Genomic DNA, 223,909 nt, shown 5'->3' on the forward strand with positions numbered 1-223,909 from the left:
AAACATGAAATATTCACTTCTGTATAGGAGACAGTCTGCCTACGCTCAGACAGGTTTGGTTCATTTTGCAATTGCTAATGAAAGAGATCTTGGGCAGCGCTCACATAATATTCATAGATTTCCAGAGATGTCTGCCTTCACTTAAGTAGGGTACACGATTGGCTGATGTAGCCATGTAGAACACGCCCTACTGCTTCCAAAAGGCAAAAAAGATGGGACACGGCATTAATATGTTTCCCACTAACTGTAACCCACCCTAATCGGAACCTTAACCCATCCTTAAGCCCCAACCCTAGTCCTAAACTGAATACTGTTCAGGCTGTGTGATATTTCAGTTTTTCTTTTTTAATAAATCTGCAAAAATTTCAACAATTCCGTTTTTTTCTGTCAACATGGGGTGCTGTGTGTACATTAATGAGGGGAAAAATGAACTTAAATGATTTTAGCAAATGGCTGCAATATAACAAAGACACATTAAGACACACCAACAAAAATAATCAACATAAAATTGGCAGTTTAGTGGGTGTCCACTGTATAGATTAAACTATAGAAACGTCTTTAAAATACTGCAGTGTGCAGTCAGATGATGTCAATAAATCATACTTTGGATTGCTCTATGATTCTTATTTCAAATCATTTTAATGCTGGGTACTATTGCGGGCGTTCACTGTTCAACAGTGTGCGACTGCCATCTCGTGGCAGTAGTTTCCAACTACAGTTTGCGTTACTAGAATTGCAGTACTGTGTTATATAATTTACGTGAGTACCTTCTGTACTAATTCAAGTTTGGCTTTTGTTTTACTCAAAGAAGTTACCATCGTAATTAGTTTTTTTAATTTGTTGATTTTTAATTAATCAGCAAAAATTTCAACAATTCCGTTTTTTTCTGTCAATATGAGGTGATGTGTGTATATTAATGAGGGGGGGGGGGGATTAATTTAAATGATTTTAGTAAATGGCTGCAATATAAAAAAAAATAAAAAAAAGTGGAAAATTTAAGGGGGTCTGAATACTTTCCATACCCACTGTATGTGGTTTTACAGAGAATAAAGTAGGTGATTTGGCTATGAGACAAGAGAATAGAGTTTGTTGTTAAAACCTTTTTAATCATTTTCATAAAAATGAAAACCATGTAATGACGACTCAACCAAGAACACACGGGGAATGGGTATTCCTACCAGACCTCAGAGACAAACATGAAGGCGACACGCTCAAACAATGTAATATAAAAAGGTGAACTGGGAAGACAAATGTCAAGAAATCCTGCAAGTGATTGATTGTTCATGCTCAATGCACAGCAGTACACTGTTGACTTGCTTAGGAAGATAAATACCATGTTTATTATTTTTTTAATTGCTATTTTATATGAAGAATTGGTACAAATTAAGGAAAACATATTGGAAATTATAAAAATAAAGAATGGAAATAGCCGATCTGCTGCCCAAACAAACCCATAATATTGCAAGTCAGTCGCTTGTTGTTTATTTCAAATTGGAGGAAAAGTTTGAACAGACAACTGCGCGGAAGATAGACAACATTATAAATTGACATAGTAAGAAAACAAGACTTTTTCATTACGAGGTTTCCATCTGAGTTGTTTCTGCAAGGGAACAGAAAAGAGGTGTAACACCAGTTAACACTACTTGTTGCGGAAGACAATAAAAGAAAATGCACACACTTTAACAAATTCCTGGGAGCATAAAATACATGAAGTTTGAAGTCTTCATTGATAGCAGAGGATTTGTGAATTATTTGAACTTCACTTTCTGTTATGATGGCAAATTGCGTGATGCTGATATGTTACTCACGCGTTTCGTTGAAGAGGAAGGACTCCTGATACTCCTTCATGTACTGAGAAGATCTGGCCTCATCCAGGAAGAGAGAGTAAACCTTCTTGATGTCCTCTACTTGTACCTCTGTGCCCTATGGACAAAAAAACCCAAAAAACAGTAAACTAGCATAAACTACTCAGAAAAAGTAAGGGATATTCAGCTCAGGGTGAAATTTCAGGATGAACCTAAAATGAATAACCCTAATGTTTTGCAAGTAGTGTATAAATATTTGCAGAAGCACGCCTTACTTACACGCCTTTTACCCAGTTTGCAGCACAACAATGAGGATGTCTCACCTTGCGTTTGCGACACACCAAACCGGCCGTGCTGATGAGCTGCATGGCGTATCGCAGCGACGTCTCCATGCCGATGCGAGTCAGGACCGTGTGAGCCTCCTCGCTCAGCTCCACGTCCTCCTCCTCACACCTGGAAATAAAAGGATGAGGAGTTACTCGACGACTGACGCACTCTAATTGCTGGAGAAGCATGAGCCAAGATTCTTACCGGATCTTTAGGATCTGTTTCGTCTCCTTTTCGGTGTAAGGGGAGGTGGCGATGATAAGCAGGCGGTCCAACAGATCCAGGGGGATCCCATGAGGGCTCTGGTAGTTTGTGCCACGAATGCTGGAATGAAAAGAGGGAACATTTTGTTTGAAAGCACAAGGAGCAAGCTGGGCTCCCTGTGCGTGTGCAAAGCTTTCTTTGAACCCTTACCGTAAATAACACTTGGAAAAAATAGATAAAGCTAAACCACTCAAAGTCCCGTAGAGTGTAATAAGATTGAAAAGATGTTAAAACAACATGTGTTACACTGGTTGATAAACTGATAATAATTATCATTACCACCGTATTTAGCATGTCTGCCGCTGATAGTTGATTATGCCGATTGGGGATCAAGGACATTTTGTCAAATGCCCATCTGTACCTTTGGCATTAACGGACATTAATGAGACATGCCTTCAACTATACTGTACATTTACACATTGTGATAAAAGCTAATAAACAACAAGAATACCGAGTGATGCCCCTGTTGGTGGCCATGATGAGAACAGGGGACAGGTCACTCTCCAAGGCACGGTTCAGGAAGGAGAAACACTCCATATCTAGCATGTGCACTTCATCAATAAACAACACCTGCAAAAACAACAACAAAAAAAGTGTGCAAAGTCATTTAAAAGCAATCATGATAATGGTGATAATACTTCGTGGCTGTTTTAAAAAAGAAAAATCACTGCCCATCGACTATATGGTGCCCCATAAAGAGCGTTCCCTCATTTTGTAGTACTGTTTTAATGTGTAGTGAGTATAGGAAACCCCCTAAATAGTGCCAATAATGCACCTTGGAAGGTAGTGAACAACCGATGGTCAGTAGAAAAGCAATGTATCCCATGATGCATTACACCAATACAGAAAAAGGATTTTCACAGATGGACATTACGCGCTGTGTTTCTTGTAAGTTTGTAAAATACAATACCATGGCGCATTAGTGTTGATGTTGTGTGGAAAACTGTTTTGCATGTTTTCTCCATCTGTCCAAACTAGGTCATTAAAATAACAAACCTAATGTCGGTCTAAGACTTTTGCATAGTAATGTACAAAAGGGTCACCGACACAAAATAGGAGTGACGCGTACCCCGGGGATGATCTCCGCCTTGCCCTCTTCTCTCCATTCGCAAACTTTGGCATTGATCTGCTCGCGCACTTCCGACTTGATCTCGCCGGTGTCTCCGGAGAAAAGAGCGAGGAAGCCCTGCGTGCGGCTGTTGATGACGTCGATCTCGTGCAGGGACACCGTGTGCACCACCTCCTTCCTCTTCTGCAGCTCACCCTCCGGGCACTGCACAAACTGGGTCTGCAAAGAAAACTTTACTGTTTACAATGTACAATAGTTTGACGCGAATGGCTACGCTACGAAAATCAGTAATACTATTCCAAACGTCGACATTTGAACATTTTGTTCTCAACTTTGAAACGTTTCACTCGTACCTGAGCTCCCATGGCATCATAGTCTCGAGCTCTGGTAAAGGAGCGGCCCAATTTGCTAATCTTGCCGGTAGCCTTGTCGATGGTGATGACATCACTGAGAGAAAGGAAACGAGAGATAAAGTGTGAGTGGCCTGACTGATGCAATACTTCTGACACACGGTGGTGACTGAGCAGAAGTAAACAAATGAGATAACCATACCCCGCTTGAACCTTCTCTTTACTGAGACTGTCAATCATCTTGTTGCCCAGGTCATATATTGTCTCCATCTCAGTAGTCTTCAAGGTCAACTTGCCTACCTTGGCACCCTAATAAACAAGATATTATTTTTTAGGTGTTTGTAATAAATGTGGCATTTTCCCCTCTCTCTGTACCACAAACAATGGTTAACTTTAAACGTCATAAGAGTATGATTACATAAGTTCTGAATGTGCAGCTGGGTATTTAATCGATGAAAGGATCTTTTTATTCACTTTTCATTCTGATTTCAAATGTTTAAACATGTTGAAAGGTAAGATTGACATTTCATAGTAGTCACTATCATGCTTTTACAAAATAATTTACTCCAGATTGTTTTTTTTTTTTTTTTTTTTAGAAATAATGGTATATTATTATTTCACTTTTTGGTGTCCTTGATAGGCAACAATACTGTTATTAATGGAATGTTATGAAAGAATGTGGTACAAAATGTGGTTTTGGAAACCATTTTTCATTTAAAATAAAAAAAAAAAAAAAAAGGAAATAGTTTTTCATTCTTAAATTATTTCGATATCATGCTGTGTGGATCATTTCCTCAAATATATGAATAGTAGTGCAAGGATCACACTGACATAAGAAAATAAACATTTCAGATATGAGCAATATTATATACAGTTACCATAAATAAACAATCAAATGAAAAGCTGTAAGTAGAGTGGTAATATACAGATGGGCATGTCCAACTGGGAAGAGGCCGGGGGGCCAACCCTGGACACGATGTCTCCCGGTTGCCCTGGGAACGCCTCGGGATCCCCCGAGAAGAGCTGGATGAAGTGGCTGCTTAAGATGCTGCCCCCACGACCAGACCATGTCGCACTATTGCTGAACTGTGATACGATCGTTGTCATTAGCAAAATAACATGTACAGGGGGTCCTCGGGACCTCTTAAAAACGATCTTTCGAACGTCGCGTGCCATAAGAATACGTTAGCACGCAGCACATGCTCAGTCAACACCAGGTTTTGAATTTGCTTCTTTTATATTTATGACCTAGAAGTGTTTTTCATTCAAATATTTACTGTATTTATGACGTTAGCGTAGGATAGTGACAGACTACGGTGAGTTCCAAATTACGTACCAATTTGGGTTACGTCGCCTCCCTAAGACTCCGTCTTAAACACGGGACCCCCTGTATTGTTATAGTTGTTACCAGTATTGTTACTGGTTCCCTTTCTTAGTCTCCAATACAGTTTGAGGCCAATAAAAGTGTACTCTAACCCACCGTTCCAGTGGCAGGTCGATCGATCTGGATTTCTACAACTTCTCCTTCGATGATCTCCGTCTCCTCCCTGTAAAAGAAAGCCGCCTATGCATGACATTTGCATTTCAAACAATGGAGATCGTGTTGATCCACTCACTTGATCCTCACTCCAATAGCTTTTCTAAAGGCTTGGCTGAGCGCTTCAGTCTTGCTCATCTCCAGGGAGAAGATCTCACTGCCGGCCAGCGCTGTGAAGGGGGTGTCCGGCCCGAGGCTCTGAGCAATACCTGCGGGGGAACTTTTATTTAGCTTGGGCGTGTAAGAGCAACAGTCTCATCCCTCTTCTATTTAGGTCTCACCCATGGCGATGGCGGTCTTTCCAGTGCCGGGCTGGCCTGCAAACAGCACCGCCCTGCCAGCTATGTGGCCGTCTTTGATCATCTCGAGGATGACCCCTGCTGCCCGTCTGGAGGCCAGCTGACCAACCATCCCCTGAGACACCTGCAGGGGAACACTCACAGTTATCCATCCATTTTCTATGCCGGCTGACATTTGGTGAGAGGGAGGGTACACCATGGACTGGCTGCCAGTCACTTGCAGAAGAAGAAGAAGAAGAATCAACTTTTATTGTCATGAACATGCATGCACATATACTGCACATATACAGTGGGGGGGGGGGGGGGACGAAGAGCATGGAAGAAAAAGGGCATTATCCCAGGGCCCTGAGCATTTGGGGGCCCTGGGCTGTTCAGCGGGGCAGTATAAAAAAAAAAGAAAAAGAAAATATTTAAAAAAAATATATATATATATATATATATATATATATATATATATATTCTATTTATTCTTGAAATAAAAATGTTGGGGGGGTGCTACTAAGTATTTGTTGGAATCTAATATTAATGTAAAAACTATTAACCTAGCAATGTTTTTTTTTTTTTTTTTTACATGGGCCTTTGGCACTGCATGGCCACGACCACCACACACACACACACACACACTGCTACTTGTTATGCCCTTCAACATAGGGTTACATAGCACTGCCTTCCCTGTTCATATATACATCCATATATAAATCCAAATTCCCATGTAATGTTATTGCTGGCATACATCTTCAATGTCTGTCAACTCTCAAACTTTTGGAAGCCCATATGGAAGTCTGTTTCTGCCACTATTTTTTTCCCCCCACGGCAGAAACGGGACATTTAAGAAAAGTTGTTAAAAAACGAGGGGAGGGGGGGTCACTGGTGGAAATGGGCTCTACCATTTATGAGTTTTTAAAAAAACTGCTAGAAACGAGATTCCTGCTGAGTATTTTTTATTTTTTTTAAACTGGTGGGAATAGGTTTCCAAACTATCATCCGCATTCTTTCTGACCTCATTTCCAATAAATATCTACAAATACAAATAACAACAGGGGGGGTATATCAAAACTGTGTCAAATAGTTAATTTTCTCCATAGTTGAGGGTTGCGATAATGTTGTGTGCAATGCTCTCACCTGTCTTGGTTCCAAAGCATCATCCAAACCAAGTCCACGGATGTGAGAATGTGCACCTGAAGACAAGACAAAATTAATACAAATAAAATGGGCTACTGCGGTAGTATATGTAATACCGCTTGTATCTACGCAGCTTTGGAAATGTACATTCTCACCAATTCTCTCAATCCGTGTGATGTCACGAACCTCTGGAACTTTAGTAGTCGCCATCTGGAATAAGTGAAAAGGCCAATGGAGAAAGATGTGCATAAGATACTATGACACTTTATGTCATACATGAAGTCCAAAATGTCCAAGTTTGGCTCAGACAAACTCGGACTAAAACACGTAACGACTGGCCACAACATAAAGGTACACCTGCACAATCTAGAGAGATTGAATACAGTGGCTGTACAATGTTTTGGTCTGCCTTTACAAAGATAATGCCATTTTTTTTGTCTCGACTTTGATTATCATCATCATCATCATGATGTTATTTAATATTCGTGTGGTTTTACCCCGGTGGGGAGTACAGGGGGGTGTTCTAATAAAGCAAAAGCAACAGAAGTACTGCATTAGCAACCCTGCTATACAATACACCAGCAATAAATGTGGCCATTGTCGTAACGTGACGTGGCGTGACGTGGGTTGTGTTTCAAGCATATTTCGATGTTCCCCCCATGAACTATCTGATGTCTTTGAAGTTGCACGCTCACTTGCACGATATGTAAAATTCGCGAAACAGGAATGACTCTTCTAATGAAAGCGCAAATATTGTCCGCTCTTTGTGCCGAATGAGCCCGCTGTTTGCTTCGTCCACGGTTGTCATAGCGACTGTTAACATTGAATCTCCCAATACATAGCATTCAACAATGTAGCAACGCGTCTTCGAATAGCAATATACACGTGTATATGAATATTATAATACTATACTCGTGAGAAAATGGAAAAAAAAAAAAAAAAGAATCCGTTATTTTTTTTCAACAGCTATGGCATGTGGAGTACCGAGCTCACGTCAGCTATGTTAGCGAACTAGCCAAATAAGCTTCATTCATTCAATTGTTGGTAAACCTTGACAGCAGTTACGTCCGAATTAAGGCACGCTGTTGGACGAAACCAGAGTTTGCCGACTGATACGCACATCGACGTGTCAATATGTGAGACGAAAGAGTTGGAACACGAAGCTCACCTGCAACGGTTCAAGTTATCAAAACGTGAGAATGCGGCGTTTCTTTCTGTGAGGTGTGCAGGCTAAATGTATCCGGAGAGAAACTAGTGTAGCTTTTCTTTGCGGAACTGGAAGTGATGGTTGACTGCCCCCTACCGACTCACTCAGCGACAAGGCTGAAGCAATCTTGGGTACAAACGCTGCATAAAGTCTTGTTAAACTCAATCCCTCTACTTTAAACATTGTTGATTTACTCAATTGTGGATCGCTACAAATATACTACTATTAAAAAAAAAACATGTTTCCGCCCGGTCTCGAACCGGGGACCTTTCGCGTGTTAGGCGAACGTGATAACCACTACACTACGGAAACGGTTGACAGAAGAGTTATTACGACACGCAAATAGCATGTCAAATAGTTTTGGGAGCACATTCCACTTAACAGAAAATAAATTGCTTGCAATACAACAAAGAGTACAGTCGCGTCCTTTTCACCCACCCTCTGCCACTCTGATGTATTTTACTGAATGAAATAGTCGCTCAGTTACCATCGTACTCGTGTTTGTTTTCCATATAAATGTTGACTGTAATGCGTTCGCGGAGGTTAATAATGGACTACCTCGTAAACCGAGGACGCCCATGTATTGTACAATACACATTCATTGATAATCATCGGAAGTTTTCTTATCCTCTCCTCCTTTGACACCCGGCAGAATCTGATTAGATTTGAATGTGAGCCAGGTGCGCAAACTATGGCCCGCGGGCCACAACCGGCCCTCCAGAGACTGGTACAGAATTGCCCAGATCGTATCAAAATCGTGACTACATTCATTTGAGCTTGTCCTGTAACGCCGAGTAGTTCCACCAGGTTGTGCTGTAATGCCCAGTGGTTCCACCAGGTAGCGCAAGCACGCTGATTACGCTAACAGCCAATCAACGCAGGAACCGACGGCTACGCCTCAGCGGTTCAAATCGAGCTTGCGGGCTCAGCAAAACACCTTCATCTGACAAACTGCCATCCAAGATTCAGTCACACAAGACCCTGAAAGAGCGCCATGGGAGCTGCAGATGGAACTGATTGATCTCCAGTGTGATACTGTCGTAAAAGAGAAGGTCAACTCAAACTGGATGAGTTTTATGCTGCATTAAGCGCAGACAAATGTCCCAAAATGCAAAAGATGGCACAGAGGATGCCGGTGGTGTTTGGCTCTATATGTGTGTGTGAACAGACCTTCAGTGTGATGAACACCAACAAAACATCCTACCAATCCCAGCTGAGTGATAAACACCTCAGATGTGTTCTGAGAATTGCATAAACGCGGCCAAAGAGGGATGATTTTTTTTTTTTAAGACAATTTTAATGATAGTCCAATGTCAGCTCATACAGACAGTTTTAACATACAGTATATGACAAAAGTGTTTGTTTTATTAACTGCAAACTCCACCTCGATTTTTCTCAGTACTCCATCTTCAGGATCAGGCCTTTGGTGTGCGATGAAACAACGGCACAAACCACAGTGACACGGCACACCTTTATAAAATCCATCCGTTCATTCTCTACACCGCTTATCCTGGTCAGGGTCACGGGGCAAAAGGCAGGCAACACCCTGAACCGGTCACCAGTCAGTTGCCGGGCAGACAACCATTTGCACTCACATTCACACGGTCACTGAGTACCAAAGTCAGGCAAGTGTACCACTACACCATTAGTGAGCCCTTCATAATACCTTTATTAAAAACAAATACATCTCGTATAAATGGCAATTTCAATCAAATACAGTTCCTCACGTAAATGCGGAGGTATACAGCACTCTCGTTCACTTTGTTCATCTGATTGCCCAAATCCACACATCTGCAGAATATTCATGGTCATCAACAATACAGTTTCCCCAACTCCCCAAATAAACGTATAACTTTTAAATTCACGAGACGCGATCAAATTAAATAACTTGTATATTGCTCTGTGTTCTTATCAGAGCTGGATGAGAGTGATGGATGACTCGTACCAAACCCAGAAGCCCGGATAGACAGGCTCACTGAATGAGGCCTTGAAGCGGTGAATGAGAGACATTGTTTCCCCGAGAGAGTAAAAAGAGAGGGTTCCCCCAGCGTGGTCCAGGAAGACCCCAATTCGAGAAGAGTACGGCGCGTTGACCTCTATCTGGTCCTTGTTGTGGCGTGCAGAATAGCTGGAGTCAGAGCAGAAGAGGCTCCAAGATTTGTGATTGTAGCCGATGCGGCAGCTGTCTCCGTAACCCGTCCTCTTGATGCCTTTGTAGGTGACACCCATGGCAGCCCCCTCCCCACTCCAGTCGACCTCCCAGTAGTAGGCGCCACCTGAGAGGGCCTCCGTGCACAGGACCTGGGGCAAAGAGTCAAACCTGGCGGCACTGTCACTGTAAGACTGGGGGTCTCTCTTGAGGGCAGCTTTCCTGTTCCCTCGAGACAGGTGGAGCTGTCGGTAGGCTGTGTTTGGGTTCAGAGTAAGTTGGCAAGCATCTAGGAAGAGACATACGATATGGATTTGAGAAGATGACACATTTAAGATCACATGACCATGGAAATGGAAAAGCACAAGATGACATGGCCCATCACCATCGCACCAGCAGCTCGAAGTGAAAAGTTTGAGCAGAGCAGTTGGATCGTTTCACCAAACTTCAAGTTGTCCCTCATAGAACGAGCAAAACTCACATTTCCCATGTGGATAATTATTCAACTACCGAGGTCTGTACCTGTTCCTAAAAAAGGTCAGGCCAGTCACGTGCTAAATAATATGATTACCACTAGTATCACTATTATTGTTATTGTAATCATTATAGAATAATTATAATAGAATGCATAAAACAATTCTTGTTGTTATTAGTAATTTTCATTTTAATAATAACATGTATGTTGTCATTTTTGGGTGGGTTGGGGTACATCAAGTGACTCCGCAGTGGTTTGAGAAAAAAAAAAATCCTAAAACAATAACAAAACTGTACAACACTACACTATTTCCAGATTAAAAGCAGTTTTGAATGAGTGTGTTGATTGTGAGCAGAGAAAAGGGAGCAGCTATGGAAAGAGCTCGGTCTCATCAGGTAAGATGTGGATGTAGATTAAGGGCGGAAAGTGTGAGACCCTCTGGCTTTACACATCAAACAAAAGAGAATTGTTGCAGGGGTTAGATGTCACCTGCCTGCTATGTCTCTCTCTCTCTCTCTCTCTCCCTCTCCCTCTCCCTCTGCAGATCACAGTTGGTGGGACACCCGGCGGCCCCTGCTACTTCTGTCCGGCTTATTATCTGGAATGCCAGAGGTATCAACACTGCCTTGTAAGTTTGACCACAAACAGAAATCTCTAGCATATTGAATTTGAAGGTTCACTCGGATTTATACAAGCATTCCGATTTTTTTTTTTATTTTTTTTTTATTCTTGTCTGACTAACTTCTCAACACCAAATATAACAGACTGCTCTATTTCTTTTTTTTTTTTTTTTTTAGCCTTTTTGATTCTTGTCTGACTAACTTCTCAACACCAAATATAACAGACTGCTTTATTTCTTATCTTTTTTTTTTGTTTTGTTTTGTTTACTGCAAGTCAATCACTTTCTCTGTGATACTGTGGGACAAATAGTGTTGAGTTTGTGGTCAGCCGCAGGGTCTGACAAAGGAGCTAAACAGCACCTAACGCAACTTAAGCGCCGAAATGAGCAGCAATCAACGGAAGCGGATCAGCTGACACTCACATTTTAGGAAGTCGTCCCTGTGCTGTGGTTCCTGGACTTGCACAGATCTGTACATGGGAGCGTCATCTGCTGTGGAAGCAAAAACAACAAAAACATATCCTGATTAGAACGTGCTGCATGATTAGATATTGGTTATCCGTAAGGTGCCGTTAAGGTAGATTAGCAAAGCACGATGTTGATACTTCTGAAAGTTCACCGTATTGTCATAGTATTTACAGAGTACATGCAAATAACATTTGTTTGTTTGTTCATGTTAACTGAGTCACATCATACTCAAAGTAAACATTTGAACAAGTGGCTACCGAGTGACCTCAAACAACACTACATTAACAATATACTGCAGCATTGGAAAAATATACTACTGATCTGTGCAAAACTTTGTAGAGGACATTTGTAATGTAAATCTAATTGACTGTTTCAGGCCAAGTGATGCAAAATGGGAAAACTCTTTCAAAATATAAAGTGAAGCTTCCCTAAGTATCTTATTTCCATTGCACGTGCAGTACTAATCACTCAGTTTGATTAGGGTAATCAAACTGAGTGATGAAATCCGTAAAGAGTTCAAAATAAGGTTTTCAGCTGACTCACCTTTTAATGCGCGCTTCTTTTTGGACTCCTCCAGTTGACAAAATGTCATTTTGTTAACTGTAAACAAATATGTGTTAGCGTGGTGATAAAAGACCAGTGGATTGCAATCCAGCCACATACAACAATACGTTACCCACTCACCCGTCTTTGCTACTTTCACGAGTTCATCATTGCTAAATTCGTTCATGTGCTGTTTCATCTCGGACACGGCCTTAGTAACTGGGCCGAAGGTGAAGTAAGGGTTCACGGTCACCGTGGGCAGCTCCTCAGCCTCAGTCTGGGCTATCAGCATGTGGTAGCTCTGATAAAGAAAAGAGAAACAAGGAAAATAAGGGTGCATTGTTGCATTTGACGCTATAGAAGTACAAAAACATCGAAATAAAGTGCATTTAATGTGCTATCATGAGAATTTGTCATGTTCATGTTACCTGAATGAAGTGGATGTGGTCCTCAGTGCGGGACAGTTGAGTGATCTCACTGTCTCTCCTCTTCAGGTCAGAGATCTCGTGGGTCAGACGCTCCACGTGACCCTCAGCGTTGTTGAGTGCCGCCCGCTTATTGGTGGAGATCATCTTGGCCATCTCTTGCTGCATTCTCTCAATGGAGCGTATCATGTCGCCAAACATCTTCTCACATTCCTGCATTGCTCTCTGGGCTGAGTTCTGCGCAGGAAACAGGAGGCAGACCATAAATCATGTGCGTGTCCCTTTTTTTTCTTTTCTAAAAGCATCCCGAGCGATGCTTTCATCACTCTCAACATGAAGGAATGTCAAGTGCGTAGGTCGTTGATTTAATATCCTATTCGATCTGGAACGGGGCGGCACGGTGGCCGACTGGTTAGAGCGTCAGCCTCACAGTTCTGAGGTGCGGGGTTCAATCCCCGTCCCCGCCTGTGTGGAGTTTGCATGTTCTCCCCGTGCCTGCGTGGGTTTTCTCCGGGCACTCCGGTTTCCTCCCACATCCCAAAAACATGCATTAATTGGAGACTCTAAATTGCCCGTAGGCATGACTGTGAGTGCGAATGGTTGTTTGTTTCGATGTGCCCTGCGATTGGCTGGCAACCAGTTCAGGGTGTACCCCGCCTCCTGCCCGATGACAGCTGGGATAGGCTCCAGCACGCCCGCGACCCTAGTGAGGAGAAGCGGCTCAGAAAATGGATGGATGGATGGATCTGGAACGGGTCGGCCCGATTTTATAGTCCTGATCGATGAGCGGTCCGAACCTTGAGTGTGTCTACTGCTTGTTTCAGTTCCTCCATCTGTTTGAGTCGATCATGAATCCTCTCCTGGATCTCAGCCTGGGTGGCACCCAGGCGTTGCTGTGGAGACAACAACGAAAGGCGTCAGTTGGATTAACTTATCGCAAACTGTCAGGAAAGTTCTGTGCAGTTTAGGAAGGCAGAAAATGAACAGCAGGTCTCACAAAAACGCTCATATTTCGATTTGTTCACCCCGCTGTGTTGCCCGATAATATTCCAATCGGTCACCTAATTGCGTACCTGTTCTTCCGCCCGCTCTTGCTCCGCAGACACCATGTCGTGACCTTTGTGCTCTTTCACCGTACACAGCACGCAGATACACATCTGGTCCGTGCGACAGAACAGCTCCAGACCCTTCTGATGCTGGGGACAGATCTGCCGGTCCAGATGGCCGATTTCATCCACCAGCTTGTGCCGTTTAAAAGTCGCCGACTCATAATGGGGCTTGAGGTGCCTCTCGCAGTAGGACGCCAGGCACATCAAGCAGGTCTTGATGGCTTTGTTCTTCTTGCCCACGCAGATGTCGCAGCCCACATCCTGCGGTCCGGCAACGTTGTAGTCAGGGGACGGAGGTGGAGGCGGGAAGGCGTCTGAGTTGCGTGGAAGGGTAGAGTGCCGAGAGCCTCCGGTGCGTCTCGGTGTGGGCCTCTTGCTGTAGGTGACCCGGCACTGTGGGCACATGTATGTGCCCGTGTGGTCTGCGTGGTCCCAGTAGGTCTTCAGGCAAATGGAGCAGAAGATGTGCCCGCATGGAATGGACACGGCATCCCTGAGGTACTCCTTACACAGGTGGCAGTTGTCCTGCTCAGATGCCATGCCGTTCAATAGTTTTCGCTCAAATGCAGCGAGGACGCCGTGACATTCAGTGACTTGTGTCAGCACAGGAGCAAAGTGATCCCACAGGTGCTACTGGCGTGGAGTTATATGGAGTGAACAGGGGGAGAGGCTAAACTGGTTAAGCCGAAACCAGTAAAACAAGGGCGGGGCGAGGCGAGGGCACAGTGAATGTCTTCATCGGTTAGAGTGTGCAGAGGGAATGAATAAAATGCAAGATAACGTGGGCGCTGTGCCATCAGTTTCATCATTTCTTTGAATGGAATCGCATGTAGACACTTCAAATAGAAACGAATTCTAAACCGCATCTCGATGTAAATGAATGGTAGAAGTGCATCTTGTATTTGCATTTGAATGATAGAAGAACAAAGACAATGAAGCCTATTGAAACAATTCAGGTGTGTCACAGTTATTCGTACTGAGTGAGACATCATCTAATGATCGCCGTTCGAGTCACAGTGCACCACTAAACAGATTATAGTCCACGCGCCTCTTTGTATGATGATCGGCTGTAGTGTCTCATCAATCATATCAAGCGATTGTGCTCCTGCAGTGATGTGCAATTCATTGTTTTGATGAGGCTAATTTGGCTTGCTGTGTGTTCAACCAGTTATAGTGCAAGTTATAGTGCACCTATCCCGCTTAGTTAACAGTCAAACTTGTTAGCATTTAATTAACACTCATTTCTGATGACGTTTAACATGCAGGTTCTGCAATGAGACTTTGTCACTGCAGAAACTCTTGCAATTGTAGGAATGTTTTCTCTTCTGAGTAAAGAAAATACCTTCCATTGAATGTTTCATCTTACAGTGAAACACAGTCAAGATGGAGTTGCAGGCTTGTCGGAATGGAGTGGAATGCAACTCCACTTGATAGCCCAGATAACAGCAGTGCAAACAGATTCCGTTGTTAAAGAGCCAAGATGGCCCCTGCAGAGTGGGCCATTGACAGGTCTGCTGTCCATCAACAACAGCTGATATGCAAGAATAAATATACATCATACCTGTATACCAAAAAAGAAAGGTAAACAGTGTATTGAAGTGATGCAAAGTGAGCTAACCAACAACGACAAAAAACATTCATCATCGACTATGCCATTTTTCATTGTAACCAAGACAATGACTGACTTCCTATATTCATTTTGAAGAATGCACAGTATCGCAGTGAATGAAATAATTCTAATTATTTTCATATGACACGTGAATATACATTTGTCTGGTTAGGAATGTTGCAAAATTCTCCAGAACCACAATTCAGCTGGAGTTTCAACAGGCCTCTTTGGCTGAAAATTGACACTGAGGAGGTTTTGATTTGGAAAACTGCTCTGTACTTTGTTCTGCCAACATAAATGACCTTGGTTTGAACAGTAAACTCGGACTTTGCCTCCATAAAACAAAAATACCGTGATTTTATGGAGAAGAGGAATCTATTGGCCAACGATCATTGCACTTCACTCACTTTAGTGCACAGGATGAGCGCTGAGCTGTCTGTTTCTGGATTAGTTCCATGAAAATGACTCTTTCCAGTGCAACTCTGACTAACATACAGAGTTTTTTTTGTTTTGTTTTTTTCGCCAGCTTGGATCTAAAGATGTGTCTGTACAAAGTGTTAGGGCCACACTGAAATGAGGAAAAATAAAACAAAAGCTGCAAAGTTATGAGAATTTTAAAAAAAGTAACATGACAAGAGGCGGCACGGTAGCCGACTGGTTAGAGCGTCAGCCTCACAGTTCTGAGGCCCCGCCTGTGTGGAGTTTGCATGTTCTCCCCGTGCCTGCGTGGGTTTTCTCCGGGCACTGCGGTTTCCTCCCACATCCCAAAAACATGCATTAATTGGAGACTCTAAATTGCCCGTAGGCATGACTGTGAGTGCGAATGGTTGTTTGTTTCTATGTGCCCTGCGATTGGCTGGCAACCAGTTCAGGGTGTACCCCGCCTCCTGCCCGATGACAGCTGGGATAGGCTCCAGCACGCCCCCGACCCTAGTGAGGAGAAGCGGCTCAGAAAATGGATGGATGGGATGGAACATGACAAGAAACATTTGTGTGCCGCATAATAGCTAACAGCTGCGCTCCACTATTTGACCCGAGTCTGTCGATCTCAGAGCCCTATTGGGTTTATATTCCATTAGCATTTCATTCATGTATTCAGGACCTAAACCGTTTAGTGATTTATAGACCAGTAGGAGAACTTTAAAATCTATTGTAAAGCTGACTGGAAGCCAGTGTAAAGACTTTAGAATTGGAGTAATATGCGCTGACCTCTTTGTTATGGTCAGAACCCGAGCTGCAGCCTTCTGAATGAGCTGCAGCTGCTTAATGCTTTTTTTAGGGAGTCCAGTCAGAAGACCATTACAATAGTCAAGTCTACTTGAGATAAAAGCATGGATGAGCTTCTCCTGGTCTGCTTGAGACATGCAAGCCTTCACTCTGGATATGTTCTTCAGATGGTAGAAGGCAGTTTTAGAAATTGATTTGACTGTTGAAAGTCAGGTCGGAATCTAACAGAACACCAAGGTTTCGGACTTGGTCTTTGGTTTTTAAAAAGAGTGACTCAAGGTATTTAGCAACAGCAATCCTCTTTTCTTTATTGCCAAAACAATTATCTCTGTTTTGTTGTGGTTCAATTGAAGAAAATTTTGGCTCATCCAGTTATTTATCTGTTTTAGACATCGACACAATACCTCAATTGAACTGTAGTCCTCATTAAATATTAAATATTTTTAAAACCCTTTTGGTTGACGATCAAAAAAACCCACACACACACAAAAAAAGCATTTTCTCTCATGTTGTTGGTTCTTAGGAACAGATACGAAATTTCGCTGATACTGATGATGTGTGAAAACATTAACTATTTTATTGTTATGCGGAACTGCCTCCTAACAAGATCCTCAACTGTCGTAATCTTAATGCAGGTAAATGTTGTTTGTATTATCCTGACTTTATTCTCCTGACGTATATTCTTGTAACTTTGACTTTAATCCTATCGCATTGTTTTTTGTTTCTTTTTGTATGGCCCTAATGTTCCTTCATATTTAGACAGTAAAAGTCTCATTTGGCCCGTGTAACGTTCATCAGTCCTCACTTTGGTTACCTAGCAGAAATCAGTCCAGTGTTTTCACCATCACATGTTTAGAATGGTGTCTTCCTGTTTTTATCACACACCCTCACTAAACTCGCACTTGGTTTCCTTCGATGAAGTCGCCATGTGTGCTTGCCTGCACTTTTCCTGCAGAGTGCATGCCCGCACTCTCTCAAGGGTGGCCGACCTTTCACCTTGAACTCGGTTTCAGCTATGGATGACTGGAGTATCTGTTCTAAAACAGAACTCCTCCGTTCACAACAAGCACCTTGCGTACTCGCAGGGTCCTGTCAGTAAAGCTAATGAAAAAGTCCTGTATCCCAAACATGATCAAGTTTCATAGAGTACAACAATGACATTGTAGCTGCTGCACAGTCTTTCCTTTTTCAATATCAGAAGTGTGTTAAGTGTTTTCCCCCTCTATAACAAGTGCAGGTAGTTAATCTGTAATCACAGGGTGCACCCTCTACACTGGAGGAAGGAAGGGGAAAACTGGCTTATCACAACCTGACCTAATATGGTGAAGTAATATGTATGAAGTCATGCAGGATATGGAGTGAAGAGCGGATACTGTACTTCTGATAGTTTTCAACGCATTTATTTTGTTTCCAGCTCCACTGAGGAATGTGAAGCTTACTATTCAACTTCTGAGACGTTTAGTGTTATGTCAAGGGAGGAGTGGACATAAGAATACTTGAATGAGGAGCTAGTGTCGTGTGAAACCAATAGTCCAGGTCCGATGGAAATGGTTTATGATGTCAGCGTACACTTTGTGTCGATGCTTTCTCGTGGCTGCTTTAAACAGTGGAGTAGGCAACTTTCCGCATGATGTAACACACGAGTATGTCAAACATCTACACACGCCTGCATCTTTCAATAATGTTCTGGTTGCATGTGTGTCGACTTCTGCTGAGCAAACAGATGCTATCTCCATATCTGCGGTTACATATTGACCTCCACGAGTTCACTGGACTGGTTTGATGGGTTGCAATATAAAATAGTCTAACTGATCAAAGGAGTGAGAAGGGATGTTTTCCCGAAAATGCTCAAGCTTGCAACGTCTGTGTTTGTTTATTGGGTGGTCCCTTAAATTCCAACAGTACCTAACCCTCCATTTGTGTTTGTTGGACTGTAACCGGTTGAAGACAATGGCGATTCTGTCTGACAACAATAGGTGGAAATACAGCTGTTGAGAAGTGCGCGCAATTCATCCTCAGATGAGCCACAGGAGGAATTGGAAGCTAGCTGTGGGGGAAATGAAGGCGTTTTCATGCATGTTTTTCTTTCTCGTTTAAGCTTTTCACATTTCATTCATTCTCCCTTTCAGTCTTTTACTTTCCTCTCTTTCCAGCCGACACGGCTCGCTCTCCCTCCCTTCCTCCCTCGCTCCCTCCCTTTCTCTCCAGCCTTGCTCAACCTGCTTATCTGAGCAGGGCAGGACTCCCATGTACACTCAGAGTGCAGGAGGCGGGCCTTGTCTGCTTTCAATCAATAACCTCTGGAATTCAGAAATACAAGTAGGTCCTGTCTCTGGCTGGCTGTACCACACTCACTCAGGAGGGCGGGCTCCCACGCAGACTTAACTCGGCGCTCTTCGCTCCCGGCATTTTTTTCTTCTCCACTTCCTCAGGTCTGCAAGCGTTCGCGTGCCTACCGCGATGGCTGATCACACGTCTCCAGACTACTTCAGCTGTACCCTGTGTGTGAACCTCCTGAGGGACCCTGTGGCTATTCCTTGCGGTCACAGTTTTTGTATGGACTGCATCAGCGGCTACTGGAATGAGGCGGACTACACAGGGATTTACATTTGCCCCCAATGCAAGATCACCTTCACCCAGAGGCCTGTGCTGCGGCCCAACGCTACACTCAGCATGGTGGCTGAGAAGATCAAGAAGAGTGGTCTGAACCTTAACGTCCACATACCCCAAGGGAATGGCTACGCCGGGCCAAGTGACGTCCCTTGCGACTTCTGCTCTGGGAAGAAACTCAAGGCCGTCAAGTCCTGCCTGAACTGTCTGGCATCCTATTGTGAGAAACACCTGAAGCCACACTATGAGTCAGCCACATTCAAAAGGCACAAGTTGGTGGATGAGTTGGGAAACCTGGACAGGAAGATTTGCCCGCAGCACCAGAAGTCCTTGGAGCTCTTCTGTCGAACCGACCAGATGTGTATCTGTGCCATCTGCACAGTCAGTGAACACAAAGGCCATGACATTGTCTCTGCCGAGGCCGAGAGAAGTGAAAAACAGGTAGGGTAACAAGGAAAATGCTCGATTGTGTTGTTCAACCTTACAAATAGTGCGTGTACCTGTTAGATGACTTTCAAGTAGCTTCAGAGAGCAAAAGTGCGTACTCGTGTCACAGTGTAACTGTTGTATGAGCACATAAGAGAAAAGACGACAAACATGTTGTTTCCATGGAGATTATTTGGCTGTTTTCCCCAACACAACTGTCGCACGTACTTTGCCCTGTTTTCCCAATGCTATCAGCTACCTCGGCAGGCATTGACCGCCAAAACAAATTCGCTGTGCGGCGGGTGGGGGGGAGTGTCTTGCTTATCAGCACTGAAAGTTGCTTTTCAGAGAATGTGGTGTTCCATCTGTGGGATGGATACACAGAAACTGTCTTCCTGTGCCATTTCCCACCTGTGGGAGGAGGCCTGGAGTGATACTGGAATGTCAGGGAGTCAAGGCCTTCAGCCGCTCGGGATCACGAATCAGAGCCAAACACAATCAAAGCGCTCAAGTGCTGTGAGAAAACACAGACGGTCAACAGACTGCGTTGTGTATAAATCTACATTGTTGATTATACTTTGTGCCCTCGAGCTTCCTCTCTACAAAGTCTGGTATCTCTAATCAGGACATTTACAATCAGAGTTTCGCAAATCTCACACCATCTCCTCCTGTATCCCCTCCCCCTCACACGCTCACCCCTGCCAGATTCCCTACATTCCACCAGCTTATCTTGAAGAATGGCTTGGTGAGCTTGAGAATAAAGATGAATTAGAAAAGCCCTCTATTCTGCATGTCAGTACGACGTGCACCTTGAAACATCTCTTTAAAAAGTCAGTCAGCGGTGGATTCGCATTCCTGACATGGCCAGAATTCCATTACAGACCCCCGTCTGAGATCAAACCGGCCTGTCTTGAGAAAGCTCTTTGAATAGGCTTTATTAGACGTGCTGAGTTGGCTGTCTGGACTTAAGCCTTGAAATATGAACTTGTATTTCCTCAAAAACAAAAATCAAGCCAGCAGGACACTGACTTGGAGAGTTTCTGAAACGCAACATTTATGATGGACTCTGATAACAAATCCTTTATTCCAGAAACTCTTGGGAATCTCCACTGCCGAGATTAGACAAAAATGTCAAGAGCGGGTAAAAGAGCTGGAAGAGTTGAAGACTGCAGTGGATTCATTAAAGGTAAGGTCGAACTGTTGAACAACCATATTCATCAATTTTCCATAGCACTTGTTGTGGGTGATCTGGAACACACCCTAGACCGGTCACAGACTCACAGTGGAAAAAAAAAAAAGAAAACTAACTGGCAAAAATCGGCAAACTTTGGAGGTCAAATAGCCTTCATTTTACGCTTGTATAGAAGTTAGGAACGCTAGTTAAACAGTTGAAAAGCCTGCACTGCAAAGAAAGGTTTTACAATGGCAACATTTCCAGAACTGATTATTATTATTATTCCATTATTTCCCATAAGGAAAATGGTTTGGATATAAAGCCAAATTGGAAACGGATCAGCGATGAAATGTGGTTAGCCTCAAAGGTTCCACTCCAAATTATTCTTCAAAGGACATCTCATTTGCATCACACTGCTCAAGATATAGTGGCCGTTCCTCCAGTAAAACACTCTCCGTGTTCTCGTGCAGAACTCAGCCCAACGAGCCATGGTGGAAAGTCAGAAGATGTTTGAGGACATGATTCGTTCCATTGAGAGGATGAGGTCAGAGGTGACCAAGCTGATTGGGATCAATGAGAAGGCCGCATTCAACCAAGCCGAAGCTTTGATCGAGCGTCTGGAACAGGAGATAGATGAACTGAAAAAAAAGGAGTCGGGCTTGAAGCAGCTTTATAGTACAGACGACCACATCCACTTTTTGCAGGTATCCTACTGCACAAACACATCCGAGGGAGCTGATTTTACGACGAATGAACTGTTAAGGTTTAAAACTCATCGCGGGTACATATTACATTACATCATTTGTCGTTCCATTTCATGTCTTTACATATGGAACTGTGTATGCATTTGTGTACAGGGCAGATTAATTATAGGAAGTATTTCTCCAAACTTGCTTCCCTCAGAACTTCAACTACCTGTGCACCCCCACCGATGATGGCTTCATACCAAAGGTGAGCGTAAACCCAGTCTTTTCCTTTGGGGCCGTCAGGAAAGCTGTGGCCGAGATCAAGGAACGTCTGGAAGAGTTTGGCAGGGAAGAGCTGTTGAAGATCTCCAAGACAGGTTGGTTTGATTTTAGCAACAGAAGCCAACCAATTTTTCATAATGAACGCAGAAAAATATAAATCAACGTTCTGTGCCTTACAGTAAATGATGTTCCGGTATACACTACAGAAAGTCGAACACTGGACAGAAGGAGCAGAGGTGAGCTGATGCCTAAAAACAATTACCATAAATGCATGGTGTCAAACAACAACAACAACAACAGATCAGAGATTTTGAAAAATGCTGTTCAATTTGCAGGTAAAGAGCACAACATGACAACAGTGGACAGCACTCCGGCTACCCCAGAGCCAAGGAGCAGAGCAGATTTTATCAAATGTAAGTACTCAAAGTATCCATTTAAAGGAGACAGCTTCACAATGGCTCTGGATCCTCGCTCAGCCTAGCTGATCCTGTCCTAAGCGAAGAAAGTAAATTAGACCCATGCACTGTTAGAACAGTGGGCAATGCAGAAGAGCTCATTCACAGACACGTGTTCAGAAGCAGATAAAAGATTTACCTGCTTATTTAATTTCACACGAAACCATTGGGCAGGCACACCGAAGACCCAGCTTTTTGGATAAAAGCCATTCAAACATGTATGTCCCCTTAAATGTACTGTACTTCGGTTCGAAAATCAAAGTTTATCGTTTCTCACGATTCAGACTTCTGCCATCTGAAGTTGGATCCGATCACAGCCTACAAAGAGCTGCACATCTCTGAACACAGCAGAAAAGTCATCCGAACCAGAGACCTGCAGCCCTATGGGGACAACCCAGAGAGGTTTGACAGTTTTGCCCAGGTTCTGTGCCGGGAGGGTCTGTCCGGAGGCCGCTTCTACTGGGAGATCGAGTGGAGCGGGGAGTTCTCCGTCGGAGCGGCCTACGGGGGCATCAGCCGTAAGGGCAAAGGCTCATTGTGTCTGCTGGGCTACAACGATAAATCCTGGAGTCTACTTTGCTCTGACACAGGCTACTCGGCCTGGCACAACAGGGTGGATAAAGCCGTCAGTGGGCCTCACTCTCCGAGAATCGGCGTGTACTTAGACCACAGTGCAGGCGTGCTGGCGTTTTATAGCATTGGAAGCAGCATGACGCTGCTGCACAGGTTCGAAACCACATTCACTGAGCCCCTTCACCCAGGCTTCGGAGTTGGAACCTCAGTCAAAATCTGCAACGTCAAGTGAACATTCATATTACATATTTGACCCAACACTTACATTTTTTTTTTATGATGTCTTTGGAATATATATTTTTGCATAACTTTGAAATGTATGTTACACTGTTTAATGCTCTTTGTTTTCCACACAAATGCATAAATCATCACATAATTTCACTTTTTTGTCAAATTACTGTAACCTTTTTCAAGATCCCTGCTAGAAAAGGCTTTTAAATGCAGTGTGCTTGTTAACACCTCTAGTTACAGTGTACATCTCATCCTAATATTTCATATTTATCTTGTCAGAGAGGGTGTGGCAATTGTTCTTTTGTAATGAAATAGATAACTGGATGCATTGTTGGTTTATTCTTTGCGAATATAATTTCAAGCAACTGTAGAACTGCATCTTATTTTATGTCCTCCTCTTTGCCTCTTAACAGTTGTTAAGCCTTATTTATGTTATGCATGTTTACTAACAAACTGTTGAATTGCCTATAGAAGTCAAATATCCATGCTAACTGGGAGTCCTGGCAGTGAATGAGTTAATTAAAACCCCTGAATATAATTGTTACCGAGGACAGCCCCTTTTTGGGCAGATTTATAGTTTTGAATAAAGAGCTAAATGAAAACGTTTTGTTGTTTTTCACTAACAAGGGAAGAGTTTGGCAAGTACACCACAGGTGCTTCGTGTCATGTGAATGGAGCCAACGAGGTGTGGCGCCCAGAAAATGTACCTCGAGCTCCCTCTGCTGGCTGAGGACAAGAAATAAAAAGCAGAACTGAAAAAGGTGGCGTTTCCTTAGGATCACTTACAGCAAAGCTGACCATAGTTTTGCACGCATACAAGTGCTTTTAAGAAGTATCGGCTTGAAATGGATTTTCGCTGCTGCTTTACAATTTTGTTGGTGATCCAAATTAACACGTGTCGCTAATGTAGTAGGGGTAAAATCCAGAATAAAAATGTATTCCTCTCGCGCTTATCTTTACTTTCAGATTTCATTTTATGCAGACAAAAAAGTTAGGGATATCCTGCTTTCAGTGAAGTTTCAGGATGAACCTAAACGGCACGATTGTATAACCACTAAAGGTGAACTTTATTTGACCTTCTCTAACTTTTGAATGCACGCCCAACTGTCCATGTTTGAGTACTTTTTGCATAACTTGCTCTTCTTTCAAAAGGAGTCGAACAGAAAAACAACACAGCAGATGTTTGTTCCAAAAATCGACCATATGGGGGGGGGGAGAATTTGAGTGCCCTATATTTATACATACTTAGTCCTGTCATCTCTCATTTAATGGGTGGCCAGGCCAAATACCAAAACCCTATTTATATTCAGTCATTTACTTTAAATGTACACAAGTTTCTGAAAATTCAAGAGCTCCTTACTCCTTGTCCAACTAATTATGAGGCAAACTTTCAGAAGCTGTGATCTTCCTTGATTAAAAAAGTAAATGCTACACATCTGGGAAGCATCAAAAACATCTACTTCACAAATGAATATCTTGAATACTTGTAACGTTGGAAAGTCAAACGACTACCAAAGAGTTGCAACCAAACATTGCACTAGAGAAAACATGGGGGGGGGAAACTTTTGTAATAATAGACATCTGTTTATTGTTCCCAGACATTTTGCAGGATGTAGCGCACACAATGCTCAAGAGGAATAGAATAATAACGACAGTCCAAAAGTTCAGACAGCATAGCCAATAATTCCTCCTTTTCCAATGCACTCTCCAATGTAAAACCACATCAGGACTTCAGTTGCCACCAGCCCATTCCTTAAAGCATCCTGTAAAGAGGGAAAAACACATTCAGATCAATAATCTAACAAATGGTTCTTTCAATGAACAGAGAAACAAGATTAAGAATGAGATGGAACACAAATCAACAGTTTTAAAGTAAACACCAGATGTTCACCATTTTGATTCTTGGAAGAATCCTAAGTGTTTTTCACAAGTCACTGTAAACAGATTGTTTCAAAAATGAAGAACTGCCAGAAAGGATAATTTTTACAAATACCACAAAATAAACATCTCATTTCAGAAAAAGATCATAATACCAACAGTAAAATATGGTGGTATTCGTGTGATGGTCTTGGGGCTGTTTTGCTGCTTCAGGACCTAGAAGACTAAATGGAACCACGAATTCTGCTGTATACCAAAAAATCTTGAAGGAGAATGTCTGGCCCTCTGTTGCTGAAACAAACTCGGGTTCTGCAGCAGGACAATGATCCAAAATACACTAACAAGTCCACCTCTGAATGGCTGAAGAAAAACAAAATGAAGACTTTGGAGTGGCTTAGTCCAAGGCCTGATCTCAATCCTATTGAAATGCTCTGGCGTGACCTTAAAAAGGCAGTTCATGCTCGAAAACCCTCCAATGTGGCTGAATTACAATTCTGCAAAGATGAGTGGGACAAAATTCCTCAACAGCGCTGGAAGAGACTCATTGCAAGTTATCGCAAACGCTTGATTGCAGTTGTTGGTGCTAAGGGCGGCCAAACCAGTTATTAGGTTTAGGGGTCAATCAGGTTTTCATGCACGGCCATGTAGGTTTGGAATTTTTTCCTCCCTAAATAATAAAACAACATTTAAAAACTGCATTTTGTGCTTACTTGTGTTGTCGTTTAGCAATATTTAAATTTTTTGATGACAGGAAACATTTAAAGTGTGACAAACATGCAAAAAAAGAAATCAGGAAGGGGGGGGGGGGAACCACTGTATCTTTGGGCAGTTAATCAGGTTGGATGGGGAGCCTCAATGCATGCCAATGTCATTTTCAGATGTCTCCACAGATGTTCAATTGGATTCAAGTCTGGGCCACTCAAGGACATTCACAAAGTTGTCCTGGCCGAAGCCACTCCTTGGCTATCTTGGCTGTGCTTAAGGTTGCTGGCCTGCTCAAAGATGAAGCGTCACCCCAGTTTGTGGTCAAGAACACTCTGGAACAGGTTTTAATCCTGGATGTCTCTGTACATGGCTGCCGCGTTTACTGAGGAGTGTTTTCCATCTGAAAGAGTCACCATGGGGGCCTTGGCGAAGGTTGTGAATAAATGTGCATTCGATTTCTTAGGTGTCTTTTTAAAAATAAATCTGTAAAAAAAAAAAAAAAAAAAGTTATGCCGAACGTCGGCAATATTGGCTTCAACACATTGTTTCAATTAACCATTGGCAAGGTGGCCAACGGGCAGCGCGAGCCCAATTTTGGAATAAGGCTGTAACATAAAATGTGTAAAACATGAAAGCGCTTTGAGTTTGACTACTTTCCAGATACACTGTGTATTTGTCCTGCTCAGTCTAACAGATCCACCACAAGAGCTGCATTAAAAAAAAAAATGCATTTATAAAAAAAAAAAAAAAAAAAGCAAGACATGCATGGCCAACGACAATATTGCTCATCCAATGCTAGTGGATGAAAGTACAATTTCCCTACCCAAAAGAGAAGCTTTAGTAAATTGAGTTTTTGAAATTGAGGATGGAGGTAACTGTCAGACAGCGCAGAGATTTGATCTGAACCATGCCGTCTTATGTTTTTGTCTTGGAGCACAAAATAGTACATGACGACGCAGGGCTGTTCAATAGCATTTAAACTACCACACACGGTTCCAACAGTCAAACTGAAGTCCTTTTCAAGTGCTTTCAAGTTCGCCCCCACTTTTGAAAGAGGTAAAGGAAAGCAGCTCCAAAAGAACGTATTTCTGTCATAATGGCACAAAGAAATAATTCAAGCATTTCATGTTTGGGACCTCTCAACAGGGTGTGTGGGAATATGTATTATAGTAAATTGTTCAAGCGTCGGGATGACGCGTGTGGCTTTGCTGTTAAATACACAATCCCCAACTAGCGTCTTTTTATTCCACAATTCATGTCGGGCAGAGAAAAGCGCATCTTCGTGTGTGAATCCGCGTTAACGCACCTTCACTGTCGTTTGTCCCAGCCGTCCAGTCTGGAAACCCTTGATGATGTTGGTTGCCCCCTCGATGGCCTTGGGGATCTCGGCTGGACTCGGTGGAACAAGTTCAACACGGGCGTAATGCCAGAAGGTTGCTAGCCGAGGTTTGGAGTAGGTGACGGCGGCTGAGAGGCGAGGACACACGTTAGCAAGCGCCAAGACGGCTAATGCTAACGTTAGCGCTGAGCTTCCTACAAATGAACGACCATCAACTAGCAACTATAACCTGTAATTTAGCCAAAAGACAGACTTTTGTTTACGTCAACTCCCAATAGCTACCACAACTATTCATTTTATTAGCATTTGTTTATGTCAACTCGCAATAGCTACCACAACTATTCCATTTTATTAGCCACCAGTCAAGCTAGGTCGTGCTAACGGCCATAGGACAGCCTGCAAAGAAATAGCGAGTCCTAACTGAACGTCATTAATCTACGAAGTAACTCACCGCCAACCAAAGTTGGTACTTTAGCGACCAGCTTTTGCACTGCCTGCGCCATTGTAAGACGATGGTCGACTTGTCTCCTGCTTAGCCGACTGAATGTCACCTCCAGCTAAAGGACCCTAAGCGAGAGCTGCATAAACTGCCTGTACAAAAATACCCGTGTTATTGTCTCCTGCTTTAGCCGGCTGAATGTCACCTCCAGCAAAGGACCCTAAGCGAGAGCTGCATAAACTGCCTGTACAGAAACACCCCGTCCTATTGACAAGTGCAAAAAATATCGCTATCAAATAATTCGTCTCTCGATATATTTATGCCATCAATCCTCGATTTTGATACGTCGTTCCAATGAGACAATAATCTGTAATTGTCAATATATTAGGAACACCCGTCAAAAACCAGTATTCATCACACACTTGAACTCTTTAGAATAACACAAACCAGTATTCATCACACACTTGAACTCTTTAGAATAACACTAGTAGTAAAACTATCCAGGTTATAAATTCATATTCATTTTGACACTTAAATCCAGGTTTTAAATCCATATTCATTAACCGTGTCATTAAATAAAAATGAGTACAACTTTGTTATTTTCATATTAAGTGACTCCCAAGTTAATTTCTTGGAAAGCTGTTCATGTTTTGCTCTGGACATGGGCATGTTATTGTATATCCTTAGTAGCAGTAAATTGTTAGCACTCCTCCTTAGACATGACAGCCAAATGAAGCTTCTTTAAAGCACTCAAGCTTTCAGGCCATCTGTGCCCAGCATTATGTCTCAATAGTAAGCAGTGGTCTCAAAGGCATAAACGTTTGCAAAATTTGAATTTCCAAGTTTAATTTTAATTTTATGAATTACAAATTAATCCCAAGGCCGCAGACACCAAACCAAAGAGCTACTGGGTGTAAAAAAATATCTTTGTTGTAGTCATTACCATCCATGTTGTCAATTTACAAAGTCCCATTTGGTGAGAATGCTGTACTCGTTGCCTTAGTAATCCATCCATTCCCAATACCGTTTATCCTGTTCACGGTCACAAGGTGCTCGAGCCTATCCCAGCTGACTGGGCAAAAGGTAAAACTACACCCTGAACTGGTCAAATTCAGTCATGGGCAAAACTACACCCTGAACTGGTCAAATTCAGTCACTGAGTGGGGGTTGAACCCACACTGACTGCACCCAAGTCAGGCAGCTGTACCACGAAACCATCAGTGACACCTCAGTAATAAAAGACAAATCTCCAAACTCATCAAGACAATAAATTAATGGACTTGGTTTAATCTTTTATTCAATCACATTTAGCAAGTCATACATATTGGCTTGAGAGGTTTCAGGTTTGGAAATCCGAGTTGCTCTAGCACCCACCTCTCAGACGCAGGACAAGATGGAGGGTTGACTCTTTCTGGATGTTGTAATCAGAGAGAGTGCGGCCATCTTCTAATTGTTTGCCTGCAAATATCAACCTCTGCTGATCAGGGGGAATGCCTTCCTTGTCCTGGATTTTGGCTTTGACATTCTTAACTGTGTCACTGTTCTCGACCTCAAGGGTGATGGTCTTGCCAGTGAGGGTCTTCACAAAGATCTGCACGCCACCTCGAAGCCGCAGGACTAGATGGAAGGTGGACTCTTTCTGGATCTTGTAGTCCGAAAGGCTGCGACCGTCTTCCAGCTGCTTGCCAGCAAAGATAATCCTCTGCTGATCAGGGGGAATACCTTCCTTGTCCTGGATTTTTGCTTTGACATTCTCAACAGTGTCACTGGACTCAACCTCAAGAGTGATGGTTTTAGCAGTCAAAGTCTTCACAAAGATCTGCATGCCACCTCGTAGCCATACGACAAGACATAGTGTAGCATCGTTATGGACGTTGTAGTGAGAGAGGGTACAGTCATTCTCTAGCAAGCGTCCACGAAACATCAACCTCTGCATGTCAGGGTGAAAGCCTTCCTTGTCCTGGATTTGGGCCTTCACATTCTCAAGACTGTCACTGCTATCTACCTCGAGGGGGATAATCTTGCCCAAGAGGGTCATCACAATAATCTGCATCCCACCTCTGAGACGCAGGACAAGATGAAGGGTAGACTCCTTCTGAATGTTGTAGTCAGATAAGGTGCGGCCATTTTCCAGTTGCTTACCAGCAAAGATCAACCTCTGCTGATCAGGGGGAATGCCTTCCTTGTCCTGGATTTTGGCCTTCACATTCTCAACAGTGTCACTGCCCTCAACCTCAAGAGTGATGGTCTTGCCAGTCAGGGTCTTCACAAAGATCTGCATGCCTCCTCTGAGACGCAGGACAAGGTGGAGGGTGGACTCCTTCTGGATGTTGTAGTCAGAGAGGGTGCGGCCATCTTCCAGTTGTTTGCCAGCGAAGATCAACCTCTGCTGATCAGGGGGAATGCCTTCCTTGTCTTGGATTTTGGCCTTCACATTCTCAACAGTGTCACTGCCCTCAACCTCAAGAGTGATGGTCTTGCCAGTCAGGGTCTTCACAAAGATCTGCATGCCTCCTCTGAGACGCAGGACAAGGTGGAGGGTGGACTCCTTCTGGATGTTGTAGTCAGAGAGGGTGCGGCCATCTTCCAGTTGTTTGCCAGCGAAGATCAACCTCTGCTGATCAGGGGGAATGCCTTCCTTGTCTTGGATTTTGGCCTTCACATTCTCAACAGTGTCACTACCCTCAACCTCAAGAGTGATGGTCTTGCCAGTCAGGGTCTTCACAAAGATCTGCATTCCACCTCGCAACCGCAGCACAAGATGGAGGGTAGACTCTTTCTGAACGTTGTAGTCAGAGAGGGTGCGACCATTTTCCAACTGTTTGCCAGCAAAGATCAGCCTCTGCTGATCTGGGGGAATACCCTCTTTGTCCTGGATTTTGGCTTTGACATTCTCAACAGTATCGCTGCCTTCCACCTCAAGAGTGATGGTCTTGCCAGTGAGGGTCTTCACAAAGATCTGCATTCCACCTCGAAGCCGCAGGACAAGATGGAGGGTAGACTCTTTCTGAATGTTGTAGTCAGAGAGGGTGCGACCATCTTCCAACTGTTTGCCAGCAAATATCAACCTCTGCTGATCAGGGGGAATGCCTTCCTTGTCCTGGATTTTGGCTTTGACATTCTCAACTGTGTCACTGTTCTCGACCTCAAGGGTGATGGTCTTGCCAGTGAGTGTCTTCACGAAGATCTGCACGCCACCTCGAAGCCGCAGGACTAGATGGAGGGTGGACTCTTTCTGGATGTTGTAGTCAGAAAGGCTGCGCCCGTCTTCCAGCTGCTTGCCAGCAAAGATAATCCTCTGCTGATCAGGGGGAATACCTTCCTTGTCCTGGATTTTTGCTTTGACATTCTCAACAGTGTCACTGGACTCAACCTCAAGAGTGATGGTTTTACCAGTCAAAGTCTTCACAAAGATCTGCATGCCACCTCGTAGCCATACGACAAGATGTAGTGTAGCATCTTTATGGACGTTGTAGTGAGAGAGGGTACAGCCATTCTCCAGCAGGTGTCCAAGAAACATCAACCTCTGCATGTCAGCGTGAAAGCCTTCCTTGTCCTGGATTTGGGCCTTCACATTCTCAACACTGTCACTGCTATCTACCTCAAGGGGGATAATCTTGCCTATGAGGGTCATCACAGTAATCTGCATCCCACCTCTGAGACGCAGGACAAGATGAAGGGTAGACTCCTTCTGAATGTTGTAGTCAGATAAGGTGCGGCCATTTTCCAGTTGCTTACCAGCAAAGATCAACCTCTGCTGATCAGGGGGAATGCCTTCCTTGTCTTGGATTTTGGCCTTCACATTCTCAACAGTGTCACTGCCCTCAACCTCAAGAGTGATGGTCTTGCCAGTCAGGGTCTTCACAAAGATCTGCATGCCTCCTCTGAGACGCAGGACAAGGTGGAGGGTGGACTCCTTCTGGATGTTGTAGTCAGAGAGGGTGCGGCCATCTTCCAGTTGTTTGCCAGCGAAGATCAACCTCTGCTGATCAGGGGGAATGCCTTCCTTGTCTTGGATTTTGGCCTTCACATTCTCAACAGTGTCACTGCCCTCAACCTCAAGAGTGATGGTCTTGCCAGTCAGGGTCTTCACAAAGATCTGCATTCCACCTCGCAGCCGCAGCACAAGATGGAGGGTAGACTCTTTCTGAACGTTGTAGTCAGAGAGGGTGCGACCATCTTCCAACTGTTTGCCAGCAAAGATCAGCCTCTGCTGATCAGGGGGAATACCCTCTTTGTCCTGGATTTTGGCTTTGACATTCTCAACAGTATCGCTGCCTTCAACCTCAAGAGTGATGGTCTTGCCAGTGAGGGTCTTCACAAAGATCTGGATTCCACCTCGCAGCCGCAGGACAAGATGAAGGGTAGACTCTTTCTGAACGTTGTAGTCAGAGAGGGTGCGACCATCTTCCAACTGTTTGCCAGCAAAGATCAGCCTCTGCTGATCAGGGGGAATGCCTTCCTTGTCTTGGATTTTGGCCTTCACATTCTCAACAGTGTCACTGCCCTCAACCTCAAGAGTGATGGTCTTGCCAGTCAGGGTCTTCACAAAGATCTGCATTCCACCTCGCAGCCGCAGCACAAGATGGAGGGTAGACTCTTTCTGAATGTTGTAATCGGAGAGGGTGTGGCCATCTTCCAACTGTTTGCCAGCAAAGATAAGCCTCTGCTGATGAGGAGGAATACCTTCCTTGTTCTGGATTTTGACTTTTAGATTTTCTACAGAATCACTAGCCTCAGCTTCAATAGTTACTGTTTTACCAGTGAGGGTCTTCACAAAAATCTGCATGCCACCTCGCAGACCCAGAACATTTTGGAGGGTGGACTCTTTCTGGATGTCATAGTCAGAGAGGGTACGGTCATCTTCCAGTTGCTTGCCTGCGAACATCAGACTTTGCAGGTGTGGGGGAACGCCTTCCTTGTCCTGGATTTTGGTCTTCAAATTTGTAATGGTGTCATTGACCTCAACCTTGAGAACAATCATCTTTCCAGTAACTGTCTTCACAAAGATCTGCATGTTTGCACCTGAGAAGAAAAAAATGTGTTACTCGAGCTCCTTCCCTTGAAGCAAACCACAGTTAACAGTAACTTTGCTACCAAAATGTTCCCACTAAAGTGGTCACTTTAAAGTCAAGTGGCCAAAAGCAGTGGTTCCTCAAAATATGGTTCTCTAACCACTAGTGGTACGTGGGCTCCCCTTTAGTGATATGTAAATCTTTTATTAACTTTCAAGTTAAATACATTTGCAATTTTTATTTAACTTTTCTGTGGCACAGTGGATGACTGGTTAGAGCGTCAGCCTCACAGTTCTGAGGACCGGGGTTCAATCCTGGAAAATGTATAGGTGGGGGGCAGTGGCCACCGCCTGACGGTGCCCCTGCTTACAATATTTTAAATATAATAAAATGTCAACACTTAGGCCTTAGCACATAACCTTATTTTAAATCAAAATGGAAAAACCATGGAATGCAGACATGAGATGGAAAAGCAGCAAACACCTCTCTGCTGGGGTACATGTACATGTTCTTCACGCCGTTGGTCACACGTTAGCTATGGGAAAGCTCACAATATTTCAAATTTAATTTAACAGCAGTGAACTTCACTTGTATGATTTCATCTTATCTGCTTCCTATGATGAACCGTTTTGATGTTAAAAGTGCAGTTGGGTTCAAGTACAAATCCTAAATTTAGTCTTAAGTAGTATCAATGTAATCAGTGTACATGTAAGTATAATTGTATACGATTGTATAACATGTCTGACCAAATACATTTCTGTGTATAATAAAGAAAATACTTAATTGTAAGGCAAGCCATGTTTATTTGGATACCACCATTCATACACGAGGATAACCATTTACAGCCAAAAAATAATGTCAATGAAAATGGATGCATGAGTAGATGCAATTAATTATGTTGGTGCGCGACTTGAAAGATAATTATGCGTTATGTCTTGTATATTTGACAAAACTTCACATTATACAATCATAGCCTTGTATAGTAGTATATGAAGTTGTTTTTTTTTTTTTTTTGAGATTGTCAAGTACTTACAAGAAACGCTCCAATTTGTGTCGGCGTGAAGCGGATTGCTAGTCCTCGTCCTGACAACGTCGGCGACTGTGGCCTTGCTGCGCACGTGTCGCTGTTTTATACCTTCGTCACGACAATCGTCATAAAAGCGAAACGACAACGAACGGAATCGTTCGTGTTTGATCCAAGGAGAGTTCAGCGGAATAAAGACGCAGCGTCATCTCGCGACGGTTTACGCCCCAGTTAGCTTTTATTCACTCCCAAATAGAACAACTAGAACCCAGTTAGCTTTTATTCACTCCCAAATAGAAAACAACTAAAACCCAGCTAGCTTTTATTCACTCCCAAATAGAAAACAACTAGAACCCAGTTAGCTTTTATTCACTCCCAAATAGAAAACAACAAGAACCCAGTTACCTTTTTTTCAGTGCCAAATACAAAACAACTAGAACCCAGTTAGCATTTATTCACTCCCAAATAGAAAACAACAAGAAACCAGTTAGCTTTTATTCACTCCCAAATAGAAAACAACTAGAACCCAGTTAGCTTTTTTTCACTCCCAAATAGAAAACAACTATCACGGTACACTTGGTTTCTTTGATGGTTCCTGTAAGGTTTTTCTTAATATAGGGTTTATAGGTGTTCCCCATGGTTTCTTTGATGGTTCCTGTAAGGTTTTTCTTAATATAGGGTTTATAGGTGTTCCCCAGGCGGCACGGTGGGCGACTGGTTAGAGCGTCTGCCTCACAGTTTGTAGCAGAGCTGTAAAAAAAAAAAAACTGTAACAAGCTGGCAGCTAAGCTTTACTGTTACTTTACAGGACAATTTGTTACAGTGTACCCATTTAAAGTAAAAAAAAAAAAAAAAGATTTAACATGCCACAAGTAGCCCGATAATGCTCACTACAATATCAGTGAAAATAAAGCTTGACTTTACTACAATACAATGCTAAAAAAAAAAAAATCCATCTATCCATTTTCTATAGCACTTATCCTGCTCAGGATTGCGGGTAGCTAAAGTCTATCCCAGCTGACTTTGGGCATAAGGTAGTCTATACCGTAGACTGGACTCTGTGTCAGTCACTCACAAGGCACATTTTGACAGAATCATATCCAGCGTCACTGAGTGGGAATTGAAGCCATGCTGTCACTTAACTCAGATGAGTGCACCATGAAAAATACTAAACATGATTACCAGCCCTCCATTTTTTTTCATCCAATCCTTCCAGATGTTCTTTGGTCACTGATTAAATCTTCACTGTCCCACAAAATGTAAGGAAAATTTCCTATTTTATTGCTCTTAACTCAGCTATTTGATCAATTCTGAGGATATGAACTCTTGCATCCCATTTCCTCTAATCACTCTTTTTGTAACTTTATAGTACCAACATGCAGAAATTCATTGTTGCAGGTAAGGCGTACAAGTAAAGTATGTACAGTACATGTTTTTTGAACATTTCATGTCAGATGGGTTGCGTTTGAAGTTTGAATATTCTGATGAAGTATGTCAATTTGCAGGTCTCTGGCTGACCGTTGCTTGGTTGGGTAAGTTCATTTCTTGCTTTTCAGATCCATCGAGCAAGTTTGCAAAGTCTAAATACTGTATTAGGTCATTAAAGGGTAGCGATTTTTCAAATCTTTCAGGCTCAACGACTTGTGTGTCTCTATAACAGCGTATCGGACCAACGATGGGAGATTGGACATTTCAAGATTGACAACATCCAACCAAACCCGTGTACCCACCTGATCTATAGTTTTGTCGGCATTGATTCGAGTTTTGACATTTTAGCTAGTTCCAGTGACAAAACTAAATGTCCACTCTTCAAGAAACTGACGGACAGGTGAGACCTCAAACATACGTATTTGTCTTGTCCCCCCCCCCCCCCCCCCCCCCCACACATGGATATTATGCTCAATAATAAACAAACAACTACGTTTGGTCCAACAGTAATCCACAGCTGAAAACCCTTTTGGAAGTCAATATGATTTCAAATCCGATGTAAGTAAAGCTGTGCAATGTAGTCATAGTTGCAATGACTGAATTCATAATTGCAAGACAATGTGGAAAGCTGCATACTATCTCACTATGTACACAACTTATTTTATTGCTACTGTATGTCACTATACTACTGTTATACACTATACTGTATACTTTTCCTCATGTTCAACAGATTCCAACAAATAATAGTCAAGCAAGTAAATAGGGTGACTTTTATCAAGTCTGCAATCTCCTTCTGAGAGAACTTGATGATATATTTGATGGACTTAACATTTTGTGGCTGTCTCACAAGGAAAGTCTACTTGGAGAAAAGGAACGTTTCACAAAGCTCATCCAGGTATGATCCTGAAATTCTCATCTTATTCTGACAGATAAAAACGTGTAGACTTCCTAAAGCCTTTCTGTTGTATAGGAATTCCAACAGGCCTTGAATGTGGAGGCGGCCCAAACTGGAGCTGAAAAACTACCGCTCACTGCTAGTGTCTCTGCTCAGCCATCAGTCATGACTCAAAGCTACGAGGTCAAGCAGATTGCAGAGTAAAGACACATTTTACAAGGATTTTCACAAGGTGCCCTTTTTATCTTTCGCTAAGCAGTAACTCCTCTGGGTTCATCCGAGACGTAGACTGCTTCAATGTCAGATGTTGAAATACCCTTTGTGAATGGCCAACCATCTTTCTCCAACTACTAACCGTTCTTGTCCCTAACCATTTTCCTAGCCATAAGCTTAACATGGGAATTGGGGTATTTGGAGAGGCTTTTACTATTAACTCACTGCGCATTGTTGAACATTTTGGCTGGTCTACCAGAAGGGTTCTTCGCCCGTTATGAGGCAAACTATGAGGAAAAGGCGCTTCCGTTGTAACGGAAGAGAATACAATATTTCAAAGTGTGGATTTTCCTTTCAGGTCTGCTTTTGGCTTCATCAACTACGCAGGTTGTTTTGGATGACATAGCTTCTATTGATACAAAGGTAGTCCCAAACCAGCCAAACACAAAAACCTCATACCGAATGATCACGATGTGTTGCTGATCATCAATTGGGTCAAATTACAACCCATGATTCACATACATTTTTCTTCTCTTGGCCATACAGGTCATTTACATAAAATAAAAAAAATCAATAAATTAGGAGGAGCGTTTGTCATGTCCGTGGACCTTGATGACTTCAATCAACAGTGCTGCAGCCGTGCCAACAAACATCCTGTCATTCAGCATCTGCATAATGAGCTAGTTCACAGCTTTAAAATACAGTAGCATCATTATGATTCATGATATTGAAATAGTTGGGTCTTGTCAGAAAAAAAAAACAGTACAGAATCATTTTGGTTGCTGTGTGTGTGGTAGGTGAATGAATTTAATTGGGGCCATAAGGTAGAAAAAGATGCATTATCCAAGCAGCAGGCACCAATCATAAAAGATTGTTTACTCATCTTCTATCAAGGCACGAATCGATTTTCAGTCGTGTGTTATTAATCAGCTACTGATTATATGGTCATGCAGTTTGCTGATTATATACGTTTATAATTTGTGTGGCCACGTGTACTGAAGATCATCATGACAGCTGTCCACACCAAACTACATATCGACGGTTGTCTTAATCAGGTGATTTTGTGGGGGGGAAATTTGTGCAAATTTTTCATTTATTGCTCTTCAACATACAACAACAAAAAAAGCATCACTATATTTAGGATTAATGAATACACAACACATACAGTCAGTGCTCTCAAATAGTTACACAGTGTGTTGCTACAAAAGACTTGTTGGTTACATAAACTGTTCATTTGATCCTTTGTTGCTTTGCAAATAAAGTCTTTACTTCTGACAGACGAGACAGGTCACGTGTAGTTAGTGATTCCCCTGTCATTATAGCAATATATTATTAGTTTGTTGATCCTGGAACTAGTAGTTGGCGGCGATACGACTGCTGCATAGTATCACTCTGCCAACTGTGTCAAAAGTACACATAGGTTTTCAAATAAGGGGTTAAAAGGACAAATTAAATACACAAGTACAGAGACGTGAAAAATCTACTTCAGTACACTTCCCACTACTGCTCATTTAGTATCTATGGGGAATATAGACCTAAGGTTATCCATTGGCGAGTAAAGTCATCACTATCAATCAGGGCTAAGTTAGTTAGTTTTAAAGATATTTTGAATGTGACATTTCTACACACCGGAGATTGATTTCATGAACGCACTTTAATTGTTGTACAAATAATTTTGACACTTCTATTGATGTCTGTGGTGTGTATGCATGTTGATCTTTATCAATATATATATTCTATTATGAACACACGTTCAGAAAGATGATGGTCTTTTAATGCCTACAGAATTGAACCGAGTGAAAATCATTGACAAAATATTTGTATCTTTTATGCGCATTGGATGTAAATCCTTCAAGTGGACCATCCAGGTAATTTGAACAGTATTGAAATAATAGAGTTACGGTACACTTTGAAGTCCCATCAGAAGGAGAAGGAGTACAGCTTGGAGTGTTGTCAATTTGAGTCATTTCACAAGCGTGAAACCTCGGTTTCTTCTCCCTATTGAGAATGAGCAAGAAATGTCAGGTCAACGCTATATACTTTGTAGCTAACCATTGATAGAGTGCCTGTTTTGATCATTTTTACACGTCTGAAATATTTTGTCACCTCACTGTCGGTGATATCAAGCGTGTCGGTCTTTTTCAAGTTGTCGTAGTTCTCCTTCTCCTTGACGAGTAAGGAAAGACATGGTCCGGCTTCCTTCACAAGCATGATCACGTCTTCCAGGTATTGGTGCTCCACATTTTGTCCATTAACTTCAATCACTATATCACCCATTAGTAGTCCTGCTTTCTTCCCTGGGCTCCCTTGGGCCACCTGAACAAGACAATAAATGTTATCTTCATGTGGAGTCTAATTGAAAGGTGATATTTTTACCCTACTTGACTGACGAAGGTTCCGGGACACTGCGGTATAGAGCCAAGGTTGAAGCCAAACCCCGAGGGGCCTTTTTGAAGAGAACACAGTCTGGGCTTGGATGAACCTACTCTATGATTTTGTTGGCAATGTTCTGATGCACAGATTGGCTCACTGTTTTCCATCTTAATAGCATCGTCCTCCCAGAAGAGGAGAGGGGACAGACCTAACTGCAAGAACATTAGACCGAGTAAAGAGCTTTAGTGCGATTCCCAGCTGAAATTCACACACTGTAAAACTGAATGCAAAGTGACACCAACCTGTGTGTAAAATTCATGGCCCTGCGGAATAATCGTGGTAAGTGAGATATGTCGGCCACTCTCTCTCACTCTCGTCACAATCTCATCATGCTGCAGCAACTCCACAGACTCTCCATTGACCTCCAGCAGCACGTCGCCGTCCCGCACCCCGGCCCTCCCCGCGGGACTGCCAGTGCCCACCCTCCGCAACACATGAGCTGTCGCATATGAAGAAACCGTTCAAGAACAAAATGTGACACCTGTGTTGGGCACACATTTTGAGTCCTCACCTGTACGTCCTGATGGGGCCCTCTCAAAGTGAAGGAGGAAACCGTAGCCCTCAGGTGCCAAATCCAAATCTAGTTTTCTCGACCTATAGGGCAGGTTGTGTGGGACCGCCATAGTAGGGAGTATGGGCATCCTTAGTTGAGTGTATTTCTTCTCACTCTCGCTGTCAATCACTAGGATGGTGATATATTTGCCACATTTTTTCATCTACAACAAAATTAGATATTAAGTTCAGTCATTGTAAAATGGCATCTTGTTGATATAGTTCAGTCCCAAAGTATTTGGACAGTAACATTTGTTATGATTTTACCTGATACATTATCACAATGCTTTTGAACTAAAACCATCAAGATGTAACTGTAGTGTAGACTTTGACCTTGAATTTTAGTGGTTCGATTTGGTGACATTACCATTTTATGCCAATTTCAGGGGCTCAAAAAAATATTTGGATAAGGCAACGTAATTGTTCATTGGTGCATTGAAAATAATTTGCACTCACTGACTGCCAGACGTCTGGAGACATTAGACATCACCAAATTCAGATTTTCCTCCTGCAGATGTTTGGCCAGACCCTCACTGCAGCTGCCTTGAATTGCTGCCTCCACCTTTGTCTTCAGTACCTTACAAGCATCTTCTCTCGGGGTGAGATCAAGTGACTGATTTCGGCCATTGCACACTTTTCAATTTCCTTGTCTTACCCACTACGGAAGGCAACTCAAATGGATGATTACAAAATTATTTTCTTGATGAGTGATTCTTGGAGAAAAATCCATAGCATCAACAAATCAAGAATGCTCTGGAGAAACTCTATAATCATCAAAGTATACAATCAAGAGATGCCTTAATAAATGTCAATACTGAGGGTTTGCAAAGCACTGGTAATGTTCCAAAGCGGGAAATCCAAACTTCTGAAAAAATAAAAGTCTCCAATGTCCAATATCACAACAATCGAAAGAAGAAATCTACGGTGACAAAACTGATATTTCCTTCCTCAATGGCCCAGTCAAAGACATGATCTCAACAAAATACAAATGACTTTCACTTACTGAAGACAAAGGGGAAGGCAGCGAATCCCACAAACAAGCAGCAAGGGAAGCCACCTTCCGCGAAGGCCTGGCAAAACATATACAGGAAGGAAATACTCATAAATATTGTGTCATTATCCAAATAATTCTATAAGTTGATCTTTCTGCATTAATCAAAGTGTTCATACCATTCTGCTGAGTGCAGAGTGCGTGAGATCTGAAACCACGGCTCCATTCATCCACACCAGGCGATCCCCCTTATGTACGCCAGCCTTTTCGGCCGCCCCTCCAGGTACCGGGTTGACTGAGAAGCAACCCTTTTCAGCTAAATGGTAAATGGACGAAATTGGAAAAAAAAATAAAATAAAAGTCCTGCGCAGCCTTTATACTCTCGAACAGTGACCATCTGAGTGTCAAGAGTGGCGTTACCTCCAATAGGTGTGAAGTTGATGCCCAGACCCAAGATAGGATCTCTGGTGATGTGACACAGTCGTGGTGGTTTCAAATGTTCACTCTTATATGCTTTGACAAGATCGCGAAGGTCCTGCCCCTTGGCGACTGCTTTCTCATACGCCTCGTCATCAAGAACCAATAAGCATAGGTGATGTCCACTTCGCTTTATTCTCCTTGCCACCTGATGCAAAACAACTGTTTTGATATAAAACGACACTCACGAGAGACCTCTCAGATATACATATAAATACATCAATAAGCGACAACATAAATGTAAGACTCAACTGGTTTACCTCCTGGTGAGGAGCATCCTCTACATAGACATTGTTGACCTCAAGAAGCCTGTCTCCATCTTCAAGGCCGCAACGCCCCGCAACCCCTCCAGAAACCACATTTCGGATAATGTGACCTTGTTTCACCCATTCTACTCTCAGGTGAAATCCATAGGTCTCCCCTTCCTCCTTTTTAAGAACACAGAGATGTGGTCTCGGTGTGGACTCTGCAAGAGAGGAAATACCGTAGAACGGTGCTCCAATAACGTTTTCTATCGTGGATGATTAGAAGCGCCGAAGCAGATACCTTCTGTGATGACCATCAGTGGGTTGTCTATTCCCTCTTTAGGATTAAATGTAAATTTCCTTCACAGAAAGAGATAAGAGACCAGACCACTTTAGTTTGACACACTATGAAGGTAATGTGTATGTGCAGTTCAAATGTATCACATATGTTATTGTAAGTTTGAATTATCGGCAGTTTATAGTCAGTGATTTGAATATACATGAATAAAATCACCATTAAGTAGAGGCTCATAATAACCATTTTTGTCAGAATCCAACTTTTATCTGTGAACGCAAAGTCTTATTTTGGTCCCAGTGGTCCGAGATTCAAAATGCCGCGCCGAGCAGAAACAAAATCGTCTCAAACCCTGCGTGGCGGCGCGGCCTTTAATATACTGTAAGCGCTGTTCAAACTCCTATTTTCATGTCTAACTCCGTTGCTTACTCAATGATATACTGTACAGTACAATGTTTCATTGGGAGGTTGGATGTTCATGCTGTAGCAGTTCTCGGTTTACAGTCAAGTGGATTTTTCAGAACGTCGGGAGATAAGGAAATAGGTATAAAGAATTGGAGCAAAAGCAGGACTTACTTTGTCCCGCATTTCATTTCCACCGAGCCTTGGAAAAAACAGATCAGATCAAGTGTTTGGTTTTAGTAGCACACAGTTAAGTAAATATTGAAAACAATATTTCTTATTTGCTAAACATCCAGCCCAAATCAAAGATAAATAAATGTCAATCACAGTTCTGGTGATGATCTCAAAGTGCAACCTTGTTGCTGCTGAACTTTAACCAACTCCAAGTTCAGATTCCAGGAAGGACAACAATCCTTCTTATAAATACAGCGGTCAAATGATTGTCGTTAGCCATGTCCTCTAATGTCTCACTGCTTTTGATAACAATGTCAATGACATTTAGTCCATCTCACATAGTGCCACAATAACAAACTTAATGCCTTGACTGTTCTTTTCCAGTTGGACAAGATAAATGTAACGTAGTAGGTCGTACAATCTGGCGACATGAAATTCTTCACGTACTGCATGTGGCCATGCAACTTCTCTTTTTGGGAGGAGTAGAGCAAATATACTTAAGTGCCACTAATGGATCAGTGTTTGCTTTTCCCACCATAAAGCTTTCATTATTATTTAACTCGGCTAGTATTTGTCCCACGAGAGAACATGTTGAGTTAGAGTGTAAAAATGTAATTTTAAGGTGAAACAGTATTAAGAGTCTGGATGTTGTTCCCCATTCAAGCAGTCAGTAGAAAGGAAGTTCAGAGCATAAAACAAGGCATTCAAATATTAATTATAGAAACATGGATGGCATAATACATAAAGGACAGCTGCTGGAAAAAAAACATAACATGGTAAAATGTTTTAAATGTAGTACCTGCACTTGATGTCATGTTGTGCCGTACAGAAGGGGATGAAACATGGGGAGTAATCCAAACCCAAACATTTATTCTGATCTATCTGTGTGGCTCCTCCCCCCGGGGCCACCGGGCAGGGGCAATGTCTAATCATTGTGAAATTCACATGCGCATACCTTCAGTGCACTTCAAACTTATACGACTTTGTCTATCACTCTATCTGTGGGCCCACGCGATCATTATTTTCAGACACAGTCATCGTATGAGTGGGCAACTCAATGTTTCCAAGTAACAACTTGCTAACTTGACTAACAAAATGGTTTCCTCCACTTTCTACTCAGTGTCAAGGTATATCATATTAATGATCCTCAAGCAAGTGCTTTCAAATTTGGTTAGAAATGCGGAGCTCTGCGTGCTCGGTGTCGGGCTGGATCGATTGTAGTGGGATGGCGGGCCGTGGGACGCCCCCAAATCCTCAAAACCCGACAACTTGTTGCATTTTCACCTTTAACAGAAAGCTGTGATGTACAGTGGATATAAAAAGTCGACACACCCCTGTTCAAAGGCCAGGTTTTTGGGATATAAAAAAGCGAGACTAAGACAAATCATTTCTCAACTTTTTCATGTTGTAAGTCAGTTGGGGGAATCGGTTGTAAGAGGGTGCGCACACACATACGCACACACACACTACCACATTATCTCAGTTGTTTATGTTTACATCCCAAAGACATCATTTTATTTTTACCTGCGTTATAGAAACTATAGGTAACATGACGGAATACGTCTTGAAAGGATTTATCTCGGTTTTATTTTTTTGTAAAACACAAAAACCTAGGTATTTAACAGGGGTGTTTAAACTTTTTATATTCGCTGTGGATTGGTTTAAGCCTGTTTGATGAATTCAAGCTGAAGAATTTTTAAGTGGCCCTTGAATCCATCCGTTGTCCTTAATGGGGCCCCTGGAGTGTACCACAAGAGCAGAATCACCGTCCAAGTACAGTTCATTGATATTTAACTTCTTAGTACATTTCCCCCATATATTTAGCCACAGTGTTAATGTTCAAACTGTGCAAAATGTTACAGTGACTAACAATAATATTATTTTCATGAACATTTCACGGTTGAACCTACACCCAGCAAGTTCATTACGTTATCATTGAAGCTCGAGGCCACTAGATGGCAACAGGTTTCAAATCAAACTTCACCAGCATGCAGGGAGCAAAGGCCCAAGCGTAGCCATAGTCAATTAGTAACTAGATGTCAAAGTGCTTCACAGGTTCTGCTCGTAATTTCCTGCATGTCAGAAGAGAGTGAAATGATCATATGGAGACTTTGGATTATTTGGCATCATTTACGATCACATTGTGCTAGGTTTACTTGTACTTGCATATGTATCATTTTCAAATTGAATTTTCAAACCAATTGATTTCAAAATGGACATCAATAACTCCAAAAGTGTGTCAAGTAGGTCACGGTGGTGGACTTGCCGTGCTGTTGGGAAGTGGTTTGCAACCCACAGGGGTCACCGTCGTAGCCCCCAAAGACCACATGAGTGTAGTTCAAAGGTCAGTATTGTAGCGCATAAGCAAACCATAGCATTCGTGGAGGCAAATTAATGAATGTGGTTGAAGAAAACAAGGATACTACGGAGTTATACGTCCATGCAATTAGTTATGGGGAAAAAACTGCTAGGGCTAGTATTAATAGTTGATGTGAATAATGATACTTTATTTATATATGTCTTTCTGATGCCCTACTGTATTCACACATACAAGTAGACTATGCCAATAGCAAGCATAAAGACTAGGGATAGGCAGCGGCAGTTCTAGACCAATTTTACTAGTGGGGCAGTCAGGCTGGGGCCAGGGGTTTTGAATCGATGCTTGCATTCGGACCTATGGACTACAATGAACCTAACATGCATGTTTTGGGGAATATCCCATATGACCAAAACTCTATGGATTAAGAATGGGATGTCACTTAAATTCATATCTGAGTCAAGGCAGGTGAGCAAATGCTTTTGGCAATATAGCGGACGAGGACGAGGGAAACATGCAAACACCACAGGGCAAGGGTGCAGCAGAGATTCTGGAATTCATGAGATCAAAGTTCAAAAACACACTTTCGTTAGACTTTTCTCCCATCTCAAAGTACAATAATATCCGGTGTCTTTCATCCATCCATCCATGCATTTTCTTTACCGCTTATTCTCACGCGGGTCGCGAGCTGCTGGAGCCTATTCCAGCAATCGGGAGGCGGGGTACACCCTGAACCGGACGCCAGCCAATCGCAGGGCACATAGAAACAAACAACCATTCGCACTCACGTTCACACCTACGGGCAATTTACAGTCTTCAATTAACCTCGCATGCATGTTTTTGGGCTGTGGGAGGAAACCGGAGTGATGTGCTAACCAGTCACCCACCGTGCCGGTGGTGTCGTTTATATAAAAATGTATTAATTTTGCCCAGAGTGGATCAACTTCAGGACATCTTGTACTTTGTACATTATATGTAAGACACTGAGAAAAGGTTCATTTGTGTTATTTATACAAGATATTCTATTGTTTCAAGGCAATAGAGAAAGAGAGCAGAGGAATCAATGGTGTGTCTTTGGGACTTCAGTACAGCTTTCCGGATGCGAGTGGCAGCCCTTCTCAGTCTCGGGTGGACAGAGGAAGACAGAGCTCCCATCTGTACCTAAATCCTAAATCAGAGCACCGGAGTGCATTAACAGTCAAAATGTGGAAAGGAGACTTTCTGTCAGCTGCAAATCATTTGCTTCACGTCTTACAATACATGCAATGGCTGCTCAATGACAGTGACACTATTTCAGCTCTTTTGATGCTGCAGATGTTGAGAAACACGCAACAAATGGCGATGAAAACAGTTATTGGAATCTTTGAAGAGACGATATATATATATATATATATATATATATATATATATATATATATATATATATATATATATATATATATATATATACAAACATGACAAACAGGTCCTAGGTGAGAGACCAGACAAGGTACAGCTCCAAAAACCTCTATGAAGATGAAAAATTCAGGAAGACGTATTCCCTTGCCCAGACGTGGGTCACCGGGGCCCCCCTCTGGAGCCAGGCCTGGAGGTGGGGCTCGAAGGCGAACGCTCGGTGGCCGGGCCTGCACCCGTGGGGCCCGGCCGGGCACAGCCCGAAAGGGTAACCTGGGTCCCCCTTCCCATGGGCTCACCACCTGTGGGAGGGGTCATAGGGGTCGGGTGCAGTGTGAGCTGGACGGTGGCCGAGGTGGTTAAAAAGCTCCTCGGTGGCAAGGCCCCATGGATGGATGGATGGTTGCAAGTTTGCAGCCCTACATACAGATATGAATAATAAAAGGCTAGAGTATCTTTTCAATAATGGTAAGTGTTTCTATTTTATTCATACAAGTCTTTGTGTTTATAAAGAATATCTTACGTGTAAAACCCTTGTGCATCCTTCAGCAGGGACCAGTATAAAACTGGACGATACTGAATGATTTACAATGTACACCGCCAAATTGGGGAAAATGTAAAAACAAAACCAAAAAGACAGACAAATGTTGCATTAAAACTACAGTATATATTACTGAATTACAGCCATTGTACATATTTGCTATATCAGCAGGAAAAAAAGAAAAAAGAAAGAACAAATCTGCAGAAATTTTAGTTTGCATACACAGCAGTTTGTTTTACATTGAGCAATAATGGTAACATCCTCTGGTCAAAGAAATTGTGGATGTTAAAAGAGGAACTGAGGACTTGGGTACTCACTGAGGCCAACATACTACACTGAATCAACCAAAACTGATGATTGTTTTACAAACCCTAATTCCAATGAAACTGGGACGTTTAAAATGTGAATAAAAACAGAATAGAATGATTTGCAAATCATTTTCAACCAATTTTCAATTGAATACGCTACAGAGACAATATTTTTAGTCTTCAAAGTGATAAACGTAATTGTTTTTTTTTTGCAAATATTCTCTCATTTTGAATTTGATGCCTGCAGCATGTTTGGGAAAAAAAAGCTGAGACAGGGACAACGAAAGATGAGGAAAGTTGAGCAATGCTGAAAAACAAAAACAAAAAAAACCTGTTTAGAACAATCTACAGGTGAACAGGTTAATTGGGAACAGGTGAGTGGCATGATTGGGTATAAAAGGAGCATCCCTGAAAGGGTCAGTTGTTTACAAGCAAGGATGGGGAAGGTGCACCAATTCAAATCAAACTTTATGTAAAGGACTTTTTGTTTCATGCATTTAAAACTGGCATCAATGTGTAAAGGATATTGCCATGTGGGCTCAGGAGCACTTCAGAAAAGCATTGTCATCATAGTTTGTCATGACATCTACAAATACACGTTAAAACTCTACCATGCATAGTGAAAGCCATATATCAACAACAGCCAGAAACGCCACCGGCGTCTTTGGGCCCGAGCTCATCTGAGAAGGACTGACGTAAGGTGGAAAAGTGTGCTGTGGTCTGACGAGTCCACATTTCAAACAGTTTTTGGAAATTATGGACGTTGTGTCCTCCGGGCTAAAGAGGAAAAGGATCATTCGGATTAATATCAGTGCAAAGTTCATCTCATCTGTGAAGGCAGCATAATACCATACCATACATATGTTGTAGCAAAATATGCTGCCATTCAAGCAACATCTTTTTCTGGGCCTGCTTATTTCAGTAAGAAAATGCTAAGCCATATTGGGCATGCGTTACAACAGCGTGGCTTCATAGTGAAATCATGTGAGTACAAGACTGGCCTGACAGCAGTCCAGACCTGTCTCCCATGTGTGGTGCATTATGAATCACAAAATATAAGTAACGGAAGTTGTACATCAAGCCAGAATGGGAAAGAATTGCAGTTACCCACATCGAATTCAAAATGAGTGAATATTTACAAAAAAACAAAACCAAACAAAAAAAAAACATTAAATATATTGTCTTTGTTGTGTATTTAAATGAATATAGGTTGGAAAGCATTTGGGAATTATTGTATTGTGTTTTTATTTATGTTTTACACAATGTCCCAACTTTATTAGAATTAGGGTTTGGAGTTGCACAAAGTGGATCATACAGAGTACAATTGAGCTTGACTAGTCTGACATACCTGAAGCCAGAGGAGTTTCTTGACCCCCTGGGAGCCCCAGTCAAGGAACCCCTCAAATACCCCCCCTCAAAAATAAATAAATAAATAGATAAATGAGTAAAATAAGATGACGGATAAGCAAAAATTTATTTTATTAAATAATTGCCATATACAATAAATAACATAATTTAAATACCAACACCGAAAGCAAACTTCACATACATTGAACAAACTGCATAAAATTTTCAGAATGATCAAAACACGACGAGTAGCTAGTCGCGGGCTCCATCAGGGAGATTCCTGAATCTATTGCATTATATGCGCAAGCACAACCAACTTGAGCATTTAGCAAAACAGGTCGGAGCACTCCCTTCCATCTTCAAAGCTGTTTAGACTGCAAAGACTGGAGTGTCTTTGAAAATTCAGCTGGCAGCCTGGATGAATATACGGACACTGTCACATCCTATATCAGTTTCTGTGAAGAGGTTTGTGTACCAACAAAATCTTTTCGCACATTCAACAACAACAAGCCGTGGTTCACTGCTAAACTTAAGCAGCTTCGCCAAGCTAAGGAGGACGCATATCAGAGCGGGGACAGGGCCCTGTATAATCGAGCTAGAAACCAGCTGACTAAAGAAATTAACATTGCAAAAAGAAACTATGCAGCAAAGTTGGAAAAACAGTTTAGCGCAAACGACTCTAAATCAGTCTGGCATGCATTCCAATCGCTGACTAATTACAAGCGACGATCCCCCCAAGCTGAGAACAATAGCACACTAGCCAACGACTGCTCTAAGTGCTAGAGGACTCTGCATCTTTTTGCACAATTGTTTTTTGTCAATGTCTTTGTCTCCAAAGTGTTCTTTAAATTGACTGTCTGTTGTATTAGAGCGGCTCCAACTACCGGAGACAAATTCCTTGTGTGTTTTGGACATACTTGGCAAATAAAGATGATTCTGATTCTGATTCTGATCTCGGGCGGAACTCTATACCAAGTGCCCATAGGAACTTTAAACGTCTACAAATGTCTTTTGTTTCATACAAGATGTCTTCAAGAGCAACCAAGTCAATATCCGACAATATCCGATGTTTAGGTTTCCTTTGTATTTACATACAGTACATCATATCATATTTGATATGATATATGTTTTTGTTGTTTGCTTGTTTTTGTTGTTGTCCTGTTTGGCTGTTAGGTCAAACAGAAAGGAGGATCTCTATCCATTTTATGCCGAAACAATTTTACTGTACCACAGAGGAGTTTTTAAGCCGCCACTGTGGTTCTTTGTATTGAACAGTTGAGTTGGGCAGAACAAAGTTTGAAAGGGGAGTGACAGTGAAACGATAACTCAATAATATAGGAAGAGAAGACAACAACAACAAAAAAAACAGTACATTAACTGTAATAAAGATGAGGAAAGTAAATCATGAAATGCGTAGTACAATGACATAATAGATTTGAGTGTTGTATGGGGCAATAGTGCTCCACCCTTTGAAGGAAGGACAGGACAATATATGACACGGTTGGACAGCTCACCTGCCACCCTAATGAGGTTAAGCGGTATGTAAAATGTATGGATGAATGGTTTCAAACCATCATGTCACCGACACGTAGTTATGCTCGTTATCACAGCACGGACAGGAAGTCCACAAACTTGTTTTCCGGGTTTGATCATGTGACTGCAGTGTCTACGGGGGTTTCCAGGTGTCCTTGATACAGACCATCCATCCATCCATTTTCTGAGCCGCTTCTCCTCACAAGGGTCACGGGAGTGCCGGAGCCTATCCCAGCTATCTTTGGGGAGGAGGCGGGGTACACCCTGAACTGGTCGCCAGCCAATTGCAGGGCACATAGAAACAAACAACCAGTCGCACTCATATTCACACCTACGGGCAATTTAGAGTCTTCAATTAAAGTCGTCCACCGTGCTGCCTGATACAGACCAATACCAGCCATTTCTTGGGCCCCCCCCTACTCAACACCAGCCAGCGACAGCTAGTAAAGGACCCAGACACGTTGTCGTTGGTGTGTCTCATGCAGTGCTACAGTTTTGTCATTGTTTTCAATTGTCTTATGTTTCATTATCTTTTTATATGTTTGATTTTTACACCATGTACAGCACTTTGTGTGCAGCTGTGTGTTTTTTTTTAAAGTGCTTTATAAATAAAGCTGAGTTGTGATTGATACGGCCCAAAGTCAGTTGTGTTTTGGGGCCCTTGGCCTGGCTCGTCTCCCCTCTTGCAGCACCTCTGCAGCAGCCGACTTACTAAATTACTACGACAAACAATCACTTTGAATTTAATTCATGCTGAATAGTTATTTTTAGAGTATGGCGAATTGAACTCAAGGAGCGATCTAATTGGCCGACGGGAACAAGTGTCCAACGCGTTTGACTGACGTCCACTTACACACACGAATGATGTGGCAAAAATCAAGGCGCGAATAAAAAGAAATAGTTCCTAGATTGACACGTGTTCCTCTTAACCTCTATTTCTAAATTCAGCATTTTTTCATCAAATATAACACATTCAAGTTTTAAATACTCCCACAATACCAATGGAAGGGCGATCGTGACTGCCTAAATGCACTTTTTAAAAAGTGTAACTCTGTATTCATCCGCCTCACGGAGTACTTCCATTTCCGGGATGTTTTCTGTGCTTGCTCACCTCCTCCGCCATTGCAGATCCAAGGAGTCGGTGTAGTGGCAACCCGCCGTTAGCCAGGGGAAGCTCGCAAGTCTATCGCCAAGAGACCAGTATAAACGTACCGTCACACCGACAGCCCCTTCGATTCTATCTTTGGAACCTCCGATCAGAGGCTCCCTGGCTGCCCGGCTGGGACCCGAGAGGCGCCGTAGTTTGTTAGCATTCGAAGAAACCGGAGGAGTGTGAGAGGAACCGCCATGGCTCAGATCCTGCCAATTCGTTTTCAGGAGCACCTGCAGGTGAGTGAATGAATTCATTATTTCGTTTGTATGTGGCTTTTCTTTGATTCCAATTTTCTTGTGGCACTAGAGACTTGATGGTCCAAGGCAAACATTGCTAACAAGTCAAGTGCGAGCTATGCTAGCTGGCCGGGCTGGGTGGATGACGTTTATCTTAGTTAGCATCTTAGCCTTCTGGCTAACAGTTTAGTGAGTCGCCCTTGTTCGTTTTAATGTGGCGTTTGAAATTATATGGCCAATGTTAACTCTGTGCTGACTTTAGATGAGCATTTCGTGGACATGACTGGGCCGCGTGGAGCACTGGTATCACCTTAGTAAGTTTACGGTCTTCGCTGACTGTCAGCCAATTTTTACAATTCATTATCGCATTACGTTTACCTGTTTCTTCTTTGGTCTGAATTTACTGAACTAGAAATTGTATAACGCTGTAGAGGATGCTAACATTGTATGATTGTCTTGTAAAGTATCGGTAAGTCATACAAGAAACACCCTAAAGCATGCTCACTTTCACCGGGGTTTCAACAAGTCATGAAGTGGGTTACCTTGACACTATTACCCATTGATATGGCATCGATTTAATTAATGTCAATTTAATTAATTTTCAATTGGTAAGAAAAAGTGCAGGTTTTCATTTAAATGACGCTACTTTTTGACTGTTCACTTGGCCGTTAAAGAACTGTTTGGTACTGGTTACCTAAAAAGCGGTAACACTTAATTCCACTGTGGCAGATGGATACTTTTAGTATCTTGTTAACAAAGTTGTGTAGAGTGGAAATATAGCATTCTACTTATTTTGCACATTTCGGGACTCACTTCATATTTAAGCTATTAATAGTGACGCAGATGTTTATTTTGTGAACATGGTTGCAGTGGAAAATTCTCATTTTAAATGATTGATTGTAACAGGAAAAGGCTGTGCCTTTGTAGTAACACCTTGGCCTGCAAGCACTGAGGTCTACTGGATGATATGCTGCCTAATTAATAGCAAGATGAGGCAGAGAAGGTCTCCTAATAACAGGGGTGGGTAAAAATATCGATTCATCAATGCATTGTAATACTTCCCCCTGAAATTCAATATCGATTCAGCAAATCCTCTGAATCGATTACCACCTGACCAGTGGGGGGCGCTTTTCATGTGATTCGCGTTGTATGCACGGAAGCTGCAGTCTGCCAAACGAGAACAAAATGGCAACTAAAGCAAGCAGCCGTAAGCGAGCGACTTTTAAATCTGATGTTTGGGTTCATTTTGGATTCCCCTGTAAATCCGGAAGAGGAGAAATGGACAAAAAACACTCGTACCATGATAATCAACAACAACACGAAAACATGTCTGAAGTCGCCATCCTGAACCTGTACACGGCGTTAAGAAAGCGGTTTTGGAGTCAGAAGTCAGCAGAAAGAGTGGCTCTTAGATGTGGTGGTTGGACTTTCAAAGCGACAGACCCATACGTACGTACGTATTCATTTCATTTCTAACGCGTAGGAATTGGTGTCAAAGGTTCTGCAGACTAGGGCCCTGCAACAGAGCAATAGCAAACTTGTTGACAGAAGCAATAAATGAATGGAGTTTGATTAAGAAAGTATTACAGTTGTTTGTATTGAAAAGATTGAAAGTATGCAATTGTCACTATTGTAATATGTCAAATATGCTACTTAATTAGGTGCTACTTAAAACCGTGCAAATAGAAACCTTAATCCTAATAAGTAAAATATTCTTTATGTATAATGCACTTTACTTTTGTACTCCACGTGTGCAAATAAGTGCACGTTTAAAAAAAATAAAAATAAAAAAATAATTACCATTTCCAAAAGGAAATAAACTTCACGTTTACTTGCAATTTACCTTTTTGTTTATACACAGCTGTTTTTTTTTTAAACTTTTCTACTCGTATGTACAAATAAGTTATATGCTAATGTTTTTCAGATGTTTTATTGCCTTAAAAATGTGATGTGATATAGATTTACATGGCGTCAAAAATAAATTTCAAAATGTACTTGTTACTTAACTGATATTGGAACATTTAAATTATTATTGAATTACAACATAAAAATCAATATCGAATTTCAACCTAAAGAATAGAAATCGAATCAAATTGTGAAGTTTTTAACAATGCTCAGTCCTACCTACTAAAGGCTTCTTTTTACTCGCACGGGCGGCGACTGTGCTGACGTCACTGCTGAAATTTTTACCACTCTTACATAAGCAGTCCATTCCATGCGCCGCTCCAGCACTTCTATCCAGCAGGGCCCGGACAGAATGCAGAGCCCATGTGATTACAACAACAGGATGCTAAGGTGCTAGCATAATAGCAAGGAGTAAAGGCCTCTTTATACTCCCACGCTTGCGCGGCCGCAGCGCCCGCATTGCCTCACGTGACCGATATATTGGGCCGGGCGGCACTTGAGGCGTACCCACATAACAAAAGAATAATACCTATTAAATATTCAAATACATCACAGACTTTGTTTCTTCGCATTTCTTCACAAAATTGCTAGAGGAAAGCTAACACACATTTAATGGAAAAACACCATTGACAAGCTAATGAAATTTACCATTGAACTTGCGGGACTTATCTCACAAAATAATGAATATCAGTACACAAACGCTGTATAAATACAAAAAAAAGGCAATAGAACAATACTGTCTGGGAAATTTTCTTCAAACTCTGTAAAAAAACGAGTTATATTAACAATCTTTGATTGTAACTTCGACTTGGTTTGTGACTGCAAGTGTGTGTCTCGTTGCGTGCACCAAACTGCCCCTCAGAGGTCAAGACGTGCACAGCAGGAACATCGATCCCAACAATGAAGTTCAAAAGTGTATTACCGCACGTGGAGAAAGCAAATGCCGTTCCCACTAATACTGACAGTAAAAAAATAACTGAATTGAACTTTTATTTTGCACTTTAAAAGTATTTGTATTATTTTAGGTTAATTTTCATGGTTTTCAAATGTATTAATTTTTTTTAAATGTAGGCTACGCTTACGTAGTTGAGCAGTGGTTATGTTGCAACTTAAATATATATCTTTGTTTTTATTAGTTATTTTTCAGGATTTGCTGATATCGGATGAGGCCGATGTCCATATTGGCCAAAACTCAAGGCTGCAATATTTTATCGGAAATGAAAATGTTGGATCGGGACGTCCCTAATTTATATACAAATTCTATGGTTTTGTCGAACATTTTGTTGTTTAAATATACAAATGTAATGTATTTTGTTTTGTGTGCCAGTTTTACAGTGAAATTCAACTGGGAGTGACAGCTTAAAGCAAGGACACTTTGGCTCTTATTTAGAAGACTACGAACAATAGTGTCTTTTCCTCAAAGTCAAATTATATATATTAGTCTCACTTGACAGTGAGGCGCTAAAAAATATTTTTAAAATGTATTTCAATCGGTTTTAATAAAACTATTTAAAAAAAATAATAATTTATATGGTTTCTCAATCAGATGTTCACCCATTGTAGGTGGGTCTGGAATCGTATTCCTGTGATAAACGGTACTTCACTGTGCTTTTAGTTTATGTTTACAGTATTTAGTCAGGTTACTTACTGTTCAACAGCTGTTAAGAGTGAAGAGCTACCATGCTATGATGAAATAATAATAATAATTTTGTGCAACCAGTATTTCTTTTGCACAGCCAGGACTCATCACGGTGGCACAGGCACAGTAGGAGAAAAGCCAATTATTCTGCAATGGAAGTACACACAATAGGACACAATCCTGGATTGATTGTAAAAGAAATTATTTTGAGTGTAAGCAAGCAGATTGTCATGGTGGTGGGTTGTCTTATGCTGACGTTATAATATCGCTGTTTAAAAAAGAAAAAAAAGCTGTTTGCTCCTGAGGGCTCTAAGGCTACTATCACTAATGCAGACGTTGTTTCATGCTTGTTTCACAGAAAATCCACAACCTGTTGAATAGATGAATCACATGCACTATTTTCCTGCAGGTGTTCTTTTTTTTTTTTTTTTTTTTTTTAACTAAAAACAATTTTTTTTTCATTTGTTTTTCTTTTTTGTCAAGAGTTTTGGGTCAAGTGTATTCATACCCCAAAACGTTTTTTGACACATACACAGGAGTGATAAACCTGGTACAGTATATCATAAATTCTGCTTCAGTGCATGTTCAGAATGCTTCAACCGGTTCAGATAAAGGCTTTAATAAAGTACGGGATTTGAATGGCTGGGAAGTGAAAGCTGAATATGTCTGTTATTAGTACTAAACTTGCCTTGATTGATCATAGGGAAAATGAATGCTCAATTGATCGGTTACAACAGGGATGGTCACTTTGTTGACCATGATGTCAACAAATGTTTTGTCCAAAACCAGACACGCTAAAACACTGTGGAATCAGAATAAACGATGAATCCAAATAGAATTTTATTCATTTTCACAGTATGTGCATGCTTCGTCTCAACGTAAATATGCAGTGATGTCATTGTTTACGGAGGTGTAAATATGGCCTCTCCCAACGGAGCTCATGCGACGATCTTGTTTTTCACTACTTAGTTGTTTTTGTCAAGCGTTTTTTTTTTCAAGAAATGTACAAAAACAATCCCAACAACTGTGCTAACGAGACGACGGATCCCCATCTTGATAAATGACGTGATGTTCACGACGACGTACACGTCTCTGTTACTATGAAATGTAGTGCACATGTGTACACCCGATCGGAGTAGATCAAGTCACATGTAAACAGTTGACCAGAGATTTAAATCGAGCACAACAAACGGTTAACTTTCCCGTAAGTGTTTTTTGTGTTACGCTAAGCGCTGCATATGGAGCAAGGCTGTTTTCGTATTGGACAGAGCCAAAACCGCCGCCGTTCCATGAGTCGCGGCTCATGACACAGCCATCCAACTGTGTCGGCATCCTCACACCAGCATGTGTTGGTGATCCTAGACATGATCACCAGCTCCCCACAACAATGACCATTTATCGAGTCTTGTAATATCATCGTCCATTTTATTTCAAACGATAAGTCAACGTAGTAATTATCGTGACAGGCCAAGATCTGGGTGTCAACGAATCAGTTTAAAGTTGGCTGGCTGTTAACTGGCTTAAATGTTAGCCAGTCTACGTGTTGAATGACTCTGCATGAGTTGTGGTCATTGCAGCATGTGTATGAAATTGCTTATTACGTGTCTGTTTTATTACCATTTGTTCAATAAAGCACTTTTAAGTGCACTGGTGGCTGTGTCTCTCCTTGACCAGTTACGGGGTCATTAGAATACGTCCAATGGTAGGCTATGTTAAATTAGCTAACATCTATACATTGCCTTGTGTTGATGATCTTACATGTGCTGTTGTGATCCACATTGCACTTTATCTTCCTTCTTACGTGTGAAATGATCCCAAACTTCGGACATTCTGTCTTTTCCGGACTCTTTTCTCCTGGCTCGCCACCATCGTGTTTTTTTTCTTCTACATGAGGTGGTGCATGCGACTGCAGTAACATTAGTATGTGGAAAAAAATGATCCCTGCGAAAATGTGTTAAAAAATAAAAACATCCCTGCAAAGCTCCGAGGCAGAGTTTTTGAGAAGTTTTATTTCTGATCAAATTATTTTTTTAATTTTCGATAAATTGTTGCAGCTGGATGATATTGGCATGTTTCTGTGCCAGTGTTTTATAGACCAGAGTAATGCTGCCCAATTGTGCCATAGCAAAGTTTTGTTGGGACTGAATCAACCAAACATTAGTGCGCACTGTTTTGCTAGACCTAATTGACAATCACTACTTCGCAATCAACATTTTTAATTGATTCATAGATTATTAATGTCCATTCATAGTGAATATGGAATGAAAGTGGATGTCATGATACACTTAATTTCTCAAAACGGCAGTTATACATCTGTTGCAGAGAGCGAGTAGAATCACCTTCCCCTTTTCACTCTTAGCAGTCATGGGTTGTCAGCTAGTCAACTTGCTAAGCTTGCATTTTCATAAATCATCCATTTATATAAGCCGGTGCCGACGACTATTAAGTAGAAGTTTAATTACCTGAATGTCATTCCCCCCCCCCCCCCCCCCCCCCAAGCACCTCCTATTACCTCTTGTGTACACGCACTCAATTTGGCACGATTTCCTTACATACACTTAGTCCAAGCTGGATGTTGCCAGGATTTATTCACGCTGGTATTGTACTCAGTGATCTATTACTGTTATAATTGTCATTTAAGTTCCATTTCAGCTGCAGATATTGACTCAGCAACTTTACTTGGGAAATGTAAACAATACAAAAAATAAATAAAAAGCCTAGTGTGCTATTATTTTGAAAAGCAGAATTCCCTTGTGCTGTAATAGATTGTATCTTACTTCCATAAGGTTTATGTTTGCTCTTTGAACTTCGCTTGTAACAGACCTGCTGATATCCCGTGACTGGCTGGCAAGGATGCAGATATGCTGAAGACTTGACATTGTGCAGCATTGTCGAAATGTGAGAACAATTGCGTTTGAAAGAAAAGGGAAACAGTTTAGGGACAAATCTCCTCTTCAGAATTCTTCGGAGAACTAAATTAGAAGGCTAGGCTCTAGAAACGATCAATACTTCTTCTCCTTTCTAATAGTACAGGCAGTCCTCTTGCTTCTTGTGCTTGAGCTGGTCACATGTCCCCCACCAGTGTCACATGGTTGTGGAGGAGGCTAAACTTGGCAGCCCTGTTGTTTTAGCCTCGATGGACAATGGTTCCCAAGTTTCCTGTTGTGGAATATGGCTATGAAGTGGTGCAAAGCTCAGCAAATGAGAGCACATCCCTCCCTGCCCTTCATTGAACTTTACATGTGATGGACATACACAGGGCTTTTTTGTGCTGACCAAGATGATTCTTTCCTTTTGAAGGAAATGGTAAGCAGGTCCTATGAGTAGTCAAACCTCTTCTGGAGGCATCCGGAAAGATTATCTTTAAAACATAACCACTGGTTTAATTTTGTGGCTTCTTGCTTAGATAATTACTTTGCCATGAATAAACACACAGCTCCCTGAGCCATTGACATGCTATTTTGTAAGTTCAAGTTTACTCTATTGTAACTCATTCACTGCCAGCCGTTACCTGAGGAGGGAACCCCGAGTCTGCCAGGCATTTTCGAGCAATTTCGCAGATTTTTCAAGCCCCACAGATTATTGTGTACTATGACTATATAAACACCAAAACCACCAAAAGAAAGAGCAGATGCTCTTCTTTCATCAGGAAAAAATGTTTCTCTAGCTTCTATCGTTCCTTAGTAATCAGCAGTGAAATATAATCTACTTTCAGCCGAATCTGTTTCTGGAGTATAAAAAAACTGAGAAAACATCCTTTTTGTAAAAGCAGACACATCAAGCGGAACAATGACTTTGAAACCAATATTTTTTTTTCTTTAGTGTAAAGCTCAAACGTGAACATAAAACAACGCCAAGTACTTTGGACAGAAAAATAATTTACAAGTACAACTATGTACAGAATTTACATTAGGAAAAAAATGCATGAACAAATGGCTACCACAATTGTACTTTTTTCTTCCAAATTCTCCTCCTCTACAGTTTGTTCAATAGTCCAGGGTTTATTACCTTGCCCATAAAATATAGCAAAGTTTTATCCACATCTGGATTTCATTATTTGGTGGCAGTGAATGGGATCTTGTGGTTGTCATTCTCCTTGAAACCGGTGCCTACTTCTGCTTGAAGCACAACCTGTGCGGTTTAGAAATGTAACCATTACTGTAAAAATACCTATGTATAATGCGCACTTTTGAAAACATTTTGGGGAAATAAATGCGCATTATACATGAGAAATTAGGGTACTTTTGAAAGCACAGCGCAAAGCCAAAAAGGGCTATGCTAAAGTTCTGCATTTGCTGGCATTCCACAAGTTTGACCTGCTTTTACCCAAATTCCTTCAGTGATGTCATAGTAGTTTTAGGCCACATCAGATCTTTCTTTCGTAAACCACGCTGACAAACCAAATTGCATTGTGGTCATACTTCCACAAATGCAAGAGCCGACAGACAGAGGGGACCACATGGCACTACCTAGAAAAGCCTTATGAAATTCAGGCCACTCCTTTGCCTAACATAGTTAGTAGCCCTGAATTTGGTTCATCAAGATCTTGCCTGCTAAAGCTACTGCACCCTTGACCCGACCTCGGATAAGCGGAAGAAAATGGATGGATCATAGTGAAATGACTTCTGTCTCCATCCATCCATCCATTTTCTGAGCCGCTTCTCCTCACTAGGGTCGCGGGCGTGCTGGAGCCTATCCCAGCTGTCATCGGGCAGGAGGCGGGGTACACCCTGAACTGGTTGCCAGCCAATCGCAGGGCACATCGAAACAAACAACCATTCGCACTCACAGTCATGCCTACGGGCAATTTAGAGTCTCCAATTAATGCATGTTTTTGGGATGTGGGAGGAAACCGGAGTGCCCGGAGAAAACCCACGCAGGCACGGGGAGAACATGCAAACTCCACACAGGCGGGGAGGGGGATTGAACCCCGCACCTCAGAACTGTGAGGCTGACGCTCTAACCAGTCGGCCACCGTGCCGCCTGACTTCTGTCTCATCTTCTGAAATTTTTACAATAACTCTTGTATGGATTTCGTGTTAAGCAGCTTAAGTTCAAGGATGATTGCTGTTTTACCAAATGTTTAATAATGACAACTGTCACTGCTTATCATTGAGAGCAGTTTAATTTGCAGTTTAAGTAGTTGCTGCTTTCCTGACTGTTTTAATACGTTTCCAAAGGCCTCTCAACTCGACAATAGCAGAAATGAAAGGAAGGAGTTTGCACTCCCATACCACTGCAGTTGTAAACGTTGTGGCACAAACTTTCATTTGCTCTTTCCTCTTCTTTCTCAATACATGGTTGTCACACCTAATCACAGTGTAATTGAAATGGAAGTAGTGACATTTAAGAATGTGGGTGGGTGTGCCGTGTCCCATATTCTTGAGCAATTCCTTGATATATGGCACTAACTGCTTCGAGCCCCGCTATTTGTTGTTGTTGTTATGATTATATTTAATTTTTGTAACAAGTGAAGATAAGTGGTGCAGAAAATGGATGGATGGAAGAGTTTTGATTGTGGAGCGACAGTCAAAGGTGGTCGTCGTTCTGACCACCACATTACTCCATAATGTGGTTTTCAGACCACGGGTTCACCACTATTAGTTGGTGTGGTATGGTCGAACATGAGCATTCATCAGTAGGGGTGAACATTTGACTTTTTTTTTATTTTTTATTGACTGTGGGCATAAATATCAGTTCTATTTTTTTCTAGGTTGGTGTAATAATTTGGCCTAAATATTTAAGTATTCGTAAGAACATACTAAGAACAGTGTATTTTTCTTGTATCGTCAAGATTCCTCATTAACAGTTGTTTTAACACTTGTGATTGTGTCACAAAAGATATGAAACAGACAACACAAAACACAAAGTACTTGAGTTTCACGTTGAGACAAATGAGCAACATGAAGACAGTCGATAGATTCCATCAAATGTTAATAGTTTAAATAATATAGCGATAACTTTGCTACCCCGTGTGCTAACCATGCCAGCCTAACGTTCACTTTCCAACAGTGACGAGGCTTAAGCCACAAATTACCCTAATCGTGTAACTGACATACAGTAATTTGGTCTCTCCGGTTTTAAACACTTCTGTTGTAAATCCCAGTTTACATGTACTGAGTGCTGTTTGATGTTTGGCCAAACTGTCCCTCTGCTACGCTAAGCGTCCATGGTGCTCCTGTAAGCTGTTTTCTGGAATGGCTTGGGGATGCATTTTCAGTTCTGTGCATATTGTATGTGCAGGAGGCTTAAAATCTTTGCACAAAGGTCATGGGTTTATTATGGTGGCAATAAAAGTGCAAATGCAGCCACAAGTACAGTACTGTATCTGTTCAATTAAATTTTTATTTAGTCACAATAGCACAGTCGCAATGAACTTTATCGATGAATACATATTAAAGAATGGCCTGCAAAGGTGATTTAATTTTAATCACAAAATCAAAGCATCCCATTTAAAATCTTTTTTTATTCTTATCATAGGAATCTTGATATTTTTTTTTAATTGCCATCCTATAGTTACGAGTCAAAGGTTGAACAGGTGGTTGAGAATCCCCACAGCTAAATGAAGTGAAAGGAGCATTGTCGTCTCCTAACATTGTGTAAGAAGACAATGGCATTTCCAACATGGTTATAACCAGTGCATGTAAAGTGAGACTTGACATATTAACAAACACTCCAAACCATCAGTAACGTGGTGTACACGTGAACATGGTGACTTTTACCTCTAGCAGCCTATTTGTAGTCATCCTAACATACTGTGCTTTTTCCTTCCTTAGCTCCAAAACCTGGGGATCAACCCTTCCAATATAGGGTTTAGCACCCTAACCATGGAGTCGGATAAATTCATCTGTATCCGGGAAAAAGTTGGCGAGCAGACTCAGGTGGTGATCATTGACATGGCCGATCCGAATACACCAATCCGCAGGCCCATCTCAGCCGACAGCGCCATCATGAATCCAGCAAGCAAGGTCATCGCACTCAAAGGTAAGGCAATCTATTTAAAATACAGTGGTTATCAGATATATATGGCCTGTATCATTCAGACTTGACATTTTCTAGCAGTATTTCAATAGGGAAGGGAAACATTTTCATCATTTCCCATAAACATCCAGCTAATTTAGCTTTCTAATTTGACCTTTTAATCGGCAGGTATGTTTCATGAACATTTGTCCTGTAACTGTTTGAAATAAGCACATTTTAAAAAATATATATTTTTAAGCATTCATGATTGCTTTGACTTTTTTGTTGTTTTTGTCTTTTCTGTGCTCTTTGTTTTTCTTTACTGCTTTCTTATGTGTTTGCAGACGGTGAGTTAAAATTTAACTTTTATATTGTGGAAGTAAAACCCTGTTTTAGAGACTTCTGATGATACAATTAATTCAGTCAACCTTGCTTCGGTAAATAAATTGACCAGAAAGACATGATGAGGTTTTGGTACAATTTCCTTCAAGGTGGATTTAGAGTACCTTGAGTCATCTCCCGCAATTGACGCTATTCCTTTTTGGACCTTTTGTCTCATTAAGACCATCAGAATTGTATCGAACAAAACAGGAGTTATCTTTCACAAATTATAGCTTGCTGGCATTCCATCAATTTTCTTTCATATAAGAGTGATTGATTTAGAATCTATTTTACATATGCCAATATTGGTGTTTCAATTCATATTCTTAATTTTCATTTTAAATCCATGCCATCTATCCAGTATGTTGCTCTTGTTTCCTGATTGTCTCCATTTTTAATTCAGCATATTTTGACACAGCTGTAGTCACAGCTCTATTGAAGGAATACAAATTCAGTACTTATCTACATAAACGTAAAGTTGCAACTGCAAGCAAGAAGCACATTCAATTGTCAGTATTTTAGAAATATGTATCCGTTTTAAGCTCTAGAGATTGCTCCTTTCGAACTACTTAAGCTATGGCATGACCATATTGTTGATGTTCGAGTTCAAGTTGATTGTATTAAATTACTAATTCTGGCTCAATCAATTGGATTGTTTGACGTAAAGAGCCATATAATTCCTGTAGGTTTGGCATTATACGGCGTCATTCATTTGTGTTAATCAGAGTAGTTAACATCACAAGAGTTCCTGCATTCAGTACTACAAGTACTGTACAATAATATGCACTACAAGTACTGTACAATAATATGCACTATGTATATACATCTAGAACCAAAACTGGAGAACTTATTTTTGCACACAAAGTAGGTAGATGTGATCACCACAATGAGTATGCATGAGTTCAGTTCCGACATGTCAGTGGCATACCCATCCTTGTGTCTGAGGTTGTATTTAGTCTGAACAATTTGATGAAATGTCAATAACGTAAGGTTTTATTTACAAACAAAATTCAGTTCACACAGGCCTTTGAGGAAAAAAAAAAAAGTTAACTGAATTCCAGGCCAGTAGTTGGCAATGTCACTTCGAAAATAAACACTACATACATGGACATACTGTACAATGGTACTGCTAAAGGTGGAAATATAAACTCGTTTCACTCCTCTGGCAAAGTCACATTTTGGAGTAGAGTCATGCCATGCTTAGTGAAACTCCTCGCAGCTGATGTGTGATTTAAAAGTGAACAACTCAACAGAGCAACACCAAACCATTAACTTTTCACTCCATATGTAATTAGAAACCTTCAAGCCAACTGCTACTTTTAACAGACACTGAGCAGCAACACATACAAATAGAACATACAACAATACTCACAGGCATATAATATACAGTGGGTACGGAAAGTATTCAATAATAAATCTTTTTTAATAAATCTGCAAAAATTTCAACAATTCTGTTTTTTACGTGTCAATATGGGGTGCTGTGTGTACATTGAGGGGGAAAATGAACTTAAATGATTTTAGCAAATGGCTGCAATATAACAAACAGTGAAGCATTTAAGGGAGTCTGAATACTTTCTGTACCCACTTGTATTCTCTGCTCTGTTGGAACAAAAAATGACAAATTCTGGTACAGTATGACACTCAAGGGGCGTCATCTTCTTGCTCACACTGCATCTCTTATCATTAGACCTCAGTACTACTCTGCATGTTGCGGCACAACGTGATACTCCACTGAAGGCACCCTCTAAATCCGGACTTGCCTGTCTGCAAAAAACCATAAAAACTTAAAAATCCACAATATAGTGGGGATGCGAACGATAAATGAGAAGGGGACACTGTAGTTGCATATTGTTATATGGCACTTCTACAATAACACTTAAGTGCCAGCTTAAGAGCATAAATTGGACACTCATCTGGAACCCTGATCTGCACATGGTTTTGTTAAGCTGCGGAAGTCATACGGCGACACCACTGGGCCTACTATTATATGAATCGCTCATATTTATGGCTCAGCTTGTGAAGTATGGCACATTTTAAACATAATTTTTGTGAAACATAATTCAATGTCAGCAAAATACTATATTCATGCAACACAATGGCTTCAAAGATAAGCAGCCTCCTGCATGTTTATATATAACTTCATATTGCTTCAGGTTGTAGTACTCGTCTTTGTATCATGGACAGTGAAGCATGCTCATGCACTCATTAGTTCCTGCTTTTACACCATTAAAGATCCTTTACGACTGAGATTGTCATTCGACACCAATAAAACTAATAGTCGCAATTCACACACAACCCCATGATTCACTGTATTGCCCTGTGCTTGCTCTTTGAAATTTGGCTGCTGCAAGTTGTTTGCGTCTCATGGCTTAGTGTTGGCAAAGTGATCTTGACGGTTGTGCTGTTTTGCCTTGGTCTTTGCTCTCTGTCACTGTTAATGAGTTATGAATAATCATCAAACAAGGAAGTCACACTGCTTGTTAATAAAGCTTAAACTCACCTAATTAACCCCCAACTAATTAAACGGATACAGGTGAGTAAACCTAACATATTTAATCTTGTGGTCTGTCATGTATAATAATTCATGAATCAAACATGAAAGTTTTCCTGAAATTATTGTAAAGATCCTTAAATACGTATGTGTACAGTAAATTCCCCCGCCTTTGTTTGACACTTCCACTTTTATAGTTGAGATGCAGATGTGTTGGCCTTTTTTGAGTTATTTCTTGTTTACATCTGTCTGCTTTAGTTCCATGTTTTTGAAGGCTCTTCAATTGATGGGTGGGCCCTGTAGTCAGACATAACAATACTTGGGTTTCAATCAGTTTGTAAACAATGCACGAACTTTGGTGAAATCTGGGTTTTGCTTGTTAAAATACAAACATTTAAATGCCATGAAACTGGTAAATTCAGGTATAATGAATACTGTAACCCTACCAAGACTTATTGTTTAATCGAGTTAATGCAAATTATGGGAATCATGTTCTGTTATGAGTTGCCTAAGGGCAGATGGATTTGCACACGTGGACACAATTGTTGTACTCGGTACCCCTGTTAATGGAAGAAAAAAAAACCCACAATGGTCACTAAAATCGGGGGGAATCCTGAGCATACATGTTGCTCTGATCCACAATAAAAAACAGCTCCCGGAAGTCAGCAGGCTGGTCAGAATCCAGCTCTGAGGCAGAGCTTGGGTGTCCAGGGGTTGCTGTGAAGGGATCTCATTTGGCTGCCAGTCAGCCTGATGCCAGGTAGAATTATCCCCACCTTTGCTTGATGCACGACCTGTAAATTATAGAATATAAAAAATAAAAAAACAAAAACTGTTCAAACATAATTGACAAGTTTCGTCGTCAATGGGAGGGAACTTTTTTCTTTTGTCTTAACAATTTAACTCATCCGTGGCAATGAATAAGTTCCACAAGACTGTAGCCAACCTCCCTGGATGTGGCCTCAGAAGGAAGAAGGATGGCAAATTGAAGAGACATAATATGAATGGTAACCAGAGCCCAGAACCTCCAAATAAATTAAAAGTGAAATCAAAGATCAAGGTACATCAGTGTCAGATTCCACCATCTGTCATGAGTTGAGCCAATGTAGTCTTAATGGGAGACGACCAAGGAGGGACACCTTTGCTGGAAGCAAATCATAAAAAAGCGATACGGGAATTTGACGCAATCATATTGACAAGCTACAAAGCTTCTGGGAAAATATCCTTTTGACAGATGAGATGGAACGGGAGCTCTTTGGCAAGGCATATCAACCCTATGTTCACAGATGCAAAAATTAAGCCTCCCAAGAAAGGAACACTGTCCCTACTGTGAAACATGGATGGTTATATTCAGGGGCTGCTTTGCTTAATCTGGCACAGGGTACAATGAAGTCTCAAGACTATTGATGAATTCTGATGAGAAAGCTTTGTCTCAGACCAGCAAAACATTGGAGTATTCTGAAGTAGTAGCCTTCTATGAGCCCGGGTCTAAATCCTACTAAACATCTGCGGAAGGAGCCGAAACGTGATCTGGAGAAGGCACCTTTCAAACCTGAGACAACTGGAGCACTTTGTGCAATAAATTAGCCCAAATACATGTTGACAGATGCAGAAGTCTCATTGACAGTTACAGAATTCGTTTGGTTGCCTCAAAAGGTTGTGTAACAAAATATTCAGCTAAGGGTAACATTTTTTTTTAAAATCCAGGTCTGTGTCATTAGTCTGTTTTTAAAATGTTTCTGTTGAACCACAATTAAAAAGCAATGTCTTATTTTCATTGGTCAATTCAGTATTTGTTTTATCTATTGCTTTTTTGAGTTTCAAGTTTAAGTGTCTTGTGGATTTTTCTTTAACAGAGGAGTACCGACAATTATGTCCACGTGTCTTAAATCCATCTGCCTTTAGGCAGCAGAACATCATTTACGTGGTCTCTTATTTTGTTGCTGTAACTTTACATTCATACTGGATGCCATTTCTGGCTACAGAATGTATGGCCAATGTTGCCTGATCAAATATTCTTTCAATTTCACTCATTACTTTTTTTTTTTTTTTTTTTTTTAAATTCCAATTTGGTGTTTCTCTCTGTGTTTGTTAAACTATAATGGCCTTTGGGTGTGGCTCTTGCCCTCTTTCTCCCACTTTTAGCTGCCAAAACCCTTCAGATCTTCAACATTGAAATGAAGAGTAAAATGAAAGCACACACCATGACGGATGACGTTACCTTTTGGAAGTGGATTTCCCTTAATACAGTTGCACTTGTGACTGACACCGCTGTCTACCATTGGAGTATGGAGGGTGACTCGCAGCCTGTCAAAGTATTTGACCGCCACTCCAGCCTGGCAGGCTGCCAGATTATCAACTACCGCACTGACGCCAAGCAGAAGTGGCTTCTTCTCATTGGTATTTCAGCACAGGTAATTTATCATATTTCCTTGGTCCACAGCAGGGGTCATCAACCTTTTTGTAACTGAGAACTCAACTACCTGTTTAATGCACACTTATGAAATAACACATTTGCTCAAATGACCTTGAATTATAATTTGATATTCATCTATGTAAGGACATTGATCATGTTAATGATGTCGCACATCATTCACAATTATTTAACACAGTAGGAAAAAAACAAAACATTTTGCAACACTTTATTTGTATTAATCTCTAAGTGTTTACATTTTAAAATGATCACTTCTACAACATTCGTAGGAAATCACATCATTCCAACACTCATTTGCTATTTCTGGAACAGACCTCCGGGCGGCTTGTGGTCATTGAAGGCAATCTGCGGGCACTATTTTGTTGACCCATGGTCTACAGTATAGTGTCTGATACAGTGTAAATTACAATGGAATCAATGTTTTGTTTGGATTTCAAAATAGTTTTTCTTTTATTAAACCATGTTATAAAACATGACATTTTAACCTAACTCTCGAGTGTAAAAAAATAACTAATTTTGTTAAACACAACTCAAAGGGGAATTATAATTTTTTTTTTAAATTGCCTTTTTTGTTTGGACGCAAATAGTTGGGTCTCTCGAGTTTGAAATTAATCAACAAAGTAAATCTTTTATCTGCCTATTTCTGATAACGTGTGTGTGAGCAAGCAGTTCTACACTTCTGTCCCACTGTTAACGTGGGATTAATTAACATAAAACAACCTTGACCAAGTTTCTAAGACATTTATGTGATCAGATACGCTCACCAAAGTCCCAGAGGGAAAGTTGGTGAGTTATTGGATCTTTATGTTGTGATTGACTGTTCCATTAATCACAGCAATCATCCATGTCCTGAAGTTGCAAAGTAGCCCCAGACGTTACACTAACACCAGCATGTTTGATGTTGGCATGATGTTCTTTTTATCCAACTCCTAGTTTTGAACATCCATCCATCCATTTGCTGTACAGCTGGAGCCTATCGTAGCTGACTTTGGGCAAGTGGCGGCGGGTACTCCCTGAACTGGTCGCCAGCCAATCGCAGGGCAGCGCTATCGAACAATGCACACCTAAACTGACATTCCAATAGCTTATTTCATATTGCATAGTGACACTTTGACAATTTGTGCATCTCTGTAGTGTCATTATTACTATATACATAGTTCTAGCTCTGTTAGGTTGCAACATTTGCGTTGTTGTTGTTGATCAGTATAACTGCCTCACTGGGCATACAATGGTGTGAAAAAGTGTTTGCCCCTTCCTGATTTATTTATTTATTTTTTTCTTTTTGGCATGTTTGGCACACTTAAATATTTCCCATCATCAAACACATTTAAATATTAGTCAAAGACAACACAAGTAAACACAAAATGCAGTTTTAAATGGTTTTTATTAACTGAGGCAAAAAACAAAAATGCAAGAATATAAGAAATCAGAAGGTGCAAACACTTTTTCACACCTGTATATATTTCTCCAAAAGTCAAGATCTTTCTTTGCAAATGCAGGACTTTTTTGTCACACGTAGTTTTCCGGTGCCTTAGGTCCACCATTTTAAGTGTCAAGAAAAAAGCAAACAATGAATCATTTGACACTTGCGAACGTCTTGCAAGATTTGCTAAGGGCTTGCACAAGATTGTGTATGACAATGGTTTGAATTCCAAAAGTTGTGTGCACTTTTTTGGAATATTTTGATCCTGGACATGTTTGAAATCAGAATACGTTAGAACTTATAATTAGTTGGTCACAAACCTGTTCAGCAAATATATCTTTCATCCTGATTAGCAAAATCGGGTGGTGGGAGCCATGCAGTTATACTCTGTGGATAGAAAGGTTTCTCAGCCCATCGAAGGACATGCTGCCAGCTTTGCCCAGTTCAAGATGGAGGGGAATTCTGAGGAGTCAACACTCTTCTGTTTTGCTGTCAGAGGTCAGGCTGGTGGGAAGGTGAGTGAGCATCATGGAAACAGATTTAAATGCTCTTGGCATTTCCATTGTCAAAAATAAGTTTTTTTTTCTCTCGATTTAGTTGCACATCATTGAAGTGGGAACCCCACCAACTGGCAACCAGCCATTTCCAAAGAAAGCAGTGGATGTCTTCTTCCCTCCAGAAGCCCAAAATGACTTCCCTGTTGCAATGCAGGTGTGTATGCTTTATAGAATTGACTATGGCTTTGGCATGCATTTTTATCGCTATCCCAGCAAAAATACTTTTCAACTGCTAGATGTCGGTCTTCATTATGCACCTTCTTTTTGGCAGCGTCCTATTGACACACTATTTTTGTTTTACAGATAAGCTCGAAGCAAGATGTAGTTTTCCTCATCACCAAATATGGCTACATTCACCTATATGACTTGGAAACCGGCACCTGCATCTATATGAACCGGATTAGTGGAGAGACCATTTTTGTCACTGCTCCTCATGACGCCACCTCAGGCATCATTGGAGTCAACAGGAAGGGACAGGTAAGTGTGTCAACGCTCTATCATTAATATCTTATTTGAATAAAAGTTGTTTATTTGATGTAAAATATCGACAAGCTGTTGCTCTTCAACTTTTACAGTAGTCTCACTTATAATGCATGGCATGTATGTTTACTAAAATTGACAGCAGGTAAAAATGCAAATGACCACAGCATCAGCTGACCACAGAATAAGCTTTTGCTTCTGGTTGTAATGAGAGCATCGCCTCTAAGCCGTTGCATGACAGAAGTGTAAATTATCCAAGGTGTACCGTTTCACACAAAGACGTGGTTGCGTATTGCGTCTTACCGTTGGTGTAAAGCTGAACCAGAAAGGCGAACCGGATCCAGCCCGCTGATGAAGAATATTCCATCCAGGCCATGCAGCATATGAATAATTGATGGAAAAGAGGAAACCTGATCCAAGGCAGCGATGGAGCTGACTGTATGTCAGGGCAGTGAACTGCATACGTGTGTGTAGCGCACAAACAGATCTACGATGGCTGCGATCTGGAAAATAGTAGACCAGTGTCTCCGTGCCTCCGGTTTTGTCAATAGTTGGACAGCAACATTGGTAACCTCATACAAAGTCATGCATCAAGCAGCAGGTCGTAATATTTTAAATATGTTCACTTATTGTTGCCCTTTAATTTAGATGAATGCTAACGTTCCCATTACATACAGAACCTAAACCTAACCATGCTTTTATACACTTTGTGTTTCGTTAATGCACTCTATAATTAAAAACCTGTTCAGAAGGCCATGGCCACGCATATCAAGTTTTAAAAAACATTTCCTTGAGCTTCTGTAAGCAAATCCATAAAGCATAAAATCTTGTTGATGCAGTAGGTATTTGCAAACAAACCACAGTGTCAGTCAGCATCCACCGTGTAGTTGCTTGGAAAACGATATCACAGAAGTGAAATGTTTTTTAAGCAGAGAGATACGCTGATAGTAGACCCATCTTTACTATCCAACACTGAGTGACTTATAGCTTCATGTAATTGCTCGGTAGTGTCAGGACCGTAGAGAGAAGGAAAAAAAGTTGGTTATGGTTCAAGCTACAGAGTGAGTTTGGGACAAAATGCCCACAATTCCCCAGTGCATAATTTGAACCTCAGTAAACGTCAGGCTGGTGAAGTGGGATTGGTGGTGTAGTATTGCAGCGTTTTGACTAGTACAGAGGTACAGTGTCAGTATATCAGTATTGGTGCATCCCTAGTGCACACATCACCAATGGAGGCATTTGGAGGATTTTGCACTCTCATTGATGGGGTATACAGTATTTGAGTTGTCCCTTTTTGCTCCAGTTGACTTGTAAGATATCCAAATCCATATCCAGATATCCTTATCAGATTTGTTTGCACATTTAAAAGAGGCCTGATGCCATCTGAACATATCTGATTCAATGCAGGTTTTTTTCCTTCTCTTGAGCGTTGTGAGACTTGCACCATTTGGTGTAAATGCAGTCGGTCCAAGAAGTCAAGAAGCTGAGCTGGTTATCTTTTGTCATTCGATTGTGCAGGTGGTCATAATGTTGTGGCTAGTCATTGTATATTCAGTACCATTTAAAATTTCTTTTAGGACCATTTGTCCTAATTTGAGTTTCACCCCCCACAATATAAGTAACAGAGGCTGCATTAGTGTTGAAAATAATGACGTCTAATCAACCATGGTAATGGTTGGTCTGACCTGCTGCGTTTGTTTGTTGAGGGGTGCAAACACAGACAGTCTTTCTCCTTAGCCCCCCCCTTTTCTCCCTCTCTCAGCGGTATTTCTTTCAACTCCCTTTTCATTCTGATGCTAGACTGCTCACAAAAACTGTGTGTGACACTGACTCACTCAGAATACATTTGTATTCAGGAGGCAGAGCCCAATGCCAGACAGAGATTTAATGTAGAGACCCACTGTGAGATTCAGCTGAGTTTTGCTTTAGAGCATGATTAAGGTATTTGTCATATGCTTGCAAGGTTAGTTAAAAGGCTATCCAGTACAGATTGTATTCTGTGGAAGGCAAAAAAAAATTGGTTGTTTGCATTTTCCTTTTTTTCCTTTTGTTGTTCATCTAATTGGAATCAAAATAAGGTTTGTTGTGAAAACCCAAATAAGACTCCAAGCACCCGAGTCCCAACATTCTGCCCAAGTGTTTACAAAGATTTTATGACAATTTTCCATCCATGTCTTTGTAATACAGGTGCTGTCAGTCTGTGTGGAGGAAGAAAACATCATACCATACATCACCAATGTGCTTCAGAATCCAGATCTGGCTCTACGTTTGGCAGTCCGCAACAACCTTGCCGGTGCTGAAGAGCTCTTCGCTCGCAAATTCAACAACCTGTTTGCGGCTGGCAACTACTCTGATGCTGCCAAGGTGGCTGCCAACGCACCAAAGGTATTCTTCCTGTCAGCCTTACACGAATACATGTGTATTATAATTACGATTGATTTTCTGACAAGTTGCTCTTTCAGGTTAGTTGCCAAAATGTATATCATTGGGATTCAAGGAGATTAATTTGCAAAACTCAAATATGTTGCATTATTATAACCTACAAATTGTTGGCCTTAAGTAATCAGCACAGTAGTAAAAAGTGCAAGAATGTTGGAGTTATATGCCATATACAGGGATCTCGTTTGATGTGCATCCCACGTCTGAGACCCACAAAAATGAGCAGGGACGCATAAATTAAGATGAATCTGCATCCAAGGACGCAATGCTATGGATTAAAACATTACAGCATGGTGCTGGAAAGCCGGAGGATTTATTTAGTTTTTTGACACGACGGAGCTCTAGAGTGCGACTCATTTGGTCGCATAAGCGCCTTAACTTCGGAGTGGTGGTGCTAAAAAAGAAAAAAGAGAGCGGGTCCACCAGTACGCCCAGCCATCTGACAAAGAAATGCGGGATGGGACGGGATCCTCCCACCCTCCCTCTGATTGTACGTATGTGCGCATTATGCTCTAATATCACTATCAGTGGCATAAAAAACATCAACAATACTATCGTTTGTCGTAATAGTTTTTGAGAAAATATATTGTTCTAAAAAAAAATGGAAAAACTAAACATCATATATTGAGAGAGCGAGCAATGGATAACACAAAAAATTTGTACAGTGTTAAAAAAAAAAAGTAACTAATAAAAAAACAGCAATATGTAGCAGCACAGCGAAGCAAGAACCCTGATATAGTGGAGGATTACTGGATCTGTATTCCGTGATAAGTTGCAGGGACTCATTGTTCCAGGGCTGATACTCATCGTTTCCAGACATGTGCATCCTGGGACTCTCATAGTTTCAAGTGTAAAATGATCTATGCATATATAATAATAATAGTAAGAAGAAGAATGCATGTAGGTTGTTATAAAAGTTTGGGTATTCAAAAGAAATGTCGGAGGTAAAAAAGAGATTATACTTGAGAGGATATTTTAATGTTAAAAAAAAAAACAACTATCTGCAACCAAAATAACTGCTTACGAGACACTGAGCTCAAAACCTCTTCACATTCCAGTGCACAAGCCAACTAATAAGAAACTGTCATAGATTTTCAGCAGATTATATGAATGTAGCCTAGTGACAGTTCGGTAGTTGAAAACACTTATTCCAAAGTACTGAAGTTGAGGCAATGCATACATATCAACAGTCACTTTGTCCTCCAGAATGGACAGTCTAGCGTAAATGTAGTTCTCCTCTTTCTTTGTGTTTTTGTGTGGTTTTTTTACTGTCGTCTGCTTTCCCTCTCAGGGTATTTTGCGAACCCCAGACACCATCCGTCGCTTCCAGAGCGTGCCTACTCAACCAGGGCAGACTTCCCCCCTGCTGCAGTACTTTGGGATCTTGTTAGACCAGGGCCAGCTCAACAAATTTGAATCTCTGGAGCTTTGCAGGCCTGTCCTCCAGCAGGGAAGAAAGCAGCTTTTGGAAAAGTGGCTCAAGGAAGACAAGGTTTTCAAAATTTGACTGGAGTTATGTCCCCGAAGGGAAATTCCAAGTTATGTCACGCATTTGATATTTACTGACCATGTGCTGATGTTAATTGTCCTTTTTAGTTGGAGTGCTCAGAGGAGCTCGGGGACCTGGTGAAAGCAGTGGATCCCACCTTGGCGCTTAGTGTATACCTTAGGGCTAATGTCCCCAACAAGGTCATTCAGTGTTTTGCAGAGACTGGCCAGTTCCCTAAGATTGTCCTTTATGCCAAAAAGGTCTGTTTATTTGGCTGATTCCTTTAATGAAAATGGAAATGATGATCACGAAACCATTTAAAAATGTCTTTTTCAGGTGGGATACACTCCAGACTGGATCTTTCTTCTTAGGAATGTAATGCGGATCAACCCAGAACAAGGCCTACAGTTTGCCCAGATGCTGGTGCAGGATGAAGAGCCCCTAGCTGACATCACACAGGTTAGATAGGATGGCATACATAAATTCAATACAGAATGTATGTATTATGTTTGGTAAGTGACTAAAAGCTGTTGAAGTTGTGTAAGTAGAACTCTCCATACATGTTTTACAGGTAATCTGTTCTGTAATTCTGGAATTTAAGTTCTCATCTCCATCTGTGTTTGCTCAGATCGTGGACGTATTCATGGAATACAACCTGATCCAGCAGTGCACCTCATTCCTGCTGGATGCCCTGAAGAACAACAGACCATCAGAGGGACCTCTGCAGACCCGCCTGCTGGAGATGAACCTCATGCATGCCCCTCAGGTGGATACATAGTTTGCAGAAAGGACATAAATCCTTATAGCTTGAATATTTATTTTTCTTTTAACATGACCTGTTCGGCTGTTAAGCAGAATGGAAAATCTGGATCCCTTTTATGCCACAAGAGTTTGACTGTGCCACAGTGAAGTGTTTTTTTTTTTTTTATACTGCCACTGTGGTTCGTTGTATTATGATGAAAATTTCAGTCGCACGGAACGAGTTTTAAAGGGGAGTGACAGAAAGAAAAGGAAATGACTGAAAAGACTACTAAATAAAACAAAGAAAAGACAAAAGGCAGGACACTAGCTATGAAAAAAGATAAGATATTTAAGGTTCGAGGTAAGCTTGAATATTTGTTTAAACTTTTATTACTTTTTTTGTCATGAGTATAGGTTGCTGATGCAATCCTGGGCAACCAAATGTTCACCAACTATGACCGTGCTCACATCGCCCAACTTTGTGAGAAGGCCGGACTGCTGCAAAGGGCATTGGAGCACTACACTGACCTGTATGACATCAAGCGTGCTGTGGTGCACACACACCTTCTCAACCCTGAGGTAGAACTAAACATCTTTGTAATTATTAATTTCCTGCTGTTGAATCTGATTAACCCCCAAACAGTATTTCATTCCACATGAGTATGACAAATTGCTGTACCCTCTTTAAATTCCAGTGGCTGGTGAACTACTTTGGCTCACTGTCTGTGGAGGACTCTTTGGAGTGCCTCAGGGCCATGCTGTCTGCCAACATCCGCCAGAATCTGCAAATATGTGTACAGGTGGCCTCCAAATACCACGAGCAGCTTACCACACAGTCTCTCACCGAGCTCTTTGAGTCCTTCAAAAGCTTTGAAGGTGAGATGCTGTAGTTAACATCGACTCTACGAGTCAATGACGACTGCTATTTCTACATTTTATTTCTGAATTCTGCTTTAAATGTTTGCGTGTTTTTCTGTGGCGTAGGAGAGCCAGACTTGTTAATGGCATTTAACTCATCCCTCAGCTGTTGTGAGATGTACTCCGATTCACGTCCCCAAACTATCAATCCAGCAATCAGGGCAGAGCACATGCAGGACAATCAATCGATTCCCCACAGGGGATTTGATTAGATGGACTGGTTTCTAAAATATTGTAACTCCTTATTTGCTGGCGTGTCAGAAATGTATCATGAAAATGTCACGTTATCATGTTCTATCTAGTTTGTAATTGTTTGCATTGTTAGTCAATACATGTTGTTTCATTTTATGCTTGCTGTGTGCTTGACTCTCGTGTGCATCTTTCAGGTCTCTTCTACTTCTTGGGTTCCATTGTCAACTTCAGCCAGGACCCTGAAGTTCACTTCAAATACATCCAAGCTGCTTGCAAGACGGGCCAGATCAAGGAAGTGGAGCGCATTTGTCGAGAGAGCAACTGTTATGATCCTGAGCGTGTCAAGAACTTCCTGAAGGTGAACACTCCTTTTTCTGATTGCAGTTTCTCGCTGTTACATGATCTTTTGAGCTATTTGTTTTTTGTTTTGTTGCCCCTTGATCAATGCTTTAACACTATATGAGGAATGGGTTTTCCCCAAATGTTCTACAGTGGTACCTAGACTCGAGAGTTTTTCTGCGATGTGAACCGTTGCTTTACCAAGTTTATTTATTGAATTTGCTTTGACTTGAAATATGATGGCTAGATGGGGGCAGCACAAACTTCACAGCAAGCAGCAATTTGGCAGTTAGTGAATAATGAAAGTCTGCTGGCTTAATGCTAACACACAATGTAAAATGCCATAGACAGGCTAATTAATAGCATCGCTGTTTCAGTGTTATAACTCTTTAAGCAATGGATATTTGAACACAAATGCTCCAGCATCAAGTGTAGACAGACAAGCCAATAATACTCGCAGGCATATATTCTTTATCCTCTGTGGAAAAACTACTTTACTGCAGTTTACTGAGCAGTTGTGACTATGTCTCCATTATACTGCCCTCTGGTTGCCAAAGCGCGCACACACACCAGAAGGAGCCACACAGTGAGTTGCATATGGACATCTTCTTTTCCTTTTGGCTTGTCCCGTTAGGGGTCGCCACAGCGTGTCATCCTTTTCCATTGTAAGCCTATCTCCTGCATCCTCCTCTCTAAGACAAACTGCCTTCATGTCTTCCCTCACGACATCCATCAACCTTCTCTTTGGTCTTGCTCTTGCCTGGCAACTCCATCCTCATCATCCTTCTACCAATACACTCAATATCTCTCCTCTGGATGTGTCCAAACTATCGAAGTCTGCTCTCTCTGACTTTGGCTGTCCCTCTGAGCTCATTTTCTAATTTGATCCAACCTGGTCACTCCTAGAGTGAACCTCAACATCTTATTTTCTGCCACCTCCAGCTCTACTTCCTGTTATCTCTTCAGTGCCACTGTTTCCAATCCGTACATCATGGCTGGCCTCACCACTGTCTTATAAACTTTGCCCTTCAACCGAGCAGAGACTCTTCTGTCACATGACACCTTCCTCTACCCGTTCCAATCTGCGTGGACCCGTTTCTTGCTCTGGACTGTTGACCCCAAGTATTTCAAGTCCTCCACCCTCACTCTCCCCCCTCAATCCCTCTAACCCTTTTCTCCTTCTTAAGTGTCCAACCTGGCATACAGGTCATCATATGCCTCTTGTTTGGCCTTTGCCCTACCTCGCATCTCAATGTATTCCTTTCTCCTCTCCTCGGTCCTCTGTGTCCCATGTCTTATGTAGCTAACCTCTTGTATGATTTCCTGTACTTTGGGATTCCACCACCAAGTCTCCTTCTCTCCTTTCCTGCCAGAAGATACACCAAGTACTGGCTGTCATGGTCCAGTCTTCTGGAACCTCCTCCTGTCCACCGATAGCATGTCTCACCTCTTCCCGAAAATCCGCAAAACACTCTTCCTTTCTCAGCTTCCACCACATGGTTCTCTGCTCTGCCTTTGTCTTCTTAATCTTCTTCCCCACCTCCAGTCATTTTACACAGCACCATCCTATGCGGTCTAGCCACACTCTCCCCTACCACTACCTTACAGTCAGTAACTTCCTTCAGATTACATTGTCTGCACAAGATGTAATTACCTGCGTGCTTCTACCTCCGCTCTTGTATGTCACCCGATGTTCCTGCCTCTTCTGGAAAAAGGTGTGCACTAGAGCCATTTCCATACTTTTTGCAAAGTCTACCACCATCTGTCCCTCCAAGTTCCTTTCCTGGATGCCGTACTTCCCCATGACTTCTTCATCACCCCTGTTTCCTTCACCAACATGTCCATTACAATCTGCATCAATCACGACTCTCTCTGTCTGGGATGCTCAGAATGACTTTGTCTAGCGCTTTCCAGAATTTCTCTTTCACCTCTCTGTTACATCCTACCTGTGGGACATAGCCACTAATCAAATTGTACTTAACACCCTCAATTTCAAGTTTCAGCCTTACCACGCGACCTGATACTCTTTTCACCTTCAAGACATTCTTAGCAAACTCTTCTTTTAAAATAACCCCTACTCCATTTCTCTTCCATCTACACCATGGTAAAATAATTTCAACCCTCCCCCTAAACATCTAGCCTTACTGCCTTTCCACCTGCTTTCCTGGACACACACTACATCAACCTTTCTCCTAATCACCATGTCAACCAACTCCTGAGATTTTCCTGTCATAGTCCCAACATTCAAAGTCCCCACATTCAATTCTAGGCTCTGTGCTTTCCTCTCCTCTTTCTGCCAAAGAACCTGCTTTCTACCTCTCAGTCTTCAACCCACAGTACCTGAATTTCCACCGGCACCCTGCAGGTTAACTGGGGCGGGCGTTGTTAACCTGGGCCACGACCGATCTGGTATGGAATTCTTTAGATGAACGCTCATTTGTTTGGCAAAGTTTTAAGCTGGATGCCCTTCCTGCCGCAACCCTCTGCATTTATCCGGCCGGGCTTGGGACCAGCCTACAGTTTGCACTGGCTTGTGCCCCCCATAGGGCTGCATTTAGTGAGTTACATATGGACAAACTATTTAATTCCTAAATTAATAATTTAATTCTTAGAGCTATTTTTATAAAGTGCATTACTGTAGTATGCTAGCTTGCTTGTTAAAGTGTTGCACACATTTTGGTGTTTTAGAGGGGCTGGAATGTATTAATGGAATTTTAATTCATTTCAATGGGGACAAAATTTGAGTGTTTTGAGTCACAAGTGTGGTCAAGGCACTACTGTACTACTTTTTCAACCTTTTTTTTGTCATTTAGCCTCTCGCATCGTTCATATTATAGTCTTGAAAGTGTATTTGAACTCTGAAGCTCTTGATGATTGCACTAACTCTCAAAAGCTCTTTGTTTTCGTTTTGGTCGCAAGTATTCAATCAGTTATTCTGACAGCAGTAAATTATTTTTTTGTGCTTTTCCTCTCTTGTCCTTTGAATGGCAGGACATGTATCAGGTAAATCTCTCTCTCCACTATAGTAAAGGATCTCTCCCTATTTTGTTATAATCCCTGTTCTCTAGTATGAGGCAAAGGATTGAAACTGGGATTTGTATGGAGGTGTATATACTCATACACCACCAGTTCATCCACACACGGATGCAACAAGTGCTCGCATATCTTTAGTTAGTCCTAGCTAGCCGTCCTTTACTATGACTGCAGTCAGTGGTGAACCAGCTAGTTTTCTGTACTCCTTATGTGAATAAAGATTTGTGGTTTTAGTGTATAGTCCTGCAGTAGGAGCCTCAAGTCTGTGCTGCATGTTATGGGATTATACAAATTGTGCAATCCCAGTTTGTTAATCCTCCGTGGGTCGGTGCAGTGTGTCAGCACACTAGTGTATTGTGATTCAGAGGACCGGCATTGGCCTTTTATTTCTCTTATTTATAGAAACAGCTACTACTAGGACTCTTTGTTGTAGTTGCAAGCCCTGCCTCATTTGATACTGCATCAAATAAGTGAATCACTTGAGCTGGGTTTGAGATACCTAATCAAGTTTGATGCAAACATTGCGATGCATTTAAATATCATTGTGCACGATTCAGTGTAGTAGTAAGACAAAAACCCTTCAGGCTCTGGACTGGTGTTATGGGTTGGTTCCAGGTGCAATAAAGCACCTTTTTTCCCCCCTCTCTTGCTTTGTGTCATGAACAGGAAGCCAAACTGACCGACCAACTGCCGCTCATCATCGTCTGCGACCGTTTCGACTTTGTCCACGACCTGGTCCTGTACTTGTACCGCAACAACCTGCAGAAGTACATTGAGATCTATGTTCAGAAGGTAAGGCTCAGAAGACAGTTTAGATAGGACATCATTGCAGGTACTTTATGGCCTCGTAATGCAAACTAAAGCGTTTGCGTCTGCATTTTAGGTGAACCCAAGTCGTCTGCCTGTGGTGGTCGGTGGTCTCCTGGATGTGGACTGCTCAGAAGATGTCATTAAGAGTCTGATTCTTGTAGTCAGGGGACAGTTTTCAACTGATGAACTGGTAGCTGAGGTGGAAAAGAGGAACAGGTAAAGCAATGCTTGTGCCAAACCACAACATGAAGAAAAATATTGAGATTCACCTTAATTTGTTGATTAATCATCATAATGGGTTGAACTGGACCCTTAAGTACTGTCTTAATCTTAATTATGCTTTGTACCAAGACATTTTGGACAATTATTGCTTCAGTTTTGTGGGACAGGTTTGGGGAAGACGAGGTGACGCATGTAAAGACCTCCGTGGATTTCCTACTGAAACAAGGCGTATGCTAAAATCCAGAAAACATTGTATGAGCAAAACTTCTAGATGTATGAATCCAAGCACATTTCTTTTGCACTTCCCAATCAGCGTGGACTTGAGCGTCCATGTTGGAGTATCCAACCCCTCCCTGTTCTCGCCCCCATTTAGATATGCCCTGCACCTGAGATTCCCCTCTGTGATCGTGAACTGTGAATTGTGAACTTATCCCTCGCAGCGAACATCACACTGTTACTATTGTTTGTGTTCACTGTTTTTTTTTTTTAAAGATTGAAGCTGCTGCTGCCATGGCTGGAGTCCCGCATACACGAGGGCTGCGAGGAACCAGCTACCCACAATGCCCTGGCCAAGATCTACATTGACAGTAACAACAACCCTGAACGCTTCTTGAGGGAAAACCCATTCTACGACAGCCGTGTGGTGGGAAAATACTGTGAGAAGAGAGACCCACACCTGGCCTGTGTGGCCTATGAGAGGGGGCAGTGTGATCAGGAGCTGATCAATGTGAGACTTAATTTCTTGATTTGCTTGGCTCTTTTCCAGCCTTTTTCTGATATTCTTAATAAAAGTATTTCTTTCCACACAGGTTTGCAATGAGAACTCACTGTTCAAGAGCTTGTCTCGTTACCTGGTGCGGCGCAAAGATCCTGAGCTGTGGGCCAGTGTGCTGCTGGAGACCAACCCTTTCAGACGGCCGCTTATTGACCAGGTATTCACATAGAGACTTTCAATGTCTTTTCTATATCTTCAAGCTTTTGATGTCTCTCAGGTGGTGCAGACAGCACTATCAGAGACCCAGGACCCAGAAGAGGTGTCAGTCACAGTCAAGGCCTTCATGACTGCTGACTTGCCCAACGAGCTCATTGAGCTGCTGGAGAAGATTGTGTTGGACAACTCCGTCTTCAGTGAACACAGGTGTTTACTTGCAGCATCTAGTGATCCATATTTCTTTTCACCAAATGTTATCAAGATCAAATGTCAAAAATAATGTGCTGCAAGAATGTGTCTACGACTCTTGCCTGTAGAAATCTGCAGAATCTGTTGATCTTGACGGCGATTAAAGCTGACCGCACACGTGTGATGGAGTACATCAACAGACTTGACAACTACGACGCTCCCGATATTGCCAACATCGCCATCAGCAATGAGCTGTTTGAGGAAGCGTTTGCCATTTTCAAAAAGTTTGACGTCAACACATCGGCCGTTCAGGTGAGTCGTTATTTGCTGCAGGTAGCTCTCTATTGCAAGCATTTAAGTTTTATTTTCTTTTAAACCTTGCTATCCGCTCTTTCTCTCCAGGTGCTCATTGAACACATTAGCAACCTGGACCGGGCCTATGAGTTCGCAGAGCGCTGCAATGAACCGGCTGTGTGGAGCCAGCTGGCCAAGGCTCAACTCCAAAAGGGTCTTGTCAAAGAGGCCATAGACTCCTACATTAAGGCTGACGACCCCTCTGCATACATGGAGGTGGTGCAGGCTGCCGATAAGAGCGGTAAGTAGAGCGGTGTGCAGATTTTTCAGCAAACCTCACTTTACTCCAAATCCTATCTAGATCATTAACAGTAATCCCTGAGCGTGATGCCATCTGGTGGACAGATACATTAAATAATTCTTCAGGTGCTTTTTGAAACAGTCCACAAACTCGGCAAACCGAGAGGGAGGGCATTTTAAGGGATTAAGTACAACCGTTCCAAAAGATTAATCACCATGTGTTGGCCAGTGGCAGGTGCAAGAGACCATTAGTAAATTGGGATTATAGACTTTAAGCGTCTAAGTCAGCGGCCTGTTGGGTGGGGAATTTTGAGTGGAATCATGTTGGCAACAGAGATCCAGGGAAGAGAAAATGTCTGTTAAATTTGATATTAACAGAACTCCTGCGTGAAATATGCTTTAGCTTCAGTTGGTCAAGTACTTTTGCTATAGATTTAAATTGTTTAACAGGTTTTCGTTAAGACTTAAGTCAATCGTCAGGATGGCAAATATCAGAATATTTTAAATTAAAATGTGAATGTGTGTCTATTACCTTTAGGTTGTGAAAGTCACAAGAATGATCTCTTTTCATCTCACAAAGGGGAATTGTTTCCAAAATGACCCTATACTGTGTTGTGTTTTAGGTAACTGGGAGGACTTGGTCAAATTCCTCCAGATGGCACGTAAGAAGGCCCGCGAGTCCTACGTGGAGACGGAGCTGATTTTCGCCTTGGCTAAAACCAATCGCCTAGCCGAACTGGAAGAGTTCATCAACGGACCCAACAATGCTCACATTCAGCAAGTAAGCTGTGCTCATTTTGCCAATGTGTGCTGCCTGCTCAAAACTCAAAAACGTTCTCATTATATTTTTATTTATAATCTCATAGGTCGGTGACCGATGCTACGACGAGATGATGTACGATGCTGCTAAGCTGTTATACAACAACGTCTCCAACTTTGGTCGCCTGGCTTCAACCCTCGTGCACCTCGGGGAGTACCAGGCTGCCGTAGATGGCGCTCGTAAGGCCAACAGCACCCGTACCTGGAAGGAAGTCTGCTTCGCCTGCGTAGATGGTCAGGAATTCCGACTGGCTCAAATGTGCGGCCTCCACATAGTGGTGCACGCTGATGAACTGGAAGAGCTAATTAATTACTACCAAGTAAGACTGAGTTCTGTTTCTGTAATATGCCGAAGCTCATTAACTGAAATGACACTTTTAAATTCTAAAATATCATTTTCCATGAATTTTCAATCAAATAATAAAGCACATATCTTGATTAAGATATCAAATTAGTCATTATTTACTCCTGATTTGATTCATTTCTGTTCAAATTGGTAAAACATCTGAAATCTGAACTGAATTCGGAAGCGTCTGCATTAAAGCCCTTGATGTGGCTGTATGGTCTCCTCTACGACTGGTGGTCGAATAAATTTACATGACAACATCTTCCCCCACAGGACCGTGGTTACTTTGAGGAGCTGATCACCATGCTTGAGGCAGCTCTGGGCCTGGAGCGTGCACACATGGGCATGTTCACAGAGCTGGCCATCCTTTACTCCAAGTTCAAACCCCAGAAGATGAGGGAACACCTTGAGCTCTTCTGGTCCCGAGTGAACATCCCCAAGGTCCTGAGAGCAGCGGAACACGCACACCTGTGGGCAGAGCTGGTTTTCCTGTACGACAAGTATGAGGAGTACGACAACGCCATCATCACCATGATGAACCACCCAACAGATGCCTGGAAAGAAGGACAGTTCAAGGACATCATCACTAAGGTATATTAGGGATGGGTTTTTGACTAACGTTACTTGAAAAATTAGTTGCGTTCTTGAGTATCTTTACATTTTTATTTTGGAAAAGACTAAGGAAAGTGTATTGGTTTCTCAGATCATTATTCCAAGAATATACTTTAAAAAAAGTCATGTCTTCTTTTGACGACAACTGTTTTGACTGAATCAGCAGTGCCTCTGCTTGGATGTGTACTCCATTTTGACTCAACTGCTTCAAGACACAAGTCCACGCAATTGACAAAGTGCTCAATCAGTTAATCAAGAAATAGATTGTCATCCTTAAACGCTTTTATACGAAGAAATAGATTATTGCGCCGTCCTTAATCGCTCCTGTACGATTATGATTGGAGTCGAATTGTAATCCACATACCCTGCATCTTATTGTCATCCTTATTCTCGCGAGATCGTAGTTTCTTTAACTTCTCTCTCTGTTAACCTGTTTAGGTGGCCAATGTTGAACTGTACTACAAAGCCATCCAGTTCTATTTGGAGTTCAAGCCCTTGTTATTGAATGATCTGCTTATAGTGCTGTCTCCAAGACTGGACCATTCTCGTGCTGTCAACTTCTTCAGCAAGGTACACTTCTACTTTCTCACAATAACCAGGTTTTACTGCTCTTGTGTGGTGTGGTCGAGGTGACCAACACAGCACCGACAATCGTGTACCAGGACTTGATCTGTCACACCCACCTTGGTGCCGCAGGGCATCCAAAATGCAGGAAAATACAGAGAGGAAAAGTAGAACAAAAAATGGAAGAAGCTAGGCTATCGTTTAACTTGTCTGGTAACTACATCGTGGTTGCAATCTCTGCTTCTTATTTTTATAGTGGTGAATGACTGGGAGACACGTTCTACACACACTCAACACAACCAGTTGATCCCTTATTTGTGTCTGCAACATAGCGGTCTTCAGGTCACTTTCTAATTGGCTACCCTTACATTTCACGTCAGAATCAGTCAGTGGATTGGGCAACCTCTGTGTTGACCACACTCGTGAAGATTTTGAAGTTTGTGGTTGTCTGCCCTGACCATTTTCCGAGCATATCGGCGCACACACACACACACACACAACAGCAAAATCTACACACACACCCCACACAACAGGAACCTCACTCAGGATAATCTTTCAAATATGAGGGACTACAGGGGAGGTAAAATGTTCATGTTGGGTTGGAGACAGTGATGTTTTTCCCACAGGTGAAACAGCTGCCATTGGTCAAGCCATACCTGCGCTCAGTGCAAAACCACAACAACAAGTCAGTTAATGAAGCACTTAACAACCTCTTCATCACAGAGGAGGACTATCAGGTGAGCAAGCTGCTATGTCATTGGCCTTTTTGATGTCATTTAGATTCATGAATCATATTTTAAATGTCACACTCAGGCTTTAAGGACATCAATCGATGCCTATGACAACTTCGACAACATCTCGCTGGCCCAGCGTTTGGAGAAGCATGAGTTGATTGAGTTCAGAAGAATTGCCGCGTATCTCTTCAAGGGTAACAACCGCTGGAAACAGAGTGTGGAGCTCTGCAAAAAGGACAGGCTTTACAAGGTCCCTTTCCACCATCATGTATCACCGATTCCTGATTTTTCTTTTGCATGTGTGCCTGACCTGTCCGAACTGCGCATATGCTGTGTGCTGCCTGCAGGATGCCATGCAGTACGCATCAGAGTCCAAGGACACAGAGCTGGCTGAGGAGCTGCTGTCCTGGTTCCTACAGGAGAACAAGAGGGAGTGTTTTGCTGCCTGCTTGTTCTCCTGCTATGACTTGCTGCGGCCTGACGTGGTGCTGGAGACCTCCTGGAGGCACAACATCATGGACTTTTCTATGCCATACTTCATTCAGGTCATGCGAGAATACCTCAGTAAGGTAAGTCATTTAGATTGTTTTTATATCACTGCAGGTCTTAGCAAATATAGATTTAAAAAAAAAAAAAAGAAAAAATGGTTTTGAAGCTGTCATTAAATAGTCCTAATCAGCCTGAACTGCATTTATTTAGTACAGTCGACACAGGTTGACTTCAAAGTTGTTGTAATTTCAAATTTTTCACATATGCAATAACGTCAGGTTAAAGATTATTTCCCTTGCATGTCACCATCATAAAATCTCAATTATATATTTTATTTATTTTTAAAATGGCATGTTGCACAAGAAAACACATTTACTGCTATCCTTACTGTTTTTCATGTGATTGTTTTATATTCAGGGCCTAGAAGTGATTTTCATACAAATATTTCTTGTAATTATGACATTTCAAGGTTGCGAATGGTGCACAATAAACTAGATTGTGCAACAGTGTAAGAATACGTGGTCACGCGGGATAAGAAGTCATGCTCATTTATTGCTCAATTTACTGTTTTTCATTTGATTTATTTTTATGGCCCAGAAGTGCCTTTCATACAAATATTTACGGTGACTATGACACATTCCGACTCGTACAAATATGGATTATGTCACCGCTGCAAGAACTAGGAACTCTATCATAAATTGAAGTCCCCTTTACATCAAACATAAATTAAAATTACTTTTCCTCACTGTAAGACTGTCATGAGTAGTGGAAGGCGTTTGCAGAGCTAGAGTCACCAAATACCCGTTCATAGATATTAGATTAATTAATAAAGCTTGTTGGTGATAATGAGTTAAGTCGGACACATTCCTATGCTGCAGTAATTTTTTATTTCTGGTTCCATGGATAAGCTCACTGGTACCCTTGTATGATTGCATTACAAAGTAAAAAGAAAAAGCAAAATCCACTTGTGGAGTTAATCCTTTTGAATCTCGCTTAGCAGAATTCTCAAGATTTGTTTGACTTTTGAATCATGTTTTTCCAGAAAATGTTGGTTGAATTTATATTAAAAAAAAAAAAAGTACCACTTTCAAGGCAATCAACTGCACATTGGTCATAAGTATGAAAACAGTAAGATCATAATTCAAATGGTGTTGCAGCGTTGACAACAAGGCTGTTTAGTTTTATTTATTTATTTGAGTTAGACAAGATGTGGGGTTTAATCTATCGTCTTCGGTATTGACATCTTATTTTTTTTTTTTTTTTTTTTTTTTTTTTGGTACAGCAAATATGAGGCTGCAGTCCGTACCAATTTTTAGGGAGACATTTAACTTTGTTTTCTATGCTACGAATCTTCTCTTGCAGGTTGATGCAATTAAGGAGCAGGTGAATGTTAATGCTGTTTTTAACAAAATGGGTGTGAGAACTGCAGCCCTTATGACGCATGGTTTTAGTTTGTGCATTGGAACGTTCACCATTACAGACAGTGTAGTCTCTTAAATGCCAGTTTAACACTATTGGGGATGCCATCTGCAGCCTCTTTTAAACGTGAATATTTATTGATTTGTGTTAATCTCAGCATGGTGCTGCACTGCAGCTCAAATTGTGCCACCAAATAAGTGATACTTGTACATGAGCCGCTGACGATGACACACAGAAATGCATCCCTGACATCAGCGCCATTATGTGATGTGGGGTTTAAAAATATAGGATTCTCAACACATTACGTTGGGAGTGTCAGGCAGACCAGTCTAGTTCTTGCAACAAAGCACACTGTTGTAACACATGCAGAATATGGCTTGGCATTGTCTTGCTGAAATAAGCAGGGATTTCCCTCAAAAAGACATTGCTTGGATGGCAGCATACAGGTGCTGGTCATATAATTAGAATATCATGAAAAAGTTTATTTATTTCACTAATTCCATTCAAAAGGGGAAACTGGAATATTCATTCATTACACACAGACTGATATATTTCAAATGTTTATTTTAATTTTGATGATTATAACTGACAACTAATGAAAATCCCAAATTCAGTATCTCAGAAAATTAGAATATTACTTAAGACCGATACAAAAAAATATATTTCTAGAAATGTAGGCCCAGTGAAAGGTATGAGCATGTACAGCACCTAATACTTCGTTGGGGCTGCTTTTGCCTGAATTACTGCAACAATGCGGCGTGGCATGGAGTCGATCAGTCTGCTCAGGTGTTAGGTTGCTCTGATAGTGGCCTTCAGCTTTTCTGCATTGTTGGGTCTGTCATATTGCATCTTCCTCTTCACGATACCCCATAGATTTAGATGGGGTTGAAGTCAGGCGAGTTTGCTGGCCAATCAAGAACAGGAATACCATGGTCCTTAAACCAGGTACAGGTAGCTTTGGCACTATGTGCAGGTGCCAAGTCCTGTTGGAAAATAAAATCTGGATCTCCATAAAGTAGGTCAGAAGCATGAAGTGCTCTAAAACTTCCTGGTAGACTGCTGCGATGACCTTGGACCTAAGGAAACCCAGTGGACCAACACCAGCACATGTCATGGCACCCCAAACCTTCACTGACTGGAAATGAAAATGTACCTGACTTGAGTGGGTTTCCTCGCCTTTGGTTTATGACCATACTAATGTTTCTAGGCAATGAATGGAGCACCATGAACAAGGTCATGCAGCGGTATAAAAATGTTGTAAAAAGCATGCTTTGTTACTGCTGTACTTACTAATTTTCATTTGATTGTTTTATATTTATGGCTTAGAAGTGTTCTTCGTTCAAATGTTTAATGTAATTGACTTCACTACTGCGTTAGGTTAGAGAGAGACTACAGCGTTCCAACTTATTCCTCGTACAAATGCAGGTCATGTCACCGCTGTCTCATCGTAAAATCGATGACTCACTGTAAGGGCTGTATATGGCACGCAGGCTTGATGTGGCGCCTCCAAACGTTTGATGGTTGACTGGCATGAGCATGTGTGACGGAATGCTCATCTATTGCGACACGGGCTGGTTTCTTTTGAGCCTGAGAAAAACCATACCCCCTTCACTCACCCTTCACCTACTGTCCACCCTAGTGACTCACGGCATGGGACAGCGCCTGTTATTGAAACAAACTGAATAGCAAACGCGTAATCAGTTTCCACCTGAAGATGAACTGAAGTTTATGGAGAAGAAATGTCACTTTTTGGCCAAATTTGCGGTGAAACCATACCATTCTGGATAACCATTTTCGACATTTTGGTCGGTGACATACTAAACTCTCATATGTTAGGTTTTGGTGTTTTTAACAAGTTTGTGTAGTTTGCATGTGGCACTCAGCACATTATTATTTTTTTTTCTTTTTAAGGTTGACAAGCTTGAAACCTCCGAGTCGCTAAGGAAAGAAGAGGAGCAAGCAACAGAGACGCAACCCATTGTCTATGGTAAGTCTTAATCCTCAATTCTCATTTGGACAAAACAAAAATTTCCTCACTGTGTCCTACATCCACATTGTATGAACAAAATGATTTTTTTCATGATCCAGACGACTTATGCATTGTCCTTCTTCGAAATTCCACATTTGTCCAAAATATTTCCCTCTGAATTTGAAAGACTTGAATTTTTTCTATTTATTTTACAATCTAAAACTACTCCCAGGTGTCTTCTCATTTATGTGACATGCTTTAGTCAAAATAGCAGGCACTCCAGAGACAAAATGATGGACACCACAGGGGGGAAGAAAGAAAAAAATCACCATGGACATGTCTTGTTCTCTAGATAGCCGTCGCCTGCTAACCCGCTTGTTTTGTCTGCAACGTAATAGCTATGTCGTCAAAACCTTGGCTGCTACTCTTCATATCTGGGAACAATTTGGGTTCAGCGCAACGCCCTCTGGTGGACTATTTTCCTGAATGTTCATTCCCATGCAAGGGATGCATGGAAGTATAAGAATAGTGACCTTTACACCTTAAAGGAGCGTTATGTTTATAATTTTCCAAAATACAGTGAATACCTTTTTATCTCTGGGAATACGTTAGACATACTCTCATACGTTATAGACCTACTCTCAACTGCTGAAAATCCATAATAGAGAGCTCATCTTAAAGTTTTACCCCTCCCACAGGCTTCAACACATTAAAAAAGTGTTTTAATAAGTTTCAAAGTATCCTTTGATGGTATTAGTAATAAGATGAGTTGTACTTTTTAAATTATTTCGTTCGCACTCTGCTCCGCACAGTTAGCCAAATAAGAGGCAAAGTGTGCTTGCTTCAAGCTGCTTATTTGTTACTCCCAGTTGAAGTTCACTGTAAAACTGACACACAAAAGTGAATCAAACATTGTACAGTCCCACCAGAAAGTATTCACACCTTCACTTTTTCCACATTTTGCCATGTCACAGACTTATTCTAAAGCTGATTTGAGTGTAGTTTTCTTTAAAAATAAATAAATAAATACATCTACATAAAATATCCCATAATGACAAAGTAAAGCACCTTTGGCAGCAATCACAGCCTCAAGTCTTCTTGGGTATGTCTCTATGAGCTTGGCACACCTGTTTTGGGGCATTTTCTCCCATTCTTCTCTGCAGATGCTCTCCAGGTCAGTCAGGTTGGGTGGGCAGCCATTTTTAGGTCTTTCCAGAGATATTCAAGTCTGAGCTCTGGCTGGGCCACGCAAGGAGATTCACAGGCTGCTCCTGAAGCCACTCCTTTATCATCTTGGCTGTGTGCTTTGGGTCATTGTCGTGTTGGAAGGTGAATCGACGCTGTAGTCTGAGTTCCAGAGAACTCTGGAGCAAGTGCTCTTGAAGAATTTCTGGACTCGTAGCCCAGTTTCTGCAACAGAAAAACAAAAACAGTTTTAAATAAAACTGGAAAACATTCTAGTGGCACTGTATATTTAAACCAAAAATGTTTAACCAAACTAGATTTCATTGAATGAAAGTAAAAAGGCTTAATGCTAACATATAATATGAAACGCCATAGACGGACTAACGGAAATTAGCACGGATGTTACGGTAATTATAAACTTAAAACGACTATTACTTTCACACACATGGAGCAGCAACACATAAAACAGAGCATACAACAATGCTAAAAGGCATACAATCTTTCTGGGAAACTGCAAAATGTGGTACTACAGCCTGTTTACTGCAAAAACCCATAAAATGCATTTTCTTCAAAATCTTTCATATAGTGGGGTGCAAAAGATGAACTGCAAGCTAGTGGGGAACACTGTCCCTTCTCAAACGGGCACACCTTTATATGTACTTTGAGTACAAATGAGGTGAAGGCTGAAGACATTTTCCCACCCTGCTCATTATGAGCCCTCTCTGATGTGTATTTTGCAGGCACACCCCAGCTGATGCTGACAGCGGGCCCCAGCGGACCCGTGGCCCCCCAGCAAGCGTACGGCTACGGCTACCAGGCGCCGGCCGCCGCGCCAGGATTCAGCTACGGCATGTAAAGATTCCCCCTTGCCCTTCTGTCCACATGTTGACAGCTACTTATCCATCCATGGCCCACAGTCATGACTTCACAAGACCATCTTTATCACTCGCCCTCAACACGGAATAAACTAGGGATCATACAAAGAAACCCCACCCCTTTTTCTACTTTTCACCCTCACAAGCTTTCATGGATCTTTTTTTTTTTTTTTTTTTTTTTTTTCCCCAAAGATTTAATCACAAAAGAATCAATTCTCACATTCCGTAATGACTTGATTAATTTCTTCTATTTTATTTGAATGGTAATGTGGTTTATGTAAAATAGGGTGGGCCGGGGAAGAGCTAGTTCTCTTCAGTTGTGAAGTTTCTGATTTGCACTCAGTAGTGAGAAGAAATTCATGTCGACCCTTTTTCCTATTCGTGAATGTGTGAGCAGCTTCCTGACTGTAAAATGCATTTAATATTGTATCACAAAACCCGCTTGTGCGCCTTCCCTTTTGATCAAGTGTCCACCGCAGTCCGGAAACACTACATTGTCCCAGTCACGTCCCCACAAAACACTTTTTCAGGGCCGATTGTCAAAGGAGAGCATTTTAAGAGAAGGTCGACTCTTTCCACTCTATGCAGGACTTTGTACATCCAGACGACATGCCATTGTGCTTTAAATGCGATCAAAACGTGGGACCAGTCCAACTCAGGAGGGAAGCAGACCTATATTGCGCCCTCTGTATGCTGCAGGTTGTTTCTGCACCTTTTAGTCTGGGTCACTGCAGAGATCCTCTTGTTGGTTCAGAATCGTCACAGGACTTGTGGTAATTTGAAGTATATATATAGATATATCCAAAATTTGCATCTATACAGAAAATCATGAATTCCTTTTTGAATTTATAATCCTGCCTAAGTTATCCACGATTGAAAATTGTGCACTTACGATACTTGATTGTGCATAATCAGGATCATAATAAATGAAACGGCGGTTTTGTTTTCCACTAAAAATAAAGGCTTCTGGTTTGTCAAAGTGGTTTTTTGTTTTTTTTTGTCTTAAATGCGGAGCGGAAAAGGACCCCCTGTATACGGAAAGGGTAGACCATTTCCCAGCTTTTATTTATTACAATTTTGACTACATGCCAACAAACAATGTCATGAAAAGGGGATACACAGGTTATTTTCAGACCAAAGTTTAAATTTTACAGTGCAGTTTGAGAATCAATGAACTAGAAAAGTAATGCTCGTACGTTTCACACCAAGTACCACCATAATGGCCAACATTAAAATACATTCAAACTTATTTACAGAGGCTGAGGTTTTAGTCCTAAAAAGCACATTTACTGTACTCAAATACAACTGGTGTACTTGAGAAATTAAAAAAACAAAACTTTCATAGCTAGAAGCCTGATTGTATTTCGTGTCAAGTTTAATTGTATTTAATTCAGTGATTCTTTCGTGTACCGCTAATTGTACTCGTAACACATTTTGAGAATCACCGAACTAGAGCACTATAAACTCCGTTTACAATGAAGTTTCATTGCTACGTGTCAGTGTAACCTGAATTTGTACACGTCAGTAACGCAGTTTATGGTAATATTACGTAATTGGCCTGAAGTTATTCTGTTATAGGTTCAGGAATTTTGTTACGTGATTGGCCAGCCATTACGTTATGGGCCTGTTACATTTAAGGGCAAATTTATTACGTTATGGGCCGATATGTTGCGAGTTTCTACAACACTTCCAGGCCATATATATAATATAATATATAATATATATATATATATTCTATTATATAATATATATATTGTTATATAATATATATATTATTATTATATAATATATTATATTATATAATATATTATATAATATATTATATAATATATATATATTATATTATATATTATATAATTCATAATATATATAATGAATTATATATATTATGAATTATATAATATATATATTATATATAATATATATATATTATATAGGCGGCACGATGGACGACTGGTTAGAGCGTCAGCCTCACAGTTCTGAGGACCCGGGTTCAATCCCTGGCCCCGCCTGTGTGGAGTTTGCATGTTCTCCCCGTGCCTGCGTGAGTTTCCTCCCACATCCCAAAAAACATGCATTAATTGGAGACTCTAAATTGCCCGTAGGCATGACTGAGAGTGCGAATGGTTGTTTGTTTCTATGTGCCCTGCGATTGGCTGGCAATCAATCCACAAGTCCACACAGGCAGGACTGGGATTTGAACCCCGGTCCTCAGAACTGTGAGGCAGATATGCTAACCAGTCGTCCGATGTGCTGCCTAAATATCAAACGAATGGAAAAACTTAAGTATAGTGGTGAACCCTGATCAGTATATTTTTGAAAAACTAATAATAAAAAAATCATAAAGCACGCGAGAGCATCTTGGTGACTATCATCTAAGCACATTCACTGCAACTGATGGCTTTCGAAGTCAAATATCCGTATGAACTGGGAAGGCTGGCAGTCAATGAGTTTTAACAAATGTAAGCAATTAGGAAAGCAGTGGTCCGCGCGCCTGCCTCACAGTGCTGAGGTTCAGGGTTTGAATCTTTGCTCAGGCCTTCTTTTGTGGATTTCATGTGCTCCCTGTGCTTGGGTGTCCAGAAAAATTCTGAGATTCTAAGTAAGTTAACCAACGAATGAACAATTGGTTGTCAAGTTACCCTCGAATCAGTCAATGAAATATAGTCAAATTCCCATCCCTAATTTAGGATCAAGAAACTTGCATGGAATACAAAGCTTTTATTTCTAACACCCAAATGAATATTCCTGCAGCAGTATAAAATCATGTTAAACACTAAATACACAAAATGATTTCCCCCCGCCCCCCAATCTATATTTGAATACAGTGTTAGGTCTTTGGTTGAATGCAAGACAGGCCAAACAAGTGCATGACAATAAATTTGAAAATGATGGAAAAAATATATTTCACTAATAATTACTAATTAAAAAGTAAAACTTGTTAGAAATTCCCTTAGATCTAGTTTTTATTTTTTGGATTCAATCTAATATCTACCCCCAAATCCACCATTTTCAGAAATTGGGATGTTACAATGTTTAATATACTGTAAGAATTGGCATTCTGAAAAGTATTCACCCAAGTGTTTAACGAATCTGTACAATCTGAGCTTCGCTTTTTGGACCACTGAAATACATCGGTCTAATTTATTGAGATGTACCTGTCGTCGGAAGGATTTTATGCAACAGCTCACCTGAGGAGGAATATGTGGACTACACTAAGTCTGTGACGAAAATTCCTTTTAAAAACTAAATGCATCACGAGTGGCCGCAACATTCTGCCTTTAAAAGGTAATGCTCCAAAACTGTGAAGAGTATTCATGGTTGCAGTTTGGAGGGGGGCAACAGCATGCGGTCAAGAGGTTCTGGGTTCAAATCGTGACCCCAACTTTCATATGTGGGGTTCGCATGTTCTCTCCCGACTTCCTCTGACATTCTCAAAAGTCATGTTAGGTTTGTTGAAAACTAAATTGTCCATAGGTGTATGAATGGTACTAAAAACAATGTCTGTCCATCTATGTCTACGCGCAGGAGGCGGGGTACACCCTGAACTGGTTGCCAGCCAATTGCAGGGCACATAGAAACAAACAACCATTCGCACTCGTATTCACACCTGCGGGCAATTTGGAGTCTTCAGTTAACCTAGCGTGCATGTTTTGGGGATGTGGGAGGAAACCCACGTAGGCACGGGGAGACCATGCAAACTCCACACAGGCGAGGCAGGATTTGAACCCGGGCCCTCAGAACTGTAAGGCGGATGTGCTTACCTGCGCATTCGAGATATTTATCTCATGGCTAATGTTATTGCACATAACCTGTACAGGTAATTCCAGAATGTAATTGCATTTCCTTTGTATTAAACATTGACATTACAAGTTGTTACAGTATAGAAGCTGTATATGGGACATTCATCTGAAGAAGAGGGAGCTTTAATAAAGCTTCAAGCCTCCACTGATGCTGTCGAGGAGCTCAGTCGGACCGGGACCGATGCTGAGCACTGTGCGGGAGCCGGCGGCGACTTGTGTCCTGCCCGCATCCTGGATCAGGCTCACGGGCAGCCTCATCTCCTTGGCGACCTCCATGAGCTGAACCAGGGTGTCCTCGTCCGGGGCCTTGACCACCACTTTGGACTGGCCGTAGGACTCCCACATTTTGAGGAGGTCCGGGTTTCTGCGCTGCACCTGTTTGAAGGCCGCCACGGCCGCGTGGGAGCACTGCACCGCCACCTTGCCCTTGGTCATCTTCAGGTCGCTGCGGATCACCAGGATCATCTTGTACTCCCCTCCGTCTTCTACATGCGTCACTTCGCTCGAGCCCAACGCCACGGCCGTCATCAGACCTTTGGGGGACGGACCCAAGTAAGCACGCAGCTGCCAACCCAGGAAGAGCCCGCAGCCCAGTCCGGCGGCGGCGCCCACGCCCAACGGACTCTTGAGCATGTCCAGTGGACCCTTGAGCATGTCCATGTTAAACCTGGGGCAAATCAAATACATCAAAATGACACAAATGGTCATCTTTGCACTTACAATTGGGGTTGCAAAAATCTTTCTAGCTGCCTCCTGGGATTTAACCCAAAATGTACACAATTGAAGTTGGCTCATTTTAGGTAACTTAAATACACTTGAAAGTGTATTTCAACATCATCCCGATTCAAATAACCCGATTTCATGCAAGTACAGATGAATATGAAAAGTTGATTGCCATAAAGAGATGAGCAAAACCGTAAAGGCTTGACCTGAGGGAAAATGCATTATCGTTTGCATTTTTTGGGGGGAGTGGGGGTAAATTGGAGTTCTGTAGTACATTTCATTTTTTATGGGTAGGGTCGGTTGAATGATGAGTTAAATGGCAAAAACCCGATTGTTCAATAAATTCCTGGAAACATGCTTCGATTTTGCCGATTTCCCCTGGAATTTGAGCGCCAACGTTGCGACCCTTACTCACAGTTGACTCCAGTACATCTTGCGTTCGTCGGCTGAATGTCACGCTTATATTGTCATTGTCGAGATGTCATTTGGAGGTTTTTCCGTGAGACCGCGGCGGCACGACTTCATTTACGGTCGTCGGCTCCCGAACGTATCGCCCCGTGAGCGCCTCCCAACATTTCGTCAGCCGCGCGTTTCTCTCCATGACAATGGCGCTGACGTTCGCCTCGCTCCTTTGGATAAATGCAACAACGCTTTGGTCACAACATTTAGTCGAAAGGTTTTGCAAATCCGCTCCGTGAGCCTCTTCCGCTTTCTTTTGGAGTCCTAGAGAAATGCGTGACCGCCACCTAGCGCACCGGAGAGGTCATCGCATTTGTAGTAAGTTGGTGCCCTGAATTGTAGTTCCTGGCACAAGTCGAACGACTGTAATGTTTTTGTTTTTTTTTCTTCTTCCCCAGTTCCACTTTCGGTCTCCTCGTCAACAAATAAACCTTAAAAGTAAATTACTGTGCTGCACTAGTAGCACTGCTAGGCCCAACTAGTAGGCATTTGTCATGCACTATAGTAGCTTCCCATTTCTTCAATATCCAGTTTATGGTCCACGTACTCGTATGCGCTTTGTTCTCACTAGTAATACGTACGCAGTTCATCGTGCTAGTACAGTGACTAGGGTGCACTCGTAGAACCACCGTGTGTCACTAATACACTATACTAGTGACACACGGTGGTTCTACTACTATTCTACTACTTGTGCCGCTTTGTACCTTCTATTATGCAATTCGACCTTACTAGTAAACTACTGTGCTGTAACTCGTAACACACTACAAGGCCCAACCCGTAGGCATGTGTCACACACTAGTAGCCTCATAAATGCTCAAACGGCGAGATGGAATCATGTTTGAGCATATATTTGATATCCATCGTAAGGTTGCTGTATTTGTCCACTCTCTGTTCTCACTAGTAGGACAACTACATTATTATTTATTAGTGAAGCAAAACAGTGCACTAGGCACGCAGTTGTCAACTATCAAAAACTTTTAGTGTTGAGTACTATTGAGAGATGTGTTGCAGGGTATACACTGTCGACATATAGCTAGGGACAAATGTACAGTATGATTGAGGTATAAATTATGGACAAATACACAATATGGTATAATTATAAATGATAGACAAATGTACAGTATGAAACAGAGGATAGCCAAAGGTCGAGGAAAATACCCCCAAAACATACAATGAACCACGCAGGAGGGTGAACGGCCCATGGTTGGAGTGAGAGGCGTACACACCTGTTCTCATACGCGGCTGTTCTCGCCACCCTATGCGGCGACTTTCTGTCCGTCCGCACTGGGCAAGAGAAAGAAGTGCAGGTGTTCAGGAGGAGTAGGGGCCTTGCCGGGCCTCTCGCGGTCGTCCCCGCCAAAGTAGTTCAGTACTGGCAAAGGGGAAGGCAAAGACTACCCTCTACTGTCTGGTTGAACGCATTGTAAGATGCTGCACATTCCGTATTTTGTCGCGCATATTTCACTTCAGGCCAATCACAAAACCTGTCTTATGGATCACCCTTTTTTTCTGCACTCAACACGATATAGCTGCAAGCTCTAGATATCTATTAAGGGTCTATAATGTTTTTTTCTCCAGGTTACTCCGGTTTCCACTCACGTTCCAAAAACGCATGTTTAAGTGGAAATTCTTTTTATGACCACAACAGATTTAGATTTGATTTTTTCCCCCCCCCTTTCTTGTTGTTTTGCCACCGATTTCCTTGAATGTGTCTTGAATTGTTTTTGTGAAATGTGTTTTTGTTATGTGACACCCACCGAGGACTGACTAGTCTCCCGACTGCTCCAGGGCAAGTGATCTGCTTGTTTGTAGAACTTCTCTCTGGTGACTTGTGCCAGCCCGAATGATGAACATTTGATCTTCTTTTATGTTTTCTCGCAGCCTGCTCTGTCCCCGCAACCCTGCCAACGGCAACAAATTGTTTCGCTTTGAATTTGTGCCACATCTCCACCACCCCATTGCAACATCCTGAACTCTATAAAGTTCAGGTACAGCGCACAGTTCTGATTTGCTAGTTCCCCTGTATTGCCACCGTGGCTCCCAAACAAGTTGATGTAACATTCCAAACCTATCCGCGTATCTACCAGTCGCATTATTGTGCCACGTCTGATTTGATTCATACATTCAAGTGTTCCATGCTTATCTCTTTGAACTGTGCAAGCTTTTTGCCACCCATTAAATCTCTCATCCTGGACTTTCTGTGCTCTGTATTAGCTTTCTTCTCTCTCTCTCTCTCTCTCTCTCTCTCCCTCTGTAGCTGTCTTTTTCTCAGAGAGTTACTCAACAGGTCCGAGTTGTTTTGGTAGAAAGCAGTTGCGCAATCAAGAACTGGAGCCGTGCTCTTATGTCTCACACGCACGTTGACATGGATCTGTTTTCAATGCACGGACAATGATTAACAATGGATGAAGCGCATAAAATATACTTGTTGTTGATGTGTGTTTTTGGAGCGCACGAATCCACTTGCATGAAATGAATGAGTTGACAGTTCAAGCGGAGGCCCGTTTTAAGTGCCAGGAGCTTGCTTCCAAGGCATAGCATTGCAATAACACGCAATTCTAATGGGAGCATTTTGCCCACTCGGGATAACGCTACTCATTTATCATGATTACGAAAGTTTTTGGCATTGGAGGAACCTGTGGCCCGTGGGCCATATGCGGCTTGCGAAAGCTTTTGTCCCGGCTCACATGCAATTGTGAAAAAAAAAAAAAACAACAAGCGTCACGAGCAGAGTTATTGCAGCTACATATTTCTGCCATCTGTGGAGTTATTCAGAGTGGGTACTTAATTGCACACAAGATGTTTGACCTTGTGGAGTTATTAAAGTTCTGTATTTATGACGCGACCTCAGTGCAGTACACAGAGCTTGCCCACGCCTCCAAAATGTTTTTGATTTTGCAGCCCTTTATTACAACCAATAATGAGTATTGATCATTCACACACGTACTATAAAGTCTGTAGCACTGTTACACCGCAACAGCAGCGTGCAAAAATTATTTGTAGTACAAGAACAACAGTAACCACTGACAGTAGGTACTAACAAATAAGTTCCAATGTACCCAAAGAGATTATTGCATAAAAATAAGTCAAGTGGCTACTTAAATAATGATCTTACTTGAAACAAGGTGACAAAAATGGTTTAAACAACAAATATAAAGTAGAATAGTCGGGCCTTTGAATTGTGTAAAAATGTGCAAAAGCTTTAGTAAAAATGCATAAATAAAAATAAGCTATACACGAATCCAAACATGCCCTGAGATTGGCCGAAGATGGCTGGGATAGGCTCCGGCACGCCCGAGACTCGCGTGAGGAGAAGCGGTACGGCTCATGGATGGATGGATAATGCAAGCATTTAACTTTGTAGCAATGTTCTTGTTCAATACTCCCTGCTCTGTTGGGCGTTAATTGCTCGTGAACATCACCTCGTGGCTGCGGGGCCCGAAGCAGGCGTTTCGTTCGCTTTTGCCTTGGGTGCACACGAGCACTTTTCACAAGCGACTTCAAGTCATGAAACCATTTCTGGGTGCATTTACACACAATAATAAGTGTTAGCAAATACAGACAAATTGCAGGAACGTACTTTGACTTTTGAAGGTGCATGAGGTACATTGAGACCTGTGAGAGGCAGCGCAGGGTCGCAGGGTATCCAGACTGAAGGAAAATACAAATCATAGTAGAAGGAATATAAGGAGCTCAACTAGCGCTTAGTTTATCAGCTAACTACGTTGCACACCCAAACCTCTCCTTGTCATTTTTATTGCCAATTGCGATGAAGACACAAAGAATTTATTCGTGTCCGTCAACAGTGCGAGTTTTCGGTCAGTTCTTAATCGGGTCTGGTTCTGGTTCTCATCACAGTCACGGAGTCGAAGGATCAGTCAGTCAGTCAGTCAGTCTCAGTGTTGACCACACATATGAATTTGTCCTTATAAGTATTGAACGGGTTTAACATTTAGGATTGTCAAGTGACTGTTTGCTGAGCGGATTGGTGAGGGAAAATCACTCCCGTCACCCCCCACGCCACAGGATAATCATTCAAAAATGTTCAGATTAAGCCCAATTATTAGTAGCCTATGAATGTATGTACCCTGCTTTGGTGTTGCCCAAGTGTCTGTCCAATGTGTAGTTCAAAGTTTTGTTTGCAACTGGACAAAATGTGTAGGGAAAGTTTATTTTGAAATGGCCACAATGACAGCCTCTGATCCCATTTGTGCTTTTTATTCATTTATTTAACAAAAAAAATGTGAACTGGCCCCCGGGAGGTTGTTTTTTTCCACGAAAGCAAAAGGGGTATGAGACACTAGAGCTCCGCTTCCAGAGCCCACATGACGGAAACACGAGCGGGCGGGCCGGATCTGAAAGGCCCGAGCTCCGAATGTGCACAGGACCGACACTTCCACCAGATGGTAAACTGCATAGCTTCATGTCGGAGTCCCCACCTCGCTGCCCACTGATACATTCCTGAGAAACCTGTAGCGAGCAGCTCTATACACATGCACGCACGTGTTTCTCCAGAGGAAATCAACTTGTTGGAGGCCCATATTGCATTTGCTTTTCTTTGATTTTAATCTCTAACGACAGTTCACCACAGCACTTATTATTTATTGACACTCCCAGTTGATGTTTACTGGCAAACCTAACATAAAGCAAGAATTACACGTGTATTTAAAACAACTACATAGCTTTGCCTAAAAAAAAAAAAAAAATCAGTTTAGCTTAATGCTAACAAAAAATGTAAAATGCCATAGACAGGCTAAGGAATAGCATTGGCATCATGATGTTATAACCCTTCAAGAATAAAAAATCGCAAACCGTGGAGCAACACATGTACACAGACAATATAACAATACTCACAGCCAGGCATTTATTCTACATTTAATAATTACTGCAGCTTACTGAGTCAACTGTGAAACTCGTCTTTGTGTGTCTCTGTCCCGATTATACTGCCCCCAGGTGGCCACACCAGAAGGAGACGCACAAAGTTCACTGAATTGAAGCAACAAATGTGGCCAAAACTCTTTTCATTGTTGAAATTCTATTACTTATGTCATCACTGTATGTTTTTATAAAGTACAATATTAAAGAGTGACATTTTTCTCATTAAAAACACATTCCAAAAATGTGTGTGTTGTGGGTAGGCCGGAACAGATCAATGGTATTGCCATTGATTTCAATGGGGAGAGATGATTTGAGCGTTTTGAGTTCTGAGCATGCTACAAAACAAATTGAAGTGTATCACAAGACACTATTGTCTTTGAATAATAACACATGCAGTTGGTTGTAAGGTATACTGTAGCATTGTTATAATTTTAGCTGTGTAGACCTTCATCTTAAATTCAAGCTGATTCACAAAAATGAAAAAAATAATAAGAATTCAAAACAGTCACAAGGTATTTTAATAACTAAGCTAACACCAATCTGTACGTCAAACGACTCAATGCAGCTCTGCTTACCTTACAATGGCTTTGCCATAATGGCAGGGCACCCGTGGCGGATGTTGGTGTCAGACCATTGCTTGAGAGTAGCTCTGGATCTTCGCCCAGCCTACCAGATCATATCACAGCCCAATAATAATAATTTTTTAAAAAGCCCGTTATGATGTGAATGATTATTTACGCAACTGGGGAAGAAGTGCAGAACGGATAGCTCACAGAAATATTTTCAGAAATAGTTAGATACTATATACAGTACACTGTATTACTTGGTTGTTTTTGCACTTAATGGGATGGCAGGCGGGCACTCCGGAGTCCCAACTGCTTGTATACGCTACAAGCAATTTAAAAAGTACATTTTCCATGTCCTCTTTAAATGAGAGCTGATAGTTGACACTTTAGTCACATCGTCATTGTTTTGTCGCAGATACGTTGTGGTGGCGTTGTGGTGGCGCAATTTCTATCAAGATTCAAGATCTGTGACGCAGATTTGTTTTGGCAAGCAATGAATAACAGCGATGTTAATCCCGATGTTTTCCTGTTAAAAAGTGTCGTTTTTGTTCGCCTTTCACAAGCGCATCCACACAGTCGAACAAAGATGCACGTCACAGACAGACAAGACGGCCTCGACGCTCTTCATCTCCAGGACCTTCTCCCTCATTATTTAGTCTTCCTTCAGAAGCCTCATGAAATATTTTACTCTGCACAGAAGAGGAATCTGAGGATGTGCTTATCAGCTTCCTGTCATTACCCTTCATCCTGCACGCTGATAGGACTCGCAATTTTCCATTCCACAGATACTGTTGGAGGTTAGCAGACTACGAAGAACTTCCCCGGGCTGCACAAGGATTTGACAACGTTGTGGCCCCCCGGGAAGGCCAGTGCGTGCGCTCAGGGAGGCCTCGAAGTGTGTGACGACAATGTGTTTATTTTGTAAACGACAAGAGGATGTGGTGAGCCGCAAGCACCACGAGCAGCGTGCTCTCTTAGAGGAACTGCCCTTCAACAACATTTACAAGCACATGGCTCTACGCGTGGTTCTCAGGGACACATGAGAACATGTTGCAGGTTACTCAAGTGCATTCGAGGCATATATTGTCATTCACGTTTGCAAAACACATGTACGGCTGCGCACTTGTTTTGCTTGAGATGTGAACGAGGACAATGGTTGTGGAACAAAGTCGGACTGTGTGGTGTTACAAATCGTCACATCCGCTTATCTGTTGGAAATTCAACTTTCTTCTAAGAGTTTCTTTACATTTTGGTTTTGTACATGAACTGGACCGAGTTTGTTTTGGAGTCACAGTCACCATCAAGTATTTTTTTTTTTTTTTTTTGTGCTTTTCCAAAACAATTGCGAGAAATGCATGCTGCTGGACAGCCACAACTTCTTCCACAGGACAACGTCTGGATTTTCATCTGCATTAGTTGGCCCATCCGTTTTATTGCCCTTCAACAACAACAACAACAACAAACCCAAACAAAACTAAACAACAAAACTGTCACAGTTCTGAGGACCCGGGTTCAATCCCCGGCCCCGCCTGTGTGGAGTTTGCATGTTCTCCCCGTGCCTGTGTGGGTTTTCTCTGGGCACTGCGGTTTCCTCCCACATCCCAAAAACCTACATGAATTGGAGACTCTAAATTGCCCGTAGGTGCGAATGGTTGTTTGTTTGTATGTGCCCTGCGATTGGCTGGCAACCAGTTCAGGGTGTACCCCGCCTCCTGCCCGATGATAGCTGGGATAGGCTCCAGCACGCCCGCGACCCTAGTGAGGAGAAGCGGCTCAGAAAATGGATGGATGGATGGATGTTCTCGACAAAGGAGCAAAAATATCAAAGCAAAGCAAAAGCAAATGTATTTATATAGCGCATTTCATACACAAGGTAACTCAATGTGCGTTTCGTGATTAAAAGCATTTCAAAACAAAGAAATAAAAAATAAAACAGGCGTACAGTGCAAGAAATATCATTTAAAAGTGGAAGTGCTCTAGAAAGCATGGGGGGAAAAAGAAGAGTTTTGAACCTGGACTTCCAAACGTGCACACTTGGGGCTGACGTCACTTCTGTTGGCAACTTCTTCCATTTGCGTTGCGTGCGGCATAATTGCTAAGTGCTGCTTCATCATGTTTGCTTTGGACTGCTCCACTATTTGACCCGAGTTTGTCGATGTCAGAGCCCTGCTGGGTTTATATATACCATTATATACTTTACAAAGACTTTGTCTGGAGAGGTCATAGTCAATTTGGAGTTTAGTTTTTCTCCACTTACGTTCTGCTTTCCTACACTTTTGATTTAGAGGTCTTTACCATCATTGTGCGCCTCAAGATTGGTCTTAGTTTTAATAGGAGCGACAGCATTCATGACATTTGAGATTTTCCAGGTGAAATTATCCAAACGTTCATCAACTGTTTCAGCATTCACCGTTTGTGGCACGGCTATGGTCTCCAGAAACCTAGTGGCGCCACTCCCATTTATGTACCTTTTCTTCATGGACATTGAGGTTGTCTGAAATTTTGGAAGAATCTGAAATTCAAAGAATACACCAAAATGGTCAGACATCCCCATTATCTTAATGTCAGTTGATAGAATTTCAACATCCTTAGAGGTGACCAGGTCTAAGATGTGACCTTGAGTGTGGCTCGGACTCTTCATATGTTGAAAAAGAGGTCATGTGTGTCTGGTATAGAAGACAGTTCTTTAGATTTGTTTCCCACGTTATTGTCAACATGAATGTTAAAGTCTCCCATTATGACAAAATAGTTGTAGAGTGAGTTTTGCGTTGGGCTTTGTCATTCGCTCCTCCGATTGTTTGGATGACGCTGAGGAATCCGTCTGCGCCTCGTCTCGCCGCCTTATCTCCTGTTCCTCCGATTGTTTGGGAACAGCTGCATCTTTTTGGCCTTCAGCCGTGTCCCCAAGGCCAGTGTGATGTCTTTTTGGGTTGCTGAATGACGTTGACAGTAAAAAATGTTGGCAGCCAATAACTTAACCCCTCGTCTGTTTAGACAGAAACCGTCTGCCTTGTAAAGATGTCTACGCTTCCAAAAAAATCCAGAAATTGTCAATGAAACTCACGGATAGTGCCGTACACACTTCTTTGAGCCACTTATTTAATTGACTGAGCCTAGAGAAACGTTCGTCTCCAAATCGTACAAGTGGGAGAGGTCCACTAATAAAAACCTCAACATCCAAACATTGCACTTTTGTTAGGAGACCAATGAAATCTCGCTTCAGTGCCTCTGATTGCTGCCTGACAACATCCAGGGCCCCTGTGTGTTTAATGACAGATTTCACAGTTGGCTGCTGATCTCCAGGATTTGTATTTTTTTTTTACAGATATCAGACACCATGTCATTGGTAAAACACAGTACTTTGGTGTTCTTCTAACTTCAAAAACATCCTTGACAGCTCCATCACCAACTATTAACGTTTGGGGTGCCATTTTTTTCTTGTATGATTTAGTTTCCTACCTTTCAGTGGTGGTGGGGGATGATCATTCTTGGCCACGGTCTTGTAAAAGTGGTTCAAATCTATTTGTAAGTCTGATGTCAATGTTTTGCATTGACTCGCGTCCTTTTTTCCTGCCCTTCGCTGAAGCGACCGCAGGCCAGCCGGATTCCTCGGTAATCTTCCGGTGTTGCGTCCTCCCTTTTGGATGTTGTCCCATATCTTTGGGCTTTTGCTCCCAGTAAATTACAGGAAAAACTGCTAGATGGTCCATTACCGTTTCCACAGTCCACAGCCGTCCTCTTTTGTTGAGCTAAGTGGCTGTCTGTTAGCACACTTCTGCTCACCCGTTTTGAGACATCGGTAGAGTGGTTTCATTCCCCGACCGTCCATTTACATCCACGTACACTTCAAGACGGTGCATTTTCGTTTCCAGGATTGACACCAGGGTGTAGTCAAGGGTGTCAAACTCATTTTTTCATTGGCCACATTCTAGTTATGATTTCCGTCAGGGTCTTTATGAATAAAACCATATAAATGCTTGATGGGCTCATCATCTTACATATACATGGAAAGGTTTTTGAAATCAGAAGTCATTAGTAATAGTTTATTCAGCTCAAGTAAGCGGGGTAAGACTCCAGTTTCCCACGACCCTGAACAGGATAAGCGGTATAGAAAATGAGTGGATGGAATTACAGTATGTACAGTATTATTTTAGTTTCCTGGTGAGTAAAAATGCACTACGTCATACAACCATTGACATTTAAGAACAATTTAGAGTCCTCACTTAGCCTAACACGCGTGTTTTAGAATGCGGGAGGAAGCCGGGGTACCCCCAGAATACCCACGCAAGCACGGGAAGAACATGCAAACTCCACACAGGAAGGCTAGAGCCCGGATTTGAACCGGCAACCTCAGAATGACCCATCAGAGGATCAGTACCTATAGGAGACCAGAATTTTCTGGTCAGGCGATATAAATGCTGTTCTGAGTTCACTAAGGTTCCACGTTTTAAAGCTTTTTGCAGACAACTGTATTTTAAAAAAAAATATCATTTTCATCTTTTAAGGAAGCTACATATGAGACCATTAGAGTTGCTTATACAACAATTGTTTGGGCAAACGTTTTCACTTGCCGAGCTATTGCAGCAGCTGTGGAATGTTGGTAATTTATGTTTTATTTTCTTATATTCCTTACTGGAATCCTTTCAGAACAGTTTATCGAAAGTGATGTTTATGACATGCAATTTAACATCCTCAGTTCTAAAACATTGTCATAAATTGTTGTATAGCTCATGATGTGGCATTTTATAAAGTGTATCTATATTTAATATGTAATATTTAAGTATATCAAGGATGTTATTTTTTTTAGCTTTTATCATGCATTTTCTGTGAATTATGAGTTTGAAATTAATTGAATTGTAAATAAATGATTTTATTATTATTGTTATTCTTATTATTATTATTAGTAGTAGTAGTATTAGTAGTTTTATTATATATATATATATATATATATATATATATATATATATATATATATATATATATACATATACAGTAAAGCGTTTAGTGTGCACAGTTCTGTTTGTCTCACACGGTTGTTGAATACGGAGGAAAAAGGTCAAATGCGAGTGTAGAGTACTTGCATTGGAGTGTTCTTCAACAACTTTCTCCGTGAGCCGTTGATTTACCGATTAACTTCTGACGAAGCGTAGTATTGCCTGCATTTTATTGCTCAAACAAAATTATTAGTGTCGTTTAAATTGCAGAGTCAACGAGAACCTTCCCCCTGGCCTCCACCACATTTTTTTTTGTTATTCCTGCCTCAAGCTGTCACACTTTAAAACCTGCCGCTGCAGTCCCCCCCCCCCCCCGACCCCTCCCTCCTCGGACACAGACCCAAGTGTTGTGCAATCGCTTCTCAGTAACCACACGCTTACGGTTGGCATGGCACTCTCCAGTAGTCGGCCTGCAGCGAGATCCTGGACGTGTTGTTTTTGTTTTGCTGGGTTTCCTGGGAAGTCGAGCTTCTCCTGTCAGAGCTCATTTCCACCCCCCCGTCCCCCGCCCCGCCCCCCCCACACACACACCCCTTACTTCCATTAATCTCATACCTCCTCCTCAAAGCAACTGCTTCAACCATGGGGAGAGAGTGGATGTAAACAAAGGGATAGATCGTAGTGATAGGGTTGCATGAATGGGAAGAGGGAAGGAGTGAGCTTTGCCTGTGTTATTATGGCTCCACGAGTTGTGTAATATCATCTGGCAGCAAACAGAATAATGGAGCTGTTCTTGTGTCAGTGTGCTGAACATTCCTACCCTACGGCCCTGTCCTCTAAACTCAACAAGAACAACCACTGTCTGCTAAGGTCTCTCGCTCCCTCTCTCCCTCCCTTTCTCCACCACTGACTTGCCCTCTCCCACCCTTTAAAGTACCGCTTTCTACACTTTCACTTCTCTACCTTCTTTCACTCCCCTGCCTCTGTCCCTCCCTTTCTCTCTGTCGACCCCCCCCCCCCCCCGCCCCACCACCCTTTTCTTGTCTTCCTTGTTTTGCTCACACTCTGATAGCATGTCCCTGCCATGTGGTTGACTGTCCCTCTCTGTGGCCTCCGCAGTAGGTACTCTACGTGGAAAGGGAGATGCAATTGAGCTGGCCTGGGCATCCTCTCCTTTGGGGCTTTTGGTTGGCACGCCGTCACTTCAGCTCGCTTGGTAAGACAATGTTTTCCTTGACTCTCTCCAACAAGTTGTGCACTGCTTGTGTAACGTCACTCATTTGCCTCTGTGTGTCAGCGTGTGATGTCGATGCTGTGACGCTGTGACGCAGCTCTCAAAAAAAGGTCTTGATGGTGCTGTTAAGGAAAGCTTTAGAGGGCAGAGTGTGCCAAGGCACGGCTTTGTGTGTGCGCACGCAATTGAGAGTGGGGGCACACAAGAGCAGGGGCTGTGGGTAGCGGCACTGTTTTGACAGGCAGTCCTAGAACAATCGCACTCGCTGACCCCACTGACTGAATACGCACGAGGATAAAATGACTCGAGCGCCCGCCTACCACAATTCTCCCCCCTCTGTCACTCACTCACCCTCCTTTCTCTGTGTTCAGTCCCTCTCTACTCTCACCATCTCCTGAGAGTTTTTTGCTCCATAGCAAGGAGGTCTGTGCTGTTGATTAGATCACCGAGCAACGACATCTGCTTGTGTTTGCCGCTCTGGCTGCATCTGTCATCGGAGCCGTCGTGCTCGTGTACCCTTGTCCGGTGGACCTGAACTGAAACCACCACGTGCACTGCCCGCATTTTGCTGTTTTTAAAAACCCAACTAATTCCCTCCCACATGCAGTCAAGAGTTTGGCCTGGCTCACATTTGAGAGCGGTTTCAAAGCAGGATGTCGCCATCTAGGGATTGTAGTTGCAACTGCAGGTGTTGGTGTCATTGGGTTCATGATAAAACTCTGTGCTCCTTGCTGGGGCTGCTCTCATGCATTTAAAAAAAATAATAGAATTGGATTGTTTTTAAAGGAAGACATTTTTGGTGAATCCTTCAACAGATTATGTTTATTCAAGTATTCCCAATGCATTCTGTTTCATTTCAACTAAACATTTGCTTGAAATTGCTTTGACATTTTGAGATGTTTAGGCTATTTAGCGAGGAAAGGCCACTTTATACTCCTGGGGTCGCGCGGCCGACAATGCCCGCATTGCAGCACGTGACCGACGAATTGGCCCGCGCGGCCCCTCTGCGTCGCTTGACGCGTACACGGCTAAAATAGTTGCTGCGTGTAGAATGCCGCGGAGATCGTCTCTTGTGATTGGTCCGTTTTAGTCACGTGCTGTGATGATGTAATCAGCGTGCGTCCCGGTTCCACATAGCACCTACGCCGCCGCCTTCTCGATCGATTTTGCAGCATAACTAAACGTACCTCGGTCCATTTGTTCTAGCAGACACTGTTCCACGGTCGCCATTGTTGTTGTTTTGTTCCTTGTTACGGAAAGGAAAGGAAAAAAAAAAAAGGGCTACCGGAAATGGCCACAAAATGCAGAGGAAACTCCACCCTGTGGCGTCCTAGCCAATACCAGCCGTAGCGACACCCCCCGACTCGGAGAAGAACTGCAGCACACTTTGCGCTCGAGTTTCAAGGCAAACTGCGCGCGGGTGGATGGCCGCAGTGACGTCAACGCGGTCGCCGTCCGCGCGCGTATAAAGAAGCCTCGAGACAACAGGTTTTTTGTGCAGATTAAATAGGTTACACTTGTTCAAACTACCTATCAGTTCTGTGGTTGATGAGGCCGTGAGCACAGTCGCAAGTAGGGATGGATCACGGATGATTTGATAGTTAGGAATTCCTTCGATCGCATTTGAAAGAATGAAGTATACCGCTTTGCTCTAACTAGCTGAGGATTCAGTCTCAAGTTTGTGGTCTAAAGTAGAACTATGAAGAACAGATGAGCGATGAGGAATTGAGCTCCATCCATGCAGACGTCAGCTGTGGCAGCGTTATTAACAGTGCTCAATACGACACTGGCATAAAAAGAGCAATTCGGAAGATTTGAGCATTGCATTCGAAATATACCAAAGACCAGTCCATAATTAAAAACAATTTGTAATTATATGTAATCTAATCATTTGTTACAAATGGACTTTTGTCGTTTTTTTGCTGCACCGGATACAAATCTTCGTTATAGTGTAATATTGAAAGGTGTCTTTTATGGCTTGTACCCTGTTTATATAATCGACTGTACTTAGCGCGTGTGTTCAGTTGCCATTTTTGAATATTTTGTCCATAGCAGAAGTTGAATTGTGACTCCCCAGCTTTGAAGCCCAAGTCCTTGTAGATGAGCTACTGCCACCCCAACCTTTATGAAACCTTTTTCTGGAGAGGAAATGTTGTCATAAATTTACTACAAATTGCCAAACAAGTGTAAAGAGCGGAACCTTGTATACAACTAATATTTTATAGAACCTGTGTTCAAAGGCCAGGTTTTTGTGATATATATATATATAAAAAAAAAATAAAAAAAATAAATAACTTTTTCCACCATTAATGTGGCCTATAGCCTGCCGTAACTTAATAGATTATTTTTTTTTTAATATGTTCGAGAGGGGAATTAAAATTCAACAACTGAGATAATGTGGTTGCACAAATGTGAACACCCTCTTATAAGTGCGGATGTTGCTGTGTTCAGAATTAACCGCTCACTTTCCAACTCGTGTTAAATAGGTTTTCCAGTAAGGGCCTGCCAACATTCAAAGTACCTCTGATTAACCCCAAACAAAAATTGAGATGCTCTAGTAGGCTTTTCCTGATATTTTTTTGTAGTCACATGTTATGGCACAAGCCATGGTCCGCAGAAAGCTTCCACAGCATCAGAGGAATCTCCTTGTTGAAAGACGTCAGTCAAGAGAAGGGTACAGTCCAATTCCAAAGGCATTCAAAATACAATGGCACACATTCATGACAGTCATCACCAAGTGGAGAAAATATGGCACATGAGTGACATTACCGAGAACTGGACGTCCCCCAAAATAAATGTGATGACGAGAAGAAAAGTCGTCAGGGATGCTGCCAAGGGTCCCGACAGCAACATCGAAGTAGCTCCAGAATTGTCTGGCAAGTATTGGCTGTTTAGCACATGTGACAAAATTCACCCATCTGCTTCATATGTCTGGACAATGGGGCAGGTTGGCCCAACAAAAAAAACAACATCTCATGCCAGTTGACGTTGCAAAAACGCATGTGGGGAATATGTGTTATGGTCTGATGAAACCAAGTTTGAACTTTTTTTTTTGCCGTCATTCTAAAAGCTATGTTTGGCACAAATACAACATTGAGCATAAGTATTCAGAGCCTTTGCTCAGTATTGAGTCGAAGCACCCTTTTGAGCTAAGACGGCCATGAGTCTTTTTGGGACTGATGCAACAGGTTTTTCCCACCTGGATTTGGGGATCCGCCGCCATTCCTCCTTGCAGATCCTCTCCAGTTCTGTCAGGTTGGCTGGTGAACGTTGGTGGGCAGCCATTTTCAGGTCTTTCCAGAGATGCTCAATTGGGTTTAAGTCAGGGCTCTGGCCGGGCCATTCAAGAACAGTCACGGAGTTGTTCTGAAGCCACTCCTTCGGTATTTTAGCTGTGCGCTTAGGGTGGTTGTCTTGTTTGAAGATGAACTTTCGGCTCAGTCTGAGGTCCTGAGTCTGAAGGTTTTCGTCCAGGATATCCCCGTACTTGGCCGCATTCATCTTCTCAAGGATGATCAGAAGAAATGGACAGCATCCAAGTTAAATATGAATGTCACAGCAAGGGGTCTGAATACTTATGGCTGTGCGATTTTTCAGTTTTTCTTTTTTAATAAATCAGCTAAAATTTCAACAATTACGTTTTTTTTTCTGTCAATATGGGCTGCTGTGTGTATATTAATGAGGAAAGAAATGAACTTAAATGATTTTAACAAATGGCTGCAATATAAGAAAGACACACACACACACACACACACACACAGTGGGGCTTCTTCTTTAAGAGGCTCCTCTGTCCTCCACTAATAATTTGGTTGTTTAAAAATATTATTTTCATTTCCCCCCCCCCCCCCTCCCCGTGAAACTGCCGGGGGTAAGCCTGCCCCCAATCCACAAAACCTAGTAGCGCCCCTGAACAGCACACGCTGCTGTGACTAGCGGAAGGTGCTTTGGGAAGGTGCAAGTACTGAAATGTGTCCAGTAGAGGGAGTTGTAAAGCCTTCATTCACTGAACTGCGGTGGCACTTGTGTTGCTCACTGACTTCTGGGATTGGTGCACTTTTTTTTTTTTTTTTTTTTCCTTTTCGGTGTGTGCATCCTGCTGAGACTGCGGGAGATCATTGTCGACAGGCAGAACTAGTTTTGTAGAGGGATAAAACCCTGCAGCTCAAGCGTAGTGAGAGAAATAGCACACTTATTGGCACAACATCAAGAGTATTTTAACCTGCTGTTCCCAGGGAGGAGGTTATTGGGTGGAGGGCGCTTAATTCAAGGACCATGAAAACAATAAAATAGAGCAAGAGCACTGCCGTGATCTTGTTTCATTTGGGGGCCCACACAAGTGGGGATCAGAATACTCACTTGCACATGAATATTGTTCTGGACAATTCTTGCTATTATGAACGTTAAAAGGGAGTGATGGGGGCGTATGTTGCGACCTCTGTGTTTAAACTGTGTTTTCTTGAGCAGCTACTGGTCAAGCCTCCCGTCAACACAGAATGACAATAGTTGTGACATGAATTCAGTACCAGTGAAGAGACGCACATTGATACGTACAAAGTTGGACCTTTTGACCTCTTTACTGAAAGATGTTTTTGAGTGACAGCACACATGATTTTCCTCTTTGCTCACAGGGAATAATGACATGAATTTTAACAAACCATCTTGTGTAGTTTTCTCTATATCATTTCTTGGGTTTGCTCACTTACAAGTTGCACAGTTTGTTTAAAAATACACATTTTACACATCTCACTCCCTGAATGTAGGCTTTGACTCTTGGCAATTAGAGGGGGGCACAGCTTTAATTTGCATCCACTATCACTTAAAGCACTGTGAACGTCTGACAGTGTGGCCTCGGCGTCTCCTCACACTCGTAGTCAACCTCTGTCATTTGCAAATTAGTACCGTTCAGTCTGATGAGAGCATGTAGGCGAGTGGAGTTGTTCACAAGTCGCCAGACCGGCTGTGACAGAAAAGGCAACATTCACAAATAAAGGCGATACATTTTTGGGATACATGAAATATATTTGCATACAAAAGTAAAAGGCATGCTGAAGGAAGCTCTTATGTGCATTTTTTCTTATAAAAAAAAAAGAAAAAGAGCAGTACCCAGAGTGTGGCTCAGCATTCCAGCTCACCTGACAGCTGTGTGTCGCTCATTGTAGAATTCCATAAGCGTTCATGTTCACCGAGAAAATGGAGCTGCTTTGTTTGAGACATGACTCACGCTTATGCTGCACTGTATGATCTGGAGTCAATTTTCCATTTGCCGTCTTTGTTGTTGTTGTTATTTTTAGTTTAGTTTTTTTTTTTGGGTCACTTGACATGTATCAGTGAGAGAATTGCTTCCCGACTCAAGAGCGGTTCCATCTTAGTTCCTCTACAGATAGTTGGACAAGATATTCATTTGAAATTGATTTGTACTAATGTGCCATTGTCGCAGTGTTCACTCGAGTTTGTGTCATGAAGGATTTTACACACAGATGTTTGGGAGAGTTCAACATTTGGATGAGAGTGTGACATACCCGACCACAAATATTTCTGCTCTCCTGGTTAAAAAAAAAAAAAGCAATAAAGAAGCACGATTGCTATCATTCATGTTTTTTTTGGTTGTTTTTTCTTACTATTTTCCCTCCTCAACCTGTTAGACATGGACCTGCCCAAATGTCTTGTGACTTACGCATCTCCACCAGGCTTTTTATTCACAAATAGCAAATGGATTTGTATATGGGGAGCGTTCTCTGTGTATGTAATGTGGGCATTATAAATTGGATTAATGGCTTCTCAAATGTAACATCTGAGACATTCCAGGCATGTGTCTGACTCGCTGTCTATTCCTGTCCCATGCAGTCCTAATAAACGCACACACACACACACACACACACACACACACACACACACAGAGAGAGAGAGGTCCAGAATAAGAGGGCGAAAGAGAACGAGAGAGAGGAAGTGAATAATATGCCAAACTTTAGTGTCTGTGTTTGTTTCTGGAAAGGTACAAAAAAAAGTCCCCAAGAGCAAGTCGAACACAATCAGAATTAGTTATCTTGGGTTTCATTTTTTTGAAGGTGCACAAGATGCATTGAGGTTGCGTGTATATTAAATCTGTAGTTTATGGTTGACACGGGCGGCCTTGCAGTTTTTGTCCGCTGCTTCCCTACCTTCATTGGAAATCTTCATCATAGTGAACTATTTGTGGTTTGTTTTTTTTAAGAAAGGAACTACATGACTTACATTATTAATATATAATATTATATATTATTTATTCACATTAACAGCTCAGAGTTCTCAGAGATGGCTAAGGATGAGAGGATGGGGTGCCACGTGTATAGCCAGGGTGGGGAAGATTGATGATGCAACAGTGAAAAGGTTCATTTTACATTAAAAAAAAAATAAAAATCCCCCAGCATGCTGCAATGCATAAATTAAAAAAAAAAAAAAAAAGTTTAAAAACAGAGTTCAAGACTTGATGAAAGAGGTAAAGGTGAAGTGTAGGAAAGTCCGGAAAATGGCACAAAATGGGGAAACCCCTGAGCAAATTAGACACGCATGGCAAATTTTCGCACAGGACAGAATTGACAAGAATTATGCAGTCCTTAACTGTCATAAAACTCCAGTCAACGGGAAACACAACTGATTTTACATAATAACCGTAATGGGTATGCACATAGATATTATATAAATGGATTATTGTATTTCGACGATGACATAATGCATCAACTGTCGCTTTTTTCCCCATGAAATTTGTTGATCATCACAGTTATGGGCAAAATATTGCTGTATTATCCCGAGTCTTTCTGTGACGGCGAATAATAACAATCACAGGGCTGATCAAGTGTGCGGTATGGTGAGCCGAGACGGGACCAGTTGCTCCTCTCAACCTGTTTCTATTGGCTAACGAGCGTTGACATCGTCACTCTGCGGGAATGCGGACGCACAATTTATTTGAAAGCGGAGGAAGTTCCATTCTCTGTGTATTTCAGCAGCTGCCATCCTCGCAGCCTCTGTGACTCGTCCAAATTGTTGACTGGGGAAATTCAATCCAAAGTCTTTTTCGGTATTGAGTTCACTGCCACCAATACAACGCTCACATGTCAAGTTGGGTCACTTGTATCTCAAGGAACAGTCTGGTGCAAACACCAATTCAGAAATAGCTTGTGCTTTGCCCATTTTAAATGAATGTAACAATACTTCATTATCGGCTGTATTCAGGAGGCAAAGTGCGACATCAGTTAGCAAGTATGGCCAGCAGCCGTTTATTCCTCATATTTTTATGTCATAAATTAAGCCTGTCTTGGAAAGAGTCCTGAACTGTTGCGGTGTTTTGAAAACCTCGCCAAATTGCTCTGGCAGGGCATGTCTTGTTCCTTTTCGGGGGGGTTGGATGGTTCTTGTCCCTCTGGAGATGGCCTTGCCTCTGCTGGACCCTCCAAGAACAATGTCAAACCTTTCAGGTCCTAATAATAAAAGCCATCATTTCTACTCTGCTTCTATGAACTCAATTTAAATTAGAAAAAGGCAATAAGACCTTCTGCTTTTTTTTTTGAATTTTTTAACAATAAAAATAACTTCAAATGATGCCTAACATGATCAATTATCCGATGTCTGGCCCACTTTTTTTGTTACTGTAATGTGTTCACCTCCTAGTGCCGCGGATTTGAGCAGTGATGCCCAACCAGTGTGCTGCGGCACATTCCTGTTCTGTGAGCGATCATGTGTGCTGCGGGAAATGATCTAATTTCACTTAATTGGTCCAAAAGTCTCGTATTTACCACAAATAACTTCTTTATCTTCATTGATCATCTATCAATGCCAGTGATGTATAGCGACAGGCAGAATAATGAAATGTTCTTCCTTTAGATGGCAGAAGGTATAGTAATGAACTCGTGTATTGACTGTTTGTGACATTTTTGTTAGGCGGTGTGCCTTGAGATTTTTCTCAGTTGAGGTGTGGAAACTCCGGATGTGAGAACAGTTTCCTTCAGGATCATTGATGTGGTGGGGGGTCGTTTTGCTGCTCATGAGTGTTGTCAAAGTTTTCGCTGGTTGGCGTACTTAAATGAGTTTTTCTGCCATTTGTTTCGTTCAACATCAGTGGACGTTGACGTTACTCTTCAGGTTTTTATCCATTGTTAATTCTGAGTAGATGGCAGGCTGCTGTTCGATATATCGTGCTAACCTATCATGTGCTGTGTTCCGCTAAATTGTGACATTGTGGATTAATTTAGTTCTCTTGCTTCACAGTCAGATGCACGATGAGTTGTGGTGTTTTTTGTGGAAAAAAGGTAACAACTTTCCTCACTTGGCATCAGAAACAGATGGAAGTCGCTCCTAAAACCATCAAAGAAGAAGAAAAGTGCCACCAAACACCACCGAGACAAGAATGGTGGATTTTCTTTGCAACTGCAAATATGGTAAGTTGAGTATTGCTTCTTTTGTAACCAAGTACGGCTTATTTCTCAGATCTTAAATGAGTGTTACACTCTATTGTTCCCTCCCTGAATGTGCTGCGTGGAGTTCGTCAGATAGCGAACAGTTCTCCAAATTAGAGGCCTCCTTCAAATTTGTTTATTTGTCACTCCCAGTTGACGTCTACTGTAAAGTTGACACATTAGACATAAGAGAATTAATATTGTATATTTATTTAAAAACCAAAGTGTCGGACGTCCACTATCTTAATGCTAACATGTAATGCGCAACGCCACGGACGGGCTAATAGAAATTAGCACGAGTGTTTCGTCTGTAAGACTAAGAAATGTCTTAATACGTGAATTGTTTGATTTTTTTTTCGAGAGTGAAGACACACCCCTTCGCGACAGACTCGAAGCCAGACACTTGGACATCTGCTGCAAAGTGGCCATCGATGGACGAGACCAGGGGGCCACTCGACTACAGAAGATTTTCTCAAATGAAAAGTATGAGACTGCAATGTTCTCCATCTAGCAGCAGAATTCAGTGCATGTATGCCAATTAGTTGGCTTTACTGTACTTTTCCATAAGTTTGTAACACTTTTGTAAAGGCACAAAAGTGATTTCAGTCTGTGTTTATTAAATGAACGTAGATGTGGGTCACTTTCTTTTTTCAATGTGAATCCAGAAATGAATCTTTTTCATCCAAAGGAGTACAGTGTCCCTGTCCAAAGGGATCGCTCACACACCATCGCTTTGCCCTCCCACATCTGTCAGGACTTGTCCTCCCGCGCCTAATCTAAGTCTGGGACTTGTCTCCCCACCCCAGTTTAGCCAGATTGCTTCGGTGCGCCGTTGCGCAATGCCTAACTGTCCCGGTGCGTCGCAAGCACCCCGTTCTGCACACGCCATGTGCGCATGAGCTTAAACAAACGGAGCACACAGCGTTACACTGACCCCTTTGTGGCCCGTTCAACTGTTGCTAACCTGTTTGATTATATCTGTCAATCATCCAAGTTCATTCAAGGGGGTGTACAGTGTGCACTGCGAAACGACATGGCGTCTTCTTCCTAATTGGAGCCTGATCAGTTTCACGATCTCACATGATACTATCAGCCATGTTGTCGTAATGTCACTTGTATTGTGCCTAATTGCATAAAAGTTCTTTGTTCTTTTATGACAACCGGACATTGTATTTCAGGTGTACACTGGTCAATCACCTTTTACCAAATTAGCGAAATTGTTTTTTTTGTTTTTTTTAAAAAGTGGTGCATCGTATGAAATAAGTCCTAATTAGCCGGAACGTTAATCACATTCTACCAGTTAGCCCCCTTTTTGACGAAGCAAAGGCATTTTGAGTGCTTATGTTGAGCCATGCTGTTACAAATCATGTGTTGAAAAGACAATCTCCTCGTGCTTATTTTTAGTTCAATGGAAAATGTGTGTGAACGGTATGGGAATAATATTTGAGGGTTTATCAGGTCAAGATCACAAAGCTGGCAACTCAACAAACTGTCTCAGTAAGAAATCCATCCCACTCTTCTTGTCCCCCCCCCACACCCGTCCAAAGTTTGCTCGCACACATAATAAATAAGATTAAAGTAAAAAAGAGTAAAACAGTACGTCTCGTCTGCAGTCAGTGACTGTTGAAGATTATAGATTTATAAAATATTACCCTTATTTTCATAAAAATGATCATGTGATGCATTGTGGAGGAGCAGGCTTTATGAATCCTTGTCACTGAAATCCTTGATACAGCAGTTAGGGACGGACATTTGACGAAATGTCATTGGTCTGTGTTTCAAATTCAGATTCAGTTACAGGTCATTTCTTTGTGTTTCTGGGTTTTATTTCCCATCTTAATTATGAATTTCACCTGTCCTGTACTTTTAGCCCTGCTATAGTCTTTGTTTGCCACTCAGCCCCTTACCTATGCTTATACCCAGCTGTGGCATGTCACGCACTTTATCTGAACCCATTCGAAGTGCTTCCCCCCCCCCCCCCCCCCTTTCTGTTCTGTCTTTGTGGTTTGGTTTGTCTTTTCCTAATCTTTTCAAACGGTACTTATTTTTCAGAATTTGACTCACCGTCACTGTGAGTCTGACAGAAAGAGGGTCTTCCTCTGACTCAAAACTATTTCCACGAGCGGATTCACTCCTACAATGCGTTTCGCCACTTTCCACAAAGCATGGGCGCACAGGAAGACAGGACGATGGGAACGGCACCACTTCATTGGAACGCCGATATCTGTGCGTGATCTCATCCGGTGTCAGTCAGTCTGGAAGTGTTTTTGTGGGTGAGTACCTCTTGCCAGTTACAGTAAACGTTTTCTTAAAAAAAAAATAAAAATAAAATCAGAAGTCGATAATAGATTGTTCAACTATTGTTCAAGTTAATCTAAGAAGGGCTTTGGTAAACGATATGAATATGTGTCATGAATACCAAACATTTAACTTTAAACATAACATTTAACCTTTACTCAACTCAACTTTATTTATAGAGCAGTCGAAACAACAACCGCATCTTTAACCAAGTGCTCTACATGAAACGCAAAACCCATAAATATTATTTTCTATTTAAAATATACAAGTGCTCCCTTTACATTGACAGTTAGCATAGAGGAGGTGCAAGAGTTTTAGTCCGTCCTTGTTTAACAGTCCGCATGCTGCGCGAAGCTGCGTGTTGACTGGAGTCCCCAATGACCATCAGGATCACTGAGGTCTTGTAAAAGTACAAATTAGGAGACAGTTAGCAGAGCTATTGTAACAGGCTTAATCTAATATGATGTTGTCTCAATGAGACTTGCCCACCTGAAGACAGGCATTTTGGCCCACTCCTCTTGAGCAAACGGCTCCAGCTGTCTTAAGTTTAAAGGGTGCCTATTCCAGACTGCCTCTTCAGCTCATTCATAAGATGCTTCAGAATAGTCCGATGTTTTTTTTTTCTTAACCATGCTTGAGTGTTTAATCCATGTGTTTCGGGTCATTATCCTGTTGGAGGACCCATGAACTGCGGCTAAGACCAAGCCGTCTGACACCGGGCACCCCATTTTTCTCCAGAACACCTAGGCAGTCTTGACATTTCACTGTACTGCACAGATTCAAAGCTCACTGTGGTGGATGCAGCAAAGACGGCTGAGAACATCACCTAGCCTCCTCCATGTTTCACAGTAGGCACAGTGTTCTTCTAAAATATCAAGTCTCTGAGAGGGGAAAGTGATACATAACTGTAAAATAAAGTGATACATAAAGTTAGACAGACTAAACTAAACTGTACTAAATCCTATTTTTTCATTTGAGTACAAGAACAAGTTTTTCCCTTTTTGGTGCATAGTCCTCATTGTTTTCTGTACATTTTAAAGTAAAAACAACTAACTTTCTGCCAGGCATTTGTTTAAACCAAAAGTAAATGGTTAGTATCATATGGAATAATTTCACTCAACTTGTTTGAACAGAGAATGTGAGTTTTTTTGGGTCACGCAAATACAGTAAATCTCCCTTGTCCAGACACTGATCCTGCACATAAAGGTCTGTGTACAGTGTGTTTGATTGATTGCAAAAGTGTGTTCAGTAGTGTTAAATGTAACAAACTCCATTATATTAGCACACACTAGAAAGAGTGGGCCCAACAGCCAAATCCAACACTCACCAGGTCACCCTGACATTAGGTCCGCTTGTCATCTGTGCAGTTATAGACACCTGTGGCACCCACAACAATAATGACTCTCCTTCTGTCAGCCTCCTACCCTCTGGATGTGCTGTGGGTTAGACTGCCCCGTCCCCACTACTTCAGCTCTCTTTTTCCCTTTCTTTTTGTCCACTACTGCAGCTCCGGTAAGTGCCCCACTTCAAACGTCAGTGCCATGCAGATGGACATATTTCACTGCACCCCACCCGAGCACGTGCAGAGGCAGAAGCTGTTGAATAGAGCAGCTGCCACATCCTTTATAAGGAAAACAAACGGCAGAACTCATCAAAGACTGGTTTTAACGAGGGACCATGGTGTCGAGATAAAAAAAAAAAAAAAACAGGTTCTGGGTAGCAAGACCAACTGAAAGTGATTGTTTGGGCTTGTTGTTCCTCCCATGGTTGCTAGCTAACCTCGAACCATCCAGCTACATGCAAATGATTTGATTGTGATATGTACAATGGGTTCTTCTGGGAGGGAATTGTCAGCTTGGAGCTGCAACATCTTTTATTCATTTATGTCTGCGCACGTTATGATGTCAGGGAATTGTTGGGACTTAAATTCATCCGAAAAAAAAAACCCGTCTCATTGGAACATACATTAACTGTATCATCATGGTCTCCTCTCATCCCCATTTTACAGCTCCCCTGTGCCTGGAAACATTAAAGCAATGAGTTGTAAGCAGCCCTTCAAACCATTGCATTTCTTGGCAGCTGTTTTCATTGTGTTAATTGAGTCCCTTGCCCCTCACCTTCTCACCCCTCCTTCTCCCCGTCCGCAAGTCTTGGCACTATGAACCAACAAAGTTCTGAGAATTTATTCCTCTCAAATCTCTTCCTCCGTTTCCCCTTATTCGAACCCTCCCCTAAATCACACAGCCTCCATTGTTTTTAGAGCTACAAGCTCCTTTTGACCGTCACATATCAGTATCTTGGTTCCTTGATACCCAACTGGGCTTATTAGCACTTCTTAAACTAGAACTTTAAAACTATAAAAGTGGGGATGCTACAATCCAGATGTGCAAAGCAGATTTCGAGGTGACGTTTTTTTTTTTTAACGACCCTGACTTTCTGATTCATATTTGCATAACCCATTGAAATATACAGAACTTGCTCTTGCAAGTAAATTCCGTTCCTATCTATTGCGCACCATAATCTCGACATTCTGTCTTTGAAAACACGATGACTCATTTTAACACCCTTAGGGATCGTCATATCAGCGTTGTAATAAGACAAATGTATACAGTAATTGTTACAATTTCCAAATAAAACAATACAATCATCCATCCATCCATTCTCTGAGCCACTCACCCACCGTGCCACAATCATTTATGAACAAAATACCAATAAGTCTTAAAAGCTGCTCTCAGTAACGCTCTTGAAAACTAAAGCAAATCCTTTTGAATTCAAATTTATTGACATGGAGAGTAGTCTGCACATAATTTCAGGGAGCACTTATTTAAGCATAAACAGATGAGCATTAATTGGTACTAAGGCTTCCTCTTTCTGTATGACTCCAACAGACGATGCCTCAATTCCAAGTTATTCAGGGCCAAAAGCAGATGACATAGATGCCACCTTGCCCTTTCAGCCCCTCATCATCATAATTAACTCCATTTTCCCACATTTGAGCCATTCCTCCTCACTTAAGTTTATTTCACATCACCTGTCTGCTTATTGCGCATGCATCATTTCATTCCATTGTTATTTTGTTTTAGGCAATTAAACATTCATCTTATGCAAGCCTGTTTGCGCACAACTTACCAAGCCACACCTCAGTGCGTCACTGGTGTGTGCTTTCACAACTTAATGACTAAGAGAACAGAAATGATGCTCTGGAATTTAATCTTCCCGCCTGTGCCCCTTCTGAAATGCCTTTTGTGCTTTGTGATAGGACAATAGAATTAACCGGAAACAGGAATGGGGTGAATATGGTGACTTCATATGCTGTATGACATCCTTGGGAATGCAACGGCTTGGGTCACTCAAGGTAAATTGTAGTGGAAGAATTTTTAACAAAAATTTAACAGGCTTCATGAACATCGACTGTATAATTTACAAATAAACTGCAGCACAAAGTCACAAACTTACCAAGTGTCTTCCTTGAGGAATTACTGCTTGATCCAGAACTGTTGCTCAAATGTGCGAATGCTTCATCATGAACAAGTTTTTTCGACAACGGAGGGATTCCAAAATATACTGCTTGCAAATCTCTCCTTGCGTCACAAAAGCCCCCAATTCTAATTGTTGAAACCAATCGGTGGTCCATGGGATGGATACATCGGATTCCCAGGCTTCCATCTACCTCGACAGAGATTGTGTGTGCGTCCATTACTCTATATACTTGTGTACTTAATTGCTCCAAAAAATTATATTTACAAGAAATCATGTATCTTTGTTCATCTTTTTATGCCAGTGAGGCATAGTGACAGACAGAACAAATGAATGCTCTTCTATTAGATGGCAGGAAGTACATACAGTATTACCGTATTTTCACGACCATAGGGCGCACCGTATTAAAAGGCGCAATCTCAGTTACGGCGTCTATTTCTTTATTTAACACATACATAAGGCGCACCATATTATTGGGTGTAGGCATGGTAAAACATACGCTAGCTTAAAACATACGGTAGCATGCATGAATGCTAAAACAATGTTTTTTTAAAAGGCAGCGGGAGCAAAACTGAGTTTGGTTGTACTTTATCGAAGTATTTAACAATGTTATTTAAACGTTATTTTTTGATCAATCCTCTGGACAAATCCATCAAAGTCCTCATCTTCTGTATCCGAATTGAACAGCTGGGCAAGTTCTCCATCAAACACGCCGGGTTCCCCTCTCCTCATTGTCGGAGTCAGTCTCGTTGCCGGGAGGGGGGGGGGGGGCTGTTCGGCAATGATGCCGGCTTTCGCGAAAGCTCGGACAACAGTCAAAGCAGATACCTTTGCCCAAGCATCCACAATCCATTCACATATGGTGGCGTAACTCGCTTGGCGTTGCCTCCCAGTCGTAGTTGCACTTGGTTTTTCACAGCGGCTGTGAGATGGGCGCGCATGGAGTCACAGATCAACAGGAACAGTGACGCGTGCAAAAAAACATCCGGTCTCTTTACGTACACCTCACTCAGCCACTCTCTCATTTTCTCCTCGTCCATCCTGCCCTTTTGATTGGCCTTAACGATGACTTCGGCTGGAAACTTTTCTTTAGGCAGCGTCTTTTTCTTAAAAATCCCCCTTGGTGGCAGTTTCGGTCCATTACCGTGGCAACCAAGCACAACAGCAAAAGCCGACTTCTCGTGCCCCGTTGTGCGTATCGCTAGCGTGGTGGTCCCCTTCTTCTCTACGGTGTGGTTCACCGGGATGTCGAAAGTGAGCGAAAGTGAGCGGCACCTCGTCCATGTTGGTGATATAGTTGGGCTGGATGTGTTTGTCGGCAATCTTTTTACTGCAGTAGGAGCGGACGATGGCCAGTTTTTCCTTGTCCACGGTCGTCATTGCCCGGATGGATAGATGGCGCCGTTTCATAAAACGAAAGCACCAAGACGGACCTCCTTGAAAATGTTCGATTTTCATTTCTTCTGCAAGCGTTATTGCCCTCAGTCGAATGGCGACTTGAGACGCTTCTCCCGGCTGTTCTTTGCTCATTAATCCATTGCTCGAGTTGGTCTTCCAACTCGGGCCACCTCGCCTTGTTTCCGCGGAAACTCAGCTTCGTCTTCTTGACATGGCGAAGCTCGTTTACCCGCTTCCTCCACTTGCCAACCACGGATTTGTTGATCTTGAATTCTCTCGCGGCTGCTCGATGCCCATGTTCCCCCGCGTAACTGACAGCTTACAGTTTAAATTGTGCTTCGTAAGCATGTCTCTTCGTTCGTAGGTGCCATTTTCGGGGGCCATTAGCCAAACCGATGTTGTTTTGGACAATGCACATACCGGCGCTATACACCTACTGGGGGCGTGCCTTTAACCTCCTCCTTCATGCGCACCCTTGCCCCTTTACGTCCGCATGCTGTACTCAGTCATGTCCGCCTTTCCGCTATATAAGCAGCGTGTCGGCAGGAAATGCTCCCAGTCAGTCGAGCGGAGCGCTCATTAAAGTCACACAACAACATTTACAGATGTTGGAACTCGGTGCACACATAAGGTGCGCCGCATTATAAGGCGCCCCGTCCATTTAGGAGAACATTTAAGACTTTTAAGTGCGCCTTATGGCGTGAAAATACGTTAATGTATCCACTTTTTGTGACATTTTTGTTTGTTGGTGTGCCATGAGATTTTTCCATTATAAAATATGTTCCTTGGCTCCATAAAGGTTGGAAATCACTGCTCTAGTCAGGTCGACAGAACGGCAGCACTCACAACTGTTGGTGCTAGCACTAGCTTGCAAGGCTACATAATGTTTTGTTGCCTGCTTCCGAGCCGTATCGTATTAAAAGTACGTGAACGTACCTCAAGCAAGCCTTAAATGAACGCAAAGTTGTCTTGTAGTCTACGTGTTGTCTGTCTCAGACATGTTGTCTGTCCCACACCGCTGACATTTTTTTTTTCTAGTAACGTTATTGGCCGTCATATATTTATAGTACTAAAAAAACGGAATTGTTGAAAATTTTGCAGATTTATTAAAAAAGAAAAACGGAAATATCACACATCCTCAAGTATTCAGACCCTTTGCTGTGACGCTCATATATTGAACTCAGGTGCTGTCCGTTTCTTCTGATCATCCTTGAGATGGTTCTCCACCTTCATTGGAGTCCAGCTGTGTTTGATAATACTGATGGGACTAGATGAGGAAAGCCCTGTCTATAGAAGACTTTACAGCTCACAGTGCATGTCAGAGCTAATGAGAATCATGAGATCAAAGGAACTGCCTGAAGAGCTCAGCGACAGAATTGTGGCAAGGCACAGATTTGGTCAAGATTACAAAAACATTTCTGCTGCACTTAAGGTTCCAAAGAGCACAGTGGCCTCCATAATCCTTAAATGGAAGACGTTTGGGGTGACCAGAACCCTTCCTAGAGCTGGTCGTCCGGCCAAACTGAGCAATCGGGGGAGAAGAGCCTTGGTGAGGGAGGTCAAGAAGAACCCAAAGATCACCGTGGCTGAGCTCCAGAGATGCAGTCGGGAGATGGGAGAAAGTTCTAGAAAGTCAACCATCCCTCCAGCCCTCCACCAGTCGGGGCTTTATGGCAGTGTGGCCGGACGGAAGCCTCTCCTCATTGCAAGACACATGAAAGCCTGCGTGGAGTTTGCAAGAAAAAAAAAAACACCTGAAGCATTCCAAGATGGTGAGAAATAAGATTCTCTGGTCTGATGAAACCAAGGTAGAACTTTTTGGCCTTCATTCTAGCGGTGTGTGTGGAGAAAACCAGGCACTGCTCATCACCTGTCCAATATGAGTCCCAGCAGTGAAGCATCATGCTGTGGGGGGTGTTTTTCAGCTGCAGGGACAGAACGACCGGTTGCAATCGAAGGAGAGATGAACGCATCCAAGTACAGGAATATCCTGGACGAGAACCTTCTCCAGAGTGCTCAGGACCTCAGACTGGGCCGAAGGTTCACCTTCCAACAAGACGATGACCCTAAGCACACAGCTCAAATAATGAAGAAATGGCTTCAGAACAACTCTGAAAACTGTTCTTGGATGGCCCAGCCAGAGCCCCGTGTCAGTAATCCTTGCAGACAAGCGCTCCGTTAGACATAGTTTTAGTGTAGTATCTAAAACAAGCTTGTTTTCGTTCATAATTGAATTTTAAACCAAGAAAATGAGTGTCATTGTGTCAGTGCAAACACCCGTAGCAATGCACTCCAAAACAAGTTTGCTCTAAAAAAAAAAATAAAAATGGCTGGCATACCACAGATATGATGGGTTGCTGTCGTGATATTAATCCGAGTGATGACTCAAAAATCTTCCACAGCTCATTAAAAATGAAGGAACTAGTTTTTCTTGGAACTTTCAAAAATATTGTGAGCGACATTGCAGCATCTTCATACCGCTCCTGCTCTTGTTTTAAATGACAGTCCTGTTGTTCACCTGTATTGCTTCTGAATATTTTTTTAGCCTATTACATTGCTGTGTGAATGTTGTCTGCTTAAATTGTTGAAACTTTGTGTTTTAAGCTGCTGTCTTGGCCAGGCTTCCGTTGTAAAAGAGACCCTTGTGTCTCAACGTGACCGACCCGGTTAAATAAAGGTAAAAAAAAAAAAAAAAGAAAACCAACTTTGATGCAGCAAGTATACGATTTTTGTTCGCGTCACTTTAAATAGCGTAGCACTACTGTGGCGTGATGCAAGAACAGCATCTTCTGCGCGTCCTGCATCCAAGCGAGAGCAGATTTGAAGTGACGTTGCACGCTCCCGTCTTAAAACACACCCGTTGTCTCGCTCTCCTGCTTGCTCTCGTTCCTTTTTCTTTTTGTCCCGCTCTTCCTGTGCGCCTATTCTTTCCCACGCACTCTGTTAATCTCCCACTGTGCATAACTCTTTCTCTGATGATGTCTGTCAGCCCTGTTCCCTATGCTAAGTGTTCTACTCGTGATTGCACAGCATCCGGATGGGTTGGTCGCACGTTGACATTATTTGGATGTTTCCATCTCTTCCGAGGACATCCCGGACCACCACTCTGTGCGTTACCTTTTTCCGCTACGTCTAAGGAAGCACAGACGCAATTCATCCGTTGTGGATTTGGACAGAAATCTTTGATCTCAGACCTAACTGGATTAAAAGTAGTGGGACATATTTGTGCATTACCAGCTTTATCTCTTTCTTGTCCTAATATACATTCCCTGCTTTTCGATGTTGCCTTTGTTCCTCCTGTTAACGCCTGAGTGTTTTTTAGGTGGCAGCATCTTGACTTCAACCCTGTGGTATTTCTTTTAGCGTCCGTGTGCCAACTTCCTGCCATGAATGCTTTGTGATGCCCAGTGGTCTAGTTTATTTGACACCACGGCTATTTAAAAATAGTGAAGTCATGCCTTTTATAAAGGCTCCAGCCGCTCCGCAAATTGTAGCTCAGAACAAAAGAACTCTGGACTTCCTCAACAACCCCAGATGCCATCTCTGAGAATCTTTCATGGACAGAGTCCAGAATAAGAAATTGGAATACAGTACTCGATTCTGAAGTCATTTCCTGTGTTGAGTTATTATTATTTTTTTTTTATTTTGAATCCGGTTATGAAAGGGTTAACAGGCTGTGAATTCTTGATTGCCAACTCCCAGGATTGTATCTCCTGTAACGCAAATCAGGGCCATCTGCGCTGGGCGTATGCCTGCCTTTCCCCCTGGCCTACTGCACTCAAAGGCTCACTGTGCTGTGGTTTGCCCAGCTCTGTCACGTGACTTCTCTGAAAGTGCCCCCTCCCTCCTCCTCCCTCTTTATTTCCAGTAAACCGTTTGAAAGGAGGGGGGTGACTCAGAGTAAAACCAGCTTCCTTTTAACCACAGCTTGTTAAAGAATTTGTCAACGTGGACTCAGGGGCAATTTTTTTGTGTGAGGGAGTGATTGGTCTTCTCATTTTCTTTTCTTTCCTTTTTTTTAATTTTGATTTTTTTAACTAGGACAGACAATTAAATTGCATCAGGAGTGCTTAATCACGCCACTTCCTGTGCCAGAGAGAGCGGGCGCAGGCTTGTCAGGAGTTAATGAGATGAACTTTTGTCATCTTCGCGTCGGGGGCACGCAACTGCTGCTGAGACGTGTGTCCTTCTGTCTGAAAGACTTCCATTGAGAAAAAAAAGCACAGAGAGGGCGAGGAAAATGTGTGTGGGTGTTGACTTGTGTATAGGCTATGCATAGATTTTTCCTTGTCTGACACTTACATTTTCCACATGGATTCTAGTGTCTGGTTACTGGTTACCAAGTCTTTCGACCGCATCAGTTTTACGTTTCGTGGTGTAACCATGAACAGTCTCTAATCTACAGGACACACACTGGAATGCAATTCAAAAGAAAAGCATCCCTGGCTTAATTGTCTTATTAGCATTTTTTTTTTAAATCTTATGCATCATGATGAAAAGCTGCCACTTTTTTGAATAAAGAAACCTTTTCCTTGTTAACGCTTTGTGGTTACCGCCGTTTCAGGTTCATAAAACTGTCCTCACTCTGGGGATTTTTACATTTTTTTTTTTTTTTTTTTTAAATCAGTTGTCATCAATTGGCAACATAGATGTTCAACTCATATTAAAAGTAATGTTCACTCTCCTGTGTCCTTCCAAATTTAATATGGGACTTGCTTCTCCCCTGATCATCTACATTTTTAATAGTGCCTAGTATCAAAGAGAAGAAATGCCATTTGTAGAATGAATGTATAAATGTCAAATCTGTTCACATTATCAATTGCTTTATATATATATATATGTATATGTGTGTATATGTGTGTATGCATATACCGCAGTAAACCACCCATATGCATTCCTGCCTTCCGTGATGTCCGCCAGCTGACCAGCTCTCTCTCCTTCTTGCTCACTCACGAACACAAAACATACACACACTCACACACAAGGGGACAGGCTGCAATTCAAATGACATGCTTGTCGAAGGAGGAACCATCTCGATTGGACACGAGAGCAGGGTGAAATTTAAATCTCAAACCAATCGGATCCCCCCCGTCCTCGGCTGGCCCGGGAACGCCTCGGGATCCCCCCCGGAAGAGCTGGATGAAGTGGCTGGGGAGAGGCGGCAGGGTGGCCGACTGGTTAGCACGTCTGCCAGTTCTGAGGACCCGGGTTCAAATGACAGTTGCACCAGAAGTTTTGAAACAAAATGATTATTGAGTTTGTCCACCACGTGTGTCTTCTCTATGTTTGGTGACTGCGCCATTTTGCTGAGTGCATCATCTTATTCCAAGCTTGGACCAAATTCTCTATCATTTTTCATGACACTGCACTTCATGACAAGCTCTTACCAGATGTGACCGTGAAGCCGTGGGCCGCTGGCTATGAGGTCTCAGGGTGTGTAGGTGGGGGGATTTTAGGCAGGCTTTGGCAAACTGCGTGGCTAAGATGGTGATTTTCCAAAAGATCACCGACACACAATTCTTACCCCAGTAAATCACAATGTCACAATCCTATGCACACACTCACCCACCTTTACACCACCTCCCCACGGACATCCTGGGGTTTTACATTCATGCTTTTGATAGGAGCCAAAAAGTCCCATACAGAATGCCAACCTTGAATTTGTCAGGACACAAATGGGGTGCACACAGGTTGTGTGTACACCGCAACACCAACACTTGTCAGGTGTTTTCGAGCCAGACGCCGCCCTCATTGGTTCGGCAGTAAACCGCCCAAATGCGTTCCTTCCTTCCGTGATGTCCGCCAGCTGACCGGCTCTCCCTCCTTCTTGCTCACTCACAAACACAAACACAAACACACACACACTCACGCACAAGGGGACAGGCTGCAATTCAAATGACATGCTTGTCGAAGGAGGAACCATCTCGATTGGACACGAGAGCAGGCTGCAATTCAAATCTCAAACCAATCAGATCCCCTGTCCGTTCGCTCCCCCCTCCACAACCGTATTAGGCGACCTCCCATGTCTCTCGGATTTTCTGTCCACTGGGTTCCACCCTACGTAGGATGTCATCAGCACTCTACTGGTTTTGTTGACCATATTAGGTCGGATCATGTATTGCCAGACCCCTCCTGCTCATTTCTTTTCTTTTTTTTTTTTTTTAATTAACATGATGCTTCTGAGGCTGAGGCCTTCTTTTTGAAAGAAAACAAAATTTGATTTCTTTTGCTTGACCTTTATAAACAACATTCTTTTCTTTCAAAGATTATTTTTAGTCTCTTCCTTTTATAGTGTTTTGTCAGTTGATGTGTTATTGTTTTATGTGAAACAGCAAACATGTTTTTGTTTTAGATTCAATATCTATTCAACTATTCAAAGCAAATTTGCTGCATGAAAACCATTTAAAAACAATATAGAGAATAAGTGAAAACCCTTTAGATAATTTACAATTAGATATAACTCAACTAAAAATCATGTATCTTAGTCTCTTAGTCGTAGTATATAAAATACTTTACTTATCATAACTTGCATTAGAAACTGAGGTCCTGAACATGAATAACTAAAATATTGGTCTATTTTTTTCATATTCTTTAATTCAAATTGTAACATCTCAAACACTGAAGTTTAAACATTATTACCTGTCTCCTTTAATTAGAGCTTGACACAAACATTCCGAAAATATAGCTCTTACCTATATTCAAATCTGTGGTCGATATTTGTATGTTAAAAATCATTAGTTGCACATTTAGTTTATGGAAATAGTATTTAAAAATCAGTTACAACAAAATCTTATTCGAGTTGTGGATTTAAAATTCTTCTGCAAATGACGGCAGGAATAAAATAAACAGAAATAATTGCATTGGTATTTTTTAAAGCGGTGTCGTATTTGTAGAAAGAAGAATGCCATAATTATCATTCAAAACATTATATCGATCATCCATTTTATTTACCTTTATATTGACAGAATTGTCCCAAAAAAAAGAATGTGAGTAATTTCCTCTGCAAGCCTGCTGTGTTCCGAGAACTAATATAAGTACAATCCAGAAAGATGAAGGCTCCCCTTCCCAGAAAAGGTATATTGAAGAAAAAAAAACTGTGTCATTGCTGTGAAAAGAGGCTTTGTAGAGTTGTCAAGAGGAATAGAACATTTCATGGAAGGAGAATTTGTGAGTCAGTGTAATGACAAAAGTCTATTGTCTTCTTCCCGCAGTCTTGCAATGAAATATTGGCACTGGAGGGCAAATAGAGATGTGCCAAACACATTCTTAATCATTCTTGTACAAAATACGTCACATTTTCATCAATTTACCTGAAAAATTGCTAAAAACCTAAATAAACAGGTCAAGGAAGATCATTTCTTTTCGGAATTATTGACGTATTTGTTCTTATGGAATGGTGTGAATAAAGCACAAAAGTTGAAATTTTGTCTTTCAATAAATGATTCATCTACTCAGAAAATAATTTGTAATACATTTATTTGGTTATAAATTCGTTCATTAGCGATTCAACTGTTATTTCACCTCTGAGATTTCCTTAACATTTCAATTGGTAAATGTGGAAAAATGATGTAGTCTTCATTATTTTGTCAAATTACATCTACATTTCAATGTCCTAAGCTATATCAAAGAAAACAAAAGATGTTCAGGAATTGTTAAAAACATATGTAATCAAAGGAAACAAAAGATGTTCAAGAATTATTAGAAACATATATAAATATTGACAATGTGCAACATTTGCACTTCAGTTTTTAACCTTTTAGCTGCTATGTCTTTTCTCTATTTGGACAGAAAAAAAAAAATGTCACTTCCAGTTTAAAATAGAAAGAATTTGGGGAAAACCCAGTTTTTCAGCCATTATTCGTTTCATAATGATATATGAGTGTTTTTAGACATCAAATGGAAAGATTTCATGTCAGCCCAGAAGCTCTAATCTTCCAAAAACAGCAGACATAAATATTCAGCGAACTGATCTCTGATAAGATCTTCTCCTGAATTTGTCTTAAATTCCTGAAATGTTCTCTAGATGTGTGATTTGAAACCATTTAAAACCGTTCAATAAAATGAATATTAGCATTTATTAAAGACACCAATGTGCTGCTGGACAAATCATTGAATTAACTTCTTTACAATTCTGTATGTTATTTTACATATACCAAAAAATCATTTGAAAAATAATATACACTGCTGTGAAGTACATTATATGATCATAAGCCACCTCATCAAAATATCTTAATATTTGGCATGGTAGCATTTATTGTCAATCCTCAATATTTGTGGAACATACGGAGGGCCGAAATTACTTTTCCAAAAGGCCACTGTCTCACAAAAAAGAAAAAGAAAAAGAAAAGAAAAAACAAACAAACCATAAAACATAAAGACATAACACCCACGCTCTTTGGTGTGTGAAGTGGTAATAGATCTAGAGTTATGTTACAGACGCAATCGCATCCCAAAAATATGAATATAATAATACAAAATATCAAAATTACTCACATTTCCCCACTTTCTCCTGTTCAGGGCTTTGCCCTGCAAATTGAAACAACCACGTAGAAAGTTTTCCAGCAGGTTAGTCATACGAAAATCTCTTTTTCCCTTTTGTTTTTTTTTTAAACGAATGATTAACCCCCCTTCATTGTGTTATGTCTTAAAATGATGGTTTCATATTGTATTATTTTATTTGTATTCGCTGTAAAAAAAAAAAACAACAAAAAAAGAACTAATTCTAATTAGTACAACGTGTTTATCAACGTACATGAAATGTGCATTGAATTGAATTAGGATGCATGGTTGAGCACACTGGAAAAGAAACTGGGCATTTTCTTCATTGTCCTTTGTGGGTGAGCTTCAATTTGAATAATGTAAGATTTGACCGGAACATCGAAGGACGATCGACTTCTACCCTTGTCAGTTGTGAGTCATTAAAGACTTATTCTGTTGAATTTTGGATTTGCATACATATTGAATGTTGTTGTAGAGCAGTAATTGTTCTTCTGCACGTCTGTAGCATAGTGAGCTGTTGTCAGGGTGCCATTTTGTGAGTCAAAGTAGAGAGAAGGCAATCGACCATTTTGTGCTCGGAGCTGCAGCTGACCCATTGCATTGCTCGGTGCGCTGGTTAGACTTCACTTATTCAAGAACGTCTCAGGAAGAAATACAGTATATCAAAACTTAGCCTTTAAAGAAAGTGCTGATAAAGACAAATTGGCTTCATGGACCTAATCCTGGAAAATCCGTCAGGTATTTGCAGTATGTCTGATTACCATCAAGGGCTCAACTGTTTTTTTTTTTTTGAAGCAAATGGTGGACTTTGGGGTGGGGGTAGGGGGTGAACCCATCAACAAGAGCCCATGCGGAGGAAACATTGTGGCAGGTGATGGAGAAAGAGAATGAGCGATAGGGGAAGGAGGGCTCGTCATGCACATCCAGCAAGGTCACACATAGGTGCGTCCCTCTCTATCTCGCTGAAAGAAAGACTTGACCCGCCACTCCGGCGCGTCTGGTGGGCCCCCGATCTTTCCAGTAGCTGTTAACTTTCATTTTCCGCACGCTCGGGTTTTGGTTGTGATACAACACAGTCAGTTGTTTACTCACCATTAAAAGCAAGAATTTAAGCTCACTGGCAAGCAGGTGACATTCTTCCTCACGGGTCTAGACAGAAATAAGGGGGGGGGGGGGGGGGGGGGGGGGGGGGGGTTCATTTGGCCTTTTGTTTTTTGTGTGCGGACAAATCACTAGTGATCACAAGTAATGCTGTCTGAATGCTTCAAAGTGAGCTTGGATCTGGCTTTGTACCTGTTTTAGGTGAAGGATATGTTTTTTTTGTTCTGTACCTCCTTAAACACCAGGTGAATGGGCGATGTCATGGAAATACACTTTTTTTCTGGAGATGGCGTGAGCTGAATCTGATATGGGTCTCAGAAACAGAATACCTAATGGAACTATTGTTACCATGCGACATGTTTTTAATGCACTTTCCCTTTTGCCATGGTATTGGATAGCTCTAAAAACAACTTTATTGTCATTTCAGTAAAATATGGGCGCAATCCTCCATTGTGTGCCTGTGTGTGCAAAAAAAAACGTTTTTAGGGCACATTAGTTGCCAGCTATGAAATACATAAATATTTATTATATTTAAATAGTAGACTAGACAATAATGTTTCCATATTTATTTTTACAGTAAGTGTAACATTTAGTGCTTTGAAAGAGAAGAAGAAAAACGACAACAAAATAACAACAGTTGTAGGAGTAGTTCTGCTATCTTTAAAAGTTAATTCACTGACTGTCTTAAATGATTTTAAACCAGTCTTAATTTTGTAGACTATACAAGCCCATCAAGTAAAGAGCCCAACCAATGACTGATCAGCTCTTTTTATTATATTGAGTGTCGTTTGACACCTGAGGAGTATCATAATAACGGGGAAGCCACTTTTACTGCCCTCTCCCGGCATCACTTTTCTCCAAATGTTTGGCGTTTCCACTTGTTTGGATTGAACGCGTGAATTCGCGCTTCATTTGTACTATTTTCACCACAAAAATTTTCAAACGAATGTTAGCGCTTAGAACAAACAGTTCGTACCAGGCATTCCTATTGCAAGGTCTGCCATGACCACTGTGTATATGTTTATTCTTAACGAACAGCCCCGTGTCAAGTAGTGCACACAATTAAAAGAAATATAAAAAAAAAATATCAGTTCAGAGTCACAAGAGAGCAAAATCTTATCCAGTGCATACAGTTAATGTTTGGTCCGTCAATCAATTGCAAAAAGTCATATAATAATATTAAAGAAGGTGCTACAGAATATTATACTGACTGGCATAAGCATTTCTAGCCCATTTTGGGCGGCGCTGACGCACCCCTAATATGAAACCCAGCACCCCTAAACCTCTGATTCTAGAATCGTGCTTGGACATCCATAAAGTTCTGCAGTGCCTTCGACACTACCATGGAGACGTACAAAACTGTCTTTATCAACGTGAATAAGCTCCATTTCCCCAAAAACCCATCGAAGAAAAGTTTTCCGACCAAAGCACCTGAGGAAGAAACCGAGGCTATTGAACTCCTTTACCTGTACTTTGCTGTGCGGTTGCATCTTCACCGTCATACTGCTAATTCGTCATCATCATCATCATCATCATCATCATCATCATCATCTTGATTGTAACCTAATTTTAAATTTCTTTGAATTGTTGCCGTGTACGTCCGCTGGGTTGTATGTGCTTAGCTGCAAGCTGTTTATTTTCAGCCTTGTGTCTTTTGACGTAGTACTGTAAATATCTGACAACCAATAAAGTTATTTAAAATGAAAAAAAAAACATGTCGACGGTGTGGGACAGACAACACGTATTTCCTGGATCAGACTACAAGACCAATGTCAGACTACTGCAATAAAAACACCACATCCTGTCTTTTACAATCACGGGGCTTTATCTTGCCAACTCGAACGTATACACTCGTTACCATGGTGACGACATCACGACAGGTGTATTATAAGAACAAAATGGGGAAAAACGTGTGCTGGTGTTCATTTAAGGCTTGCTTGAGGTATGTTCACGTACTTTTAATACAATAACGCTCGCAAGCAGGCAACAAAACGTTATGCAGCCTAGCAAGCTAGTGCTAGCACTAACGGTTGTACATAAACATGACAGCATGCTCTGAAGTTTCGCTGTGTGTGAAGCAATTTAATGACGATAAAGTAATTCAATTACAGTAAGTTAGCTCCCATTATTTCTGTCACTTAATGTTGGTTTGACCTGACAGATGAGAATACATGATCTGACTAGAGCAGTGATTTCCAACCTTTATGGAGCCAAGGCAAATATTTTACAGTTGGAAAATCTCACGGCACACCAACAAACAAAAATGGCACAAAAAGTAGATACACAGTAATTACTGTATGTACTTCCTGCCATCTAATAGAAGAGCATTTATTTGTTCTGTCCGTCACTTTGCCTCACTGGTATATATAGAGGAACAAAGATACATTATTTCTTGTCAATGATTTTCTTTTTGGAGCATTTAAGTCAAATTTGATAATATCCCACGGCACACCTGAAAATTCCTCGTGGCAGACAAATGTGCCACGGCACACTGGTTGGGAATCACTGGACTAGCTAGAGAATACTTTTGAAGATACTCAGTGTACAGTACACAAGTACTGGGTGATTGAAAAGTAACTCCCTATTTTTTAGCACTTGTAATTTATTTATGAACTATAATTCTTACAAGAAATGAACATGAGAAGAAAGTGCATTGCATGGTTTTATTTAAAATTTGATATGGGCGCCAGCATGAGCCACCAGTTTCTCAAGCCGCCTGGGAACCGCATTAACTGATTTCACAAGGAACTCTTGTGGGATGGAAGACATAACTTCTCGTATTCGCCCTTCAAGTTCTTCCAAAGTCGGTGGTTTGGTAGAATAGACTTGCTCCTTTAATCGTGGATCAAAAAATGAGACAAATATTACAACGTATGAATAAATGAGAAGTATTTTAAAATAGGGAGTTACTTTTCAATCAGTCATTTAAATAGACTGAATCTTGTGATCGGATCGGTGATCGGTTATTCGTTTTTTGAAACTCGGTGATCGGCCCCAAAAATCCTGATCGTGTGAAGCCTAATCAAAATGCACAGAAATTTAACTCATGCTAAATATGAATTTCGAGAGATAGAGGGCCGCTGTGCGACCCCCAAGCCATATTAATACAGTATATAAAGTATCAAATATTGTTTTACAACAATACTTAACTGTATTTATAATTTCTATTGTGCCTGTGGGTGAAAAAGCGAAGCTTGTGGCCAAAATGTACACGCGTGGTACGTACTGAGCTGGGTACATTCAAAAGAACGGGAGCGAGCAAGTCTCTTTTCAAATATCCACACACTCAGTTTTATTCTTGCCCATGTCCAGTCTTTTTAACAACCCGCTTCTTCCTTAACTATTAATCTATCTTTTTGTCGATTAATGCATGCGATAAAGTACGACCCCAATTCCAATGAAGTTGGGACGTTGTGTTAAACATAAATAAAAACAGAATACAATGATTTACAAATCATGTTCGACCTATATTTAATTGAATACACTACAAAGACAAGATATTTAATGTTCAAACTGATCAACTTTATTGTTTTTAGCAACTAATCATTAACTTAGAATTTTATGGCTGCAACACGTTCCCAAAAAGCTGGGACAAGGTCATGTTTACCACGGTGTTACATCACCTTTTCTTTTAACAACATTCAATAAACGTTTGGGAACTGAGGACACGAATTGTTGAAGCTTTGTAGGTGGAATTCTTTCCCAATGTACAGCTTCAGCTGTTCAACAGTACATGGTCTCCGTTGTAGTATTTTACGCCTCATAATGCGCCACACATTTTCAATGGGAGACAGGTCTGGACTGCAGGCAGGCCAATCTAGTACCCGCACTCTTTTACTACGAAGCCACGCTGTTGTAACACGTGCAAAATGTGGTTTGGCATTGTCTTGGTGAAATAAGCAGGGGCGTCCGTGAAAAAGACGTTGCTTGGATGGCAGCATATGTTTCTCCAACACGTGTATGTACCTTTTAGCATTAATGGTGCCTTCACAGATGTGCCATTGGCACTAACACAGCCCCATACCATCACAGATGCTGGCTTTTGAACTTGCCGTCCATAACAGTCCGGATGGTTCATTTTCTCTTTGGCCCGGAGAACACGACGTCCACAATTTCCAAAAACAATTTGAAATGCAGACTCGTCGGACCACAGAACACTTTTCCACTTTGCATCGGTCCATCTGTGATGAGATCGGGCCCAGAGAAGCCGGCGGCGTTTCTGGGTGTTGTTGATAAATGGCTTTTGCTTTGCCTAGTAGAGTTTCAAGTTGCACTTACGGATGTAGCGCCGAACTGTATTTACTGACATTGGTTTTCTGAAGTGTTCCTGAGCCCATGCGGTGATATCCTTTACACATTGATGTCGGTTTTTGATGCAGTGCCGCCTCAGGGATCGAAGGTCACGGCCATTCAATGTTGGTTTTCGGCCTCACCGCTTACATGCAGTGATTTATCCAGATTCTCTGACCCTTTTGATGATATTATGGACCGTAGATGATGAAATCCCTAAATTCCTTGCAATTGTACGTTGAGGAACATTGTCCTTAAACTGCTGGACTATTTTCTCACGCACTTGTTCACAAAGAGGTGCTTGTGAATGACTGAGCAATTCAGGGAAGCAATCATGGCAGCCACCTGTTCCCAAGTAGCCTGTTCACCTGTGGGATGTTCCAAACAGGTGTTTGATGAGCATTCCTCAACTTTCTCACTCTTTTTTGGTCACCTGTCCCAGCTTTTTGGGAACGTGTTGCAGCCATCAAATTCCAAGTTCATGATTATTTGCTAAAAACAATCAAGTTGATCAGTTTGAACATGAAATATCTTGCCATTGTAGTGTATTCAATTAAATATAGGTCGAACATGATTTGCAAATCATTGTATTCTGTTTTGATTTATGTTTAACACAATGTCCCAACTTCATTGGAATTGGGGTTGTACAAAACAGTAATCCCTTGATTATTACGGGGTTAGGTACCAGACCACCCCTGCAATAGCTGAAATCCGTGAAGTAGCGTACATGCGCTTTTTTTTTTTTTTTTATCCCCTTGTCGGAGTAGTCCACGCTTAATGTAAAAAATATTACCGTTGCTTTATGTCACAAAACTGCAACCATTTGTCACCAGAATTTATAGGGACAATCTCTAATTATACTCCCTTCCCCATCTGAATATATCAGAACGAAATCCCCAATATTTTGGATTTGATATCAATATAGGCCAGGGGAAATTTACCATTACTGTATCCACATTTGTAACATTAGACATTACCTATCAAATTAGAATGAAAGTACACCTTTTTCACAACCCCTAGTTACCTTCATACATTTATGCAATGTGAAATGATTTTTTCATTTTCCTTGCATGTATAATGCAGCTTGATCGACTTTTGATACATTTTTGCACAAGAAATTACAGACTCTTATTCATTCATTCATTCATCTTCCGTTCCGCTTATCCTCACTAGGGTTGCGGGCATGTTTTTGTTTGGGGGGGTGGGTGTGGGAGGAAACCGGAGTACCCAGAGAAAACCCCCGCAGGCACAGGGAGAACATGCAAACTCCACACAGGCGGGGCCGGGATTTGAAACCCGGTCCTCAGAACTGTGAGGCAGATGTCCTAACCAGTCGTCCACCGTGCCACCACAGAACGTTATAACAAATTATTATTCTTATTATATATCGGTCCGAAGGAGATTCCTGTATTTTACATGTACATTTCAAGTGACACACATCTGGTGTGGCTGTGTTTTCATTCTTAGAACACATGAAACAACCCGATGCTCAGACACCCAAATTGCGTGTAACTGCAAATTCGTCAACACTGCACAGCAACAACACAGAAGTCAATATTAAAAAACATACTGATTGTTACATACTGTTACATATTTATTCGATTTTTATACTCATTTGGAAGAGGCTACTTGAGAAGAAGAAAATCAGAATTGTGTCACTTCATGTAAACCCAGCGTACAATTATTGTCTAAGAGTTTACAATTGCTGTCATGCTTTCTTTCTTTTCTTTTCATGTTGGATTTTTACGTATTCAAAATGCCTCAACACAAGGGTAGTGCCGATAGCAAGCCAAAGACAAAAATAGTTTACCACTCTGGAATTGGAAATGAAGCTAATCGCAAAATCGGAACGCATCCCACCGTTTTGTGTCCAGGCTACTCAGTACAATACGACTAAATTGACAATAACAATCAAAACAGGCCGGTGGTAGCATTCCAAGCAATACTCCTCCCTCGCTACGTTCTTCACCACGTTTGTCCCTCGTGATCCAAATTGAAGTTGAGTTCACATTTTATTTTGCTGTTAACAATAGTTATCGTTTTTTACATCTCTCAAGTGTTGATGTGAGGCAACTCACTTTTGCTCTGCACATTCTTCACCATGTCCATCACTCATTTACAGTAAGTGAATGTTGAAAATGTATGTTACTTGGAAAATATTGTGTTATGCTTGTCTGTTTTCATGAAAACATTTCCCGTACTAAAGGTAATGGTTTTATGATGGCTAAAGATCGTCTTGTGGCACAGAATATTTTAAATTTTATTGATACCAAAGAGTTTACGCACATTCTTATTTTATTTGTTTAATAAATTGTGATAGATGTGTACTTCATGCCATCATTTCCCAGTGTTCTTTTTTCAAAGTTGAATTTATTTATTCCAAATTCCTTGTCGCGCCAACAAATTGATATTACGCTGTGACTGTAAATGGCTGTTCTGATCTTATTGAGTCCATTGTGTATATGCGTGGAGGTGGATCAATGTAATTTATTTGCTATAACAAAATATTGTAAAGTAGGGTGAAGTAAGTAAAAGCTGTGTACTAATGTAACCAATTAGTGAACAATGGCAGTCCAAATATCACTTAATAGACATTCTTTCAGGACAAATTTCCGCTGTGTTGTAATAATGGTCGTGTGGACGTTAAACAAAGCAAAATTATTGTCATTGTCTTGTGTGGGCTCTTTGATTACTGTGCATTGAAGATATTTTCAGCATTTACAGAAGAAATGTGGTAAAAGCTGTTCGATCAATGAGTGCGCTATGAAACGAGATAACGACACGTTAACTTCACGTAATTCAAATTAAATACGCTAAAATGTTCTGCTGAGTTGAGTTTTCCCCCCCCCAAGGAATAAGAATTATTCAAATAAACTATTTGAATAAATATTTTGGCTTAAAAAGTGAAAAATTAAAAACAGATGCCTTGAGCACTGCGATTGGTTGGCGACCAGTTCAGGGTGTACCCCGCCCCTCGCCCAAAGTCAGCTGAGATAGACGCCAGCACGCCCGCGACCCTAGTCAGGATCAGTTAAGAGAATGGATGGACGGATGGATGCTGTGAGCACTCGGAACACACACACCCACACACATGCATGGATGCACTCACGAAAATCATACACGCACACCCTGTGATCCAATAAATCATAAAGTGATCAAACGAATATAGTACAGAAAAATGTACACATTATTTACATGCTCATGTTGCAGAATGATGGAAGTGATATTCCAATGGGGTTTTGTGCTGTTACAGTTATTTTTTTATCAAATTATAGTGTCAGTGATCATAGAAGCCAATTGGGGGTCGGTATTAGCTTGGTTTTGCTGTTACATCCCATTCGTAAAATGAAACCACTTTAATATCGTAGAAATCAGTTCAATTATTTTGTAGGCCACATGAGACCCCATATTTATTCAAATATTCCGATCAAAGAGGACATTTTTTATGGCACCATCATTACACAAAATGGAAAATTCTAGATGTCTTGTGTGTCATTTAATACACTTGTCCCTGTAATTCGTCAGTATATATTTAGTATCTCTGGCAACCCTGGGTTCTGGACTAGAATTTAAAATAGGATCCTGTGGGTTTAAGTGGCTCCTTTTTTGCACAACTTGACTTTATAACGACAAACTAGCCAAGCGCTAAGGTTTCTCTGACCAGTGTGTCTCCGACAACCCCGATGTTAGTGTCAAAATACGTGGTCTATGCATATTTTTTATATATACTTAAATGGAGCAACTTTGATCAATTGTGAGGGCACGTGAAAGATCTTGACAAGCATGGTAGGTTGTTGCGTTGTGATTCCTGAAAGAAAATTCGTGTTAGACAGTATGGCTACTCGCCGCCTTTCTGTCCCGTCTGGCCCAGTGACTAAGCAGGAATCAGACCAGACATGAGTTGGCCTCCATACCCCCTCTGCAGCAATGACACATCCTGCACTACGCTAGTAATCCATCCTTTTCACACAAGCATGGACAAACTGTGACATGATATACTGCTAGTGTGTTTACTCAATGTACTGTCAGTGGTGTGTCATACATCCCCAAAGCTTTTAGTACTCGCTGGCTGGACAAAAGGGCGTCATCGTAGTTTCAAATAGATCAAGCCATCCTGGTTTTGCAAGCTGTGTGTGTGTGTGTGTGTGTGGTAAGAAATCAATGTGTGATACACACTCTGCAGCAACGGTGACCTCATGATTCACCTCATCCTCTGACTTGCCGATTGTGTGTGTCTTTACCATGCAGAAATGGATTGTGATCATCACATTATGGAGTGGTCAACCTTCTGCTCAAACGGTGAGTTTGTGTGTGTGTTTGTGTGTGCTCACCAAAAAGTACCTTGTCGGGTGTTCAATTTGATGGTCGAGGGATTATTTGAGGTACTGTCCGTGTGGCATTCAGGTAATTTACTGTATGTCCCGTCCCACCTCTTTTTTGTAACCAATCAAGGTCATACAGGGCAAGGAGCCGCTTTGAACTGAACATAGTGATCCTGTGAAACGACTTGTTGCTTTATTTTAAGTAGATCTTTATTGTAAGTAGATCTTGAAGTTTAAAAGTATTCCCTTCTTCTTTGGCGCCGTAATAGTGTGCTCGGTGATTGATGACTTGGATTTTTCCACCGAATTACTGAAAATGGACTGGCTGCTTCACAGGATAAGATAGTCTCGGGTTCTTTAGGAGATGCCTCCTCTCTGTTTTAGCTGTGTCTCTGTGTTCAGATGGAATGCCTCGGTGTCACCTTTTTTCTGTCAAAGGCCCTTAAAGTCCCCATATAGTGCAAATAAAAATGTCTTACAGATTTGATACACCACAGAGAAGAGTGTCGTTAACAAGCCTGTCAAATTTGAATGAATAAAAAAAATCAGCACGTATATGAAATCAGGCTTCCAAATGGTTGTACAACTGAGACCTTCTCATAGCTTTCAGACGCTGTGGGCTGTATCCGCTTAAAACACGCCCCGCTAAAATTTCAATTGTCTCTCAAATATGTTAGCACGTCAAGTCCCGTCATTTCTCGTGTATGATGCGCACCCATGCATAATACGCACCCCCAAAGTTGACCTCAAAATTCTGGAAAACCCTTCTACCTCTGTATAATGCATGATTTTACTTCTACCCATATGATCAAAACATAAAGTATTATCTGTATTTTGTTAGTTTTTTTCAAAGAATTATTCTGAAGTGAAGCACTTTATTTGAACACATAATACTTTATTTTTATTTAATTGCTCTTATTTTGAAAGTTCACAGCCCTATTTTTATTTAGTAAATGAGAAAACACACAGTTGTGCTCATATCAAACATATATATACCCAAGCAGAATTTGTAAAATGTGTACAATTCTTTCAAGAAAACATGAAGGGCCCGGCGAAACACATTTAATTTTATTTTAATGGGATTCAAATTAAACGGTCAAGCATTTCACAAAAGCATTATCATTAAACAAAACATAACCATAAAGAAATTAATGATGGTTGTTGTTCAGTCACCAGTCATATTTAAAAATATATATATTTCACAAATTCTGCCAGGGTATGTAAACTTATGGGCACAACTGTACATATATGCAGTCATATGTACCCCTGTCATGTTGGAATGAAAGTGTAGGCTACACCTTTTTCATAACCACTAGGTAGCGGTGTCATATTAGAATGAAAGTGTACAGCTTTTTCATAACCTCTAGATGCCGGTGGCATTTTGGAATTAAAGTGTACAGCTTTCTCATGACCTCTAGATGGCAACATACATTTATAAAATGGGAAGTTTTTTCCCATTTGCCCCTATACCTATGTATAATGTGCAGTATTGACTTTTGACAATTTTTGGGGGCAAAACAATGCGCATTATATACGAGAAATTACGGTATATGAGTACACATCCCTATATGTTAGAACTGTGAAAACAGGGGGGGGGTTCTGATAAGGGCGATATGGGTAGCCGCCCAGGGTGGCATTCTTTGGGGTGCAGCACTCGCCGTAACGATTTGGTGCTAGCAGCTAGATAGCTTGCGGGCTGGCAGACTTCCAGATGCCGGAGACCGGCGGCGATGTCATCTTCTATGTCACTACCTCGCTTGGTGTTGTTCCCTGGTGTGTGTGTCCACATTAGGGCTTGGCGATACGTCATATTGTCCGACCTTGATCATACCATGATTTTTTTTTTTTTTACATATTGTTTTAAAACTTTAAACTGCCAGTTTTGAAGGCTCTGTACTGAAAACTAAAGAAGCTGGGGAGTAGTTCAATATTTTATTAACACCTCTTGCTAACAACACTTCTCATGGTCAATATTTAAAACAGTAATCCCAACATTATATTAGCATACTAAACAAATAAGGCAAATTAAATAAAATAAATCAACAGTGCAACAAATGCATAAAAATATATACCACCACAGCGCACTAGTTTACAGTCCTGAGTATTTTTGGACATATGCAAGATACAAAATTAACAAACTGCTCCCTCTGGGATAATGAAGATACCATGGATTGTAAACTTTATAATTCTCCAGTTATGATGCTCCACACCCTGTTAGCATAATTGCTACTTTTAAATGTCCAACATCTTTAATAACAATACAGATTAGCTAGTTCTGTCAGGTTACAAACCATCTGAATAATGACCATGACATGAATGATTGCTGCTTTGCTTGCGTCCGGTGGCTGCACTGCTGGTAATGGGGTGATGTAGTGTCCCCCAGAACTGGACTCGTCTTGAGATAACAAATGGATTATTAAAAAAATAATAGTACTAGTAAATCAGGGATAATGGTTGTGTTAGTCCCATGCAGACCCACACTGTTACAAAAAAAACAACTGTTATTATTCAAGACATACATGTCTGTTTTAAGCTACGTAGCATTACAAGCTTTACGGTAGTGATGAAACATACAGACCAATCACATGCGAGTCAAGCCATCTCACGTGACCTTACTCAGCCAACCAAGTCTGCATCTCAGGCGGTAATCACGACGCCCAGACCAGAAAGAAAGATAAAAAGTGACAGAGCAGGGGCGAGAGAAAGAGACTCAGCGTCGAAGTTGAGTTAAAGATGGAGCAAGGGAGTAAGTTCAGGAAATGACCGATAAAGGAAGAGAACATTTGGAACGAATGGTTCGCTCAGGAAAAATTAAAGTGGAACAGCCAGTCATTTTTCTTTATACATCTCAGTTGGAAGTTCACTTTTATATATCATATTTTCCTGAAGTTAAGCACTTTCTTTGAACACATATTTTTCACTTTTTATTTACTTGCTCTTATTTTGAACAGTAGCCCTGTCTTTATTTAGTAAATGAGAGAACATTACACAGTTGTGCTTATAATTTTGATTACCCTGGGGGCGGAATTTGTAAGATGTGTACCATTCTTTAAAGAAAATATGAAGGCTCAGGCGAAACACTATTTTTTTAATGGAATCCAAATTAAACTGTCAGGCATATCAGAAAAGCACAATCATTAAACAAAGCATAACCATAAAGAAAGTAATGAGATCGTCCTTGTTCAGTTATCAGTCATATTTAGAAAAAAGAAAAAAAAGATCACAAATTCTGCCAGGGTATGTAAACATATGATGATAACTGTACATACACTATTAGCAGTCATACATATTTGTTTAGTTCTGTGTTACTTGACAATGATAAAAGGTTTTGGGATTTGACTGAGATATTGATTACAAGCAGATGTAGATACAACGACAAGGCTACTTAAATATATAGCACAGTAAATAGATACTACATGATCTTCCGGAACTTTGCTTCAAGAAATTTTTACAATTTTAGTTGAAGACCAATGTAGAAGCCCGAATAACACAATGTACATTACACTTGTGAATTTAAATAATGACACCAAGCTGTTCTGTAAATTGGGGCATCCAGCGAAGATGCATTTTCGGGGTGTAGGGCGTGGCTAGTTAACGGCACGCTTGCAGTGGTAGAAGTGGGCCAAGTTATTATCACTAAATAACTCACAATTAACCACTGATGGAATGAAGGCGCTCAACTACTTCTATATTGGGGGAGGGCTGACTCATGCCAGAAAGCCCAAGTGCTTACCTGGGCTTCGTTGTAGCCACGCCCCAAAAATCAGCACTACTGAAATCTACATAATCTCAATAATTCAGTAAGACATATTTCTCAGTCTTTGCACGTTTTCAGCAATTATCTTCAAATTTTTTTTGTTTTGTTTTGTTTATTGTGGAATCAGTATGACTGTTGATGTCACAACTATCCCCATGCAGTTATGTCGCACAATTCAAAGGTCACGTATCATCAGAATCCGAATCCGAATCAGAATCATCTTTATTTGCCAAGTATGTCCAAAAAAACACACAATGAATTTGTCTTTGGGATTTGGAGTTGCTCTTGTACGACAACAGACAGTCAATTGACAGAGAACACTTTTGAGACATAAAGACATTGACAAAAAACAGTCACTGAGCAATAAATGGTTGCTAGTTATCTGGTAATGCCGGTACATTTTTTTATTTTTATTTTTTTGACAATTGTGCAAAAAAATGCAGAGTCCTCTAGCACTTAGAGCAGTTCGAATGACTAATAATATCATGAAGCCGTCTGTCACGGGTTCTTGGGAACTTGTAACACTAGTGAAACTGAAATCATTTCAACAGAAATGCAAAGCAGGCAAAAAAAACACGGACCCCCCCAAACCTCAAAGCCCACCATCCCCCCCGCCCTCCATCTCCGCCACACACACAAACAGCTCTAGAGCAGTGAAAATGAGATTACATGCAATCAAATTGTAGCCTTGGTACTGGTTGTGGGAGCTAGTTGCTGTCATTACAGATATCCTTGAAGAAATTCCAGGGACAGCAGCTTAGAAACTGCCTTTGACACACCTGTGGGTGGGAGTGACATGCTTGCACACATGCACACACACAGTTGCATTATCTTTGTAATTTGCCATTTCTTGCATTTGCTTTGCGATTCAGTTTATATTGGATGTCTCATTGAAGTTTAGTACAGTTGCACAATATAACATAGATCATTTTACACTTGAGACTATGACTATGTCATGGAAACAATGAATCCCCACCCGGGAACAATGAGTCCCTCCAATTTATCATCATGGAATACAAATACAATAATCCTATGCTATATCACGGTTCTTGCTTCACGATTCCGCTATATTGCATATTTATTACAGGTGTTACTCTATTTTTATTTTCTCATGTTATCCATTGCTCTTGTTCCTCTCAGTACATTATATGTGTTTTGGCCTGTCACGACAGCAAATTTTTTTAGGATATATTTATTCGGCTATATTTTCCCAAAAACTATCACGACGAACGATATAATAATATTAGCGCGTAACAATTCAAGTGTATCCTTTTTAAGAACAACTAACTTTTAATTCTAATTCTAAGAATAATGAATATTGAGATTGGAATGTGGAACAATACATTAAATATCTACTATATACTACCAGTCAGGTTTCCACTTGGTTAAGAAAAAGTGCCAAGTAGCAACATTAATGACAACACAAGTAGATCAAAGATCTACTCGATATTTTGAGTCAAGAGGTGCACTACTTTTTAAAAGTCTGCACCCTTTCTTTAAACGCCGCTTTGTCAACATGTTCACTAGCTACATCTCTTTACAATAGTAACGCTATACTGTATGTAATGTGAGCGTACATGCACCATGTTCACGTTTGAATTTGCATTGTTGGGCAAAGGGTTCCATAATTGTAAGCTCACGGGAAACAAGAGATGTCCCACAGTGGTTTTTGTTCCCAGCTGAAGAAATTGGTTGGGATCCTTGTGTTGAAAATGGATTTAGTCACTTTTGAGGTTTTAAGTTGTGTTGTCTTTGTTGCGACTTCATACAAATTCAACATACCAGCTCGTTGGTGTTAGCGTGATGGCCGCGCGAATCCAAAATGTTCCCACATTGTCGCGGTGGCATTAAGCTTTGGAACTAATTCCATTAACCGTGCGGCTACGGGCTCGCCGTCAGATAACTTAGCTTCGTGAACCCATGCGACCTCATTGTCAAACACGCATGCGCACGGGCACACACACACACACAGACACGCACACGGCCAATCAGACGGAGGGTCCCCGCTCTTCACTACCTCTGATTGGTTTAGACCACCATGAAACCTATCGTGTGTCTGCTTTCAAGTCGCGGAGGTGTTTTTTCTTCCTCAAATGAGTGGGCACCTCTATGCACCCTCTTTTTTTGTGTTTTGCTGCATCATTCAGAAATTTGGGCGCACATGCAACCAAATTAGTCGCATTTTAGAGTCCTGTCTTGTCAGCCCCCGCCCCCCCACCCCCAAAAAAAAAAATCATACACCGGATTTCCAGCACCATGCCAGAGTACCAAACCATGCGTCCGAAGACACAGATTGATGGTACTTTATGCATCCCTGCTCATTTTTGCGCGTCTGAGACACGAGACGCACATCAAACAAGATCCCTGATATAATGATGTCCAATACAATAGTGACTTCTACAATTTTGCCTTTACAAATGTAATACTGCTCCGTTTTGACTAACTCTGTCAGAGAGGTATCAATTTACCGAAGTCTCAATACTTAAATTTGGGGTATCTACTGTATGTTATACTGGAGTGTTTATTATTCAGCATACTTTTTATTTCTACTCCTTATAATTTCATGAAAATATCTGGACTGTACTTTCTACTCCTTGCACTTAAAAAAAAAGCCTCGTTTTGTTTCATTTTGGATTTGATATAGTTTGTATTTGATATCCACATACTGTGCAAGTGGTCGTAATGTTTTTGCCGGTCGGTGTTGTTGTAATATGCGTATCGTACATACTGTACAACAGTTAACGTGCAAAAAAACCCGTTAGTCACTGTTCATTGAGCTGCCGTGTCTAAGTGACAGTTGATTGGTTACTGACAGTTCCACTCTGACACACTTCCTGTGTTGACTCTACAGGAAGTTTCACTCTTTCCACCAATCAACCATCTGCCTCGTCTTTGATCATGCCGCTTCACCCTCACCCACAAATTATCTTATGAATGGATGCCCGCCATTCAGATTTAACCCGCGAGATGGGAACTTTGTCGCGTATCAGATTACACGCAGGTGCTGGAAATCCGTTTGCACCTTGCGCACACTGCAGGCGCATACACCCACCTTTCACATGCACACTTCAGTAATCGTAAAGACTCGCACGCATGCACGCACACACACATTCACACACGGACACACACACACACACATAAACTGAACCCTTTGTTCTCTAGCAGTCCTTGTTCCTTTTCCAGCAATTCATCCTTTATATTTGATTTTTAATTTATATTTGTTTTTAATTAATGGCGGGAGTTGAATCTTTTTTTGTATTTTTGTAGATTCTTATAGTTTGATAGTTTTATATTATATATGAATATTCATCTAAAAAGAAAAATCTGAGCTGTCCCTTTAGGGTATTTTCTATGTGATTATTTGAAAATCAAATTTTTGTTTTGGTGGAAGAATGGCATTCAATTTTAAGGAAATGTGTATTTATTTTGGCATTTTGGCGTTGTTGTTTTTATTTTTATGAACTTTGATCTGGTTCTTGTTTTGATCTGTGGAAAGCAATAGACGAGGCTTTCGGTTTTGTTGGTGACCAAAGATGCTTGGACCTTTGACCTTGTAATTCATTCTCGCATGGTGTAACACAGTACAGAACTGGTAACTTTCTGCTCCCCTAATGTGTGTGTGCCAACGATGTGAAATATATGTCTAATCAATTACATATATGTTTTCCATGTTTCCAATTCATTCACTTCTTTTGTTGTCCCTTTGCATATTTTTGTTTATTATTATGATTTACTGTTTTTTTTTTGGGACCAGTTTCAGTGTTTTTTGCCGGCATACATATTATTATTTATTAACTAATAACTAAACAGCTAGATCTTTTTTTTTTTTTTTTTTTTTTAACGTGCCTTCTAAAATATACCTATTTTGCATGGTAATTTCATTTATCACGTATCATAAGCCGAGGAATTTTACTTTGAATGGAAAAAGGATTTACACAAAAAAAAATCTTACTCGTGGGAGGTTTGGATCTTTTATAGCTCTCGCAATTCCTCTAAGTCCGTACACAAGCATTTTCATCACTTTTTAGTTACAAACAGTTTTTTTTGTTTCTCTCCAGGAGAGTTAAAAACATTGAATTTTAAATTACCATTATTTTAAAGTCTGGTGTTCCTTTTGTCTATATTTTACAGCATATGGGATTTAAAAAAAAAAACAACAACAACTCCTGTGAGGAACTTATACGGTAATCATCTAAAAATCATCAGTCAGCAGTACCTTGATAGTAATAAAGATCATTTTGCTTTGAACTGACATAAATTCACATTGAGAGCCTCCTCACAAGCCTTCTGAGCTGACGGAACCATGGTAGATGGAGCTCTGCGTCTAATCAGACTTGCATCCTGTGACTAATGTACTTGTCTCCTCTTCAAGAGCGTCCGTGCATGCACAGTCACTGCTCCAGTCAGGAAATGTACTGCAAAGTCCAAAGCCATACAGCTTTGATCAACATCTGAAGCAGTCACACACCACAGGCTTTTAATGTTTTTCTGCATTTTAGCCACATTAACAAAAAAAAAACTCTTTTTAAGCCTTTTTTTTTTTTTAGGAAGAACATTTACTTGTGGTCAGTTAAGTAATCATAATGTTAAATTTCCTTCATCCTTATTTTTCAAATCTACAAATACTAGCTACAAGATTGTCATAGTCTTTTTTTCCACTTGGCTCCACGGATTCTCCGTCACAGTCACCCACTTCATTCTTTATTCTTTAATTCAAGTGAGTGTTCAAGATGAAGCTGCTGGGATTTGACATGTTTGCTAACAGCCAAATATAAATATATATATATATATATATATATATATATATATGATATTGATGAGAACTTTTGTATCACAGTGATTCACCATGTAGGGTGCTTTAGTTAATTTCTGCTGTGAGTGTGATCCGACACGGCTTAGTATGCTTAGCGGCTATCTACATGTAATGTTTTTGGTTTTTTTTAAAAATAGAAAATAGTGTAGAAAAAATCTGCAGAAGAAAAATACTTCTGTAAGAACAGGACGTACGCAAGAGTATGTCATATTGTAACGCATAAATGTCTGTTGGCATGACAAATAAATTCCTTGAAAATACAAAAATAACAGGAATGACTTAATATTGTTCTTCAGCTAAATTTACATTTACGCTATTCGTGAAGGGTTTTTCTACTTCTTAAAGCTCGTATCTTTTTGACGCAATCATCTGAATGTGAAACTTTTCAGAAATGGGAAGAAGCAGAACCATATCATTTTACTGTTTAAAGGGAGATCAGTACTGTTTTCCTCTCATCTGGTGTCTCTTTTTAACTGACTGCTGCCAATCATCCGTCCTGATCAAATCAGTGTGTCTTGTATATTGCGTTTCAATAATCCTTCAGCCTCCTGCGTCAAGGCGGGTCTATCGCCGGCATACTCACGGGGAGACCGCCATTGACATGCAGAAAGGAGAAGTGGCGATTTGAAAAGGTTATCCAGTAGTTGCTGGTGTGCTGGACCATGGGGGGGACCGTCCACGTCTCCATGAGAATGCAATCATTTCCATGTGAGCCCATCTTAAAGGCGGGAGTTCATTTCCAGCACAATGGGCCTGCAGATGTTTGTTCCTGCCTCACAAGGCTGTTGGCATTAGGGGATCACAGTAGGCAGCCTTGCTCAGAAGGAGGCCAGGGGAGAGTTATGGGTCAGGGCAGGTCACCGAGGGTTGCGTGAGCCCCTTACTGGATCCTACTGGATCATTCCAGATTTTCTTCAGCACTCGAATGCATTTCAGTAGGCGAGAGGTGTGAAACACGACAACAATGCATTTGAAAATGTACGTTATCCGAATGTCATCGACAGTTTTTCCATTCTCATTATGTTCTGTTTTTCTTTTTACAGTGAAATAGAAAAAAAACTAACTGCTCACCATTCAAATGAAACCAATTGGGGGTTTACTGTAGTGCAGTTATTTGTATCTACGCAGGTAGTGGCACTACCGAGGGAAAAAATTTCATTTTAGTCTCCACGTAATTTCACCCAACTTCACCACAATGTGACCTTCCTCATACAGAAACCCGGTTTGTGTGGTTTCACGGTACAGTAATTGTACTGTACATTCACTTTAGCCTTGTTACTTTGGCCTTGCTTTTACCCCCCCTGCTTGTGTTCTAAACCAAAGTAAGATAGCTGCATAAATAATTGTCCATCGACAGAGTTACGCACTTTAAGCTATAATCTTAAATGGGTGGAAAAACCAAAATGTCTGTTAACCGTTTGCACTTCAGCTCCTTTACGGCTCCTTTATGAGCAAAGGTTTCCATTCAACCCAATCTGCAGGAAGGTAGTTTTGCGATCGTATTAGTCACTGGGAGTGCCGGTCACCTGAGAAGCACCTTGACAATGATGGCATTGATCTGTTTTTTTCTTTAGATAGAGCCCCGTTTGCCATCAGCCTAGCCGGAAGCCGACCTCTTCGTAGCTCAATCGCAGGGCTGGTGCACCGCCCCTCTGTAATACTAGATGTCGCATTTAATGTAAAGAGTCAGAAATCCTCAATAAGAATTCTTATCGAGTACTCGATGCTAGTGCAGAAACATACAGTGAGGATGACTCGGTCAACCGCAGTGATTTGGTCTCATATTCGGCCACTTAAGAGGATGTATTGTTCAGACACAGTCGCATACTGGGGGTCTCTTTCTATACTTAACGGCAAACTGAGAGACTCTGAAAGGGTGAACAATGACTCTAATGTAATTGTAGCTTTGGTGTGTGTCAGAGAAACACAAAGAGAAGTGAGAGGTCACGTGTGCGGTGTCATGTTGACGGGCCGATGGCTTATGGGCCAAGCATTCATTCCTGGATTTGTACCACCGTCAGTGTTTCGTTCCACATTCTTCCACATAGCGCACGCCGCTTGCTCATCATCTTAAGCCCTGATGCCTCTATATGTAGTCATCACAGCAACAGCTAACTTGTTGTAATTTCGTAAAAAAGTACCGCCATTGAATGTCCCAAGCAGCTCACATATGCAGGAAACACTTATTTAGGCAGTTAGTAAACCCCATGAATATCATAATGTGTTTGATCAGTTGCCATTAGTATGTGTCGGTACACTGTATGAGCAGTCAGTCACACAAGGCAGTCTGTGACTCATAAGCCAGCTCGCCGCTCAGTCATCCAAACCCCTGCGCTCCCCACCCTGCTTCAGTCAAAACAGACAGTTTGTCACCCATCCATCCCCAACAAAGGGAGGGAGTGGTGGTCTTTTAACCCGTTACAGTAAAAGCTTATTTTCCGTTACCCAGTTACAGATATTTTATGTTAGGCAACAGCCGGAAAATCATTCCCACCAAGCAATTGAAATATGATGATTCTTAGCTAGTGTACATTTGTTTCCCAACATCTTTTGCCTGCGTTATTTTATTTATTTATTTTTTACGATGAGAGTTGGCACCATTGCTGTTGAGTTTCATGTTCTGTTCATTTCATAAATGTTTGCTCGATCCCGCATTTCAGTGTTGTTGCAGCACAATAAAACACTGTTGCAACTTCTAGTCTAAAATACCTCAGCAAAACCTACAGAATAAATGCAGTTTACCCAGAAATATAATATAACGGTCCCCAATTTGTCCCTAAGTATAATTGATTATGATATGCTGTACCGTCTCACAACATATACTATGTGCTTAAAAAAGCAACAGCAGCAGCTTTTTAACATATACGCAGTATATGTTGGTCTCTTTCGAACTTGCTGTGCTAGATTAGCTAAAAATAAGACTGCATAACTGAAAGAATCAAGTTGTGTTTGTACTTGATATTTTTCTCCACACTTTTTTTTGACTGCATACGCATATAAGCTTTAAGAATGAATCATGAATCTTCTGCGACGAGACCTTGCGTTTTTATTGCGTTTGTGACTATAACATTTATTAAACAGATGGTATTTAAGTGAATTTATGTTTGTAGGATTTTTGGCTTACCGACTTAGTCAATTTGGGTCAAACAGGGTGAAGTAGAAAACAGGTTTTTTACCGAATCCTGAATTGTCCATTTAAATACAAGGCAAAATCATTTCACGAGAGGTTTATTTAAATAAGCACGTAGTTTTTCCTTTGTGTGCCTGCGACGAGTATCATTTGTCTGATTGTGACAATTGATTTCATTGATCCACGGGTCCATGCTTGTGAACCAGCTACTGCAACACGCCTCTGTCACCCAGACCTAAAAGCTCAGGCTCGGCCAGCGCAGGCTGACCTGAACCTGGGAGTGGCGGTGTCTTTCGGGTGCCATTTTAGATGCGAAAGGTGGAATGACAAACTTGAATTGTTGCCGCCTGACTTCCTGGCAGTAGAGCTGGTACCCAAGAGGATCGTATGTGTCTGAGCTTGTATATACAGAGATGGCTGTGGCGCACGGACGGATGTGATAAACACTCCAGGCAGGGGGATCTCCATCCAGGAGTGGGCTCTCAATGCCTTTGTGGTGAGGTCATTGGGAAAAAGCCCACTTGAACTGATGGAGGAAAACACGCACATATTACATTAGTGCAACTAACGTGACTCATCATTTTCTTCTTTTGCTCAGTAAACCTGTTTTGTTGTCATTTATCAAGCATGGCCAGATTGGAGATGGTGGAACATTTACTGGGGGCGCGGGGGGTCTCATGTGTACATTCTGCCAAATCCCAGTGTCTTGTTGTCGGTGCTGTTATGTTAGGTGTGAACTGTGGCCTTGTGGAGTGTTGGGTAACACTGTTGCCTAAGCTAGTTGTTGTGAAGGTGTCGTAACCGGTTAGACCCAGCCAAGCTGTCATGTGAGCTCTTGTTCTCTATCATCCCCTGCTTGGGACGTCAGGGCATGTGCGGGTGCCTGTGCGTGAATGCCATTTGAGGTGGCAGCCTTCAGAAGGAGCACACAGGTCAAAGGTGATCTCTGACTCATGGCCTGTGGAATTTCGTTTTTACAAAATAAACACAGGCTGCCGAAGCATCAAACGCACATGCGCGGGCTCTGCAAACAGCAACGTGAAATGGTCATTTATTAAAATGGGAGAAGAGATAGTGCTCTCCGCGTAAACCTTTGCGACAACGTCCGGGTTCCGGGAAGTCGAGCGATGTGGGGGTTTCCCCCTCAAGGCTTTGTTCTCTTCTTCTTCCTTATTATTGATCAAGTAAGACATCGTGCCCTGGGAGATAAGGCACCGCTTCACAAGGTTTTTGACCCCCCCCCCCCCCCCCCCCCCCCCCAAAAAAAAAACAACCCTCATTGTTATGACAAAGTTTAAAGCCTGGAAGGCTCCAATATTCAGAGTCATGGGCAAGTTTTATAACATTATAGTTGAAAAACAAAATAATAATAATATAATGGCAAGCACTCTCAACCCAGATTGAGTTTACTTCAAAAATACAAGCCAGCAGGTTAAAGTAATGAAAGAAAAAAAAAAAATTCTAGCTCATTTAACTCAACAACTTACTTAATATACTTATCAATTAAACTGAATGCCTATTTGTTACAAATTAAAAGAATAAGCAATGTTTAGCAATGCAACTGCATTTTCAGTTACAGTAAGTGGATTTAATTCTGGGTCAATGTCACTTAAAATATTTTGTACAACTTATGATTCTATATTCTATAATTCTCCTAAACATTTTAATGATTAAATTAGGGGCCAAAATGCAAATAAAAGCCTTTTTTAAATCAGAAATCGGGCACCACATTGCCTCATAATTTTCAACCAACTTTTAGATTTGTTTACATACACAGATGTCTCCAGCCTTATTTTTTATGAAATAAATGTTAGTCTCTGTAATTAAAACTTCAGTGCATATTTAGTTATTCCTTTTACAAGTCTGTCAGTTATCTCGTGTGAATTTGCCAACTGATCGATCGATCGATCGGTCGATCAAACAAAATGGCCTGGATGGCTGTGTTGAATTAACTTTTGAACAGTAGCTAAGAGCAAAAGGCGCGTATTACAAATGAAAGGATCAAATCCAGTGGTTGGACTTCAAACTATGCTTCTGCTGCCACGTCAACGCGGCGGCGACGCAAGCTAACCAAAGGAGGGGAAACATCCGATAAATGATATGCTTAGCTTAAACTGACGGTCCTTCGCTGCCACAGCCCTTTTGGACTTTTAACACTTTGAGATTTTTCACACAGTCGACAGACTGTCGAACAAAGTTGTCCAAAAAATACTTTCCTTCAAATTCACACAAAAAAAAAAGTTTCACCGGGGAGAAGATCACACAAACTAGTCGTGGCGGAGCGATCCAAGATGGCAGCCACTCGTGTGGAGAGGTTTCGTCCTGCCAGCCAATCGCTTAGCTCACATTTCTTTTTTATTTAGAATGGAGTGTGCTAAAGACTAAAATTACACGTTTTGAGTCATTTCAGCTTAAATGTATCACCACATTCAAATATGAACAGTAGTAACGTGTGCTTGAAATCGTTAAAGTAGTGCAAGAAAACTTTTACATTTATAAGAACTGTACTTGAATCTTTCATTTGTGATCAATTCGGGGCTTACAGTGTACATGCAACCGGTTGTCCTGTGGATAACACCGTTTCCTTTTTAATTCATCTAAAATAAACATTCACACATAAAATGTTTTCTGTGCGAATGCATACATTTGTACCTAATTATACATGTGTATAAGCATGAACTTGAAGATAAGGCACCGTTTTTATGAGGCAGGTTTATGACTCAAAAAAACTCATTGTTATGACAAAGGTTAAAGGCTGGAAGGCTCCAATATTAAGTTTTACAACATTATTGTTTAAAAAAATAATGTAATGGCAAGCACACTAAACCCAGATTGAGTTTACTTCAAAAATACAAGCAAGCAAGTTAATGTAATGAAAGAAGAAAAAACATTCAATATAGTACTCGCATGCTTTTTTTTTTTTTTTTTTTTTTTTACAAATATACATATTGATTTTTTTTTTTATTGAAAAATGTTAGTTTATTAATGTCAGTTTAATAGTTAATTTAGTTCATAGTGGCTGTTGTCACAATGTGTCGACTCGAGATCAGCATAATAACTGACGGGTCAAACAAATTGATGAAGTGACTTTGCCATTTGTCACACCTTGAAGGATGATTCACTCCTAACAAGTTTACAATATAAAGAACAACGTCACATCAGCAATGGGAAGTGCAGTATATCCGTGTGTGAGTGTGTGTGCGTGTGTGTGTGTGTTTGTACATTATACTGTCATGAGTCATTTGTTAATTTTTCCCAATTAATCCAGCAAGCAAATTTGTCCTTAGTCTCCTTAACTGCGCTAGTAGATGGCCTTTGTGTGGGATGTTGTGATGTGTCTACACAAAACTTCACATAATAGGCACCATGTGTACATGGCCTGGAAAATATAAAAACTGTTAATTAGAAGAATGCAGTACCGTTGATCTAGGACAATAAAAATGACCTTTGAAACGATAAGCGTCCAGGTCTACCTTTTGTGAAATTCTACACTTTATTTAACAAGCCCTCATTCGCCCCTAACCTAAGGATTTGATTTTAAATGATCAAGCTTTTTAGATATCTGAGAAACAATTTCAGAGGTATTACTATGACTGTAATGTCAGTCTTATTTTATTATTCTTCAACATGTACAGTTGTACAGTGAACATAGCCCTGGTATAAATAATGTTACCTATAACCTGTACAATTCCACTGAAAAGGGAAAATGTCTTTTTGGAAGACATTCAAATACCCACACCCTTTTTTCTTCAGGTCAAGCTGATGTCTTAAGAAAGGTGGACGGGCTTTATGTTCCAGAAATGTAACGTAATAGCAAATGTGTCCCGACACACGCAGTTGAAAAGCAGCAATTGCCCCATTCATTCGGAACTCGAGCATACAGTCACATCAACAAAAGCGTGATCAAATAATGGTTTGGGAGTGGCTCCGTCAGATCCCTGACCTAAATTCAACTGAAAATGTACGGGATGACCACCGAAGTATTTTGAGAGGGACTCCGACTCCTTTGGAACACTTTTCCAAGGTAGCGTGAGGAAATATTGTCAAGTCAACATGTTATTCGGACAGACTCGATGTCGGGATTCAAGCGAAAGGCTTCAAAAAATTATTTTTAGGCTGTGTACACATATTACCCTTTTTTCATATTTTCCCACTGAACAGATTTATTTTATTTGAAATCAACTGTACACGTTTTAGGTCATTTAAAAAAAAACAATGATGTACGTTTTTTCTTTTTACATCAGAAAAAAATAACATATTTTAACTGGACTCTCCCACTTCGCATTGTCACTATATTCTTCTTTTTACAAAGTCATATACTATGCTTGGAAACAGAGGGATGATGTCATCAGTAACGCACCTGGATATCGTATACCAATGCAGGGTTTTGTAGCTTTAATGAAATGTTCTTGATACTGTATATATTGCATGGTCAATACAGTATAAAAGTACACATCCACATACTGTATACATATATAATATGTGAGTAATATCTCATATCATTTGTATATAATAATGTGTTCTCCTTTCACTCCCATTTCCTGTCAATGTTTTTGGACTTTTGTATTTATTCCATTAGCCAATTTTGAATTTTTTCAGATATCCGGGGGGGGGGGAACAAACAAGAAGAGTCCAGTTTCCTCGATTTACCGTTGTGGATGACTGACAATTCACACAGACATAATAAAACACCCATTTTTAGCGAGAACTTGGGTTATTTTCTTTATTGATTTTGTGACAGTAAGTTAAAAATGGTCAACGATTCAAACACATTCAAACTTATTTTCACATGCACTAAACATAAACATATATTAGTGTTCAAATAGAGAATTCCATTGAAATTACAGACAACAAGTTTGTAGAAGACAAATCAGCATTTAATATCATGCATAAAGGATGCTGGAACCCATTGGAGACTCAAATCTATTTTTTTCCCTTGCTGCAATTGAAAATACTCAAACATAAATCCAAAAATATGAATACATATCAACATAATATATACATAATTACTCTTCGGACCATTAATATAGTTGGACAACTTTTGGTTTTAGTTACAACAAAAGTTTGACAAAAAGCTTACAAAAATAACATTGCCTTTTATTTATATGATTGTGTGTTGTTGTTTTTTTTTTAACTGCGATAGTCAGGAGGTTTTTGTGTCTGTATTGTCACTTATAGCTCAGGATTTTGAAGAAACCTGTTGTTAGTTTGATCAGTAGCTGCTGTAAATAGCTCTTATCCAAATTACATCTTATGCCTGCCACAAGCTTTTTTGCTACAAGCATTTCTCCTCTCACGTGCTCAATTTTGCTCAGCAATTCTAAACTGTTACACAACACTGAAAGCAACATTTACATCAGTACCGGTACAAAGCAACACTATTTATTATCAAGTTACACGAACGAAGAAACACCTACAAACAAGTTTCTGCCAGACAAACATTTTCCAGAGGTCAGTCCTACTCACAAGTTAGTTTTGAACAGTCGCAGCAGAAATTGTCGAATCCCCCATTTTTGCATCCTTTATAAAAAATTTTTTTTTTAAAAAAGGTCAATGTATATTTCACCCCCCAAAAAGTTCCAGATCATTTCGGGTGCTAAAGCACTCCTGACTCCTTGAGCATGAACAACCTCCGGACTGAGTGTTTGTTTGCGGCGTTAGCTGGCGAATATGTCCCTGCTCGTGACTCAGTGTTGCTCATCGAGTCGGCGATAAGTCACCCGCCATTTCTGAATACTCTTTCTCGAGCTCTTTGTTCTTTGCCGTCTGCTTTCCGCCGGCTGAGCTGTTGTCGCTGACACTTGTTTTCTATAGTCTTTGTGTTATTTGTGCAAACTGTTTTCATTTTACTTTGGTACATCCTCAGTGTGAGAAGGTCCCTGGAATTTGTTGATGTGGGGGGGGGGGGGGGGGGGGGGGAAGGGAATTGAAGACGAGGTTCAATTTTTCCCTCCAGAAAAGTTTCAATGTTGATTCTTTGTGACTTGTTTCTTGTTCTGTGAAACTGAAAATGATATGATGGAATCATTACCTGTGTTTTTTTGTTTTTTTGTTTTTTTCCCCCCAAGCTCTCCTCAAATTCAGTTGAGTTGCACGATGCCAATCGCGCGGGTGTGTGTGTGTGTGTCGGAGGAAGTGGGGAGGATGGAATTGACTTTGCTTCCTTCAGAGAAAGTTGTCAGCTATGAAAGCAACCAGCTATGACGTGAGGGCCCACGCGCACTCGCTGTATAGAATGTTTGTTGACGCCGATGGAAAGATGGCACCATGATATTGTGAGTGGGTCATTAGGATGTATTTGTTTAGCGATTAATGGCGAGCTCCATCTCAGGGATGGGCCGCACTTCGAGGGAATTCTCCGCAGCCTTTTTTTTTTTTTTTTCCATGACAATGGGGAGGGAGGGTGTTCGGTAGTGCGCTTGTACTCGGTGGCTAAATGTTGTAAAGGGTTTCCTAATATGGGCCGTCTTACAGGAGAACCCTCCCCCCCCCCCCCGTGGGCCACCCCCCCTCCACCGGGTTTCAGCCAGTGATGACACAGCTCGGTACGACTCACTTCCACATTAATTGGCTGAAACCAGTTCTTACAGGAACCGCCTGTGATAAATGTGAGAGTTCTGAGAAGTCATTCATTTCTCCTCGCTGCAGCAGGAGAGGCGGCACCGCCGGAGAGTTGAACGGGTTCATGTGCGCGAGCGAGCGAGGGAGGAGCGCGAGAATGTGGGTGACTACAGCTGTCGCAGCCGCCATCTGAACGCCAAACAACTTTGATTGGTTTCTTCCTTTTTTCTTTTTTTCTTTTTTCTTTTTTCTTTTTCACTGTTATTGTTACATGTGTATTTTTATTTTTTTTTGCCTGTGTGTATGTATCGATGAGCAGCACTCGCTGGCCTTCCTCAGCAGCACGAGAGCGAGGACAGCGTGCCTCTCTTTGTGGCCGCCCTTGGGCTGGTGAGTAACAAAGATGTGACGTGATTTGTGTCCCCCCCCCCCCCCCCCCCCCCCCCCACCCCATACCTAGCCACCTCGCCTCTCTCTCTATCGCTCTGTCTCTCTCTCTCTCTCTCTCTCTCTCTCCCCACCAACCGTCCCCCCCCCCCCCCATCCGCCGCCTCATGTGAGTGTCGCTGGTAGCAGACTTGTTCCTCTGCTGGGTGCGGCACTGCAGCGCGCCTTCAGTGGAGCACTCGGAGGCCCCCAGAGGGCCAAGCTGCGCTGGAGAGGGGATCCCAAGTGTGAGTATAGGGGCCTCAGACCCCACCCCCACAAACCCCCCTAGCTCACTGCCTCTATTCATTCACATGTGCGCACCGAGGAAGGAATGTTGCCCCCTCACTTTTGCCTCTTTTTACGCACCCCCCCTCCACTATCTTTTTTGCTCCCTTCTTCTTCTTCTTCTTCTTCTGCTTCTTCTTCTTCTTCCTCATTGCACATTGACAGTTGTCTTTCCTGTGGGGTCTGGCTCCACTCAGCATTGAAGTGTACGACTGACTGTAGCGTGCTGACTCATGCTCCATCTTACCAATTGGGAGCATGTGAGTGCGTGCGTGCGTGAGCGCGGTCACTCCCCCGTGTGTCTCACATACGCACTTGCACTCTGTGCCCCGCCTGAACTCAGCACTGACTGTAGACCGGGGCGGGGGCAGCCAGCACTGCCCCCCCCCCCACGCCCCCACCCCTCTCCCTCCACTAGTGACAATCCATCAAAACCTTCCTGTCTCGAACAAAAAGAGCCAGTTGTAGCTGTAGCCCGCGTCTCGCCCGACGGTATTTTTGGTTTCACTCTGTCCCTGCGAGTGATTCATCGCAAACAAGATTTCCTTTTTCCTTTTTTTTCATAATGGGCTTATGTGGAACGAGAAGAAGGGGGGGTGGGGGGGGGGAGACTTTAAGTTGCCTAAAGACAGATTAAGGCGTTTCAAGAACAATGTTCCTTTTTGCTTGTAACTCGAGCCCGCTGCAGTTGCAGGAGCGCGGCGAGGCAATTTTACTCGCAGGCTGGCTGGGGTCAGCGGGGGCGTTCGGAGGGAGGACGGTGGGGGCTGCGACGTGTTTTATTACCCCCGATCTCTATCTGTCCCGGACACGGAGCCGTATCCCTCGGGCGGCCCCCGCGCTCGCTCGTCGGCGGAGGACAGCCGGACCCAGAAGGTCGCGGTCACCTCGCTTTATTGGCAACGGCGCATCGGGAGGAGAACTCGAGAACGAAGGATCATCGCTTTTGCACCTCACCTTTCTCCTCAACGTCAGCTTACTGTCTCGTTCAAGTTCCATCTGTGCTTTGGTGCTTGTCCCGGTGAGTGTGTTGTTCAAGTATAGGCACTGCTGCTGGGAGTAATTCATTTAACAACAACAACAACACAAAAAAAGGTCATTGTTTGAACTTGTTGTTGTTTTTTTTTTGTTCCCTTCCATCATTTTCTGGTTTGCCCTGGCCGCTCGCAGAGTAGTTCGATGAGCTGTGTAAGTGTTTGCACAAGCTCGCGAGTCAGCTGCGGCGAAGTGCGCTTCTTTCTGCTCGCGCGCACGTCGCGACCTTCCGAGGCCAAACGATAAAAAACACGGCCCGTGTCGGTCCTTTTGTCGCTCCTTATTGTTCCGCCTGCGGGGAGGGAGCATGAGTCAGCTACCAGATGCAAGCGTGCATTGAATCCCAACGGCGACTGCGAAGGGAACGGAGATAGTAGGCTCGTGTTGTTGCGTGTACTCTCCTTTTCATCTCTTAATAGACTACTAGTGTGTATAAACTAGTAGCCCTGCACGTACATAGTGGTAAGTGCTTCTCTTTTTTGAAAGCCTTCAACCCCGCACGGTGACTGTAAGCTGACGATGGGCATTTATCGTAAAATGTTGTTTTCCGCTTCCTGGCTCCGTGTCTAGTTTCTCGCATTTGCCAGTGAAGCGTTCTATTTTCTCGCATAGCGCCGCCACGCTACGCCGGCTCGAGCGCAGCAGGCGAGAGAGGGAAGGAGGAGCAGGGGAGGAGGGGGTGGGGGGTGGGGGGAAGAGAAAAAGCACAGTGAAAAAGCGTTTGTGCCGCCACCTCAGCTGAACCCTCGAATGAACCCGTTGCACCGCCTTCAGTCGCAGTGCCAGCAGACGAATCAGCCGAGCAGATTCGACACAGGGAGGTACTGTCGGACGGGCCGGAGCCTGCGCTCGGCTACCGAGCTTCTCATCTGCCGCGGTAAGTGGGATTCTCAGGGCTTTTGTCCTGTCCGCCGCGTGCTGGTCACTCTCCTGGCCTGTCGCATAGCTTATCAGACTGGTGTTGGCTGTTAAGATTACAAGGCGACAACAGTCTGTAGGCTGTCTGGCGTGCTGGGCTCTTCCATCTGACCAGCATCCTGTTTTGTCCTCCTCCTCCTTCTCTCTTTGTCTCAGCTAGCATCAGTTCCCATTTCAGGGCGGGTGCGCCGCCGTGATACTTCCCTTTATCCCAACCGTCTGTCAAGCGTCGGAGAGACGCTTCGTTCTTTCTTTCCTCCCTCCGCGCTGACGTCTGAGGCCGGTTCAAATGTGGAACCGCAGTATGTTCGGCGTGTTCACGTGTGTCAGTGGCGATGAACTTACGTCAGTGGTGCGGGTGCGGGTATGGCTGTTACAGTGAGCTGCGTCCTCTTGAATTTCCTGAGAATCCAGACAGTCCACACCTCATTGCAACACTTGCTATTGTGACAGCGGCCGTCCGTATAGTACACGCCGTGTGTGTGTGTGTGCTCTTCCCTTTTCCACTTCCCTGTCCTCAACTCTTCACTCTTGCTAAATGGTTTGCTTCATTCTATTGGAATAACTTTTAGGGTGGCATTTTTTTTATTTTTTATTGTTTTTAGACAAGACAAACGTCAGTCAGTGTCTATTGTTGATGTGTTTTAATGTAGACGAGAATCGAACTTTTTCCTGGTCCTAAAAGCGCACTGCTTTTCTTTTCCGATGACCCTAATAAATGTATCCGCATTTCATCCTCATATTCTGTATGTGCCTCATATTAATTACATGTTGCACTTTTGTCTGTACCTGAATTGTTGCTTAATGCTGTATTGTTTTTTGGTTTTTTTCCCCACTTCAAATAAAGCATTTCTTTGTCATTTTTCTAAAGGCTGAGTGTCTCTTTGATTTTGATTCAAGCTTTGACCACACAGAGCCACAGACGTTGACCCCAAAGCCTCTCGAGAATCTCGCATGTCAGCCAAGAGAGGATGACGAGGATCCATCACCGTGTCTAACGTTTCACATTCAAGCGCTTATCACATTACTGATTTGCTCTCTCCGCACTGACATCATCTCCATTTTGAATTGCAAGCAAAAGTTTTTTTTTGGATAGCACTTACCTCAAAATGTCAATACCACACTCCTTCACCATGAATACGCCATAAAACATCTAAAAATTGAATATAGTGAATATATCTTAACTCACTTTGGGTTTTTTTCAAGTTACTTAAATTTGAATAGAGATCATTCCAATTTGTGTGTGTGTGCGCGACATATAACCGTGTGCCCTGTGATCGGCTTATGAACAGTCCCAGGCGTACACCTGTGATTGGCTTACGACCAGTCCCAGGCGTACATTGCCTCTCGCCCAAATTCAGCTGGGATAGACTCCAGCACACACCGTAATGAGGACAAACACTGAAGTAAAAAGATGGCTGGACACGTGACTGCCTTTTTTTTTTTTTTTTTTTTTTTTTTAAAGTCAAACATAGGGCCATGACCTTAGAGTGTGTGAAGCAAAGGTTGTCGTATACGTCACTTGGATCCATTGAATTCCTTAACCGACCACACCCAGAGATCGACAGACAAGAAAAAGCGGGCACCTGCCCGACCCCGCCCTGCCCCCCGGAGCACCGCTCGAAAAGCCAACATGCAAATTCTGCCTGCCCGAACAAACACGGAGACCAAAATTGAATGTGCGGTCACTTAATTCGTACATTCACAGGATGCCAATTTGAATGGGACTTGGGTTTCAATTCCTGGCACACTGACCCACTCTCCCCACGATTCCTCGGCGTCTCTCAGAGCATCACGGTCTGTGAAATTTGCAAATATCCTGTAACCTCATAAGAACTCACCCTTAAGCCTTCTCTTTATTTCATTAACCACTTTGTTCCTTTCACGGTCGTAATCTACGCAAGTCCAGGGCGCTTCTTTCAACATTCCGCCTACCGGTAATCTCCCCGCGCCCACCAAATCAAATGATGGTCCTTTGTCTTTTCTATAAGGCAGACCCAAGGTTTTGTTTTTTGTTTTTAATAAACTACAAAAATAAGTGTTGAAGCAGTCTGCCATGATGTTGTACATAACCTTGTCCGCCCCTCATTAACATATGCAAATATAAAGTTGACTCTTCTCACAATGACACACACTCCTCGCCCGAAGGTTTCAAGTTTTCTACATAATACTTGAAGTCAATATTGGATTTCCAAACAATGATGTTATCACTCACGCTTGAGTCCTGTTCTCGAGGGAAAATAAAAGGGGGAAAACATTTACAGAAGTCTACAGTATAAACATTCATTAAGGAAAATAATGCTATGTGTGACTCGCTTTGTTCCACACACACACACACAAACACATTAAATAGAGCACAAATCCAGTAAAGACCTGAAATACTTCATGGTTACCGCACGCATTCTGTATTTTTAGATGATTGAACTTCTAAATTACATAATCATCTACAATCGAGTTATTGAACATTTGTTTTCTGCTGTATAGTCCATGCACCTCACAAGCCGCATAGTATTATTGTAATGAGTAATATTTTTCACAGACAGCTACTTGAGCACTAAACTATTTGAAAGAGTAGTCTATTATCCAGTGCAATTTTACACTCATACAAACTACAATAAATAATCTTTTGGTCAAATAAATACTTCTGACTGTCAATCAAACCAATGTTTGTAAAGGCAGAATATTTGGGACGGAGCATATTGTGCAAGTGTACATAGTGAGTGCCGCATCGGCATTGTAACACGATCCGATGTCTTGATATGCGTCTGCTCTTTTAACTTTCAGATAGTTGTTTTTTTTTTTTTGCAGTGATCAGCAAACTGCACCGTGAGAGCTCATCAGCTGGTTAAGGAAATGATCTAATTGTACTCATAGTGTAATCATGTATCTTTGTTTAACTGTCCCCAACGTGTAGTGACGGGCTAAACAATTCAAATTGCTTTTCCATCGGATGGCAGAAAGTGCACAACTGCCCTGCGTATCCATATTTTGTGACATTTTTTGTTTGGTGGTGTGCTGTTAAAGAGTCCTCTCATGTTTATTGTGTGCCTTGGCTCAGTAAAGGTTGGGAAAACACTGGTTTATTGTGTGTCACTGACAGATTATGGATGACTTAATATGAATGGTTATACAACTTGCCCCGTGTTAGGTTACGTGAGTCACCAATGTTCTGTGTGAATTATATCATTAGCTAAATACAAAAAAAGAGAGCGTGCCTCTGCGTCATAACATTGAGCCGAGCGCGTTGCTTCTTGATTTCTCCTTCGACCTTTGTTGTTCCAGGAAACCTGCGTCACTCAGGTGTGTCCTGAACACACTGGATGTGAAAACTGGTGAGATTAGGGAGCACTGAGGCAGCAGTGTGGATGGAAAACAGTCCAAATGTACTGTGTACCTGACTCACACACACTCACACACACACACACACACCTTGAGTTTGACCTATTTGACAGGAGGACTGCACGGACTCTCCTCCAATTCAAGCTTTCAGAGGCTATGCGTCACGACACGATGCCATTTGTCAAATATGACTTCGCCATACGCATCGCAGACTCACCAGTGCTCGGAATGTGCGGCTTTATAAATGCATACATCACTAACACGGGAATGAACGTGAAACTTGGTGAGCAGTAAAGATCCAAGTGGCTCCACACGAGTCTATGAATGAACAATTTAGAGATCCTCACAATTATATGGGTATAAAGTCGAAACAACACTGTCAAATAGGGGTCACATTTGTTTGGTTTTGTTTTTTTAATTCCATTTTTTTTACAGTGCTTCTCCATATTAGGGTCACATCTGAGCTGGAGCCTATCCCAGCTGACGAGGCAAGAGGTGGAGCACATCCTGTAATGTTCGCACGGTGTATGTAAACAAGCAGTCACACTCATATTCACACTTATGGACAATTGGGAGTCTTCGGTGAACCTAACAAGCATGTTTTTGGAATGTGGGAGGAAGCCGCAGTATATGCAGGAAACCCGCACAAACAGACGTAAACTGGAACGCCATACAGGAAGACTGCGACCGAGATTCAAACCAGAACTGTGAGGAAGACGTGCTGACCACTGCGGCCCTTTTGAATGAATAACACAATGAATGAACTGCAAAATACTCATCTTTTCAAAAAGGGGAAAACTACAGATACGTGGCGCCATTACCGTATGTATGTATTTGTGAGCGTAAACAGGGTTCGTCAGTAAAAGGCATTAGAGCCTTGTGATTTCTTCCAGCCAGTTAGCAAAGAAAAGAAAAGGTACCTACCAGATAATAATGATCATTAAAAAACTCAAATGACATATCGCAGGCGTCGGGCTGAACCCTCATTTCAAAATGTGGTCCATTTTTTTCACAAATCGATACTATTGGTCAGTCGCCACGTGGCTATGTTGAATTTTTCAAATTTGTAACCAATGTAAAGTGTTGAAAATGGCTCGCTCTCTTTGACGATGCAAAGTCAATGGCTCAACAAACATGCCGTTTTTTGGGTCTCCTGAAACGTGATGCTTTTGGAGATAACATGGATTCCGGCCAACGCCGGCGATACGTAGTGCGATGTAGTCGTGGCAGCGATTAGCACGTCTCGCGTCACATTTGAAAGATTCCAGTTTCGAAGCGCGACTCAGCCCTCCACTTTGCATTAAACTGGACTACGAGCTCTGCCCTCAATTTGGAAACAGAATCGGAGCCTTGTGTAGTCACTGGGAGGATGGAAGTGAGTCACACCGTGGTTTCCGAGAACCTTTGACACAGCACCGATGGCTCATTTGTCTCTGTGTCCAAAGCGTGGATCAGCCGAGGCTCATCGCGTCCACATGGTCATATCGACACGGACGACCATCCGCACTCCCATTCACACCGTCACCGAGTGGGAACTGAACCCACGCTGCCCGCACCAAAACTTGCGGGTGGACCTGATTTTCAAAATACAACTTCTTTTACACTCTGATGATCAAAATATTTGGTAGTAATGTCATGGAAGCATCTCAGCTTGCTATTAAGCAAATCAAATCATAACCGAGTTGGACGAAAAACACACCAGAATGTTTAATGTATCACGATCATTTCGACTGCTCCCCCTCCCCTTCTCGTGCAATGGACTAGTCCATCTTCTTACTACATATGTGCAGACTTAATGCAGGCTGACGATGGTTCAGATATCATCTCAGAAAATACCAGTTTTAATGGCAGGCTATGATCATTTAATGGCAAAAACAGCGCCCTGACTCTTCAATTCGTGAACTGTAATATGACTCTAATGTCGGTGCTTCACCAGCCATGAACCTCACCGCACATCACTGACCCCTTATTCATCTTACGAAGACATTTTGGACGGTTGAACACTTCCATCTTTTTTTGTGGGAAAAGTTCAGGGAAGGCCCTTTTCTGTTCCCAATGTACAAAGCAAGATTCATAAAGGAACGCTGAAATGTGTTTAGTGTGGAAGAAGCACTTAGGTCCAGTCAGGTCCACTCTCCTCCTTGAGACCTCAAAAATGTTCTACTGGGGGAATACACATACTCCCCAAAAATTGTAGAAGATAATCCCGGAAGAGTGGAGGGTGTTACCTCTGCAAAAAAAATCAAATGCAGCACGTGTTTTGCCTCTGTATGACAACTCAGCCCTTTGTTCCTCTCAGCTATTTGGACAGAGTGCAAATAGGAGGTGGACGAATGCAGTCTGTGAACATATAAAGTGATAAACGAACTCCATAGCCAAACTCAAGAAACCCCACAAACGTCGTGGACCTTCTAACACCAAGCCTGTGCCTTTTGTAAATATAAAGAAGAAAAACCTCCGGGCCACCCGATTTAGATTATGGCTCCATCATATAAAATGAATCATCAAATAGAAAAGAGAGGTCCACTTACACACATGCTGAGGCCAACCCCCCCCCCCCCCCCCCAAAAAAAAAGCTCTCCAAGCTCTCAAACTAAAGCACTGCTGGAGATTTTGACTCAGGTGTTTTGTATTGAGCTACTGCTGGGATGTCCTGCTGACTCAAGGATAGAGATGATTACATTTATTCAATACATGTCAAGGCACTTTTATATGGAGCAGGTTTAGGATCCTGCCCCTTGAAGAGAACCAACAGAACCCCACCGAGCAAGAACAACTCCTGTCTTTGTGTAGAAACCTATAAGTCATTGTTAGGCGGGCATCCTCTTCGACTGGCTGGCTTGACAACAATACACACAATAGCCGTACCGCTGATAGTCGGATAGCGAAAATATGCATCACCATTGTAGTCGCAGACATCGCCACCGTGTGAATAAAGCAACATTTACTATATTGCTTGTTTTGGCTGTTGTGCCGTTGAGATTTGATTCCAATCTCATATTGGCAGATGGAGAAATACTTTGACATAACTCGTCAAATATTTTACACATTAAGGGCTTTCGTATAATATACAATATACATACAATATTACTTGTGCTTCGGGCTCAAACTCGCCCTTTAAATCCCGATTCAATATACGTGTTGACAGTAACAAATGACTTCCGAACGAATTGTTACTCCTTGTATTATTCCGAAATAAAGACAGCATAGTCCAAGAAATACAGTATATGTTTGAAAACTATCTATTGAACCAGAATACCCTGGCATATTTTGGCTGCTGCTTCTCTTTTCTGAATAGTTTTTCTTTTTACGTTAAATTGGCTTACTTTAACCAGGATCCCTTGCCGTACTGCGGCCAAAGGCAAAAACCCGGGTTGGTTTTGTGCCTGTTGGTGCCGTAAATCCTCGCTGCCTGAGACCTGCCAACAAAAAGTTACAATCAGGTCACTTCCACTTCACAAAAATGTACATCTGTGTCAATTTCCTTAGGTTTACAACATCCTCATTAGTATGGACTATTTTGGTAAGTGCCGGAGAGCTCTAGCATTATGTTATTGATTTTGTATATTTTTAAAATCATTTGTATACATCCGTGGGAATAGCAGATTTTGCTTCATATTGAGTTTTCAATAAAGTGTTAACAATGGGGGTGCGAGTTAATGTCACAACAAACAGTACGAATATGGAATGAAAATGTCATTCATCTTCAAAGTTTTTTTTTGCTGCCATCTACTGGAAATCATTTGCATTTGAGGATTTGAGTGTCTGTAATACAGTATTTTCAGGTTGTCAGATTTGCTTCAAATGTCAGAATTTAGCAGTAAATTCCAATATCGTGCCAGATGTACACCGTCCGGTTGACACGTATCGCTTCTACTCTTCGTGACCGAGTTTCGGCGAGTGTTGTCGGAAGTAGCCGAACCTTGCCGACCACGTCCGGAAATGACCGAGTTGAGCCGAGCAGTGGCGGTGGTCGACGCTCGAGGCGTTCCCGCCCGCCGGACGCTTGTTGTGTTTTGGTTAGCCGCCGGGCGGACGAGTGGCTCACGCTTTCTCGGTTGTAGCCGACCGGTCTAGGCTGTTATGGCTCGCCCATGAGGCGGGGTGCGGGGTGGGCTTGTGTTTTCTGTGTAAACACCGGGCCAAGCGCTGTGAGGCCATGGCGGGTGTCTTCGACATCGACTTGGACCCACCGGATGAGAATGTGTCGGACGACGAACTCGAAGACGGGGTATAAACACTCCAGTACGCGTTAGCATTGATGCTAACGGCGGATTTACGCTCAAATGTTTAGCAGCGACGTCGACTTGCTAATACGAGGGAGGGCGGCATCCATTATCGGACATGGTCCTCGCCCTGCGTTTCCCGCGAATTCCTGCATTCCAGCGAAATACGCCAAAAACGTAATTTTACATCATTTCCTCGATTTAAAGAGACGGTACACTCCATAGCGTCGTCACATGGGTTTCTTTGCGCATTTGGATTAGTTTTCAGCCAGTCTTCGCCACACGGGGTCTCTGCGTGGGACCGGAGAGCGCATACAGTTGTAAATACACGATGTACAGCGGGAGAACCGTCTTTACAACGGTAGAAAATTGGTTAACGGGTGCCGACGACATTGCTACCGAGAGCAGCAAATTTACTGTCATTTCAAAGGTTATTTTTGTTTATTCTGTGCTACTGTCCGATAAAGGAACTGGCCGCAGGCGTCTGTGATTGTTTACTCTTGACCAGTGGTTCTCAAACTTTTCACACCAATTGAGTGACCAACATTAAAATAAAGTAACGTAGTAGGCCTACGTGTTCATAAAAACAATTGAAGTGTATTATTCCAAGCCACTGTAACAATATGCACAGTTGGAATATGGAGGAAAATTAAAAAAACCTACTTGCATCATGGTTTTATTTGAAAGCTTAAATGAAATTTGTGCTTAAATATAGTTTTTCAAATGCAAACAGTTATAAAGTCAGAAAATGTACTACACATAAAAAGTAAAACATGTACTTTATATATATATATATAAAAAGTTGAAACAGGTTGTATGCATACCGACAAGCTTCATTTGTTGATTCTTTCGCGTACCAGTAGGGGGCGCCTGCATATACCACTAGTGGTACTCGTACCACGCTTTGAGAATCACTGCTCTAGACAAGCACTGTATGGGGGCGACACGGGTAGCGTAACTTGTCTATTTGGCATTATTGATGCGAGACGTGTGGATGTTACGTCCAAGTTTGTTTATGAGCAACAAACGAAACACATTCACACACAGAAGAAGACAGAAGCTATACCGTATGTCTATTTAACTCGTCCACAACGAGGTTAATGACTTATTTAGCAAAATATTGTAACCGGAACGAAACAAAGCTAGAATCTATTTTGATTGTTGAATTATTTTTCTTGGTGCCCAGTAACATCTTCAAGCTACAATATTGTAATGCTCAATATGCAAAGGCTTATTCAGGCTACACAAAAACAGAAGAAAGAATACAAAAAAGTCATGCGGAAAAAAAACATGAAATGTTTTATGCAGGGGAACCGTAGTCATACAATTCCAAGAAAAAAGTCGTAATTGTGCGAGAATAAAGTTATAATTTGAATTCGAAAGTCATAATATGAGATAAGAAATGCATAAAAAGACGGCATCATCTGGGAAAAAATAACATTTTAAATGAAAACAAGTTGTAATATGAAACAAAATAGGCAATTTTACGTGGAAAAGGGGCATGCAATGAAAGTTCAAATACTATGAGAAATAAAATCATAAAACTACGAGCATAAACGTATAATACCTGCATCAATCTGAGGACAGTGGTTAAGTATAAATTTGACGAAAAATGAAATCTGTTGTCAACATAATCATCATGATGACCTACAACACGACATTACAACACTAATGTTGATATTTTCGTAAGGGTTTGCTGTTTCCCTTGTTTTCAGGGCGAGATCGGTGAATATATGGACCAATGCAGTGACTTTGACTTGTGAGTATCAACTGTTTGGTGCAAAAGGGAACGTGGCAATCTGGACAACGGAAGCTGATCAAGCATTTTACTGTCTTGAATGTTTACTGTTATGTGCTTTTGCATTTACAATGTAAAATACTTTGTTAGAAGCAATACCCTTGACTTGTGAACATTTGTTCACATGAATGTAATGACCATTTGATAGCCAGGCAATTGCAGCGTGGAGCACTGCTTTACCTATGTGCAAGGAATGCCCGCGGTTGAATCCTAACACACTCTACAACTCATTCTAACACCCCAGCGGTAATTTGCCCTTAATTTCTTTCTCCCTCTTTTTTCTTTGACCAGCAACATAGATGACTGCGAGAAGTTTGAGATTTCCGAGAACAGCGTGAACAAGGGAACTGAGCAGATCAGGCCTGAGTGCTTTGAGCTGCTGAAGGTTCTGGGAAAGGGGGGCTACGGAAAGGTGAACACTTTCGTACATCTCTTTCATTAAGGCAATGGAAATTGTGCCTCACTCCTCAATGCCGCGGGTCATTGAGCTGTTCCAATCCAAATACACACTGACTGGTCACCTCTTGGGCTACATGAGGAAGTCAAAATATTACACACAACTCGCTATATGATGCAAAACGGTTCTACATCCACTATAATTGATATCTTTTTAAATGAAGTCCTCTCTGATATTGTCAATCAAAACATTGTTATCGTTATCTCTTGTCTTAGAGCTTATTGTAGAGATTATGCAACTGATAAAAATGTAGGAAATAATGCAATGTGGACAGCATTCCCCATTATATTCACGGTTCATAATTCACAAATGTGCCTGTTTTTTTGGGATGACCTATCCTCAGTTAGCAAAACTCACCTACCGGTATCTGCTATCTTTATGCTGAGGCCAAAGCCTCAGTCTAATATAAAAATATAGTGTTGCTTTGGCATCATCTTGGGACCTAGGAACCATGTTGAAGTGGTGGGAAGAGCTTCATTTAGTCAGGCCGTAGCCTTGTCGAATAGAAAAAGTAGATTGCCTGTAGAGGGAATTATGATATAACATTTTCAGGACGGGGCATCAATTACTCCCGGAATAGCAGGGGTGCAATCAATTAATTCATTGTAGGCTCAAACTTTCTCTGTCTATACAGAACATTTTGTGAAAACGTTTTACATTAACTGTCATATATGTACACGGAGAGGTTACCTAGGGTTTAATAAAACAAAAAGAAAAAGGTTAAACTAGTTACGAATTGAAGACAGCCTGACAAACCTATAAAAGTGTGTACCCCGCCTCCTGCCCGATGATAGCTGGGATGGGCTCCAGCACGCCCGCGACCCGCGTGAGGAGAAGCGGCTCAGAAAATGGATGCATGATATTTGATTAAATATCGTTAGTCATATTGTCAGTCAGTCTGTCATGCTGTGAATGATGGTCATCATCATCCATTTCCTCGTTGCCGTCACTCGTACGCTTCTGCGGTGGCGTCACAAGTCAACAGAAAAAGCCCGAAGAAAAAGTGAAACACTTTCGCTGCTCACTCAGCTGAAGCCTCATGAGATTGATCGTGTTTTGTTTGAAGTATTTTTGTTTTGTCAGGTTTTTCAGGTTCGGAAGGTATCAGGTGCCACCTCCGGGAAGATATTTGCAATGAAAGTTTTGAAAAAGGTGAGTACAAATCATTTTTGTTCGTCATTCAGGTTTGCTGTCGGTATCCTTTTTATGATTGAGCCCATCGTGAGCACTACTGCCTCCTAGTGTAGCAGTGTCATAGGGGTAGCATTATGTGAGGAAGCACAAGCAGCCCTTATTTGTGGAGAATTAGCTCCCTTAATTACGTATCGGTTAAAGCCCAATGCCGCCTAATCATGTATAGTGTTTCACATGTGCCACAATGTGTCCTTTTTCTGTCCTGGTGACAGACTGGTGCATTCACTCGTGAAGCCACATGCGAGGAGCCGACCACCCAAAGTAACTGCAGAAGGCTTTTTTTTTTTTTCTCCTCATGAAACCTCATAGTGGCTTTTATGCTCCGCTTGGCCTCTTAGCTTCAGCTGACACTAAACGATTGCCTGACTTGCTACATTCCCAGAAGCTTGAGGTTTTGGATAATGATGTGTTTATTGGCTTAATGAGGCTTCACTCTTGCTCTCACGCTGGGTGTCTGATTCCAGCGCTGTCACTGATGCGGAGACTTTAACACAATTCTAACGGGGCTAAAGGTATCGCCTGAATACTAATTGTGTCTTGCCTCCTGTGTTTTTCCACCCTTTTTGTCAGGCCATGATTGTTCGCAACGCAAAGGACACAGCGCACACCAAAGCCGAGAGGAACATTCTGGAAGAAGTGAAGCATCCTTTCATAGTGGATCTTATATATGCCTTCCAGACAGGAGGAAAGTTGTACCTCATCCTGGAGTATCTCAGCGGTGAGCATTGTGATCAACATGCGCCTATGAGCGTCGTCAGCTTGTCCCCCCCTCAATGACATCATTGATGTAATCCATTTTACATGACTCAGGATGAGGTGGTGAAGTGTTTTTTTTTTTTTTTTCTTACGTGAATGCGTTGGACTGCGCTGACTGCAGGTGGGGAGCTTTTTATGCAACTGGAGAGAGAAGGCATCTTTATGGAAGACACAGCCTGGTGAGTTTCATGCGTTAGGCTACTCGGTTAAGCTCGAAGTCGACCCATTTACTGTTTGTTCCCATCGGGAGGAATGACAGAGATAATTGAACTGCATTCTTGGTTGGACGTGCATGCAATATTTCAATATGTGTAATTTTTTGGCCAATCACATTATGCCCAATATGCTGTTTTGTATTACAGTATGCAACTGTATCGGGGGTCCATATAACATTTCGAGGTTATGAACGGCATATAATGAACTAGTTTATACAGTGCTGTGAGAATGCGTTATTACGCAGCACCAAGGCGGCATGCTCAGTTACCACCGTACATGTTGTAGTTTTTTTTGAAAAATATTTATGGCCCGGAAGTGTTTTTAATATCATACATGCAAATCAGTCGCCTTTCAGCGAAATTCGCCGTTTTGAGCTCAAAATAGGCCATTTACGTGACTCGTATATATCCGAGGAGTTTTTCCTGGGGGAGCGGGAGGGGCGCGGGGGCGTCGCTGACGTCATAGGCTGTTTCGTACTCCTTGAACGTCCATTCCGCACATCCACCATCTACACACAGATGCAATTGTGTATATTACTCAGCAGCGGACTAATATGCGGCCCGATGTTCCGCTTGCGCGCTCGGAACTTACTGTGGGTAAGTCACAGGAGTTGACGAGACCAGAAAAAAAACATCCGGCGATTCGCTGTTAAGAAGTAACGGTAGTTTTACTCCGTTGCAATGATGTAAATGTCGCTCGCTACTTTTATTTATCAATTATTGATTATTTATCAACTATTTCGCGCGAGAGACTACGACTTCGACTTCCGCACAGAATGAAGTCACTTCAAATTCAGAAATGGCCTAATTTCAGCTGAAAAGTTCCAGTGCTCGCTTGGCTTTGAGAAACACACACAAAAAAAAAGTAAGAAAGAAAGTTGTTGTAGTCAGTCACATTTTTTTTGAGCAAGTAGATAAAATAAAAAGAAATGTGATAACTAAATGAAGAAGTAAACACAAATATATCATTGTTTGCAAAATCAATGTTAGTCCTGTGAACAGCAGAACATAAATATTGTTGTATGTCAAATGACGTTTAGAAAAATGCAATCCCACGTGAGATGTGATCGTCTAGACGAGAGAAATGTCTCATACTTCGAGAGTCAGTCCGATTTTGACCACCGATCCCTAAAATGTTGATGTTCCCAAAAGAAGGTCTTAATTATGCTTAAAAATGATCAAATGGCACAGCATAACTATAAGCATCCATCCATTCTCAACACCGCTTATTCTGTTCAGGGGGCACGGGGCGCCGGAGCCTATCCCAGCTGACTTCGGGCGAAAGGCGGCCTACGCCCTGAACTGGTCGCCAGTCAGTCGCAGGGCAGATATAGACAGGGACAACCATTCGCACTCACATTCACACCGTCACTGAGTGGGAACCATAAACAACATGGCTATATATTTTTTGGATAACTTTTTCAGGAATTTGACAAATTTGTAATTAGTCTGCAATCACGTTAAAAATGTTTCACATTTATGTTATATAGCAGACCAAACTGTCATTACAAAATGTCTTAATATTGTGATAAAAAAAATTGAGCCCCAATCGAACACCCCCGTAGTCATATTTATTGAATGAGAGGTTTTAAAATTGATCAGTGTTCTTTATACCTTCCCTAAACCTGCACATTCTATGAAGGTAGCATCTTGTCTTCTTCTGTTTGACAGTTTTTACTTGGCTGAAATTTCAATGGCACTGGGTCACTTGCACCAGAAAGGCATCATCTACAGAGACCTGAAGCCTGAAAACATCATGCTCAACAACAACGGTACACAAACCTCATGTCTCTTTTTCACGCACGGTCAAAATACATATTATTGTGTGACTGCTGAAGCAACCGTTCACGTGCCGAACGTGTTATTTCCCACTTAATATTCTTCAGCTTCACTTTTTAATCATATCTAAAGCATTTATTTTCAACAACTTTAGAATAAAAATAATGCAAAGCTGCCATTTGGGAAGGATAGCTCACTTTTCTCACCCCACAAACTCATCAATTCCGATATACTGGACAGAGACGCATCACCACCGAGTATTTACTAAATGTCCAATTACAGTGATTGAAATATGTACATGATAGCTTTGCTGTTCTGTTGTTCTATTCTAATTTATTTGCAGCTATTTTAACAAGGCTACAACAGTTCTTAACATTCGCATGCAAAGGGGAATGTGATTTGTACTTTCAGGGCATGTGAAGTTGACGGACTTTGGCCTGTGTAAAGAGTCCATCCACGATGGGACGGTCACCCACACCTTCTGCGGTACCATCGAGTACATGTGCGTCTTGAGCATCTCACCATGCAGGCTAAGGACCAAGCGGTACAGTTGAGTTCAGTTTATCCACAGAATGGTTCTGAACAGGTCAACTCTGATCAGGCCCGCATATCTGCTGTGGGCTTTGTAAGCGGGATGCTGCATCAGATAGATAGATAGATAGATAGAAAGATAGGGACCTTTTCCAATTGAACTGCAATAAAATGAGTACTCTGCTGAACTGAACCAAATTGTACCGTTTGGTGGAATTGAGGCTTACACCCTCTTGTGGAACAGCTGCTATACCATCTTAACCACCCCGCTCTACTTCGTTAGGGCTCCAGAGATCCTCATGAGGAGCGGACATAACAGGGCAGTGGACTGGTGGAGCCTGGGGGCTCTCATGTACGACATGCTGACAGGAGCAGTAAGTACACGCCGTCGCCTCCGCTTTCTGCTGAGTCAGCTAAACTGTGGCCTGAGCTGTTTTCCTGTTCTCCCGCAGCCTCCTTTCACTGGCGAAAATCGTAAGAAGACCATCGACAAAATTCTAAAATGCAAACTCAGCCTTCCACCTTACCTCACTCAAGAAGCCAGGGACCTCCTCAAAAAGGTGTACCGCAATGCTCCTCCCCTCCACCGCCAGCCTCATGCTGCACAGTTTGCGTCTGCCGTACTGACATTTTTTTCTTCTCTCAGCTTTTAAAGCGAAGTGCCTCGGTGCGACTTGGGGCAGGCCCAAATGACGCTGCGGAGGTCCAGGTAATTTTTTTAAAGATGCATCAGAGGTCCAGCTTGCATTTTACAGGGGATGCTCTGTTTGCGACGGTACTGACGTACGGATTCAAGTTTCAGGGTTGCAAATGGCGAGCAATGAACTACAGTAGTTCGTGCAGTCAGTTGAGAGCACATCGTCACACGGCACAAGCAGCCATGCTCTGTCACTGTCCTACCTACTCTTTATCATTTGTTCATTTATGGCCTAAAAGTGCTTTTTTTTTTATACAGGTATATACTGTAATTCTTCCTTAAATGCTGTTAATGTAGGTTAGCGATAGAGTCCAGTACAGTGCGTTTTCACTTCAGGGTTAGATCACTGCTGTAGGAACGGAACGCTGTCTTATACTGAGCACTTTCAGACAGAACTCGCCCGAGCAGGACATTCCTCGTGTATATGTACACGTTCAAACGGCTGACTTAGCTTCCCGCAAACAGATCATTCGATGAGCGGTGATGTCAGGACAAGCGTCCGGTGGGATCTATGTACTTGCCGAACAGTGACGGCGAAAAAGGCGTTGGGAGTGAGTCTCTTGACCTCCTTCGAACGCAGGGGCGAGCAAAGTATGTCCGTGGGCCACAGACGCTCAGCTGCATTCTTGAATCTGCTCCATTGAGCATTTGCATCCTGTAATATTTGTTGCATTAAGTTAGCCATTTTTTTTTACAAAACAAAAATGTGATCAACTCTTGGCACATCATTTCCCGGGTTGCCCAAATAAGGCTCTGTCTTTTCTGGTTTTGATAAATAGATTTTTCTTAACACATACTCAGCTGTTTACTCGAGACGATGAATACACGGCTGTCATACTGCGTGAAACCGAAAAAGGGCAAACCGTATTCTCCTCAACGGATACGACGTCAGAGCGTTACGTGCAAAATAATTCATTTATAGTATTGAATAATTGTAAAATCATTTATAATAGAAAAGTGTTGTGTACATTGAATTTTTTTGGTAGTAATAAAAGGAACCAATATTTGTAAATATGACTAAACTTAGGTTGAGGCAGAATTAGCTCTCACTTCGTGGTGGCGTGAATGTGAGCGTGAACGGTTGCCTGTCTATACACTGCGATTGACTTGCGACCATTTTCGTGTATCGTCTGCCTTTCGACCATTTCCAGGATAAGCAGTACAGAAAATGGATGGGTGGATTGACAATTTGACATACATATTTAACATTTTTGGGGGATTATTTGATGAAATAATTGCGTACTTAATTGTAAATAATACAGTGGAAACATAATAATAAATTATTTGATGATTACATTTTTTTACACTTTTTTCCCGCCTCACCTACAAATGATCTGGCCTGTCTGTCAGTTTTAAAAAAAAAAATCTTAACGTGGCCCTTGAGCACAAAAGCTTGCCCACCCCTCCACTATCCCCTTAAACTGCCCATTGATTCGTCAATCCAGTTCCTATGCCGCTTGTCCTCATTGGGGTTGGGGGCTGAGCTGGAGCCAATACCAGCTGACTCTGGGCAAGAGGCGGGCTACACTGCTTGCTCGTCAGTTGCAGATTTTATTATTATCAATTATTTATGGCTTTATTTAAGTCTTGTAATTTGGCAGACTCACGGCAATCAAAGCAGGCACGTATGAACGGGATGTTCTTGTCGTTTCCTCCAGGCACACCCTTTCTTCCGCCATACCAACTGGGAGGAGCTCCTAGCACGCCGAGTGGAGCCTCCATTCAAACCTTTCCTGGTGAGTTCATCCGGCATACAGCGCCGTGGTCCCTGACCCGAACCCAAGAACAATCAACTTCACTGAGCCGCTTACTTTGGCAGCAATCGGCCGATGACGTCAGCCAGTTTGACTCCAAGTTCACCAGCCAGCCTCCGGTGGACAGCCCGGACGACTCCATGCTCAGCGAGAGCGCCAATCAAGTCTTCCTGGTATGGCTTTGTTGTCTCACTCTTGCTTCATTACTGTTTTTGTCAAATGATCTGTGCAATTATTCACTTCAAATTATGTCTAAATGGGCCTAGTGGCCACCGTGGAGTAGGGTAGCACGTCTGCCTTACGTTTGAGAGGTTTTACAGGTTTTTGCATTTTCTACCAATGCTTGCATGGGTTTTCGCCTACACTTTGCGAAAACGTGCATGTTCGGTAGGGGTTGGAACTACCCGACTAATCGACTTTACTACTCCACAATGGAAGCAGAGTTGCTTGCTGCAACAGAAAAGTGCACTGAATGAAATTAGTTTGTCACCTTAATTGATTGAAATTGCCTTCAATTTCTGAATGGGCAGCTTTTCCAAGTGCTCCCTCACTTAGGGGATTATGGGGGAGAAAAGCCAGGCTCGAGCTGGATTTTGAAACATTTTTCAGCCCACACTACCGAAATGGAAGGCGAGAGAGTTATTCCACCGTACGCAAAGAGGTCTGTGATTATTTGCAAATACCACAAAAGCTCACCAGGCAGAATGGCTGCTGTGGTGGGCCCAGAACGACGACCGGTTTCTTTGTTTGACAAAGCTGTGAAACTGTTACCGGGCTATTCGAGCGGCAACATTTTTTTTCCTGGATGGAAATAAAATAACACAACAGCGGGTGAGTACTTCACCCAGCCCCCGTCCATACACTTTTTGCATGTTTGGCAAAAATTCGCTCTCTTGATAATGTAGATAAAAAACTTTGTTCATCTGACACCAGAGGGTGGCAGAACTTTATCTGTCTGGTGCGTTTTGTCTCCTGCTCCAACATGGGTTCCAAATCCTTATCCTCACTAGGGTCCCCGGGCGTGCTGGAGCCTATCCCAGCTATATTCGGCTCACCCTGAACTGGTCTCCAGCCAATCGCAGGACACATAGAAACAAAGAACCATTCACACTCACATTCATACCTACGGACAATTTAGAGTCCTCAATTAACCTACCGTGCAGACAAGTAGATACGGTCCACAAAATGTTTGCGATACTGCGAGGCTGCAGTAGAGGTACCACGACACAGTGGAGGAACACTGTATTCACACATTTGAGGTACACATTTGAAGTACACTGTAGTACTTAATGTTTTAAGGGGAGAAGGTGTGTCATCTGCATACAAATATAGTGTACAACCTGTGGATGTTTTTCCATTTTTCAACAAGTTTGTTTGACCAGAATCCGGTAATTGGTGCCATCTGGTTAAAAGAGTCCTCTTCCTGTAAGCTTCCCTCACTGTTGCGCCACATTGCTGGGATTCAGCTGACAGTGTGTTTTATTGCTCGTCGCAGGGTTTCACATATGTGGCTCCGTCGGTCCTGGAAAACGTCAAGGAGAAGTTCTCGTTCGAGCCAAAGGTCCGCTCGCCTCGCAAGTTCCCCGGAAGCCCGAGGACGCCTGTGAGGTGACCACAAATTTGCTTTTCCCCCTTTTGGACACAATCTTCACCCCAGTGAATGTTATTTCTTTAAATTTGCATAATACATATATGTAGAGAGAGAAAAATGTGTTTTTTTTCCCCTTCTTGATTTGCTTTATTTCTCTATTATTTTTTTCTCATTTAAAAAAAGAAGTGGTTCTTTTAAATTTGACCATGTAAATTTGACTAACAAAAGTCTGCTAGCTTGATGCAAATAAATATTACGACACGCCATAGATAGGCTTATGGAAATGAGCATTGCACATATAACAATACTCATAGGCATGTATTGTCTCGCCTCTGCGGGAACAACAGCAACAACTAAAAAGATGGTGGAAAATAACTGTTTTTTTTTTTTTAAATGAAACTCCTGAATTCACTACAACATAGTTCATACCAAGATGCCACAAAAGGGCAGCAAAGTCCTACTTTATCAACATGAAGCTCCTCAATTCGCTTCAACATAGTTCCTTGGCACCAAGATGGCGGCCAATATTTTTTATTGCTTTGGCCTGAGCACAAAAACACAGAATAGGACTCTTTCAGCGAATAAAGAGGAAATTCAACGTTGTAATGTTCCAAAATAACAGCAGCTTCTTTCCCGTGTCGCAGCCCGGTGAAGTTCGCACGGGGCGACTGTTGGCCACGGGGACCCTCCGCGGAACAACCCATGGAGGTGTCCACAATGGAGCAAATGGACACGAGCAGCAGCAGCAGCGGCGCATCGGAAGCCTCGGCAGCCTCGGCGCCGCTTCCCATCAGGCGGCTGTCCAGCACGAGCGCGCCGCTCTACAAAAAACAAGCCTACCCGATGAACTCCAAACGACCGGAACACCTCCGGATGAACCTATGACGCTCAGACACTTCCTTTTGCTTCTTGTCCTCTTGGACAAATAATTGGGCCGTCACTGTTAACGTCATCACCAGCTCTTCCGTCTCTTGGTCTCTCTCCAAAATCTTCAGCGGTGCTTTTGGGGAGAGTCACCGACCGCTTTGCTTATTGGCCGTTGGTTTGGTTTCACGGTGCTCTTCTTTCCTCAACTTCGGACTGTTTTGCTATCCACAATGAACATGGGGTGAAAAAAGTCACACTGTTCACCTTTCACTTTGTGTTGAATGTAAAAAGACTCTAAAAGTATGAAATGCCGTAGAGGCCAAAAATAACATTTACCTCTCACATAAACCCCAAAAAACTCAGAAAAAACTGCAGCATTCCAAAAAAAAATCACACTCACCAAAAATCTCTCATGAACACCACAAAACCTCTCATTCTCCTGAAGAAAACTCATATAAAACCAAGAAACCTCTCACACTAACCAAAACTATTTTCATACATTAAACCTTAGTCACACCAAAACCCTCTCACATTCACACAAAAAAAACCCACCAAAATAACTAAAAAAGCTTAGTCACACCAAAAACCCTCTCACATTCGCTAAAAAAAAAAAACTCATACGCACTAAAATTCTCTCTCTCACACACACAAAAAAAATCGGGAAAGGACTTTTGGTGAATAAGACATAACTTTTATGATGTTTGAGTTTTGGGGGAATTTTTGGGCACGTGTGAGAGGTTTTTTGGTGTGAGTGAGAGGTACAGTGGCGTAAGAAAGTGTTTGCCCCCTTCCTGATATCTGATTTCTCACACATTAAAGGTTTCCCATCACCAAACAGATTAAACTATTAGTCAACGACAACACGAGTAAACACAAAAAGCAGGAAAGGGGCATTCACCTTTTTATTTTGGTGAGGGTGAGAGGTTTTCTGGAGTGTGCAAGAGCATTTTTGATATGTGAGGTTTTTTTTGGGTGCACATGACAGGTATTTTGATGAGTGTGAGAGGAAACTTACTATTGACCTACAGTATTTGGCACCTCAAATTAAAGCCTTTACATTTCTACATTGAATGTTGAATGTCAGTTCAGAATGACATGAATCTTGAGTCTTTGTGGACTCAAACCAACATTAATACTCGGTTGAGTGTAAAACCTTTAACTGCTGCTGTACGAGCCTCTGGATTGAAGCCACTGAATGCGTTTTATTTTATTTTTTGTGACGCTTATTAATGAGTTTTTGAACGGCTCGAATCATGTCCTCTGAAACGTGGGAACCAAAATCTCTTGTTTCAGTGAACCAAATGCTTTATACTTTCTCTAAAAGGTTTCAAACGATGGATCGGTGTTAAATTTTCTTCCATCAGCATTGTTAAAGCATCAACTTTTAATTTGTTCGCGTGCTCATTTTAGGGCCATTGGCTCACACTATGCAAACTACTTTGTATTTATTGTCTCGTCTTATACAGACAGCATTAGAGTAATTTCAAAAGAAACTGTAATGATATACATGCTCATTATGATTTTATTCACACAAAATTGGTCAAACAGCACCGAGAAATGCAGCTTTTTCTTTTTATAGTCAGCGGCTCACATCTTCCAGTATTTAACTTTGTGTGGCATTCTATTCTCTATTTTTTTTTTTTTATTATTTTATTTTCAAGTATATAATGTATATTACTGTTCTCACCTGAAACTTGAACTTTTTGCTATGCTGGAAGAAACGAGCAGCATACAAAAGCAGTGTGGATGAAACCGTGTGCGTGCGCGCGCTTGTTTTTAGTTGCATTTACTAGTTAGCGATTGATGTGAAGTGATTTTGTTTTTTTTATTTTTGGTTCAGGATCACTAGTATCTGATTACATGCAATGTCCAAAAATGTAAGCCTCCATGGAGATGTTTGGCAAACTATCCTCTATGTTGAGAATTGCTTTTAATCACTGTTGGGCAGTGAGAAGAAATGAGTCTGTAAAGTTAGTGAATGTTACATCTGCTTCTGATGTTTTTTTTAAATTTTTTTTAAGTATGTTAGCTTGTCAATAATAATGAAATGTCATTTGGCTCAGTGTGTTCTTTGACATCCCTAGAAAGGTTTTACACCACCACCTCGCGGTATCTTTTGGCACAGTATCAAATAATCCCACATGAAGACAATAATTTTGAGTTCATTAGATAAAACACATCAATCCTTCAAATGCAAAATTTTATTCGGATAATTCATGGAGTGAAATGGACAAAAACAGTTGATCTATTTCATTACATAAAATATATCTAGTTCTTTGGGCATGTTTTTTTTACTTTTTTTTTTTTACAAGAAAGCTACATCGCCTCTGTAAAAATATTCAAAAACTTGTAAAATCTTGCGAGCTGTGCTGCAGCAATTTTTTGATACAAACTAGAAAAATAGCGACTGATAGCACCAGCTTACATATACACCGTGCCTGTCCATCATCACCTGATACAGGCTGCTGTGAGTTTGTGGAACCTCTTCCAAAGGCATTGCAGTGTGCAATTTGCCTGCAGTTCCAAATCAGCTTGAAGAGAAGATGAAGACGCGTCACCAGCAATCACTCAGGTCAGAGGTACGTGCACATCTGCTTACCTCCAACTCACATCATTAGATCAAATGTAGAGCTGGATAAGACTTTACAATTATCTCTTGAAAACTGTTACCCAGGAAATGGTTGAAAAAATATTTTCTTGTATTTACATTCAAAGAATACTTTGGAACAACAACATGCAGCCCCGAGGAAAAATATAGTACAATGCAACACAAACGTGAACAAAATGGAGGGGGTAAAATAATTGAGGATTTAATATAGGGTAAGCTATCATTTGAATTTAAAGACCCTGTAAAGTGAAGTCAGAGATTTGTTTCTAAACACATTTTACGATTGAATAGAATTGCTAAAAACCTGCAAAGACAGAGAAATATATCGTACTTCACTCAATTGTGGTGATACAGCGTTAAACCTTTATGCCATTTCAGTTTTCCAGATTTTTGGGGAGTGGCTAAAACAGTGCCGCATAATGCTTTTTGGAGTTCGGCATGAGTCACCCTTCCCCATTTATATAAGAACTTGATTCGTTTGCATCAACAGTTAGATGGTGCCATTGCGACATGCAGCCAACTATGCCTGCACCCCAAAAAATACGTCAGCTGGCGTGGATGCATGAGAGTGCTGCGTTGTTGGCCAAGAGTGCATTCGAGTCATGGGAGAGAAGGCGGAAGAATGAGGTAACATCATCTGAGACCCGAGAGAACGGCTTGATTTTTCATGATTTTGAAGCCTCATTTCATATACTTGGTAATATTTTTAATCACTCAAATGTGGCAGGGGTGTTCACACTGTCTGGTGTATATATGACATGTATCTTCACTTTACAGGGACTTTAACGACAGTGAGAGGCCCCAGAAATGAACAGTGTTGAACAAGTTGGACAATCAAGCAAGGTGACATTCATGAAAGCTCCCAAATGTGTGTGATCAGTAAATCTGCAGGTGCGGGGATGTGGCTCCATCTCTCCACTCGTACACCTTCTCTGTGATGACGGTGCGGCAGAGGGGGCAGCTCTTCTCCCGGTTAAACCACAGAGCGATGCATTCGTCACAGAATATGTGCTGCGCAGTGAGAGACGTTCGTTTGACGCGTCTGCGTGCGGCTAAATGATAGAAATGATGATGAATTTACCTGACAGATGAGCGCTTGAGGCTCCCTGTACTCGCCCTGACAGATGGGACACACGTCTCCGGCCTCCGCGCACTGGCTCCTCGTGGCTGCTGTCCCTGTATGCTAAAAAGTAACAAAAACACGCTATTCAGTACAATCGGCACTTTGGACGAGAGGCGAGCTCGTTCGCCAGTCTTTCCGAAAACATCCCGTTGAAAGCCTTGCAAAGGCGAGGTACCGGGGGTGCACCAACTCGCTCAACTGACCTCGCTCTTTAGAAAGATCCTGGCGGTTTTCAGTAAAGACGTCCACTGCCCATACAGTCCTAAAAGCTGCACGGAAATAAAGAATACAGAACATATCCGAAGATGATGATGTAATATAGTCACTGGATTTGAGAAGCCTCGTACCTTCAGTATAAGGTAGAGCAGAGCCAGCAAAACCCCCACAGTGAGCGCCGGGGCGCCGTCGGCCTCCCGGTAGGTGACAAGGTAGCGGAACCAGAGCGGCGCGGGGGCTACGGCCTGGTAAACCTGAGCCAATTCCTCGCTCAGCAGCAGCCAGCGTCCCTGCACATAATCGTTACATGTATAGTAGCAGACAATTTATTATTATTTTTTTTAATACAGCATTTAAGAATTGAGTAGGTCAAGAAGCACACTCCTCATATGTATATATAAGAAAACTAACTGAACCCCACATAAGCAAGCACTTGGCCATAGAGGCACGGGGAAAAGCTCCCTCTAAGGAAGAAACCTCATGCGGAACCCACGCTCTGTGGGGCGACCGTCTGCCTCGGAGAGTTGGGTTCAGGTAGAGTAGAGCAGGACGGGCAACTTAAACGATGGAGGGCGCCACAATTGTTCATTAGTGCTACAAGGGGGCCACATCGGACTGCATACTTCCTAACCTGATGTATGACAAAAACGCCATTTTAAATAAGGGCAAAGTGTGTATGACAGTTTTTTTATTGAACCAATGTACATCACAGTTGCAAATGCACATATATAAAAGATCCACTCTTCAAGGTTTGAAAGCCATGGGATGTAACATTGTGTCTACGCTGCCTCAGGAAATGTGAAATATGAATTAAAATCATCCACACATTCCTGAGTTGCAGACTTTTTTTCTGCAGAGAGGCCTGAAATCTGGTCATTCGAATTTCTCGAGGTCGCTAGTGAAGATCTCCGCCTACCTGAGCCAGCGCTGTCAACATAACAAACAGGTGTGCTTCACGGAAGTGAGACTTGGGGCTTCTACACAGAGGCAACCAATCAGAGGGAAGGGGGCGGTCTTAGCCAATGATGGTCAAAGCGGATACAAAACTGGATCAAACAGAAGTAAGAGTCAGAGGGGCCTTTTTTTTGGACGTACGTATGACAAAACTAAAGTGTTTTTTGGAATTGACACTTTTATACTAAGTCCATGTTAGAGAGTCACTCTATGGTTTGTTGAATGTGTGTCTTATTTACCCGTCAGGTTACATTTATGTTGCCGTCCATTTTCATGAAACCCTGACTGTGACAGTATTTAATATTGAAAAAAAATGATTTGTTTTATATCGTGATTGGTGAATATATATCGATAGACTGATGTGGGGGAAAAAAAACCCATCGTGATAGGATTTTTTTTCCCATATTGCCCATCCCTACTCTGTAGTGTACTGTATCTTGCTGTACCCTTTAGGTACTTTGCCACTGCATTGCCGAATGGGGGAAAAGGTTTTCGGGATCAGCCATTTTGATGTCCTTCAAAACGTTTGACGACAGAACCACAAAGATACGCTAAACCTGGATGGAAACAGCAGAATACAATTCCATGCATCCTTTTCCATAGCACTTGTCCTCATTCGGACTGCAGGCGAACTGGAGCCCATCCCAGCTGACTTTTTTTTTTTACATTTCAAAACCAATCAGTTTCTCTCACCTGTACTCTGTAATTGACCAGGGAAGCAGGCAGCAGCAAGAGAAGGCACTTGATCCCCATACAGAGGAATTTTATGATGAAGTTGGTGATGCCAACTGCCCACAGGACCTCCCAGAATCCCAGAGGCTCAATAATTGGACTGAGGAATAAAAGGCTTGAGGGCGATAATGGCACATGAAAAACAGTTCAAACAGTTACTGTTCATGTTTTAACATGAGCATCCACTGCTCACACAGATGTTTGCTGAATCGAAAACCGAGACATTACCAGTTGTAAAGTGCCTGAGGGAGAAAGGTGTAGTAAAGCAGGAGCGTGGAGGAGACCAGGAGCAGCAGCAGCCACACACAATGCAGCTTTGCATGTCGATCCTGAGGGTGGTCAAATACAGAATGCACCCCAGCTCAATCAAGGTTGGGAACCACTGCTTTGGGATACGATGCATAATACGACCTTGAGTATAATGCGCACCCCCGAAATTGACTGTAAAAATGAGGAAAACCCTTCTTCCTATGTATAAGGCACACCCATGACTTCCATTGACGTTTAGATGAAATAAATGTTCGTGGGGATCCTTCCTTAATTTGTTTTCCGAATCAATTCTGATCAGTATTAATATTAATACTAATGCTTACTTGTTCTTAAATAATGAATGTAATATTGTGGCGCACCCTAGTGTTTAGTTTTAACAGTGGCTTTATGAAGGTATTTTCCAACTCCCACGTGACCATTGGCACATCAGCCGGCTTGCACAACGTACTGAAAGCTAGAGAGCTCAAGTGTCCGGATAACACGTTGACTTGTGGTGCAAGATAAGAAAAAAAAATTGTAAATAAAACACACATAAACTCAATTAAAATTCACATTATTACAGCTACTTATGGTATTAGGGAACTAACTGACATAAAACAGTAAGTGTGTTTATCCCCCATCTGCAGCTTATGTTGTGTCTTAACTTCTTTTTATTATTATCTGGCACCGGGAGTAAATGTGTTATCAGGGCACATTACCTCTCTAGCTTTCAGTACGTTGTGCGAGCCGAATGATATGCCACTGGTCGCGTGGGAGGTGGAAAATATATCCGGAAAGCCGCAGTGTCAAAACTAAACACTAGGGTGCATTAGAGCAGTGATTCCCAACCAGTGTGCCGTGGTACATTAGTGTTGAGCGCTTTTCCAGTGTGCCATGGGAAATTATCAAATTTTACTTAATTACTCAAAAAATTATTTACAAGAAATAATTGATCTTTGTTCATCTAATTATGTCAGTGAGCCATAGTGACAGACAGAACAAATAAATGCTCTTCGATAAGATGTCAGGAAGTACATAAAGTAATTAACGTATCCACTTTTTGTTTGTTGGTGTGCCGTGAGATTTTTCAATTGTAAAATATGAGCCTTGGCTCCATAAAGGTTGGAAATCACTGCATTAGAGCATAAACACTTAAATACAATATAGGAGCAGATGCATTACAGCATTGTAAATATGAACCGAAATAATAAAAACAAGAATTCACAAGATTTAAAACTAATTAATGGCTGTTCTAAAACACTACTCCTGTACCTCATTTCACTGCGAAGGAATTTCCTAACTTTTCCTATCCCTGTATGTATAATGCGTACGATTGCTTTTCAAAATTTTGGGGGGAGAAAATGCGCATTATACACAAGAAGTTACAGTAGCTCTTTTTGCAATTTTCCCGCTCGTACCTGAAGAAACACGTGCGTTTGGATGCTTTTATTCACATACAGAAAAGTTGTGAAGAGGCCAACACCAACTGCGAGTCCTGGTGAAAGAGGAGAATCCATTACACTAGTTGACTGGATATGAATGTCTGTTCAATGTATAGCTGGATTAGCACAGCATGGTTTAAGCGGCACAATTCAGATGTCCATCATGGCAGCATAAATAGAAGAAAAAAATGTGGATACAAACCTGATATGAATGTTCTATTTATACCTTTCCATGAATTCACCTTCAATTCCCAGTTAAGTTTCATTGCAAGCTTCCATTTTGGAATATTTCCAAAATTGCTCTGTCCCATGGAAATGTACTAGAAATTTTGCAGAAATTTTGCAGAAATTTTTCAACCCTTTGCAATCTTAATCGGGTAAAGTGGGAATTGGACACTTGGACCTGAAGTCTAAATCCAGCCTATGAGTCTGTTTACACTCACCTAGTGCATGCTGGATGACCAGTTTAGCGCTCAATATGACAAGAAAAGGAAGACTCTTTTGGAGCCAGCGAAACAGGCAGCGTAGCTCCGACAGTGAGGTACTGGGCTCTCCGGAGTCCGGGTCGCCGGAGTCGGTCGAGTCGGGCTCGGAAGCGGGGTGTCGCTGCCAACGAGAGTGTCCGTGGGAATGGGAGTGGCTGTGGGAGTTGACTCTGGATCTCCTAGCAGAGGCACCTCTGCTGGATTCGCCCAGTGCGCCGCCACTCATGGATACGCGCACCTCATTGGTGTCGGGGTGGGCAGCGGCCGCAGCACCGGAGGGCGTCGTCCCGGTGGGAAGCTCTGCTTGCAGAGTAAGGGATAAACCATTTCTCGCATGAGTGGCCTCTTGGCTGGAATTAGGCTGCATGACAGTCGGAGACTCCCTCACTTTCACAGCTCTTCTGTACACAAAAGATAAACCTTCATAACTTCGACTGGCAAGTGCCAACTAGCTCAACTCATTAGAAGCTGAGCAAACGACTTCCTGTTGAACAGCATTGTCCTCTCTTGGATGCCCAACACAGATGACATACATTAGTCTAACTGTTGAATGGGACGTATTACGGAAAATGTACTTGCTTGTACCTGAACATTTGGGTCTCTGGAATGTCCACCCACACGTGAAGTGTAAAATTAAACGACCGAGTAAATCTTTAGCTATCTGCCTATTTCTGAAAATGGGCGCGTAAGAGAGCCCACATGCACTTCCGCTGTTAACTGTTAGCCAGTCCACATGTATGAATGTGCTTATTAAGTTTTACTTCAATAAAGTGTTTGAAAGTGCACTTATAGCTATGTCTATCCTTGATCACTTGCAGGGGCCTTACAATACATTCTAACTAGGCTGGTAGGTTATATTAAATTAGCTAACAATGTTTACATTATCTTGTGTCAACGATCATAAACGTGCTGTTGTGTAAACCAGTTCTGCTTTGCAGGATTGACATTATTTTTTAGGTGTGAAATAATCCCAAACTTTGGACAATCTCTCCCGGCAGTAGAGGTGTGAGATGAGGGCTAGCTTGCTTGCATGAGAGAACCCTTTAAAAACTGGCTGATTTCAGCAAGACAAGAGCAGGGTGTGTTAAGTGACTTATAATTTTTACTCAGAGTATTTTGATAAATGCATGTCACAGACGTGTTATCCTTTAAAGACAATGGAAGTATAATGGTCGCGTTGTCCTATAATTACTGTAGGTTTGACTATCCCAGAGAAGGTCTGAAAACAGAACTTTGTGCTCTTAATCACTGCCAGCCTTCCCAGTTAACATGGACATTTGACTTCTAAAGCCGTCAATGGCAGTGAATGAACAGATACAATCACACATAATCTAGCTCATTTCAATTGAGCTCCTGAGCACCAGTTACGAAGACGCATAATTAATATTCTTGATACATACACCAACTTTAGTCAGGAAAATAAAAAAATAAAAGATAGAAAAATTCTCCCGAGTTACGAGAGTTGACGACAGGGAAGTGTCGTTAGCATTAGCTCGCAGCTCTTTTCTCTCAGGCCACTTGAGCAGCTTCGAGCGCGTCCGCTCACCTGTCATTCTGCAAGCGCAGTTTCATGGTAACCGTTTAGTCGCCATTTAACGCCAAACGTCCAAAAACGCCAAACGAAAGAAAAGCAAAAAGCAAAACACTTAAGCTGTGGACTTTCCAGCTCAGCCATAAACCCAGAGATGACGTGACAGCAAGCTTCCTCTGATGGTGGAGCTGGAGTGTTTTGGTGTCAAGTGCTGCACTACCGCCACCTAGCGTTTCATTCCCAGATTCATTTCATCAGTGCAGCTCTGACTCGAGAGAAGCGCAACACGTTCGACCAGCTCTTTTGTTCCAAATTTGGATGAATCCTGCTATGCGCTGCAGTGACGTTCAAGGAACACATTGTGTTTCCAAGAAGGGACGTTCAAGAACAATTGATTTTTATTTTTTAGTATTTTTGTGTAACGTTTTTGTGTGACTTTTCGTATAACTCGGGAATCATTGAGGACGAGAGAACGATTGCCATAAAAATAGAGTACATACACTTGGGAGATTATTATTATTATTTTCTTCTGTTTTCTTTTTTTTTTATATCCAACATACCAGAGTAAATCACATTTTGAAAAAAAAAAACAGTTTGCAAGCGTCTCTTCGTTGGGCAGCATTCTCCTTCTCCAGCAGGGGGCGCTTTATGATAACAACAGGAAAAGCAGCTCACAAGATCACAAATTGAAATGACATCTCGAGCTTCAATCTCTGATGCTAAATTGAAACACAAAGACTAATGCAGGCCTATTATGTCACTATGCAGAACGAAACGCGAGCTGGGATTTTGTTCATTCTCATTTGCTGCTAATTAGCTCGCACAAAAGATCTGAACATTTCGGTGAATGAATGCCATCAAAAGTGGCGACAAGTGAAATAAGACCCCCGCAGTACACAGGTGCTGAATGTGAAGAAAGTCTTTGATAATGACCTTTGCCTAACCGCGCTCTGCCCCTCTTCTCTATGCATCAGGCCCTGAAGCCATATAAACAGTTTTTTGGGTTTGTCAGTCCAAAGGCATTCCTGCACACTTCAGTTGGCCTCCTTTTCTCTTTCATCTCCGTAGACAGATTCTCTCTCTCAGGGAGAGCGAGAGAGCGAGAGCGAGAGAAACGCCTCTGCTCACTTGTCAATGTTTGCGGGCTGGATTGAGGTCGTTTCCCAGTATTTGTTTCCTCCTCGCTATCCCATTACTGCTCATATCTTGTGACTCTGAATGGGGGGCGTGCTCGCCGTCAGCCTAAAGCTCATGACCTGAAACATTTGGTTCACTGTCACCATGTCAATCGCATACCTTCAAGGGAGTCCATTGAATATTCAGGGTAATGGCGTGCAATAGCAACCGAGGTTGGTCATTTAGAGCTCTCTAATGTTCTGTTCTCTGAAACTCTCCTCCCCTAAATAAAAGCACCTGCCAGCTGGGAAAGCAGTGTTAACAAGGCCTCGGACGGAACTCGAACATATGGAGAAAGCGTTCCTTTAAAGGGGCATCGCAACGTTTTCTATTGGCCGCATGCTGTGTCTCAACGGAGCCGCTTCTGTTCCCGAACACCACGGGCCGTTCCTAATAAATCCCGAGCAGCGACAGCAGCCGGTCTGCATTCTTCAGGAGCCAGCACTTCCACTAAATCTGCCCCCGAGATGGAGCAGCGAGGGCAGGGAGCATGATGGACGGGCAAAATGTTGCAATTGCTCGCGTTCTTGTAAGACCTGGCTGTATGCATGCAGACGCAGCTTTTGGTTACCTGCCCCATTTTGAAGGAAATGCCACGCGTTTTATGAGGAAGCAGAAATGAGAGCAAATGCCTTGCAGATGTGCTCAGCAATATATTCATGTGTCAGCCAAGGGCTTGTTGTTGCTGCAGAGAAGCATGAAATAGCTGACATTTATTTGTGTGTGTGTTTTTTTTGTGCACATGCTACTAGTTAACTGTCAAGGTGATTAAAAAGGTGGCTGTGTCCTAAATAGGCAAGGCTTTGTGCGAAGAAATGGCTGACACGTGTCTGTGTGCAGGGCAGGGGAAACCTTGAATGGATTCCTCTCTGCTGGTCTCCCCTTTCAATTGATTGCTTTAATTTAGCCTATAATGATTAGAATGCCCCCTGCCTGCAATTAGCATGCGTGTATGTGTGTGTGTGTGTACGTGTATACTGGTGGTCCGTGTTTAATTACAGCAGCGCACGAATACTGTGTGGCCCGGCGGGAGTCTGCAGAAATGGCAGCATCCGCAACTGCGCTTGGCATCTGACACCGCACCGCTGAGTGGATCAGTGCCACGATTTAACCGAGTACCTTCCCGTCCAACGGCTGCTATGCGATGTTTTCACCTTAACGCTCGAGACTTTACTGTTTGACCTTGTGCGTTGAGCTCTTGAGCGAGGTTTGCCGTTTGTAAGGTAGAATCAGAAAACAATACGCAGTACATTCGAAGGGAAGAGGTACCAGAGATAGCAAATGCTGGGTTCAAACTTGGATGAACTGTAAAAAGTATCCTGAAGCAGTCAGGCCAGTCAAGACAAAAAAAAAAAAAAAAAAAAAAAACCAAAAAACTACACTACCATGGTAACCTTAGAAAAAATGTTGTCTCTGTTGTCTTATTTTACGCTTCAAAATGCGCCACACATTTTCAATGGGAGACAGGTCTGGACTGCAGGCAGGCCAGTCTCGTACCCGCACTCTTTTACTACGAAGCCACGCTGTTGTAGCACGTGCAGAATTTGGTTTGGCATTGTCTTGCTGAAATAAGCAGGGGCGTCCATGAAAAAGACGTCGCTTGGATGGCAGCATATGTTTCTCCAAAACCTGTATGTCCCTTTCAGAATTAATGGTGCCTTCACAGATGTGTAAGTTACCCGTGCCATTGGCACTAAGACAGCCCCATACCATCACAGATGCTGGCTTTTGAACTTGGCGTCCATAACAGTCCGGATGGTTCTTTTCCTCTTTGGCCCGGAGGACACGACATCCACAATTTCCAAAAACAATTTGAAATGTGGACTCGTCGGACCACAGAACGCGTTTCCACTTTGGATCGGTCCATCTTAGATGATCTCGGGCCCAGAGAAGCCGGCGGGGTTTCTGGGTGTTGTTGATAAATGGCTTTTGCTTTGCATAGTAGAGTTTCAAGTTGCACTTACGGATGTAGCGCCAAACTGTATTTACTGACATTGGTTTTCTGAAGTGTTCCTTAGCCCATGCGATGATATCCTTTACACATTGATGTCGGTTTTTGATGCAGCGCCGCCTGAGGGATCGAAGTTCACGGGCATTCAATGTTGGTTTTCGGCCTTGCCGCTTACATGCAGTGATTTTGCCATAATTCTCTGAACCTTTTGCTGATATTATGGACCGTAGATGATGTAATCCCTAAATTCCTTGCAATTGTACGTTGAGGAACATTGTCCTTAAACTGTTGGACTATAAGTGAACCTCGCCCCATCTTTGCTTGTGAATGACTGAGCAATTCAGGGAAGCAATCATGGCACCCACCTGTTCCCAAGTAGCCTGTTCACCTGTGGGATGTTCCAAACAGGTGATGAGCATTCCTCAACTTTCTCACTCTATTTTGCCACCTGTCCCAGCTTTTTTGGAAGGTGTTGCAGCCATAAAATTCGAAGTTGATGATTATTTGCTAAAAACAATACATTTTACCACTTTGAACATTAAATATCTTGTCTTTGTAGTGTATTCAATTAAATATAGGTTGAACATGATTTGCAAATCATTGTATTCTGTTTTTATTTATGTTTAACACGACGTCCCAACTTCATTGGAATTGGGGTTGTAGAATTGATGGACTAATAATTGGTCTCTTTCTTCAGTTATTATATTTTCCCCTCAAATTCAGATTCAATGGCATTCAAAAGTGGGGAAAAAAAAGTTTCACCTGAGTGGACCTGATTGTTTTGTTGAACAACTGGCATACGCCTGCCTCCAAAAGTTCCTTTTCTTTTCTTTTTCTTTTTCTTTTTTTTTGCAATAGACTGAAAACATCTAAGACCATGAAACATGAGATCAATAGTTCAGCTTTTATTTTCCAGGTATTAACATCTGGATCAGATACACAACAAAATAGAAACACTTTTCCATTTATTTTTTTTTTTTATTTCTTGGAACATGTCAGGTGTGTTTTGTTACTCGGAGTAACATTTATGACACTGATATTAATACATGCAGATGGCGAGCCCCGTCCTCCTCATTGGTTTTTTTGTATTTGCATTTAGTCCTATCAGGTTTGCTCATCAGCAGAGCAGCCTGGGCGTCTCCTCTTAAGGGCGAGAGTAGCAACAGCAGTAACGACTCCCTCGGGCATGGTGGCGGCGGCGGTGTGGTGATGGTTGATGCTACTGCTCTCAGTCTGTAGAGAATGCAAATGAGGCTGTGCTCTGTCTGATATACTGTACACATTCTGTATACCCAGTGCGTGCGTGCGTGCGTGCATGTGTGTGCGTGTTTCCCTCCCTCACTGTCCCATCTTTCCCAAGGTCCTGATGGGTGCACGCCATCCTCCACCTTTGCTTTCAATCACGATAACAAGGTGCATTTAACATCCAGCTGTCACGCCGGTGCGCCAAGAAGGCGGCTTTATTGCACTATCGGCATGCAGATGACTTGGGGGAACATACGTGTTCCTAATATGAATGAAAATGAGCGCACGTTTTGTTTCACAACATCACCCACCGAGAGAAATACATATTTTTACATATCACGCTTGACACTTTCCACTCAGCAGACCCCAATTCCATCAAGTCCAAGGTCCAAAACATCGTTTTAAGTTAGTGAAGGCGTGACCTCCATGACATAGCTCTTTAAGCCCTTGGTAGAATTTGTCTGGAAAACAAGTTGAACTACATACCACAAGTATATGTGGGAAACTAAATCGATAAAACTTTGTCTATACGGCATTAATAATTGACAGAGTTTTTCAAAAAGCTCCCGTCCCAGTAGGCCTAACCTCCACCTTAAGTTGATTATCTTCAGTGCTAATTTGTGAAGCAGGATTCCTAATGATGCTGTGTGTGTTTGATCACTCTAAAGCTCCTCCACAAGGAGGATGGATACAATTTGTTTTCCCAGTCATTAAGCAGATAATCTCGTGTTGATTGCCAAAAGCTAATTACAATAACCATGGCGGGAGTTCAACGCAGCATAGAATCAAGCAGCTGTACAGGTAGCATCGAGGGCTTCTCCCGCTGTTTCCTTTCTCTGTATTGCCCATAAACGGCGCACACTGTTTCCAGCCGAAAATGAAAACAGGAAATACTTCATTTTCTGTAGCTCATCAGCTTGTGAACTGGGTCCACATTGTATCCTAACACACGATTGTTGTGCAAGGAAACTGAATAGTGCATCTCAGCAACATCAACTATTTATGACATCGCATGTAAAACAACCTTATTACAACTCTTTCCCCTTTAGGTTGCTTGCTATTTAAAGTAGGTAAGTACAGGCTTCAAAATGTAGGAAAGCCTGACACCACTTTATTTTATAATATCACTGTTAAATTATTTCACTGAACTTAAATGGATAATAAAAGCCCACTTGTAGCCCTGTTGGTGTGGAGCTATAGTCGGTACTATAAAGGTTGGGGTCTACCAGCGATAACCTTGCAAAGCCTTCCATTTTTAGAAAAAAAACAAAACACCCTTTATGCTTCATGTGAAGGCGAGACATAAAATATGTCTCTGCCCTTGCTCCTCCAGTCTGTTTTCACAGGATCGCAAAAAATGTTAATATGATAAATGACCTCTAGCAACACCTGCAGCTGCACAAAAAAAGGGAGACAAAGATGAGTACAAGGCGGGAGATAGCGACTCTTGCGATAACATCGCACGTAAGAAACTGCTCGACATCGTCTATGAGCATGTATAGAAATAAACAGTGTTAGCGTTTCTCGTACAGTGTTACAGAATGGGTATTTACGACTCCAGCACATTCATTTCAAATATATGAGCAAAGTAGGAGATAAAAAGGGGTCAGTGATGAATGTTTAATTAAGAACAGCAAATGACATGAAATGTAACTAATACATGCGCTCAATTAATTATGAGTGAGTCTTCAATACTTTGTATTATGGTTTTTGTTGTTGTTGTTTTTAAATCAGATTGTGAGCATTCTGTAGGGATGCTGTTTTAGTGTTTCTTTCCAAGTTCAACTATTTATATTTTATTTTTTGGATGCGTCAAAACTGTATCCACATCTGTTGCACCCCCCTCGAGTGTCTAAATATTGGACATCTGCTGACAGCCGTTCATCTTCTCTCTCGAAATCCTTGCTCGCCAGCTGGACACATACAAAACATTACATCATGTCACATATCTCTCCTCGAATTTATACGAATATGCTTGTGGTCCAACAGAAAGTGACTGAAAGTGCTAAACAACTGCAAACTTGTTTAAAAAAAAAATATAATAACGGCAGCCCCTCCAGGGATTGGCATGGATATTGCCGTAGGGGCTGTTTTACCACAACTGGACTGAATTATAAAGAAGAGGTAAAAACATTTGCTTTGTGCTGTGTTATGATTTGAACTAGTATGCATCAAATGCTTGGAATCTTAATGAGATGAGAAGTTTACAGCACTATGGAAATAAAAAAAAAAAGAAACGCCATAGTTGTTGTTACAGAGAATAGTGTGTGTGTCCAATCACCTGCGGCTGCCTTTTTCTGAAATTTCTTTCACCGTCAGCTGTGTCGAGTAAACATACTGCTCTGCCTCGTTCTGTTTCCCTTCTTTATTGCTAATGTATATCATTCATTGACACACTTTTTATGCATCGTTCCTTCACGTTTGCTGTCGATATCGCCACAGGCCTCAGTTGTCTCAGGACCAATGCCACGATCATGCTCCTCCCCTAGATTCCAGTAACAGTACATTCTCTTTTAATGGAAGAAGAATCACACCGATGAGAATTGAATTTGGATTGATGCTACGACACGGCCACTATTCAGTGACGACGACACAACAAATTCACTTAGCACATACTGCATATCACTAAACACACATTTTAAGCTCTCGTGTATTCAATCACTGTTCTTAATTTACATATATTACCATAGATTGTGCCACAAGGTCATTGCATGCAGATGCTCTTCTCCTGTATTTACAGTGGCTACGGAAAGTATTCAGACCGCCGTAAAATTTTCACTCTTTGTTATATTGCAGCCATTTGCTAAAACTATTTAAGTTTATTTTTTTCCCTCATTAATGTACACACAGCACTCCATATTGACATAAAAAGCTGAATTGTTGAAGGTTTTGTTGATTTATCAAAAAGAAAAACTGAAATCTCACACAGCCATAAGTATTCAGAGCCTTTGCTCAGTATTGAGTCGAAGCACCCTTTTGAGCTAAGACAGCCATGAGTCTTTTTGGGAATGAGGCAACAAGTTTTTCCCACCTGGGGATCCTCTGCCATTCCTCTTTGCCGATCTTCTCCAGTTCTGTCAGGTTGGATGGTGAACGTTGGTGGGCAGCCATTTTCAGGTCATTCCAGAGATGCTCAATTGGGTTTAAGTCAGGGCTCTGGCCAGGCCATTCAAGAACAGTCACTGAGTTGTTCTGAAGCCATTCCTTTGGTATTTTAGCTGTGTGCTTAGAGTCATTGTCTTTTTTGAAGGTGAACCTTTGGCCCATTCTGAGGTTCTGAGCGCTCTGGAGAAGTTTGTTGTCCAGGATATCCCTGTACTTGGCCGCATTCATCCTTCGATTGCCACCGGTCGTCCTGTCCCTGCAGCTGAAAAACACCCCCACAGCACGATGCTGCCACCACCATGCTTCACTGCTGGAACTGTATTGGACAGGTGATCAGCAGTGCCTGGTTTTCAACACAGGCCACTTAGAATTAAGGCCAAAAAGTTCCATCTTGGTCTCATCAGACCAGAGAATCTTATTTCTCACCATCTTGGAGGGCGTGGAAGGCTGCAGTGATGGTTGACTTTCTCGAACTTTCTCCCATCTCCCGACTGCATCTCTGGAGCTCAGCCACAGTGATCTTTGGGTTCTTCTTGACCTCCCTCACCAAGGCTCTTCTCCCCGGATTGCTCAGTTTGGCCGGACAGCCAGCTCTAGGAAGGGTTCTGGTCGTCCCAAACGTCTTCCGTTTCAGGATTATGGAGACCACTGTGCTCTTAGGAACCTTAAGTGGCGCAGACATTTTTTGTAACCTTGGCCACATTTGTGCCTTGCCACAATTCTGTCTCCGAGCTCTTCCGGCAGTTCCTTTGACCTCTTGATTCTCATTTGCTCTGACATGCACTGTGAGCTGTAAGGTCTTATATAGACAGGTGTATGGCTTTCTTAATCAAGTTCAATCAGTATAATCAAACACAGCTGGACTCCAATGAAGGTGTAGAACCATCTCAAGGATGATCAGAAGAAACGGACAGCACCTGAGTTCAATATATGAGCGTCACAGCAAAGGGTCTGAATACTTATGGCTGTGTGATATAAAAATATCACACAGATATGGCTGCAATATAAAATGAGTAAGAATTTAAGAGGGTCTGAATACTTTCCGAACCCACTGTACATTGGAGGATAATATTGCTGCTGTAGATTTATGAGCTCCTCCTCTATTTTCCCCTACGAGCTCCCTTGAAACACTCGATTGCCGCTCAAAGTTGTACCAAAATTTCAAACTGTCCTACATAATACTCACTAGCTCACTCCCATTCATTAGAACGTCCCCAGCGCGGTACGTCCTGCTCGCATACTTTTGGGGCGACTAAGACGGCAACCGTCGCTGTTTCACATCGCACGACAGCCATTCGAATTTTGAATTGCCCCAAAACCAGTGTCCGAGTGATCGACCCTGCACAGGAATAGCGGCCGAACCCCGCGCGCTACGTGAGAATTCAGTCGGGTTTGGCCACATCGCTCAGTGCGCGCCGATTGATTGAAGACTCGAACTGAAATTGCCCATGCGTGTAAATGTGAGTGTGAATATTTCTGTTTCCAGTGTGCGCCCTGTAATTGACAGCTGTCCAGTTTGGGGCGTACCCAGCCTCTCGCCCAAAGTCCACAATGGATGGATAAAGATGTTACACAAACATTTTTGGGATGAAATTCATGCACACGATGTGTGTTTGCACATTTCGGACCGCATTTTTATTTGGCGGGCCAGCTGGTAGCGAGTCCCGCTCTTCTGGCTCATCACCTCAACTCGCACCTCCACCATTGGATGTGACGTTTGTCCAAGATGGCAGCGGGTCTGAGCCCGCTGTTTGGCTTTGCAGAGAAAGCTGCGGATAATGCACCTCTCCTTGCTCGCCTGTTTCTTACCGGAACGGATGGAGATGAGCTTTCGTCGACTTCTCGCTGAACGTGTTGTTTGGGTCTGTGAGCGTGTGAGTAGGAGGCAATGTGCCTGAAGCGAGGACTGGATCGTTCTGTGTCTTTTAGACCGGGCCCGGTGAAGCAGGGGAGGAATACGTATCATCTGATTTAAAGCATGTCAAGGATTCTGAATAATTTCCACATTACCCGCACACTCTTGTCATTTTCAGGGCATATTTAATTGAACGGGAAGAGAGAGAGGACGCGTGCGGTTGGGCACGTTTTTTCCCTGCGTGTCACATCTGTGTCGAAGACTGTCTCCTGTCTTCCCGCAAAAGGAGGAACCAATGGCTCCCTTGCTTTTCCTCCTTGACTCTCTCCGACCCCGTGAGAGCTTCAGCTGTCACAGTGTCACTTTTCCCGTCCATAATTGAGGGGTGCACACTGCACAAAGCCCGTGATACCATGTCAACCGCTTCCAGTTGCTCCTGTTAAATAATCAGGCAGAACCAACAGTGCCGGGGGGGGGGGAAATGCGCATGTGCTGTAGATCTGGCCTGCTCGTGCAATCATTCGGCCTACTCGCTCTTGCGTCCTCCCCGGCGTGTCCCCTCAATCCACGCACGCCGAGTGTCCGCTCGCTTCTACACTCTGATGGCCAGTTGCAATAATTGTCCTCTGCAAAGTTTGATTGGAACGTTCGCTTCAGGGACGCTCACGGCGTCCCCGTCGAGATCAACACGAGACATCGAAATGGAAACGTGCAGGTATTAAGAAGCGCTGTCTGCGATGGTTTCTTTTCATTTCAAACGATCCCGCATTAATGTGAGCAACCCGTTACCGAGCCGCAAGGTGGGGTCTCGCTTCATTTCGTCACGCCATGTCAGCCTCCCTGCTGGCACTGCTCCTCTCCTCTTTGCTCTTCTCTTCCTTTCTTCTATCCTCTCCTCTCTCCTCCTCTCCTCTCCTCTTTGCTCTTCTCTTCCTTTCTTCTCTCCTCTCCTCTCCTCTCCTCTCCTCTCTTCTCTCTCCTCTCCTCTCCTCTCCTCTCCTCTCCTCTCCTCTCTTCTCCTCTCCTCTCCTCTCCTCTCCTCTCTCCTCTCCTCTCCTCTTTGCTCTTCTCTTCCTTTCTCCTCTCCTCTCCTCTTTGCTCTTCTCTTCCTTTCTCCTCTCCTCTCCTCTTTGCTCTTCTCTTCCTTTCTCCTCTCCTCTCCTCTCCTCTCCTCTTTGCTCTTCTCTTCCTTTCTCCTCTCCTCTTTAATCTTCTTTTCCTTTCTCCTCTCCTCTCCTCTTTGCTCTTCTCTTCCTTTCTCCTCTCCTCTCCTCTTTGCTCTTCTCTTCCTTTCTCCTCTCCTCTTTAATCTTCTCTTCCTTTCTCCTCTCCTCTCCTCTTTGCTCTTCTCTTCCTTTCTCCTCTCCTCTCCTCTTTGCTCTTCTCTTCCTTTCTTCTCTCCTCTCCTCTTTACTCTTCTCTTCCTTTCTCCTCTCCTCTTTGCTCTTCTCTTCCTTTCTTCTCTCCTCTCCTCTTTGCTCTTCTCTTCCTTTCTCCACTCCTGTCCTCTCCTTGCTTCCTACCCTCCTCTCCTTTCCTCTTCTCTTTGCTCTTCTCTTCCTTTGTCCTCTCCTCTCTTCCTTTCTTTTCTCTACTGCTCGGCCCACCTCACACAACCTCCCCTGTCCTCTCCTCTTTCCTCTCCCCCTTCTCTTCTTTTCTCTTCTCCTCGCCTCTCCTGTCCTGGCTTTGTCCGTCCCCATCGTAGCTTCTCACCGCATCTCGCAGTATCGGGAATCCGAGCTCCTCGGAAAGGCATAAGGCCACACCTCTTCCCGCAGCACGGATCGCTGTATAATCAAGCATCACCTCCTTCTCGGTGGGAATGCAATGACTCACACTGTTAGCGTGCGGAGCCTCCATTAGTCTAATGCTACTACCCTGACGATTATGAGCCGCGCTAACACACGTGCTCCGCTCTCACGGCGAGTTTGGCTACTGGAGAGTGCGAGGACTATGAAGTGGGGGTGCGCTGCGACGCACACGTGAACGCAACCACTTTAAAATGCGAGAGGACAGGTCCATTTTAGAAAATAATCATTGCTGCCAGAATGAGAATTGAAATTATACAGTAGCATGCACGGCGAAATTGCCCGGTGTGATCAAAAGCGCTGTCGGGACATGTACACCCGCTACAGAAAGGTAGATTATTGAGAAGCTTAGTCGTGAAAGATCTGTAATTACTATGTAGCGAGCAATAATGGTGTCCTCCCACACTGTACGCTTTTGACAACCACACAGCGCTTTCTTTGTGTTATCTTAGGCAATTTAGTCTTGGATGAACCTAACATGCATGTCTTTAGAATGTGCCGGAGTACACACAGAAAAGCTGTTTATGTTTATTGATGTAATTTAAATTCCCCCCTGCACCATGGATAGGTTTTTCAAGATCTCGACTTCTCTCAACTTAAAAACGTTTTCTCAGTGTGTATTACCATGAAGTCAATTTTCTTGTTTAGAATTACCTATTACATAAAACACTGGTATTTTACTGCCAAATAGCATATGCACAGCAATGTCATAATGTGAATAACCCGAATAATACACCGTGTACAGGATGAAACAAAAAAATCCATCGTAGAGAATCATGGAGGGTTTTAAGGTTACACTGCATTACCCCTGCCCACAAATTGGTCAGGGGAGTTGAACTTCCTTCACATGCCGCACTCTGCCAACCCCTCTGCGATGCCTGCAGAGGACTGTCTCACTGCCAAGTCGCTGCTTTGTTGTTATTTGCGGTGGCACGTGCAGGGAGTAGAAAAGGTCAACGGCTGGAGAACTTCTACATCATTACCTCTGTAGATCTGCGAGAGAGAGCCCCAGAAAGAAGAGCAAATTTTCAATTTGCAGCATTGACGTGGAAGGGGCCCAAGTGAGAGGTTTTCTTTACGAGGCCCCCAATCCCTGGCGGCGCCCCTGCTAAAGATATTGCACACAGCATGGGTCATTTTATAGCATGAACTGCCTGTGAACATCATCAAATAAATGCCTCCAAAAAATTGGGAGACCTGAGTTCAATTTTTTTTTTCCCCACTTTATCAGAAGGCGTTCTATCACTGGAAATCTTGATTGGTCACCAATGACAAAAGAGCAACACATCTAAGTGTGTGAGTAGCATGCGGAGAAAAAAGTGGCACGCTTCCCCGCAATGTTCTCCTGTCCATATTTAGACTTGTATTGAAACCCCTCAATAGTCACTGAAATAACTTGAAAAGTGAGCTTTTTGGTCATTCACATTAGCTCAATGTGTACACATGCAAACATTACTGCAAGCATATAAAGAAAAGAAAACTAGCCAGTGTGAACCGTGGAACAGGGTTGGGATGTTCTGGGCCTGCTTTGCCACATCCAGCACACAGTGTCTTGAATCTGCAGCGTACAATGACAACTCAACACTATCAAAGTTATCTGGAGCAAAAATGTGCCGCTCAAGAAGAAACAAAAGGTTTAGAATCTGAGGACTCGGAATAGTTTTACAGTCAGATTATTCTGGATTCAGATGAGTGAGATTATTCTTGTGTAACTTTCCCTTTATATTCAAACTCCACACAGGCGGGGCCGGGGATTGAACCCAGGTCCTCAGAACTGTGAGGCAGATGTGCTAACCAGACGTCCAACGTGTCGCCCAGTTTTATTATTTGGATTTTTTTTAATCATTCAATTGTGCCACAACTAATAAGCAATGCCTTATTTTCATGAATTCACTTTCAATACATTTTTATTTATATATCATCAGTCAGTTTTCAGTGACAATTGTTTTTTTTTTTCTTCTTTAACAGAAGGCTACCAATAATTTCGCCTCCATGTGTTGAGAGATGGGATGCAGCAAAAGGGGCAAAAATTCGCAAGCCACCAAATTTTAAAAAAAGGAGGGGGGGGGGGGAAGCTAAAGTTGCAGCAGTAATAATTGCTGTGACCATGTTTTAAACAATTATTAAAACAATTTCAGTTTGCCCTGACAATATGCAAACAACAAATTGTCTTTAAAATTGTAAAACAATTGCAACAGCAATACAGTACTGAACAGAGGTGTGCAAAATGGTTAGGGGATGACGTTGTAATTGTTTACTAGTTAACTTTAGAAAGGGTGCCAAGAGTTGGGAGTGCCCAAAAAATGAGGCTATCGTTTTCCGAAATACGTTGACCTCAATTGACCCCATGTGAAAGAAGCAAGTGTTTTAGTTGTATTTCCTGTGGTTTTTGTCTGCTGCAGTAAATGAATGATATGTGTTTCATGCACTTATTCTGTGTGTGCGCGTGCACGTGCGCGGAATGCTGCTTTTGCTTTACAATGACAAAAGTTTTGCTTCCTGGTGACGCATTAGGAATGCCATTCTTGCATGGCATGATTGGTATTCGATCTCATGTCCGCACAGATATCAAGGTGATTCCTCCCGTGCTCGTATGTTTTGGAATTCCTCGAAGGTGTGTGGCCTTGCAGTGTGCAATACATTAAGATGAGCGCCGCGCTATGATGTCATCTGCTCATTCAGGGACAATCTCTGGATATCACAGAATGCTGTCCTGTTCTTCTTGTTCAAAGCTTATTCTCTCCTCACGCATTCTCCTCAGGATGACATTTATCATGTTAGCAGGGCAATTTAAATGATTTTACCCTGCACAGGGAGACTTTCTTGTGGTGTTGTAGGTCAGGGATTGTTCTTAATGATCTTTGTGTTTTTCAGCGGCCCACCAGTCAGTGTGTCCTTGACTCTTCAGCTGCCTGCGTGTGTGCGTGTGCGCTATCACAGTATATTTATGTATGAATACATGTTTGTCTCCTTATGACCTCATGTTGTGCATGTCATACAGTGTGTGGAGTGCACGTGTGTGTGCATGCTCCACAGCACAAGCCGCGGCTGCGCTCTTCAGACGTCTTGTGTGTCTCTGGTGAGTAATCAGGTAATTGATCATAGAGACAGGTAATTATTCCTGTGCCAAGCTCCTTGGCAAATGAAAACTGCAGGAAAAAGCATCAGTCTCATCCAACACAGCGGGGGGGTATGAGGGCAAGAGAACAGTAAAAATTGTGCTCTGAGAGACTAAATGCCCCCACAAAAAAAAAAATATATAAGTATCGTAGCCCAAAAGCATCAAGTAGCATAAGGATCGTGATAGTTAAAAAATATATATATTTTTAAAAGCAACATTAGAAATGGTAAAATAGCTTATGTATATGATGACCTTTCATTCAATTACACAATGGCAAGCAGTGATTCATTCATTAAAAGTTGTTGGCAGTGTTGTGCAAATTCCTTTAAAAAAAAAAAAAGGTAATTACTTACAGTTACTAATTACTTTCCCCCCCAAATAATTGAATTCGTTACCAATTACTCCGTCATAAATGTAATGAGGAATTACTGTGTGGCGTTAACGTTTTTTGAAAAACCTTCAAATATGTCAAAAGATTCCCATTTTTGAGCGGCTTTCACGGGCAGGTTACATAGAGTAGCACAACACAGACAAGCACGAAACGTTTCATTATTACGTGATTTTAATGCCAAATTATTAATGTGTCACACAGTTTTAGACAAAATATTCTCCATAACACTTGGCACAATACGTTCAATGAATCAAACTGGCATGAGCCATGTTTCAGAACATTCGAGGGACTCGCAACGTGTGGTCCTTGTGGGCCACCTGGGGCTCACGGGCGCCATATTGGTTACCCCTGTTATAATGAGACAAACACTTATTATAATACTTTATTAATAACAGAAAATTGCAAATTATTCTAATGTTGCAGCAATCAAATGCCACGTATTATTGTAGATCGAATGACTACGCTCATAAAGTAATTTAAAAAAAAATAGCATGGTAGAAATTTTATAACTATTGACATTAATTGCACCTCAATGAGCGTCTACGTATTTGGAGACCATCTGTTTGCATTTTGGAGACCATCTACTAGCATTTTGGCAACTAGTGACCTCCCCATCGTACGCGGCTGCCAGTGTGTCAAGCTCCATCTAAGAAAAAAAAACGTGGCAGGGCGAAAAATCAATCTTCATTTGTTTTGGTTGCGTGGCACCGTCGTCGTCTCCTTCGGTGTTAATGGCCACTCATTCGGTAGTCTAAGCATGTGCCAGGGAAAGATGTTTCATCGGAGGAGCTCGACGAGTCCATGGCATAATGTGCATTTGTCGTATACATTCTTTGAATTGTGTTTACGGAAAACTAATATCTATACTTCCAGTTAAAGGACGCCGCTTTTGCCTGTAGATTTATTTGGGCTCAGCATTTCTGTTGTTTAGTATTTCCTCATTTGTGACTCACGCAGTGTGATTCTGTGCAACCATCCTTTGCTCCTGTTCGCGTCAGCAGCACCCGCCCAACTCCTCCGCTGAGTCGCTTAAAATAAAATTGGACTCTACCTCAGCCAATCATCATCACTTATGTGGTTCACTCATGAAGAAGAACAGCAAAAAAGAAAACTGCCTTTCCGTTAAGGAATCTTGCTTGTCGGATGAAAACAGCTTTAATAATCTAATAATAAAGTAACAAAACAAAAAAAAAGTAAATTACAAATAAATAAAGTGAACACCACCTAATTTGGCAGTAACAGTAAAAGCGTTAACATGAAAAGTGATAAATTAGATTATGCTTTCCCGAAAAAAAGTAACGCACGTTTGTAACGTCATTCCTAATAATAGCGTTAGTACCATCACTGGGGGTTGCGCGCCGTATTGTATTAAAAGTACATGAACATAATTCAAGCTCTTCTTGAATGGACAGCCCACTCCCGAACACCGGTTACGACACCACGCTTTTCCTCATTGTTGGGGTCATCGCCATAGTAACGGGTGTATCCGGTTCCATTGACCGGTTACACGTTTTCTGGTTCCCCCTCTCTGGCCGTGTTTGATTTGACAAGATAAAGCCCAGTGATCGTAAAAGATGGGATACGGTGGTATCGGAATACATGTCGTGAAGTGCTGCCACTATCTGACCGAGATGCGGCAAAATTTTATGGGAGTCGTCTGACATCGTGCAATTGTGAAAGAAAACCAATTTGTCTTGTAGTCTGATCCGGACATAAACCAGGCTTGGATAGGCTCCAGCGCACCAGCGACCCTAGGATGAGACAAACCCTATACAAAATGAATGATGGATAGATCATTTCAATAATTTATCTTGTCTTAACCAAACAACCGGCAGAATCAACAACGCCCCCCCTGCAGATTGCTTGCTCAATTGGTACTATTTAGGTCGGTCCTGGAGCAGTGACCAAACCAATTTTCCTTACACACACCCCTTTTTGCACTTTGCCTTGATTAATGAACAGCGGATAACCCATTCCAATTTGTCAGCTGTCATTAACATGTGCTGTTAAGGTATTTCCCTCTTACAAATAGGCCCTTCAGTTCAGTTCAGAAGTGCTGCACTTGCTGCTTGTATTGTTGAGCACAGTGAAAATGAAGAAAGGAAACCAAGTCTTCCGCACTGACCAGTTTGTCTGCTTTCATTACACTGCCGTCAAAACCAGAAGACCTTTTCCCCCCCGAGGCGATGCCTCATTGTCATTCTTCATAGTTCTTCATCATCATCAGTGAGCATGCAATGGATAGTTTTTCCCTGTTCTCTTCCTTTCCCCGGGCACCTTCTCATCCGTACCCGTCTGCCGTGCACAGAAGTGGTTGCGCGCTTGTGGGCTGAAACTTCATCTGGAAGCACACACTTATTTGGCTCCAGGATAAAGCTAGATGTGTTCTGAATTGAAATGCTATGAGCCTGGCATGAAACCCGCTGGCCATGGGAGACTAATCAGCTGTTGAAGGGCAAATGAGCAAATAAAGGCACTTTGTAAATCTAATTTGGCCTTGACATTTTGAGGGTCTGACACAAAAGCTTCATGAGTACAAGCACAAGCAAATGTATGTTTGTCCCTGTTTTTTTTTCAGTGCGCAGTGATGCGACATATGAAGAGCTATTGACCCAGGAGAGGCGAAAAGAGGGGAGAGTTAAGCATCATTCAATGACGAAAACTATTCAAAATATACTCATTATCATATTTACCACCACTAATTGAGAAATATTGAGAAACCAAGCAATGACAAAAACTTGTACCTGTTGCTGTCACCGGCTCTCTCCCCAGGATTCCGGCCCAGAACGTGACTCCACCTCCTCCTTGGTGACCTCGGAGCCTTGTTGGGTCATGGTGGCCATCCACCAATCAGTTACCGCCCCATCCATCTGGACCATTACGGCTTGCATGGCGCTCATCAATATGCTGCAAGAAATCCCTTCGCATCAAAAGCTGCTACGGACATAAAAGGAGAGAAACCCAATGTGTGGCCCCCATCCTCCCCTGACCTCAACCCTATTGAGAACCCTTGGAGCATCCTCAAGCAAAGATTTATGAGGATGGGAGGCAGTTCACATACAAACAGCCGCTCTGGGAGGCTATTCTGACATCCTGAAAATAAATGCAAGTAGAAACTCACCCAAAAAGTTGAATGGATGTAATAATTATGAAGCTGCAATTAAATGATGCTATGTTATAATGTAACATGGCCTGTGTGGATATGATGGACCTCAAAACTTTGAAGGGGGTTGCAGTTTTTCAAGTGCAGCCAGTTGGTCCAGGTATGTGTACAAGAGTCAATCGCAAGGTATATGGGTGTGAGCCATCACGTTCGCCCGCGTAGCTCGTTTGCGGCAGGCCAACACTCAGGTTCAAATCACATCGCTTGCTGTTTTGTCTCATGCAAATGCAAAGTACAGCTTTTGTCAGCAAGACGGGGCTAGTGCGCTGCAACGAGGGCGAGGTCGAATCAGCGTTGCCAATGTTGCATTTTCGGTGCCATAATTAGACCGATTAAGTGAGTGTTTTTGTTTTTTTGTTTTTTTTTAAAGCGATGAGCAACAGACTTAGCGAGTTGCTGTTTGAGGTGTTATTGGAGACTCCGAGTGACTCTCTTCAGCAAAGGAGATATTCACCGCTCCACGTCCAGACTGCAAATAACCAGACTGATCTTTATCATTTCCAGCTGCACAAAGTTGAGCTTACCATTGACCTGAACTAAATATTAAAAGTGCCTAAGATAGTATGGAAACTATGCTGGGGTAGAACATCAAGGACGCCAATCCGTAAATGAACCTACGAGCAATAAAGAGTCTTCAATTAACCTAGCATGCATGTTTTGGGGATGTGGGAGGAAACTGGAGTACCCGGAGAAAACTGCAAACTCCACACAGGCGGGGCCAGATTTTAAACCCGGTCCTCAGATCTGTGAGGCAGATGTGCTAACCAGTCGGCCACCGTGGCGCCTATTATGTTCATTTTCCGTGAAAATAATCGAATATACTGAACTTGTTCTTTCACTCAGCTGGAAATGATTAAGTATAAGTAAGAATTTAATGCCATACTGACTATATCTTTGATCATTACACACAGTAAAAAGTCAACTTTAAGCACTTATTGTAGAACTGCAGACTTGAATAAACATATTTCTGTAAGGACATGTATCACTTTGAGCCACAAGACACAGAAATTCTTGATAGCGGAGGCACACACATGAATTCCCCCACCAGCAGTGGCGCACAACAGAGATAAAATGCAAGTTGACTTGCACGAAATGCCCAATTCTCTTGTTGTTGTTTTTTTCCAGGACCTTGAAGACAAAAGTCCATTCTGTGGAAGATGACATAATCGAGGCGAAGGAAACTCTAATAATTTAACAACAAAAAAAACACACACCCAATAATACGATGGGCTTTGAGGCTACAAGGTTGACTTAGGTACATTACTCTTATGCTACGTTTTCTTTTTGTTCACAAACAGAAATATACAGTACATTACCTTAAACAACCGCCAATATGAGAATTACTGCAGTAGTGCATTTCAATGAAATTGCCGAGATATTCTATACATACAGTTATTTGAAAAGCTTCAGGCAAGAAGCATAATTGCCAGTTGCACTACATTAATAGCCGAATGCATAATTTCATCCACACAACTGGGGCAAGGAGAGTTGCAGCTTTCTGCGAGATCTCAATTTGTGATTATTGGTGGCATTGTAACTGTCAGTCTAATTTAACAAACATGTTGTTTTTGTTGTTGCAAGAAGCGGTGGCAATGACACAAGTGTGCTCCCGAAAAGCTTCCTGTCAGAATTTCTCTGTCAATAGTTTTTTTTCCATTCAAATGTTTGCACTCCAATTAACCGAACACTGACCTATTCTTGGGTTATGCAAAAGTCTCATTAATGCTTGTCACTAAACCTGGTTCTGCTCTTTTCCATGTAAATAATGTCAGACAAAAGATATTTTAAGGGTTAGGGTTAGTTAGTTACTTTTGATGATCATTGTTACAATTCGATCTACTTCACCAGATCTTGCTTTGAAAACACAAGCACACTGTGTTGGTTATGGAAAGTACTGCATGCGTTGTCCGCATGGCTAGAGAGAGACGAATATATGCAAAGCATCTTCCAGGGCAGTCATCTCCCCCCCCCATGAATCAGAGAGAAAAGGCATAAGGGAGAAGTATGTGCATGTTGCATGTGTGATGTGTGTTTGCATGTGTGGGTGGGCAGCAGGTTGAGGCGCACGAATACAATAAAAGGGCTCGATTACGACAGTACATCAACACAGCTCCAGTCACCGATATTATATCGTTGATGTGAATCTTCACTTAGTGTGAACACAATGAGATTGCATCAAAGTCATAGAATCTTTCTTCTATCGTAGCGCTAGAATAAGAAAGGTTTCATCCGCATAACCTGTTGATGGGGGTCAAATCTACAGTTGTCACCCACCGCGGAGCGGTGGTGATGATAGAGGCAAGACAGATGATTTTCCAGCCTTTGTATTGGTAATAACTACAGATGCACAATATTATTATTTTTTCAAGCCAATACCGATAACGTCCTGCTTTTCAAGACCAATGCCGATACGATAATATTACATCACTATTTGCCGAGAAAAGTCCTAAAAAATATATATATCTTTGTTACTCGCTTTGGGCTTTCTTCATCCTTCATCATCTCTGGTGGGCGCAGGCTTTTTTTATTTTATTTTATTTTTTCATAGAAAAAAAAGACAAGACTCTCTGTCCGCGCATTGATCACAGGGGACTATAATGAGATTACTGTCAAGAACTCATGGATTCACTTGTTCACTAAACTCGACCTCCGTAATGTTAATCATCTGGTGGGCTTGAGGAATGGAGAAGAGAGAAAAGCTGTGGGTAATACCTCGCTGGGCAAAGTTGAGTATTTAGTCATGCCATTCGGACTTACAAATTCACTAGTTGGTTTTTTTCTAAATCTTATATATGACGTCCCAGTTTTGTTTTGTGGATCTTGATGATATTTTGACCTTTTCCCAGAGATCTTCAGGAACCCAACCAACATGTCTTGCAGTGCCTTCTTGCGAACCGTCTGTATGTTAACCCAGATGTGGGTACTAATGCTTTACATTTACTGAACTTAAGTAGTTTTTGGGGGTGATAAATTGATTCATGTCGCGTCTGCATGATAGCGAGTGATGACAGCTGCGAGAAAGCCGGGTCTCCTTGTCGGGGTCGATCACAGCTCCAGCCAGGTGTTGATTGGCTTCAGGGAGCGCAGAGGAATCAGGAAGTGATGACCCAGTCCACGAAATGGTTCAATTTACTTTGTAAGGGGCTTAATCGATCTTTAGCAGCAGGCCGGCGCGTTTACCCTGAGTCTGTAAGCCTCCTTTGAGGGGCTCGGGCCAGCGCATGGAGAAATGATTCCTCGCTGTTTGAAAGGAGTGGTTGGCTCAAGTTCGCCTGTCCGTCACAGTTAAACTCAACGGAGATCTTGACAGTGAGACCAATATCCGCCGGAGTTTGGAAATCACACTTCTTCATCGAGTTGATAAAAAGTGGCAAAACCCTTCCCTGAAAAAAATTTATGAAGCAAGTTGATGGAGCTGGACGGTGTGCCACACACTCCGGCGCCATCACACGGAGACATAAACGTGTAGGTTAGATCCCATGTGTACATTTCATTTGTTGGTCACCTTCCTTTTGCTGTGGCTCCCTCCACCTCTTTCTGTTGTTTAGTATCTATTACTATTTGTTAGTTCGGTTCGGGTGCACCCTCTGTTTAATCGTTTTTGTTGGATTGTTCTACTCCGGGCGGCACTGGTTAGCACATCTGCCTCACAGTTCTGAGGACTCGGGTTCAAATCCGGCCTCGCCAGTGTGGAGTTTGCATGTTCTCCCCGTGCCTGACGTGGGTTTTCTCCGGGCTCTCCAGTTTCCTCCCACATCCTAAAAACATGCATGGTAGGTTAATCAAAGACTCTAAACTGCCCGTAGGTGTGAATGTGTGTGCAAATGGTTGTTTGTTTATACGTGCCCTACGATTGGCTGGCGACTGGTTCAGGGTGTACCCCGCCTCTCGCCCGAAGATAGCTGGCGTAGGCTCCAGCACGCCCGCGACCCCAGTGAGGAAAAGTGGTACGGAAGATGGATGGATGAATGAATGCTCCGCTCTGGTCTGGTCTGGTCTGCGTTGGGGTCCACATTTCATCACTTTCGCCAGTCATAACAGATTTCAACATTTGCATAGATGAACAGAAGGTTTGCTTAAGTAAACTGGACGTTGCAGAAATCTTTATCAATCTTGCAAATGGCACTCAGTGCTTCTTGGGAATGCTGCAAGTTGATCACACACGACTGTGTTGCTCATTTGAACGAGACACGACAGTGAACGGAAGACACAGACGGCGATATGCATTATACATGAGCGCTGAGCAAGTGTTCACATTGCAGTGTGGGTCTGAATATGTGGAAAGTGTTATGGCATATTGCAACGTGAATAATGTCTTCAAGAACACATGTAGGCACGTGCATTTGCGTGCACACACACAGAACAATATCACCTCTGCAGCAGTAAAGATGCACGTCCTCTTGCCAGCAGACATCTTGTATGACTCAACCTGTTTGGTGTACACTGGGCAAATGAGAGCCATAATGGCATGTATATACTGTAATAGTTCACAATGAAATATACAATATAATTGCCTGCATTAGAGGAAATGTATACTGCAGTAGACAGTTTTATTCAGTGTTAATGATGAGCTGCCCTTTTTAAGCTGCTTCTTACATCCACAGTAGTTTTAGCAGCAGGTAACCTTTATCGCACCTGTTGATCACTTTTTACACTCTGTCTGGATGACGATGGGAGGAAACTCGTTAATTCAGATGAAGCCACCCATCCACCCATCCATTTTCTGTAGCGCTTATCGTCACTAGGGTCGCGGGCGTGCTTGGGGCGAGAGGCGGGGTACACCCTGAACTGGTCGCCAGCCAATCGCAGTCAAGTGAACACGTCTCATTAATATTTATAATCATATAATACTCAAAATGCTAACTTGTATATTATAATCATAACACTACTTGATATTTCTTTAATTTATGTGAAGTTAAAAATGTAATACTTAGCAATTAGCCTCCTGTGATTATAATGACTGCAACATTTCCATCAGTATGCATATGTTTGTGTTTCATAAACCTGGAATTTTCTTTTGTGAATGAGTGCTGTGGTTAAAAAATATCATATCTGCAAATTTTATCTACTCTACAGTATATTAAATTTGATATGCTCATGCAGGGTCAGGAGCTTTTAATATCATCTGGATCGGGTCCATATTGAACATTTGGCAGCCGTTTGACTTCATTTTGAAAAACACAGCCAAATAGCTTTTCCAAGTCAACAAAGCACATATGGGCTGTTTGGGCAAACTCCCATGCACCCTTTAGCCAGGGCGAAGAGCCGGTCCACTGCAGTGGCGAGCGAAGGCCAGGTAAGACAGGGCAGGGCAAGGCAAATGTATTTATATAGCGCAGTTCATACACAAGGTAACTCCATATGCTTTATATAATTAAAAATAAAAGACACGTTAAAAGCATTTAAAAACTAAGAAACGACATTTACGAAAAACATACAGTGCAAGAAAGATTCTTTTAAAATGGCAATACTTTAAAATGCTCAATCGCATGCATGAGAAAAAGGAATGGCTTTTAAACTGTATTTAAAAAGATTTCCACTTGGGCAAATTGGGAGTGGGGAGGGGGGGAGGGGGGGGGGTGCATCCAGAAGGGTAAGGGTGGGCATCGATTGCAGATTGTTTTCTGGGGTTGAAAAAATTTGATTCCAACCTATTGACAATAGGTTTCTGATTGGATGACAAAATCTATCGTCCACAAGTATTGGAAGTAATGCAGCAAAGAGAAACACTACAAAATGAAGAGAACAGACTGCTGGGAGTAAATTGAAGGAAAAAAAACTTCATGAAAAAGACATTAGTATTTCGGATGTAATTGTAGGTAAGTGCTTCTGATCGTGTTTAGGCTCGCAGAGGAGGCCTTGCTTGCTCTGATGGTCTACAACTGTCTTTAAAAATAAGGCTCTGTTTAGAATGATAATGTCAGAGAAGTATAAATTAGACAAAAAGTGAATTATTGTGCTTGTAGTTGTAGTGGTGTGTAACTTCGCTTCATGCCAAGAGGCGTTTGTATACCTTATTTAGTTAGATGAGCGGGGTTTATCAGCAGACTCTTGTTATAGGTCTTGTTTCACAAGATGCTTATGCATTCACTTGACATTTCCAAACTCACATTTGTTCACCTTAATCGGACGACGGCAACATCCACCAGTCACAGCTCATCTTCTACACGTTTCTGCAAGTGGTTAGTCAATCGGGTCTATGAGGAGAGGGGAACACACGGGACGCGGAGCCTCCTCCATCTGACGCGCAGCCATCAATTAAACAATCAGGCGCCGAGGCCGCTCTAATTTGAAATGCGGCCGGCCCTGTTGTACGAAGGGTCCTTGACATCACCAAGCCTTCAGTCACCCTTCCCCTCCCTCTCAACACGCCCTTGAGTTGAACTCTAACATCCCCATTGTGCTCTGTCTCGCCACAACACATCACCGATCCGCACCTCCTCACCAACCAATATCTATTCTCTTTCTCATTTGGAACTGAATGTCACTCTGCTAGTAGCTCCAACTGAATGAATGAATGAATGAATGAATGAACTAATGAATGTGGCAGTCCAGATGGCTGAGAAAACTGCAGCGCCCTGTGATTGCTGCTGTCTCTTGTAATACGGCGTGAACGGCATCTTTCTGCAAGCGAGGGAATTCATTGCACAGCTGCTGCAAGGCGGACTCTCCGCGCGGCACCGCTTGTGGCTTTAATTGCGGTGTTTCTGGAAAACGGACTTCACAATGAGAAAGACACTGACAAACTGACTCATTCGTGAGTTAAGTGCAAGTTGTGCCTTTGTGGACGAGGTCTGTGGCTCAGTGTCACTGTGAAGAAGATGACAAAGCATCGTATCACAGAGGAATGCTTGGCATGTTGTTGCCCGCCACCCAGGTCAGAATCCTGACAGTGGGCCAGTTTTATGCTTTCGCTGACTGCCGCTTTTCATTCGTTCACTCTCGGGTCTGGATGCTCTGTGCTTAAGCCTTCTTCATCCACGTGGCAGGCAGTGCACATTTCATTAGCCTTCAGTTCATATTGAATGTATTAATCCCCTGCTGGTTATGTAGGGTAGAGGGCTGCTCAAGAACGGCGGGGAAAGGATACAGCCACCCTTTCTTCCATCTGCTTGCAATGTGTTTAAAAGCATGAAAGTGGGAGGAGGGAAGGGAGGAAGGAGGTGTAGTGAAAGACGGAGAAGAGCGGCAACAGCCTAACGACGAGGGCTTGAGAAAAGACTGCAGCGGGAAAAAGTGTGTCAGATCATTTAGCAGCAGGGATGCGAGACTTTGGTCTTTTTTGGAGGCAGCGGCCCTGCAGACATTCTCTTGTCTAGTCAGCACCGGCAGTATTTGTGTCACTGGAATGTTCCCGTGTACACGGGGGGCAGAACCTCACCAACTATAACCTTCAGTCCCATTTATGGAGGGAACGTGGCGCTAACCTCCGCCACTGCCAGACCTCCCCTCTCGAATAGAGAGGCAAAGCATTGTGGCAGCAACTGAGCTGACAAGCACCTCACACTCTTTAACTGCAGAGGTGAGTGAACAAAGAGCAGCTTTCTGCCTAACTGCCTCTGAACAACACCCGTTTGATGTCCCACTGAAGAGACTCATATTGTAGCATGCTGGTCATGTTACAAAGAAACTGCTCGTGCACTTGTGCAGGAAACATCTGACGCTGAATCAATATTTAGGATGATAATATCGGTTTGATCGCGTAAAATAAAAGCCAACACTTTATTAGTTCACCTGTCACAGAGAGGAAGCTTTTTTAGAAAATGACCTCAATTCCAAAGTTGCTATTCAGTACTCCAGCAAATACAACAGATACCATCTAAACGTGTACAGCGGGCACGTGCACACACATTTCTGGGGCCAGGTGCTCAAGCCAAAAAGAAGGCCACCCATTGCTAAAATGATTCATAAAATAAAGAAAAAAATCTATTCGACTTGTGTATTTATTTCGGTTAACACAGTCAATAATACGACTATTAACAAAGGAGGTGACAATTAACAAACGTCAGGTTTTTGTGAGAGCAAGATAAATCTTTCTAAAACTTTTTTTCCACTATTACTACAACTCAAGTGGAAAAAATATAGAGAGGGCAAGTAAAAAGAAACAACTGAGATAACGTGGTTACACAAGTGCACACACCCTCGTATAAATGGGGATGTGGCTGTGTTCAGAATTCAGCAATCACATTCAAACTCATGTTAAATGGGCTTCAGCACACACCTGCCACCATTTAAAGTGCATCTGATTCACCCCAAATAAATTAAAGTGGGAGTACTGGGTGGAACTGATGACAGTGAGGGTATATATATATATATATATATATATATATTTTTTTTTTTAATTATTATTAATTTTTTTTTTCAACATTAATGAACAAAGGGGAAAAAAAGCTGCAGCAAAAAGGACACTTTTTTCATCCAGGGCAAAATGGCATATGCTTGAGCACCACTTGTGGTATATGTGTGCACGTGCCTGGTGTACAGCATTTCAGTTTGAAAACAACTATACTACACCATTTAGGTCGGTGTGCCAAAATTGCACATTTAGCCATTTAGTCTGTTTTCCTTTTGAAAGGTGTGTGTCCTGTGACATTATATAACATTGGACACACGTTTAATATGTCAATTAGTCATTTTTAGTCAAGTACATTGCTCATTTGCTATGACCCCCATTATTTGTATGCATGCGGTTGCGTTCCTTGTGAATGGCAAGTCAACAATGTAGTCGCTTGAATCCGGATGGAGGCGTTTCTCCTCAGGCGGTGCTCCGCTCCCTCATTTTAAAGGGCAACGACACATATATGTGGATTTGGGGGAGGAGGAGGAGGAGGGCTTTATTTGAACAAAGATGCTTGTATAGCCATCGAGGCTAAGGATGGGATATTACCACTTAGCCTCTGTAAACACAAGTCAAGCTCTTGAACTCCAGACCTTGGAGGTGCGCTCAACTGCCAGATACCTCAGCTGTGTCTGCAAGTGCGAGGGTCCATTTGTGGCGATTTTATCGATTTGAGAGAATGTTGAAGAAATACTGTGCCATGCGGTTGCCATAATCTGTGAGGGTAGCTTTATCACCAGGTGTCTTGTTTTGACCAACATTTTTCCACGTGTGCATTCCAGTCGCCAAACAAGATAACCTACTGTAATTGAGTTTTACAACTCCTACATTTCTAAATTATACGAGATATTATCATACTACAATTGTTTTCAGATCAAGTAGAGCGAAGATAAAAGATGGCAGTCAGTGTAAGTGATTACCATTTGTATTCCTGCGGGGAGATTTAAGCTTGAGAAAGCTGCTCAATCCCTCAACAAGGATCAAATGGGATTATAAAGACGATATTGTGAGACCGCCGAGATTGCTCAATACGAGTACCGAGTTCCCGTCGTGCATTGTCCTCATGATGGCATCATTTTTAGCACATTTTTAAGCAAGGATCAGACGAAGAAGGACGCTAAGGATATTAAGTCATCACATAATTTCAGTGAGGAATGTTTCTTCATTTGATTCCTCATTTTTAGAACATCAACATCATCTTTGTATTGAGAGCATTGTTCGCATTGTTGAACTTGATTTGCTTGTAGCAGTCAGTGGCTTGGCACTTTCTGTTTATGCCTCATTGGTTCAAGCTAATATTCTGGCGTCCAACCACAGTGCAAAAAACTGAATGTGAGTGTGAATGGTCTCTGTCAGCTCTGTGATTGACAGGGGGCCACGGGGTAAGCCATTTCCAGTGGGTGTTAAAAAAGAGAGTGCACTGTATTTTTTTAAATTATTATTATTTTTACAAGCCATAATTATTTAAATCCGGTAGATCATCTGGGCTTTGGAAGCGGAGTAGCACAATTTGAGTCCTGCTGCAGACACACAAAAAAAAGAATAACGGCCACTACTGAAAAGATGCTTGTCTACTTCCTGACTACTGTCCAAGTGCCCTTGAGCAAAGCACCAAACCCACCTCCAACCTCAAGGGTTGCAGCACTGATTGCGCACCGTATGTGCGTGACCTGGTTCTCTGCGTGGAGTGAAACACGAACTATACAGCAGAGTGTAAATTCAATTTTCCTTTAAGATTAGAATCTGTTTTTTTTTTTTTAAACATCATAAACATTCTTTAAACCTACAGCAGTCACACTTGAAAGAAGAAAATACGACTGAATGGGCCTTTTCGTAAATAAACGGAATATTCTCATAACAAAATGTCGTTACAAGACAGAAAGATAATTTATTTTGAACCGTTTTGAGAATTTTGTTTATCAATGGCTGCTTTTATGAAGAGAGAAAAAAAATCTTCTTTCCTCAGTGCCATAAGAACTGTGTTGACTGGTAAAATAAATAATTAGAACAGATTGCAGGGGCTGCAATAATTATTTGTATTCATAGCCTATAAAAAACAAACAAAAAAAAAAAAAAAATCCCAATACAGTCCTCACATTAGCCATGCAAATTCAACTGGACAGAGATACCTGCAATTATTTCCCATTCCAATCATGGCTTTCCTCCCGGCGAAACGCGTCATTCAACCGGCTAATATCGCTACCAGAAACAATGTGTTTGCATAATTGCTGCCCTTGGTGGCAAACAAATTCTAATTTACTGTGGCAAATAATGAAGAGCTTGGCAAAAAAAAAAAAAAAAATGTTAGCAGCTGAATTGATTTCTGCTGTGCATCACAGTTTAAACATGGATGAGTTATCTTGAGGGAAATTACCAGATCCCACTTGTAAACACTGCGACGTGACGCAAGCATTATTTAGCAATTCTAAGGATTTGCCGTATCTTTTGTATTTGTATTTGTAAACACAGAAGCGTTTAAGGCTAATAGTGACAATGTATTTATTAACACCGCGACTTTGAATGTGTGTACTGTGTGCTCCTTTACTCCGTTCACATTTCTTTCAGTAGATAATTGTAAATATTACTCATGCGGTTTCCTTATCTTTCCCTTTAGATTTATCACCTTGTCAAATCAGACCTAATTGATTGGGGATCAAATGAATGCGAGCGAATGAATGAATGAAAACAAAACAAAGAACTGATCGATGCATCTCGGGTGCCCAATTTCAATCGCAGATGCAACATCACATGCGCTAGGTGGTGCACTGTGTAAAGTGAGCAACTTTATCGGATTTGCGAGTCAGTAACGAAATGTGTTGCCCAGTAGCGCCACTTGCGCCAGCCCAGTGGCAACACACGCCAGCCCTGTGTTGTTACAGCCCTCATGACCACGACAGTGTCAAGTTCGCCGCACTCAAAACGAATGCTCATATTATGACTTTCAAAATAAAACGGATGACGACGTTAAACGTCACAATAAAACCCGCTATTATCAATAAGCATATGTTTAAATACTGAAATATGATGGGAACGATTGGCGTTATGTGAAAGTAGTGTTTTGATTCTATTACTTTGAAAACACAAACTACTATCAGGGGAAAACATCTATGGCCAACATTTATTTTCCCGGAAGTTAAAAGAACGCTTCGTTGCAATTTGCTAAAGTTCAGCTAACTGGACAAATCTTTGCCCACGAACGAGCCAATCGGCGGTGGAAGGCAGAATTGTCCCCGTGGCCGCCATTAAAGAAAGGAATCCATGAATTCAAATGCAAACCAACAGGAGCCCAGACAGAAATCATGATCGTAATCATTGTTCGAATCGCGGCTGATGCCATTTTCAGCGGCTTTCACCGGGATGTATTTCGCTTTTAGAATGAATTTTGCCGAGGAGGAGTGCGACGGAATATTTAGTATTTTTTAAGCTGAGACCGTTTTCAGGGCTAAGGGGGAGGGGGAGAGTTGCTTGTTTGCTCTCCTTTTCTTTTTGTTTTATGAACATTGTTGCCTCCTGGAAATGGATTGAACTTGGGATGCTTTCGAGATGTCGCCCTGAACACCGCCGTAACCTGTTTTGTCCGCTTTTTGAAAGCCGGCGGGTCAACTGCAATCGGAAGCGTGTTAAATGAACTCTCCTGCGGCCAAATGTTGCAACAATTATTATTCGCTGATCAAGCCTGAACATCTCAGAAAAGACAAATCTGAACATTGCCCTTTTATTTCCCTGGAAGTGAAATGATGGCGAGTCGGAGCTCGGAGTGAAGAAGGATGAGTTCTTGTTTTGTACCAAACGGGGCCAGCTTGGAGGATTGCCATTCCAATCTATTCTGTCTGGTAAGAGATTTAAAACTAAAGGAAAGCAGCCATTTTTTTTTTTTGGTTAACTAGCTGAGCAGCGGCTAAGCTAACGTTAGCCTCAGAGGCATCAGTTTGATAGCAGCTTAGTCAGGCTTACGGCCCGCCGCCCTGACATCATTTTCGGGACAACGAGCTTTCCCCAGTCCGCCTGCGTCGCGAGATAATGTTTCCATTGAACAAACACGTCGTCTCGTCTCGCGTGTCACATTACCTTGCTCGTCACTGCGCCTCCTCGACCGAACTGTTGTGCTCGGGCCACTTGATTCGTTTTATTTTTGGGGGGTATTTTTATTGACATTATTCGCCAAAGTGAAAATGGCAACAAAACCGAGACAGCGCGGCTCTGTCTGCAAAGTTTCACTTTCTCCGAATGTCCTTTTCGTGTTGGTTCCGAACTATTTCCATCCACTTCCAGAAAGTGCCGACAGCCAGAACAACTTGTTTTGATGTTGCGGCAGTGACAAAAACCCCGAATTAGATTAGTTTTTTTTTGTCAGTATTTGTTGTCAAATTCCCCAAATGTATGCAGCCTGTCATCATGTTCGCAAATGGCTTCATCTCCCCCAGATTGTCGAGTATTCGCAGCAACTAGGACACGGAGGCCCCCGGCTTGATTATGATATCATCTCTGGCATGCATTTCTAGACAGTCCAAACATGCAGGTTGTTACATTTCCCATCTTTTCTTCTGCGTACTGAAAAGCTACTGGGAGTTGTCTTCGGCATCCAATGTGTTTATGTGTCTCTCGATATCTCCCCCCCCCCCCCCCCCCCTCCTCATCGCTCCGTGGAAATTGTGGCAACGTGTTGTCAGTTGACGTTAGTCGACTCCAACTAGTTTGAGGGGGCTCCTCCTGTCGTTGCTTTCTTGGCTGTGTCGTGCACAATCGACGGCAAATGCAAAGGTCTTGCTCCCTGGCTGGATGTTAATGATGATCTGTATCTGTTTAGTTTATTATTTTACACCCCCCCCCCCCCCCACTCCCTGTCGTTAATTGACTTGTCTACAGGCTGAACTGATTCACTTTTAAACGAGCAACCTTTTATGTAAGCTCCTGCAGATGTGTCTTTGGAAACTGCTGTGTTTGACTTCTTCCTCCAGAGCTGTGACAACAGCCGACAAATGACCAGTGAGCAGAAAATTCAAACGTTATACAGCAATGATAATATCCCAGGCGATGTACAGTAGTGTGAGAGCCCAGTCTTTTACCACCAATTGACTCCGCTCCCCAACCTGGCCACCCCTCAGAAGGTAACATTTCATTGCAAGACAATTCCCAGTCTCAGTTGTACTTTGTTGGGCATGCGGTGTGCATCGAACTCATAATTACAACGTTTCTGACAGCACTTGAAGGCGGTGCTGGATACAGCGGGCAGCAGGCGAGCTCCATGCCAGTAGATGCCCGTCCGGCTGACATTTTCGTGCACACTGAGACTAAGCATAACACCGCCACTGTTATGACTCACGCACAGAACACACTCTGCTTTGTGGTTTCACAAAGCGAGAATGCATCCACATTGGAGTTGTTTTTCTCTCCTCTTTAGTGACTACTTTTAATACAGAAGGATAACAGTACTTGTAATGATGTCACGTCAGTGTCTCATCTTACTTTGCAGTATGTAGAATGAGGTAGATATTGCATGAAAATATTGTGAGGTTTTTTTGGTTTTTTTTCTCGGTTGTTGTCGAACTTTTGGAATAAATAAGGAATACATTTGGGCATGTTGATCACATCACTTGTGCATAGAGTGGAACCTCTAATGTTGAACGCAATCCGGTGCTGCTGGTTACTCTCATAAAACTTGATTTGCTGTAGCGGGCAGTGTTTTAATGAACGCTTTTAACTGTTATACAAGTGTTCAAATAAGTTAACCGCACTTTTATGTTGAGGTGTGAAACATTCAAGTCTGACTTTGATGACAGAAGAAAATAAAGGAACAATAACATACAAGTTTATGGTGAGAATAAAATCACTGTAAAACTCGAATGCGTATGAGGACACAAGCATCTTAAAACCGCCCTAAGTTGCTCCTTTGAGGTCTTGCGTGATGCCACATGTGAATTTGGTTTAAAATTTAGTGCAACTTTGGAGTCATCCGAGGTTTCATGCAATACGGTGATGTGTCACACGACAGCTTTCATGCAAAACACACCCAGAATTCATCCTTAGATGCTCGCTGGTGGAGAAATGACTGATTTTCAATTTCCTTGATTGACCATGGGGAAACATAACGATAAACTAACCTGTTGTTGTTTTTGAATATTTTTCATGGGTTGAAGAATCTCTTACTGAATGTTCTGAACTCCGGTTTCCTTTGCCAGTGTTGTATTGAGCAGAGTGATTCTGCCTGCCCGTAAGTGTAGGCCTTAACTGACGTCATGCTGTTCTTTAGCTAGCAAACTTGGCCTATCGGCTACCATGTATGCCTCGCCGTTCTGAGATTCAGGGTTTGAATCTTGCCTCCAGCCTTCCTGTGTGGAATTTTCATGTTCTTCCCCTGCTTGCACTGTTTTCTCTGTATGGGTTCTCCAATTTCCTCCCACGTTCCAATGACATGAATTTTAGGTTAATTGAAGACTAGGGATGCCTATATCGTACGTCTGCAGTTGGACTTGGACTCGAAAAAAACGCTCCACTACTACGAAAGCGATACTTTAAGTTAAACACAGACGACAACAGTTTGTTAGCCGACTGCGAATTATGCTCTGCAAAATGTGGTGGTGGGTCATCTGGCAAGCAGAAAAGTTTCTCGAGCCCAGTCGTCCGCCCGCTCCACTCCACGATGTTCGGCTCTGGCCGAGCCACCCGCTCTCCTGTTACGAAGCTCCTGCAGTGTGGCACGACAAGTATCAAGCTATGATAAAGGTTTTATTTTATAACGTGTGGTATTCTCAAGAAGCAGTCTTTCTTTTCTCTTTATTTTGTAGTTAACACACAGGTAACATGTCTTCCAATGTTTTTTTTCATCAAACTTGCAAGACGTAATGACATTATGAAGTATCGGCACTCTGTATCAGCGAGTACTCAAATGTGATTACTTTTGATTGAAATCAGTCTGAACAAAGTGATGTCGGTGCCTTTCTATTGAAGACAACATTTTCCATTGGTGTGGAAGTGTGAATGGTTGTTTGTCCATATGTGCCCTGCAAGTAGCTGGCGGGTGTGCCCCGCCTTTCACCCAAACGTCAGCCGGGATACGGTCCAGCTCACCTGTGACCCTAATGAGGACAAGCGCTATATAAAATGGAGGATTTAACGGCATCTCTGCTGTTGGCATCCAAGTAGTGTAGTCCACTTTATTTTCTCTCAATTGCTTCCACATTAAATAATCAAAAATCACTTGTATACATACATCATTTTTAATTAATAATTGATCTATGAATTTCGTTACCTCTCTGATGTTTAGTTTTACATTTTGCTCTAGTCTTCACTCACTTCCAGATGCACCGTATCTTGCAACGAGAAGCATACAGTACATAGTCGAATACAGTAGAAGCATTCATGCATACAATTGAATCACCGTCGTCAGCCAAAAATGCAAATTAACACTTGTTTCATTTTTGAAGACTGAGGGAGAAGAGTGAGACTAAAGGGGGGCATCAGTGACACAGTTTGGTAAGCATCACCTGTTGCTCGTGTCATCTTGAAAGGCAGGAAGGCAGCTGTTTGAACACACAGTCCCCCCCCCCCCCAATCCCCCCCGTTGAGATTTGCAGCAAAGTTGCCAGAGGGAAGGTGAGCAGCTGGCAAAATCGGGTCGTAACCCTCAAGTTTGTGTCACTCCTGGAAAACTTCCTGCCTGTATCCATTGGGTTGGGCTTGAAATTCACACTGAATGGAGCCGCAGAATGTGTTTTTGCCTTCTTGCTGATGTAGTTTTCTAAAGCACGGACAGATTAGTGAACACTGACGAGCGCACACTTGTATTTTGTGCAGACGTAATTTCTAAATAATAGGAGCATGTGTGCAAAACAAGCTTGCTTAAGAGTTATCGCTGCAAAGATACTAGGAGGTCAATCTGCATTTAACTCCACTTTAATACATCTTTTTCTTTTTACATAGAATGATGATTCATCCCAATGCCTTTTGCTATCAGTTCGTTAAATGTTATGTGAAAAGCAGAACCCAAGTTGTTGTTTACAATGTCCCCCCCCCCCCCCCCCCCCCCCCTATATTGAGCTAAGGTATCCATTTTACATTACAAAAACCTCACGGCAAAACAAAATTCACAAAAAGTATGACTATTGAAATAATGATGATCTCGTCTTAATTTTACGGCACGGTGGGCGACTGGTTAGCACATCTGCCTCACAGTTCTGAAGACCCGGGTTCAAATCCGGCCTCACCTGTGTAGAGTTTGCATGCTCTCCGTGCGCCTGTGTGGGTTTTCCCTGGGTACTCCGGTCTCCTCCCACATACCCAAAACATGCATGTTAGGTTAATTGAAGACTCTAAAT

General features: G+C 42.0%; 11 protein-coding genes, 2 long non-coding RNA genes and 1 other non-coding gene across 32 annotated transcripts in view; 5 read left to right on the plus strand and 9 right to left on the minus strand.

Moving 5' to 3' along the window:
- Nucleotides 1–1,085: 1,085 nt before the first annotated feature.
- ruvbl2 (RuvB-like AAA ATPase 2) lies at nucleotides 1,086–8,077 on the minus strand. Of its 3 annotated transcripts, none has more exons than XM_061752630.1 (14): nucleotides 7,942–8,077; nucleotides 6,929–6,983; nucleotides 6,774–6,829; nucleotides 5,634–5,775; nucleotides 5,432–5,561; nucleotides 5,296–5,362; nucleotides 4,018–4,124; nucleotides 3,819–3,912; nucleotides 3,466–3,684; nucleotides 2,848–2,966; nucleotides 2,337–2,456; nucleotides 2,129–2,258; nucleotides 1,809–1,923; nucleotides 1,086–1,600 (listed from the first exon to the last, which is right to left on the minus strand). In XM_061752630.1, exons 2-14 carry the CDS (start codon nucleotides 6,981–6,983, stop codon nucleotides 1,575–1,577), a joined length of 1,380 nt encoding a protein of 459 aa, XP_061608614.1. In that variant the 5' UTR covers nucleotides 7,942–8,077; the 3' UTR covers nucleotides 1,086–1,574. The 3 variants fall into 3 exon arrangements, with proteins under 3 accessions (XP_061608614.1, XP_061608613.1, XP_061608615.1); XM_061752629.1 differs by lacking the exon at nucleotides 7,942–8,077 and adding an exon at nucleotides 7,824–7,927; XM_061752631.1 differs by lacking the exon at nucleotides 7,942–8,077 and adding an exon at nucleotides 7,894–7,913.
- Nucleotides 8,078–8,219: 142 nt separating this feature from the next.
- On the minus strand, nucleotides 8,220–8,292 carry trnav-aac (transfer RNA valine (anticodon AAC)). The gene has a single exon. It is a non-coding gene; the product is annotated as a tRNA-Val (tRNA).
- A 1,333-nt stretch (nucleotides 8,293–9,625) lies between these two features.
- Nucleotides 9,626–14,423, minus strand: ftr83 (finTRIM family, member 83). Of its 3 annotated transcripts, none has more exons than XR_009785249.1 (8): nucleotides 13,733–14,423; nucleotides 13,457–13,552; nucleotides 12,663–12,896; nucleotides 12,376–12,535; nucleotides 12,235–12,291; nucleotides 11,647–11,712; nucleotides 11,098–11,202; nucleotides 10,279–10,418 (listed from the first exon to the last, which is right to left on the minus strand). XR_009785249.1 is itself a non-coding variant. In XM_061752573.1 (7 exons), exons 1-7 carry the CDS (start codon nucleotides 14,306–14,308, stop codon nucleotides 9,892–9,894), a joined length of 1,719 nt encoding a protein of 572 aa, XP_061608557.1. In that variant the 5' UTR covers nucleotides 14,309–14,421; the 3' UTR covers nucleotides 9,626–9,891. The 3 variants fall into 3 exon arrangements, 1 of the variants encoding a protein (XP_061608557.1); XR_009785248.1 differs by having other exon boundaries at nucleotides 11,647–11,715; nucleotides 13,733–14,422; XM_061752573.1 differs by lacking the exon at nucleotides 11,098–11,202 and having other exon boundaries at nucleotides 9,626–10,418; nucleotides 11,647–11,715; nucleotides 13,733–14,421.
- A 4,227-nt stretch (nucleotides 14,424–18,650) lies between these two features.
- Nucleotides 18,651–23,643, plus strand: ftr82 (finTRIM family, member 82). 2 transcript variants are annotated; one of them, XM_061752570.1, is made up of 7 exons: nucleotides 18,675–19,655; nucleotides 20,731–20,826; nucleotides 21,285–21,518; nucleotides 21,718–21,877; nucleotides 21,962–22,018; nucleotides 22,118–22,195; nucleotides 22,522–23,643. In XM_061752570.1, exons 1-7 carry the CDS (start codon nucleotides 19,065–19,067, stop codon nucleotides 23,040–23,042), a joined length of 1,737 nt encoding a protein of 578 aa, XP_061608554.1. In that variant the 5' UTR covers nucleotides 18,675–19,064; the 3' UTR covers nucleotides 23,043–23,643. The 2 variants fall into 2 exon arrangements, with proteins under 2 accessions (XP_061608555.1, XP_061608554.1); XM_061752571.1 differs by lacking the exons at nucleotides 20,731–20,826; nucleotides 21,285–21,518 and having other exon boundaries at nucleotides 18,651–19,655.
- Nucleotides 23,644–24,604: 961 nt separating this feature from the next.
- On the minus strand, nucleotides 24,605–27,574 carry atp5l (ATP synthase, H+ transporting, mitochondrial F0 complex, subunit g). The gene is made up of 3 exons (XM_061752612.1): nucleotides 27,415–27,574; nucleotides 26,931–27,091; nucleotides 24,605–24,804 (listed from the first exon to the last, which is right to left on the minus strand). The coding sequence occupies exons 1-3, from the start codon at nucleotides 27,464–27,466 to the stop codon at nucleotides 24,706–24,708; spliced, it is 312 nt and encodes a 103-aa protein (XP_061608596.1). The 5' UTR covers nucleotides 27,467–27,574; the 3' UTR covers nucleotides 24,605–24,705.
- A 1,107-nt stretch (nucleotides 27,575–28,681) lies between these two features.
- LOC133467545 (polyubiquitin-A-like) lies at nucleotides 28,682–38,222 on the minus strand. 2 transcript variants are annotated; one of them, XM_061752531.1, is made up of 3 exons: nucleotides 38,084–38,222; nucleotides 37,884–37,975; nucleotides 28,682–32,427 (listed from the first exon to the last, which is right to left on the minus strand). In XM_061752531.1, exons 2-3 carry the CDS (start codon nucleotides 37,942–37,944, stop codon nucleotides 28,766–28,768), a joined length of 3,723 nt encoding a protein of 1,240 aa, XP_061608515.1. In that variant the 5' UTR covers nucleotides 37,945–37,975; nucleotides 38,084–38,222; the 3' UTR covers nucleotides 28,682–28,765. The 2 variants fall into 2 exon arrangements, with proteins under 2 accessions (XP_061608515.1, XP_061608516.1); XM_061752532.1 differs by lacking the exons at nucleotides 37,884–37,975; nucleotides 38,084–38,222 and adding an exon at nucleotides 33,451–35,296.
- Nucleotides 38,223–38,955: 733 nt separating this feature from the next.
- On the minus strand, nucleotides 38,956–42,410 carry nherf4b (NHERF family PDZ scaffold protein 4b). Its single transcript, XM_061752600.1, has 8 exons — nucleotides 42,346–42,410; nucleotides 41,547–41,574; nucleotides 40,977–41,035; nucleotides 40,691–40,896; nucleotides 40,374–40,578; nucleotides 40,133–40,269; nucleotides 39,966–40,032; nucleotides 38,956–39,126 (listed from the first exon to the last, which is right to left on the minus strand). The coding sequence occupies exons 1-8, from the start codon at nucleotides 42,359–42,361 to the stop codon at nucleotides 39,086–39,088; spliced, it is 759 nt and encodes a 252-aa protein (XP_061608584.1). The 5' UTR covers nucleotides 42,362–42,410; the 3' UTR covers nucleotides 38,956–39,085.
- A 7,681-nt stretch (nucleotides 42,411–50,091) lies between these two features.
- Nucleotides 50,092–90,537, plus strand: cltca (clathrin, heavy chain a (Hc)). The gene is made up of 30 exons (XM_061750720.1): nucleotides 50,092–50,376; nucleotides 60,697–60,904; nucleotides 65,898–66,166; nucleotides 67,963–68,124; nucleotides 68,207–68,320; nucleotides 68,470–68,643; nucleotides 70,834–71,031; nucleotides 72,377–72,577; nucleotides 72,682–72,834; nucleotides 72,911–73,033; nucleotides 73,203–73,340; nucleotides 73,730–73,894; nucleotides 74,011–74,191; nucleotides 74,620–74,783; nucleotides 78,464–78,589; nucleotides 78,681–78,823; nucleotides 79,322–79,556; nucleotides 79,639–79,761; nucleotides 79,822–79,967; nucleotides 80,078–80,261; nucleotides 80,352–80,544; nucleotides 81,167–81,324; nucleotides 81,410–81,682; nucleotides 81,982–82,299; nucleotides 82,759–82,890; nucleotides 83,511–83,621; nucleotides 83,698–83,868; nucleotides 83,966–84,187; nucleotides 87,438–87,513; nucleotides 89,421–90,537. Exons 1-30 carry the CDS (start codon nucleotides 50,335–50,337, stop codon nucleotides 89,534–89,536), a joined length of 5,019 nt encoding a protein of 1,672 aa, XP_061606704.1. The 5' UTR covers nucleotides 50,092–50,334; the 3' UTR covers nucleotides 89,537–90,537.
- Nucleotides 90,538–93,387: 2,850 nt separating this feature from the next.
- Nucleotides 93,388–95,930, minus strand: ptrh2 (peptidyl-tRNA hydrolase 2). Of its 2 annotated transcripts, none has more exons than XM_061750722.1 (2): nucleotides 95,767–95,930; nucleotides 93,388–94,025 (listed from the first exon to the last, which is right to left on the minus strand). In XM_061750722.1, exon 2 carries the CDS (start codon nucleotides 94,016–94,018, stop codon nucleotides 93,482–93,484), a length of 537 nt encoding a protein of 178 aa, XP_061606706.1. In that variant the 5' UTR covers nucleotides 94,019–94,025; nucleotides 95,767–95,930; the 3' UTR covers nucleotides 93,388–93,481. The 2 variants fall into 2 exon arrangements, with proteins under 2 accessions (XP_061606706.1, XP_061606705.1); XM_061750721.1 differs by lacking the exon at nucleotides 95,767–95,930 and adding an exon at nucleotides 94,497–94,815.
- Nucleotides 95,931–105,952: 10,022 nt separating this feature from the next.
- On the plus strand, nucleotides 105,953–182,151 carry rps6kb1a (ribosomal protein S6 kinase b, polypeptide 1a). Of its 9 annotated transcripts, XM_061752652.1 has the most exons (20): nucleotides 105,953–106,134; nucleotides 114,462–114,563; nucleotides 114,943–115,064; nucleotides 116,634–116,854; nucleotides 120,139–120,234; nucleotides 139,893–139,943; nucleotides 170,175–170,218; nucleotides 170,549–170,669; nucleotides 171,798–171,866; nucleotides 172,479–172,626; nucleotides 172,786–172,843; nucleotides 174,551–174,651; nucleotides 175,070–175,202; nucleotides 175,473–175,563; nucleotides 175,642–175,749; nucleotides 175,836–175,898; nucleotides 177,545–177,622; nucleotides 177,706–177,813; nucleotides 179,136–179,248; nucleotides 179,876–182,151. In XM_061752652.1, the coding sequence occupies exons 5-20, from the start codon at nucleotides 120,196–120,198 to the stop codon at nucleotides 180,114–180,116; spliced, it is 1,566 nt and encodes a 521-aa protein (XP_061608636.1). In that variant the 5' UTR covers nucleotides 105,953–106,134; nucleotides 114,462–114,563; nucleotides 114,943–115,064; nucleotides 116,634–116,854; nucleotides 120,139–120,195; the 3' UTR covers nucleotides 180,117–182,151. The 9 variants fall into 9 exon arrangements, with proteins under 9 accessions (XP_061608636.1, XP_061608640.1, XP_061608641.1 ...); XM_061752656.1 differs by lacking the exon at nucleotides 120,139–120,234 and having other exon boundaries at nucleotides 105,954–106,134; XM_061752657.1 differs by lacking the exons at nucleotides 120,139–120,234; nucleotides 139,893–139,943 and having other exon boundaries at nucleotides 105,954–106,134.
- On the minus strand, nucleotides 110,708–111,610 carry LOC133467610 (uncharacterized). Its single transcript, XR_009785262.1, has 2 exons — nucleotides 111,285–111,610; nucleotides 110,708–111,109 (listed from the first exon to the last, which is right to left on the minus strand). It is a non-coding gene; the product is annotated as an uncharacterized LOC133467610 (long non-coding RNA).
- A 133-nt stretch (nucleotides 182,152–182,284) lies between the features above and the next one.
- Nucleotides 182,285–189,649, minus strand: rnft1 (ring finger protein, transmembrane 1). 3 transcript variants are annotated; one of them, XM_061752661.1, is made up of 9 exons: nucleotides 189,454–189,649; nucleotides 187,866–188,305; nucleotides 187,399–187,475; nucleotides 185,960–186,060; nucleotides 185,693–185,846; nucleotides 184,177–184,335; nucleotides 184,033–184,098; nucleotides 183,788–183,889; nucleotides 182,285–183,717 (listed from the first exon to the last, which is right to left on the minus strand). In XM_061752661.1, exons 1-9 carry the CDS (start codon nucleotides 189,477–189,479, stop codon nucleotides 183,583–183,585), a joined length of 1,260 nt encoding a protein of 419 aa, XP_061608645.1. In that variant the 5' UTR covers nucleotides 189,480–189,649; the 3' UTR covers nucleotides 182,285–183,582. The 3 variants fall into 3 exon arrangements, with proteins under 3 accessions (XP_061608645.1, XP_061608644.1, XP_061608646.1); XM_061752660.1 differs by having other exon boundaries at nucleotides 187,866–188,308; nucleotides 189,454–189,648; XM_061752662.1 differs by having other exon boundaries at nucleotides 187,866–188,207; nucleotides 189,454–189,643.
- A 29,141-nt stretch (nucleotides 189,650–218,790) lies between these two features.
- Nucleotides 218,791–223,909, plus strand: part of med13a (mediator complex subunit 13a) — a 99,932-nt gene continuing 94,813 nt past the window's right edge. For both annotated transcript variants that reach the window (XM_061751061.1, XM_061751062.1), the window contains exon 1: nucleotides 218,791–219,427. In XM_061751061.1, the coding sequence (XP_061607045.1) occupies nucleotides 219,362–219,427 (66 nt within the window). In that variant the 5' untranslated portion in view covers nucleotides 218,791–219,361. The remainder of the gene's footprint in view (nucleotides 219,428–223,909) is intronic.
- On the plus strand, nucleotides 219,444–223,581 carry LOC133466902 (uncharacterized). Its single transcript, XR_009785067.1, has 3 exons — nucleotides 219,444–220,113; nucleotides 220,553–220,702; nucleotides 220,796–223,581. It is a non-coding gene; the product is annotated as an uncharacterized LOC133466902 (long non-coding RNA).

This window comes from Phyllopteryx taeniolatus, chromosome 17 (genome assembly GCF_024500385.1).
Source record: "Phyllopteryx taeniolatus isolate TA_2022b chromosome 17, UOR_Ptae_1.2, whole genome shotgun sequence".
Lineage (NCBI taxonomy): Eukaryota > Metazoa > Chordata > Actinopteri > Syngnathiformes > Syngnathidae > Phyllopteryx > Phyllopteryx taeniolatus.

What these genes read in the sequence shown, in the direction of transcription:
- ruvbl2 (XM_061752629.1), bottom strand. Translation starts at nt 7,895, where the DNA reads ATGTGCGTATCAGTCGGCAAACTCTGGTTTCGTCCAACAGCGTGCCTT. An exon ending in CGGACGTAACTGCTGTCAAG is followed by an intron (nt 6,984 to 7,823) that starts GTTTACCAACAA and finishes CACTTATTCCAG; the next exon opens with ATGGCGACTACTAAAGTTCC. An exon ending in AAAGAGAAGGTTCAAGCGGG is followed by an intron (nt 3,913 to 4,017) that starts GTATGGTTATCT and finishes CCTTTCTCTCAG; the next exon opens with TGATGTCATCACCATCGACA.
- ftr83 (XM_061752573.1), bottom strand. Translation starts at nt 14,308, where the DNA reads ATGGCATCTGAGCAGGACAACTGCCACCTGTGTAAGGAGTACCTCAGG. An exon ending in AAGAGCGGGCGGAAGAACAG is followed by an intron (nt 13,553 to 13,732) that starts GTACGCAATTAG and finishes TTGTCTCCACAG; the next exon opens with CAACGCCTGGGTGCCACCCA. An exon ending in AAAGAAGCGCGCATTAAAAG is followed by an intron (nt 11,716 to 12,234) that starts GTGAGTCAGCTG and finishes TTGCTTCCACAG; the next exon opens with CAGATGACGCTCCCATGTAC.
- ftr82 (XM_061752570.1), top strand. Translation starts at nt 19,065, where the DNA reads ATGGCTGATCACACGTCTCCAGACTACTTCAGCTGTACCCTGTGTGTG. An exon ending in GTTGAAGATCTCCAAGACAG is followed by an intron (nt 21,878 to 21,961) that starts GTTGGTTTGATT and finishes TGTGCCTTACAG; the next exon opens with TAAATGATGTTCCGGTATAC. An exon ending in ACTGGACAGAAGGAGCAGAG is followed by an intron (nt 22,019 to 22,117) that starts GTGAGCTGATGC and finishes TTCAATTTGCAG; the next exon opens with GTAAAGAGCACAACATGACA.
- atp5l (XM_061752612.1), bottom strand. Translation starts at nt 27,466, where the DNA reads ATGGCGCAGGCAGTGCAAAAGCTGGTCGCTAAAGTACCAACTTTGGTT. An exon ending in AGTACCAACTTTGGTTGGCG is followed by an intron (nt 27,092 to 27,414) that starts GTGAGTTACTTC and finishes CTCGCCTCTCAG; the next exon opens with CCGCCGTCACCTACTCCAAA. An exon ending in TGGGACAAACGACAGTGAAG is followed by an intron (nt 24,805 to 26,930) that starts GTGCGTTAACGC and finishes CCCTCTTTACAG; the next exon opens with GATGCTTTAAGGAATGGGCT.
- LOC133467545 (XM_061752531.1), bottom strand. Translation starts at nt 37,944, where the DNA reads ATGACTCAAATTGACAACACTCCAAGCTGTACTCCTTCTCCTTCTGAT. An exon ending in TTCTGATGGGACTTCAAAGT is followed by an intron (nt 32,428 to 37,883) that starts GTACCGTAACTC and finishes TTTTCTTCTCAG; the next exon opens with GTGCAAACATGCAGATCTTT.
- nherf4b (XM_061752600.1), bottom strand. An exon ending in AGGATGCTCCTCACCAGGAG is followed by an intron (nt 40,579 to 40,690) that starts GTAAACCAGTTG and finishes GTTTTGCATCAG; the next exon opens with GTGGCAAGGAGAATAAAGCG. An exon ending in ACTCTGCACTCAGCAGAATG is followed by an intron (nt 40,033 to 40,132) that starts GTATGAACACTT and finishes ATGTTTTGCCAG; the next exon opens with GCCTTCGCGGAAGGTGGCTT.
- cltca (XM_061750720.1), top strand. Translation starts at nt 50,335, where the DNA reads ATGGCTCAGATCCTGCCAATTCGTTTTCAGGAGCACCTGCAG. An exon ending in CTGTCAACTTCTTCAGCAAG is followed by an intron (nt 82,891 to 83,510) that starts GTACACTTCTAC and finishes TTTTTCCCACAG; the next exon opens with GTGAAACAGCTGCCATTGGT. An exon ending in TGCGAGAATACCTCAGTAAG is followed by an intron (nt 84,188 to 87,437) that starts GTAAGTCATTTA and finishes TTTCTTTTTAAG; the next exon opens with GTTGACAAGCTTGAAACCTC.
- rps6kb1a (XM_061752651.1), top strand. Translation starts at nt 168,520, where the DNA reads ATGTTTAGCAGCGACGTCGACTTGCTAATACGAGGGAGGGCGGCATCC. An exon ending in CAATGAAAGTTTTGAAAAAG is followed by an intron (nt 171,867 to 172,478) that starts GTGAGTACAAAT and finishes CCTTTTTGTCAG; the next exon opens with GCCATGATTGTTCGCAACGC. An exon ending in CCAGGGACCTCCTCAAAAAG is followed by an intron (nt 175,750 to 175,835) that starts GTGTACCGCAAT and finishes TTCTTCTCTCAG; the next exon opens with CTTTTAAAGCGAAGTGCCTC.
- rnft1 (XM_061752660.1), bottom strand. Translation starts at nt 189,479, where the DNA reads ATGAAACTGCGCTTGCAGAATGACAG. An exon ending in CTGCGCTTGCAGAATGACAG is followed by an intron (nt 188,309 to 189,453) that starts GTGAGCGGACGC and finishes TTTTGTGTACAG; the next exon opens with AAGAGCTGTGAAAGTGAGGG. An exon ending in CCTCAGGCACTTTACAACTG is followed by an intron (nt 185,847 to 185,959) that starts GTAATGTCTCGG and finishes ATCGCCCTCAAG; the next exon opens with CCTTTTATTCCTCAGTCCAA.